At 43.3% G+C, this 246806-nt stretch overlaps 6 protein-coding genes across 6 annotated transcripts; 2 read left to right on the top strand and 4 right to left on the bottom strand.

Annotated features, from left to right (window-relative positions):
- Positions 1 to 53735: 53735 nt before the first annotated feature.
- Positions 53736 to 64407, bottom strand: si:ch1073-13h15.3 (inactive all-trans-retinol 13,14-reductase). The gene is given in 16 exon segments (XM_035735067.2): positions 53736 to 58555; positions 58557 to 58678; positions 59091 to 59223; positions 59225 to 59248; positions 59380 to 59419; positions 59421 to 59576; positions 59578 to 59637; positions 59639 to 59653; positions 59869 to 60007; positions 60158 to 60277; positions 61352 to 61578; positions 61697 to 61760; positions 61763 to 61863; positions 61865 to 61893; positions 62150 to 62380; positions 64393 to 64407. Coding segments are annotated over 16 exon segments (1506 nt in total). The 3' UTR covers positions 53736 to 58525.
- A 6322-nt stretch (positions 64408 to 70729) lies between these two features.
- gngt2b (guanine nucleotide binding protein (G protein), gamma transducing activity polypeptide 2b) lies at positions 70730 to 72200 on the bottom strand. Its single transcript, XM_035800798.2, has 3 exons — positions 72046 to 72200; positions 71467 to 71555; positions 70730 to 71118 (listed from the first exon to the last, which is right to left on the bottom strand). Exons 1-3 carry the CDS (start codon positions 72128 to 72130, stop codon positions 70990 to 70992), a joined length of 303 nt encoding a protein of 100 aa, XP_035656691.1. The 5' UTR covers positions 72131 to 72200; the 3' UTR covers positions 70730 to 70989.
- Positions 72201 to 79595: 7395 nt separating this feature from the next.
- On the top strand, positions 79596 to 84536 carry tmem101 (transmembrane protein 101). The gene is made up of 4 exons (XM_035801229.2): positions 79596 to 79997; positions 81865 to 82045; positions 82399 to 82545; positions 82861 to 84536. The coding sequence occupies exons 1-4, from the start codon at positions 79867 to 79869 to the stop codon at positions 83167 to 83169; spliced, it is 768 nt and encodes a 255-aa protein (XP_035657122.1). The 5' UTR covers positions 79596 to 79866; the 3' UTR covers positions 83170 to 84536.
- A 12943-nt stretch (positions 84537 to 97479) lies between these two features.
- lsm12b (LSM12 homolog b) lies at positions 97480 to 102480 on the bottom strand. Its single transcript, XM_035801228.2, has 5 exons — positions 102129 to 102480; positions 99654 to 99787; positions 98943 to 99052; positions 98272 to 98398; positions 97480 to 98115 (listed from the first exon to the last, which is right to left on the bottom strand). Exons 1-5 carry the CDS (start codon positions 102253 to 102255, stop codon positions 98023 to 98025), a joined length of 591 nt encoding a protein of 196 aa, XP_035657121.1. The 5' UTR covers positions 102256 to 102480; the 3' UTR covers positions 97480 to 98022.
- Positions 102481 to 102559: 79 nt separating this feature from the next.
- Positions 102560 to 105437, top strand: g6pc3 (glucose-6-phosphatase catalytic subunit 3). Its single transcript, XM_035801227.2, has 6 exons — positions 102560 to 102959; positions 103353 to 103459; positions 103642 to 103732; positions 103896 to 104014; positions 104222 to 104363; positions 104497 to 105437. The coding sequence occupies exons 1-6, from the start codon at positions 102742 to 102744 to the stop codon at positions 104837 to 104839; spliced, it is 1020 nt and encodes a 339-aa protein (XP_035657120.1). The 5' UTR covers positions 102560 to 102741; the 3' UTR covers positions 104840 to 105437.
- A 3053-nt stretch (positions 105438 to 108490) lies between these two features.
- Positions 108491 to 241578, bottom strand: tanc2b (tetratricopeptide repeat, ankyrin repeat and coiled-coil containing 2b). The gene is given in 30 exon segments (XM_052478001.1): positions 108491 to 113630; positions 113844 to 113944; positions 114165 to 114311; positions 114565 to 114656; positions 115894 to 115923; positions 117965 to 118097; positions 121922 to 122001; positions 122004 to 122096; positions 122312 to 122435; positions 123683 to 123816; positions 129557 to 129650; positions 129966 to 130160; positions 130293 to 130529; positions 136283 to 136405; positions 136531 to 136639; positions 136902 to 137062; positions 137276 to 137443; positions 139483 to 139761; positions 140119 to 140288; positions 140894 to 141125; positions 142519 to 142646; positions 142871 to 143152; positions 146671 to 146802; positions 150562 to 150819; positions 153855 to 154059; positions 160024 to 160172; positions 165799 to 165915; positions 202780 to 202959; positions 219780 to 219857; positions 241275 to 241578. Coding segments are annotated over 30 exon segments (6855 nt in total). The 5' UTR covers positions 241564 to 241578; the 3' UTR covers positions 108491 to 111295.
- Between the last annotated feature and the right edge of the window lie 5228 nt (positions 241579 to 246806).

The raw sequence follows: 246806 nt of genomic DNA, 5'->3' as shown, positions 1-246806 counted from the left end.
TGACTTATAGAAATGCCCCGGGGGAAGCTTGAGATACTGATGTTTTGAACGATATGTGTTATGAGTTTATGAAGTTGTTGAGATGATTTAGAAATGAATAGATGACTTGTATACACTCTCATTCAAGTGTTTATTATTGAAGAAAACTTATATTAAATTAAATACCTAAAATGTGCATCCAACATTCTGTTTTTATTCTCAGGAGTTAGTAGAAGGCTCATTCATTTTGTGATTTTGTTTCACTCATCACATGCAGCGTATGGTTGACACAAATTTGACAAAGACTGTTGAATGGCATACAATCGAGCACAACGATCGCTGCTGGCATTGAATGCACTGTAATTGCATGACATGCATAATGCAGCTTATCCAAATCTGGGTTGCCCCTCCCTCCCATGTGTACGATGACGCTAGAGAAGAAGAAGAGAAGAAATGTGGCAGTATTACAAAGCCCTCTCATTGCACTCTCAGTGAGAGGACACGTTGCAGCTTCTATAAACGTGGCCACATCTGACCTCATTCCTTCTCCCATTCGGGTTTTCTTCTGCTGTATGTCACTAAGGGCATTCAACCTAGAAACATGTCTAACGTTCTTATTACAATGAAAAAAGCGTCATATCAGAGGGGGAAATGAAATGTTTTGCTGCATTATTATTAAAACGTTATTGAGCTACTGTTGTAAAACAAAAGATAGACTATATGGGCTAGTATCCTGGACACAGGTTAAGCCTTGCAGAAAATATAAATTATATTTCAGAAATGATTCAACATGTATCCATGCAGTTGCAGTACTTTGTGTTTTTTCTGTCCTTCCTGCACCTGCTGTTGTCTATGGGTGGTTTGCCCTTTATTTCCATATGCAGGGCCATGTTTACAGCCTTCTGCAGGTACCATTTTGTAGCTCTAAACAGTTTTTCTCTACTGTCTGTTATGTTAAAAAAACCAAATGAAAGTTGAGGAGAAGTACTGTCTGTTCAAACAATTGATTAGGAGACAGGCATCTGTCAATAACCTATACATATAGTACATATAGTACCAGTCAAAAGTTTGGACACACCTACTCAGTCAATGGTTTTTCATTAGTTTTATTATTTTCTACATTGTAGAAAATAGTGAAGACATCAAAACTATGAAATAACACATATAGAATAATGTAGTAACCAAGAAACTGTTAAACAAATAAAAATATATTTAATATATTAGATTCTTTGAAGTAGCCACCCTTTGCCTTAATGACAGCTTTGCACACTCTTGGCATTCTCTCAACTATCTTCATGCGGAATGCTTTTCCAACCGTCTTGAAGGAATTCCCACATATGCTGAGCACTTGTTGACTGCTTTTCCTTCACTCTGTGGTCTGACTCATTCCAAACCATCTCAATTGGGTTGAGGTCTGGTGAATGTGGAGGCCAGGTCATCTGATGCAGCACTCCATCACTCTCCTTCTTTGTCAAATAGCCCTTACACAGTCTGGAGGTTTGTTGGGTCATTGTCCTGTTGAAAAACAAATGATAGTTCCACTAAGCGCAAACCAGATGGGATGGTGTATCGCTGCAGAATGCTGTGGTAGCCATGCTGGTTAAGTGTGCCTTGAATTCTAAATAAATCACAGACAGTGTCACCAGCAAAGCACCTCCACACATCACACCTCCTCCTCCATGCTTCATGGTGGGAACCACACATGTGGAGATCATCCGTTCACCTACTATGCCTCTCACAAAGACATGGCGGTTGGAAACAAAAATATGGACTCATCAGACCAAAGGACATATTTCCACTGGTCTAATGTCCATTGCTCATGTTTTTTGGCCCAAGCAAGTCTCTTCTTATTATTGTTGATGTACTTTAGTAGTGGTTTCTTTGCAGCAATTCGACCATGAAGGCCTGATTCACGCAGCCTTCTCTAACAGTTGATGTTGCCATGTGTCTGTTACTTGATCTATATGAAGCATTTATTTTGGCTTGAATGAACTCTAATGAACTTATCCTCTGCAGCAGAGGTAACTCTGGGTCTTCCTTTCCTGTGGTGGTCCTCATGAGAGACAGTTTCATCATAGCGCTTGATGGTTTTTGTGACTGCACTTGAGGAAACTTTCAAAGCTCTTGAAATGTTCCGTATTGACTGACCTTCATGTCATAAAGTAATGATGGACTGTCGTTTCTCTTTGCTTATTTGAGCTGTTCGTTGTCTTTTACCAAATAGGGCTATATTCTGTATACCACTCCTACCTTGTCACAACACAACTAATGTGCTCAAACACATTAAGAAGGAAAGAAATTCCACAAATGAACATTTAACAAGGCACATATGTTACTTGAAATGCATTCCAGGTGACTACCTCATGAAGCTGGTTGAGAGAATGCCAAGAGTGTGCAAAGCTGTCATCAAGGCAAAGGGTGGCTACTTTGAAGAATCTCAAATATCAATTATATTTTGTTTTGTTAAACACTTTTTTGCTTACGACATGATTCCATATGTGTTATTTCATAGTTTTTATGTCTTCACTATTATTCTACAATGTAGAACATAGTAAAAAATAAAGAAAAACCCTTGAATGAGGAGGTGTGTCCAAACTTTTGACTGGTACTATATGTTGATCTGTACTATTACTTGAAATCTATCACCTATTTCATCAAATCTTATGTCACCTATTTAAGATTTGCTGACTGTCATTGTGGCTCTGTGGTTAAGAAAGTACTTGTATTGTGCAATGTCCTGATAATATTGTGAATACCCTTCATAAGCAGTCTATTACACATTTATAATTTCATTTCTAACGTGCTTCACAATTCACTGCTACAGGCCTACTATATAAAGCCATTGTTTACAAAGGACACATAATAACCCATGAAGATGGTTCATGGTGTGCCCTGAGGCAGAAGTTTCAAGCCACAATGCAAGCAAACTCACTTCCTGAATCTCCTTTGATAAGAGAGAGAATGTTAGGGATAATGATAGTCTGTGTGTGTGTGTGTGTGTGTGTGTGTGTGTGTGTGTGTGTGTGTGTGTGTGTGTGTGTGTGTGCGTGCGTGCGTGCGTGCGTGCGTGCGTGCGTGCGTGCGTGCGTGCGTGCGTGTGCGTGTGTATTTTCAACTACAATTAAAAATGCAGACACACAATCTTGCTCTCTTTCTTTCCAGCCGTCACACAGTGTTTGCGTCTGCCCTTCAGTCCTCTGTAATCATGAATGTGTCCTGTCAAAATAGGGATATCTGGTTATTGCAGTCCCATTGTCACTATCTTTGAGTAGAAATCAGGCTTGTTCCAACTACTCAATGTCTGGCTCAACTAACAAATTCAATTTGGGGAGAAATGTGTACTAGTTGTACAGTGATATCAAGCAGCTGTTGTTAGTTAATAATAATAATAATATAATAATATCACTCACTAAGTTTATAATGTTAGGACCAGAGCAATGGGAAAGGTCTTGCTTTCAGTTGGAATGGAAGTTCATGGAGTGAGAACAGTGAGTTTCAAACACTTAATCAGAATGTCAATGTTTTATTTAAGTGCGTTGGACATCAAAGCTATGCTACAGTAAATGGAAAGACAACTGATATGCATGATGAGTTTGTGATGGTCTATCCCTGCCGTTTTAGTTTATTCTGTAACATTCATAGTCGTTAAAGATGCTAAGACACTGCCGTTCCAGTGAAACGAGGAGGAAACCTGCAGGACGGAGTTGTAAGCAGAACTTGTGATTTTGGTGTTTTTGTTGAACTGAATTGATAGTAATGTATATTTCTGAGGTCACAGTGTCAAGGTTCAGGCTGGTGGTCAGTATGGAAACAGACTGGATGAGAGTGTGGCGTTTCAGCAGTCTGTATGGCCTCCAGGGACAACCTTTTTCTCACAAGTACTGCTAAAATACCTGCCTCACAAACTGCCAGAAGGATTTGAGATAAAAGTCTACAGTATTTGGTAGGAGGAAGCCTTCACATCTTTAAAAAGGAGAAATGAGATACCCTTACTTTTGAATTATATTAAAATAAAAGTCTGACAATAGGATTTGGGAGAAGGACGTCTTTATGACTGTCTTACAGTAATGTTATCAACAGTGGAGACTTATAGCCTTCACATCTTAATGAAAGGAGGAACAGGAAACCCCCTCGTTTGAATTAGATGCCCAGAATCCTTACAACTCGAAGAAGAAAGAGGAAATCCCAATATTTTCATTGGCCCATAGAAGTCATAACCAAAGAGTAACTGTGTGAGAGAGAAGGCGTTATGCCACAGTGGCAACTGCTACAGTCTACTCTGACATGACTTACTGTTTTCCACAATGAAACCCAATACTCATCCCTTACAGAGAATAGGCTAGGTTGAGAATGGTGGCCAAGACACTATTGTCAAAACACATCTCACTCTTGACATAAGACAACAGAAAGTCAGCCAGGACGTGAATGTAATAAAATTGTGTTCTCAAAAAAGCACCTTTGAAGACTTTTAATACTGTAATAGGAATCTAATATCTGAACTAAAGCCTAAAGCCCATTAGGCTTTGGAGCTCTGTAGCAGGCATAGTTTTAAAGGTAATATTAAAGGCAGAAAACAGAGCATTCCTCTCCAAGCCTCTGAGCTATACACTGTAGCAAGCAGCAACACAACATCTGGCTTTGTCCACGTGTTTCTACTTGAAACGGATGGAGCTTATGCGAGATTTGCTCCAAATAATTGTGATGCCAAAATCTGGTTGATACTATCAATCATTGTGAAGACAAAGTTGTATTTAGAACCCTGAGAGGGTCATCTATAGCTAGAGGCACGGAACAGTCCCCCGATGTATCAGTTGAATAAGAAATGATTCATAATGCAGAATGATTACTATGTAATGGCCAGCTCATTACGATTTAGGATTTTTGGAGCCCAGGTTTTCGGTTAACCTGGCTCCATGCAGACATGTTATGTCCTCTAAAATGAAGGCAGTCATCTTTTGTGATCCCAACCATTCCAGACAAATTGTAGGTTAGGAATGGGCAAATTGTATTCGGGATATGATTGCCTGAAATGTTTACTTTTAAATGTTAATGTCTGTTATTATGTAAAAGAAAACATATTGTTGCCATAATAGATCTGAAGTAGCTAAGATCTTTATTCTTTCTGAGGACAGAAGCGATAGAAGCGTAAAAACATTAAGTAGTGTTATCCTGATAACACTCCAACTTTTTCTTTAGATACTGTGCAACTTGCCACAAACCGACATATTCCATAATCTCTGCAGTTATTTTTCCAAGCCACCCTACAAGCAGATATGTTCTGTGTAAACATAGATGATTAATACAACACTCTCAGGAGTAAGAATGAGTAGAGAAGTGCATCGAAATGTCCATCTACCCCAAGTAGGCACAGGCCTTCTTCTTCGCTTTCAACTCATATCTTCCTATACCTTATCAGCCTTGTGGGGTGTGTGGTAGATTTATTCAGGCCTATATCATGTTAAAATGAGTCATGGAATGTAATAAGGAAACACTAAGAGACCTTGAGCAGTGCTGTCCTGCACTCTCTGTAGCCAGCCAGACAGCTGTACCTAATTTCTGCCAGTCTCTCTCTCTCTCTCGCTCTCTCTCTCTCTCTCTCTCTCTCTCTCTCTCTCTCTCTCTCTCTCTCTCTCTCTCTCTCTCTCTCTCTCTCTCTCTCTCTCTCTCTATTCAATTTAAGGGCTTTATTAGATTGGGAAACATGTTAACATTGCCAAAGCAAGTGAAGTAGATAATAAACACAAGTGAAATAAACGATACAAATTAACACTCACAAAAGTTCCAAAATGATGGAGACATTTCAAATGTCATATCACGTGGAAATAGTTCAAGTACAAAAGGGAAAATAAATAAACATAACAATGGGTTGTATTTAAAATTGTGTTTGTTCTTCACTGGTTGCCCTTTTCTTGTGGCAACAGTTCACAAATCTTGCTTCTGTGATGGCACACTGTGGTATTTCACCCAATAGATATGGGAGTTTATCAAAATGGGGTTTGTTTTCTTTGTGGATCTGTGTAATCTGAGGGAAATGTGTGTCTCTAATATGGTCATACATTTGGCAGGAGGTTAGGAAGTGCAGCTCAGTTTCCACCTCATTTTGTGGACAGTTTTCACATAGCCTGTCTTCTCTTGAGAGCCAGGTCTGCCTACAGTGAACTTTCTCAATAGCAAGGCTATGCTCAGTCTGTACGTTGTCAAAGCTTTCCTTAAGTTTGTGTCAGTCACAGTGATCAGGTTATCTGCCACCGTGTACTCTCTGTTTAGGGACAACTAGCATTCTAGTTTGCTCAGTTTGTTTGTTAATTCTTTCCAATGTGTCAAGTAATTATCTTTTTGTTTTTTCATGATTTGGTTGGGTCTCATGATCCTGGGGCTCTGTGGGGTCTGTTTGTGTTTGTGAAAAGAGCCCCAGGACCAACTTGCTTAGGGGACTCTTCTCCAGGTTCATCTATCTGTAGGTGATGACTTTGTTATGGAAGGTTTGGGACTCGCTTCCTTTTAGGTGGTTGTAGAATTTAACAGCTCTTTCCTGGATTTTGATCATAAGCGGTTATCGCCCCAATTCTGCTCTGCCTGCATTATTTGGTGTTTTACATTTTACATAGGATATTTTTGCAGAATTCTGCATGCAGTCTCAATTTGATGTTTGTCCCATTTTGTGAAATCTTGGTAGATGAGCGGACCCAAGACCTCACAACCATAAAGGGCAATGGGTTCTATAACTGGTCATCAAAAAGAAAGGAGGACCAAGGCACTCTTCATATAATATAATTTATTAAAATGCCTTTATTTCTATGGCATGTTCAATGGAAACAAAGTTTAAAAACTCTGATGCGTTTCGGCTGCATGTCCTTCGTCAGGGAGTACAAAGAAACTATAATACAATGTCCTCTTTTGAACAGATTTTTCCAATCAGCCCTGATTTGAAGAGGGACACCTAGAAAGCAATACTATACACATTAAAAAGGTTCTGTAACTGATTCAAGTATTTTTATAATTAGTATTTCTCTCTCCATTTCTCTCTCTTCATCTCTCTCTCTCAGAGTGAGAGAGTCACATGGTCAAATATATGGTGTTTTAGTAGTCCTGGAGTGTTCAATGCTTCTGTGAAAATAAACCATCCAAGCTCTGTACTAGTTTGTTCAAAGTGAGAATCCAATATTATCAGGAGGGTACTATCTGCAGCATATGGGAAAAGCTCAATTACATTTATTACAGGGTGGATGCTCCTCACCTAACCCAATCCACCTCACTTAACCTGGGGCTGGCTGTGTTGTCAGTGGTGTCGTAATGGACTGTAATCATGTAAATCCCATGGGTTTGGCTTCAGGGGACCACAAGAGTCGTGGTAGTGGAGCACCACTCTTGTCGTCTCCATACTAGTCATTTTCATCCAGGGTGGTAGTTTTCTGCTTAAGCTGGGGATGGAATGTTGGAAGAGGACTGTATCATACTGTAGGAGTATATCTCTGGACAGACTCATAAATACCAGTGGTGGGGCTTCTATTGTATTTTGGGATAACCGTATTGCCATGAATTTCACCTCATGGTGGTGGATCCATGTAGTTAGTGGGCGTTGGAATGACTTATCTCTTAGCTCTTTATTTCATGAGAGCTTTCTTCATTGACAGATCATTGAATCACAGATTTACCACCAATGAATGCATAAAAATGGAAACAAATGGGAAAAAAACACTAACTTGAAGACTTTATGCTGTTATTTAAATAATAGCCTATAACGAAAGAGGTACCCTATTCCCTTTTGAATGAATCTCCTCCCCTTGTGGTGCTACCTCCCCAACAGGCCATGGGACAAGTAGTGAGGACTCCAAACCTTAATCCTCTGTGGTCTTCATCCTTAATAAGCCACCAAGACAGCACTCAGACACAAACCTCATTTCATATGAATATTTGGTTAAGTTGCCTCTAAACCTAGTGAGCAGATTTTGTCAGATTTGATTGAGAATGTTCAGGTGTTTAGGAAAACATTACACATACTGGTAAAAACCTATACCTCTGGAAAGCATTGTGTTTTCTGTCCTCAACTCAGCCTGAACACAAATTGTAGCGAAGGTCTTTTTCCTCTGTCTTGGTCCAGTGTTCTTCTCCTTCTCTGGAACCTGCCATTGCTGGAGGATGCCCTCTCTCCCTCCAGCCCTCTCTCCCTCCATCCCTCTCACCCTCCAGCCCTCTCTCCCTCCAGCCCTCCATCCCTCTCACCCTCCAGCCCTCTCTCTCTCCACCCCTCTCACCCTCCAGCCCTCTCTCTCTCCATCCTTCTCACCCTCCAGCCCTCTCTCCCTCCAGCCCTCTCTCCCTCCAGCCCTCTCTCCCTCCAGCCCTCCATCCCTCTCACCCTCCAGCCCTCTCTCTCTCCATCCCTCTCTCCCTCCATCCCTCTCTCCCTCCATCCCTCTCACCCTCCAGCCCTCTCTCCCTCCATCCCTCTCTCTCCATCCTTCTCTCCCTCCAGCCCTCTCACCCTCCAGCCCTCTCTCTCTCCATCCCTCTCTCCCTCCATCCCTCTCTCCCTCCATCCCTCTCACCCTCCAGCCCTCTCTCCCTCCATCCCTCTCTCTCCATCCCTCTCTCCCTCCAGCCCTCTCACCCTCCACCCCTCTCTCCCTCCACCCCTCTCTCCTTCCATCCCTCTCACCCTCCAGACCTCTCTCCCTCCATCCCTCTCACCCTCCAGCCCTCTCTCCCTCCAGCCCTCTCTCCCTCCATCCCTCTCACCCTCCAGCCCTCTCTCCCTCCATCCCTCTCACCCTCCAGCCCTCTCTCCCTCCAGCCCTCTCTCCCTCCAGCCCTCTCACCCTCCAGCCCTCTCTCGCTCCAGCCATCTCTCCCTCCAGCCCTCTCACCCTCCAGCCCTCTCTCCCTCCATCCCTCTCACCCTCCAGCCCTCTCTCCCTCCAACCCTCTCTCCCTCCAGCCCTCTCTCCCTCCATCCCTCTCCCCCTCCATCCCTCTCCCCCTCCAGCCCTCTCTCTCTCCCACCATCCCTCTCTCCCTCCATCCCTCTCTCCCTCCATCCATCATCCCTCTCTCCCTCCAGCCCTCTCTCCCTCCATCCCTCTCTTCCTCCATCCCTCTCTCCTTCCAGCCCTCTCTCCCTCCAGCCCTCTCTCCCTCCAGCCCTCTCTCCCTCCCTCTGTGTTCTCCACTCATCCCACTCCCGCTCCACCACCACTCAGACATTCAGAGTCAGACACACTGAGTACATGGAAAATATGACTGAATTCTTCCCTAACTTCAGATAATGTGCAAGGCTGGTGCTGCTGCCTCTGGTGCTCTGCGGGCAGGCATGACACAACTAAACACAGGGGTAAAGAAAGCATACCAGGCAGTGAGCAGTTTCTCTGGGGTTGTGTTGCTGGTCTGGATGCAGTGTGACACATTCATCAATTGAAACCTTCTTCACAGCTGGGCAATGGTGGAACTTGTTCATACTTAATGTCTATGGCAGAGCTAAGAGTTTTTCCAACTTGTTCATCATTTTTATGGCTGTACATGCAGCTGATTATTCTTGATCTAAAAAAGGTTCTGGGGGAGTTAAGGACTTCTTGTATGAAAAGGTGAGATATTGTATCCAATGCCTCCACTCCACTGCTATAAGGGAACCGACTGATGGTTCAACTAGTTAATTTGTCATAGAGAGATGTTGGAGCACAAAGCATGAAGACAGCCGTTATGGAGAAAGCTCCATTGTAGACACGTCAACAGATATGAGTGATGACCAACTTATGACCCCCCCCCCCCAAACAGAGGGAGAGACTATTGTGTCGGAGAATAGGGGGAGTCTGGCTTTGGGTGGGGTTGAGCATTTGAGGAGAGAAAAAGGAATGCATTTTTTGCATGTGAGGTGTTCAAATTGAAATCTTATACTGAGTGCTTTTCCGATGTAACCGCCCCAAACCCGTTATATCAAGCTTTTCTGTGTGGCATTCAGACTGTCCTCGAGAGTGCTGACGCTAATCATGTATCTTTTACGTTTGATCAAATGGATTATGGAGTCATTGTTATCCATGGCAGAGGGTTTCAGGGTTTGGAAATATGCAGAGGAACTCAGAAACTCTCAGCCTGTTCGACATAAGCCATCATTTCCATTCGCCCTGGCAGGCTGGCTGTCCATCTCCATCTTGGTTCAATGCCAGAGAAACATCTGGGGAAAAGGGGGATTCACAGCTTATTTCTAACTCCTTTTATCTTTTGTTTGTTCCCTTTAATTCCTTCAAAATCATCTTTATTGAGGCTGTCTTGCTGTTTATATGTCCAGCTAGCTTTAATGATCATGAAAAAAGTTCTGCATGAGGTCAGTTGTTTGAAAACGTATATGAAATCTATAAAGATCTCGCCTTGAAATTCCCTGTTTCTTTTTTTTATTTTTTTACACACTTGATAGTTTAAATTAAGTCTGGATTCCTAGACTGAATTCAGTACGTCCTCAACTGCAAACCCTAACTTATAGTACAGTGTACAGGCTGGGAGGAAAACGTCTCAGACGAGGTACATTACGCCAAGGCCAAACATTACACCGAGGCCCATGTCAACAGGTGAGTATGTGAAAATGATTAGGGGAAATGAGCTCATATAAAGACTGGTCTGGAAATCTCTTCAGTTACCCCGGTTACCTGACGCTCCAGTGTAAAGCAAGCACTCATAAATCCTGAGGCGGCTCTGGAGAGATGTTCATAGTCTGAGAGAAGGGGAAAGAAGAGGTAAGGGCAGAAGGCAAGAATAAGAAAGGGAGAGAGAGAAAGAGGAACTGAGAGACAGAGAGAAAGGGAGATAGAAAAGTGAGAGAGAGAGAGAACGAGAAAAAGAAAGAAAAAGGAGCGAGAGAGAGAGAAAGAAAGAGGGATGGGGAAACCTCAGCCTTGACTCAGCCAGGATGGGAAGTGGAGAAGATTGGAACGCTGGGAGGAAAATGTGCAGATCTTACGGATGACTCACGTTCTCCCCTCATGCTAAAACTAAACTCACCACAACCTTTTAAGACCTCATTTTGTGCAGGGATGCTTTTATAGTCTGTGAGACACGCTATTCATATGAAGGGTTTTGTTTCCTTTCTTTGTGTTAGCGCTGCACAAAAGCATGTGGAATTTGAATCTACCATGTGGAAAGTTCAATTAACCGACAGCTACCATGTTGATATACTATATAAAAAATGAAATACCTCTACCTCAGCAGAGGCATGTGGTTTAGTCTGAGTCACAGCAGGCTACTGAGAAGAAGGCCCAAAAACAAGCATGTGATCATCTCACATGGCAGCCACAGTTAGCATACTTTATCCTCCCTATCCTCTGATTTTCCCATATTTCTCTTCACTTCCAAACAGAAACAGCATGTTATGATACTGTAGCACATGGCAGCCATAGTTAGCGGACTATTTTTTCTCTCCCCTCTCTGCTTTCCCATTTTCCCTCTTCATATTCTGCCCCCTATTCTATGCTTCTCTACAGAACAGCAGGTAAATCCATCGGTCCAGCTGCGTGACGGTTCCTCAGACACATCTGTCCCGGTATCTAAGCCAACGCACTTTGGAGGGGGACTCTTTTCCCATTGAGATTGGCTCAACTAAACAGTGTTCCTTGTAATGTAACAAAATCTGCACACACAAAAACATGTTCCAGATCTACCATATCACATTGATGCTTAAAATCATTGATGCATTTATAAGAAACATAAACTACCAATGAACAAGTCAATTAATTCCTGAATCAAAAATATTTTTTCTGTCTTTGTTATAGCAACCTTAGTTTAACAGGTCTATTTTCCTGTTGTGAAAATATGGTTTGTATTTACTCTGGTCGGTCTTGTAAACCCTAGATGGCTTTCAACAGCAGTCAGAGTGAACTTATAAAAACCTAAATAGCATTCACTCACAAGTAAACATCCTCACAATAAATACCTATTAGAAATCAAAACAAGTATTGAAAGAAGTCTGGAGTGCTTTTTGCAATTACATAACATCACATGGTGGGATTCAGCATGAACAATGACAAACAATGAGAAAAGTTCACCAGCATAATAAGAGCTGTCTATACTGTTTGCACTGGTATGTACTGTATAAGATGGAGTCACATGAGGTTGGTGGCACCTTCATTGGGGAGGAGCAGAATGAGTGGAATGGTATCACATAAATCCAACACCTGGTTTCCATGTGTTTAATGCCATTCTATTTGCTCCATCCAGCCATTATTATGAGCCATCCTCCTCTCAGCAGCCTCCTGTGGATGGAATTATCACCCATCTAAATAATGTTGTGCATCACCAGTTTTGCACTATACCTCTCTGCCTCGATGTCTAAAGTCCAAAGGTTAAAGTCCAAAGGTTAATGTTCAAAGGTTAATGTTCAAAGGTTAGTCTCTATTCACTCCCAACTTATTTTTACAGAGCCCATAACGGCCATAAAGATTTACATGACATCAGCGAGAGGCTGTTAATGAATGATGAGAAAAGGCCTGCCTCTTGACTGTGTGTTGTGTTGGTGGTATTCCCTCTTAAGCAGGAAGTGTGGGAAATGAACCATCTGTCATGTACAGCAAATTGGCCGGTGACGATTTTTCAGTGCAGCATTTCTAGTGTAGATTCAGGAGCTACCCCTTTCCTGCAGTAAAATGACCAAATCACCCTTTAGTGGACTCATGGGTTGAATGTTATTCATCTTTTTTAAAATAATTTCATAATTAATCAACAATACTTCTGTGTTTCTATGTCAAACGGTCTTGTTATATTTCAGTCTTCTTTGATGTACAGTGCATTCGTAAACTATTCAGACCCCTTGACTTTTTCAACAAAAAATTACATTACCGCCTTATTCTAAAATCTAAAATTGTCCCTCGTCAATCTACACTCATTATCTGCAGATCCTCTCAAGCTCTGTCAGGTTGGATGGGGAGCGTCACGCACAGCTTTTTTCAGGTCTCTCCAGGGATGTTCGATCAGGTTCAAGTCTGGGCTCTGGCTGGGGCACTCAAGGACATTCAGAGACTTGTCCTGAAGCCACTCCTGCATTGTCTTGGCTGTGTTCTTAGAGTTGTTGTCCTATTGCAAGGTGAACCTTCGCCCTAGTCTGAGGTCCTGAGTGCTCTGGAGCAGGTTTTCATCAAGGATCTCTCTGTACTTTGCTCCGTTCATCTTTCCCTCGATCCTGACTAGTCTCCCAGTCCCTGACACTAAAAAACATCCTTACAGCATGATGCTGCCACCACCATGCTTCATCGTAGGGATGGTTCCAGGTTTGCCTTTCCAAATAATGTCCAATCAATTGAATTTACCACAGGTGGATTCCAATCAAGTTTAAGAAACAGCTCAAGGATGATCAATGGAAACAGGATTCACCTGAGCTCAATTTGGAGTCTCATAACAAAGAGTCTGAAAACTTATGCAAATAAGATATTTCTGTTTTTATTTGGAATAAAAATGCAAACATGCTCTACTGCAAGCAGAGTTTTGGGGGATTGTTTTTAATATCTGTGTTTTTGCATGTACGTTTCTGGATTGATACATCTTATGCTACACAAAGATAAATAACATTAGTTGTTGTAAACTAATCCAATCAGTTAGTTTGATTTATTGCACCCGTTACTAAATGTAATATTCCGATTGAAATGGTTTAGGTAGTGTGTTTTTTAAAATTAAGTTTCCTAATCCCGAAAGTCATTCTGAATGCAGAATGAATACAAAAATCGATCTTTTGGCTATTTTAATTCTGGCTGGATTCCAACAGGAATTACAAGTCACTTCAAAATGTGACTTACAGGCCTGATGTGGCCTGTAAACCAGGACTTTCCTAACACCATTATGTTATGGTAAAACTAGGCCAATATTAAGGCCTTATGATACTAGTAATTTATTGTCTCAGTTTAATGATAATGTTTGCCCAAGAACTCACTTGGTGAAAGCTACAGTCCTTTAATTAGTTCAACATTTACATTTTAGCAGACGGTCTTCTCCAGAGCAACTTACAGAAGTAATTCGGGTTCAGTGCCTTGCTCAAGGGTACAGCGACAGATTTTTTCACGTAGTCAGCTCAGGGATTCAAACCAGCTCTTAACCACTAGGCTATCTGCAGCCCCGACAACCAGTCTCTGTCACTAACGCATACAGTCATGGGTGTTAATGCTACAATTTACTTTTTTTTAAAAGGCACCACGGGGAATATGCTAAATAGGTGTTACACCATACAGTGTTAAAACAACACCCAACAATGATTTACTGTAAAACTACAGGTGTTCATTTCTTACACTGAGAAAGTGTAACAGAGTCAGCACTAAGCAAAGTGAGTCCAGTTTGCTCTAAATCAAGTGTTATGTTTTACACTGTAGGTGTTGCGTATTACTCTATAGTGGAACTATGCAAACACCACAATGGAGTTCATTTGAACACTTTAAGAGTAAAATGGGGAACACTGCAACAAAGTTAAAGCTTTAAGACTTTCAAAAGTATTATTGTAACACCAGTACAGTGGGACTCGTGTACACTGACAATGGTGTCATTTTTACACTTTAAGAGTTAAATGTACACTAGTGATTTTGCTGTGTTCTGAGAGTGAGTTTGTGTGTCTACTTGTGTGCACCACAAGCTCATACATGTGCAAACTGTATGTGTGAGCAAGAAATAATGAGCAAGAAATATAGCATGTAATTTTGTATCACTGTAACTCACTAGAATGCCAAATGTGAATGTGATGTTGTCAGCTGGCGCCCACCTGGAATACGGAATTGTCATGGACCAATATCAGTATCTGACATATACCTGAATAGTGCCTATGTATTGGTTGAGTTGCTCATTCAACCAGTGAGAACATGTAAGGCATAATCAGCAAGCGGTTATGCATTGTCTGGAAAATAATGAATGACGTTGCATTATTATATGCAACTGAGTTGCATTATTTTCCAGAGAATGCAAAGCCCCTCGATGATTATCCCTTTCATACTAAGGCTATAATTTAACATATTTACTGCTGGAAATGTGTTCATTTGCAGGTAGAAACGTGTCCAACATCCACGAAATAGTTAGACAGTTTAGTAGATGGCAACAGTAGTTGCCTTGGTGACCTAACAGACTTGCTAGTTTAGCGAACCAAACCAAACGAAACCATCAGTCCTAGCTTGGTATTATGACAATTAAATTCAACAATGCCAATAATGTTTTCAATTCAACGTTTGCTTTCAAAAGCAGCACACAAACATAGAACATGTAAGAACTATAGCCATTGAATTCTACCGTGCAAATATACTGTGCATAATTGGGAAATAATGCACGCCCTATAATGCCCTTCAAGCCAATCATAAATGTGTATTCAACAATGCCATGGTATAATTTGACATAGTCCATGTTCTTAACTTACCTGCCTAGTTAAATAAAGGTACAAATGTTGAAGCTCGTATATACAGTACGGGAATGTACTGTAAACCAATGAGACCTATATGAAGGGGTATACTGTGAAAAGTCAGATTCTCTGTCTCTACCTGTTGTGGGTCATGGGGAGAGCACCATCAGACGGAAACTCTTCTGAGCTTGTGCAGACAGAGGCCCAGCACCCCAACTCTGTGCTGAAACAGCTTACAGAGGGACCAGACCAGGAGCTCTTTCTGCTCGCTGAGTAGATCAGAATGGTAGAGAGAGAAGCAGCAGCAGTGACCTCAATGGAAAATAATTCAGCTCCGCGGTTGATTCTCCCTCCCCTAACATCCAACTCAATACGTGTTCCTCCCTGAACCCACTGTTTAGTGGAGGGAGAGAATAAGCCTTTTCCTATTTTAAAATGGCCACAACCGTTCTCTTTCCTCCCCCTTCCTCCTCCATCCACTGGATCAGTGTAACATTGGTTGCCACGTTAGACTATTTCTCCTCCCTGCTGCTGTTGTTCTCACTGGGAATAGAGATCAACATGAAGTTATTGCTGGCACATGTTTGCATCCACTGAATTATTTCTTTATTGTACTAAATCCTCTCTTCAGTAAAGAATGAGATCCATTTGGACTGTCTCATTTTACTGGTTTGACTTTGTGGAAACGCTGAGAGTTTGCAAAGGCACAACACAACATCTACAATTGTGGACCTCTTCAACCTAGTCATAACATAGCCTCTAGTGAGTGGTATAGCCTACCACCGGAGATTTGGTTCTGGGTGCCGGGATTAACCTGGGCTGTGTCCTAAATGGCACCCTATTCCCTATGTAGTGCACTAGTTGGACGCAGACCTGGACATTATACTGTTGTTGACCTGTGATCCCATGTCCTCTGTATTAGTCTATTCTCCTTGTTTTGGGGAGGATTCTGTCATGGAGGCCTGTGAGGGGGATATTTCATGTGGTGCGCTTTGAGGCTCGCCTGGTGCCAGCCACATGTTCTTTTGTGACGCAGGGGCAGACGAGAACCAAGATTTATGCAGAGCCTCCTATTTCACCCAGGAAATGTGTTGCTTAAAGCTTTCAGATGTTGCTTGGGGGATGGGGATTGGAGATGGGTCACTGGTGGGCAGAACTACAATAGGATGCCAAGGCTGGAGGCAGCAGACCCTCTTTACGGTTTATTTGAGTTACCAAATGTTATTGGATTGTGTCCCAAATGGCACCCATTCCCTACTTTGTGCATTCTGGTCAAAAATAGTGCATGACATAGGAAATGGGCTGTGATTTGGGACTTAACCTTACTTTGAGTTACATAGTGAGAGACACACTGACTCAATTAGCATGGATGGAAGTTTCCCATCATGGGAAATATAGTGTTGTGACTATTATTTGTCATGTGGCTCATCACATAGGAGGCTCATGTGCAATTCATTTGACCTTAGGGCCCTGGTCAAAAGTAGTTGCTAATATGTATTTGTGGGCGTCTTTCTTTTGGTCCTCTGACGTAGATTTTTCTGAACCAATCATAGAGGTCCTCAGATGTATGGTCTGGACCGGCCTATATTTGGCCCAAACATATGCATTCAGATCAGGTCCGGTCCGGGCCAGCCTTGATTTAGACATTCAGATCAGGTCCGGTCCGGACCAGCCTTGATTTAGACATTCAGATCAGGTCCGGTCCGGACCAGCCTTGATTTAGACATTCAGATCGATTCTGGTCCGGGCCAGCCTTGATTTAGACATTCAGATCAGGTCCGGTCTGGACCAGCCTTGATTTAGACGTTCAGATCAGGTCAGGTCCGGGCCAGCCTTGATTTTGACGTTCAGATCAGGTCCAGTCTGGGCCAGCCTTGATTTAGACGTTCAGATCAGGTCCGGTCCGGACCAGCCTTGATTTAGACATTCAGATCAGGTTCGGTCCGGACCAGCCTTGATTTAGACATTCAGATCGATTCTGGTCCGGGCCAGCCTTGATTTAGACATTCAGATCAGGTCCGGTCTGGACCAGCCTTGATTTAGACGTTCAGGTCCGGTCCGGGCCAGCCTTGATTTAGACGTTCAGATCAGGTCAGGTCCGGGCCAGCCTTGATTTTGACGTTCAGATCAGGTCCAGTCTGGGTCAGCCTTGATTTAGACATTCAGGTCCGGTCCGGGCCAGCCTTGATTTAGACGTTCAGATCAGGTCAGGTCCGGGCCAGCCTTGATTTTGACGTTCAGATCAGGTCCAGTCTGGGCCAGCCTTGATTTAGACGTTCAGGTCCGGTCCGGGCCAGCCTTGATTTAGACGTTCAGGTCCGGTCCGGACCAGCCTTGATTTAGACATTCAGATCGATTCCGGTCCAGCCTTGATTTAGCCCAAACATAGACGTTTATAATTGGTTCAGATTTGGTCTGGACCAAATACAAACCAATCATAGACATCTATGTTTCAAAACTTTGGACAGTACTGTACAGCACAGTAAAGTAAAGTAGAGTCGAGTACAGTACAATACAGTAGAGCATACTAGAGTACAGTAAAGGAAAGTGAAGTGTAGTGCACTGTATTATACCCTACTTTACCCTAATGTACTCCATTCTACTGAACTAAACTGTACTGTACTCTACTGATTTAAACTATATTGTACTCTACTTTATTGTGCTATACTACACTGAATTAAACTATACTGTACTCTATTGAATCTGTACTGTAGTGTACTGATTTAAACTATATTGTACTCTATTGAATCTGTACTGTAGTGTACTCTACTGATTTAAACTATATTGTACTCTACTGTACTGTGCTATACTCCACTGATTTAAACTATATTGTACTCTATTGAATCTGTACTGTAGTGTACTCTACTGATTTAAACTATATTGTACTCTACTGTACTGTGCTATACTCCACTGAATTAAACTATATTGTACTCTATTGAATCTGTACTGTAGTGTACTCTACTGATTTAAACTATATTGTACTCTACTGTACTGTGCTATACTCCACTGAATTAAACTATATTGTACTCTATTGAATCTGTACTGTAGTGTACTCTACTGATTTAAACTATATTGTACTCTACTGTACTGTGCTATACTCCACTGAATTAAACTATATTGTACTCTATTGAATCTGTACTGTAGTGTACTCTACTGATTTAAACTATATTGTACTCTACTGTACTGTGCTATACTCCACTGAATTAAACTATATTGTACTCTATTGAATCTGTACTGTAGTGTACTCTACTGTACTGTAATTAATTAAACTGTATTGTACAAAAACAAATCTGTAACCGTTACTCAGTATGTTATTGTAGGTGAAGGCATATCTGAATAGGTGGTCCAGGTATGTCATGACATAGTGCAAGTAGGGGGGTGGGTCTTTCCTCTTTAGTTTTTTAAAATGTATCCTCTAATGTTCCTCAAGCAAGAGGGGAGGCCGATGACATCACTGATTCCCATCAGACCAACTCCTTGAAGTTTGCAGTTTGCCTCTTTTACCCTTAAGTATGGGTACTTTATTGTATTTAAACTTGGGATATCGCTTTTCAACAGTAGTAGTCCAAAAACCACTGGAGGACATCTTTAAAGCTTTTTAAAAAACTTTTAAAAAGTCCATGTGTTAAATGGGAGCAATAATACATATTTTGTTGCAATCTTCAGTTGGGTCCTCTTTGTTATTAACCTCTACAGGATCGCCCCCCAGGACATAGACATATCTGATATGGGCAGAAAGCTTCAGTTGGGTCCTCTTTGTTATTAACCTCTACAGGATCGCCCCCCAGGACATAGACATATCTGATATCGGTAGAAAGCTTCAGTTGGGTCCTCTTTCTTATTAACCTCTACAGGATCGCCCCCCAGGACATAGACATATCTGATATCGGCAGAAAGCTTCAATTCTTGTTAATCTAACTGCAGTGTTTCAGGTCCTGAGCTACAGGCAGTTAGATTTGGGTATGTCATTTTAGGAGAAATTTTTTTTTAAATGGTCCGATCCTCACTTAGAGGCTTAAATTATTATTGTGATATAATGCCTAATTAATTGAGAATGCATAGCAGTTGAAATTTGCCCATAGAATCAATGACCAAAAAAATATATATTTTCAATGTCTGTAAATTATATATTTTCAATGTCCGGAAAATACTTATTTTCAACATCCCTAAAAATACATATTTTTGAAGGCCGGAAAATACGTATTTTCACTTTTCATTCAGCACCTAAAATACTGTACATGTGATGTACATGTGAAGTCTGGAAAATACTTCTAAAATGTGTATTTTCAATGTCATTTTGCTTACTGGGTTCTTTCTGAGGCTGTGCGTACTTAGCTATGTATGGTATATATATGGTATATATTAAACAAGTTACACTTCATTTCCTGCGCTATGTTTATGCAACTGTAATTCTCAGACTCAGCTCTCAGACACCTGGACTGAACATTAGGTCCTCTCGTTCAACCTCCATTTCTTACCATTCAATGTGGCCACTGCAATTTAAAGGGGCAATCTGCGATTGCTACATCAATTTTTGGGGATTTTTAAACAATCAAATCAAATCTAATCAAATTTGATATACCCATCGATTCTCAAAGAGTATATTATGCCTCATGAGCTTAGTTCCAACTGTCGTATCCCATCAGAACCCCCCCCCCAAAAAAATACTCCATTGTTTTTATTTGGGGGGGAAAACACTGTAAATCATTTAAATCTCTGGATGGTCAGTCTGCATCCATAGGTCTGTATATGAATTTGAGAGTGGCTAAATTTCTCCAGCTCTATCCCTCAGCTGTTTTCTAAATCAGTGGCGGGTGCTCACTTTGTTGTTTAACCTGCAGATTGCCCCTTTAACCAGTGGCCGTTCCGGCCCAATTCCTCAGTTAACTGCTGTCATTAAAATGTCCCTTAAAGACAGAATGGCTGCTTATTTGAATTCGGACTTTCTTTACACGATATCAACGGAGCGTTTTCTGTTTAGCTCTTCCTATTACCAGGGTCAAAGACATACGTAAAATACGTAACAATGGGCTCACACAAAAGTAATCTGTTTCAAAATGGCTGACTATCCAGAACCTAAATAGACATGATTCTACTGTTAGTAGAAGAGCTACTGTACTTTTCACTACTTGAAGTGACATGTCTCCCCTGCACTAGAGGATAGGCATTGTCTTCTTCTATCATATTCTTTAGAAAATCCCATTTAGTTCTCATAGCACAGAGACACTCATTTCCCATAACTCAGTGCTCTATAATTCAGACGCCTGAAATAAAGAGCCTATTTAACCAACCCATCAGTCTCAGATGACTCATAGTTTCATCCCAAATGGCACACTATTCCCTATTTAGTGTACTACTTTTGACCAAACCCTATGCGGAGAATAGGGTGTGCCATTTGGGATTGCATACCATAGACTACACAAAAAGAGTGGCATATGAAAGAGAATAGCACAAGGTCATTGCCTCAAGTGATGTGGACTCTGCGCAGAGAGCACATTCAATATAAACTACTAAAATACTTTGTCCCCAAATTAGAGGCTTTAGAGAGAGAAGGACTGACTGGTTTGGGTAACTTGGTTTATGGCCTAGTACCACACAGATTGCAGCCTTGAATATAATTTTCTCATTTTTTATTATTACTGGTGTCCTGCCAGGTACCTCCTTCCCTGTCTGCTCTGGCTTGTGTTTGAACAGAGGGTTGGATGATACACTGATGATGTTTAAAGGGCAGCCATTTTGTGAACTTTCTGGTTTTAGAAATTCCGTCTACAGCGCTCCCACTTTTATTCTATCTATACTGATTCAGTTTATTCTAATGTTGACAGCCAGCTAGGGATTTTTGTATTCTAATTGCTCAAGCGTTGTATCCCTGTTCCCTGAAGAAGCTGAACAGCTATATTATCACCTTGGGCTGCTATCCAAACTTCCATAGTGTCGATTGACCAATCAGAATAGCAGGAGATTTCGATTTAAAGGACCTCACACTTATGTGAATGCCAATGTCTGGAGTCCCATAAAGAAGTTACAAATTGAGCCTATATTATCTGTTTCAGCAGCTACTTTCTAATAGTGTTTTCTATGATGCCAAGAGGCAGACATACACAATTTAAATTCCAGTTTTTAAAACAGGTAAGGATATCCGTTCAGTGGAAAAGACTTGAAAGCACTCCAAACTAACTTCACAGGTTCTGTTCTCTCTCTGCTCCCTAATGTATTTTGCAGTGCCTCTATCTAGAGACGAGTTCATTGGCTTACTAACTCTCGAAAATGTTTGATGTGTGACAAAACCAGATGCTCCTTGGACTGCAGTATTGAAACTAGATAGAACATCATCTGTGACTCAGCAGCCAAGTAGCTCAGGACAGGCAGTGCGAAGGCTGAAACGTGTCTGCCTGAAGTCTTTCTCACAACAACTTCTCAGTGTCTCAAATTGGAATTCACAAGTCCCCGAAAAAGCATGTTATAAAACATCATTTTTACAATCAGCATACCTGTGCATACTATCCGCAACCTGACCATGACTTCACTAAAGACATTAGACACCATTGCAACCAGTTTTGCCCGCTGGGAGGGCAAGTCTTTTTGAAGGTGAATTGGGCACACCCTGTCTGTTTCATGGGGATCTACAGTGGCATTTTGCTGTAATCCATTTGTGGTGGTAGAAAAGTATGATATAAACAGTAAGGGTCCTGTCATTGCTGTCATAATTACACCCATGCTCTATGGAATTTAGGGCTGAAGCTGTTTGGTTTATGTTGACATAAAGACCAGTCTAAACTTTGTGATAGCCAGGTAGTGCATGAAATTCCACTTCTGTCTACCTGATTAACAAGGCACAGCACATACATGTTTTAGCCATGTAAACCATAAACATCCAAATGGGTTATCGATAAATAGGAATAACATGGGCTATAGATAAATAGGAATAAAATGGGTTATAGATAAATAGTAATAAAATGGGTTATAGATAAATAGGAATAAAATGGGTTATAGATAAATAGGAATAAAATGGGTTATAGATAAATAGGAATAAAATGGGTTATAGATAAATAGGAATAAAATGGGTTATAGATAAATAGGAATAAAATGGGTTATAGATAAATAGGAATAAAATGGGTTATAGATAAATAGGAATAAAATGGGCTATAGATAAATAGGAATAAAATGGGTTATAGATAAATAGGAATAAAATGGGTTATAGATAAATAGGAATAAAATGGGTTATAGATAAATAGGAATAAAATGGGTTATAGATAAATAGGAATAAAATGGGTTATAGATAAATAGGAATAAAATGGGTTATAGATAAATAGGAATAAAATGGGTTATAGATAAATAGGAATAAAATGGGTTATAGATAAATAGGAATAAAATGGGTTATAGATAAATAGGAATAAAATGGGTTATAGATAAATAGGAATAAAATGGGTTATAGATAAATAGGAATAAAATGGGCTATAAATAAATAGGTATAAAATGGGCTATAGATAAATAGGAATAAAATGGGTTATAGATAAATAGGTATAACATGGGCTATAAATAAATAGGTATAAAATGGGCTATAGATAAACAGCTTTAAAACAGGCTACAGGTTTTCACTTGCCCCTTCAATTGGACACAAGAGATAAACAGTACTGGAACGGAAGACAATCATCAGGGATAAGGACAGTGTGTAGTCATGGTGATGAGGCTGGAGGGAGAGGTCTTTGTTTGGTGTCACACCAGCAAAGCTCCCCCACCCTCCCCTGCCTCCCTTCTGTTCCAAATGGACAAACATTTGACTTGAGCAAGTAAAAATGTATTCTGTTGGTGAGTGAGAGAAAAACATAGGGAGCAGCCCAACTGTGTCTCTCCATATTCCCCTACCAGACAGAGAGATCCACTGCAAACATCCCATCGCCCTGGCCCAGCCAACAGCCCCTCTCTCTGTCAGCTGGGAACCAGAAACCCTTCAGAGGAAATACCAGGGAAGATACACAGAAGAAATCAAGCGGAGAGGAGGGAAGGGGAGACCTAGTCAGTTCAACAACTGAATGCATTCAACCAAAATGTGTCGATCAAATTTTACCCAACCCCTCTGTATCAGAGAGATGCGGGGTCTGCCTTAATGGACATCCACATCATCGGCCCCCAGGGAGCAGTTGTTGTTGGGGGTTAACTGCATTGCTCAAGGGCAGAATGGCAGATCTTTCCACCTTGGGATTCAAACCAGCGACCTTTCAGTTACTGGCCCAACACTCTTAACTGCTAGGAGAGGAGGCGAGGAGAAATGGTGGTGGAGAGGAGAGGAAAACAAAGGGGAATAAGAGGAAAGGAGTGGAGGATAGATTGGGATGGGAAGAGACAGGAGATGGGAGGAGACACACTGACTGACAACTGAGCCAAGAGTTTTAAAAAAAGAAGAGAACAGTAAATAAATGTCTGAATTTGAGGTTTCCACATCACATGTTTAACAGGAAAAGGGATAAGGTGAAAGTGAGTCACTTGTGAATTAGGAATGGATGAAGCCAGAGGATACTAATTCTCTGATTGGCTATGTAAAGATTGCTAGTTTTCTGATTGTGGACAGATGCTCATATTTAGATGAGCCACTAGTTTCTCCATGCTGCTAGTTTCTCCAAGCTTTGTGTTCAGCTGGACCTTTGAATGGGGTCAAGCTAGCCGCCTATTTCCTTTCTCTACATCACATCATGGCAACACGCTAAGCATAGATCAGAATCCTAGATCCAGCCTCTGGCCCACCTACACTCACTAAAATAAGGTTACGGTTTTCTTCTGGTGAAGGAGAGGCAGACCAAAACGCAGCATGGTTATTTTTATACATCTTTAATAAAGATGAAAATAGAACAATATACAAACCGTGAAAAAACCAAAAACAGCCCTATCTTGTGCAACAAACACAAAGACAGGAACAATCACCCACAAGAGACCTAAAGAATATGGCTGCCTAAATATGGTTCCTAATCAGAGACAACGATAAACACCTGCCTCTGATTGAGAACCACTCCAGGCAACCATAGACTTACCTAGAATACTTCACTCAACACAATCCCATAACCTACAAAAAAACACTAGACAAAACACACCACATAAATCACCCATGTCACACCCTGGCCTAACCAAAATAATAAAGAGACCACAGAATACTAAGACCAGGGAATGACAATACTTTTAAATAACTTGACTTATTGAGGTGGATTCCAGCCATGACTTTGATTCCTAATTAGTGAGTTAATTCGCCACCTTTTTAATAGCTATGCTCAATAAAATATTTAGAGGTGCAGGTCAGGGAGGCCTCTTGAGCCTTCACCTGTTTCAACCCACCTATTTAGCCATGCAAATAAACACCAGTGAAAAGAGAGAATGACACCTTTTGTCCTGGAGGCTTTGCTAACACAAATACAGATCACCATTTTATTTCTCAGGCCTGCCTGCCACATCAACAGAGGGAGTACGCTTGGCTGAGGTGCAAATAGAGAGAAGAAAAAACATGTCCTCAGATCGAACTAGAGAAAAAGAAACAACACTTAGAGCCAAAGTGGGAGAGAGAGAGGGGGAGGGAGAGAGAGAGGGGAGAGAGATAGAGAAGGGGCAGGGAGGGAGATAGAGGGAGGGGGGGAGGGAGAGAGAGAGGGGAGAGAGATAGAGAAGGGGCAGGGAGGGAGATAGAGGGAGGGGGAGGGGAGAGGGAGAGAGAAGAGGCAGGGAGGGAGATAGAGAGAGAGAAGGGAGGGGCAAAAGAGAGCACTTACACAAGTTTAGTTTGTATGGATGTTGCATTCTGGATGTTGGATTAATCCACGGCCACGCATGCACTGTTACTGTCAAGAGTGTAAGAAACAAATATTCTATGCTGCGTATAGAATTCTATCTAGTATGTTTTATTTGTCTTTCTTGTGTCTTCAACAAATAATTATGTAGTGTTGATCATGTTTTATTCTGTTTTTAGGAGAATAGCTACACTAATAATGACTCAACATAAATATTAATGTTTTAAACTTGATTTATTTTAGCCCGCCTCCTCTCCTACAATATTTTAGCCTCCCTATGTTTACACAATTGTTACGTCCCATGAATTATGCTCCATGTTCACTTCAGCGACTACGGGAACCAGACATGTTATGTTCAAACAAAGGAAAGACATGCTTTTGTCTCACAGATGTAGCCTATGAGTATATTTTTACTCTGCAGTCAAATGTGTATTTGAAAGCGGAAAAACATTTTTGAGCAGCCCACTTTAAACAGGGAATGAGTCATCACAGCATAGCTCCTCTTTGTTCTGGGTTTATACAAGTCAGATGAAGATGTGGAGTTGAAGGAAGGAGGAATGGAACTTTGGAAGGGATCGAAAGTATAACAACGTGTTCATTATTTAGACAGACATTATCGGAGTTCCAAACGAGCAACAGATAGCCAAGCGGTTAGATTGTTGGGCCAGTAACCGAAAGGTTGATTGTTCAAATCAGCAAGGTGAAAAGTCTGCAAATGTGCCCTTGATCAAGGCACTTCACCCTAATTTCTCCAGGGTTGCTGTTGATAATGGCAGGGCGTGACCCCACTCTCATGGGGATATGCAAAAAACACATTTCCAATACACATTTGTTTCAAATACATCAAATTTAAGCATCCACCAAATTATTTTGTATTATAAATGGCACCCTATTTCCTATATAGATTTTACCAGGCCCCACACAGCCAAAAATAGTGCACTATCTAGATAATAGGGTGCCATTTGGGACACATTGGTTTTGGTGAGACTCCTCCTTGCCTCTGATAGGCACAGGATATTTTACCTCAGAATTACAGTATCCCACCCAGAGATGTATATTTAAAGCATCCTCTCCCCTCCCTCTTTCCCTGTAAATGACACAAATGACTACTATTATCCTCCTTTCAAATGCACCTACTACAGTGGAAGAATCCCTAAGCGACAATGTTTTTGGGGGGGGGCGGCGTTGAAAATTGTATATAGTAAATGTTATAGTCTGGGTGTGAACATTCACAAAAACACATCTTTGAACATTCTAAACTACAAGAATGTAGCCTATGATATACAGTATGCAGTAGGGTGCCATGTTGCAGAAAATATCAATTCTAGCCTGCATGTTTAGTTATTATTTATGCATACAGTGGTAGTATCTGATTTTAGCCACAGAAAACTCCTTTGTTGTTGACCCAGTAGGAACATTAATGGAGGACATTAAGCATAAACACCTGCACCCTCTAATCTTCAGCATGTTGAGACTGAGCAGACAGCATTCCTTCACAAAACAGCTTTCCCAGAGTAGCCCCTCTTTAAAACAAGAAACCCGGCCGTAGCCATATCCTGCATTGACTTTGGCTATCATCACTATCACTAAAACGCACAGCTGAGTGTGAGAAGGAAAGTAATTCTAGAAATGTAGCCTAACAAATAACAAATGTTCATTTGGGAGAATTAATATAGAAAGTTGTCCATTCACCACCACATCAGTGAATCTTTCCGTTGTACATCCCTCTCAGAGGTTCAGAGCTCAATGCAGATACAGACAGTTGGAGACCTTCCCAAAGAGAAACATTTCATTAGCTTTGTTCATGCCTGAGCTGAGAGAGATACACAAGCCATCTCAACCCCATCACTGCCACATCTCCAAATCTGAATCTCTCTCTCCCACTCCCTCTCTCCACTTCTCTCTTTCCCCTCTCATTCTAGCTCTATCACCCCCCCTGTCTTTCTATCCCTCTCCTGTCTCTACCTGCCTTGTGCATGATTCTACATCATTCATCAGCTCACTATAGGGGAGAAGTAACACACACCAAATGAGTCTCTGCCTTTCCCCTCCTGGCCCTGCCGCACCCTGCCCTGCCCTGCCCATCCCTGTCTTTACTGAGGGAATGTTATTAGGATTGGAGGGAATGAATGATTTACTGTGGATATAGTCTAGAGCCTAACTGGCCAGCCAGGCCTGGTGATCTGTACAGTTTGGGTGATATGTACTTCTACCATGTTGAGGTTCTTTGAGAATTATTTCAATGTACAATAAATTAGTTTTAGATAATTTAAAGTGACTCACTTGTGAAGACTTACATAGCTGTAATGTTTACTAGTTATTATTCCATGTTAAGTAGGATTTATATCGTATGTTATGATGTTTGTTACACTGAGTTACTGTACTTTCTACTGATTAAAGCAGAGGATTGGAGTACAGTATTCAGGCAAGAAGCTGAAGAAAAAAAAGCATAGAACAATTTTCAAGTCCTCTAAACGGCTCTCCCATTTCCAGTCATTGGTTGGCTTTTGTTCCAGTTTTTCTCCATCCCAATGAGTCTAAGTTTTTCCATTCCATATTCTTGAAACTTGATCTCTTCATGGTTTCAAACACAGCTTTACCATCCATGTGTTTGCCTGCTTTTGTTTTATACCAAAGACCCCTAATAGTACCTCATGATGCCTACAGCTATAGGAGGGAGCAGACTCAGGTACTGTTAAGTTGAGTTCAGGCATGCGAGTGATGAAGATAAAACGTTTGATTGAATCGTTAGCGCTGAAGTTCCGTATCATAGCCTGAATGAACATTTAAAGGCAATGTTCCTGCATTAGAGGAAACTGCATTCATTGTAAACGCTGCATATGTCGGTTCCATCAGAAATAATCTTTACATTTCAACCACGCTATAGCCCTCAACTTCTGTGATACGGATTGAATAGAGACCATAGGTGAGAGAAAGGGATGGCAGATTGAGGAAGGAAAGGAGAGCATCATTCTGTTCTCATAGACACACGAGTTCAATTCCTCCTGCATCTGGAATCACTTAGTTTCATGTTGCTGGATCCGTTTTAGCAGAGTATGACTTCAGCTGTGGTAACAAAACATTTACAGGGAAAAATAGTAACGGCAGTGAACCTGATTGATTCATCAAAATTATTGTTTTGTTGCATTCTCACAGGTAAAATTAATCAGTGCACTTTACTTATTGTGCACTATTTAACCTCATTGGAAAATACATTATTTTACATGACGTGATTTTTGCATGAAAATTAAATCCTAGCTCGACCCAGGAAGTGTAACAATTGCAGTGGCGTGTATTCATGGCTGCCAAGGGAAGCCGCATTGAAGGCAAGGAAAGCCAGCGAGCATCTGGCCTCCCTTGACAAAAAAAAGTATAAAAATGAACCAATCAGCGTTGAGCTAAACTGAACGAGCTCAACTGTGATTGGTCCTGGCACACAAAAAGAAAGTGTCAAGGGAAGCCTGTTTGGATTTTGGCCTCACTCCTATCAAATCACATTGAGAACATACATCATTGACAGAAAAACTTAAATTGTTGCATCTTGTGTAGTTGTCCTCCGGTGGCTAGCTAGCTAGCTAAAATGATCCCTTTCCTGAATTAGCCATGTATGGAGATAGGGATTTGGTGTTACTTCATTCTCTGTACTCTGTCTCTGATTCAGATTCAACCATTAATTCATACATTGTTGTGCTCCTGAGGATGGAAGTTCAATATGTAACTAGATGTAGAAGGCTAATGTTAACTAACTAACGTTACTCATGAATGGAAGAGTGATAAAAAAAAGGTTAAATAAAAAATAAAAAAATTGGAATGGCCGATTAATTAGGGCCGAGTGATAAGAGGATGACATTGGCGTTTCTCTACAAGTAGGGGGGGTCAACATGTTCTTCTAATTGCATGAACGCGCACGCACGCACGCACGCACACACACACACACACACACACACACACACACACACACACACACACACACACACACACACACACGCACAGAAATCAGAACCATGGAGAGCCACATCATATTTAGCTTACGTTGATTGAACTAAATTGTTTTTACAATCTTTTAGTTGTCACTGTATTAGACTAAGCAGAGGTGATTTGATGATGTTGAAATGTTGAAGTTGAAATGGTGCTTGAATAGTGGAGGCAGCTCCTATTTTCTTTGCGACTTGCAATAGTTGTTTAGCGACCGAAAATGTCAGAAACATGAACTTGCTTGACCATGCTGTAGGTCATGTAACTTCCTGTTACTGTACATGCAATATACTTAATGAACTTCACTGGACAGAGGTTGCTATCCGGTTTTGTAATAAAACAAAGGTGTGGTTGAATGTATTATGCCACTGTGTCTTCTTATTGTCTCTGTCTTTGAATTAACAGGTTATAGAGTAAATAATTCCATTATCACACAACACATAGGTTGTAATATGTTTTTTTATGAGTTTTAATTCATGAGTTTTAATTGTGTGCCCTCAATTTGCTTAGATACAATTTGGAAACTCAAGCTATAGGCTGCTGTAGGGCTGAACCTACTGAGTTCTACAATGTTTTAATTATAACCCTGGCTTTTCTCCATTTTGTGTCAGGTTAAATATTAGTCACTATCGGGAGCCACTGTTAGTAATACCCACATACATTTATAACTCACTTTAGTGTTTGTTTTCTTCCATTTTGCATAATTTCATTCCACCGTATGTCACAGTTGTTGAAGGATGAGGACCAAGGTGCAGAGTGGTGAGCGTACATTTTACTTTATTCACAAATGACGCAGACTAAAAACCAATAAACCATACACAACAAACCATGACGCTCAATGCTATGTGCCATCAAACAAAGTTAACCTCCCACAAACACAGGTGGGAAAAAGGGTACCTAAGTATGGTTCCCAATCAGAGACAACGATAGACAGCTGTCTCTGATTGAGAACCATACCCGGCCAAAACATAGAAATAGAAAATCATAGAAACACAAAACATAGAATGCCCACCCCAACTCACGCCCTGACCAAACCAAAATAGAGACATAAAAAGGATCTCTAAGGTCAGGGCGTCACAGTGTAGTTGTTCCTGAGGGTCGCTACCAATAGTGGATCATGTTAGGCTAACGTTGTGCAATAATTTGGGTTATGTAGCCTATTTGAATCATTATGTAACTCAGACCACACGTAGCAGGTTAAACCTGGAGCCTGGCACACGGTTCACAACGAGTGGATCGTTGTCATACAGCTTCATGATGAGTGAAAATTAGGGTCGATTTATAGGACTATAGTTCAACCCCTATTGTACACTTTTTTACACCATCCAATATTTAATGGATTGAACTTGAATATGAATGAATCAAACAACACAGTATTTTTTTATTCATCAATATATTTAGTGCTCTCCAAACCTGTTTTTTATGATTCATACATACTTTCTTAACCTTAAAATATGCCTAAATAATCTACAAGATCAGAGTATTTTTTTATCTATCAGTTGGTGCTGAAACGGAGACGAAGATGCGTAGATGATATTCTTTCATTGATCCCTGTTTTCTAAACCCGTTCTCTTGATGTATTCTAGTCTGTCGACAAAATTCTAATTAAAGGTACACAGTATTTAAAGCACATATGTCAGAGTCAAGGCCCGCGGGCCACATCCGGCCCGCGAGAAGGTTTTTTACGGCCCCTGGGATGATCTTGATTTATTATTAGAACCGGCCCGCAGACCGCAGCAAGCCGGCAGCCCGCAGATCTTTTACACGCACCAATACTACATTTCCCACAATGCAACGGTGACGCACCGAGCAGTAGGCTGCTTCATTTCAATATTTATTGGCACAGCAGTTGTCAGCATCACAGTAAAATTAACTTTCAGATACCCATCAAAAATGGCAAAACGGAAGGTGGACACTGAGAACCGGGGTTTCAAACAAGGTGGGAGTCGGAGTATTTGTTCACGGAGGTAGCTGGAAAACCTGTGTGTCTTCTGTGTGGAGAAAGTGTGGCGGTACTGAAAGAGTATAATCTGAGACGACATTATGAAACGAAACACGCGGACAAAAACAAGAATATGGACATGGAACAAAGGCTACAAAAGGCAGAGGAATTAAAACGAGGCCTCAAATCTCGACAGGCTCTGTTCAAAAAAGCCAAATCACAAGGCCAGGCTGCTGTCAAGGCCAGTTTTATTTTGGCAGAAGAGATCGCTAAATCAGCCCGGCCATTTACGGAGGGGGATTTCATCAAAAACTGCATGATTAAAGTTTGTGACGAAGTTTGCCCAGAAAAAGGCAACTCTTTTTAAATGTGAGTCTGAGCAGAAACACCATTGCCGAGAGAGTAGACCAGTTGTCCATCAATCTAAAAGAGCAGCTTGTGAAAAAGGGAAAAGATTTCATTGCATATTCCTTGGCTGTGGATGAGAGCACCGACATTTCTGACATTGCCCAGTTGTCAATTTTCATCCGCGGAGTGGACTCCAGCCTAAGCGTGACAGAGGAGTTTTTGGCTTTACGTCCTATGCATGGCACAACTACGGGGCATGATTTGTATGAAGAGGTGTCAAGATGTGTAAATGAGATGGAGCTGCCTTGGGAAAAACTCGTGGGTTTGACAACCGACGGAGCACCTGCGATGTGTGGACACAGGAGCGGACTGGTGGCGAAGATACGGGAAAAGATGCAAGAGGAAAACGCGACAGGTGAGCTGACAGCTTATCATTGTATCATACACCAGGAAGCGTTGTGCGGTAAAGCCTTGAAAATGGAGCATGTAATGAGCATCATCACGCGCACAGTTAACTTTATCAGAGCCAAAGGTTTGAATCACCGCCAGTTCAAGGCATTTCTGACGGAGTTAGAAACGGAGCATGGTGATTTGCCTTATCACACAGAGGTGCGATGGCTAAGCCAGGGAAAGGTGCTTCAAAGATGTTTCGAGCTTCGTGAGGAGATTTGTCTGTTCTTGGACAGCAAAGGGAAAGACACAACACAACTCCGAGACGAAATGTTTCTGTGTGAAATGGCTTTTCTGTGTGACATTACGAGTCATCTGAATGCAATGAACTTGCAGCTGCAGGGTCGGGATCGTGTCATCTCTGATATGTACAGTACAGTGAAGGCATTTAAAACCAAACTGACTCTGTGGGAGACGCAGATGCGGAAAGAAAATTTGAGCCACTTTCCCAGCTGCCAGACCATGAAAGAGAAGCTCTCTACCAGTGCGTTCCCGAGCGCACAGTTGGCTGATAAAATAGGTATGCTTGCCGCTGACTTTCGACGCCGATTTGCTGACTTTGAAGCACAAAAAAGCAGGTTGGAACTGCTCGGTAACCCATTTGCTGTTGACGTGGAAAGCTCACCACCAAACCTCCAAATGGAGTTGATTGACCTCCAATGCAATGATGCACTGAGGGCAAAATATGCGGCAGTGGGTGCTGCGGAGTTCGCCCGTTTCCTCCCCGACACAATGCCCCAGCTGCGCATCCAGGCTGCTCAAACGTTGTCTATGTTTGGCAGCACATACCTGTGTGAACAACTGTTTTCTTTGATGAACTTGAACAAAACATCACACAGAAGTCGACTTACTGCTGAACACCTCCACTCAATTCTGAGGATTTCCTCAGCTCAGAGCCTTACCCCGAACATTGATGAACTTGTGGAAAAGATGGGACACCACCAAGTATCACCCTCAACCTCAAACAAGTGAACATTACTGTGCAATCACATATTTAAAGTTTTTACTCAGTTCAAGTTTAAAAGTTAAAGTTTAATATTTGTTTTCACTGCATGTTACTTCTCCTTAAACAAAGTGTTGTTTTTGATTAATAGATTTTTGCACTTTATTTTATTGTATTTCAATCCAATTATATTTTTAAAATATTTCAGTTGAGTGGATGATAGAAAATTGCTATTATTGTTTTTTTCTTTGAAGTAAATTTAGCCCACTTTTGCTAAAATAGAAAATATAGGCTACTGATGGTGCCTTGAATACCGGTTTCTTTCATTTAATGTTCATGTTATGGGGATTTTTATATAAAGGAAATTTGTCTTTTGTGTCTGTTGAAAATTAAAGATTACTGACAGAGCCATAAGAAAATATTGCTTTATTTATCTGATCATATTGGAATATATTTGTTAGGTTTTCAGTAGGTTCAATTAGGTTCACTAGACTATATGCGTCATTTAAAAATTTTTCAATGAACATTCGAACAGTCCGGCCCTCGGCTTGTAGCTAAATTTTTTATTTGGCCCTCCGTCCATTTGACTTTGACACCCCTGATTTAAAGGGATGTCTTGTACTAAAATCCCCATTGAATGAAAACTCCACAAGACAATCTGTTGGTCAGCAAGTGGGAGGGTTTTCAGCAGTTGAATTACACTTTTACCAGGTAAGTTGACTGAGAACACAGTCTCATTTACTGCAATGATCTGGGGAATAGTTACACGGGAGATGATTAGGTGGCCATGATGGTATTTAGTCAGGACACCGGGGTTAACAGCCCTACGATAAGTGCCATGGGATCTTTAGTGACCACAGAAAGTCAGGACACTCGTTTAACATCCTATCTGAAAGACAGCGCCCTACACAGGGCAATGTCACCAATCACTGCCCTGGGGCATTTTGATATTATCTTTAGACCAGAGGAAAGAGTGCCTCCTAATTGCCTTCCAACACCAGTTCCAGTAGCATCTGGTCTCCCATCCAGGACCAACCCTGCTTATTTTCAGAGGCAAGCCAGCAGAGGGATGCAGGGTGGTATGCTGCTGGTGTTTACATTTATTCACCGCGCGTAAGGGAACCACTCCTGCAAAGCCTGTTACACTCCTTCATAAGGTAAGTCTGAATACCAACTACTGCATAGGACAGGCGTGCATAAGAAATAACACATTTTCTAAGTAGGAACTGGGCCCCTTAAGCAGATTCAACACTCAATTCAGAACATATTGAATATAGCTGTAATAGATAGCATATGTGAAGCATGGACATTACCTCCCCATCATTTATTAGATATGTTTATCAGTTGGTTCTTTACTTCTGAATTTATTTGTTTAGAACCAATTATAAACATGTGGTTTGTCATGTAATGGTGCCAGACCAGACTGGGGATTGGAGAAGCAGAAATAAGTTAAATAAGCCTGGGTTGGCACAATTTTGACAATAGTTTGAAATGTTTCATTGTCTAATTCAAATGAGTATTACTAAACTAGGGCCATGTTTTCTCACATCACACTTTACAATTGCTACGGGTAATTACTTAGCTTGCATGTGATGTAAGATTCCTACATTTCTGTATCTAAGATATCTTCGCTCCATTACACAACACCAGGCACGACAAGCATTCTTTTTACATGACCTCCTGTGGCCAAATTCCTTGGCCGGTTCCAGGCATAAGCAACATAAGCAGTCGCCTAGGCACTAGGGGGCCCTCGGGCACTAGGGTCTAGCCAGCTATCTAAACTTGTAGTAATCATGGCTGAATGCTGATGCATGGTACATGCCCAGGGGCCCTGAGCTCCAGGGGTGCTCCCATTGATTTTGTTGGTCATATTCCTCCAGATGTAATATTAACATGGCATAAGTCATTACAAAATGTGTAGAATTGCAGGGAATAAGCCTTAAAGGCCCAATGCTGCCATTTTTGTATCAATATCAAATTATTTGGGGGAAACAATTTAGTGCCATACTGTTAAAGATTTCCATTCTACCCCCAAAAAACGATTTCTCAAGCTAAAATTTTACCAGGACTATCTGGGAGTGGTCTGAATGGGGAGGGGAAACTGAAACTAGCTGTTATTGGTAGAGGTTTGGAACCTTCTTTGTTATTGGACTATTAACCAATTTACCATATGATGACATCACCATGGAAAGCTGAAACCCTGGCTCATGCAAACCTGCTGATTATATTTTCAACCAGCTATCAGGAAATAACACTGATCTTTATTTTTCACACTGATGTGTTAGTTTCACCAGCTGTTGTACAATATAGTACAAAGGAAAAACATATAGTTTTGACTGCATTGGGTCTTTAAAACTGCTACAACTGTATGTAGACACCCCTTCAATGAGATGATTCGGCCATTTCAGCCACACCTATTGATGACAGGTGTGCAATCTCCATAGATCAACATTGGCAGTAGATTGGCCCTACTGAAGAGCTCAGTGACTTTCAATGTGGCACCGTCATAGGATGCCACCTTACCAACAAGTCAGTTTGTCAAACTTCTTCCCTGCTAGAGTTGCCCCGGTCAACATAAGTCCTGTTATTGTGAAGAGGAAATGCCTAGGAGCAACAACAGCTCAGTCGCGAAGTGGTAGGCCACATAAGCTCAGAGAACGGGACCAGCGAGTGCTGAAGCGCACAGCGCATAAAAACTGTTTGTCCTCGGTTGCAACACTCACTACCAAGTTCCAAACTGCCTCTGGAAGCAAATCAGTACAAGAACTGCTTGTCGGGAACTTCATGAAATGGGTTTCCATGGCCGAGCAGCCGCACACAAGCCTAAGATCACCATGCGGAATGCCAAGTGTCGGCTGGAGTGGTGTAAAGCTCGCCGCCATTGGACTCTGGAGCAGTTGAAACGTGTTCTCTGGAATGATGAATCACGCTTCACCATCTGGCAGTTCGACGGATGGATCTGGGTTTGACAGATGGCAGGAGAACGCTACCTGCCCCAATGCATAGTGCCGATTGTAATGTTTGGTGGAGGAGGAATAATGGCCTGGGGCTGTTTTTCATGTTTCAGGCTAGGCCCCTTAGTTCCAGTGAAGGGAAATCTTAATGCTACAGCAAATAAAATTTGATTTGATTTGATACATACCAATGACATTCGAGACGATTCAGTGCCCCCGTGCACAAATCAAGGTCCATACAGAAATGGTTTGTTAAGATTGGTGTGGAAGAACTTGACAGGCACAGAGCACTGACCTCTACCCCATCAAACTCCTTTGGGACCAATCGTGAACGCCGACTGCGAGCCAGGTCCAATTGCCCAACATCAGTGCTCAACCTCACTAATGCTCTTGTGGCTGGATGGAAGCAAGTCACCTCAGCAATGTTCCAACATCTAGTGGAAAGCCTTCCCAGAAGAGTGGAGGCTGTTCAATCAGCGAAGGAGGACCAATATTAATGCCATATAAATGCCTGTGATTTTTTTCAACGAGATGTTCAAGCAGGTGTCAGAATAAATATATATTTTATAAATTTTTCTCTCCGCTGTTAAGAGGGGTGCAAATAAAATGTTTTGCTGCGAAGTGTTGGGCCCCCCAACCAAATCTTGTTTAGGGCCCCCAAAAGGCTAGAGCTGGCACTGACCAATTCTTATATATCTGAATGAACAATAGGTGTAACCACTGAATGGAAAAGTTTTTTTTTAAATCAACTCAATCTACCAACATGATCTGTAATTAAAATCAGTCACGAGACCAAAATGTTCTGGGAGAAGTTGTCGTCTGAATTCACACCCATCCCATCTCTCTCCCAGCCGGCAACTCCTCCTTACCCCTCCTAACTTCCCTAACTGTTACCACCGCCACTAAGTCAGTAATGAGTCTGTCCTTATTATATAGTGACAAGCAGCACGACTACCTCATACACCACAAATAGTGTTCAGGAAAAACTGTAGGCTGCTGTACTGTCTCAACACAATAAAAATCCCACATTGACTGGCAGAAAGTAAGGTTGAGAAATGGAGTCAGGCTGCTTTTAATCCTAGTGTTCTCTGGTCTGGGACTGAGTCTGTGGCACAGCTTTTCAATCTGTGTCCCAAATGAAATCCCAATTGAAATCCTACTCCAGAGCCCTGGTCAAAAGTAGTGCATTATGTAGGGAATAGGGTTCCATTTGGGCCATAGACTATGTTATTGTAAGCACTGGTCCCGCTGGAAGACTAAACATTTGTGTGCGGAAAGGATGAATCATGAGGCAGAACACACTGTCCGTGCAGCTCAGACAGAACAGAACAGACTGCAGCACCAGCTCTCTGCCTCAACGCCCCGGCTGCTAGTTAGTGCACATCTGGATAGAGCGGATGAACTAAAGAATGAGGAAAAAAATGGAGTACAGACTGCAGCTCAACAAATAACCCAGCTCTCTGCCCCTCTCTCTCTCTCTCTCTCTCTCTCTCTCTCTCTCTCTCTCTCTCTCTCTCTCTCTCTCTCTTAGCACCAACCCCAGTCGCTAGTAACAGACACGTCTGGCTAGATGGGAGGGGGGCTTGGGATGATTATAAAATGGAGAGAAAATAATATAATAAAATGGAGCGAATAGATAATGAAACTTAAACACAAAAAATGGTTCATATGGAGATCTCTCTGACAATAACAGAACAATAAAGCAACGTCTAAAAATGATTATAGTCCTAAATCAAGAAAACAAGAAAAGGGCCATTATTTACCATCATGTTGGTAAATAACATTTTATCCTAAAAACATAATGCTCTATTATACTGTAAGTAGTAAGTTCAGCCTCAAAGCAACTTGTGAGTCAACATCCTCCCAAGATCTCTGCACTGCAGTATAAACGTGTCTGGATGGGCCAAGGGTGTAAGCTGTGCGGCCTCCTCGACTGTGTCCTAAATGGCACTCTATTCCCTGTTTAGTACACTATCTAGGGAATGGGGTGCTATTTATGACGCAACCCTCCACCGCAGTCACGACCCTCTTGAGGGCTAGCCAGAGAAAAGACCCCCTCCTACACTCAGCCCCATTGTTTTCTTTGAAAATCAGGATGGAAGAACCAGGGTCGCACCGCTGGAGAACAGGACTGAAAGGCCTCACACAACAACCCAGACCTTGCTCCGAGTATCTGTCAGGGTTATTTTCTGGAAAAAGTGGGTTGACACATGTTAATGTTGGCTTAATGTTGGCTTTTTGTTACCTTTTTTGTTACCTTATACTGCCATGTATAGTTGGCTAGATTTAGGTAGATGCTGTTATTTTTGTATTGATTGGTTTTGGTATGACGAACAGCATGTCAAATCATGTGAAACCATGTGTTTTTGGAACACTTCACATGTGATGTTATTTCACATGGGATTTCACAGGTGATGCCCTGTAAACAAAGATGAGTTGTTATGATACACATACAGTGTTTTTAATACACAGTACATATCTGACGTAGATGACTACATTGTGTATGTTTATTTCTACAGTTATTATTATTCAAAATGTCCTCACCTGGGATTTGAACATTCCAATTGTCCTGCTACACCACAATGCATGTGTTAATAATTGATTTCAACTGTATTCCTACACTTTGTACTTCAAAGTTAATCTCAGCCTTGTTAAAACAACACTCATGAAAAAAAACTAATATATTTATCATAGTGATTCAGGAGTAACATTAAAGCAGGATAATATTCCCCACCAACATTAGACAACTATACAGAAAACCCCCAAATTGCTGAAATAATTAAATGGAATCAATGATGAGAGAATAGTCAGAATAACTCAAATAGCAGTGCAACTGGCCCTCTTTTACTAAGTGCAGATATGTATTATAGGTATTGAATGTATACAAGAAAGCTATAGCCCATTTGGTGTATCAGAATGGTCAGTATACATCAAATACAGAGGTTGGGAGTTCAAATCCCAGGTGGGGTCATACTTTATCTGAACAGCAATAATGCATGAAAAACATGATTACATGTGAAGTTTCAAATGTTAAGTGTTTAAAAAACATGTTTTCACGTGAAATATCACAAATGAAGTCTTCTGAAAATACTTGTATTCACATGTGTTATGTCACATGTAGCAGGCTGGGCACAGTGCACGCTAACCAAGGTTGCCAGGTGCACAGTGTTTTCTCCGACACATTGGTGCGGCTGGCTTCCGGGTTGAATGCGCACTGTGTTAAAAAGCAATGCGGCTTGGTTGGGTTGTGTATAGGAGGACACATGACTTTCAACCTTCGTCTCTCCCGAGCCCGTACGGGAGTTGTAGCGATGAGAAGAGATAGTAGCTACTAACAATATGATACCACGAAATTGTGGAGAAAAAGGGGTAAATTCTATAAAAAATAATCATAAAAATTATGGATATTTAACATTTTCGGTACATACAAGTGTCTTGTATCGGTTGAAAGCTTAAATTCTTGTTAATCTAACTGCACTGTCCGATTTACAGTAGGGTTTACAGCAAAAGTATGCCATGCGATTGTTTGAGGATGGCGTCCCTCATCAAAATATTTTTCCACTGGCGCAGGTTTCATAAATTCACAAATTGGGTGGCAGGTAGCCTAGTGGTTAGAGAGTTGGACTTGTAACTTGAAAGGTTGCAAGATTGAATCCCAGAGCTGACAAGGTAAAAATATGTTGTTCTGCCCCTAAGCAAGGCAGTTACCCCACTGTTCCTAGGCCATCATTGAGAATAAGAATTTGTTCTTAACTGACTTGCGTAGTTAAATAAAGGTTTAAATATATATATATATGTACAGTATATATAGTGTTCAAAAACGAGTATAATAGATTCCTGTTTATTAATAATGTTTTGTTGTTGCATTTAATTGCCTACATTTCTGTTATAAAGGTAATATCCTTAGTAGGTGATGTCAGATGTCAGCATCTTGGAGAAGTGGGAACTTAGGATGATAGACACATTTCCTACTAGTAATTACCAGCTGGAGGGTCGTTCAAGTTATTTTTTCCCAATCATATGTGGTAAATTCCCACTTCCTACCTAGTTACGAATGCACCATTATGCTGCATTCGCATGCTAGTCGAAATTAGGAAACTCAGAAATGTCCAACTTGCAAACTGGTTGTAGTTAATCAAGTGGCGCATTCAGCAAATTAGCAAGTTGGAAATGTCAAGAGTTTCCTAGCTCCGACTAGCATGTGAACGCGGCTATTCTGCACTTTGAAATGTAGGTGGGGGAGGTGTGCTGGTGGGTACTCATTAGTATATTTGGGGGCATGGTCTAAAATATGTTGTGTTTGTGCCAACTGTCAGTCGGAATGTTGTACCAGTTTACGTGGTTTTATTGTTACGTTGATGAAGGTTGTCCACCTCTTTTGACACTGTCAGTTCTGCATTCTTTGTAAGAGCATGTGACAATCAAGAGCTGTGAAGTGCTTATTGGGCATTTTCAAGTTGGTTTCAAGCTGGTTCAAATGAAGTTCATGTTTAACTTACTAACTAGTAGTTTCCAGGTAAAAAATGACAAATTCACAGCAACAAGTTACCATTAACTTACTGGAAATGTACAATAACCTCTTTACAATGCAGCTCATTACTGCCACATTATTTTACAACATTTGAAGAATAGACAGTGTCAAAGGTACTTAACTTATATTGGCATAACCATCAAACACTTCAACTGTTACAACACTTCCATTGACGGTTGGCACAAATGTACATATATTTGACCATGCCCCCAAATATACTACTGTCCCCACCAGTACATTGCTCTCACATATATTTCAAACCGGAGTGATGATCGCACCTTAAATTCAAAATACAGGGTAGAAAAATGTCCCATTATACCTACAAAGGAACCAAACTGTACCATGTGAGTTGTGTACCTTTGACCTTTTTGTACCCCCAGGGAACAATGCTGTAGTGTACCCTAACCATGCCATTCTTTTTTGAGAGTGTGTTAATATGTTTCAAGCAATAAGTATGAACCTGGTGACAATACAGAAGCATCGATGAACTCTCAACCAAGAGGTTACAAGTTCAAATTCCCAAAGAATGAATATATACTCTGTGACGTCAGTCCTTGAGCACTGATAGTTTTACATTAGTTATGTTGGTGGTGATAATTTGACAATTATTTACTTGATTATGGGCAGCTTTTAGCAAAGTGCCAATAAGTCTGTGGCCCATATCTCTTTCACGGGCACAGATCTGGTGGTGTAGCTGCACTGTAGCAGGACATTTCAGTTTGCGAGCGAATGAGACGTTATGAGTTCAAATTCTATTTAAGGCTAGGTCACAGTACACAATTATATGATTAACACCTTCAGGTTGTTGTATACATTTACTTTATTTTTACTGCAACTTTAGGCAAAGTGCAGAAGTGTATTCTTGACAATAAATATATAGCCGATCACCACTAGGTCAACAGACCTGGTGGTGTAGCAGGAACTTCACGTCGCTAGCAACCAAGCGGTTGTGAGTTCAAATCCCAATTGAGGTTATATTCAGCAAACAGCATCATACTGTACTAACACATTCAGTATCATAGTCATGTTTACATGTTGTCACATTTATTTCACATGAAATTGTGTTTTCACATATGCTCACATGATGATTTCATGATTAAAGAGTAGGCTTACTGTGCATCAAACACTTTGTTTTCTTCCTGTCTTAGTCGCTAAATATCTCTATGTAAACTCTGATTGTTACACATTCAAGCAGTGGACAAAGGTACTTAAGATTTTCTTTAAATATATATTGTATATACAGTAAATGCACGCTGTAAGTGAAAGCATTTTAAAACTCTTCCAACTGTTCCTAAACCACTTGTTTAGGTAAATAAATGTTTCTGCTGTGTTAAGAAAGCATAATATTTTGTCTACCCAGATGAGACAAATGAACAGTGGTGGTCTGAGGAATCTAAACCAACTGTAAGAGATGTAGTCAGCATGTCCATGTAAGGTACTGGTACGTAGGTTCCCTGCTCTCTCTCAGATGGAAGCTAGGGTCCCCCCCTAGTGCCTGTTACTATGTCTGGTGTGTTGCCCACCAGTGAACCATATCCCTCCCTGGATCTGCATGTTGGAACTGCCTCACTAACACAAGTTGTTGTATATACAGGAAGAAATGGGGCTGTACGGGAGGATGAGGGGGCTATTGTGTGGGGGTTGGGGTTAGGGTAGAGCTTCAAGATTAATAGAGAAATATGATACTCTGTATTATTAGCAAGGGAAACGTCTGAGAAGAGGAGAGGAGGGAAGTGCAGCTTCATGTATTCTACAGGAGTGTGAAAAGAGCTCGGGAGGAAAACTGTGGCTCTCAAACACAAAACTGGTTTTATAGTTTTACTGTTGTTATCACCCCTTACATTTTGGGGGGATTTGACAACTTTTTTGTCTATAGTTCCCTTTTACGCAGGGTTGGGGAGTAACTGATTACATGTGTGCAAAGTTGTCATTGTTTAACACTTTTTTGGTTACTACATTATTCCATATGTGTTATTTCATAGTTTTGATGTCTTCACTATTATTCTACAATGTAGAAAATAGTAAAAGAAAAGAAAAACCTTTGAATGAGTAGATCATTATCATTTATAAATGCTTCATGAGCTTAGTTCAACTGTCACACTCCATGAGATCCCAAAATATAAGCTTGTTTTTCTCCAATGTTTGTAAACATTGTAAATGTAAATGAACAACATATAGCCTCACAACATGGTTACAACAATAATGTTGATATCATGGATGGTCAGTCCTTGCTCTGTCTATTAATCTGAGAGTGGTTACAATACTCCAGGCCCATCCTTCAGCTTTTTACCAAAACAGAGGCAGTGTGGCCGTTTTGTTATTGTTTCATCTGTGGATTTGCTCTTTAAACAGCTGCATATGATCAAGATGTCAAAGTGTCACCAATAAAAAGGTAAACAATAGGCCTATAGCAAATTCAGCACATGGCATTCATTTTTCAAATGTAAATAGCACTTTTCAGTAGTGCTCAAAGCATGCCATTCCATGAGCGCAGCATTTATTTTTCAACTCGAATCAATGAGCCCAATCAGTCCTCCATGACATAAACAACAGAGGGCTGGCTCATAAATCCTTAGTTTTGGGGCTATGCTCATGTAAAACAATTTGGCTAGTCTATACTTATACATATTTCCAAGTCCTAGTCTTGAAGATCAAGGGGTATAACATTTATTGGAATGACTGGAATTCTGATAGACTTTTGTTTTTAATGTAAATAAATATTTTTATCGTATTATTATATGTAGTAGAAAGCGATGGGTTAGAAGAAGTCTACATAACCAACCCATAAAGTAAAATGTAACATCCATATATGACCAGCTATGTAAACTTTAACATTGATTTATCCTGCAATAGATGTCGTTCAATTGGTAACATACATTTTTGTCTTCTTCTAATGCCTCTTAAGGGGAAAGGAATCTAAAAGTAACAATGTAATCAGATTACGTTACTGAGTTTGGGTAATCCAAAAGTTACGTTACTGATTACAATTTTGGACAAGTAGCTAGTAACTATAACGGATTACATTTAGAAAGTAACTTACCCAACTCTGTCTATGGCATAGATTAGAACAGAAATATACATCTCTGTACAGATACATCTCAAAAGATACATCTCGATTACATAAGTGTGCTGATCTTTCTCCTTTTTTCATCTGTGTACATCTAAAATTCTGAGAACAAAGGGAAATCAGCAAGCTCAACTTCTCCACCCATCAGTTTTCAGCACTGGAAAAATATATATATATTCTTATCCTCCTGCTACTTTAATCTATAATGTAAGTTGGGAACACACAATAGATTGTGGTACTGTGGATTTGTATTGTTTTCATGTGGCAAGATGGAATGTGTTTCTATCCTGCGGCTATGATTTGTCAGTGTCACTCAGTTTGAGATTGAAAAAACAAACTATCGACAGCACGCTGGACACTCTTGTATGCTCCTCAATGTTGGATCTTAAACTAGTGTTTTGGTCAGTAGACCTTCATCAGGGTTTAGAGAGAAGTACTGTATGTCTTTTGCTCTCCTCTTTTGGAGGTCTTCTCTCCTTTCACTCTATTATTGCATGCCGAAAAGGGGCTTGTCTTTGCTCCAACTCGTTCATCTACTTTGACTTAAATTATTACTCCTATAGGTACTGTAACTGCATCGGCTTCCTCCATCTCCCCATTCCTGGGCTTGGTTTGGAGGGCAAGGGTCAGACAGTTGTTGTTGCCAGGTGCAGGAATCTCATGCCTGAGACATAGAACAGAAGAGACTTGAGGCACTCTACCAAATTCTACAGTATACACATTCTAAAGAACACATACTCAGATTATGGGCTCTATTCAATCCGTATCGCGAACGTTCAGCATTACAGTGTGATTGAAGTTTAAAGGAAGTGTTCCCACTTCAGCAGAGACTGCATTCATGGGAAACGCTGCATGTGTTGGCTCAATCAGAAATGACCTTTACATTTCTATCACGCAATCTGTAACGCTTCAGCCATCCAGATTGAGTAAAGCACGAGATCACCTCTAGCCTCTACACTCTTCTTACAGCCACATTACAATGGACAGTGGAATGGAATAACAATGGTTGATCTATCTCTATTAACACTGTGACTAAACTCTGTGACATGTCATATGCAACACAAAAGGTGTTTTTCGGAAAGAGTCCACAATGTTTACACTAACTGAACAGAAAGGAAAAACTTTCCTCCAAACATCTCCAAAGAAGTGTCCTTGCCTTGGTTTACACAAATCACAGCATACACCAACTGTTCTCCTTTTTGTGGCCTCCTATACTCTCCTCTCCAAGCCTCAGTCTCTTTCTCTCATACTACTCTCCTCCTCCAGAGAAGAACATGAAACATAATTTAAAATGAGCAGCAGTCCCACAGGAAGCATGGGACTGCTGAAAAGGGAAAGGGGAGGAGCTGCCAAGATGCATTCCTCAGCTTTGAGTCAGACGTAAAGCTCAGGGGAGCTATTCGAGACTCCTCCAAAGTGACAGGACGCCACTGCCAGATCCCTGGAGCTGGAACGCCAGCATGAAGCATGCTGCCCAGTCCAGACAGGTACTGTTGCAGAGGTTGTGAGTAAAATAGGAGAGGAAAAACACAAAGGTGTATTCAGGGTTCAGTTCTCTTAAGTTGTGTTCCAAATGGAACTCTATTATCTGGTCAAAAGTAGTGCACTATATAGGTAATATGAAGACAAAATTGTTTTACAACTGTTGGAATCATCCAAGATAACATTTACAGCAGGCTGTTATTACAGCCCATGGCTCCTTATAACAGCTTTTATTAATGCATAATGACTATTATATATTCATAAACACATCATTGGTTTATAGAACAAATAGTGGGATGTAGGCTACTAGTCTGCCCTAGTTAGTTTATTGGTCAAGCTTAGATGTGGCCATTATTTTTGCAAGATTGTTGGAATGTTCATAAACAACTAGCTAACTTCCTCTAGCTACCATACAGCCTGCCATGCAGTAAAATGGAGTGCCTGAGGTGATCTAAGTATTTCCCACAGTTTTACAGGGAGCTGGCATCTTCAACTCCACTATTTGTGTCGTGAGAGAACGTTCTATGTCCCAAGTGGCACCCTATTCCCTATTTAGTGCATTAGTGCCATTACGGACGTACCCTATGACTGGGGCCTGTCTATGTTTTTCTCTCCGGATGGAATGAAGAAGGTGTAGCTACAGACAATGTTGAACTCGTCTTGACTTGGGGCCTCATACTTGACACGGCCAAAGTCAGATGAGTTCCATTCCAAAGAATCATCTGTTCTACTGATGTACAGCTAATCTGAACAGTCTGCGTGTTCTGTGTGTGTTTTCAACCTGGCATATGCAACGTGGAAGAAAGACGAAAGTAGCAGTGTTTTACATTTATTGGGCCTTTTCAAGAGTGAAAAGGGTTGGACTGGACACTTTCAATGGATGGGACTTTCCATCTAGGCTAGATAAACACAGTCGATAGAGTTTGGCCAAAGTCAAAGAGAAACATTTCAGCAGAGCCCAAAAAAAGAAGTCTGGTTTGGTTTCCTCCACAGAAAGAAACACAGACATGGAGAAAAATGTGTTTACTCGCTTTTATTTCTTACAGATTTACATGGTTTGGCAGAACAATGTAGACACACTCGCACGCACGCATGCACGCACACACACACTCAATGTCTGCAAAATCAGAATCACACAAAAAGCGGGTGAATGGTTGAGATGTGAAATCCCAAGAGACTGCTCTGAGAGATGGAGGGTATAGGTGAAAAGGCTTGTCAGTTTGGATGTGACACCCCCCGCTCTTTAGCACCATCATTATTACGTCTGGTTGATCCACTACTTGTGTCTGTAATCCATTGGTGTCCTCTCCACGCTGCTCTGACTGAGCCTTCCTCTCGTCTCGGCTGTCTGCTCAGGCCCCTCAGATTGGAACCAGCTGTGGATGCTGGCTGCAGTACAGCGCTGAGGAGAAACACACGTACACATAGTGCTGTGGTGAGAGAGGCTGGGTCTGGCAAGCCCAGGGGAGGAGTCAACATCTGGAACCAAGGAAGGAGAAAGTGAAGTGGTGAAACAAAAGAGACCCCAGCAACAAGTCTGTTCTCTCTGTCCGCTGCTGCTGCTCTGAGCCAATGGGAGATCACCATGTTGCCGAGTTAGTCAGAAGGAGGAGTCGAAAATACATTCTGGGAACTTTTTAAATTTAATTCTGTAAAGGGGTTGGGGTCTATTCCATTATTCACATTTTTCAAAGAAGGTATTTACTTCTCAACAATATTGAATAATTAACTAAACTATAGAGGCCAGTCATAATTTGGATGATATCCCTATGTCTACAGTAGGCCGTAATCTGTTAGGTCTTTGACCAACCATAGTGATGGTAACAGTGCCCATTGAAGAGAAACCACACCACTGCTCTCCCTTGATACAAGCATGTGCCTCGGCATATCGCTTACATTATGAACAGCCCGTAGCAGTAATGGGGAAGAGGATATAGAAGAGGTCCGCCTATCCAATAATCCTCTGATAAAGTGGTGCTGTACAGTACCAAATAAGTTATTTGTATTACTGCCTTCATGAATACGTTCAGGCTTACTCTTTCAGGATGTTTCATTCATCTTTAATTACTACCACACTGTACTGCCTCTGCCCCATAAATGGCATGGAAAAAGTTAGTGTCCAATTATCTTCCTACAGAGTTGATTACTTTTACAGTTTTTAAAGACTCCTTCTAGAGAGTAATACCACACGCACACGGAAAACACCAAGGCATTTTTAACTCAAATACTTCTAGTAAGTTGAACTCAAAGTTAATGAAACATCATTATTACTTAAAATGTTTGTGGTACTGACTCAAGACTAAATGAGAAGTTACACCAGCTAATTTATTTTAAGATATTATAAAAATCCCAGCATGCTCTACTACAGGTGGATTTTTGGGGAATTGTTTTTAATATCTGTATTTTTACACGTACAAAAAATTGGTGTGTATGCACCAATTTGTAAGTCGCTCTGGATAAGAGCGTCTGCTAAATGACTTAAATGTAAATGTAAATGTATGCTACACAAAGATAAAAAAAACAATTCTGAACTAATCCGATCATTTCATTTTTGCACCCATGACTGAAATGGTTCTTTCAGTTTAAATGGCTTAGGTAGTTTCCTGTCACTGCTTTTAACCCAAACAGTCATTATAACTGCAGGTTGCGGGTGAACACAAATATCAAATGTTGGATAGCTTAACGCTGACTAGATTCCAATAGGAATTACACATCACTTTGCAATCTAGCATAATGTGAACTACAGTTATTGTTGCCAAAATCTGGTCAATTTCCAGGTTTTTCCAGAAATACTGGTTTGAAGATTACTGGAATTTTTGGGGGGGAACGTTCGTGGAATTTTGCAACCCTACTAGAAGGCCTGATGTGGCCTGTAAACTTTGAGCTTCAGGCCACTGTATAAGGCCTTATGATATATATATAAAGGTTCAATTATAGTGATAATATTGGCCTAGGAACTCACTTCGAGAAGTGACAAATACAGTCATGGGTGGTAACTCTACAATTCAATCGAAAAGGCAAGACATACTGGGCAATTATTAGAGGCGTGGCTTAGTGGGGGCGTTACTTTTAAGTATACAGTGCCTACGGAAAGTATTCAGACCCCTTGACTTTTTCCACATTTTGTTAAGTTACAGCCTTATTCTAAAAAATATATATTTGATTTATCCTCATCAATCTACACACAATACCCCATAATGACAATACAAAAACAGGTGTTTATAAAATATTTGCAAATGTATAAAATAAAATAGAAATATTATATTTACATAAGGATTCAGACCATTTCCTAAGTAGTTTGTTGAAGCACCTTTGGTATGACGCTACAAGCTTGGCACACCTGTATTTGGGGACTTTCTCCCATTCTACTTTGCAGATCCTCTTAAGATCTGTCAGATTGGATGGTGTGCGTTGCTGCACAGTTATTTTCAGGTCTCTCCAGAGATGTTCGATCAGGTTCAAGTTCGGGCTCTGACTGGGCCACTCAGGGACATTCAGAGACTTGTCTTGAAGCCCCTCCTGCATTGTCTTGGCTGTGTGCTTAGGGTCGTTGTCCTGTTTGTAAGATGAACCTTCGCCCCAGTCTGAAGTCCTGAGTGCTCTGGAGCAGGTTTTCATCAAGGATCTCTCTGTACTTTGCGCCGTTCATCTTTGCCTCGATCCTGACTAGTCACCCAGTCCCTGCCACTGAAAAACATCCCCACAGCATGATGCTGCCACCACCATACTTCCCTGTAGGGATGGTTCCAGGTTTCCTCCAGACGTGAAACTTGGCATTCAGGCCAAAGGGTTCAATCTTGTTTCTCATGGTCTGAGAGTCTTTAGGTGCCTTTTGGCAAACTCCAAGCAGGCTGTCATGTGCCTTTTACAGAGGAGTGGCTTCCGTCTGGCCACTCTACCATAAAGGCCTGATTGATGTAGTGCTGCAGAGATGGTTGCCCTTCTGGAAGGTTCTTCCATCTCCAAAGAGGAACTCTGGAGCTCTGTCAGAGTGACCATTGAGTTTTTGGTCACCTCCCTGACCAAGGCCCTTCTCCCCCCATTTGCTTAGTTTGGCCAGGTGGCCAGCTCTAGGAAGAGTCTTGGTGGTTCCAAACTTCTTCCATTTAAGAATAATGGAAGCCACTCTGTTCTTGGGGACCTACAGTGCTGCAGAAATGTTTTGGTACCCTTCCACTGATCTGTGCCTCGACACAATCCCGTCTCGGAGCTCAACGGACAATTCCTTTGACCTCATGGCTTGGTTTTTGCTCTGACATGCACTGTCAGCTGTGGGACCTTATATAGACAGTTTTGTGCCTTTCCAAATCATGTCCATCAATTGAATTTACTACAGGTGGACTTAAACAAGTTGTAGAAACACCTCAAGGATGATCAATGGAAACAGGATGCAACTGAGCTTAATTTGGAGTCTCATAGCAAAGGGTCTGAATACTTATGTAAATAGGGTATTTCTGTTTTGCTTTTTTATACATTTGCAAACATTTCTAAAAATCTGTTTTTGCTTTGTCATTATGGAATATCATGTGTAGATTGAGGAGGGAATTTGTTTTTTTCTCCATTTTAGAATAAGTCTGTAACGTAACAAAATCTGGAAATGTCAAGGTGTCTGAACACTTTCCGAAGACACTGTACCTCACAAAAAAAATGTATTAGTGCACACACTCACCATATTCCTTAAGATAGGTTTCATCCTCAACTGACCTGCCTATTTTAATTCTCAGACTAGTGCTCTTTAGGAAAATAAGAATTACATGTAAATGTAACATATCTCATACCCAGTCCTCTGTCCAGACTCCTGTATCCTGACACTCAGGATGGAATTCAATCTTAACACATCTGACATTTGTGGTAATGCATGTTAATGCGTGTTTGATTTGGACAGCAGTGTGTCCCGGGTTGAGGGGAGTTTACACTCCTAAAAGTTCTAAAACGTGATTCTCAGGTTTGAATATAAGAAATAAGGCCAGAATTCAAACCCAATTGCATATTTTCTGCTTTGTTTTTGGGCACTTTCAGAGTGATTTTCACTTTATTTTTCTGCAATGAATCTAATTTACTCTAAGTTTTAACAGCAGGCCTAGATGCAGATGAGGGATACATACAATACGCATAGATGGATGGAGGGACGAGTGTGTAGTGAGAGAGGCACTAGCATCCCACAGCCTGAGCCAACCCTAACAGAGAAGGCATTGTCCTCCTGGGTCAGATTCCCCCAGTCCTACATTACCTCCATTACCAACCCACAGCATGCCCACCGATCTGTCGAGGAGGAAATGTTCATTTAGTCCAGGAAGTCTGTGGTTTCCCACACCTTGTAGTTCAGAAATGCGTTCCAAATGGAACCCTATATTGTGCAATACTTTTGACCAGAGGCCTATGAGCCCTGGTCAAGCGTGGTGCACTAAATAAATAAGGAATAGGATGCCATTTGGGATGGAGCCCAGGTCTAGTCCAAAAAACAGGTTGTTACACAGGTTATAACAACATAGGTGAGAATAGTAGTGGTAGGCCCAATAGGGTCTACAAGATAAATGTAACATAATTTACCTTTTAAAGAACTTAATTGTCTTCTGTGGTTGAGTTGTTACTGTAAACAATGCAATGGCTCCCAAAACCACAGTGAATTTTCAGGTGTATTTATTGCTGTAGTGCCGGTTTGTTTTGGGTTCTAAGTTAGCATACAGTGGGGCAAAAAAGTATTTAGTCAGCCACCAATTGTGCAAGTTCTCCCACTTAAAAAGATGAGAGAGGCCTGTAATTTTCATCATATGTACACTTCAGCTATGACAGACAAAATGAGAAGAAAAAAAATCCAGAAAATCACATTGTAGGATTTTCAATTAATTTATTTGCAAATTATGGTGGAAAATAAGTATTTGGTCAATAACAAAAGTTTATCTCAATACTTTGTTATATATCCTTTGTTGGCAATGACAGAGGTCAAAGGATTTCTGTAAGTCTTCACAAGGTTTTCACACACTGTTGCTGGTATTTTGGCCCATTCCTCCATGCATATCTCCTCTAGAGCAGTGATGTTTTGGGGCTGTTGCTGGGCAACACGGACTTTCAACTCCCTCCAAAGATTTTCTATGGGGTTGAGATCTGGAGACTGGCTAGGCCACTCCAGGACCTTGAAATGCTTCTTACGAAGCCACTCTTTCGTTGCCCGGGTGGTGTGTTTGGGATCATTGTCATGCTGAAAGATCCAGCCACATTTCATCTTCAATGCCCTTGCTGATGGTAGGCTTTTTTACTTTGGTCCCAGCTCTCTGCAGGTCATTCACTAGGTCCCCCCGTGTGGTTCTGGGATTTTTGCTCACTGTTCTTGTGATCATTTTGACCCCATGGGGTGAGATCTTGCGTGGAGCCCCAGATCGAGGGAGATAATCATTGGTCTTGTATGTCTTCCATTTCCTAATAATTGCTCCCACAGTTGATTTCTTCAAACCAAGCTGCTTACCTATTGCAGATTCAGTCTTCCCAGCCTGGTGCAGGTCTACAATTTTGTTTCTGGTGTCCTTTGACAGCTCTTTGGTCTTGGCCATAGTGGAGTTTGGAGGGTGACTGTTTGAGGTTGTGGACAGGTGTCTTTTATACTGATAACAAGTTCAAACAGGTGCCATTAATACAGGTAACGAGTGGAGGACATAGGAGCCTCTTAAAGAAGAAGTTACAGGTCTGTGAGAGCCAGAAATCTTGCTTGTTTGTAGGTGACCAAATACTTATTTTCCACCATAATTTGCAAATAAATTCATTATAAATCCTACAATGTGATTTTCTGGATTTTTTTTCTCATTTTGTCTGTCATAGTTGAAGTGTACCTATGATGAAAATTACAGGCCTCTGTCATCTTTTTAAGTGGGAGAACTTGCACAATTGGTGGCTGACTAAATATTATTTTTGCCCCACTGTATGTCCCTATTGGTCCAGGTCAAACTGTCTTCACTACACAGAGAATGTCATTTGGGATGCAGTCTAATTTTTGTGTAATAACTTATTCAACTTTGACTGATGTTGTCATTTCGTAGAGGAATTTGGGAAAATGTCACAATGACATCACTGAAGGAGGAAAATTAAGAATTTTCTGAAGTGATTTGGACAGCAGTGTGTCCCGGGTTGAGGGGAGTTTACACACCTAAAAGTCTTAAAAATGTGATTCTCAGGTTTGAATATAAGAAATAAGGCCAGAATTCAAACCCAATTGCATATTTTCTGATTTGTGTTTGTGCACTTTCAGAGTGATTTTCACTTTATTTTTCTGCAATGCATCTAATTTACTCTAAGTTTTAAGAGCAGGCCTAGATGCAGATGAGGGATACATACAGTACATATAGATGGATGGAGGGACGAGTGTGTAGTGAGAGAGACACTAGCATGTTCAACTTTGTTCAAATTTGACCAATGTTATCATTAGTAGAGGAATTTGGTAAAATGTCACAATGACATCACTGAAGGAGTAAAATTAAGTATTTTCTGAAGTTAATATTTTCTTGGTTTGAAAGGCCAAAGCAGTTGAACTTCAAAATCTTTCTAAACGTCTCCCTTCACATACAGCATTGCAATTGTGTGGAGTTTCCTCAATAGCTTTGTCCTCTGACCTGTAAATGTCCCATAGTGAACCATTATGTATTCATGTTTATTTTCATCTCAATATGATCATGTCCATTGTAGAAAATAAATGGATTTGTGTTCAGTTTTGTTGTTATTATATGATATTGTATTGGTAATACAGAGATACATTCTGTTTTACACAGAAACAAATATCCACTTTGAGAGTGGGCTACAATGAATTTTAAATGGTCACTTATAATCAAATCAAATCAAGTTGTATTGGTCACAACCACATGGTTACATAGTTCAGATATATTACTTGTTAGATATTACTGCACTAACTAATTCCCAACAACTACCTAATACACACAAATCTAAAGTGATGGAATAAGAATATGTACATATAAGTATATGGATGAGTGATGGCCGAGCGACATAGGCAAGGTGCAATAGATGGTATAAGGTACAGTATATACATATGAGATCAGTAATGTAAGATATGTTAACATTATTACGGTTGCATTGTTTGAAGTGACGAGCAATCCATTTATTAAATTGGCCAGTGATTTGAGTCTCTATGTAGGCAGCAACCTCTCTGAGTTAGTGATTGCTGTTTATCAGTCTGACGGCCTTGAGATAGAAGCTCTTTTTCAGTCTCTCGGTCCCAGCTTTGATGCAACTGTACTGACCTCATCTCCTGGATGATAGCTGGGTAAACATGCAGTGGTTCAGGTGATTGTTGTCCTTGATGATTTGTTGGGCCTTCCTGTGACATCAGGTGCTAAAGGTACCACGCCTGAAGGTACCACGTTAATCTGTGCAAACAATTGTACGCAAGTATAAACACCATGGGACCACGCAGCCGTCATACCGCTCAGGAAGGAGACGCGTTCTGTCTCCTAGAGATGAATGTACTCTGGTGTGAAAAGTGCAAATCAATCACAGAACAGCAGCAAATAACCTTGTGAAAATGCTGGAGGAAACAGGTACAAATTTATCTATATCCACAGTAAAAACGAGTCCTATATGGACATAACCTGAAAGGCCGCTCAGCAAGGAAGAAGCCACTGCTCCAAAACCGCCATAAAAAAAACTACGGTTTGCAACTGCACTTGGGGACAAAGATCATACTTTTTGGAGAAATGTCCTCTGGTCTAATGAAACAAAAATAGAACTGTTTGGCCATAATGACCATTGTTATGTTTGGGAGGAAAAAGGGGGAGGCTTGCAAGCCGAAGATCACCATCCCAACTGTGAAGCACGGGGGTGGCAGCATTATGTTGTGGGGGTGCTTTGTTGCAGGAGGGACTGGTGTACTTCCCAAAATAGATGGTATCATGAGGGAGGAAAATTATGTGGATATATTGAAGCAACATCTCAAGACATCAGTCAGGAAGTTAAAGCTTGGTCACAAATTTTTATTTTTTTATTTGACCTTTATTTAACCAGGCAAGTCAGTTAAGAACACATTCTTATTTTCAATGACAGCCTGGGAACAGTGGGTTAACTGCCTGTTCAGGGACAGAACGACAGATCTGCTCGGGGGTTTGAACTCGCAACCTTCCGGTTACTAGTCCAATGCTCTAACCACTAAGCTACGCTGCCGCCCCAAATGTGGCTTCCAAATGGACAATGACCCCGAGCATGCTTCCAAAGTTGTGGCAACATGGTTTACAGACAACAAAGTCAAGGTATTGGAGTGGCCATCACAAAGCCCTGACCTCAATCCTATAGAATATTTGTGTGCAGAACTGAAAAAGCATGTGCGAGCAAGGAGGACTACAAACCTGACTCAGTTACACCAGCTCTGTCAGGAGGAATGGGCCAAAATTCACCCAACGTATTGTGGGAAGCTTGTGGAAGGCTACCTGAAACTTTGACCCAAGTTAAACAATTTAAAGGCAATGCTACCCAAAACTGACTGAGTGTATGTAAACTTCAGACCCACTGGGAATGTGATGAAAGAAATAAAAGCTGAAATAAATCATTTCTCCCTACTATTATTCTGACATTTCACATTCTTAAAAGAAGGTGATGATCCTAACTGACCGAAGACAGGGAATTTTTACTAGGATTATAAGTCAGGAATTGTGAAACTGAGTTTAAATGTATTTGGCTAAGGTTTATGGAAATTTCTGACTTCAACTGTATATGTTCTGATTGATTCTCCATTCCGTGAGCTCATAGTCCATGCCTATGTAGCAAATGTGAAATGGCTAGCTAGTTAGCGGTGGTGCGCGCTAGTGGCGTTTCAATCGGTGATGTCACTTGCTCTGAGACCTTGAAGTAATGGTTCCCCTTGCTCTGCAAGAGCCGCGGCTTTTGTGGAGCGATGGGTAACGATGCTTCGAGGGTGACTGTTGACATGTGCAGAGCGTCCCTGGTTCGCACCCAGGTCGGGGCGAGGGGACGGACGTAAAGTCTATACTGTTACATTGATGCTGTTGACCCGGATCACTGGTTGCTGCGGAAAGAGGAGGAGGTCAAAAGGGGGGTGAGTGTAGCCGATGTGAAATGCCTAGCTAGTTAGCGGTGGTGCTCACTTGTGACGTTTCAATCGGCGACGTCACTTGCTCTGAGACCTTGTAGTAGTGGTTCCCCTTGCTCTGCAAGGGCCGCGGCTTTTGTGGAGCGATGGGTAACGATGCATTGAGGGTGACTGTTGACGTGTGCAGAGCGTCCCTGGTTCGTGCCCAGGTCGGGGCGAGGGACGGACGTAAAGTCTATACTGTTACACCTATTGTATTGTTTTTCAACTTAGATATGCTCATATTTTCCCTACACTAGTCCATAGTATACAAAAATATAGAAAACCATGCTCGGACACTGTTCCATGAGGGAGCAAAAGGGGCTTAGCCCTCTCAGTTAAAACTTGTGCCCCCTCAGATTTAGTTTAATGCCCCTATATAAAAATATCAAATAAGTTCAAATGATTGTGCTTTGTCAACACAATGGACAGAGCTTGCCGAAGTGTGTGTAGGGGGGCTATGGAAAGACACTGGGCGTTTAGGTGACTCCTTTGGGTTTCCATAAGAAGTGGGGAAAACGCTGTGGTAGGCTAAGTGTATAATGTTATACACTGCTGCCTGTAATATTTGCTTTGGATTTATAAGGGCGGGGTCAAGCCTACAGATGAAGCTGTTTCACTTAACTCTGCCTCATGCCCCACCAATACAGAGTTTAGTTAGCTTCCTAGCAAGCTATAAAAAGCTTTAATGTTATTAGCCTTAGACGATTTAGCTAGCTCCAACCAGCTAATCTGCCACGATGGATATCAGAAATTGGCTTTGCCAAAGCACCCAAACAAAGCCAAAGGAGAAGGGGAGCAATGACCAGCAGCAGCAGCAGCAGCAGCATCAAACCACCAAGGCCGCCCGCCAAGCCCAGCTGCAAAATATTGCAGGACAAAGTAAACAGAGTGCCATGTGTTAATTGTTTCAACCACCAGCTTCACTTATTGGTCGTTCACGCAATGTCATCTGAGAATGCGTTGGAGGAATGTTTAAATGTCTGTGACTCACTCTACAAGTTCTTAAAGAAATAACAGTGGTTGCCATGTACACTGGAGAAACCTTGAAACGGCTATTGGATCAAAGGTGGAGCGGACACCTGTCTACTGTGTCAGTGGTTGATAAAAGTTGTGACAGCATTGTGGAGTTCTTATCTGACGTTGAATGCATGCGTTCGTTCATCACAGAAATAAGCAGCTACAGGGCTGCTGAAGGCGGTGACGGACCCCGGCTTTAAGTTTATAGCCACCATGGTGGAAAGAATCTTCAGTCTTCTCCATCCTCCAAACAAATTACTCCAGGCAAAAGCAACCAATCTTAACACTGCAGTCAATGGGGTCTGCAGTGCATTGCAGTGCATCGAGCTGAGCTCTGACACCGAGTTCGAAGCCATTTGGGCACAGTGCAGTGTCAATGGCACTGACGCACCGCCAGCTCCAAGCAAACAACAATGTTATGTAGGTACAAATCTCCAGCAATACCTGGTGAACAGTACAGTAGGCCAGCAGGACAGAGGAGAAGAGACTGAGTCTAAAATACTGAACTTCAGCATGTTGGATGCGGTCATTGGCGAAATGTCGGAATGATTCAGCGAACGCAACAGCCAACGAGGGGAGGCCCTGTGTGCCCATGACCCAGATTGCCATGGCTTACTAGATGTAAAATAAAAAGATAAAGCCATTGCTGAATCTAAGCAAAACAGATTTGGTGGAAGCTGAGTTTAGTGTCGCTCGACAGTTTTTGCAGACTGAAATCCCTCGCTCCAAATGGACCCCACTTGATTTCCTGCAACAATTCTTTGGGCCTCTCTCTGCTATGCCGACCGTGCTTACTGCACCGAAAGATGGACTGACTTTTGGGCCGTCCACAGCTACATGCAAAACTAATATTACATGCAAAACTAATATTACATGCAAAACTAATATTACATGCAAAACTAATATTCGACTTTGACAAAAGTGTTCAGTCTGCACAGAAGAAGCATACTACACCCAAGGAAAGCTCAACTAATCCAATTGGCATTCGAGGGGGATCTTCCAAAAATATTTCATCATAGATTCTATTAGGGTTTTGATTGATTTGTGGTTGTAAATGGAACTGTAGTATTTGAAACTTGTTTATGGTAGGCTGGCATTGCGTAATTGATTATGTGGGTCAAATTTGATTTACAGAAGTGTATTGTGCCATATCACAAGGTGTTGCTAAACTCATGAGCAGCATGATTTTCCATGTATGAAGCAAGACAGCTGTGCATGTCTACATCTAACTGTAGTAGGTTGTAGGCTAGATTTGGATCTCCATTGAACCTTTTGTTTACTGCGTTGTTTACTGTTAATGTAACTAACCTAAATATAGATTGTGTCATTCTTTTATGGATCTGATATTTAGTTTTCTAGGCCTACTACTTGGGACCGTTGTTTTGTTCTGTTCTCATTTGTTCGCATTCGCAGTTGTGTCGGTATTCTAAGCCAAACTGCTGTTCAGTGTTATTGTTTGCATGCATGAATAACTAAGCTACTACTTTCAGCATTTAGTTAGTATTATTTTGTTAAGACAGCGGTGTGTAAGACTGCATTCACATAGGCTGTTTATAATAGGTGAATTACCCTGTCCATCTTGTAGTCTATATTCATTACCAAAACGGCCTTGTATGTTAGGGTGCTGTCCATTGTGCTGACACAGCACAACTGAGATGGGCTACAGATTTCAGAGTGTCGGTTTAAACTGTTTGTGGCATAACCTGATATAAGCAGAATTCAATATAATTCCAATGCAAGAACCCAAAAATTTTGCCCGATAGCCGATTTCAACTGTCCCCTTAGTCACTTTATCCTGGAACCTGGTCTTACCATGTTACATGTTTACATTAATACAATATTAAATGATTCACATTAAAACATTTAAAACTTTGACACAGTGTAAGTGGTGCATACATATTCAAGGATTACTTTCCATTGGCAGATTCTGTATTTGCAAATCAATCTGTAATTGTAAAATGACATACAATATCTATACATCCCTGGGAAACTCTGGCAAACGTTTTAACCAAAAGTGTTAACCATTTTACCCCTCCCAGAACATTCATACTAATGTTCTAGGAATGAAGAGGTAACCAGCAATGGTTTGTTGGGATTCCATCTCCTCAGCTTGTCATGATGTCATCGTATCAGAATGAAACCTGCAGTTCAGACTTAGTCCTGCGGAGGAAGTAGAGAGCAGCTTTACTGTTAACCTAGCAGGCGTAAAAGAACCGCTTGAGCAGTCCCTACCAGTGGAGGCTGCTGAGGGGAGGATGGCTCACAATAATGGCCGGAACGGTGCGACTGATGGCATCAAACACATGGAATCCATCTGTTTGTTGTATTTCATTTCCTCCTATTGCACTCCAGCCATTAGCCCGTCCTCCTCAATTAAGGCACCACCAACCTCCTGCGGTTTTCAGAGGAAACGGAAGCTATGTTGAAGATGCTGTATCCCTGAAAACCGGATGTTAGCGGTTTCTTCTTCTTTTTCGACCCTGTATAGGCTACCTTACTGTAGAAGTAGTGTGTAGGGTGAAGCTGGCCCTAGACGCTGATCTTGGGTCAGTTTTAAATTGTCCCATCTTGTGATTTAGGTTAGGAAAGTTCAATTATAGGGGAAACTTCGCTCCGGAGCGTAGAAATGGAGTGGTCTCCTCACTCCAGCTTCTTAACCAGCCTGGCCATCTTTCTGCTTCTTCTTGAGGAAGAGGAGGTTGATGTAGACGATGTGGTCCAGGACTGTGGAGGCACACAGGAGACCCCCGTGCAACGCTCCAGCTATCCCACGGCTGAACACATCCTGCCCTGGAAAAGGTACATCCACACAAACCATATAAGGTAAGGCAAAGACGGCCTGAAGACATGCAAGCTCCTTCACATACAGTACATTTACATAATTTAGCAGATGCTCTTATCCAGAGCGACTTACAGGTGCAATTGAGTCTAAGTGCCTTGCTCAATGGCACATCAACATATCTTTTCCACCGAGTCAGCTTGGGGATTGTTGCTGGCCCAATGCTCTACACCAATAGGCTATCTGCCACCCAATACATTTGAAAAAAATCAAAACAAGAGTTTGTAACTGTAAATATTCTTCACAGAATTTGACTATATAGCTCATACAAAATAGACTTTACGGCTAATGCACATTTTGTCTCACTTTATAAATGATTGAATCTTTATGGAGAAGCATGAGAGGAAAAGCTCCAGGAGTGTTACCTGAGATAGAGGTTTTTGACAGGGGTGGAGCAACGCTTCCTGGCCACAGCCTCAGCATGGAAGCGGCCAAGGTTGTGCTCAGCAGAGTACATGGCCCCGCGCTGGTCTCGCAGGTAGTGCATGTTAGTCAGGGGGGGTCGCAACGTCCTGGAACACCAACTGGAAACAAACAGAGCATAGAGACGTTATCAATTAACATGGATTAACCTCTAAAAAGCCGCAAACACAGACACACAGAGAGACAATATACACTACTGTATGTTAATTGAAAAACACTTGTTCATTCATACCTTTTCCCTCAGCTTGGGGAATCGGGTGCATGCCCAGTCAGAGATTGTTTGCCAATTTAATTTTGTAGTTGGGGTAGTCATCTCCCCTTTTCCTTACTGAGGTATCTGTCCATTCCTCAAACCACTCGTATTTCACCATGGTCAACATCGTCATGCAGGATTTCCCTGGAAATGTAACATGGTATACATCCGACACGTCTGCAGCGTATTTGTGGCACAAAGAAGTCAACACACTTATCAGGAGCATCCTCTTTACTCAAAGAACCCTTCCATTCTACACAAAACAACAAGGCTGTAAACAACTGAAGAATGCTGGAGTGATGACGCATCGATTAAACTAATCTCCATGTACGACTGTAAACTATGTAGTGATGCCATAGTAACTAACTGCTTGTACTCATTGTTTATGCAGCAGCGCCACCTTGTGAGTACAGAGGGCGATATCATCTCATGTCAATTCTGAAAGAGGATTCGGTGCCTGGTCCTTACGAGCCATCCATATCATTCTTTTTGAAGAGCCAGAAGTTGGTGGAGACAATACCCAGCTCCTCTTGGGTTCCATCAAAGCCAGAGAAGACCAATAATGATCACCTGCCATGTTTCATCATGTCCAAACATTCCTGGATGACTGTTAGCAAAATATGAGTTTAACCATCAACCCATAGCAACACTTTACAGTAGTAAGCTAGAACATTATAAGGCAACACCTATCGACTCATCAATCGATCAATCAACTGATTGAAATCCTACATGCTGTTAGTTTGTCAGTGTAGCTCACCTGGTTTGGTCTGGGTCTCAGGGGGCAGTCATTTCTGGAAGGTGGTGAACAGACCACAGTTGGAGATGATCACAGGAGCATGTACCTCCACCTCCTCCTGTCCCTTTCTCACCTTTACACCTGGCGATGGAAACAAACAGGAGAAGACTCAGGAAGACATTGTATGCCTTTGAAATATCAACATGATCTCCTCATGGAAATATATTTTGTGATTAGAAATAGGACAAGCTTCTTTAAGTCTTTGTAATTCTTGCATGCGTAAATAAACGATGGGACACTTACTCTCCCAGCACAACAAGGGAAGACTGTGTGGACTGTGCATGTAATTTGTCTTTGGGCTGTTATTATAGAGTTTTCACATATGTCCTATGTTTCAGGGACTGAATCAAAACAATAGGACTCTGTTTGTCCATTGTGAAACCTGCTATGGACCATATCGTGATTGTCAGCCGAGTGGATCAGCGGTCTAAGGCACTGCATCTCAGTGCTTGAGGCGCAGTACAGACACCCTGGTTTGATTCCAGGCTGTATCACAACCGGCTGTGATTGGGAGTCCCATAGGGCGGTGCACAATTGGCCCAGCGTTGTCCGGGTTTGGCCGCTGTAGGCCGTCATTGTAAATAAGAATGTTTTCTTAACTGAATTGCCGAGTAAACTTTTATTTATTTAGGGGAGCCCAATTGAGACCAGAGTATCATTCACAATGGTACCCTATGTACAAACATATTTACAATCAAGAAAATGAACATTCCAAATAAAACAAGAATAAAAAACCTACAAGGTACAATTACAATACTACACTTTCAACAAATAAACCATTACAATCAAAACAACTGCAATCCTCAATGAATTCATTTAACACCAGAGTCCTAAACTTCCCTAGCGGCACCAGGGAATCAAGATGCAAGGAGGTAGGGGCACTAAAACTAAAGGAGGATTTACCTAAATTGGTCAAGACCAGAGAGACCTCAAGAGTTAACCAACCCTGCAAGTGTGTTTGATAGCTCATTCTTTTATACTTCAGCAATGAAGTTAAGTCAGTTGGAAGCTTGTGTAGTAGAGCTTTATAAACTTAAAGGAAGTAATGAAGTGATCTACAGGACTTCAATAAGGACCATCCAACCTTTTGATGCAGTGGTGAGTATTAAAACTTGTCCATTGTGAAACAGATATAGACGATATCTGTATTCTCACCATATGCTGCCCCGTCATTGTTGACCAGGATCTGAGTGACAGGTGCCCTAACCAGGACGTTGCCTCCAGACTTCTGGATGACAGGGATGATGTGGTAGGAGATCTCACTGGCTCCTCCTTTAGGGTAGTACGCTCCTCTCTTGTAGTGTTGCAACAGAAGAGCATTGATCATTATGACAGATATTCCCTGGTTGCCATAATCCAGTTGTGGCTCAGTTTGTCTTGGACTCTTTCCAAGCATAGACTATCATTCTGAATATATATATAGAATAATACTGAAATAGTGGAATGGAATAGTATAGTTTAGTCTAGAATGCAATACAATAGAATCTAGAACATTAAGACCAAGTACCGTAGAAGAGGTAACTGAAGATGACGTGAAGGTCCTTGTTGGTGGTCAAGGTGCCAGGTCTGTAGCTCCAGTACCAGAGAGGGTATAGATGGAGGAGCAGAGGTTTGTGATTCCAGACTTCAGCAAGAACAGAGCCAGCCACTGGGGGATCAGCTTCAGAGGCCAGATAGTGAGTCTTCTTGACTGACACCTGCATGATATTAAAGGACATTTGAGGTAAAAAGTTATTATACTGTAGTGAAGTCAGAGGGTAGTCCCAACCAGGGCTTGAACCTAAGAACTTGGGACTGTCAACCAAATGCCTCAGCTGTTACGTCAAGAGATCAAAATCTCTGGATGAGGTTGCTAGGTGATGGGTTGAGGTGACTACCATACTATTGATACTCATTTGATCACTTCAGTGTTCTCATTACCAACAAAGCCCCGGAACTGAAAAAAGAAAGTACCTTCATGATTTTGAAAAAAGTTTCAATGGCAGTGATGTCGTCTGGAAACGGATTTTTCAGGTGAGCCTCCATCTCTGTCTTGCCAGTGAAGATGGTGTACTCGCGTTTGTCCTCTCCCTCGCCGATCTGGATGGTGTCAAAGTGCTGGTCCAGCTCCACAAACTCCAACTGGCCCTCTGTGATCTGGTCGAAGACAATACGCAGCAGACTGCTGGCCGATGAAGTGGAGACCTGGATGGGACAATGGGGATAAATCATGCTTCAATAAGATGTTACATCAGGTCACAAAGTCATTGACTGGGGCACCACTATCTGGGCAAGTGGCAAAAACATAAACCTGCCTGTTTCTACAATTAATCTTCTTAAAGATTTTAAACCTAAACCTTAATCACATTGCTAAGTAAACATTAGCCTAATCCTAACCTTAAATTAAGACCAATGTACATTTTCAGGATATAGCCAATTTTGACTTTGCCAAATGCCCATCTACTTTTTAGAGAAAGAAGCAGGCGGCCCTTCTTCTCAACACAGCTTCTTGTTTGTAAATGAATTACATTTAGATGGCATTTGTGCTCATTTCAAATGTGTTCACTCCAAAGCAATGCATGATACATTTAATACTTGGAATAAGTCATAGTAAACGTTCTATGACATGTGTCTATTGAATACAGTAGTAGTTATCAGTGTGAGAATGACAAAACAATGACCCAAGCCCAGCTTGGTTAACCCCTACCATTGTGTCGCTGAGTTGTCATAATGATTCAGCAAATGTACATTATCCCATGAGCGTTGGTAGACAAAATGTAAGTAAACTAATCTAGCTGCCCAGAATGCCTCTGCAGATCCTACAGCTATTGTATGCAGTAATCATGTGCCTATGAACAAGTGTTATACTGTTAGCACTGAGCCAGTGTGCCCTAGTAGGAAGTCCACTGTGTGCAGCTCACCCTGCACTAACATAAATAACATGAGCATGTCTACTCCTGCTAAGCTTCCCAGTAAAGCAATGAAAACAGTCAAGCATCCTAAAAAAGTGCTAAAAATAGCCCACGTTTAACATATGTAGAGGATAGAGAGGATCTCATATGTAAAGCATAGAGAGGATCTCAATTACTGTTGAAGTAAAATGGCTACAGTTTCATCTGCCTCACCTAACGCCCATTGATGTGGGAAGCTGCTATAGACCACCAAGTGCAAACAGTCAGTATCTGGATAACATCTGTGAAATTCTTGATAATGTATGTAATATCAACAGAGAGGTATATTTTCTGGGTGATTTAAATATTGACTAGCTTTCATCAAGCTGCCCACTCAAGAAAAAGCTTCAAACTGTAACCAGTGCCTGAAACCTGGTTCAGGTTATCAGTCAACCTACCAGGGTAGTTACAAATGGGATCGTAATGAAATCAACAACATATATTGATCACATATTTATTAATGTAGCAGAAATTTGCTTTAAAGCATTATCCAAATCTATCGGATGTAGTGATCACAATATACTAGCCATATGTAGGAAAACCAAAGTTCCAAAGGCTGGGCCTAATATATGTGTATAAGAGGTCAAACACAAGTTTTGTAGTGATTCCTATGTTGTTGATGTTAAGGATACTTGTTGGTCTGTAATGATGACAACCAGAAACTGCACTTGACACATTCATGAAATTACTTATTTCAGTTACTAATAAGCTTGCACCATTAAGAAAATTACTGTTAAACTGTTAAATCCCAGTGGATTGATGAGGAATTGAACCATTTTATGGTTGAGAGGGATGAGACAACAGGAATGGCAAATAAGTCTGGCTGCACACCTCCCTGACCAAGGCCCTTCACCCCCCTCAAGTTCAAGTCTTATAGCAAAGTCTGAATACTTACGTAAATAAGTTATGTTTTTTATTTGTAATACATTTTCAAACATTTCCAAAAACCTGTTTTCGCTTTGTCATTATGGGATTTTGTGTGTAGATTGATGAGGGGGGGAAAAATAATTGAATACATTTTAGAATAAGGCTGTAACATAACAAAATGTGTAAAAAGTAAGGGGGTCAGAATACTTTCCGAATGCACTGTATATGCTTGGCCTTTAAACGTGCAGCTCTGAGCTAAGGTTAACTCAATAATTTAATACTAGGACATTTATTGCAAGATATTAGCTCTTTGTCTCTCAGCTTCTTAATAATTGCCTAAAAGTTATCTTGTACACATGTCATTTATACTATTCCAAGTGGTGATGCAAGGCTAGCTACCTTCACTACACCCATCGGATACGCCTATGGTGTAACGGTCGTTGGTGGTGGAAGAAGGTGAGGACCAAGGTGCAGCGTGGTATGTGTCCATATTTAATAGATGAACACGGAAAATACAAAATAACAAAGAGCAATGACCGAAAACAGTTCTGGCTGGTGCAGACACACAACACAAAACAGAAAACAATCACCCACGAAAAACAATAGAAAACAGGCTCCCTAAATATGGTTCTCAATCAGGGACAACGATTGACAGCTGCCTCTGATTGAGAACCATACCAGGCCAAACACAGAAATAGCAAATCATAGAAAAACTAACATAGACAACCCACCCAACTCACGCCCTGACCATACTAAAACAAAGACATAACAAAAGAACTAAGGTCAGAACGTGACATATGGCCCTATAGCATTCACATGATAATGGAGTCAAATTGCTGAATGTACTTTATTATTACCTCAACTACAGGTTCAAATGGGTTTACCTTTCTAAATGCTTATCTACCTGCTTGAAGAGAAGAACAAGTTGGAATTGGTTTAGCGAGATTCAGAAAAGACCAAGACTGGTTTGGTATGGCACAGTATCTGTTATAACTTGTAACCCACATATTGTAAACAAATTAAATATAAGGTTGTCACCTATTGTAACCTTATTACAACCTTATCGCTTGTAAACTTATTCATTAAAACTTTGGCCCAATGACATAAGTACGATCCAAGAGGATGCTAGATTGTAGCGCTTAATCACCATATATAACGTTACAATAAAATACAGTATATCCTTTATTTTAACTTCAACAAGGATCGGACCCTTTTTAAAAAATTTTGCCTAAAATGACATACCCAAATCTAACTGCATGTAGCTCGGGACCTGAAGCAAGGATATCAGATGTCCTGGGAATTAATTTTGTTTCTTACAACCTCATGCTAATCACATTAGCCTACATTAGCTCAACCGTCCCGAGGTCGAGACACTGATCCTGTAGAAGTTAATAACTTAATTTCCCTCAGACAAAATTAGAGGAGAACAGATGGAATTAAACGCTCTCTGTGGGAAATATAAATTAGCAGTACCAACGGAGCAGTTTCAAAAGCCAATATGGCATGATGAATTATTTTTCTCCCTATGAATGGGCTCTACTGTTTGAACGGTTTGAGCTATAAAAAATATTACACCCCTATTCCAAGAAGTGAGTGTGACAAAAAAACTAAATTCTGCATTATCTGATTTGATAGACTCAAACACTCTTATATGGGAAACAGAAGCTAGCTCATATCCCTAAGATAACATTTCCACTCCTTATTAAATATTGCTCTTGTGACTGACTGGGTTTGAACCGGGTCACCTGTATGTCACAATATCGTGTTAGCCCACTTAGCTACATCCCTAGGGGATACATTTGGGGAGCTAATACAAGTCTTCAAGTGTCTGGTAAGGTTACTCATTATAAGGATAACATGTGACTGACTGGGTTCCTTCGTAGTATAAAACTGTGTTAGCTTGCTGAGCAAGGTGCTGTGACATGGATCGGTCTCTTCAAGGAAGAGGTCAAAGGGGAGGGTGAAGTGTAACACAGGTGGTTCAGTGAACACGCTCGCATGATGAGTAATTTGTCTGAGACCTAAAGAGTTGCCAGCAACTGGGTCAGGTGCTGTGCGCTGCAAAGATGTCTTGTTAAGTATTGATTGTACACAGGTGTGGTTGATCAGGGTGTGGCAGCTTGCAGAGCTGTTACTACTATTTGTTGGTAATCACTTAGAAACATCAATAACTAAAGAGTCAAGATGGAGCTCGCCCTGGATCCAGGTAAGTTTGCGGTCTTCTGGGACAAGTGCATTCAACACGGTCCACATGCTCTGACTTCTCAGGTAAACAAACACATTAAATCAGGTTACAGACCATTTAGCTAGGCCTATGACCCCTATACTTAGTGAGTGTAGCAGTATCTGAAGACTAGTAAGGTAGTTTAATAACAGGGTTAACGCAGTCTTGTGACATACAGGAGACCGAGTTAAACCCAGTCAGTCACAAGCTTAAGATTTCATCGATTGGAAAGGCTGGAGGGGCTATGAGAAAGCTTCTGTTTACAACAGAGTGTTTGATTATCCCAAATTGGAAGGGATTGGGACAAAACTAGCAGAGTCCTGTGAGCATCATGCGGCTTGTGAGCATAACAGAGGGAACAAACATGTTCCTTACCTTTCAGAAATGGGGTCATAAAAGTATTGCTCTAACCGTTCAAATGCTAGAGCCAATTCATAGGGGGGTAAAAACTACTAAACCTGTCACATTGGCTTTAGAAACCACTCCATTGGTATCACTAGCTTCTGTTTCCCAATTCTTCTATGCCTTTAGCTGAATTTAAAAACTACATCTGAACGCTGTTTTACGTCACTTAAGATCACCACCACAAATGTCAGAATAATAGTGATTTATTTCAGCTTTAATTTCTTTCATCACATTCCCAGTGGGTCAGAAGTTTACATGCACTCAATCGGTATTTGGTAGCATTCCTCTTGCTTCCGCAATAAGTTTGGTGAATTTTGGCCCATTCCTCCTGACAGAGCTGGTGTAACTGAGGCAGGTTTGTAGGCCCCCTTGCTCACACACGCTTTTTCAGTTCTGCCCACAAATCTTCTATAGGATTGAGGTCAGGGCTTTGTGATGGCCACGCCAATACCTTGACTTTGTTGTCCTTAGCCATTTTGCCACAACTTTGGAAGTATGCTTGGCGTCATTTGGAAGACCCATTTGTGACCAAGCTATAACTGATGTCTTGAGATGTTGCTTCAATATATCCACAGAATTGTTCTCCCTCATGATGCCATCTATTTTGTGAAGTGCACCAGTCCCTCCTGCAGCAAAGCAACACCACAACATGATGCTGCCATCCCGTGCTTCAAGGTTGGGATGGTGTTCTTTGGCTTGCAAGCCTCCCCCTCTCCCTCCAAACATAACTATGGTCAAACAATTCTATTTTTGTTTCATCAGACCAGAGGACATTTCTCCAAAAAGTACGATCTTTGTCCCCATGTGCAGTTGCAAACCGTAGTCTGGCTTTTTTTTATGGCGGTTTTGGAGCAGTGGCTGAGCGGCCTTTCAGGTTATGTCGATTGTAGGACTTGTTTTACTGTGGATATAGATACTTTTGTACCTGTTTCCTCCATCTTCACAAGGTCCTTTGCTGTTGTTCTGGGATTGATTTGCACTTTTCGCACCAAAATACGTTAATCTCTAGGAGAAATAACGCGTCTCCTTCCTGAGCGTTATGACGGCTGCGTGGTCTCATGGTGTTTATACTTGCGTACTATTGTTTGTACAGATGAACGTGGTACCTTCAGGCGTTTGGAAATTGCTCCCAAGGATGAACCAGACTACTGGAGGTCTACAAAAAAATATTGGAGGTCTTGGCTGATTTCTTTTGATTTTCCCATGATGTCAAGCAAAAAGGCACTGAGTTTGAAGGTAGGCCTTGAAATACATTCACATGTACACCTCCAATTGACTCAAATGATGTCAATTAGCCTATCAGAAGCTTCTAAGGCCATGACATAATTTTCAAGAATTTTCCAAGCTCTTTAAAGGCATAGTCAACTTAGTGTATGTTAACTTCTGACCCACTGGAATTGTGATATGATAATGATATGTGAAATAATCTGTCTGTAAATAATTGTTGGAAGAATTACTTGTGTCATGCACAAAGTAGATGCCCTAACCGACTTACCAAAACTATAGTTTGTTTAACAAGAAATGTGTGGAGTGGTTGAAAAACGAGTTTTAGTGACTCCAACCTAAATGTATGTAAACTTCCGACTTCAACTGTATACTTTGATAAACTTGAAATGCTCATTTGAAAACATGATACACAGACAATGAATGAAATACCTACCATATTGAAACTGAATATATATATATTCAATGTGAACATTCAATTAAAGTTGAATTTGAAAACTGAATGCAATAATAATTCAAGTACAATTTATTAATTAAATTGTTAAATTTAATGATTGCAAAAAAAAAAAAAAATAATTTTAAATACAATTTCAATTCAGAATGAGTAAATTCATATTCAATTTCTGGTGACACTAAAATCACTCCATATGTGTCATTGTTATGTATTGAGGCCCACAAGCCTCCACTTATCCATCTGATAAGAAAATGCAGAGTGCTGATAATCTATTCATGGACTTTGAAGTCCTAAAACAAGTAGATGTTGACTTTGAACTATAGTGTACATGGTTGATAAAGAAATTGAACAACTACACATGACAATGTTTTCATACAGTTTATTATGCTTTAAGACAAGCAAATACAGAAAGGATGAACATTCAAATGTTTTCAACTGTAGCACCACCAAGGACCTTTCTCAGTTAATGTAGGAAAATTGCTCAGAATCTTTGACTATCCTATTTGGCTACTTGTAAGTTTTACCCCTTAAAACAGCATTACATTTTCAATATTTCTGGCCCAGAAAGTCAGATTGTTACAAGGTCAAGTAATCCTGGTTCAGTTGGGTCTACCACAGTTTTCTAAGAGTGTCTACGTCATCAGAATTGTCATCCTTTCTTTATATTTGCTTGTCTTAAATCATAGATATATGAAAAGTAACTATAAATCCATCCATTCCATAGTCTAAGTGTTTATTTGTTATTCCACTCAGTTTGAGAATTTCAGGATTTTGACCCAAATTTATCACTATTTCCATTATTTCCAGATTTGAACTTTAACCTGTTGAAATTTGCCTTAAAAAATCTACATTTTACGTGCAATTGAGCCTAACTTTGTATATCACCCCATCATTGTTTGATCTAGCACTTTTTCCATGTTGCCTGGTAAGGCCTGTGTCTGCAGTGCAAGTACTAAAATACACTTTGGCCCACTGCCACACACTAACAGAGGATTCACAGATTACAGTAAGCTGTGTGTTTTGTTGCTGTGAAAGCAATTAGTCAATTGGTTGAGCTGAAGGTGCTCTCAGCTTCAGTAGTGAACCACTTGACCATTTACCCTTTTATATTATAACACTTTTGCAATTAGGTTGAAGTATTGGTTCAATGGTTGTGTTTTGGAGTATATTGCAATGTTTGGGCTGTGGTTTCCTATATTGTCCAGACAGGTTCTCTAAACTCTGACTGGTGCATTCAAGATCTTCATGTGTTGAGCTGCACATGTCATTGTTTAAGACAAATGATCATTTAAAGAGTGAAAAGGTGGACTTGCACACCTTTTGCATCAGTTACCTAGTTTCCATATTCTTTATGCCAGAATTGTAAAGTATCACAGCTTACACATGAGATATATATATTACTACTGTTCAAAAGTTTGGGGTCACTTAGAAATGTCCTCGCTTCTGAAAAAGCATTTTTTTGTCCCTTTAAAATAACATCAAATTGATCCATCAGCAATGTCTTTGTTTCTGCATTTTGAGCCTGTAATCGAACCCACAAATGCTGATGCTCCAGACACCCAACTAGTCTAAAGGAGGCAAGTTTTATGGCTTTTTTAATCAGAACAGTTTTCAGCTGTGCTAACATAATTGCAAAAGGGTTTTCTTGTGTTCAATTAGCCTTTTAAAATGATAAACTTGGATTAGCTAACACAACGTGCCATTGGAACACAGGGGTGATGGTTGCTGATAATGGGCCTCTGCACGCCATTTTAAAAAATCAGCAGTTTCCAGCTACAATAGTCATTTACAACATTTAACAACGTCTACACTGTATTTCTGATCAATTTGATGTTATTTTAATGGACAAAATGTGTTTTTCTTTAAAAACAAGGACGTTTCTAAGTGACCCCAAACTTTTGAACGTGCGTGTGTGTGTGTACAGTTTTCTAGAGGGTGAAATTTGGTCTAAGAGTAGATGAAAAACTCTAAATGGAAGCCAGGGCTGAAGTACTGGTTATAAGCTAAGTACTTGGAGGTTAGGAGGCAGCTATAAAGTAGAGGCCCATAAGGCCCCCTCCTTGTCCTGACTCATAGATCCTATTGTACATTTACTAAGAACTACTGAGATTACTTTTACAGCTGTCAGGTATCACAGAAGAAGGTGAAGGGCATGTGTAGTCCCTTGTTTAAGTAAGACAAAACAGTTTCTCCATGGTGTGACTGTTGCTGTGAGATTCGATCTCATTGTGATACTGTCCCGACTCCCGTAGACTGTTCATGTTTAAATGTGGATACTATACTTTCCATACATAGTATACATGTCAATTATTATACTTACTATACCCCAATATTTGTTATAGTTTCATCAAGCAGCAAGAAGACTAATCACAATGAAGGTGCTTTTAATTTAGCAGAGTAAAGTGAATAAGACCACAAGATGAGCTAGGTAACAGCCGTACACACCTAGATGTGTTTATTTACAATTTGACAGAGACACAATGATATCAACAGAAAATATCCAGAGATGGGGAAAAGGGAAATCTGGCGTCTTGTAACAATACAACATCACCACAAATGTTGTAGTTGTCCTTGTCTCTGAGCTGTCTATCTGTCGGTCCAAATATCAGATTACATATGTGGTTGAATGCCCTCCACTGTTTCTCATTTAATCAAAATGTGTGGCTTCTTTTCCCTGGGTTTGTGTATTCTAGGTTATAATGCAGCCTCCCTTGTCTCCCTTGTAGGGGTTCTTGTCATCTGACACGCCCTTTATGAGTGGGTCGCCCTCTGTTTGGGCCTCCACCCATTCCATTGTCTCCTTGCAATTTACTGACACCTGGTGATGTGAAGAGCAAAAGAATGAGAATACTTTTCTCATGCAAGAGAATGCACCACGATTTCTTTGCTTGTTTTGTGGTTACATAAAAAATTAAATGTTCACATTCATCTGCAGTACAACAGGAAATACAAATGCAGATTGTGTGCAGTGAAATATTATTTAACTGTACATTCTTACAAATTTTTATTTCACTCCTTGTAATCATCTTTCTATGAAACGTATATTGATTTATCTCGATCTAAATCAAATAGAACACTGTTATACTGCCCTCTTTCATGATAAATGTTCTATGATTTGGCAACATTTCACTTCAGATATGATTTAATATTGTAAAGAGATACTCACAGCTGTGCGTGTTGTGCTAACTTCAATCTTTAGCTGAGCCAGTTCCATTTGCAGGATTTCCTTATCAGACATATCACGAGCCATCTTGCCTTTGAAAGGAAAATGTACGCAGAAAAAGGTTAGTAGGAAAACAGGAATAGATGTGGTATTTAGACAGCTAGAGCATCACTGGCAGATGAGTAATGTAGACTAATCCATTAATGTAGGCTCATCAATTCAAGTTTCTCTTTCACATACATCCTCAACATTTTCAATGGGGCGGCAGGGTAGCCTAGTGGTTAGAGCGTTGGACTAGTAACCGGAAGGTTGCAAGTTCAAACCCCCGAGCTGACAAGGTCGTTCTGCCCCTGAACAGGCAGTTAACCCACCCTCAGGCCGTCATTGAAAGTAAGAATTTGTTCTTAACTGACTTGCCTGTTTAAATAAAGGTTACAAAAAAATCCATATTCTATTGTTGCTCTAATTATTGCACATTCATCTGATAAAAATATTTATCTAACCAAAACGGACTACTCTAAACAGACCATGTTAATCAGAAATAAAAGGAATACACAAGAATGAAAGTAACCCAGCTCTTACCTGTTGAATGGTGGGTATCAGAGAGAGTCTTAGCTCCTAGGGGCTTGGCTATTGTAAGCTGCTGTCTGATAGACAGTAACTGCATTGACTGACTTGCTGATGGGTCTCCGCCTCACCCCTCTTCAGCTGCAAAGCTGATCCAGGTAGGCTTTGCTTTGGGGAGAGGTCGGTACAGGATTTTCACCAATCCTCTATGATCTAATTAAACAATCAAGGGGCTGTAAACCTCCGAATCCTCAACACAAGCACCATGAGCGGGATGAGACGAACACACATAACATCAATGTGTATGTACCATCTTAGAGGATTCGGACACTGAGTGGGTGGTATTGTCATAACAAGCAATTGGGTCCTGTGCAGTTCAGGGGGGCGTCATAGGCTATCACGTAGAATGTCTGCATGTACATAAACTGTACATAACATGTATGCAACTGTACATACTGTACATACAGTACCAGTCAAAAGTTTGGACACCGACTCAATCCAGGGTTTTTCTTTTTTTACTATGTTCTACATTGTAGAATAATAATGAATACATCAACACTATGAAATAACACGTATGGAATCATGTAGTAACCAAAAAAGTGTTAAATAAATCAAAATATATTTGACAATCTTCAAAGTAGCCACCCTTTGTCTTGACAGCTTTGCACATTCTTGGCATTCTTTCAACCAGCTTCACCTGAAATGCTTTTCCAACAGTCTTGAAGGAGTTCCCACATATATCGAACACTTATTAGCTGCTTTTCCTTCACTCTGCAGTCCAACTCATCCTATACCATCTCAATTGGGTTGAGGTCGGGTGATTGTGGAGGCCAGGTCATCTGATGCAGCGCTCCATCACTCTCCTTCTTGGTCAAATAGCCCTTACACAGCCTGGAGGTGTGTTGGGTCATTTTCCTGTTGAAAAACAAATGATAGTCCCACTAAGCGCAAACCAGGTGGGATGGCGTTTTGCTGCAGAATGCTGTGGTAGTCATGCTGGTTAAGTGTGCCTTGAATTCTAAATTAGACAGTGTCACCAGCAAAGCACCCCACACAATCACACCTCCTCTTCCATGCTAAATGGTGGGAACTACAAATGCAGAGATCATCCATTCACCTACTCTGCATCTCACAAAGACATGGCGGTTGGAACCAAAACTTTCAAATTTGGACTCAACAGACCAAAGGACAGATTTCCACCGGTCTAATGCCCATTGCTTGTGTTTCTTGGCCCACGCAAGTTTCTTCTTCTTATTGGTGTCCTTTAGTAATGGTTTCTTTGCAGCAATTTGACCATGAAGGCCCGATTCACACAGTCTCCTCCGAACAGCTGATGTTGATGTCTGTTACTTGAACTCTGTGAAGCATTTATATGGGCTGCAATATTTGAGGCTGGTAACGCAAATGAACTTATCCTCTGCAGCAGAGCTAACTCAGTCTTCCTTTCCTGTGTCGGTCCTCGTGAGAGCCAGTTTCATCATAGCACTTGATGGTTTTTGTGACTGCACTTAAAGAAGCGTTCAAACTTCTTAATGTTTCGTATTGACTGACCATGTCTTAAAGTAATGATGGACTGTCGTTTCTCTTTGCTTATTTGAGCTGTTCTTGCCATAATATGGACTTTTACCAAATAGGGCTATCTTCTGTATACCACCACTACAACACAACTGATTGGCTCAAATGCATTAGGAAGGAAAGAAATTCCACATTAAACAACACACACCTGTTAGTTGAAATGCATTCCAGGTGATGAAGCTGGGTGAGAGAATGCCAAAAGTGTGCAAAGCTGCCATCAAGGCAAAGGGTGGCTACTTTTGAAGAATGTCAAATATAAAATATATTTGGATTTTTAACACTTATGGTTACTTCATGATTCCATGTTATTTCATAGTGTTGATGTCTTCACTATTATTCTACAATGTAGGAAATAGTAAAAATAAAGAAATCCTGGAATGAGTAGGTGTCAATTTTTGACTGGTACTGTATATAATTTCATGTTATCAGATTTAATTCTAATTCAGCAAACCAACATTTCAAATATGGTCCTACAATCACATAGTCTATAGCATAAAGAATAATACTTGTTTTGTCAGTTTTCAGAGGGAAATGAAAAAGTAGTACCATAGAGCAGGTCAACAATTACAATCCCTGGCAGTCCCTGCGTCATTAGCCTCACTTAATGCCAAAGGCCCTTGGCATACCACACATGGAGGTGAGCCCATGATTACACCAATTAGAGAACACTACAGTTTACATGAGGAGGATCTGATCTCATACACAATCCAATCCTTTCCCCGCATCTCTCTGTCATTCCAACCAAATGATGTCAGATCCCCTGATGTAGCCTATAGTCTGCTATAATTAGTGTAATCATGGGCCCACCTCCATTAAGTCATATTCCAATCAAATGTAATACTGTTATACAACAAGTATTGATCATACTGTATTTAGGGGTGAAAGTAAGCCAGTTCGGTCCGGCATTCCGGAAAAACAAATAGTGGCGGTACGCTACTATCGCAATAATTCCAACAAAATATCAAAAGAACTACACCATTATTCATCATTACCGCATGTCAGAGGAATAGTAAACAGGTGGTATATGCTCCAAAATATGATGTGGTTCGATAAGCACACTGACGCATACATTGTGGCCAAATGTCATTACACTTTTTGATGTTTTGTGTAACAGATGTCTCTCTCCATTCACCAGTGTTTGGAGGCTGGAAATATGTTGCGAGTGGAGCCCTTTTTGAAGTGATTGTCAGACAATTAGATGAAATCATGAATGGTTGTGTTTATGCCACAATAACAGGTAATACAAGGGGCACATTTTTAAAGGTAAATGACAAATCTTTCGACAAGGCCCACAGAGATCCTATTGAATTAATAGGGATTCTATGATTTGGCCCATCCAGATCTGTCCTGATTTGTCCTGTAAAAAAATGTTTTTTGTTGTTTCTCTAATACTACTAGCCACCTCGCATTTTCATGAAGTTGGCTTTAGCTAGCCCAGATAGATTCCCAAACTCATAACTAGCTACCAGGAAGCCATTTCAGGCTATCAATCAAGTTAGAGTCCACCTGGCCGTGCTGCTGCTCCAGTTTCAACTGTTCTGCCTGTGATTATTATTATTTGACCATGCTGGTCATTTATGAACATTTGAACATCTTGGCCATGTTCTGTTATAATCTCCACCCTGCACAGCCAGAAGAGGACTGGCCACCCCACATAGCCTGGTTCCTCTCTAGGTTTCTTCATAGGTTTTGGCCTTTCTAGGGAGTTTTTCCTAGCCACCGTGCTTCTACACCTGCATTGCTTGCTTTTTGGGGTTTTAGGCTGGGTTTCTGTACAGCACTTTGAGATATCAGCTGATGTACGAAGGGCTATATAAATAAATTTGATTTGATTTGAGTAGCTTAGTTGTCTAACTATCTTAGCTGGCATGCCCGCTGGCAAGGTTGGTAGACTAGGCTAGAAAAGCAAGCAATTACTAAATAAGACTCAAAGGAATATATCTTTCACCGATATTTTAGCAGAGAAGCATATTAAGCTTTTTAAAAAAGAACCACAGACCGCTCAAGAGGTATGCTAAGATGATAAACATATTTTGGACAGAATTAAGCATAATGATTATGGCTCCAGACTGCAGGAAAAAGCTGTTTCAGGTGTTTGAAAAATGCTAAATTCTCTCATTTATGGCCATAGCTCCCCTCCAGACCACCCCCCCCCAGCTATCCTTATGTACTTTGTGCCCCCTCAGATTTTTGGGGTGCATGACGCCCCTGAGAGGTCCTGTAACAGGAATAAATTAAATCTACTTCCAACCTGACTGTATAGGATAAATAGTGAAGAACAACTAACTGTAAAATGCAATACATAATTAAGCTACATTGCCTTTCAAGAAAAAATGTAACACAGATTCAATAGCCAATAGCCAATATCCAATCAGGCATGTTATACATTCTAATGTTGACAGTCAACATATTGCACTAGTCCGGTGTAGCCTGGTTTTGCTCGCTAGCACTCTCTCTCACACTCTCTCACTCTGTGTGTCTTGTCTCTCTTTCTCGGCCATTGATCCCTGGAAAAGCCTTCACTGGCACTCGTTTCGCCCCTATGACATTTCAGGATCTGGGTGAGTCTCATCCCCCCCCAAATAGATTAGGCAGTGAAACCGACGTCACTCTGGACTTAATGTACCACAGGTGGATCTGTCTTTCGCAGACATTCACCTGATAAGCCACTTGGTAAGAGTTGAACAATGGACAAAACCTGTGAGGCAAAAGATAGGCCTACCACTTAACTGACCACCTTTACTGTAAACTAAGACTGTGCTGCAGAGCCAGTTCTGAATTTGACTGTGTATTCCATTGTGCATTCCAGAGGAAGAATTTCTTTCTTAACTGAACAGCTGAACAATTTAAGTATGATATATTCTATTCATATGGATACCTCTGAATTGCTCTTCCACACAGTGTGTGAAATACAATAAAGTATTCTGTTGCTTCAAATGCAGCAGAGCTACAGTGCATTATAACACTTCCCATCCAGTTTATTACTGCCATAAGGCAATTAAAACTATCTACGTTGGCTGTAATTTAGTCACTTCTCAGGTTGATTGGTTAATAAAGTTAGAGCTTAATCCCTATCGTTTCGCCAGTGGTAGTGAAATCAGGTTGATTGGGAATATTTGGTAAGAAGTGTATTCTGGATACCCTCTCCTGCTGTTATGTCCTCGAGCAGGGAACTTAACCCATAATCTGTTCCAGGGTAACTATGCCCAGGCTGACCCATGGGTCGTAGTTATTAGTGCACAGCGTAGCAAACGGTTCATGTCGCAAAATGTTTTAACGTGACAAACGGATTCCGTTGCAAACCGCTTTGCTACAGTTTGCTTTAGTGTGCACTATATGACCCTGGCCTCCAAGGGCGCTCTGTTTTTCTTCAAGTAGATCCTTCTAGAACTTTGAATAGAACCATGATATTGGTTGCATGTTAACTGCCGCTCCAATTTCCGCAACAACTAAGAGCATTGAACAATGATGTATATAAACCCTGTGCAGCCGTCTTCATCGACCTGACCAAGGCTTTCGATTCTGTCAATCACTACATTCTAACATGCTGACCAGACCAGACACGTGTGCGAGCGTTGCAAAATAAATTTAGAAATCTATGTTTTTCAATTATTGCACCCACACTGCTCGCGGGCGACAACGAGCGTCTGCGTTGACAAGGGCTAAAATAGAAGTCATTCCTATTTCTGACGCAGATCGCTCTGCAAGTCCTGCCTCTCCCATCTCCTCATTGGTTTATTGAAGCAGGTACCCACGTGCCATCTCCTCATTGGTTATACCCACGTGGGTGATTGAAAGACTAAATGTTTTGCCGGTTGTCGTGGTAATACTATGAAAGTGTACATTAAGTAGGTCCAATTCAAAATTAAATCTAGAATCGGCTTCCTATTTCTCAACAAAGTCTCTTTCACTCATGCTGCTAAACATAAAACTGACTATCCTACCGATCCTTGACTTCTGCGATGTCATTTACAAAATAGCGTCCAACTCTCTACTCAGAAAGTTGGATGTAGTCTATCACAGTGCCATCCGTTTTGTCACGAAAGCCCCATTTACTACCCACCACTGCGACCTGTATGCTCTCGTTGGCTGGCCCATATTCGTTGCCAAACCCACTGGTTCCAGGTCATCTATATTAATCTTTGCTAGGTAAAGCCCCACCTTATCTCAGCTCACTGATCACTATAGCAACACCCACCCAGGCACACGCTCCAGCAGGTTTATTTCACTGGTCATCCCCAAAGCCAACTCCTCCTTGTCTAGAATGTCATTTTACGCTGTAACATTTAAGATTTCCCTTCACTGGAACTAAGGGGCCTAGCCCGTACAATGAAAAACAGCCCCAGACCATTATTCCTCCTCCAAAAACCATTAGTTGGCACTGCATTGGGGCAGGTAGCATTCACATGGCATCTGCCAAACCCAGATTCCCTGTTGCTAATTAGCATTTAGAATTTTTGAGTATATGAAGAATTTACTTGGTCCAAGAGACAATTACATTGCTAGCAAAATGTCAAGCCAGGGTAATCCTACACGAAACACAGAATTTACAGTGCATTCAGACCCCATGACTTTTTCCACATTTAGTTACGTTACAGCCTTATTCTAAAACTGATTACATAGTTTTTTCCCCCACATTGATCTACACACAATACCCCATAATGACAAAGCAAAAACAGGATTTAAGAAATGTTTGCAAATGTATTACAATTTTTTTAAACATATCACATTTACATGAGTATTCAGACTGTTTACTTAGTACTTTCTTGAAGCACCTTTGGGAGCAATTTACAGCCTTGAGTATTCTTGGGTATGATGCTACAAGCTTGGCACACCTGTATTTGGAGAGTTTCTTCCATTCTTCTCTGCAGATCCAGGACTTCATCAAGGATCTCTCTGTACTTTGTTCCATTAATCTTTCCATCGATCCTGACTAGTCTCCCTGTCCTTGCCACTGAAAAACGTAGGGATGGTGCCAGGTTTCCCCCAGACGTGACGATTAGCATTCAGACCAAAGAGTTCAATCTTGGTTTCATCCAACCAGAGAATCTTGTTTCTTATGGTCAAAGTCCTTTAGGTACCTTTTGTTCAACTCCAAGCGGGCTGTCATGTGCCTTTTCCTGAGGAGTGGTTTCCATCTGGCCACTCTACCATAAAGGCCTGATTGGTGTAGTGCTGCAGAGATGGTTGCCCTTCTGGAAGGTTCTTCCATCTCCAAAGAGGAACTCTGGAGCTCTGTCAGAGTGACCATTGGGTTTTGGTCACCTCCCTGACCAAGGCCCTTCTCCCCCCATTTGCTCAGTTTGGCCAGGTGGCCAGCTCTAGGAGGAGTCTTGGGGGTTCCAAACTTCTTCCATTTAAGAATAATGGAGGCCACTCTGTTCTTGGGGACCTACAATGCTGCAGAAATGTTTGGTACCCTTCCCCTGATCTGTGCCTCGACACAATCCTGTCTTGGAGCTTTACAATTCCTTCGACCTCATGGCTTGGTTTGCACTGTCAACTGTGGGACCTTTTATATAGACAAGTGTGTGCTTTTCCAAATCATGTCCAATCAATTGAATTTATCACAGGTGTACTCCAATCAAGATGTAGAAACATCTCAAGGATGATCAATAGAACCAGGATGCACCTGAGCTCAATTTCGAGTCTCCTAGCAAAGGGTCTGAATAGTTACATTTTTTAAATTTGCAAAAATGTCTCAACCTTTTTAACTTGTCATTATGGGGTATTGTGTGTAGATTAAAAACATGTATTTTATCAATTTTAGAATAAGGCTAATGTAATAAAATGTCTAAAAGGGGGAGGGGTTGGCATACCTTCCGAATGCACTGTATATGAAGTAGTTCTAAAATTCCAGAAGCACAAATGAATTGGGAAAACATTATTGGAACATTACCTACCGCTAAGTTTTGTGGGTATTATGATGTGTCCACTGTGCCGTTTTTATAGAGCCTCCTACAATGCAGGAAATGGCTGCAGGATGAATTTGGTGAAGAGCAACTGCAGAAACTTGCAGTCGACTGCAGTCAATTTCATGACCTTTGACATGGTTTTTGTAAAGTTCATGCAGTCGACAAGCCAGACAATTTACGTGACCCGCTTGGACGTGCGCATGCAGTGCTGCTCGTGGAAATGTCGTTACGCGGAGTCTACCTTTAATGTAAAATGGTAAACTTTTATTTTGAAAATTATCGAAAATTCTAGACAGGAAGTTGTAAAGTTTTTGCCCACTGCCGACGTAACACTGTAGTAACAATAATGGCTGCCCCTAGCAGTAGGCAAGTTCTCCGGCGCCTCTGTCAATTTGGCGCCTTTATTTTGACCCGATTTGGTTTCTGGAACTGCTTTACAATGCTGATGCTCTTTGCCGAGCGCGCGGATGTAAAAAGGTAAGCGCGGTGGATATGTATGTGAGTACGTTTCTGCAGACGTCGGCTAGCCGCTAATCGGCTAAACAGAGGGTTGGTTTTACAGCGTCACTTTGCTTGTTAGTTGAGCTACATTATTGACAGATATATTTAGTACACTAGTGTGGCTTTTCTATGCCAGGTACTGTTTTCTGGGTTATGAACGTGGTCATTTGGTTGTGTAAAAGAACATAGAACTACAGAAGCTACAACTTCCGGGATTGTGGGCCATCTGGCTCTAGTTATGGCAGGGTGATATTTCTGTAATCTTTAAATAGGAGTGCACCACCCTGTAATCTAGCTGGTGGAGTCTACAGTTACCTTACTTTGATATGGTCTACAACTGTAAATATATAGTAACAGTGACTGTGTGGCATATCTTCTCACGTGGCATATAAACCATTCATTCATGTATTATTGTTTTTTTCGAAGAATGCCAAGTCCTTAATATTTTAGTCATTAAGGAGATGCTTTATCCAGAGCGATTTACAGTTGGTGTATTCAGTTTAAAGTGGAACAGACAGCATTTTAACATGAAATCGTATTCAAATCTGTTCATATACACCCTCAGGAATAATATTACATGTTGTTGTTTTTTAAACATTTTCTGACAAGCCAGCACTATATGGTAATTTTCATAAATTCATAGAATGTTTGGGAATTACGTATAGTACAGCATTTCTGAAAATTCTATATCAATATAGAGTTGGAAGTGGCTGTTTTGCTTGGACAATTTAACAGACACTGCAGTGAATAAAACCTAATTAAAAACACCTGTCTTGTCCAGGACTGGAGTCTACACAGACCAGTGTGCCATATCCAATCAGAGCTACAGTAGGCCTATATGCAAATAAACCATTTGCCACATGGGCCTGCCATCATTAACTTTGAACTGGATTGTGTGTTTACATGAAGTAGCAACAGAGCAACTTTAGATCATTAGAATGCATTCACAAAATACACCTGAATAGATTTATTCAAATATATAAATAACACATATTATATTTGGGAACTCCGGACATAGTAAAAATTCCTTGTCTTCTGTCAGTTAGGATCACCACTTTTATTTTAAGAATGTGAAATGTCAGAATAATAGTAGAGATTTATTCTCGCTTTTATTTCCTTCATCACATTCCTAGTGGGTCAGAAGTTTACATACACTCAATTAGTAGCATTGCCTTTAAATTGTTTAACTTGGGTCAAACGTTTCAGGTAGCCTTCTGAAATTGGCCCTAATCAATCGGCCATTCCGATGAATCGGTCGACCTCTACTCATGATTACTGTTACTGATATCTAGCTGGCAAACAGTTGTGACTCAGTGTGACAGCTGAAATGAAGACCGCAATGTTCTTTATCTCCTAACATATTGCACAAGTTGACTGCAGGTGTTTACTTAAAGTAGCTACAATTATTCAAAATGTATTAAACTTCAAATAAATAGATTCAACGGTATTGAAAACCATCCCATGGCTTTTTCCAAATACCCCGGTGTGTGTATACACAGTAAACCACCCGAGACTACTGCCAACAATGCCTTACTGAACGTCATGGAATTGAGTCAAATATAAACTGTTTTTATAGCCTCCTCTTATAAAGTTGGTTTTGTAGCATGAACTGTGATATTTTTGACTGATTATGATTGTATGTTTGTTTCATATCTGCAAAGTAGTTAAAACGCTGTCAGTTCCACTTCAAGGTAGCTAAGTGAGACAAATCATTGTCTTTGGAGGTATGAAATCATAGCTATTGTTAACCATGAGTGTAATCAATTAGTTGATTTGAACAATGATTTTTGAATATTTAACCATTTCAGTGTTGTAATATATGTGCTTTTTTCTTAATCTCCAGGAAACCTGACATCCAGGTTCCCTACTTGTACTTTGACATGGGGGTATCAGTTCTTTGTGCCAGCTTCATGTCCTTTGGGGTGAAGAGGAGGTGGTTTGCACTGGGGGCCGCCATACAGTTAGCTATCAGCACCTACACTTCTTATATTGGTGAACAAGTGCACTATAGTGACTGGCTGAAGGTGAGTACTGCCTGTGAGGAGGAGTATATAGTGTGACAACTCCAGCTGAAGTATCCTGGGGGTAAGAAATGTTTTGTGGAGAGTGACAACTCTGTCTACATTGGGAGCTGTGCATTGTGTAGGAATGACACCACCTGTCGAAAGACAATAAATAGTGGGCTCTATTTAGTCATAACTTATTGTGGGTTAATACTGGGTGCTGGGCCAAAAAAAAATGAACATGACTAAGATGATCATATTTTAGGATGAATTAAAACATTGTGTTGAAGAAATGTAGTAAGTGTTTGCATCCCCCCTTCACTACATCTCTAGGAATGCTCAACTGACCTTCTGTGTCTTATGTGATCCTGTAGGTAAGGATGTACTCCAGAACCCTGGCTATCATTGGGGGTTTCCTGGTCCTAGCCAGTGGTGCGGGGGAGGTATACAGACAGAAACATCGCACTAGATCGCTGCAGTCCACCGGACAGGTCTTCATAGGGGTCTACCTCATCTGTATGGTAAGACAAACAACCTACATCATTGAATTAGCTACAGTGTTTGACCTAGAAAGAAGCACTGTGGTGGGAATCCCCTTCCTCCATCCTTAAAATCAATTACTGCAGACCTAGAAACCTGGATAGCAAAAGGCCTAGATTTTCCCTGATTTTAAATAGCCCAGTGTCAAGTTTGACATTTGTGTCCTAATCAGATATGAGAGAGATAGAGATCAAATCATTGTACAACTAGGTGCAATAAACTGAATGGTGAGTCCAACAAATATACAGTAGCAGCCTAAATAACAACTTAATGCAGCACTGTGTTCCCTCCACCAGGTGTACTCCCTCCAGCACAGTAAAGAGGACAGGATGGCCTACCTGAACCACATCCCTGGTGGGGAGATCACCCTAATGCTACTGGTGGTGCTGTTTGGAGTGCTGGCCCTGGCCTTCCTCTCTGGCTGTTATATCCGTCTAGCTTCACAGATCCTGGCAGTGGTCCTGCCCCTCATCCTGCTCTTCATCGACGGTAACCTGGGCTACTGGCACAACACGCGCCATGTAGAGTTCTGGAACCAGTTGAAGCTGATGGGGCATAACGTGGGTATTTTCGGGGCTGTGCTGATTCTGGCTACAGACGGTTGAATGGAATGGACACCTTGGCAGACTATCAGAAGAGAGGCCAATACTTAACATGTGACTGAAGCTACATTTAGTGTTTCAAATGGCACCCTATTCCCTATATATTGCACTACTTTTGACCAAAGCTTTGGCCAAAATAATGCATTATATTGGGAATACGGTGCCACCTGGTCAAAAGTAGTGCACTATATTGGGAATAAGGTGCCATGTGAGACTTATACAGTCTTTCTGGATCCTCAGATGAACTGATCTTCACTTACAGCAGGAGATACATGGTGATTGGACGCTATAATCCCTGCCTGACAGACAGCCATGTGGGTAGACCTTATCGTTAACTACCTGTCCAACTTTGCTTCTGCAGAAAATAGATATGAGCCCTGTTGAGTTTTTTTTTATTTTTATACTGAACAAAAATACATAACGCAACAATTAACTATTTTACAGTTCATATAAGGAAATCGGTCAATTCAAATAAATAAATTAAGCCCTAACCTATGGATTTCACAAAAGGGCTTTATTACAGACAAATACTCAGTTTCAACAGCTGTCTGGGTGGCTGGTCTCAGATGATCCTGCAGGTGAAGAAGCCGGATGTGGAGGTCCTGGGCTGGCATGGTTTCACGTGGGTCTGCGGTTGGACGTACAGCCAAATTCTCAAACGATGTTGGAGGTGGCTTATGGAAGGGAAATGAACATTAAATTATCTGGAAAGAGCTCTAGTGGACATTCCTGTAGTCAGCATGCCAATTGCACGCTCCCTCAAAACTTGAGACATTTGTGGCATTGTTGTGTGACAAAACTGCACATTTTAAAGTGGTCTTTTATTGTCCCCAGCACAAGATGCACCTGTATAATGATAATGCTGTTTAATCAGCTTCTTGATATGCCACACCTGTTATGTGGATGGATCATCTCGGCAAAGGAGAAATGCTCACTAACAGGGATGTAAACAAATTTGTGCACAAGTTTTGAGAGAAATTAGATTTGTGAGTATGGAACATTTCTGGGATCTTTTATTTCAGTTTTACATGTTGCATTTATACTTTTGTTCAGTATATATAACTTAGCTAGAATTCTGTAAAAAATAAATTATGTTTGGAAACCTGGTATTTACATATGGCTATAGCAGATTTCAGTTTGAGTATTTGGGGGGTTATATCGTGGTTTAGTTGTCAAATGTTTTACTGCAACTTGACATTTTGCATATTTTCTATCAAATAATAGAACTACAGTGTACTCCTTTTGTACCTAATGCAATATGAATATAGGATCATATTTATTTTTCAATATCATTTGTTTCCATTCCTGACGACATTCCTGAGTGTAGGTTGTCATACAACTAAATAAACAACTACTGGTTTGGTTTTGTATATTGTGTATTCTGTGTATATTCACTTTTCACAATAGTAATTCATTATTTATCAATCTGTATTTTTATGCACAACGAAATCAGAAAAGACCTGACGGTTGTCATTAGTTACCACAGTAACAAAGTCATAAACCCAGCCTATTTCTACAATGTCTCTTAAAATTGGATTTTAACCCTAACCTTAACCACACTGCTAAACTTATGACTAACCTTAAGACCAAAAAGCTCATTTTAGATTGCATGCATTTTTACTACAGCCAATTTTAACTTTGTGTCAGTTGTAACTAGTGATTACCTGAACTAAAGGACAAATGGTAGAAATATCCAGGGGTGTCATGTACCTCAAAAATCTGAGGGGGCACAAAGTATGTGAGGATGGCCGGGGGATTGTCCAGAGGGGGGCTGGGCCCCCCCCACCCTGTTGGGAAGTTGGTTAAAATAAATGTAATCCTGCTTTGTGGCATTTCGTGAAGACTGTTATACTGATTGCACTGTGTTTTTGTGCGTGTAGATATGGTTGTCCTTGTTCGATAGAGACATTGGATGTCTTTCAGTGAGGTTCCTATCAGAGGATGAATAGCTAAATATACAAGCTGACATTATTTCCAATCTCTGAAAGACTACAACTTGGGTGGGGTGGTGCTTCGTGCTCTGGCCACATCCCTCCCCCAAAGCTGGCTTTTTAGAAAGGGACACAATCCTTTGGGCAAAACTGAAGGACCTGACCAGACGGCAATGACTTCAAGTAATTCCTTTCATCAACATGAATTTGACAAGGGAGCATTTTTTGATGTTCTATTAGCTACATGGTGACATTTAACCATGTTTCAACCAGATATAGTGAAGCGGTTTGGAAATTGAAGACTTGGATTTAGCTAGAAGCTCATTTACAGCTGATGCCAGCACCAAGAGGGCAGATGACAAATGACAGTGACTAAGTAAGTTATTTTTCCTGCAAGCCACCTGCTAGCTAACTAGTTAATCTACTGAAACCCATAGTGTGTATTGCTGGCTAACATACTACTGTGTAACAGTGGGGGGGGGGATCAAATACCTTTTCTGTTTGCTAACTTAGGTAGCTAGCTAATCTAGCAGGATAGCTAAGTTAGCTAAACAACTAGAGTTAGTCATATGGCAAAATAGAAGCGGTTTTATAAATTGGACATCTATTTGTATCTGAATTGAAAACCTCTTCTCTTTAGTCCTAGATATGGCTACTAATGGGGCTAAGCTGCCTGCCATCCAGGACCTCTACACCAGGCGGTGTCAGAGGAAGGCTCTAATAATGGTCAAAGACCCCAGCCACCCCAGTCATAGACTGTTCTCTCTACTATCACATGGCAAGCGGTACCGGAGTGTCAAGCCTAGGACAAAAAGGCTTCTCAACAGTTCTTACCCCCAAGCCATAATACTCCTGAACAAGTGATCAAATGACTACCCGGACTATTTACATTGTGTGCCACCCCCCCAATCCCTCTTTCACGCTGCTGCTACTCTGTGTTTATCATATATGCATAGTCACTTTAACTATAGTGTAACGCCCCTGGGTTTACAAGCGCGGAAATCGACTCTGTCGCATGAGCATGCTTTTGCGGCACAGTCGATAGCGCGCCAGACCTCTGGCTCGAAGGTCGAGGGTTCGAGACCTGCTTCCTGCTGTTTCATTGCAATACATTCATGTACCATACTACCTCAATTGGCCCGACCAACCAGTGCTCCTGCACATTGACTAACCGGGCTATCTGCATTGTGTCCCGCCACCCACCAACCCCTCTTATACGCTACTGCTACTCTCTGTTCTTCATATATGCATAGTGACTTTAACCATATCTACATGTACATACTACCTCAATCAACCTGACAAACCGGTGTCTGTATGTAGCCTCGCTACTGTATATAGCCTCACTAATGTTATTTTTCACTGTCTTTTTACTGTTTATTTCTTTTATTTCTACCTATTGTTCACCTAATACCTTTTTTGCACTATTGGTTAGAGCCTGTAAGTTTTCACTGTAAGGTCTACTACACCTGTTGTATTCGGCACGCGTGACAAACTTTGATTTGATTGAACAGGAAGCTATAAAGTTACAGCTAGGTTTACCAGCAAACGTTAGCACGACTGGAGTTGGCTAGCTCGTTATACTGATGCCTGCTAACTTATGCGCCATGCCTTGCGTTTGTAGCTTGTTAGAAAACGTGTAACATCAGCAACTGTAAATCATTTTAGTAGCTAGTTATATAACAATTTAAAAGGTTTGATATTGGTTATGATTATGAATGTGAATGCATGTCAATCTCACAAAATGTATAGGTTTGACACAAGATAGGATTCCAAACAGATGTAAATAACAATTTTTGGCTATCCAGCTCGCTAAGTTTACTAGATAGCAGTGAGAAGAAACAATACAACAATTTACTGTTGTAAATCTCAAATTGAAACTGGTTTTACTATAAATAAAATATGTGCCTAAGCATGCCTGATAGACATGGCTGTGCATTTAGATACTGTCTGCCTACAGTACCTAGGTACATTTGTACGGGCTGTTCACTGTGCAAAGGTTGAGGGTTATGCAATATTTATTTCTATTAGGCTTGCTATTGTTCTAAATGTAACATGTATGCATGTTCAACTATTCTACGCTAATGTTGATGTTATGCTGGCACAGTTCAACTGTAATTCCAACTGTTCAATAGTCAATTTTTTTATCTTGCAGACAATACCGTGTAGTGATTGGGCTTCTTCTTGGAGTGGATTCTATATGGAGAGAAACATAATTCCTTTGCCTGCATGTGTTATTGTAGCAGAACCGTATCTTGTGAACTTTATCCCTCTCGATGGATTGGACATTATGCTGTATTTCAAACAGATGACGACACGAGGAGCTGAATGGCAATTTGATCATGACAACACTCCTCCCACAGCTGTACAAGCATTCCCTGAACTTTACTGCACTGATCATGCTGTATTTTCTTTTCTTTGTGAAAGGCAATTTCATTATGACTACCTCTACCTTCATCTGCTGATCACCAGTTATCTTAGCTACAGACTATTACACCAAATAATGTGATTTAACCAAAGATTTTTGGTGTCGATCACTGGGAGTTACAGGATAGGTACTGTTTGCTGTAGCACAGAGAATTTTTTGACCAACCTTAGCTTGGTGATGTTGTCTTCGTCCTCAATTTGTGGAAATAGGAGTCTCAAAATGTATGTGTCCAGTTGCAGGGAGTCCATTTGAATTTAGAAAATGCTCCATTATTAAAATACTTTTTTGCACCATGAAGTAATCCAACAATGTGTATGCTGCGATCTTGCCTATTTCAAGTCTTCTGTCATTGATCGAGACAGATGTCTGTCATCATGACATGTGGCACTTTGGTGTGGACTTGAAATAGACAAGATGGTGGAGTAAACTTTGTTGGATTACTTCATGGAGCAAAAACAATATTTATCTGTAATCCTCCCCCAGCCCATTAACTGACAGATCGTTCTTGTCAATAGTAGCCTTTATCTGCAGAGAGAATGAGGTGGTTGTGTTACTACTATTGTAATAACAACAATCTTGTTGTGCTCCATAACTGCAAGGTGTTTTTCCTCCCTCATGCTCGTGTACCCCAAATATTTCAGCAAGGCACTGTGGAAGGTCTCCAGATGACCTCTTCTCTGTAAAACTCAGGTTAAAAGAGAAAAGGGGTAGACTACATTTATTACCTGGTCTAGAAGGTACACTGGTTCTAACGGATTGTTTTCCAGACAAGGCTGGCTAGCTTATGTTCGCTAATGTTAGGGTAGCCTAATGGTTAGAGTGTTGGACTAGTAACCGGAAGGTTGCGAGTTCAAACCCCCGAGCTGACAAGGGACAAATCTGTCGTTCTGCCCCTGAACAGGCAGTTAACCCACTGTTCCTAGGCCGTCATTGAAAATAAGAATGTGTTCTTAACTGACCTGCCTGGTTAAATAAAAAATAAAAAAAATAAAAACAAAGGTACCCGTCTGTGACTACCATGGCATAGGCAAAATTGACAGTATGTATCCAAAAGATGGCGAGCTAGCTATACGATTCAGCTGATGGCTTTAAAAGTTCAATACAGGATTGTAATGTTAGCTAGCTAATTTACCTAGTCCAACTAGGCTAGCATGCTCTTCAGTAGGTCATATGATTGAGTGTAGTCTGGCCCAGGAGTGTGAAGGTGAACTGAAAGGCTCTGGAGCAACGAACCGCCCTTGCTGTCTCTGCCTGGCCGGTTCCCCTCTCTCCACTGGGATTCTCTGCCTCTCAGTCATTGGCTTACTGGTGCTCTTCCATGCCATCCCTAGGAGGGGTGTGTGGGTTGAATCACTCACATGATCTTCCTGTCTGGGTTGGCGTCCCCCCTTGGGTTGTGCCGTGGCGGAGATCTTTGTGGGCTATATTCGGCCTTGTCTCAGGATGGTGAGTTGGCGGTTGAAGATATCCCTCTAGTGCCTGTTTGGCCCTGTCTGGGGGTATCATCGGACGGGGCCACAGTGTTTTCTGACCCCTCCTGTCTCAGCCGCCAGTATTTATGCTGCAGTAGTTTATGTGTCGGGGGGCTAGGGTCAGTCTGTTATATCTGGAGTACTTCTCCTGTCTTATCCGGTGTCCTGTGTGAATTTAAGTATGCTCTCTCTAGTTCTCTTTCTTTCTATCCCTCTCGAAGGACCTGAGCCCTAGGACCATACCTCAGGACTAACTGGCATGATGACTCCTTGCTGTCCCCAGTCCACCTGGTCGTGCTGCTGCTCCAGTTTCAACTGCTCTGCCTGCAGCTATGGAACCCTGACCTGATCACCGGACGTGCTACCTGTCCCAGACCTGCTGTTTTCAACTCTAGAGACAGCAGGAGCGGTAGAGATACTCTTAATGATCGGCTATGAAATGCCAACTGACATTTACTCCTGAGGTGCTGACTTGTTGCACCCTCGACAACTACTGTGATTATTATTATTTGACCATGCTGGTCATTTATGAACATTTGAACATCTAAGCCATGTTCTGTTATAATCTCCACCTAGCACAGCCAGAAGAGGACTGGCCACCCCTCAGCCTGGTTCCTCTCTAGGTTTATTCCTAGGTTTTGGCCTTTCTAGGGAGTTTTTCCTAGCCTCTGTGCTTCTACACCTGCATTGCTTGCTGTTTGGGGTTTTAGAGTTTCTGTACAGCACTTTGAGATATCAGCTAATGTAAAGAAGGGCTATATAAATACATTTGATAAGTAAACTCAACAAAAAAAAAGAAACATCCCTTTTTCAGGACCCTGTCTTTCAAAGATAATTCATAAAAATACAAATAACTTCACACATTTCTTCATTGTAAAGGATTTAAACACGGTTTTCCATGCTTGTTCATTGAACCATAAACAATTAAAGAACATGCACCTGTGGAATGATCGTTAAGACACTAACAGCTTACAGACAGTAGGCAATTAAGGTCACAGTTATGAAAACATAGGATACTATAAAGAAGCTTTTCTACTGACTCGGAAAAACACCAAAAGAAAGATGCCCAGGGTCCCTGCTAATCTGCGTGAATGTGCCTTAGGTGTGCTGCAAGGAGGTATGAGGACTGCAGATGTGGCCACGGCAATAAATTGCAATGTCTGTACTGTGAAACACCTAAGACAGTGCTACAGAGAGACAGGACGGACAGCTGATCGTTCTCGCAGTGGCAGACCACGTCTAACACTACCTGCACAGAATCGGTACCTCCGAACATCACACCTGCGGGACAGGTACAGGATGGCAACAACTGCCCGAGTTACACCAGGAACGCACAATCCCTCCATCAGTGCTCATACTGTCCGCAATAGGCTGAGAGAGGCTGGACTGAGGGCTTGTAGGCCTGTTGTAAGACAGGTCCTCACCAGACATCACCGGCAACAATGTTGCCTATGGGCACAAACCCACCATCGTTGGATCAGACAGGAATGGCAAAAAGTGCTCTTCACTAACGAGTCGCGGTTTTGTCTCACCAGGAGTGATGGTCGGATTCTCGTTTGTCTTCGAAGGAATGCGCGTTACACCATAGCGTGTACTCTGGAGCGGGATCGATTTGGAGTTGGATGATCCGTCATGGTCTGGGGCGGTGTGTCACAGCATCATCGGACGGAGCTTGTTGTCATTGCAGGCAATCTCAACATCCTCCTCCCTCATGTGGTACCCTTCCTACAGGCTCATCCTGACATGACCCTCCAGCATGACAATGCCACCAGCCATACTGCTCATTCACCCTTCTAAACATTAGGACAGCAGTCCTCAGATTTCTGGAACTAAATGTTAATGATCGTTAATGGGGCTTTTGTACTGGGAAGGAGAAGGCAATGTCTGTGCTCCCGTGGGTGGGGTTACTGATTGAGCACAAGTTTAAAATAACATTTTATTTTAAACTTATAGTTTCATGTTTCGTCACACAAGTTTTGCAACATTTTGATGTAAATCTGATAACTACAATGTGTAGACTTTCAAAAATCGCTGAAGCTGAAGACTTACATTTCCCTCACTAACTTTAAACATCGGCTATATGAGCAGCTAACCGATCGCTGCAGCTGTACATAGTCCATCTGTGAATAGCCCACCCAATCTACTTACCTCATCCCCATATTGTTTTTATTTACTTTGCTGCTCTTTTGCACACCAGTGTCATTACTTACACACCATCATCTGCTTATCTATCACTCCAGTGTTAATCTGCTAAATTGTAATTATTTTGCTACTATGGCCTATTTATTGCCTTACCTCATGCCATTTGCACACACTGTATATAGACTATTTTTCTATTGTGTTATTGACTGTACACTTGTTTATTCCATGTGTAACTCTGTGTTGTTGTTTCTGTCGCACTGCTTTGCTTTATCTTGGCCAGGTCGCAATTGTAAATGAGAACTTGTTCTCAACTAGCTTACCTGGTTAAATAAAGTTGAAATTTAAAAAATGGCTCTCTTGATCAAGGCCAACCATATCCACTTGCTCTTAGCGTGATGTGATCGTGCAATCAGCGAAACACAATAATTTCTCTAAAATATGACACCATTCATTTTTAGATCAGATTGCAGGCTCAATCAAATCGCCAATTGGTTGAACTTTCCCAGGGCCTGTCTGAAACACCCTCTCATCACTCATAATTATGCAGGGAGACTAGAAAAACACTCCAAAGTGTCTAGTGGTGAAGTTTCCCTTTAGATAATTTATTTTAATTATTTTGTTTTAGCTGAATAAGCTCATTTGAAGCTCAGTTGGCAGAGCTTGGTGCTTGTAACGCCAGGATAGTGGGTTCGATTCCTGGGATCACCCATACGTAACATTGATTTTTATTTATCAGCTATACGTATGCACATGATTAAGTCTTGGATAAAAGCATCTGCTAAATGGCATATATTATAAGAGATTTTCCTAAATGGCCAAAATATACACATAACAGGTTTTAATAGCACACACTGGCAGTACTGCTAGACCTTGCTGCCTGGTTCCCCTGCAGGTTATATATTTTTTAAATATTTAATTTTTTATTGTTTCAGGACAACACAGTAATCAAATTGCACATATTCTGAACTGAAGACAAACAAGATGACATGAAATATCAACCTGGAGGTTGAGGTGGCGGAGGCAGGACAGGTCCCTCAGAGCCCCGAGTGCCATCATCCAGGAGGTGGTTGTGGCTGAGGTGCAGTTTCCTGAGGTTCTCAAACTTCTCCAGGCCCAGAACGTCCAGCTGTTTTGGTCTAGGCAGAGCTCCAGAAGAGAGGACAGGCTGTGGGAGAAGCCAGGCAGGAGCCACCGAAGCTGGTTGTAGCTCAGGTCCAACCTCTCCAGGAAAGAAAGCGATGATAGGGCCTGGAAAATAAAGATTCTTAATGACATGCTGTATGAGAAATTATTCAACTAAAGGTAACAATATGACAAAGTGAAAATATATAAGACAAAATGTTATAAAACAGTAACAAATAATCCAAAAAGGTAAAGAATGACTCACATTGGTCACACACTTTTTTTTTTTAAAGTAGGGGCGTGGATCCAAAAACCAGTCAGTATCTGGTGTGACCACCATTTGCCTCATACAGCGCGATATCTCCTTCGCATAGAGTTTGTCAGACTGTTGATCGTGGCCTGTGGAATATTGTCCCACTCCTCTTCAATGGCTGTGTGAAGTTGCTGGATATTGGCGAGAACTGGAACACATGTTGATCAAGAGCATCCCAAACATGCTCAATGGATGACATGTCTGGTGAGCATGCAGGCCATGGAAGAACTGGGACATTTTCAGCTTCCAGGAATTGTGTACATATCCTTGTGATATGTGCTGTCCGGGTGGCTGCGATCCCGCAGGTGAATACGTCGGATGTGGAGGTCCTGTGCTGGCATGGTTACACATGGTCCGCGGTTGTGAGGCTGGTTGGACGTACTGCCAAATTCTCTAGAACTACGTTGGAGTCTGCTTATGGTAGAGAAATGAACATGCTATTATTTGGCAACAGCTCTGGTGGACATTCCTGCAGTCAGCATGCCAATTTCACACTCCCTCAAACCTTGAGACAACAAATCAAATTGCATTTGTCACATGCGCCAAATACAACAGGTGTCGACCTTAACATTAAATGCTTACTTACAAGCCCTCAACCAACAATGGAGTTAGGAAAATATTTACTAAATAAATCAAAGTACATTTTTTTATAAATTATAAAAGGAACAAGAAAATTACTTAATAATGTAATGACCTGACTAGATCATAAATGAACAATTGTCCAGACAGAGGCTTGAGTTTGCGAATTGACGGTTTATTAAACCAACTTTACACAGGCTACTGTTTGGGCCGTAGCACACGCCAAATAAATGACAGATAACCCACAAGCCAATCGTGACCTTCTCTTGTGAAGCCCAGACGTAAGAGAGAGAGAACAAAGGCTGAACCTGGTCTTAACTTCCAATGCTCCACCCCCCTGCCCAACCCCCCTCCACGCCACTCCGCCAACCACCAGGATGCCCGGCATCAGAACATTCCAGGCATTCCCGTGATTGGCAGATAGCAGGTTGATTGACATGTCGGACCCCGCGAACACCGGGTACTGGTCAGTACAACACAACCACCTCCTAGCCTAACACATAACACACAGCTGTCTGTGCGGGTCGCTACAATAACGAGGCTATATACAGGGTGTACTGGTACCGACTCATTGTGCGGGGTACAGGTTAGTCGAGGTAATTGGTAAAGTGACTATGTATAGATAATAGACAGTGATTAGTAGCAGAGTAAAAACAAGGGGGGGTCAATGTACATAGTCCGGATGATCATTTGATACATTTTTCAGCAGTCTTATTGCTTGGGGGTAGAAGCTGTTACGGAGCCTTTTGGTCCTAGACTTGGCGCTCTGGTACCGATTGCCGTGCTGTAACAGATAGACTATTCTATGACAGGAGTGACTGTAGTCTTTGACCATTTTTGGGGCCTTCCTCTGACAATGCCTAGTATATAGGTCCTGGATGGCAGGAAGCTTGGCCAGAGTGATGTACTGGGCAGTACGCACTACCATCTGTAGCGCCTTACGGACAGATGCCGAGCAGTTGCCATACCAGGCGGGGATGCAACCGGACAGGATGCTCTCGTTGGTGCAGCTGTACAACTTTGAGGATCTGGGGTCCCATGCCAACTCCTTTCAGTCTCCTGAGGCGTAAAAGGTGTTGTCATGTCCTCTTCACAACTGTCTTGGTGTGTTTGGACCATGATAGTTTGTTGGTGATGTGGACACCAAGAAACTTGAATCTCTCGACTGCTCTTCAGCCCTGTCGATTAATGGGGGCCTGTTCGGCCCTCCTTTTCCTATAGTCCACGATCAGTGTCTTTGTCTTGATCATGTTGAGGGAGAGGTTGTAGTCCTGGCACCACACTGCCAGGTCTCTGACCTCCTCCCTATAGGCTGTCTCATCATTGTGTCGTCAGCAAACTTAATGATGGTGTTGGAGTCGTGCTTGGCCACACAGTTGTGGGTGAACAGGGAATACAGGAGGGGACTAAGCACGTACCCCTGAGGGGCCCCAATGTTGAGGATCAGCGTGGCAGATGTGTTGTTGCCTACCCTTACCACCTGGGGGCAGCCCGTCAGGAAACCCAGGTTCCAGTTGCAGAGGGAGGTGTTTAGTCCCAGGGTCCTTAGCTTAATGAGCTTTATGGGTACTATGGTGTTCAACGCTGAGCTGTAGTGAATGAACAGCATTCTAACATAGGTGCTCCTATTGTCCAGGTGGGAATGGGCAGTGTGGAGTGCGCCTCAGATTGCGTCATTTGTGGACCTGTTGGGGCGGTGTGCGAATTGGAGTGGGTCTAGGGTTTCTGGGATAATGGTGTTGATGTGAGCCATGACCAGCCTTTCAAAGCACTTCATGGCTAGCGACGTGAGTGCTACAGGGCTGTAATAATTTTAGGCAGGTTACCTTCACTTTGAAACATGTAGGTATTACAGACTCGGTCTGGGAGAGGTTGAAAATGTCAGTGAACACACTTGACAGTTGGTCCGCGCACCTACTCGTCAGCAAATTCTTACAAGGCACCCCGCCCTCCTCACCCTTTTTTCCCAGTCTTTTCTTCATGCTGATCTGTGGCATTGTGTTGTGTGACAAGACTACACATTTTAGGGTGGCCTTTTATTGTCCACAAGGTGCACCTGTGTAATGATCATGCTGTTTAATCAGCTTCTTGATATGCCACATCTGTCAGGTGGATTAATTATCTTGGAAAAGGAAAAATACTCACTAACAGAGATGTAAACAAATTTGTGCACAAAATGAGAGAAATACGCTTTTTGTGCATATGGAACATTTCTGTGATCTTTTATTTCAGTTCATGAAACCAACACTTTACGATTATATACTTTAGCACTTATTAATGTAGCTGGTGACAGATGTGGTAAACGCTTCAATGCCATCGGATGAATCCCAGAACATATTCTAGTCCTGTCATGGTCAGATTTGCCAAATGGAGGGCAAGGGATAGTTTTGTATGCATTTCTGTGTGTGGAGTAAAGGATTTCACATGTGACATGCAGGTAGAAATGAGGTGAAACGGATTCAGTTTTCCTGCATTAAAATCACCAGCCACTGGGAGTGCAGCATCTGGATATTTTTTATTTATTTCAGTTTGTTTTACTAAATACTTTAACACTTTTTTTCTCTTTTCTTAAAACTGCATTGTTGTTTAAGGGCTTATAAGTAAGCATTTCACAGTTGTATTCGGCATGTGACAAATACAATTTAATTAGAGTCTGCAGATCATCCTGTGAGGTCAGGAGGATGCGAAGCTACCAGATCCCAGTGAAGGAGTCACTCTGTAGCTCAGTCAGCTTTTTACTACTCAGGTCCAGGAGCCACACCGTCAGGGATGTGGGTGAAGGCACAAGACTTACAGTCCACCAGGTATGAGGCTTTGTAGCACAGGCATTAGTGGGGACACCTTAAAAATTAAGTCTAAAAGGGACTCTGATGTCCCAACTGACATTAAGGTAAGGGTTAAGTTTAGGTATGGGTTGATGTTAGGATTAGGTTAGGGACGTCCCAAGTTTTCTGGATAGCACTAACTATCTTGATGGCCCCGGACATAGTGATTGTCAGCCAGGTCTAGTATAGTGGATAAGCTGTGTCGTACATGTAGGTCTCATTTATGAATCTGGAGGATGTATCAGTCACTGTTTACAAGTGATATTCACAACCTGGATCCCCCAAGATGTTGTTGGTCTAAGATGCTGTTGATTCTGTTTTTCTAATGGGAAAAATACACTCTGTAGTAGTTATGGGGAAAAAATGGTCATGTGTACAGTTCAATTGATGCCGTTAGTGAACATTGAACATTCCTGATTAGATTGAACATGAGGCAGCAATGTCAAATATAGACAATTTTAGGTGGATCCCCAAAATAGGAATGTTTTCCACAATATAAAACCCATGACTTCCAGAACATCGATGAGATTAGCACTTTTGTACATAGGTCATTTGCCAACAAAAAAGTTTATGTAGATTCATTAACAAGTACTTAGTCCTGTAAATCTATATCAACATTTTGCAATCAAAATATACAATATAAAGAGTTATTCTTACCTCAACAGGAAATCCTGGAAAATTAAGGTACCCTAAGTCCAATCGTATCTCCACCACAGTCCGTGAATCGGTCTTCTCCACTATTAGACTTCAGATTAGACCAGCAGGTACCCAGTGGAATGTAATGACATTACCTGCAGATTCCCACTTCCTACCTTACCGTCACAGACATCAAAATTACAGTCCATTTGAATGACAACTTGGCCTCGCTTCACTTATTTTGTTCATCATCCGTTCGGAGTTCTCTGATGCAGCAAGCACAGCAGCGTATTTGACTACCGGGCAGCGTGAGAGAAACAATAATCCTTTACCAATTTGAATAATTAATTGAAAATCCAGGTAATCAAGGGATTCTGTGAGGACAGTTCTCTAATCAAATCTATTCCAAAATAGAGAAAATAACTAGAGAAATTCTAATTGCAGTGTTGTCAAATTATAGCAAATGGGAATGATTGAACAATTTATGTGATAGATAATTTTACTTATATAACACCAAAGCCACTAACATGTTTTAGTTGGTGTATAATGGGTGGCTTGCCAGGTATGACCATGCACATTGAATACAGTCATGATTAAACGGTAGCCTACTGCAGCCATGTGAAACCAGACCGATCTCGTGATAGCTCACATCCGGTTTCACTCCACGTGAAATTAAACGTGAGTGCAGTGGTCAGTCTGGTTTCACGAGGCTAGGCCTACTGCACTATTGAGTGACCATTCTTTTGCAGAGACAATTTGTGATATTCTACAATGTTCCATATATACAAAGTCATAACAAAAATTAAAGTTCTACCAACAGAAAATAAATTGTTTCCTTGCCTCGCAAAAAGCGATTGAAATTACAGTATTAGTCAGAATTTTTGTTACTTTTATTTTAGAAAATGTATTTTTAAAGTGTGGCATTTCAAGTCACATTTAGTTTAAAATACAGAAAACAGACAATTGTAGAACATGGATACAGCAAAAAGGAAATGACAGAAAATAAAGCTAACAAGCCTTTCTGACTGCTCTATTTTCTCTTTCTGAAGAAATGAAATTGAGGGTGGATGGGGAGGACGATGAATGGATGGGGGGGATGAGTGAGACGATGATGAAGTTAGTTAAAGGAAACTATGGTTGCTTCATGGTTTATGTTTTAAATTATTTATAAAGTCTAATTTAAGATTAACTCTTTTCCTCTTTATTTTTTTTTTGTTGTCTTTTTCATAAATGGTTTGATCTTCTGGAATACCAGGGCCCCTCAGCGCTGTATCTTCCTGGTCTCTGTCACCGAGGGCTAGGAATGCCAACCTTGTCCGGCAGTGGGGACACACTGCCAGCCGTGCAGCCTTCCTGTCCCCCGCCGTGTTGCCTACCCTGGTTGGCCGGACCCACGCTGCCCTGTGCCGACTCAAGAAGATAAAGTGGTGTCCTTCTGTGTTTGCTGTGCTTGTGAACGTTGCATGGACTTCTGCCTTTCCACGTCTCTAAAATGTTTCTCAACCTACAGAGGAACAACAGAAGAAGAACACTTGATGCATAATCCAATTCTATATGCCATTGTATCAAAAGTTATTTGTAAGAAATAAAAAAAGCTAATTACATTTAAACTATCATAATTCCACAACAATGACAGATGTAGTAGGTAGGTGATACTCACTATTTTGCGTACATGACTTAAAGCGCTTCCCTCTTTGCCTTTGCAGTTATCAGCCTGGTATGGTGGCGAAATTACAACATCGTCCATGACCAGTATGTTCTTCTCCTGCCATTTACAGTCTTTGATGCTGCAGAACACAGTCCACATCATTAGATTAACATCTGGAAACATTTAACTGGTAAAACAGTCCCTGACCTTGAGCTGAGGAATCAAGTCTATTGAAACAAGGTGTTCTATTCTGATGTTTCTAAATAAAGCATGAAATCCCAATTGTAATAATTGTATTTATTTATGGTTGACCAATCACACCGGTATAAATTCTGCATCTGCATTGTGGGGAAAAACTGAGGTGTCGGATTAGATTGTTGTTCCCGCTTCTTGACAATTTAAATTAAGCTTAAGAGCCAAATCAGGTCAAGACCTCAAATGGCACCTGCCTAAACGTAGCCAGTATGACTGAAAAAAAGACTATTCAGTAGGCCCATTTCCATGGACAATGAGGAAAATTGAACAATAAACTATTTTTTCCCTACTATTTCAATTTTGTCCTCAAATCAACTGCCCATATTAGTTAGCCAGTAATTCTTAATCGTATCCTATTCCAACGACTGATTCTCTGCCCCTCAGGAATTAATCAAGTTCATTGAATAAATGTGTAAAAAGGCACTTACGTTTTGTGAATAGTCTGGAATAGCAGCTGGCCCTCCGCAGAAACCCCAGCACTGATTGCATAGGCTTGGGACAGCTTGTCCTCCTTCTCTGACCGTGCCCGATTGGCAAGCTGGGAGGAAGATGGCAGAGAGGAGAAAGTTAGGAGCGGATCTGGAGTAAAAGGCACTCAACCAATGTGCGTTGAGGTACAACCACAAACTATAAGAGCATTTGAAGAGAATAGGCGTGAAACTCAACTCTCGCCTTCAATTGAAAACACAATTGACAACCTTGACCAGAAACATCAAATCAAATGTTATTGGTCACATACACATGGTTAGCAGATGTTAATGCAAGTGTAGCGAAATGCTTGTGAGATGAGAAAGTTGACAAGGAAGATTTAACAATGACTGACACAGATGGGTGGTTATTTGAGACGGGTGACAAATGTAGCTCATGTCATCATCATAAGTAAACCCACACTGGGCCTGTTAATATTTAGTTTTCCATACAAATAGGCTAATCATAAGCACTTTAAGACTGAAGCATAGGCTACACAAATAGTCATTTAGCAGACTACAAAAACTGTTCTGTTCTACCTGATAATGAATTGCATCAACCTGGTATCCCAGGTCTAAATCAGTCCTTGATTAGTGGGGAAGAATGTAAAAAAAGCAGTGGAACTGGCTGAATTTGAGGGACCTACAGTATGACAGCAGATGAGGGCCTACCTTGCTAACATTCAGTGATGCTAGAGGAGGAAGAGTTTCAGTGCGGTCATTTATTATATCCACTTCAGAAACATAGGCTAAATTGATCAGGATGACGTCGTTGAGGTTAGGCTTCCCACTGGAGGGAGCACATTCTGGGAAGAACTCAAGTCAAGGTAAACAAACTGTAAAGGTAGTAACATGCACACATGACAGTTGGTGTACTAGACTAGAGCATCAGTGACATTCAGAGAATCTCAAGACATGGATAAATATAGAGTTCACATTCTTGGTCTATACAAAAACACCCCATTATATGAAAGTTCCAGACTGCATACATCCATATACTGCTATAAAACTACCTGAGCAAGTATAAATTATAATGGGCAGGCACATTCAGATGTCATGACATTTTATGTTCATTGTTTTGGGCAGAGTAGGTGTGCATAAAAAATAAAATAAAACATTTCTGGAATTAACACTCGCACTTAACTTGTTTCTTACTAGCTCTGACTTTGCTGATAGCTACTTTGAGGGAAAATGTACTTACTGTGACATGTGGTTGTCTCACATAGCTATCTTAAGACGAATGCACTAACTAAGTCGCTCTGGGTAAGATTGTCTGCTAAATGACTCAAATGTAAGTGTAAAATGAAAATTGCACAACTGAGCATTTGGAAGGAATAAGCATGTCGCTCACGTGCGAGTCATGCCTATTCCTTCCAAATGCTCTTATGATTTCTTTGGTTGCACCTCATCTCACGTTGGTTGAGCGCCTTCTACTCCTCTACAGGTATTTGACTGAGCAAGTATGACATCACCATCAGCAGCATTAGAATCTTTAACATTGAAATATGATGGTCTATTATCCCCATTAAAATGTAAAATATATCAACACCATAGCTCCACATCATAGCACCACATCAACACCATAGCTCACTGTAATAGAGTGGTTTCACTTGCCAGACGTATGGCACTCCACCAGCGGCTGTATTAAGACACTGAGGTAAGGTTTGGGCAGGCCTATCAGTCAGTGGCAGTACTGTCAGTCAGCTGAAATGACAACCAAGGGCAATGCTGCCACCTGTAGTAGCCTGGATCCACATACACAAGTTGTAGCATGGCAATGAATGACAGCAAGCATCCTAAAGAAGGTTGAGGCATGAATGGAACAGAATAAAAGAATGCACAACATAAGGCACTAAATGCAGAGATGGTGTGTCCTTCCACAACATAGGGCCTAGCTTAGTATTGAACGTCTAGGCCTAAATACTGACAATACACACATTCTCCTGAAGGTATATCTACACCTCTAGATAGCTTGTAAAAAAATGCCAGGAAACATTGCAAGATGCTGGACATCCCTCATCAGCGGTGCGGACTGGTCACTTCAATCATGACATCTAAACAAAACACAGATGCTATTCTATTCAGCTCTTCATCCACAAAACATTCAATCACATACTACAACAATGGCTTTAACCAAAAGGAATGAATTGCAACTGTGGTTACAATTTTTTACTTGCTTTGTTCCTGATGGGGTCCTTCTGGTCTGCCACTATTTGACACCAACCGGTTCTCTCCTACTCAATTCAAATGCTCTGTGGGTGCTAAATTACAGATCCAGTCTCAGTGGACTGATATAGCTAGCAGAAAGAAATATAGTTGAATGGCTAGCAATAGAAGCACGCATGTGACAACCTGTCACTGGAGCCCATGCAAGGTGGTCCCCACGCCCACCCTGAGGAGTGTGGATTGAGAAGAGAAATATCCATAGCTTTTTCAGCTAGCTACTTGGGCCAAGGTGTATTGAAAAGCCATAGTCGGCCAACATGATTAGCTTGTAAATTAGCAAGCGTTATGCCGTTTCTGTCAGAATATGTAACGTCACTAACTTTGACAATCAATCATGACTGACACTTACAAATATCAAACATAAAGACAGCGCCAAAAGGTCACGTAATATGTTGGCTATGTAAAGCTAGCATGAGCTACCTAGCTGCTAGTTAGCATAGAGGTGCAATGAAATTCAGTGTTGCCATTTTTTTATTGATATGTATGCAATCAGTCAGGTGGTATGTTTAAAAAAGCCTCTGCGATGGTCAGTTTGCTAGCTAAGTTAACTATCTAGCAAGACTGTCACGCTAGCCAATATGAATTATACCATTTACAGTTAGTGAATCTGCCATGATGCCATGCCATACTGGATTCTGCCAAATAGTGATCCTAGTCGAGGATCAGCAGTTCTACCATGGATCACAACACATGTAAAAATAGCTAAGCACTCAGAGCAAACAAAACATCAACATTAACCAAATGTAATACGGATGCAGGAGCGTACGACTCAGACAATCTTAATGAATGGTATTACAATTTTTCATGAGGTACAAAGCTACGGTACTACTAATTACGCCTGCGCGGATCACTATTCGACACATGCCCTTGCAGGCAAACAGGCCAATGATACAATGGCATCCTAAAATTGAGAAAGGATACTCAAAGTCAACATCTTGGACTGGTAGTCGAAGGCCACCACCTCTCCTTGCAGACGCTGGCCCAAGCAAGTGAGACAAGAGACATGGCTTCCGACGCTAAAATACTCCCCCGGTCCAGGAGCCGCCATCTTCTCCGCCAGGAAACCGGAGCGCCAGTCGTACGTCAGATTAGTACGTGATCTCGTCACTTGGACGACTTCGGGGCGTGGCAAATTACGTAGTTACGTCCCATCTCACGATTGTCATTAATTCCACCGTAGCTGGTATTTTAGCATTACATTATGATTTTTACCAAGAATAGTATATTCTAGGGTTTCCTCTCTAAAGTAAAAAAATAAAAATAAAATAAAAAAGGAAAGGCACTCTCTCTGATTGGGAGGCATTGACTGATACCGATGGAACAGTTCCATGCAGTTACCATTCCAACAGTTCGATGCCTACCATCAGAACATCAACATGCACCTGCAAAGTTTGTCCCATTCCTCCCCCTGTTGTCAAGATTCAGAAATGCTTCTGCTGCAAAATATTTCTGTCCCGACTATCACGCCATCAACCAGAATATCGTCACAATATCATCTTATTTGGATCCTTGATATTGTGTATTCACTTTAATTATGGAGGCCATACACACCCAAGGTATTTGGATTGCTGAAGCACTTCAGCAAAGAACGAAGAGCCAAGACAAACTTTGGTTGATTGCCACTCACATTGGGGATCCCAAAGCTGCCTTCCTTCTCGTGTTCCCCTTGACTTACTTTCTCAACCGACGGACTGGATTTGCAGTTGTCTGGGTGGCTGCTATTTCGGAGTGGCTTAATCTAGTGTTCAAATGGTAAGAGTAACGTCTATTTGGTCTATTATGCTTTTAAAAATGTTCAATTAACTTACCGGAACTCTCGGCCCTATAACTCTACTGTCCGATGAATGCCTGATAAACTCTTAAGAAAATCAACTATTCTGATCTAAAGTCATTATTTTTTTTAATCCAATGTTTCACTTACATTCTTTAACGTATAAACATTTATTTATGGTGAGCATTTTACAAATACATCTCTGATATTTTATGCAACACGTTTGGATTCGTGGCATGTCCTTTTCTATTATCGGTCCGACGGTAAAACAAACGTCGGAACCTTAACGAGTTGGAAGCTGTAAGTATAAAGTCAAACATATTTTGACCTTCTGTGGTGTACATTCTGAATTTTGAATTTTAATTCCAATGCAGGATGCTCTTTGGGGAAAGGCCATTCTGGTGGATTGGAGAATCCCGTTTATTTGAGAAAAACCCTCCCAAACTCCAACAGTTTGCCTCAACTTGTGAAACAGGTCCAGGTTAGTGAGATTTAATACATTATTCCAAAAGCTTGTAATTCTCGTACATTTACAGCAACAAATCATCCAAATATTGGGCACATCATTTACTTGACCAGACAAACTGACTGTGAACATAACCATCGGTAATAATGTAATACCACAGCATTTGACCAGTGGTGTTATTCCTCTCCATCTCTCAGGCAGTCCATCTGGTCATGCAATGGTAACAGCAGCAGTGTGGTGGGTGATGGCCTCATCCCTGGGTTCTCTTCTTTACTCCTACACACGCAGGTCTGACCATTAGTCAAATATATTTTCTATTTGTATTTTAAATGCAATCATTTTTTATCATTTTTATCTGTATTGCAACATCTGTGTGAGCATGTTTGACATGGTTATTAAATTAAAAAAATTCATTGTCCATATTTGTTTTTACCCCCCCAATCTATTTCAGCATGTTGCTATCAGCTGTTCCGTATGTGCTGTATCTGCTGGGGTTAGTGGCAGTTGGCTTCTCTCGCATCTTCATCCTGGCACACTTCCCCCATCAGGTCATAGCTGGCTCTTTGACAGGTCAGAATCTACCTGTACTGTCTTGTGGAACTTTATTCAGGGGGATGTAATCATTAGTTTTTTTGTAGTGGGAGTTATGTATGTACAATACAGTACTTGGTGTGTATAACCTACTGTATCTAACTTAACAAAGTTTTGTTAGAATATTATAAAATTCTAGAACATCATCTTCATTCTGAAGTGAGTGTCCCCAACTCTTTTCTTCAGGCTTCATTCTTGGGGTAGTTCTGAGCCGTCAGGTTCCAGAAGGTCGCCCTCTGGTGTTTTTTGTGAGTTCCAGCGTTGGGCTACTCCTCAGTGCTTTCCTAATCCACTCAGGACTGACATGGCTGGGCTTCGACTTGTCCTGGTGAGTCTAGTCTACTCAATGTTTTCCCATATCATAAAGAAAATGGGGAATGTGATTGTCTATTTTAAAAGCAGCTTGCCTCATAACAGCTATAGTTCTAATTGCATTTAATATGATGTTTAACATTTCCAAGGTCCATTGCGTTGGCTAAGAAGTGGTGCTCCCATTCAGAGTGGATTCGGCTAGACACAGCCCCGTTTTCCTCACTAACACGGGACTGTGGTGCTATCCTGGGCCTGGGGCTGGCCCAGTACTGGAAGCCAGGTGGGTACACTCTCCCCTGTGCTCCACGTGCCCTGTGTCTGGCCCTCTGCTCCATGGCTCTCTACCATGTCCATCGACTGCCTCTACCAATCCAACCACAGCCCCTCTTCTACTTCCTCTTCTTTATCAAGTTTACCATCGTGCCCCAGGTGGTCATGATCTATGTACCTGGCTTTGTACACCTCCTTACACACAAAAAGAAAAATGATTAAAATGACACATTCCTCGGAAGTTCAACTCTGGACACTGAGAGAAAAGTTTATTTAGGTACTTTTCTTTTCATACACACTCCTGTATAAATGGGGAAATTGATGGCAATATGGGTGTTGACTTCTAAGGAAGTTGTCAGACAAATGCTGAATGGCAATTTTTTTGCTGATGATTGAAGATTGTATCATGCCCATTTGCAGGATATACAGTTGAAGTTGGAAGTTTACATATACCTTAACCAATTACATTTAAACTCAGTTTTTCCACAATTCCTGACATTTAATCCTAGTAATCCTAGTAATCCTAGTAATCCTCAATTAGGATCATCACTTTATTTTAAGAATGTGAAATGTCAGAATAATAGTAGAGAGAATTATTTATTTCAGCTTTTATTTCTTTCATCACATTCCCAGTGGGTCAGAAGATTACATACACTCAATTGGTAGCATTGCCTTTAAATTGTTTACATTTACATTTAACATTACATTTAAGTCATTTAGCAGACGCTCTTATCCAGAGCGACTTACAAATTGGTGCATTCACCTTATGACATCCAGTGGAACAGCCACTTTACAATAGTGCATCTAAATCTTTTAAGGGGGGTGAGAAGGATTACTTTATCCTATCCTAGGTATTCCTTAAAGAGGTGGGGTTTCAGGTGTCTCCGGAAGGTGGTGATTGACTCCGCTGTCCTGGCGTCGTGAGGGAGTTTGTTCCACCATTGGGGGCCAGAGCAGCGAACAGTTTTGACTGGGCTGAGCGGGAACTGTACTTCCTCAGTGGTAGGGAGGCAAGCAGGCCAGAGGTGGATGAACGCAGTGCCCTTGTTTGGGTGTAGGGCCTGATCAGAGCCTGGAGGTACTGAGGTGCCGTTCCCCTCACAGCTCCGTAGGCAAGCACCATGGTCTTGTAGCGGATGCGAGCTTCAACTGGAAGCCAGTGGAGAGAGCGGAGGAGCGGGGTGACGTGAGAGAACTTGGGAAGGTTGAACACCAGACGGGCTGCGGCGTTCTGGATGAGTTGTAGGGGTTTAATGGCACAGGCAGGGAGCCCAGCCAACAGCGAGTTGCAGTAATCCAGACGGGAGATGACAAGTGCCTGGATTAGGACCTGCGCCGCTTCCTGTGTGAGGCAGGGTCGTACTCTGCGGATGTTGTAGAGCATGAACCTACAGGAACGGGCCACCGCCTTGATGTTAGTTGAGAACGACAGGGTGTTGTCCAGGATCACGCCAAGGTTCTTAGCGCTCTGGGAGGAGGACACAATGGAGTTGTCAACCGTGATGGCGAGATCATGGAACGGGCAGTCCTTCCCGGGAGGAAGAGCAGCTCCGTCTTGCCGAGGTTCAGCTTGAGATGGTGATCCGTCATCCACACTGATATGTCTGCCAGACATGCAGAGATGCGATTCGCCACCTAGTCATCAGAAGGGGGAAAGGAGAAGATTAATTGTGTGTCGTCTGCATAGCAATGATAGGAGAGACCATGTGAGGTTATGACAGAGCCAAGTGACTTGGTGTATAGCGAGAATAGGAGAGGGCCTAGAACAGAGCCCTGGGGGACACCAGTGGTGAGAGCGCGTGGTGAGGAGACAGATTCTCGCCACGCCACCTGGTAGGAGCGACCTGTCAGGTAGGACGCAATCCAAGCGTGGGCCGCGCCGGAGATGCCCAACTCGGAGAGGGTGGAGAGGATGATCTGATGGTTCACAGATATGCAACGCAGGACACGCTAGATAATATCTAGTAATATCATCAACCATGTGTAGTTAACTAGTGATTATGATTGATTGTTTTTTATAAGATAAGTTTAATGCTAGCTAGCAACTTACCTTGGTTTACTGCATTTGCGTAACAGGCAGTCTCCTTGTGGAGTGCAACGAGAGAGAGGCAGGTTGTTATTGCGTTGGACTAGTTAACTGTAAGTTTGCAAGATTGGATCCCCCGAGCTGACAAGGTAAAAATCTGTTGTTCAGAACGAGGCAGTTAACCCACCGTTTCTAGGCCGTCACTGAAAATAAGAATGTGAAAATACATTTCATACACTTGGGTCAAACGTTTCGGGTAGCCTTCCACAAGCTTCCCACAATAAGTTGGGTGAATTGTGGCCCATTCCTCCTGACAGCTAGTGTAACTGAGTCAGATTTGTAGGCCTCCTTGCTCACACGCTTTTTCAGTTCTGCCCATACATTTTCTATAGGATTGATGCCATACATTTTGTGAAGTGCACCAGTCCCTCCTACAGCAAACCACTCCCACAACATGACGCTGCCACCCCCGTGCTTCACAGTTGGGATGGTGTTCTTCGGCTTGCAAGCCTCCCCCTTTTTTCCTCCAAACATAACGATGGTCATTATGGCCAAATGGTTCTATTTTTGTTTCATCAGACCAGAGGACATTTCTCCAAAAAAGTAAGATCTTTGTCCCCGTGTGCAGTTGCAAACCGTAGTCTGGCTTTTTTATGGTGGTTTTGGAGCAGTGGCTTCTTCCTTGCTGAGCGGCCTTTCAGGTTATGTCGATATAGGACTCGTTTTACTGTGGATATAGATACGTTTGTCCCTGTTTTCTCCAGCATCTTCACAAGGTCCTTTGCTGTTGCTCTGTGATTGATTTGCACCTTTCGCACCAAAGTACGTTCATCTCTAGGAGACAGAACGCGTCTCATTCCTGAGCGGTATGACGGCTGCGTGGTCCCATGGTGTTTATACTTGCATACTATTGTTTGTACAGATGAACGTGGTACTTGTTATGTGTTTGGAAATTGCTCCCAAGGATGAACCAGACTTGTGGAGGTCTACAATGTTTTTTCTGAGGTCTTGGCTGATTTATTTTGATTTCCCCATGATGTCAAGCAAAGAGGCACTGAGTTTGAAGGTAGGCCTTGAAATACATCCACAGGTACACCTCCAATTGACTAAAATTATGTCAATTAGCCTATCTGAATTTTCTAAAGCCATGACATCATTTTCTGGAATTTTCCAAGCTGTTTAAAGGCACAGTCAACTTAGTGTAAGTAAACTTCTGACCCACTGGAATTGTGATACAGTGAATTACAAGTGAAAGAATCTGTCTGTAAACAATTGTTGGGAAAATGACTTGTCATGCACAAAGTAGATGTCCTAACCGTCTTGCCAAAACTATAGTTTTTTAACAAGACATTTGAGGAGTGGTTAAAAAACGAGTTTTAATGATTCCAACCTAAGTGTATGTAAACTTCCGACTTCAACTGTGGGCCAAATGTTTTTGGTGTTATTTTGTCTCAGCTTCTACTATGTGTCTGTTATTTCAAGCTATGTAATTAGCAATGTAGCCTTCTTCCTTCTTAGATATGTAACCAGCAGTGTAACCTTCTCCTTCACATATGTATGCAATATCTCATTTTGTTTAGTTACAATTTGATTGACAAATGATCTGTAAGTGAAGGTAAATGGTGCCACATTCTGGTTAAACCTAATCAATTAATGACTCTGTTATAATCAAGTAGGCTAGTGTGCTGTTCCCTCAGGCGGGAGTTGATGTTATGCTTGGCATGTAACGTTAAAGAAATCAAAAAGGACCTGACAATGAAAATTTAAGGATTACTGTATGCTACATAAGCAGCTATTCATATCATTCACCTGAAAGATCAAAGCAAATAAATGACATGCATGCAGGATGTTTTTCAGTTGGTAACCATTTATAAATGTTATTCTTCAATACATAGGTTTGACTGTACAGATTACAATCAGTTATCATGAGATAAAAACACAATTTTTTATTATTTTTAATTCAACTTATCACAGCGCTCTTAAAGCTCACATTTACAGACAAAAGAACTCTGCTCAGCAAGCAAATACAATAAAATAATACAAATAGAATGCTTCAGAGTTTTGCGTTGTGTCTGGTTGGGGGGAAAGGAAAAGGATATTCAGGCATAACAGCTTCATTACTCTGATCCCAAATCGCGAATGTATAACACAGGCCAGATTCAGGACACTATATGTGTTTCTGTTTGAGATCATGATTGGCAAAATAATCAAACATGCATCTGAATATTTACAACCAACTAATTTACATAAAAAGTTGAAAAACAAAGTCTGTCAAAGTCCTTTTTGAAAGAATAGTACAATTCCTCTTACATACAGGTAGGGTCTTAAAACTGTCCAAATGAGCTATACTGTGGGTTGGGAACCATTTGAATGGCAGACAAGACCCAAATGGAGGCTGTCCATTGAGCAGTGGTAACTGACTGAGCATTCAATCTGACTGAAGTACTTTCACACACCAATTGTTTTTATACTCTAACATGGCAAGTATAAAAATACGTTAGTCATGAATACAAGCTTTACATTTTTCTCTCCAGGACTTCCCCTTGACACTGGATTTGGGGCCATTTGATTGACTTTGTCAGTCAATAGGTTACACACACACTATAATTGAATTGAACAGTAGCTATAAGGAAACTGCAAAATAGAAACATTTCCACTTGTGGTACGGATTTTTTTTTAAACAAGCCATTTGTGTACAAGACCTGTCTGTCTATGAAGGGATCTGGGGTTGGGTTGAAGGGTATATACACATATTTATTATTCATGTTGTCATTCATTACTTTGCAGATCAGAGTTCCTATGACGATGAGTCATCAGTAATAATCCATTATCACTGGTCAGAAGAAGTTCCACCTGACCTCCATTCATCCAAATTCAATACCAATCACAACTAAAATAAAGCAATTAAAATACATAAAGTGCACCCTTAGTTAAGAACTTTACAGGCATTTAGTGCAGACATTTATGAATGAAAACTCAGTAAAAAATGAAAAGCAAATATGATGCAGATACAAAAGAAAAATGTCTTTAACAGTGGTTTCAAATCAAATTTTATTTGCCACATGCTTGGTAAACAACAGGTGTAGACTAACCGTGAAATGCTTACTTACGGGCCTTTCCCAACAATGCAGAAAGATAAATAATAGAACAATTATAACACAAGGAATAAATACCCAATGAGTAACGATAACATGGCTATATACACGGGGTACCAGTACCAAGACGGTGTGTGTGTCTGCGTTCAATAGTTTTTAATTGCAAAGAAAACTTCAAATATCCCTCACATTATTATATTCTGTATATGATTTATGTGTTTTATATATACTCCTATTACCATGAACTTCAGAAGGGGGACATCTCCAAACTTTGGTATCTGTATGACTTTCTCTGTCCTCAAACCAATGGCAATGACCTATGCACAATGAAAAAATAAATATATTTCACAAAACTAAACCTCTTATACCCCTTTAAAACACTGCAAAGTTATCCTAGTTGGAAGAAAGACGAATAACATTCAACGAGTACAACGCAGCGTGATTATTAGGAGTAATTTATTGGTTGAACTATTCTCTAGAGGATGTTTGTAGAAGGCCATGGCAGTAACAATTGAACTTCAAATGAAAGGCAACGTTATGTGGTAGGGTTGAGTGAAAATACCACAAATATAACATAACAAGCCCAATATTTCGAAAATACGAAAATAACATTTGACATTGAATAATTTAAAGTTTGTAAATGTCCCTCCCCTGCCGTAGTTGTGCTTGTCGGAACTTCCTATTTCAGAGTTGAAATTATCATACGTTATATGTGTAGAGCTTCATCTTGGATGATTCTGATACTTTCCAATTTGGAAACTCATTGTATAATTTTTCTACAATGAGTTTCCAAGTCTGAAATATCAGAGTTTTCCTGGCCGACATGTCATGAGTGCAGCATAAATCTTCAAAACCTGCCGTTGCATGACTAGTAGGACGAAAGGCTAACAACAAGGGCAAAACAGAAATAATACAATCCAAATGCAAGCTATGTTATGTTTTTATACGTATATACATTATATAGCTTAATAATAAATATTATATATTTTTTCTCTAAGCACTGTCAAGTTGTAATTTCCATTTACAGTATTGAACATATTAGCATTGTATTACGGAGTCTAGCAACCTTGAATAAGAGCACACGTTGTATTTTAAGGATAAAACATGGTAGATGGTTAGAGTCCACAGGTACAGTAAGGTAAGGGCCCCCAATTTTACTCTCACCACCCCACACAAGACCTCCCCAAAGGTCTTGGGGAGGAAGTTGTGCCCCTCCCTATAAAAGTGTTAGGGCCTCTGACCCTGGGTGTGATCAGCACTGGCCCTGTCATCACCTTTCAATGTCATATCTTTCTATTTCAATGTGTGCAGAGTTGAAGTTTAACAACAAAATAGTACAATCTCTCACGTATTAGTATTTAGTATCTATGTACTGTATGACTAGACCTCTACCGCCAGTGTGTGCCTATTGTAGACACTGCTTTCTGTGTGAGTGGGGCTGTACTCTGTCTTTTTATTATGTGCTCATCAATGTCAGACAAGGTCTCCAGCCCAACTCAACTTCCCCCTCCCCCTTTCCTCCCCTCCCACTCACACGCCCAGTTCGGCCGTGGACATTCACACATTCGACTCCACAAAAGGTCTCTTTGGTTTGATGGGGGAGGTGGGGCCCTGCCTAGAGTCACGGGAGATATCACGGGAGAGCTGTCGGTACATGTTGTCCTGGTAGGCCTGAGCTACGGGCAGAGTCCTTGCCACTTTCACGTCTGGATAGGTGGGCACCTGGCTCACCCTCTCCAGGATGTCCCCTCCTCCACCCCGGGAGCCACCATTGGCCAGCTTGCCCAGGGAGGACTGCTGCTGCTGGGGGTAGTAGTCCTCCTCCAGGAGTTGTCCGTTCTGGGCGTTGTTAGTCTTGTTGTAGTAGGCGATGTTCCCCAGCGAGGTCGGGGGGCTGTAGGACGAGCCCTGCTGGATCAGCTGGCCAGGCGACGTGGGGCTGATGCCAGAGTCCATGGAGGTCATGGCCCAGGGCCGCTGGGACGAGGGCTGCTGCAGGTACTGAGTCTGGTGAGTCCGCGCCGTCTTGTCTATGATGCCCATGAAGGGCGTGGTCCGTGAGCGGGTGCCCTCGCCCTGGTACAGCCCCCCACCACCTCCCTGGGCCGGCGAGATTGGGGAGATGTCATCGTTACAGGAGTGCTCGTACCCCTCGTAGCCCTCGTAGGCCACCTGCAGCGGGATTTCCATCCCCTGGATGGAAGAGGAAGGCCTGAAGCCTGGGGCTAGATTACAGCTGGAGCCCCCCGTGGAGATGTTGTTGCTGGACGGGGAGAAGCGGAGGCCCACGCTCTGGGAGTGGATGAGGGGCCGCGGAGTGGACATGTGCGGTTTGATCTCCGGGGTAGTGGCACTGATGGGCCGCCTCACCATGTGGCTGATCTCTGGCGATCCCAGCTGGCACTGAGGCATGGCACTGTTCTGACGCTCCAGCTCGTGCTTGGCGACAGGGTAGTAGGCGGCCGACTGGCTGCGGCTAATCTGGGGAGTCTGGCTATAGCGGACACCCCCCTGGAGCTGGCCCCCTTGTCCCCCCCCACTGCTGGCACGGTAGGCAGAGGAGGGGCGCTGGGTTAGCTCGTCCTTCATCAGGCCCTCTATGACCCCTCCTCGGCCCCCATGCTGACAGAGGGCCCCAGCTGAGAGGCTGGACTGGGGCATGGAGCGACCATCCAGGGAGGGCTGGTACATCAACCGGCTCTGGCTCTCCATCGGCACGTCCATGGAGCCCCCCTGGTAGCGCATGGGGTGGCCCATCTGGCCATATGCGTTGCTGGGCTGGTTGGTGCGAACAATCTGGGCCATGGAGGGCTGGAGACGCAGGCCCTGGTGGTGCAGGGAGTCCTGGTGGTGCAGGGAGACCTGGTGGTGTAGCTGGGCCTGGTGGTGCTGTTGGGAGACCTGGTGGTGCAGTTGGGCCTGGTGGTGCTGGTGTGTCTGGAGGGTGTCATGGTGCTGGGAGGCCTGGTGGTGCAGGGAGGCCTGGTGGTGCAGGGAGGGCTGTGAGCTCAGCTGGAAGGACCTCTGGCTGCTCATCTTGGACAGGGGAGGCTGCTCCTGCTGGTAGCGCACCGGAGAGCCTGACTGGGACCTGTACAGACACACACTCTCCACCGGGGGGCTGGCTCTGTACTGGCTCTGTACCCCACCCCGACGGAGGGGGGAGAGCGGGGGACTCTGGTATCCGTGGTCCATCCCCTGACCCACTCCTCCATTGCCTCCCATGGGCGGGGGGCTGAAGTGGTACGTGGTCTGGTGGACCGGGGAGGTCTGTGGAGGGCTGTGTCGATAGTGGGAGTTGTGGTGCGTGGGGGAGAGGGAGGGGGGCGACGGTGGCTGGTAGTTCTGGCTGCTGGGGGAGGACATGGAGGTGGGGCTGGGGTGGCCATAGTCGTAAGCCTGGGCCATGGGGGAGCCCCCTGACAGGTAGGTCTGGTCCTGGTGATGGTAGGGGTGGTGGTGGTTGGTCGGAGAGAGAGGTGGGCTCTGGATGACAGGCAGACTGGAGGGGTTGGAGCGGGGCTCCCTCTCAAGGGCCAGACCCATAGAACCCATACTCCCCATAGACATGGCCTCCAGCTCCTGCTCCAGATAGTCCTCGTCTTCAAACAGATCCTGGACCGGCTCCATGTCCTCCAGCCGAGGCTCCGGGGGAGGGGGGAGCTCCAGGGGGAGGGGGAGGGAGGACAGGGACATCTCCTCCTCCTCTCCCTCCTCTGGGGGAGGCGATGGGGGAGGAGATGGGGGAGGCTCCAGCTTCTGTGCATCCTCCTCCTCCTGGGTGAGCTGTCGACACTCCTCCTCTACTCGCTGCAGGAGGCGCTGGATCTCACAGTGGTTGGGGCTCTGCTTCATGGCTTCATTCAGGTCCTCCAAGGCCTCAGGGAACTGTCTACAAATCCAGACAAGAAGGAAAGATACGACAGGGTTGGAAATGAGGGAAGGTTTTAAAACACTGCTGTGAAAATGAACACATTTGTATGAATTGGTCAAAAAAGAAGGAAAACTGTTTTATGAGAGGCTGAAGAAGATAAGAGGGTGAAGCGGAGTATGTAAACTATTCTACAGTAGATGGATATCAGGGAGGTGCAGGGGAAATAAATACCTGCTACTACGCTTGGCACGTGCTCTGGCATAGTATGCTTCGTAGGATTTTGGTTTCAATTCAAGCGCCTTTGTAGCAAACTCCTCAGCCATCCCAAAGTCCTGAGAGTCAGATGAGTCAGATACTTACAGAATATTACTGGGGTAAAACAGAGGTAACGTTATAGGTACAGTAATATAATGCTTATCACCTATACTTTTACCATACTTTACACTATTACATATAGATAATATACTATAGATGAACCATGGGGCTCTTGTCAAAAGTAGGGCACAAGGGTGCCATTTGTGATGCATCCATGGTCAGAGCCCGCCAACTCACATTCATTTTTCTCCGACATCGGGACAGATTGAGGAAGATGGACACTTTGAGCTCCCTGAAAGTCTTGAGGTCCTCACTGAAGCCTTCACGGGGGAACTTCTTGAGGGCGTACTGATAGCGCTGTGCTGCCTCCTTTACCTTCCCTTTCTGTTGAACACACCGACACACACATGTTATTCATACAAGACAGAAATATAGGTCTTATTGATCATTAAAACAAAACAAGTTGTATGGCACTTGAGGATAAATACATCTGTAAAAGTGTAATAAAATATATAATGATAACATTTTATTTCTTTGGTGTATAGATATATTTTCTTTCTTATACAGTATGTATTAATATTTTTCATCAATAGTTGACTGTCCTTCCTCAGATTCGGATAGGGCCTCCTGATCTCACTTTATAGAAGCCGTCTCCCTCCTCAATCAGCTTGCTCAGTAGGATGATCATGATGTCGGGTTTGGAGGTAGCCATGGCCCACGTGGCTGGACCTGAAGAACACAGGATGAGAAAGAAAGGAGTGAGAGAAGCAGGGAAAGATAAAATGAAAAGGAATGTAGGAGTTGTTTTTGAGTCACAGTAAACACACAACAACTGACAAGAACAACAAACAAAATGGCAGGAATGACCGATAGGCAGACGTCTGTCCACTGCAGAGAAAATGAAGCTATTCTCTTTCTAAAGTCTATTGCTCTAGGTAGAGGAGTACACTGTAGGGACAATATCCCAGCCAAAAGGGTAGAAATATGAAAGATTGCAAAATGATGCGGCTGGTAGAGACTGAGTCACTCCCAATCTAATTGTCTTACATCAGGTGGCTTCACTCCTACGCGACGCTCGTCCCTCAACCGCCAGTCAGTGCAGACGGAATCATCGTGCTATCTGACGCAAGACAATTAACCTAACGAGGATAGCTCTCTGCAGAAAGCAACACTTGAAACCCATTTACACAGAGACTAGAGAGATGAGGACAAGGTTGGTGGGTTTCTTGCATGACGAAAAGACTCATAGCAGCTAGGCAAGCAGGACACAGGAGAGCTCTGCAGACCAGGGCAAGGGTGAGGCAACGGTAGAGGAAGTAGGTAGGAACAGGACTTCTGACTGGCCTAGCTGACACTGAGGAACGTTTCAGAAGAATGAACAATGCACAGTAGAATCATCTGAACTGTGGATAGTGGAGAAAAGGCATTACAGACGCATGCAGTTCCCCTGGTGATCATTACCAAGTGAAGGTATAGGAGGGGTTCATCATGCATCTGTGAGATGGAAATAAGAAAACACCTTGATACAATGTAGTATGCTGGAGGCTGGGCATGCTGTCATATGATAACCAACCGGAATGTGAACATCTACCTCTAAATAAAACCAGTCCAAGTAAAAGTTAGGACGGGATTCAATCTGATCGCAGATTATAGGCATTGCAGCTTTTAAAGGCAAATTATGACTGAGCCAACATATGCAGTGTTTACAGTGAATGGGATCTCCACGAACGGGGGAACATTGCCTTTAAAAGTTGCAATGCCTATAACTCACAATAGGATTGAAAACCGGCCTCAGTGATAATAGTAATACCTGAGTGTTATTTCTCAGTATGGGATTTGCTGACACTTAGCTTGCTGTCTAAGTGGCCTGCTGACACTTAGACCATAACGACACAGAAACAACACAGAAAGAGATAGGGCTGTCAAAATGCCTGCTGGGGTGAGATGTCGACAGCCTTGGGATTACCTCTGGGCCGACTGGGCAGCGTCTGACATCCTGGTACCGCAGAGAGATCAAGGGGGAGGGAGAGGTTATGAGCGAGGGAGGAAGTGAGTGTTGGGGGGGGCGTAGAGCAGCGTGCCAGAGTAATCAAAGGAGAAAAAACAGAAAGAGGTGCGTGGGAGAGAGAGGACAAGTGGAAAAAAAAACAGAAAGAGAAAAAGGAGGTGGTGGAAGATGAGGTGTGAGAGAAGGAACAGAAAAAGCAGCAGTGAGAAGCGGGGGTAAGTGCCCCAGCAGAAAGAAAGAGACACAGGAAGAAGAAAAACATACTGCCAGTGCTAACCACCTGTCGAGAGAGAGAAAGAACGAGAGAAAGAACGAGAGATAGAAAGAAAGAATTATAGATAAAGAAAGAACAAGGGAGAAAGCAAAAAAGAAAGAACCAGAGAGCTGAGAGAGAGGAAGAGACAGAGACAACATGAAAGAGAAAGAATACAGGATACACGGTAACAGTAGAACAACAAAGACAGATATAAAGACCTGAGGAGTGACTAGCCAGAGAGAACAGAGAAAAGCTGCAGTACGGTACAGCAGCGGGGTGGGGGTGGGGGGCAATACAGTAGCAGCGGGGGTTTAGCTGTTAGCTCAGCTCCAAAGAGACTTCTAGTCAAAGTACTATAGTACCAGTCAAAAGTTTGGACACACCCACTCATTCAAGCGTTTTTCTTTATTTTAAATATTTTCTACATTGTAGAATAATAGCGAAGACACCAAAACTATGACATAACACATATGGAATCATGTAGTATTCAAAAAAAGAGTTCAACAAATCAATTCTTCAAAGTAGCCACCCTGTGCCTTGATGACATCTTTGCACACTCTTGGCATTCTTTCAACCAGCTTAACCTGGAATGCTTTTCCAACAGTCTTGAAGGAGTTCCCACATATGCTGAGCACTTGTTGGCTGTTTTTCCTTCACTATGCGGTCCAACTCATCCCAAACTATTTCACTTGGGTTGAGGTCGGATTATTGTGGAGGCCAGGTCATCTGATGCAGCACTCCATCACTCTCCTTCTTGGTCAAATAGCCCTTACACAGACTGGAGGTGTGTTGGGTCATTATCCTGTTGAAAAACAAATGATAGTCCCACTAGAAGAATGCTGTGGAAGCCATGCTGGTTAAGTGTGCCTTGAATTCTAAATAAATCACAGACAGTGTCACCAGCAATGCACCCCACACCATCACACCTCCTCCATGCTTCACGGTGGGAACCACATATTTGGAGATCGTCCGTTCGCCTACTCTGCGTCTCACAAAGACACGGCGGTTGGAACCAAAAATCTCAAATTTGGACTCATCAGACCAAAGGACAAATTTCTACCACTCTAATGTCCATTGCTTGTGTTTCTTGGCCCAAGTAAGTCTCTTCTTCTTATTGGTGTCCTTTAGTAGTGGTTTATTTGCAGAAATTCGACCAAGAAGGCCTGATTCACACAGTCTCCTCAGTTGATGTTGAGATGTGTCTGTTACTTGAACTCTGTGAAGCATTTATTTGGGCTGCAATCTGAGGTGCAGTAATCAAAATATATTTTGATTTGTTTAACACTTTTTTGGTTACAACATGATTCCATATGTGATATTTCATAGTTTGATGTCTTCACTATTATTCTACAATGTAGAACATAGTCAAAATAAAGAAAAACCCTGGAATGAATGTGTGTCCAAACCTTTGACGAGTACAGTATATAAGAAATAGGTTGCCATTTAGGATGCATATTCTGTATTTCGGTGTCATCCTACTGTATGCACGAATAGTCTTTGTATTGTGTCTCAATATCAGATAGTCAAGTGTAAAATAATAAATACAACTGTCAACAGTCAAAATATCCTGTTGCACTGTGGAGAGGAATGGGTTATTTTCCAGGAGAGGTATTTCATTCACTGTCTACATACAAGTCCTGTTTGCGTCTCAAATGGCACCATATTCCCCACATAGTGCACTACCTTTGACCAGGGCCAATTGGGTGCAATTTGGGACAGCCCCTGCCCAAAATCTATTGGCCTTCAGTCTAACACTAAGTCCATTCTCCATACCTATCTTGGCTCCCTTCTTGAGCAGGGCAACCACCACGGAGGTGTTCCTGCAGCCCACGGCCCGGTCCAGAGGACGCATCCCACTGTAGTCCACATGCTCTATCATCGCCCCCTGGTCCACTAGAAACTGGACCTGAGAGGACAGACAGCAGAAGAATGGAACAGGGGCGAGGAGGGAGAAATGTAGTGATTCAAATTATATTCATTAAAGTAGAATCATAGGATGGTACTACAATTTGGGTTACTGCTCGCAAAATATACACAAATATAACTATACTTGAACACATCGGGATAGACAAAAGACCTACAATACAAGTGTGTCTCTTTTGTTCCTAATGTTGTCCATCCAAATCAAAACAAACTTTATTTGTCACATGCGCCCGAATAAAACAAGTGTAGACCTTACCGTGAAATACTTATTAACAATCCCTTAACCAACAGTGCAGTTAGTAGTAGAAGAATAGTTAAGAAAATATTTAACAAATAAACTAAAGTTAAAAATTACAAAAAGTAACACAATAACATAACAATATTGAGGCTGTATACAGGGGGTACCGGTACCAAGACAGTGTTCGGGGGTACAGGTTAGAGGTAATTTGTACATGTAGGTAGGGGTGAAGTGACTATGCATAGATAATAAACAGCGAGTAGCAGCAGTGTACAAAACAAGTGGGGAGTCAATGTAATAGTCCGGTGGCCATTTTATTAATTGTTCAGCATTCTTATGGCTTGGGTGTAGAAGCTGATAAGGAGCCTTTTGGTCCTAGATTTGGCGCTCCGGTACCACTTACTGTGCGGTAGCAGAGAAAAGAGTCTATCACTTGGGTGACTGGACTGTCTGACAATTTTATGGGCTTTCCTCTGACACCGCCTATTATATAGGTCCTGGATTGCAGGAAACTTGGCCCCAGTGATGTACTGGGCCGTACGCACTACCCTCTGTAGCACCGAGCAGTTGCCATACCAGGCGGTGATGCAACCGGTCAGGATTCTTTATGGTGCAGCTGTAGAACGTTTTGAGGATCTGGGGACCCATGCCAAATCTGTTCAGTCTCCTGAGGGGAAAAAGGTATAGTCGTGCCCTCTTGATGACTGTCTAGGTGTGTTTGAACCATGATAGATCATTCGTGATGTGGACACCAAGGAACTTGAAACTCTCGACCAGCTCCATTACACCCCCGTTGATGTTAATGGGGGCCTGTTCGGCCCGCCTTTTTCTGTAGTCCACAATCTGCTCCTTTGTCTTGCTCTCATCGAGGGAGAGGTTGTTATTTTGGCACCATACTGCCGGTTCTCTGACCTCCTCCCTATAGGCTGTCTCATCGTTGTCGGTGATCAGGCCCACTGTTGTCGTCAGCAAACTTAATGATGGTGTTGGAGTCGTTGGTGAACAGGGAGTACAGGAGGGGACTAAGTACACACCCCTGAAGGACCCCAGTGTTGAGGATCAGCGTGGCAGATGTATTGTTGCCTACCCTTACCACCTGGGGGCAGCCCGTCAGGAAGTCCAGGATCCAGTTGCAGAGGAAGGTGTTTAGTCTCAGGGTCCTTAGCTTAGTGATGAGCTTTGTGGGAACTATGGTGTTGAATGCTGAGCTGTAGTCAATGAACAGCACTCTCACAAAGGTGCTCCTTTTGTCCAGGTGGGAAAGGGCAGTGTGGAGTGCGATTGAGGTTGCGTCATCTGTGGATCTGTTGGGGCGGTATGCGAATTGGAGTGGGTCAGCCTCCAGTATTTATGCTGCAGTAGTTTATGTGTCGGGGGGCTAGGGTCAGTTTGTTATATCTGGAGTACTTCTCCTGTCCTATTCGGTGTCCTGTGTGAATCTAAGTGTGCGTTCTCTAATTCCCTCCTTCTCTCTTTCTTTCTCTCTCTCGGAGGACCTGAGCCCTAGGACCATGCCCCAGGACTACCTGACATGATGACTCATTGCTGTCCCCAGTCCACCTGGCCGTGCTGCTGCTCCAGTTTCAACTTTTCAACTGTTCTGCCTTATTATTATTCGACCATGCTGGTCATTTATGAACATTTGAACATCTTGGCCATGCTCTGTTATAATCTCCACCCGGCACAGCCAGAAGAGGACTGGCCACCCCACATAGCCTGGTTCCTCTCTAGGTTTCTTCCTAGGTTTTGGCCTTTCTAGGGAGTTTTTCCTAGCCACTGTGCTTCTACACCTGCATTGCTTGCTGTTTGGGGTTTTAGGCTGGGTTTCTGTACAGCACTTTGAGATATCAGCTGATGTACGAAGGGCTATATAAATCAATTTGATTTGATTTGGTCATTGGTATCCGAGAGGATGCTGTTGATGTGAGCCATGACCAGCCTTTCAAAGCACTTCATGGCTACTGACGTGAGTGCTATGGGGCAGTAATCATTTAGGCAGGTTACCTTCACTTCCTTGTGCAAAGGGACTATGGTGGTTTGCTTGAAATATGTAGGCATTACAGACTCAGTCAGGGAGAGGTTGAAAATGTCAGTGAAGACACTTGCCAGTTGGTCCGCACATGCATTGAGAACACGTCCTGGTAATCCATCTGGACCCGCGGCTTTGTGAATGTTGACCTGTTGAAAGGTCTTGCTCACATCGGCTACCGAGAGCATTATCACACAGTCATCCTGAACAGCTGTTGCTCTCGTGCATGCTTCAGTGTTGCTTGCCTTGAAGCAAGCATAAAAGGCATTTAGTTTGTCTGGTAGGCTCGCGTCACTGGGCAGCTCGCGTCTGGGTTTCCCTTTGTAGTCCGTAATAGTTTTCAAGCCCTGCCACATCCAACGAGCATCAGAGCCAGTGTAGTAGGATTCAATCTTAATCCTGTATTGACGCTTTGCTTGATTGATGGTTCGTCTGAGGGCATAATGGGATTTCTTATAGGTGTCCGGATTAGTGTCCCGCTCCTTGAAAGTAGCAGATCAAGCCTTTAGCTAGGTGCAGATGTTGCCTGTAATCCATGGCTTCTGGTTGGGAGATGTATGTATGGTCACTGTGGGGGTGACGTCGTCGATGCACTTTTTGATGAAGCCGATGACTGAGGTGGTATACTCCTCAATGCCATTGGATGAATCCTGGAACATATTCCAGTCTGTGCTAGAAAAACAGTCCTGTAGCTTAGCATCCGCGTCATCTGACCACTTCCGTATTGAGCGAGTCACTGGTACTTCTTGCTTTAGTTTTTGCTTGTAAGCAGGAATCGGGAGGATAGATTTATAGTAAGATTTGCCAAATGGAGGGCGAGGGAGAGCTTGAGTATGCATCTCTGTGTGTGGACTAAAGGTGGTCAAGTTTTTCTCCTCTGGTTGCACATGTGAAATGCTGGTAACAATTTGGTAAAACTGATTTCAGTTTGCCTGCATTATAGTCCCAGGCCACTAGGAGTGCCACTTCTAGGTGAGCATTTTCTTCTTTGCTTATGGCCTAGAGTTGGTTGAGTGCAGTCTTCGTGCCAGCATCGGTCTGTGGTGGTAAATAGACGGCTACGAATAATATAGTTGAGAACTCTCTTGGTAGATTGTGTGGTCTACAGCTTATCTACCTACCTCAGGCGAGCAATACATCGAGACTTCTTTAATATTAGACATCGCGCACCAGCTGTTTTTGACAAAAAGACACACACCTCCACCCCTCATCTTACCAGCCGTAGCTTCTCTGTTCTGCCGGTGCATTGAAAATCCCTCCAGCTCTATATTATCCGTGTCATCGTTCAGCCACGACTCGGTAAAACATAAGATATTACTGTTGTTAATGTCCCGTTGGTAGGATAATCGTAATCGTAGGTCATCAATTTTATTTTCCAATGATTGCATGTTAACAAGTAGAATTGATGGCAGTGGGAGTTTACACACTTGCCTACGGATTCTCAAAAGGCAGCCCGATCTGCGTCCTCTTTTCCTCTGTCTTTTCCTCATGCAAATTACGTGGATCTGGGCCTGTTCCCGGGGGAGAATTATAAACTCACCACCTCCGAGTCCCCGTAGAAGGAAGCCAGGTCGAGGGGCGTGCGTCCGTTCTTATCAGCGTGGTCCGTAGCAGCCCCCTCTCCACCAGACAGCGCACCACTGGCAGGTGTCCCTTCAGACATGCCCAGCTCAGAGCCGTTAACCCTTCCTTGTCTATTAGAGGTAGGGATGCACCTGGCAGAGGGGTCAGGGATTAGAGGTCAGCATTGGGAGTCAAAGGTCAATTGGTAAAATAAAGTACCATCAATGCTTTGGTGATTGTATTTAACAAAGTAATGATGAAAAAAATAATTGAGAGTTATATAATTCAAAGGATGAAAGGACAGCAGGTCAAAGACAATGTAAATGACAAGGACATGAGTGGATGTTTTCTTCCTCCTGACCCTCACCCTGTGCCAGTAGGAACTCCACAGTGCCCAGGTGACCCTCTGAGGCAGCCATCATCAGAGGGGTTCGGCTTTGCTTGTCAGCCAAGTTCACGTCTGCTCCGTGAGTAAGGAGTAGGTCCACGATCTGAGAGAGGACAACACTAGCGTTACCATCCAGTACACAACTGTTTGTTTTTGTCAACATTGCCGTTCGATCTCTCTTCGTCTGATTTGACTGTTTTACCCATTTCATATCTTCTACATTGTGGATTAATAGTGAAGACATCAAAACTATGAAAGAACACATATGGAATCATGTAGTAACCAAAAAAGTGTTAAACAAATCAAAATATATTTTATATTTGAGTTTCTTCATATTAGCCACCCTTTGCCTTGATGACAGCTTTGCACGCTCTTGGCATTCTCTCAATAAGCTTCATGAGGTAGTCACCTAGAATGCATTTCAATTAACAGGTGTGCCTTGTTAAAAGTTAATTGGTGGAATTTATTTCCTTCTTAATGTGTTTGAGCCAATCAGTTATGTTGTGACAAGGTAGGGGTGGTATACAGAAGATAGCCCTATTTGGTTAAAAACAAAGTCCCTATTATGACAAGAACAGCTCAAATAAGCAAAGAGAAACGACAGTCCATCATTACTTTAAGGCAGGTAGCCTAGTGGTTAGAGCGTTGGGCCAGTAACAGAAAGGTTGCTAGATCGAATACCAGAGGTGACAAGGTAAAAATCTGTTGTTCTGCCCCTGAAAAAGACAGTGTTCCTAGGCCGTCATTGTAAATAATAATTTGTTCTTAACTGATTTGCATAGTTAAATTAAGGTTAAATAAAAATGAAGGTCAGGTGACTACCTCATGAAGTTGATTGTGATAATGAAAAGTTGTCATCAAGCTCATAAACAGCTCATCCGAATATTTCTATATTTCTTGATTCTATTATTTTAGATTTGTGTGTATTGTTAGATATTACTGCACTGTTGGAGCTCGGAACACAAGCTTTTACCTACACCAGCAATAACATCTGCGAAATATGTATATAAGACCAATACAATTTTATGTGATTTGGGTGCACAAAGTAAACAGAATAGTGAGTCAATTTCCACAACAACTAAGAGAGTTAAAGCGCGAGGCTAAACTTTGCAGCTGTTTTGGTCTCATACCTACCACGCTCTAACAGCGGGAAGTGAACCCATGCACATGTGCAGATACTGTGTGTGACAGTGTGAGAGCGAAGTCTTTTCATCTCACTCATCGCAACATCTGTGGTGCTGCTCGTAGCAACGTTAGTTTTCTGAGTCTACAGCACCTTTAATATGAAGTGTTCTGTGTTATGGGCCCTGGTCAAAAGTAGTGCACTATAAAGGGTAAACTCAGCCTCACCTGCCAGTTTCCCTGTCGGACAGCACTGAACAGGGGCACGATGCCTCGTCTGTTGGGCTGAGCCACCGCTGCTCCCTGCTCCAGCAGTAGTCTGCAGACGTCTAGCTTCCCCCGGCCCGCCGCTGCCGTCAGAGCTTCAGGGAGAGGCGATGGACACACAGGGATCAGTCATCTTATACAACACAAGTATTTTACTTTTTTTTATTTTTACACTTGATCATTCTAAGACTGACAGTTATTGTGTGTGAGTCATGTGTTAGTATGCAGATTGTATAGTAAGTGGATGCGAAATGGAGAGTGGGGACACACAAGGCAGGGGTGAGTAACACACAACACAACATACAGGGAGTTATATAGGAGTTATATGTGTTATATACAGTGCCTTGCGAAAGTATTCGGCCCCCTTGAACTTTGCGACCTTTTGCCACATTTCAGGCTTCAAACATAAAGATATAAAACTGTATTTTTTTGTGAAGAATCAACAACAAGTGGGACACAATCATGAAGTGGAACGACATTTATTGGATATTTCAAACTTTTTTAACAAATCAAAAACTGAAAAATTGGGCGTGCAAAATTATTCAGCCCCCTTAAGTCAATACTTTGTAGCGCCACCTTTTGCTGCGATTACAGCTGTAAGTCGCTTGGGGTATGTCTCTATCAGTTTTGCACATCGAGAGACTGACATTTTTTCCCATTCATCCTTGCAAAACAGCTCGAACTCAGTGAGGTTGGATGGAGAGCATTTGTGAACAGCAGTTTTCAGTTCTTTCCACAGATTCTCGATTTGATTCAGGTCTGGACTTTGACTTGGCCATTCTAACACCTGGATATGTTTATTTTTGAACCATTCCATTGTAGATTTTGCTTTATGTTTTGGATCATTGTCTTGTTGGAAGACAAATCTCCGTCCCAGTCTCAGGTCTTTTGCAGACTCCATCAGGTTTTCTTCCAGAATGGTCCTGTATTTGGCTCCATCCATCTTCCCATCAATTTTAACCATCTTCCCTGTCCCTGCTGAAGAAAAGCAGGCCCAAACCATGATGCTGCCACCACCATGTTTGACAGTGGGGATGGTGTGTTCAGGGTGATGAGCTGTGTTGCTTTTACGCCAAACATAACGTTTTGCATTGTTGCCAAAAAGTTCAACTTTTGTTTCATCTGACCAGAGCACCTTCTTCCACATGTTTGGTGTGTCTCCCAGGTGGCTTGTGGCAAACTTTAAACAACACTTTTTATGGATATCTTTAAGAAATGGCTTTCTTCTTGCCACTCTTCCATAAAGGCCAGATTTGTGCAATATACGACTGATTGTTGTCCTATGGACAGAGTCTCCCACCTCAGCTGTAGATATCTGCAGTTCATCCAGAGTGATCATGGGCCTCTTGGCTGCATCTCTGATCAGTCTTCTCCTTGTATGAGCTGAAAGTTTAGAGGGACGGCCAGGTCTTGGTAGCTTTGCAGTGGTCTGATACTCCTTCCATTTCAATATTATATCTTGCACAGTGCTCCTTGGGATGTTTAAAGCTTGGGAAATCTTTTTGTATCCAAATCCGGCTTTAAACTTCTTCACAACAGTATCTCGGACCTGCCTGGTGTGTTCCTTGTTCTTCATGATGCTCTCTGCGCTTTTAATGGACCTCTGAGACTATCACAGTGCAGGTGCATTTATACGGAGACTTGATTACACACAGGTGGATTGTATTTATCATCATTAGTCATTTAGGTCAATATTGGATCATTCAGAGATCCTCACTGAACTTCTGGAGAGAGTTTTGCTGCACTGAAAGTAAAGGTGCTGAATAATTTTAAACGCCCAATTTTTCAGTTTTTGATTTGTTAAAAAAGTTTGAAATATCCAATAAATGTCGTTCCACTTCATGATTGTGTCCCACTTGTTGTTGATTCTTCACAAAAAATACAGTTTTATATCTTTATGTTTGAAGCCTGAAATGTGGCAAAAGGTCGCAAAGTTCAAGGGGGCCGAATACTTTCGCAAGGCACTGTATATCGCAACATACTCCCCTATAAAGGTATGAGACATGTTCGACATTAAAACAGTGTTTTATAACTCTGACCTCACTACAGATGAACACAAGAGAGTCATATTAGTATTGAGAGAGAGAGCGAGAGTCATATTAGTATTGAGAGAGAGAGCGAGAGTCATATTAGTATTGAGAGAGAGAGCGAGAGTCATATTAGTATTGAGAGAGAGAGCGAGAGTCATATTAGTATTGAGAGAGAGAGCGAGAGTCATATTAGTATTGAGAAAGAGAGCGAGAGTCATATTAGTATAGAGAAAGAGAGCGAGAGTCATATTAGTATTGAGAAAGACAGCGAGAGTCATATTAGTATAGAGAGAGAGCGAGGGTCATTAGTATTGAGAAAGAGAGCGAGAGTCATTAGTATTGAGAGAGAGAGTGAGAGTCATATTAGTATTGAGAGAGAGAGCGAGAGTCATATTAGTATTGAGAGAGAGAGCGAGTCATATTATTATTGAGAAAGACAGCGAGAGTCATATTAGTATAGAGAGAGAGTGAGGGTCATTAGTATTGAGAAAGAGAGCGAGAGTCATATTAGTATTGAGAGAGAGAGCGAGGGTCATTAGTATTGAGAAAGAGAGCGAGAGTCATATTAGTATTGAGAGAGAGAGTCATATTAGTATTGAGAGAGAGTCATATTAGTATAGAGAGAGAGTCATATTAGTATAGAGAGAGAGAGTCATATTAGTATTGAGAGAGAGAGAGAGAGAGTCATATTAGTATGGAGAGAGCGAGTCATATTAGTATTGAGAGAGAGAGAACGAGGGTCATTAGTATTGAGAAAGAGAGAGAGAGTCATATTAGTTTTGAGAGAGTCATTAGTGTTGAGAGAGAGAGAGAGAGAGTCATATTAGTATTGAGAGAGAGAGTCATATTAGTTTTGAGAGAGTCATTAGTATTGAGAGAGAGAGAGAGAGTCATTTGTATAGAGAGAGCGAGATTCATATTAGTATTGAGAGAGAGAGAGATTCATAATAGTATTGAGCGAGAGAGAGAGCGAGATTCATATTAATATAATATATAATAATATAATAATATATGCCATTTAGCAGACGCTTTTATCCAAAGCGACTTACAGTCATGTGTGCATACATTCTACGTATGGGTGGTCCCGGGATCGAACCCACTACCCTGGCGTTACAAGCGCCATGCTCTACCAACTGAGCTACAGAAGGACCACATATTAGTATTGAGAGAGAGATTCATATTAGTATTGAGGGAGAGAAAGAGCGAGATTCATATTAGTATTGAGAGAGAGAGCGAGAGTCATATTAGTATTGAGAGAGAGAGTGAGTCATATTAGTATTGAGAGAGAGCGAGATTCATATTAGTATTGAGAGAGAGCGAGATTCATATTAGTATTGAGAGAGAGAGATTCATAATAGTATTGAGAGAGAGAGAGAGCGAGATTCATATTAGTATTGAGAGAGAGAGAGATTCATATTAGTATTGAGAGAGAGAAAGAGCGAGATTCATATTAGTATTGAGAGAGAGAGTGAATCATATTAGTATTGAGAGAGAGAGATTCATAATAGTATTGAGAGAGAGAGAGAGTCATTTGTATAGAGAGAGCGAGATTCATATTAGTATTGAGAGAGAGAGAGATTCATAATAGTATTGAGCGAGAGAGAGAGCGAGATTCATATTAGTATTGAGAGAGAGAGATTCATATTAGTATTGAGGGAGAGAGCGAGAGTCATATTAGTATTGAGAGAGAGAGTGAGTCATATTAGTATTGAGAGAGAGCGAGATTCATATTAGTATTGAGAGAGAGCGAGATTCATATTAGTATTGAGAGAGAGAGATTCATAATAGTATTGAGAGAGAGAGAGAGCGAGATTCATATTAGTATTGAGAGAGAGAGAGATTCATATTAGTATTGAGAGAGAGAAAGAGCGAGATTCATATTAGTATTGAGAGAGAGAGTGAATCATATTAGTATTGAGAGAGAGAGATTCATAATAGTATTGAGAGAGAGAGAGAGATTCATATTAGTATTGAGAGAGAGAGAGATTCATATTAGTATTGAGAGAGAGAAAGAGCGAGATTCATATTAGTATTGAGAGAGAGAGAGATTCATATTAGTATTGAGAGAGAGAGATTCATAATAGTATTGAGAGAGAGAGAGAGAGAGATTCATAATAGTATTGAGAGAGAGAGAGAGAGAGATTCATATTAGTATTGAGAGAGAGAGAGATTCATATTAGTATTGAGAGAGAGAAAGAGCGAGATTCATATTAGTATTGAGAGAGAGAGTGAATCATATTAGTATTGAGAGAGAGAGCGAGAGTCATATTAATATAGAGAGAGAGAGCGAGAGTCATATTAGTATTGAGAGAGACAGCGAGAGTCATATTAATATAGAGAGAGAGAGCGAGAGTCATATTAGTATTGAGAGAGACAGCGAGAGTCATATTAATATAGAGAGAGAGAGCGAGAGTCATATTAGTATTGAGAGAGAGCGAGAGTCATATTAATATAGAGAGAGAGAGCGAGAGTCATATTAGTATTGAGAGAGAGAGCGAGAGTCATATTAGTATTGAGAGAGAGAGCGAGAGTCATATTAATGTAGAGAGAGAGAGAGAGAGAGTCATATTAGTATTGAGAGAGAGCGAGATTCATATTAGTATTGAGAGAGAGAGATTCATAATAGTATTGAGAGAGAGAGAGCGAGAGCGAGAGTCATGTTAGTATTGAGAGAGTGAGTCATATTAGTATTGAGAGAGAGCGAGAGTCATATTAGTATAGAGAGAGAGAGAGTGAGAGTCATATTAGTATAGAGAGAGAGCAGGAGTTATATTAGTTTTGAGAGAGAGTGTCATATTAGTATAGAGAGAGAGTGAGAGTCATATTAGTACAGAGAGAGAGAGAGTCATTAGTATAGAGAGAGAGAGTCATATTAATATTGAGAGAGAGAGTCATATTAGTATTGAGAGAGAGTGAGAGTCCTATTAGTACAGAGAAAGAGTCATATTAGTATAGAGAGAGTCATATTAATATTGAGAGAGAGAGAGTCATATTAGTATAGAGGGAGAGCGAGAGTCATATTAGTATAGAGAGAGAGAGAGCGAGAGTCATATTAGTATAGAGAGAGAGAGAGCGAGAGTCATATTAGTATAGAGAGAGAGACTCATATTAGTATAGAGAGAGAGTGCGAGAGAGAATCGGCTCTAACAGTAATAGCTTGATTTTTCTCAATCTTTCCAATCCACATGTGGGAACCACATAGTCATAGTTGAGCACCCCAGAGCAGACCCCCCCACACACACACACACACTCTCCCTTTAAGACTAGCTCTGAGCTCTGCCCTGTCTGTCTGTGCTCCAATGACACCACTGCACTGTCTGTCTGACATCAGCCAGTGTCTGTTTGGCGCAGCAGCAGCAAAAACAGCAGAGCAAATCTCTCTCTTTCATATCCGCACTGCAGCCCTCACTCTATGGGTCTTCTCAAAACCCTCTGTCATGACTTGTCTGATTTAAGACAATTTATTAACATGTTCTATCTAAGTGTAGTGATCTAAAACCCTGTGATTAACAAGTACAACAAGACAGCAAGCATCACTTCCTATGTCTAAGCAAGCAATCATGACATCCATCCACGTTTTGGTGGCCGCTACAACTCATCTTTAGCCCAGACTAAGCATCGGTTTAGTATTCAAGTGTCAAACCTAAAGCCACTGACACCTAATGATTCCACCTAAGGAAACAGCGCTGTAAAAATGGACAGGCTAAAACAAAATAGTTTCCTGGGTTGAAAACAATCTCCACAAGGCTGCGGACTGTATCTGAAGACCTTGTTAAAAAGCACATGACGAGAGGCCATAGCATACCTGTCTCTCCCCACAGGGTGTCGAAGTTGTTAATCTGAGCACGTTCCACCTCCTCCTCATCCTTCTCTGGCAGGTCCAGCAGGTAGGACGCAATCTGGTGGAAATAATGATACATATTACACCTCCCAAAATATCACTAGTGTGAGTGGCATGCAATACTAGTAGGATCACATAGGGATAAACAATGAATTGCTGTCCAGTCCACACACTGCAGGGAAATTACCCAGACTAAAAAATCGAATATATATTCTTAGCTCTACAAAACTGTCAGCTGGGTAAGTGGGGTCTACAGTATACCCGAGTAATCTATTTCACAAAATATTCCAGGTAAGGAGATTTGCAGGGAGGCCTACCTCTGTGTATCCCATGCGGGAGGCCTACCTCTGTGTATCCCATGCGGGAGGCCTACCTCTGTGTATCCCATGCTAGCTGCAGCGATGAGGGCTTGCTGAATGGCATGGCTCTTGCTGAAGGCTCCTTGCTGCTGCTGTTGTGGTTGTCCCATGGCCCAGTCCCACTGGATAAGGAACTTGACCATCTCCATGTGGCCCCTGAGAGCTGCATGCACCACGGCACACTGACCATTCTTATCCAGGTGGTCCACCTGTTGATGGACACACACACATAATTCACACTCACACACAAAGATGGTCAATCCCCATTCGTCCATAGAACATATCCATAGATAGGAGATGAATCTACAAACACACACTGCACCCTCTCTTCCCCCTCTCACCTTGGCTCTCCTGCGACACAGTGTGTTGACTATAGCCATGTGTCCCCCAGCGGCAGCGTAGCCCAGTGGGGTGAGACCGCTCTCTGAGGGCTGGTCTACAGAGGCTCCATATTCCAACAGCAGCCCCACCATGTCAATGTAACCCAGGTGGGCATGCACACACAGCACCGGGGCGTTGTTCAAAACCTCTGTACGGTAGTTCACGTTGGCACCACCGAGCATCAGCAACCGGCTCACCTGGACACAGACAGATTTCACACAGTGTTAGACACAGAGAAAAACAACTGTAGCAAAAGTAGAGTTTAATTTATCAGTAGGAACAGCCCCTCAGGCGAGTTGGTTGGCCCCCTGTCAAAGGGAGAGCTGAAACCCTGATGATGGCAGCATAGCTGTCCAAACGCTGGTATCTACAGAGCCATGAGTGTGAGGCTTTTGTTTTCAAATGGAAAGCAGTACCTTGATGTTAAGATCTGGAGACAACATACTCATTGTATCGATCTTGTCTCGGTGTCGGTTACATTCGTACTCGGTCGTGACTCTGTCTCAGACAGCAACCATAATACCAGCGCACTCATGTAGGAGAGTGCATTTCTTGTAAAACAAGAAGGCTATACGCAGGTTTTTTTCAGTGGGCATTGTGTATACTGACTTCTTCATCCATACTGATGCGTATCAAGGTAGTGTAGTGAAGGTATACGATTTATGTAGTACAATAGAGAAATCATGCACAATGTAGCCTACACAATCGCAAAGCACGTGAAATATATTCACATGTGCACTGCACACAATCTAGTTTCAGAAGAAGATCATCTGCAGGCAGCAAGTGTGTGCAGTTCTCAGCTGGTTTTGGCATGGAGCAGCTCACAGAAGAATGACATCGGTAGCCGGTAGGGTAGGAAAGACGTTTCAACCTATGATATCTAACAGTAAATGCTAACTAAGACAACAATGGGTATGCAAATCAGGTATTTAAAAAGTTTAGTCGGAAGTGTTGGTTAATAGGCTATTTGTGATATGCAATTGTCATCATGCGCTGTTTGCATCAGGGGCGTAGACGTGGAAGTGCCTGTGTGGCCCATCCAATCAGATTGATGTGGTTTAAAAATTGTTGTGGACTTAGACCATCACATTTTTGTATTTTATTTCTATTTTAAGTATGATTTTGAGAGTGAAAATCTGAAAAATCTATAGGAAAACACATTTTTAAAAACTGTTAAACATAGGATTTTCCACACAGGGTGACTTTCCTTCGCTGGGCGGGTCGTTTGGGAACTTTTGGGGAAAATTAGAGTATACCCTTTTCTCCAAGCACCACTACACCACTGCATAGGGCCGATGGAAAGACAGCAGTCACACACAGCATGGTGTTAAATCACCACTACACTACTGCATAGGGCCGATGGAAAGACAGCAGTCACACACAGCATGGTGTTAAATCACCACTACACCACTGCATAGGGCCGATGGAAAGACAGCAGTCACACACAGCATGGCGTTAAATCACAACTACACCACTGCATAGGGCCGATGGAAAGACAGCAGTCACACACAGCATGGTGTTAAATCACCACTACACTACTGCATAGGGCCGATGGAAAGACAGCAGTCACACACAGCATGGTGTTAAATCACCACTACACTACTGCATAGGGCCGATGGAAAGACAGCAGTCACACACAGCATGGTGTTAAATCACCACTACACCACTGCATAGGGCCGATGGAAAGACAGCAGTCACACACAGCATGATGTTAAATCACCACTACACCACTGCATAGGGCCGATGGAAAGACAGCAGTCACACACAGCATGGTGTTAAATCACAACTACACCACTGCATAGGGCCGATGGAAAGACAGTAGTCACACACAGCATGATGTTAAATCACCACTACACCACTGCATAGGGCCGATGGAAAGACAGCAGTCACACACAGCATGGTGTTAAATCACCACTACACCACTGCATAGGGCCGATGGAAAGACAGCAGTCACACACAGCATGGTGTTAATTCACCACTACACTACTGCATAGGGCCGATGGAAAGACAGCAGTCACACACAGCATGATGTTAAATCACCACTACACCACTGCACAGGGCCGATGGAAAGACAGCAGTCACACACAGCATGATGTTAAATCACCACTACACCACTGCATAGGGCCGATGGAAAGACAGCAGTCACACAGCATGATGTTAAATCACCACTACACCACTGCATAGGGCCGATGGAAAGACAATCACACACAGAATTATGTTAAATCACCACTACACCACTGCATAGGGCCGATGGAAAGACAATCACACACAGAATGATGTTAAATCACCACTGCATAGAGCCGATGGAAAGACAATCACACACAGAATGATGTTAAATCACCACTACACCACTGCATAGGGCCGATGCAAAGACAATCACACACAGAATGATGTTAAAGGATAAGCAGTCCATAAACTCAGACATAATAAGCCAGTAGGTCCCAATCATAAGAATACAAAAACACAACCATTAAGCATTTCCCAATTGAAATACACAACTATTACTTCCCATTGAAAAAAACATTCATTAGAATCATTAGAAACCCCCTTTGCAATTATGTTAGCACAGTTGAAAACTGTTGTTCTGATTAAAGAAGCAATACAACTGGCCTTCTTTAGACTAATTGAGTATCTGGAGCATAAGCATTTGTGGGTTTGATTATAGACTCAAAATGGCCAGAAACAAATAACTTTCTCCTGAAACTCATCAGTCTATTCTTGCTCTGAGAAATGAAGGCTATTCCATGCGAGAAATTGCCAAGAAACTGAAGATCTCGTACAACGCTGTGTACTACTCCGTTCACAGAACAGCACAAGCTGTCTCTAACCAGAATAGAAAGAGGAGTGGGAGGCCCCGGTGCACAACTGAGCAAAAGGACTAATACATTAGAGTGTCTAGCCTCAACTGGCAGCTTCATTAAATAATACCTGCAAAACACCCGTCTCAACGTCAACAGTTAAAAGGCAACTCCGGGATGCTGGCCTTCTAGGCAGAGTTGCAAAGAAAAATCCATATCTCAGACTGGCCAATAAAAATAAAAGATTAAGATGGGCAAAATAACACAGTCACTGGACAGAGCAAGTCTGCCTAGAAGGCCAGCATCCCAGAGTCGCCTCTTCACTGTTACAACATTAATTAACAATGTCTTCATTGTATTTCTGATCAATTTGATGTTATTTTAATGTAGAAAAAATAATATTTTCTTTCAAGGACATTTCTAAGTGACCCCAAACTTTTGAACGGTAGTGTATGTAGCATGCTAAAAACACAGAGCCTAACTCTAGCTAGCTGCTAGGAGGATGTCAAGCCATTGGAAGAGTGGGTAAGTGATTGACTTTTTCCCCTCATATCGTTTTTCGATGGCTATACACAGCTAGAGATGCAGGTGTCATTTGGTTAGCTAGCAAGAACGTCAACGAATGTTTTCCAGTTAGCATATCTCTTGCGCATGCCAAATTCACTCTGGCTATCTACTACGATTTCAGAGCACTTTCATCTGAAATTGCCAGAGCGCACCGCAGAACAACTGATGAATTTACAAAAGCACAACACCTGCTGAATATGACCGGTGTCAGCAAACGTAGACAAAAAAAGTGCTCTAGATAACATGTAAACAGTCTAACCTGCTCAGCTACGGCAAGTAAAATGGTCAGAGTGAGGTGTTCTCTCATTTGTGTCTGGAAGTAGCAAGCTAGCCAGTTAGCTTGGGTGCTTGGTTGGGACAAGCATGCATTGGAAGGTAAGCTGCAGAAGGATGAAGAGGCTACAATTCCCCATCATTTATCAGTGCAATTTTGACAGTCAACTAGCAGAAAAAGTTTGAGAGGGTTTATCTGATGTTCCTTCATTAGATTTTAGCTAATCTCGCTCTGGCTAGCATTAGTTGATATTGTTGTTGCTGATGTACATAACTGAGGGAGAGAGAGCCTTTTCATGGTTGTTTGATAAATAGGACTGTACGTTCCCACATGTAAGAGGACTACAGTGGTGTTGGCATATTTGCAGAAATCCATTCAGCTATATTTTGTGGCTTTTGGCGAATGTGTTCTATGGCTTGTTTGTATAAAAGCCTACTGTAGCTCTGATTGGCTATAGCGCACCAGTCTGTGTAGACTCCGGTTCTGGACAAAACAGATGTTTTTATTCAGTTTAATTTACTGCAGTGCCTATTCATTGTCCAGATGCATGGCTCCTTTCCCACACTACATTGCTATAGAATTTTCACAAATGCCTTAGTATATATAGTTCCCAAACATTCTAAGAATTTATGAAAATGTGAAAATGACCATATCTAAGTGGTAGCTTGTCAGAACATTTTTGAAAAGTGTCATTCTTCCTGGGTGTGTATATGAACATATTCTAATAAGATTTAGCAACAACATCCTCTTTGATAACACCTGCTGCAGCTGCTGAAAGCTAGCCAACAACAAAAGCTAGCTAGCTAGACCGTGGGAAAATTACTGCTCGCTATTGGCCTAGCTATTGGCCTTCAAGAAGGCAGACTCTTCCATACGTTTTTGTAAAATCGCTTCCACCCATTAAGTAAAAATGTGATTGGTTGATTCCACCGTCACTCCAAAATGTTGCCCTAATACAGTTGAATGGCAGATGCCTTTATCTCGTTTCTGATGACTTAGCCAATAGCTGACTTAGCTTGCTAGATTTATCTCCCCAGAGACTAGCAAAGAAAAATCCTGATAGGATATTTTTTCTCTTCAGTGTTAACCCTTTCATTTCCAATAAAAACTGAAGAGATTAAATCAGATCATTATTATAATCATTATTTTATAAATCCTTAGCCCTTCTCTGAAGGTGTAGAAGGCTCATTGTGCTCCACTGTGTTTGGGTTAGTAAGAATTTGTATAGTGGCTCTATTTGCCTTCAGCAGCATCTATTCACTATTCTGAATGTCTAAAGAAACCATATGTTGTTCTGAAATATGAACACAGAAATACTGGACATTTTGAACTCTTATTATGGTGGGGATTTGACAAAATTGCAATTATGAATTTTGAACTCGCATTTTTCTGGTCTCGGTCTTGACTCTGTCTGTGACCCCTCTTCCCCCGCCCGGTCTAGGTCCCCCCCGCCCGGTCTTCCCCTGTGACCCCTCTTCCCCCGCCCGGTCTAGGTCTTGACTCGGTCTCAGCCTCCCTCGAGTCTCCCTCGAGTCTTGGTCTAGACTCGGACTCGAGTGGTCTTGAAGACAACACTGAAAAGCAGTATGTTACCTTGATGATAAGAGTTAAAAGGGAAAAGCACAGGCTCTGTCATAACCGGCCGCGACCGGGAGGTCCGTGGGGCGACGCACAATTGGCCTAGCGTCGTCTGGGTTAAGGAGGGCTTGGCCGGTAGGGAGGTCCTTGTCTCATCGTGCACCAGCGACTCCTGTGGCAGGCCGGGCGCAGTGCACGCTAACCAAGGTTGCCAGGTGCACGGTGTTTCCTCTGACACATTGGTGCGGCTGGCTTCCGGGTTGGATGCGAGCTGTGTTAAGAAGCAGTGCGGCTTGGTTGGGTTGTGTATCGGAGGACGCATGACTTTCAACCTTCACGGGAGTTGTAGCGATGAGACAAGATAGTAGCTACTAAAAACAATTGGATACCATGAAATTGGGGAGAAAAAAAGGGTAATAAATAAATAATACTTTTTTTTAAAGAAAAGGGAAAAGCAGTAAGTTACCTTGATGATAGGAGTTAAAAGGGAAAGGCAGTAAGTTACATTGATGTTAAGAGTTAAGAAGGAAAAGCAGTAAGTTACATTGATGTTAAGAGTTAAGAAGGTAAAGCAGTAAGTTACATTGATGTTAAGAGTTAAGAAGGAAAAGCAGTAATTACATTGATGTTAAGAGTTAAAAGGGAAAAGCAGTAAGTTACCCTGATGTTAAGAGTTAAGAAGGAAAAGCAGTAAATTACCCTGATGTTAAGAGTGTAGAGGTTGTAGCAGTACCTTGATGTTAGGAGTGTACAAGTTTCTAAGTGAGGACAGAGCAGTGGACAGGCCCTCTGTGCTGTAGGAAACCCACAGCCCCTGGAGGATGGACGAGGAAACCCCAACCTTCTTGCTTAGGCCCTGAAATATAGACATAATTTGAGCTGTCACTGCTTTGAGTTGTGCTGTGTGCATACGAAAGTGTGTGTGTGTGTGTGTGTGTGTGAGTCTGTGTGCGTGTCTGTAGGCATTGTGGTTAGGTGAACCTTGAAGATGTGTGCTTTGAGGATGTGGTGTCCCAGTTCAATGGTCTGCTGTCGGTTCAGCTTGGTCTCCTGGCGAGAGAACCAGAAGGCTAGCAGGGTGTGGCCACTCCTACAGGGAGACAGGGAGGAACATAAACCATGAGATTCTGCACAAATAGTTAGGGTTAGTAGATAGTTAGATGTAATGTTGTTGACAGTTAGTTGAACATGCTTATTCCTGTTAATTCCCTAATGATTATAGGAAACGTCTAACCGTGATTTCTGGAAAAGCTAGGAATTTGGGGAATTTTTTGTAACTCTATCCAAGACTACATCAGTCTCTCATATAGTACCCACCCCCTACACACCAGGAGACCCATCCACCCACTGACCTGGGGTCACACAAGAACTTGGTTTTCTCCCCCTCCTCCCTCCAGATCAGCCACTCCCTGAAGGATGGGTGAACAAACATCCTGGTCCCGTCCCTCCTCTTGACCAGGAACATGGCTAGGTTGTCTACGCGCTGTGTGAAGTCCTCCCAGTCCAGCGTACCCTGCAGCAAAGAGGGTGAAACCAAGAAACTTATCTTCTTAGCTGTGCACATGCCCAGGAGCTTTGCTACGGCTGTTCTTTTTCACGGGCAGTATCGTTGCTATCCGGTATACAACTGCACATGCCCAGGTAGTGTTCGCATGGTGGCTAAGTGTGACATGTTTCACTATGGGAAATGCAAACGGTTCCCCGTCAGTGCAATAAGTGTATTTGCCTGCAGGGAGCCGGCATTGATAGCCTGGTAGATCTGTTCGTCAGTGAGGGGGTGGAGGGATGCCACGGCCACGTTGAGTAGGGGGAGGGCCCGTTCGAAGGACGACTGGGTAGGGAAACGCATGTTGCACTGCAGCAGGTACACCTCTGCCAGGTTGACGGGCACCACCTGGGATCAATGAATCAATCAGATATTTTCTATCAACAAATAAATCAATCAGTCAGTCAATCATTATTCTAGCATATTTCTTAGATAGGGAGTGCAATACAATGTTCTGTATAAAACATGTAAATGACACATACAGTGCCTTCAGAAAGTGTTCAGAGGCCTTGACTATTTCCACATTTGTTTACTTTACAGCCTTATTCTAAAATGGATTAAATAAAACATTTTCCTCATCAATCTACACACAATACCCCATAGCTAAAAAAGCGAAAACAGGTTTTTAAACATTTTTTGCAAATTTCTTAAAAATAAAAAAACAGAAATACCTTATTTACATAAATATTCAGACCCTTTCATATGAGACTCGAAGTGAGAACTCCAGTGCATCCTGTTTCCATTGATCATCCTTGAGATGTTTCTACATTTTAGCCCACCTGTGGTAAATTGATCTGATTGGACATGATTTGGAAAGTCACACACCTGTCTATATAAGGTCCCACAGTTGACAGTGTATGTCAGAGCAAAAACCAAATTGTCCTTCGAGGTCCGAGACAGGATTGTGTCTCCGCTTGGAGTTGGCCAAAAGGCACCTAAAGGAAGCAAGATTCTGCCTCCCTGGTGGCGCAGTGGTTAAGGGCGCTGTACTGCAGCGCCAGCTCTGCCATCATAGTCCCTGGGTTCGCGCCCGGGAGGTCCGTGTTCGACGCACAAATGGCGTCGTCCGGGTTAGGGAGGGCTTGGTCGGTAGGGGTGTCCTTGTCTCATTGCGCACCAGCGACTCCTGTGGCGGGCCGGGCGCAGTGTGCGCTAACCAAGGTGGCCAGGTGCACGGTGTTTCCTCCAACACATTGGTGCGGATGGCTTCCGGGTTGGATGCGCGCTGTGTTAAGAAGCAGTGCGGCTTGGTTGGGTTGTGTATCGGAGGACGCATGACTTTCAACCTTCGTCTCTCCCGAGCCCGTACGGGAGTTGTAGCGATGAGACAAGATAGTAGCTACTACAACAATTGGATACCAAGAAATTGGGGAGAAAAAGGGGTAAAATTCAACAAAAAAAGAAAAAAAAGAAAAAAAAGAAGCAAGATTCTCTGATCTGATGAAACCAAGATTGAACTCTTTGGCCTGAATGCCAAGCGTCACGTCTGAAGAAACCCTTGCACCATCCCTACGGTGAAGAATCTTGGTGGCAGCATCATGCTTTTCAGTGGAAGGGACTGGGAGTATAGTTAGGATTGATGGAAAGATGAAGTACAGAGAGATCCTTGATGAAAACCTGCGCTTGGGACCTCAGACTGGGGCGAAGGTTCACCTTCCAACAGGACAACGACCTGTACATAGCCAAAAACATGCAGGAGTGGCTTCAGGACAAGTCTCTGAAAGTCCTTGAGTGGCCCAGCCAGAGCCTGGACTTGAACCCGATCAAGCATCTTTGCACCTGAAAATATCTGTGCAGCGCCACTCCAGAGCTTGTATCGAATTGAGGCTGTAATCGATCCTTCTACAAAGTACTGAGTAAAAACCTATTTTTGCTTTATCATTATGGGCTATTGTGTAGATTGAAAAAAAAACGATTTAATCAATTTTAGAATAAGGCTGTAATGTAACAAAATGAGGAAAAACTCAAGGGGTCTGAATACTTTCCGAGTGCATTATATATACTGAACAAAAATATAAACGCAACATGTAAAGTGTTGGTCCCATGTTTCATGAGCTGAAATAAAAGATCCCAGAAATCTTCCATACGTACAAAAAGCTTATTTCTCTCATATTTTCTTCACAAATTTGTTTACATCCCTGATAGTTAGCATTTCTCCTTTGCCAAGATAATCCATCCACCTGACAGGTATGGCATATCAAGAAGCTGATTAAACAGCATGATCATTACACAGGTGCACCTTACAATAAACACCACTCTAAAATGTGAAGTTTTGTTTACATTTTTGTTTGGTAAAATTAAAACTAGGATAAAGAAAAATAATAAAGACAAGAATAAAAGCAAGGAAATAATGCACACTGTAAATTACACCCCCCATGCAGGCTTACCTTGTAGCTGGAGCTCTTGAGGACCAGGTACCCCTTCTCTATAAGGTCAAAGGTGAGTTTTAGGTACAGGTAGGATCCCTGGCTGAGGGCCTTGAGGTGGGCAGAGAGTTTGCCGAAGGTGGTGTTGTCCATCTTGCCGTTGAGAGAGATGTTGTTCTGTATCTCAGGACTGCTGTGGATGCGGTGCAGGATATAACCCTGTAAATCCTGGTCTATAGCATCATTTTCCTCCAGACCATCCAGAGAGATATGGTGGAATGGGAGCAGCTTGGTGATCTCCTATAGGAGGGAAGTAGGAGAGGATGAAGGGAGAAGGAGGAATGATGGATGAAGGAGAGGAGGAAGGAGGAGGAGAGAGGAGGATGCAGATGGATGGGAGAAGAAAGTGGGAGGAAGGGATAAATGGAGGAGAGAGGAGGATGAAGGGGGTTGGAAGACGAAAAGTGGGTGAGGGAAAGAGATGCGTGGGCAGTGTAACAAGATGTACAAGCAATCTTCCACTGATGTCAATCTATTGACAAACTCTATCAAAAGACAATTATCCTTGTTTGGTGTTAACAGTGTAATCTTGTATGTTTTTAATGGACACACGCTTAATGGAGGGGTAGAGGACTGTAATGAGTATAATGTGTCTACCTGTAATGTGGTCCTAACAGTGACCACCAATTTGAGCCAGGGGGGAAACTTGCTGATGGTTTTGCTGAGGAATGAGACGATGGTGTCTCCGTAGTCAGGCTTGTGGAACTCTGCCTCATTTAGCCCATCTATCAGGATGACCAGGTCTTCTTCAGAGGCAATCTTCCTCTCTGAAAACCACACACAGAGAAAAGAGTCAATATGGACCAAAAAACATGATTGCAAATGTTCTGCCTAATGTACTCTTGCTAAAATCAAGAATACATATGTGTTGAGGATCCCACCCACTGACAGAGTCACTAGGAGTAGAGACAGTTTTATCACCTTTGTAGAGAGCGTCCAGGGGTTCTAGGGGTGTCCCCCAAATGTCACCCTATTCCCTATATAGTGCACTACTTTTGACCAGAGATTCCCTATATAGTGCACTTCTTCTAACCAGGGCTTATAGCACACTATTTTTAACCAGGGCCTATAGGGCTCTACTTTTAACCAGGGCCTATAGGGCTTTTAACCAGGGCCTATAGGGATTTTAACCAGGGCCTATAGGGCTCTACTTTTAACCAGGGCCTATAGGGATTTTAACCAGGGCCTATAGGATTCTACTTTTAACCAGGGCCTATACGGATTTTAACCAGGGCCTATAGGGCTCTACTTTTAACCAGGGCCTATAGGGATTTTAACCAGGGCCTATAGGGATTTTAACCAGGGCCTATAGGGATTTTAACCAGGGCCTATAGGGATTTTAACCAGGGCCTATAGCAGAGAATTGTATCACCTTTGTAGAGGGCATCTAGGGGTTCTAGAACTCCTCTTCTGAAGGAGGCCAGGGGATCCTGAACACAGGAGCGCAGACTGAGCATGCTCTGTAGCTGTGGCTCCCTGAGCAACAGCTCTCTGTAGGCGATGAGCTGTGGCGAGCGACACAGCAACGCTGCCACGTTGTGGACAAACTCTGGCACCAGGCACGTGTAGGCGTTGTCCGCCTGGCAGTAGTGGTACGCCACCACCTGGGGGCGATAGAAAGGGGGGAGACATGGTAGGTCAGTAAAAGGGGGTGGAAAATATAAGACGGGTTCAGGTTATTAGGTCACACTGTAGCAAAAACATTTGAAAAAACATTTAAAAATAAAATGTGCATTTCTTATTGGACCAAGTCCAGGTCATTCTTCAGATTGGTGCTTAATGAACACGATCTTGTTTTCTATGTTTTGACAATCAGAATCAGGTTTTATAAACTGCCGCTGCTACAATTGATTTGGTGAGTCAACTAGTGAGTCAACTAGTTCATGGTGGATGATTGCAGTGTAATGAACATATTACGTCTCGTTTCTCTTTCCGTTTTTCAGCCAATAAATAATTCAGAGCTCCCTGCCGTTGAGAAAAGATGAATGTGAATGAGTGTGTGTTTAATTGCATGTTTAGACGGACACCCAGAGGAGTCAAAAGTCTAAATGATTATCCGCACAACACAGATGAGTAATCTCAGTGTGTTTCTCTATAATAATACAATCTCAGCACAGTGAGCACAAAGCTTTATAAACTGCCACGAGCAGATAATACAAAGAACAGATGGGCGTGAAAGAGGTAAGGAGAGAAAAATAAAATGAAAAAGAGGAGGAGAGAGGTAAAGTGAAGCAATTAGTAAGCTGCGCCACCAGCAAGGTGTGTCCAGCTCGGGGACTATGACAGTTGACGTGGACCAAGCGCCAGCCTCTGTTCCTCTGTTTCATCAAGGAAACCGCAGGGATAAAATAACAAATCAGGATAAAATGCTAATTGAGTCACAGAGGAATAAAACAGAGCTTAAAACAAAGGGAGAAAAGTGGGAGCGGGCTCAATTATTAATGCATCGAGTTAACAAGATATAATAGCTTGGCTGGGAAATGGCTTTCTGCAGGTATACATATTTCATAAGGCTCCCTGGCAAAGTTGTTTTTTCTTTTTTAAACACATCTGCATAATGCAGCAGGCTGGGGAGAGGAATGGGGCTGGGGCTGGGGCTACAGATGGCAAGGCGCGTCTGTCACCCCCATTTAGGGGATAGGGGAAGCTGGGGCTATGGTATGATGTGAGTAGTGTGGGGATTTAGGGAAGCCACTAAGCACCGCCTCACACATCATTCATATTTAACTTCAGACTAGACAGGTTCATAAATGTTAACACGTTTACTCCACTGAAAGAGAAAGAGTTGTTAGAAAGAATGTTTCTAGGCCAAACTGGATGTTTGCAATTAAAACAGCTAGCCTTGTGTACTGATGTCTCAAATATGCTATGAAACTGGTCCAAAATCCAGACTAGCATGTCACTTAGTATGAAGATGTGTTGGGCATGCATTCTAACTGGTCTGCTAGCTTGGCAATGAGGGTATAATTGTTATTGGAGAGTCATCTTTTTTTTAACCTGAGATGCCAGTCTCCTCATGGCCTCCTCCTGGCGTCGTCTCATTTCAGGGGTCCCGGGACAGCTGCCCCCTCCCAGAGTACCTGTGCTATAGGCCGGCTGGGGCTGAGTAAGGGGGAGCTCTCCATCTGAGAAGAAGCATAGAAGGAAGAGGATTTAACCAATGGCATGTTTGTCAAACCATTTTTATATCAGCTTAAAGGATCAATCTGCCGTTCCAACAATAGCAAAGCATGCACTCCACCTCTATTTGGTTCAACAGAAATGTTTTTTTTAGAAACTTTATTGAAAGCTGACTTGTTGGTTGTGGCCATTTTAATAGCACTCTCTATTCATGAGTATCTTAGCCTACGTTTGGGAGAGGCCTGCGGAGAGTCAGAGGCGATCTGTCTCATGCGCGTTCCGTGGCAGCTCAGCGCAACCAGACGAGAGATGATGGCTGTCTTGCCGTAGCCAATGTTGCCCACGACAACTACGCCGAGGTTGGGGATGTTGTTGCCTCTGTTGAGATGGGCATCGACCTCCTGGAATAGCCAATCACGGCCGGTGAAGACGGAGTCCATGGTGATGCTGGGCACCTCGAAGAGGAGGGGCTTCAGGGAGATGTCAGGTGGCCGGTATGGGGCAAACCGCACTGGAGGGGCAGGGGGAGAGAGAGAGAGGATGGACAGTTACAATGGTTGCTCTTTATTTTACAGAGAAATGCTGCTACTACATTAAGATAATGAGTGTGTATGGCCTATAGTGAGTCCTGACTGTCATGGGACTTCCTCCTACTGCTGTAATCACTACTGTAATCCCTACTGTACTCACTGCTGTAATCACTACTGTAATCCCTACTGTACTCACTGCTGTAATCACTACTGTAATCCCTACTGTACTCACTGCTGTAATCACTACTGTAATCCCTACTGTACTCACTGCTGTAATCACTACTGTAATCCCTACTGTACTCACTTCTGTAATCACTACTGTAATCCCTACTGTACTCACTGCTGTAATCATGTGTGACAGAGAAGGGATTCAAGGGAAATATTAATTTGTTTCACAATTGAAACCTGTATGTCCTAACACAAATACTATTATTTTTCCTCACTAGGGGGAGTCATTAGATAAACGTGTTGTTTTTCAAAGACTGTCTGGGCATCCGTTCATCTGAACAAGAGTAGTATTAAAAAACAAATGGATGTGAACTACGTTTGGACTAAAATATATGTCTGGAGATGAGAGAAGGACCAAATCAAAACAGGAGTTATTTTTCCTACTTCTCTTAATTTTACAGTTAACTGTATTATCTGAAACAACATCAGTGGAAATATGGACAAAATGCATGTTACCAGACATGTAACCAGATTAAAGTAAAGTAAACTTACGTGATTGGGATTGCCAGGCATGGTTGTTAGCAGAAGCTGAGACAAACAGAAGTCAGAGAAAATAGGAGGCAATGAAAGAACAGACAGGGTCATGGGAAGCATAACAGAATGGACGCTGGCAGCCGTGTGCAGTATGCTAATGGTGCAGAGCAGGGTTGGTGGTTAAAGGTCAACTACATTTCAATTCAGGAAATAACTGAAATTCCAATTCTAATTCCAATGAAGAACTGGAATATGGAACCGGCCCCCAACACTGGTACAGAGAGCCGCAATAGGAGATGGAGACTGCAGCATCAGATATCAACTAATATGATATAATAACATCTCCAGATCCATCTATTGTAAGGCAGTACACTCCCAGAAAGAAATATCCTGTGGTCAAGTGATATCTATCTATTGGTTTAGGGCAGGCGACACAGTACAACATAAATGCAATAGACAGACCATGAGTCAGGGCTGGGGAGAACACGTGTGATGAACAGTGTGTGTGTTACATAAGGAGCATCACAATATAATGAGCTCCAATTGCTGTTATTTATATAACATATTCCTTCCCAAAACGTACAAAGTGCTGGGCCAAGCATGTTTTACAGCTAAACCAATAATAATAATAATAATAACAAGTTGGGAAAAATGGTTGATGACTGCACAGTAGTGCAGTAGTATAGATATACCTGGGGAAAAACTACTTCCAATCTGTGAATATAGCCTGACATCAGCAACACCATATATTATGTATATACAGTCAACACAACTTGATAAACTCAATTTCGCTGAATCACCACAAACAAAAACCAACAATACACAAACATGGACACAGACAGAGACACAGAGACACAGAGACACAGAGACACACACTGAGCCTTGGCATAAAACAGTTGCTGGGATGCAGCAAACCAACGAAAATGTTTTCTGCATTGCCACCCTTCAATCGATCCTAAAACTGATTAATAAAATCTCATAGACTACGAAAGAGAGTCGTAGATATCAGTAATGGAAAAAAACAAACACCCAACACTTTCTCTTCACTGTGTGTTAGTTAGACCGGGCACCGGCCATAGCAGATGTCAATTAATACGGTGTCCTGCATTAAGTGGTGCTAATCTCATTAAGTGACTAAATGCCAGCGCCAATACAGGGCTGGCATTTAGTCTCTTCTCCCACTGTAATCACCTCACACAAGGTACTACTCAGCACTAGCAGTTGTCTATGGCAAAGACCATTACGCATTAGGCCTATTAGCTAAGTCATAGTGCCTCTGCTGGTCTGCTGAAGGTGATAAAATCCTAGAAACATGGCTGCCATGTTGTGAGCAGGAAGGAGGGAGCGGGTCTATGGGGGGTGCTGTATCTGGAGCTGCATCACTTCCTGCATAGACAAGGCTGTGAGAGGTATAAGCCTAGGGATCACTCTGCTCCTCTTCTCTCCCCCTGACCAGCTAGACAGAGTGGTATCACTGTGTGTGTACGTGTCCAGACGGAAAGGCTCACTCAGACACTTTAATTATTCACTAGGTGAGGATGACTCAGAGCAGGGGAGGCTGAAAGAATAGAGGGAGGTGAGGAGGAGTGGTACTTCAGTCTTCTCCACATGAAGGACCAGGGTTACATTAGGCCCAGACAGCTCTACTCCACAGATGTGCGTGTATGTGTCTGCCTTCGTGCGTGCGTGCATACATTTGCATGCATGGATTTTTGTGCCTGCATATGTGTGTCTAGAATGAGTGTATTAGGTGGGAGGCAATCTAAGAAACTGCATCTGCCTGATTCACCAGGTCTATCACCATCTCTTGCTAAGCTACTGTACCATGGTCGTTTCCCAAATGGCACCCTATTCCCTATCTAGTGCACTACTTTTGACCAGACCCCTATGGGCCCTGTTCAAAAGTAGTTCACTAAATAGGGAGCCATTTGGGACACATGGTCTCTTCTCCCTGCTATCTTCACTCTGACTCACTCACTGGGCTTAAAACAGCATCACTGAGCTAGTCTCTTGATTTCCATGACAGCATCAAACAACATAAAACAAAGGAAGTGAAGCAGTGCCAACCAAGGAGGACGCTTCAGCCTTTGGTTACCATCTGACTAGCACAACAACCCGCTCATACATACTCACTATAGTATAGCAGCAATGTGTTGCTCCCTTTGCGACCATAGCTACTTTTATAGCAGACAATTTGTTCTCCTTTAAAACTCACTGTGCGGCCATACCAACTAGTTAAGTAAGTCTCTCTCCCTGAAGTAAGGAGGTGTAGTGGTGTAGTTTACTCAGGAAGGTTGCTAACACTGATCGGAAGAGGCAAGGAGCATGCCTGGATGCAGTGGGCCGGCTTGTAAACACACTTGGCTGCGCTTAGGAGAGGAGAAAAACAAGTGGCTGTAGAGCTCGGAGAGTACCAGGCCTAGAGCCCTCTACTCTGCAGCTGGCTATGGGGAGCCCACACACACATGCAGAAGCATGCACGCTCATGTGATATAATTATTATTTTGTAGATGTGTTATGGAGACACACAGCTAAGTGTGAAATGTGAAAGCACTTGAGGCAGCAGCTTGCTGTATCCCTATACTGTATGACTGGATGGCAGAAGACTGTGATGAGTTCATTAGTGGCTAAATAAGTAAAGAAGGAAGAATGGCGAGGGGAGAACATTATGGTTGTCCCAAATGTCACCCTATTCCCTATATAGTGCACATTTGACCAGAGCCCTATTTATAGAGAATAGGGTGTCATTTGGGAAGCAACCTGTCTCTTCTGAAGGGCTATAGTGCTCCTGTCTTACCTCTGAGGTCGGTCTGGGCGTGGCCTGGTCCGGTGTGTGTGTTCTGTCGATTCATGCGCATCGACGTGCGCAGCGGAGTGTGTCTCTGATCATCCAGGTAGGTCAGGTCCTCCAGGTGAGCCGAGCTGGTGGCTGAGGTGTGTGTGTGTGTGTGTGTGTGTGTGTGTGTGTGTGTGTGTGTGTGTGTGTGTGTGTGTGTGTGTGTGTGTGTGTGTGTGTGTGTAATGTGTGTGTGGAAGAGGAGAGAAAGAAACCATTTGATTCACATGCAGCTTTGATTCACATACAGTATTATGATAGCTCATGCCAGCATCCTGAGGCGGTTTGGTCGTCAAGACTGAGTAAGTTCACAGTAAAGTTTAGAGAGGAAGGCAGGAGGGAGGGATGCAATATGGCTGTTACATGGACCTGTCCCCCACCCCCCTCTGAACGGCTGTTCCATGGGCTTGTGAGAGGAGGCAGATGCCACCTAGACCCTGTGGATTAATTAACTCTGCAGACAAATGTCTTATTCATGGAGAAAAATCCTTCACACTGACACTGCTGCTTGCTCACACCATGCTGTGTCTGCAGACCAGCTCTACTCTGGGGGCCACTGCATTTTCAATGAGATTACAGAGGCTGGTGTGTGTGTGTGAGGGGGGGCGGGTCAATTCCCTCAACCCGCCACCACATCAGTGGGAGCTGCAGCCTCAAAGCCAGTCAGAGTCAGAGGAGGACATATGTATGACTAAGTGAACTATCAGTTATAAGGTATGTCTACAGCAATGTCAGACCACAGCTTTGAGAGAGCGAGAGCGAGAGAGAGAGAGAGAGAGAGAGAGAGAGAGAGAGAGAGAGAGAGAGAGAGAGAGAGAGAAAAGAGAGATTCACTACTCTCAGAGCATGGAGGTCAAACAGTCAATCACACCTTGAGGCACTGTCTTCTTTGGAACTCTACCTGAATAGATCCACAGCTGCATCATGGAGTGAGGAAGGAGAGGAAGGGGGTCGAGCATGACTTCCTATTGACTCCCTCTCAGATCAGCCCTAACTCGTCAGTAGCATCTATCCAGGCAAACTGCACCCAGGTTGGAAGTACAATATAATCCATGGGGAGAGATCTAGTGAGGTATGCTGGGATCAGATCAGTCTGATCATTAACACTGGTCTCTTCCTCCTCTGTCCGTCTCAGAGGGTTCACCTCCCAGCAGCTTGTGTGCATCACCAGCTTAGTGTTAATGCTCCAGTAGCATGTGTGTCTGTGTTGTTGATTGCAGTGAGTCACTACAGCAAACCAGCAATGGAGTCAACCAATGATGAAGCTCACAGCACAGCTTTCCCAAAATGGAGGGAGGACAGCAGCTGGGAATGCTGGGGGCTTGGCCCTGGACGTTACTGGAATGGGGGTGGCCATGGTCATGGAACTGGGTGATGTAAGTCCCAAACTGCACCCTATTCCCTATATAGTGCACTACTTTTGATCAGAGCCCTATGGGCCCTGGTAAAGAAAAGAAAAAACTATTGCACTAAATAGGAAATCGGGTGTCAATTGGGACACAGACTGGTTTGTTCAGATAAGAAACGCCACTCCTACTACCACTACGCTAGCCTGGTCAGTTTGTGATGTATGGCCTACATGTTTGGCATGACAATGACCATAGGAGTTGGCAAGACAGCACAAACATATCTGGGTACAGGTTACCACTAAACTAAGACAAAAGGTCAAAGATAATGTTTGGGCTTGGGAATAAGGTCAGGAGCTAAATTCAAATTCTCCCTTTCCCTTTCTTCAACTCGGTTTTAATCTGAGGAGGACTGAGTTGAGAGTTGAATTCACTATCTATCAGCAATGCAGTGTCTGTGCCAATGCAGCTAAGATAGCACAACTAGCGTGCTCAGTGGAAATGGAGGGGGAAAAGTGTTAGTGAGAGAGTGAGAGTGAGAGAGAGAGAGACATCATGATGAAATGACTCCTGGCGCTGAATAGCATGGTGGAGACCTCACCCATCTGTGTGCGTGAATGCGCATGTTCCTGCTTTAACAACCCAGTTATAAAGCACATGTCCAGGAACATTACTGCTCTCTGATATACATCCAGGTTAGGCAGTAGGCCTGGTATCCCAACAGTCCAGCCAGTTATCCCACAACACATTTCAGAAATGAACTAAATGCTATTGTCTCCTGTAAAATGTGATGCCGCCCAATCTCCCTCTCCAAGGGGAAATAGATGTATTGACATTTCTAGTGTAATATTTCTACAATACAGGTTGCATACCAAATTGGACCCTATTGCTATTAAGTGCACTCATTTTGACCAGGGCCCATACGGCTCCATTTTGGACACACCCTACATTATTAATATGTACAGAGGTGAAAATTCTGAAGAATGGCATGGTGCAAAACCTGATGGGTTACTGACTATGTTTTATTAGTCTGGTCTTCAAGACCAAAGAGTTTTGAGGAAAATGTAAATTTTTCAATGAGAGGTTTCTATTCATTTCTGTTCTATTCCACTTAAAATACTACTGAGATGACTGTGAACGAGACAGAAAAGATATCCTCCTTTAACATTATATATTTCCTCCCTCCTTCACCCTCTCTCTTTTCTCTCCATCCTTCGCCTCCCTCCATCCCTCTCACACTCTCCCAACAAGCTTCTCTCTCATTAGGTAATAAAGTATCCCCCTCTCCTCATTTTCCACCTCTGCAGCCTCCCTTTCCTCTCACTCCACGGTCTCAGCTAGTTCTCTCCTCCTGCACTTCAAAGCAGTGTCTCTCTCCCTCTCAGTGACTCAGGGGGATAGAAACGGTTAATGCCCGAAGCTCTGATGTTCCTCTGCCGTGGGAGACCAGCCAATCCACGGCCTCCTCTCCTCCCTCCTTTCTTCCATCCCTCGCTCTTCTTCCCCTTGGTGGAGGAGATAGCTCTCCCTCTTTCCCTACCTCCTAATACATCCACTTCTCTCCTCCTTCTCAGTCCCATTCCACCACTCACAAGGTTCATTCTACTGTAGGCCTGGATAAAATAAATCATCATGTTCTCTTTCGCTCCTCTCCCTCCCTCGCTGTCGCTCTCACCTCATCTCATGTTACTTCTCGAGCAGCTCTCGAGCCCACTCCTCCTGCCTGCTCTGTCCTTTTTCAAGGACTCATTATTGAAGCAGGAGAATAGATTGAAGCTCATTCTCTCTAAACCACTGTCTGTACACCCACTACCTGGCTGTCAGACAGACAGTTAGCTATTAGAACATGGCTGACATAGAGAGCAGGTCAGAACCGATATGTGTGAGTTATATTACTCCTTTTAGTGAAACTGTTCCATTATCTACTCTGGCACACTACTAAGAATGAAACAATACACTGGGAGTTCATTCTGAGCGGTATGTTAGTATTGACATTGTCGGAACCCCACTACATCTTCGCAACACTGTAACGTCTGAAGGGAAGGCTCAGTAATACAGCTCATCTCCAATGAATGTCTCGGCTCTGAATAGCAGGACAATAATACAATATGATCCATCAGGAATGGCAGCCTGTTATGTAACTTCACATTTTAAGACTAATTTAGCCATACTTTGGGGAATAAGCTATTTGAGGCATGCTATAAGTGTCATAACTAGACAAACATACATTTTCTATGTAACCTTCCCCTCAACATTCAGATACAATTGACAGAATGTGCAAAATATATATATATTTTCCTGGAAGCAAACAATAGAGCTCAATACTGAGAATGAGGCTGTCAACATTATCTTGCACCTTTTAGATAAAAAGGGGAAGGAAGGACACTGCATAAGGACGCAGTCAAGGTTAAGCCGTAGGTCAACGTCAAAGGTCAAAGGTTAGGATATAGATGTGTACAGTAGGAACAGACCAAGCAGGAAGAGCGAGGAAGAGGGTGGGACTCACCTGCGACGGAGTTAGGGCGAGGCATGAGGTACAAAGGGATCGAGTGAGCGGAGTGGGAGGACATGCTGTCTAGGTGTCTCTCAGGGATCTTGTTGAGGCTGTAGGTTGAGGCGGCCATGTTCTCATCCACACGGTACAGGAACGAGTCGGTGCCAGACTTCTGGCTCTGCCACAGCTTCAGGTTACTGCCACGCGAGAAACCCCCCTCCCCGTATTTACCCCCCCGCTCAGCGTTCTCCGAGTAGCTGGTCAGGGTGGCTGGAAGGAAGCAAGGAACAACGGGAGTAGAGGAGAGGGGTCAGGGGTCAGAGTGTAAGGAAGGAGGGGTTGACTCTGCTATGACCATGCTTGATGAGCCAAAGTCACAACCAATCATATACAGTCGTGGCCAAAAGTTTTGAGAATTACACAAATATAAATTTTCACAAAGTCTGCTGCCTCAGTTTGTATGATGGCAATTTGCATATACTCCAGAATGTTATGAAGAGTGATCAGATGAATTGCATTTAATTGCAAAGTCCCTCTTTGCCATGCAAATGAAATGAATCCCCCAAAAAACATTTCCACTGCATTTCAGCCCTGCCAAAAAAGGACCAGCTGACATCATGTCAGTGATTCTCTCGTTAACACAGGTGTGAGTGTTGACGAGGACAAGGCTGGAGATCACTCTGTCATGCTGATCGAGTTCAAATAACAGACTGGAAGCTTCAAAAGGAGGGTGGTGCTTGGAATCATTGTTCGTCCTCTGTCAACCATGGTTACCTGCAAGGAAACACGTGCCGTCATCATTGCTTTGCACAAAAAGGGCTTCACAGGCAACGATATTGCTACCAGTAAGATTGCACTTAAATCAACCATTTATCGCATCATCAAGAACTTCAAGGAGAGCGTTTCAATTGTTGTGAAGGCGGCTTCAGGACGCCCAAGAAAGTTCAGCAAGGGCCAGGACCGTCTCCTAAAGCTGATTCAGCTGCGGGATCGGGGCACCACCAGTACAGAGCTTGCTCAGGAATGGCAGCAGCCAGGTGTGAGTGCATCTACAGTGCCTTGCAAAAGTATTCGGCCCCCTTGAACTTTGCGACCTTTTGCCACATTTCAGGCTTCAAACATAAAGATATAAAACTGTATTTTTTTGTGAAGAATCAACAATAAGTGGGACACAATCATGAAGTGGAACGACATTTATTGGATATTTCAAACTTTTTTAACAAATCAAAAACTGAAAAATTGGGTGTGCAAAATTATTCTATTATTATTCGCTACCATCAGTCCTGTGTCATGCCAACAGTAAAGCATCCTGAGACCATTCATGAGTGTGGTTGCTTCTCAGCCAAGGGAGTGGGCTCACTCACAATTTTGCCTAACACAGCCATGAATAAAGAATGGTACCAACACATCCTCCGAGAGCAACTTCTACCAACCATCCAGGAACAGTTTGGTGACAAACAATGCCTTTTCCAGCATGATGGAGCCCCTTGCCATAAGGTCAAAAGTGATAACTAAGTGGCTCGGGGAACAAAACATTGATTTTTTGGGTCCATGGCCAGGAAACTCGCCAGACCTTAATCCCATTGAGAACTTGTGGTCAATCCTCAAGAGGCGGGTGGACAAACAAAAACCCACAAATTATGACAAACTCCAAGCATTGATTATGGAAGAATGGGCTGCCATCAGTCAGGATGTGGTCCAGAAGTTAATTGACAGCATGCCAGGGCGGATTGCAACGGTCTTGAAAAAAAAAGGGTCAACACTGCAAATATTGACTTTTTGCATCAACTTCATGTAATTGTCAATAAAAGCCTTTGACACGTATGAAATGCTTGTAATTATACTCCAGTATTTCATAGTAACATCTGGCAAAAATATCTAAAGACACTGAAGCAGCAAACTTTGTGGAAATTAATATTTGTGTCATTCTCAAAACCTTTGGCCACGACTGTACAGTGCATTCGGAAGGTATTCAGACCCCTTGACTTTTTCCACATTGTGTTACGTTACAGCCTTTTCTAAAATGGATTCAATTGTATTTTTTTCTCATCTATACACAATACCCCTAATGACAAGGCAAAAACATATTTTTTGAAATGTTTGCAAATGTAAAAAAAACTGAAATAACACATTTAGATGAGTAGTCAGACCATTTACTCAGTACTTTGTTGAAGCACCTTTGGCAGCGATTACATCCTCGAGTCATCTTGGGTATGATGCTACAAGCTTGGCACACCTGTTTTTGGGGAGTTTCTCCCATTCTTCTCTGCTGATCCTCTCAAGCTCTGTCAGATTGGATGGGGAGCATCCTGTCCTGTTGGAAGGTGAACCTTGCCCCGGTCTGAGGTCCTGAGTGCTCTGGAGCAGGTTTTCATCAAGGATCTCTCTGTACTTTGCTCTGTTCATCTTCCTCTTGATCCTGACTAGTCTACCAGTCCCTGCAGCTGAAAAACATCCCCACAGCATGATGCTGCCACCACCATGGTGCCAGGTTTCCTCCAGACACTTGGCATTCAGGTCAAATAGATACATCTTGGTTTCATTAGACCAGACAATCTTGTTTCTCATGGTCAGAGTCCTTTAGGTGCCTTATGAGGATTGGCTTCCGTCTGGCCACTCTACTATAAAGCCCTGATGGGTGGAGTGCTGCAGAGATGTTTGTCCTTCTGGAAAGTTCTCCCATCTCCACAGAGGAACTCTGGAGGTCTGTCAGAATGACCATCAGGTTCTTGGCCACCTCCCTGACCAAGGCCCTTCTCCCCCGATTGCTCAGTTTGGCTGGACGGCCAGCTCTAACAAAAGTCTTGGTGGTTCCTAACTACTTCTATTTAAGAATGATGGAGGCTACTGTGTTCTTGGGGACCTTCAATGCTGCAAAGGATGATGGTACCCTTCCCCAGATCTGTGCCTCAACACAATCCTATTTCAGGGCTCTACGGACAATTCCTTCGACCTCTTGGCTTGATTTTTGCTCTGACATGTACTGTCAAATGTGGGATCGTATAAAAACAGGTGTGTGCCATTCCAAATCATGTCCAATCAATTTAATTTACCACAGGTGGACTCCAATCAAGTTGTAGAAACATCTCAATGATGATCCATGGAAACAGGATGCACCTCAGCTCAATTTCGAGTCTCATAGAAAAAGGTCTGAAAACGTATGTAAATAAGGTCCAGTTTATTGCCAAAATTTCGAAAATCCTGTTTTCACTTTGTCATTAGGGGGTATTGGTCTGACTATGTGTATGTGTATTTTTTCATGTGTGCGTTCATGTGTGTGTGTATATACAACCCTTCCCCCTCACCAATGATGCCGCTGTCCCGGCTCTCCAGGGTGGAGGTGGGGCTGGTGACAGATCCGTAGGCGTGGTCCTTGTGGCCCTGGTTACCCCCGGGCATGGCACTATCGGCGCCGGGCGGCAGGGTGGAGCAGGGGGAGCCGGCCGGGGGGGAGGCTGTGCTGCTGGTCAGGGTGGAGCACGGACTGATCCTCTGGTTACCAGCCAGGTCCTGGAGGAGAAATACACACAGTCAATGCCCAAGCCCGTGCCCACACACACACCCCAGAAACCCAAGACGATTGAGCCCACCATCAATCGGAGAGGAGCAAATTACCACCACAAGGTAATGGAGGAAGTAATCACATGTTGAGTCTCTCGGTTTCAAACATCTCTGGCTCTAGTAAGCACTGAGCCTGGTACTGGAAACCATGCTACTGTCTTCCATTGCGTTCTGTGTAGGTGTATAATTATCTGGGACCAATAGTACTGAAGCTTCCGTTTGATCTCTTGCAGCAGAATGATTCCACAGCCTTGCTGAGAGAGAGAGCTTTACACAGTTCCTGACCCTTCCCCCATTGGATGTTACCTGTCACAATGTTACTACCCCCTGCCGTGCCCCTCCCTGATGTCAGCTCAGGTTAGGATGAGAGGGCACGACAGGGAGAGAGGCATTCTGGCATGGCTAAGCTACACACTCACACATACACACATACACACAGACACACACACATTCATTATTTGTAAGGTAAAGGACTCTCAGTTCACGTAGCTGACTAGTGCTAAAAAAACAGGTTTATTGTGCAAATATACTGTGTAAATATACAAGGAGTTCCTTCCTTGTATTTACATTTATGCTATTTGTACTCTATTTTTATTCCATTGAGCTAATTTTTTAATTATGGTTAACTTACTTACTCTTATTGTTATTATGCTTAACTTACTTACTCTTATTGTTATTATGCTTAACTTACTTACTCTTATTTTTATTATGCTTAACTTACTTACTCTTATTGTTATTATGTCGCATTGTTGAGAGGTGAACCTGCAAGAAAGCATTTCAATGTACTGTGTACCATGTGCATATGACATATACACTTGATCTACTGTAGAAGACCATGGCTCCCCCTCATATGCCCTCCTGAAGCCTCAACTCAACCCCAAGCCTCAACTGCTTAGCCCCCTTTGTATCCAGTCTATGTAACAGTCAGACTGCCCCTGGTCTTCCTGGTCAGTGTGAGTCAGTCAGAGCTGTAGTGACAAGACAGAGAGCCAAGTCAGGCCGCATGCTGTCTGTTACGTGTTCCCTCTCATCTCTGCCCCCCCCCCCCAACTCCTGGGGCCAGGGGGGTTGGGGCCTGTACAGTCAATGAGTTGGGCAGGCGCAGTAAGAGCTGTCCCCTGTACTCAGGGTTTGGAAGAGAGCAGTCAATCGGCACATTTACAGGGTCAGTCTGTGAGAAGCTAACAGAAAACGAACACACACAGCACCTCTATTCAGCAAGCAGCATAACCTCCATCTGCTGGGCTAGTGCATTCTGGTTTGCATCCCAAATGGCGCCCTATTCCATATATAGTACACTACTTCAAATGTATAGCACTACATAGGCAATAGGATGCCATTTGGGACATCTCTTCTGTGTATTAGTCTGACCATCTGACCTTAAAATGCACGGTAGAATTGGATTGAACTTGGATGCTTGGATCTTTGCCTTGCTGAGGCAGATACGTGGAGAGGCAGAGGGGTGTAGAGGGGTCAGGCAATTAATGGCCGGCTTTCTGGAGGTTGAGAAGGTCACCTTCCTCCCTAAGCCAATAGGCTTTAGCAATCCTGCAGAGATCCCAGCTACCGTAACAATCCTACCTACTGTAGGCCAACTGAAAGTTTATCGTATATTGATTTTAACAGTAAAAGGAAATGTATCCTTTAATATCCTCATATTGCCGCCCTTGAGAGGTTCAATGTATTTTCATGGATCAAAAAAAATAGATACTTAGGACAGGCTATATTTGTGAAGAAAATATTGGAAAATTTGACTTGAGGGAGCGCACACGGCAGGAGTCCACGATGAGTCACCAGTTTGCATCCCAAATGGCACCCTATTCCCTACATTGTGCACTACTTTTCACCAGAGCCCTATGGCCCTTCTCTCTAGAGTGAGAAGCCACTTGAATGAACCTCTCTCACATACCTCTCTATACACCCCCACCACTACAGCATAACAGCATGTGCTATCAGTCTAATCGGTTAGCCACACTGCGTCAGCCCATACCTATACAGTCCATAACACACCTAGCTGAAGCAACGGCTAACGCCGTCCGTCCCTCTCCCTCCCTCCCGCCCTCCCCAGTGGGTTGGCCTATGCCCTCCCAGGCCCATGGCTGCGCCCCTGCCCAGTGGGTTGGCCTATGCCCTCCCAGGCCCATGGCTGCGCCCCTGCCCAGTCATGTGAAATCCATAGATTAAGGCCTAATGAATTTATTTCAATTGACAGATTTCCTTGTATGAACTATTATTCAGTCAAATCTTTGAAATTGTTTGCTGTGTGGGCGTAGCGCATAAAATTAGTCTGTCCTCGGTTGCACTCACTACAGAGTTCCAAACTTCCTCTGAAAGCAACGTCACCACGCGCAATGTCAAGCATCGGCTGGAGTGGTGTAAAGCTTGCCGCCATTCGGACTCTGGAGCAGTGGAAACATGTTCTCTGGAGTGGTGAATCAAGCTTCACCATCTGGCAGTCCGATGGACAAATCTTGGTTTGGCGGATGCCAGGAGAATGCTACCTGCCCGAATGCATAGTGCCAACTGTAAAGTTTGGTGGATGAGGAATAAAGGTCTGGGGCTGTTTTTCATGGTTTGGACTAGACCCCTTAGTTCCAATGACATTCTAGACGATCTGTGCTTCCAACTTTGTGGCAACAGTTTGGGGAAGGCCCTTTCCTGTTTCAGCATGACAGTGTCCCCGTGCAAAGTGAGGTCCACACAGAAATGGTTTGTCGAGATCGGTGTGGAAGAACTTGACTGGCCTGCCCAGAGCCATCACCTCAACCCCTTCCAACACCCTTTGGGGTGAATTGGTCAACTGCGAGCCAGGCCTAATCGCCAAACATCAGTGCCCGACCTCACTAATGCTCTTGCAGCAAATGCCACTTAGCAGCCCAGGTTCAGTCAGTGGTAAGAGAAATATTAGGCTTCGTCAACCTGCTGGATATCAGCACACCAAAGTGGCAGAATATATTAATGAACGACGCCAAAAGAAATAAATAATTTAAGAACTTTGTTATATAATGACCTTATTAGGGAGGTAGACAGTTTATGCTCAGTGGAGAAACTGAAAAACTGGAAAAGTAAAATACCTTGATGGAGGACAATTTAGTGAGATTCCTTTGATGTGTTGTGTCCTGGCTTATATATGTGTATTAACAGACTGTAAACAAGAGGGTGGTGCGGTTTGCACAACACATCAGGACACCTACAGCACCTGATGTCACAGGAAGGACAAAAAGATCATCAAGGACAACAACCACCCACCCATGTTTATGGATTCAGGGTTGTACCTGGTAGGTTCATTGATAATTTGTGTGAGATTGAGGGCATCTTTCTTAGATTGTGGGATGGTATATCCCAGTTCAGCTCACCTAACAGTACGAACTCTGTAGATAGATGGGGGGCAATCAATTCACATATGGTGTCCAGGGCACAGCTGGGGGCTGAGGGGGGTCTATAACAAGTGGCAACAGTGAGAGACTTATTTCTGGAAAGGTGGATTTTTAAAAGTAGAAGCTTGCACTGTTTGGGCACAGACCTGGATAGTATGCCAGAACTCTGCAGGCTCTCTGCAGTAGATTGCAACTCCACCCCCTTTGGCAGTTCTATCTTGTAGGAAAATGTTGTAGTTATGGATGGACATGTCAGAATTTTTGGTGGCCTTGCTAAGCCAGGATTCAGACACGGCTAGGACATCAGGGTTAGCGGAGTGTGCTAAAGCATTGAATAAAACAAACTTAGGGAGGACGCCTCTGATGTTAACATGCATGAAACCAAGGCTTTTACGGTTACCAAAGTCAATAAATGAGAGTGCCTGGGGAATGGGTGTAGTGCTGGGGGCAACAGGGCTGGGTTAACCTCTACATCACCAGAGGAACAGAGGAGGAGTAGGATAAGGGTACGGCTAAAGGCTATAAGAACTGGTCGTCTTGTGTGTTGGGAACAGAGAATAAAAGAAGCAGATATCTGGGAGTGGTAGAATAGATTTAGGGCATAATGTACAGACAAGGGGATGTGAGTACAGTGGAGGTAAACCTAGGCACTGAGTGATGATTAGAGAGGTTGTGTCTCTGGAGGCACCAGTTAAGCCAGGTGATGTCTCCGCATGTGTGGGGGGCGGGACAAAAGAGCTATCTAAGGCATTTTGAGCAGGACTGGGGGCTCTACAATGAAATAAAACAATAATAACTAACCGAAACAGCAGGTGCACCAAGGTGCATCAAAGCTGGGACCGAGAGACTGAAAATAGCTTCTATCTCAAGGCCATCAGACTGTTAAACAGCCATCATCAACACAGTGAGACTGCTGCCTAAATACAGACTTGAAATCATTGGCCACTTTAATACATGGATCACTCGTCACTTCAATAATGCCACTTTAACAATGTTTAAATATCTTGCATTACTCATCCATATGTACAGTATATACTGTATTTTATACTATCTATTGCATCTTGCCTATGCTACTCAGTCATCGCTCATCCAAATATAGTGGGCTCGAAAATTACTGGCACTGGCAATGCACAAACAATACACCTGCTCTGAAAGGCCCCAGAGTCTGCAACACCACTGAGCAAGGGGCACCACCAAACAGGTCAGGGACAAAGTTGTGGAGAAGTACAGATCAGGGTTGGGTTATAAAAAATATCTGAAACTTTGAACATCCCACGGAGCACCATTAAATCCATTATAAAAAAAATGGAAGAATATGGCACCACAACAAACCAGCCAAGAGATGGCCGCCCACCAACACTCACAGACCAGGCAAGGAGATCATTAATCAGAGAGGCAACAAAGAGACCAAAGATAACCCTGAAGGAGCTGCAAAGCTCCACAGCAGAGATTGGAGTGTCTGTCCATAGGACCACTTTAAGCAGTACACTCCACAGAGCTGGTCTTTATGGAAGAGTGGCCAGAAAAAAGAGATTGCTTAAAGAAAAAAATTATCAAACACATTTGTTGTTTGTCATAAGGCATGTGGGAGACTCCCAAAACATATGGAAGAAGGTACTCTGGTCAGATGAGACTAAAATGCAGCTTTTAGGCCATCAAGGAAAACGCTATGTCTGGAGCAAACCCAACACCTCTCATCACCCCGAGTCCCTCATCCCCACAGTGAAGCATGGTGGTGACAGCATCATGCTGTGGGGACGGTTTTCATCAGCAGGGGCTGGGAAACTGGTCAGAATTGAAGAAAATGTCTTGGAATGGCCTAGTCAAAGTCAATTGAGAATCTGTGGTATGACTCAAAGATTGCTGTACACCAGAGGAACTCATCCAACTTGAAGGAGCTGGAGCCGTTTTGCCTTGAAGAATGGGCAAAAATCCCAGTGGCTAGATGTGCCAAGTTTATAGAGACATACCCCAAGAGACTGGCAGCTGTACTTGCTGCAAAAGGTGGCTCTACAAAGTATTGACTTTGGGGCAGGGGTGGGGGGGAGGGGTGAATAGTACGCTCAAGTTTTCATTTTTTTTGTTTTATTTCTTGTTTGTTTCACAATAAAAAATATTTTGCATCCTCAAAGTGGTAGGCATGTTGTGTAAATGAAATGATATAACCTGAAATTAAAATGTATTTTGGGGGGGGTTGTAAGGCAACAAAATAGGGAATATGCCAAGGGCTCCACTCCACTATTGCTCCACTGTCGGAAGTAGAAGCACAAGCATTTCACTACACTCACAATAACATCTACTAACCATGTGTATGTGACCAATAAAATTTGATTTGATTTGACAAGGAGCTCATCAAACTGTCAGATAGAAGGGGAGGTATTACATCCCAGGTATGTGTGTTTCTTAAATTGAATCAGAAATACAGAAACACCAAATGGAATCTCAAGATATCACAAAAAGGGAGAGAGGTTTTCCTCTCAGAGCGGAAGCAGTAGAGAGAGGAGGGGTTAGCATTGTGGGATTGCCAAACACACACCTGTCTGTCGTCTGGTTCGTCCATGCTATAATGTTCTCCGTCTGGCCCCTCACTAGTTTCGTCTCCCAACAGGAAGCCCAGGCGCGTCATCAATGTGTTGGCTGCCTCATCCACCGACGGAGGGGGCCCCAGCTCCCCGCTTGACTCCCCTTCAGAGAGAAAGAGGAGAGTCGGGGGAAAGAGAGAGAGAGTATGGGGGAAAGTGACAAAGAGAGAGAGAGGGGGCGGGCAAAGAGGAAGAGAGAGAAAGAGAGAGGGAGTGGAGAAAAAAAGGAGTGTGTTTGTGAGTGAGTGTAAAACAAGTAAAACAGAGTCAACCAACTCTCTTGACCTGGAAGGCAACCACACCTTGGATAGACTATAGAAGGAGCAGTCTAGCACATGAAAATGAAAAGATTCACATCGAAGCGGAGGAACAAACTGCTGGATAAATGTTCCTAACCTGTTCAAGCCCCAACTGTGCAACACCTGAGCATGTTAGCTACATATTCTCCTGCTGAAAAATGTTCAGTACAAATCACAAAATCACAAAGAGAATACAAATGCGAGAAGGCATATAGTAGAGTAGAAACCTAGTAGAGTAGAAAAAAGAAACAGTCTCTACCTGAACCACCCCTGAGAGCAAAGCTGTGCATCAGAGGTAAATTCTCCTGAGATTGAGACTGAACTGGACACACTGGCGTTGAGACAGCCAACTCCTTCTAGCCATGACATGACATGCCTGTAAAGATTCCTCCACACACAACTGTTCCCATCCCACACAGTCAGCGTTGTGTTTGGATGAGGTAAGTGAATACGCCCCTCACCTGTGTGAGGGCAGGGTGTGTGTATGTGTACGTGTCTGTGTGTGTGTTTCTAAGAGAGAGAGCAATAGAGGGAGAGAGAGAGAGAGAGAGAGAGAGAGAGAGTGATAGAGGGAGAGAGAGAGAGAAATAGTAGATGTGAATCACTCTACTCACACCGTCTACTGGCATGTACACAGCTATATTGGAGAGGGACTGAATATCCTCTGAAACTACAGTATTATCATATGATGATAATATAGAAGACACTTCTAGTAATGCTGGAGGTTTCACTGTCCTTATTACTGTTTATATTTCTTTAGATCCTGCTCTGGTCTGGTCATGAGGGCACAATACCAGGATGTTGTTATTAAACTAATACCTGATACTGCAGCTGGTGGACTACTTTGTTATGGGCGGGGTGTTGCTGGGTAACGTGTTAATCTCAGCTGAAGAGCTGGTTTCTCTCTGCTGTGTGTGGTGTATGGGTGTTTGATGTGGTCGTGGGAATGTCAAAGAAAGACAGGCGACAGAAGGTGATGGTGTTCAACTAAACAGTGGTGAGACACTGTAGATTATAACAGCTGCTTTCTTTGGGTGTATTCAAAAGGAACCAAACGGAAGCAAACGGGCTGAAACAGGGAGGGACCTACCTCAACTTGTCCAATAAGAAAAACTTGTGTTCATTACTAAATAATTGCACTAATGAATACAACCCAGGTCTCCCACCCTCTCTCCCTACCATCCCTCCCCTCTCTCTGACTGACTGGTCAGACCAGTCCGACAGGTAAACAAACCTGAGAGGTTTAGACCATTAGAGACCAAGGTGAAAGGGTGCCATTGGGATGGTGTTTACTATGTAATTCATGCATTCGACATAAACAACAATGCACACACAGGCGACTGCAGTAATCACCCTACACATTATACGACCCTCAGAACTCAGACACAGTAAAGTGGTCCTTACAAACTTGCCCTTAGCCCTCAATGGAACTCCAAGCATTCCTCCTTGTCTGCAAGACATCAATCAGTCTACCCTCCTCCTACAGAATTTGAATATATAGCGAGCGCTTGTGTGTTTGCCCCCTCTCCCTCTCTTAGTCCCCTTCGCTCAGATTCCTGGAGAGAGACAGATGGTTGCCATGGGAACTATCTGGCGGCGTGGCGGGCAGCGAGGAGGAATGTGTTCCTGTGCAGACGGCCAGACGCATCGGTTTCTCCCCCGGCCGTCCACGGAATTAACGTGGTCCACCACACCAACACAGTCGTGAAGAAAGCACGACAATGCCTCTTCCCGCCCAGGAGGCTGAAAAGGTTTGGTATGGGCCATCAGATCCTCAAAAAGTTATACAGCTGCGACATTGAGAGCATCTTGACTGGCTGCATCACCGCTTGGTATGGCAACTGCTGGCATCTGACCGCAAGGCGATACAGAGGGTAGTCCGTATGGCCCAGTGCATCACTGGGGCCGAGCTCCCTGCCATCCAGGACCTCTATACCAGGCAGTGTCAGAGGAAGGCCCTAAAATATGTCAAAAGACTCCATCCACCCAAGATATATACTGTTCTCTCCGCTACGGTACCAGTGCAACTAGCCTGGAACCATCAGGACCCTGAACAGCTTCTACCCCAAGCCATAAGATTGCTATATAGTTAACCAAATAACTACTCAGACTTTCTGCAAATACCCCCTTTTGCACTAACTCTTTTGACTCATCACATAAGCTGCTACTGTTTATTATATATCCTGTTGTCCAGTCACTTCACCCCTACTACCTACAGTGCATTCGGAAAGTATTCAGACCCCTTTCCTTTTTCCACATTTTGTTTCTTTACAGCCTTGTTCTAAAAATTATTAAATTGAAACTGTTCCTCATTAACCTTCTCACAATAACCCATTATGACAAAGCGAAAACAGGTTTTTAGAAATGTTCGCAAATTTATATTTAAAAAAAAACAGAAATACCTTATTTACATAAGTATTCAGACCCTTTGCCATGAGACTCAAAATTGAGCTCAGGTGCATCCTGTTTCCATTGATCATCCTTGAGATGGTACTAAAAAATGACCTCCATCATTCTTAAATTGAAGGAGTTCGGAACCGCCAAGACTCTTCCTAGAGCTGTACGCCTGGCCAAACTGAACAATCAGGGGAGAAGGGCCTTGGTCAGCGAGGTGACCAAGAACTCAATGGTCTCCAGAATTTCTTTGTGGAGATGGGAGAACCTTCCAGAAGGACAACCATCTCTGCAGCACTCCACCAATCAGGCCGTTATGGTAGAGTGGCCAGATGGAAGCCACTCCTCAGTAAAAGGCACATGATAGCCCGCTTGGAGTTTGTCAAAAGGCACCTAAAGGACTCTCAGACCATGAGAAACAACAACAACTCTTTGTCCAGAATGCCAAGCATCACATCTGGAGGGAACCTGGAACCATCTCTACGGTGAAGCATGGTGGTGGAAGCATTATGCTGTGGGGACGTTTTTCAGCATCCTTGATGAAAACCTGCTCCAGAGCACTCAGTACCTCAGACTGGTGCGAAGGTTCACCTTCCAACAGGACAACAACCCTAAGCACACAGCCAAAACAACGCAGGAGTGGCTTCGGGACAAGTCTCTGAATGTCCTTGTGTGGCCCAGCCAGAGCCCGGACTTGAATCGGATCTAACATCTCTGGAGAGGCCCTGAAAATAGCTGTGCAGCGACGCTCCCCATCCAACCTGACAGAGGAGACGATCTGCAGAGAAGAATGGGAGAAACTCTCCAAATACAGGTGTGCCAAGCTTGTAGCGTCATACCCAAGAAGCCTCGAGGCTGTAATCGCTGCCAATGGTGCTTCAACAAGGTTGAACAAGGTACTGAGTAAAGGGTCTGAATACTTTTTAATGTCTAAAACCCTGTTTTTGCTTTGTCATAAGGGGATATTGTGTGTAGACTGATGAGGAGGAAACACATTTTAATCAATTTTATAATAAGGCTGTAATGTGGAAAAAGGGGTCTGAATACTTTCCAAATACACTGTATATGTCTACCTAAATGACCTCATACCCCTGCACATCAACTCAGTACTGGTCAGGGTCAATTCCAGTCAATTCAGGAAGTACATTGAAATTCCAATGGCAATCATCCTCAATGCTTTTCAATTAGGAAAATGTGTCATTGGAATTTGGTTTACTTTCTGAATTGACTGGAATTTAAATGGAATTGACTCCAGCCCTGGTGCCCCATGAATATAGCCAAGTTATCACTACTCATTGTGTATTGATTCCTTGTGTAATTATTTTTCTCTCTGCATTGTTGGGAAGGGCCCATAAGTAAGCATTTCACTCTTAGTCTACAACTGTTGTTTACGAAGCATGTGACAAATACAATTTGACTTGATTTTTGGATCTGCCTGTCTCGTGCCGAAGGAGGAAAGAGTGTCCATGTGTGGAGCAGGCATGGGAGCCCCAGCCCCGTATCCCCATACCACAGCAGATCAGGGGTTACAGGTGAGGTGAGACAGGAGGGTTAAGCCAAGTAAGCCCCCGCATTCCCCACACATCTACACTTACCACCAGTTGCCACAGCAGAGGAGGGCCGCTGGAATACTGTTACATGGCTACTACCATAGAATTAGGAATTAGAATGATTTAATCGGATCTCAATGGCTACTGCCATAGAATTAGGAATTAGAATGATGTAATCGGATCTCAATGGCTACTGCCATTAAAGAGGACTTGTTCACATACGGTACAGTAGAATGGGTTGTACACTGTACAGTAAAAGAACAGTGGAGGCTATGCCGATTGGTCGTCCACACACACACAAGGCAGAGTGGGAACTATGGTCTGGTATTCTGTCCTAAGATCAGATGTTAAACTCATAATCAGGCTGTTACACGTTCCCTAAGACCTCTTGATAAAAGCTAACGTGTCTGCCATTCGTTCCATGTGGGAGGCCAAAGCTCATCTTTTCTTGGTTTTTCCCTACTGAGCAGAATTCCTGTTCAAATCATTCCATACTACTCTCACACAGTACTAACAGCATGCCTTCATCACATTTAACTGACTACTACCAGACAGGCTTTTCTTGTTGATACAGATTATGTCGCAGATTCAACGCAACATCAAGCTCTTCACTACAACATTAGAGTGCAGATATCAGAATATACTTAACACACGCATAGAGCGAAGGTTTTGGAGATCCTGGCAGATGGAGACGGTGTGAAGTGTTGTGTTTGTCATATTGAGATGACTATCGAACTTCTCTTCACGTCTTCATCCATTGATTAGTGTTCATCTGAGTCAAATCCATATAGGCAGATTGTATCCCAACACAAATGTCAGGAGCTACTACCAAGCCATATGGCGCTATTCTCAATGACTGCACTTAGAGACCAGATTGCAGGAAAGATGAAAAAATCGATACAGAAAAAAAAAAACATTTGAAATTATTTGCTCTATCCTTGATTGACCCAAGTTGATGTTCTCCTCCCGTGGTGGGAAAGAGGGGGATGGAGGGATGGATTGGGGAGGGATGGAGAGAGGGAACTGGACTCTCTGCAGGGCTACAGAGGAAAAGGTCCGCTGTGATCTAAACAGAAACCAAAGATGAGGTGTGGGAGAGGAGCGAGGGAGAGAGGTAGAGAGGGCACGAGGGGGAGTGGTAGACGTAGGGAGAGGTAAAGAGAGAGGAAGCGAGGGAGAGGATTAAATAGTGTCAGCGAACTAGAAAGGCTGAACGGGGGAGCGTCAGGAAAGCAATTCAACTAATAACCTTAGCGATGTGCAGTGCCTGTAAAATATGCAGTGAAAGACAGAACCGAACACTGCTTATCTCTGACACACACATTCAATCTGCACTCACTCACATGCAGATAGACGGACTGACGGACAGACACAGACACAGAGATGGACAGATGGACAGACAGTACTATAAAACATACCAAAGTAAAAACATTGAAAAACAAACAAGGCCATAGCTGTGGGGACTTGAGGAGCAGAGCAGACTTACCGGGACAGTATGTATCCAGGCCGTGGTTCTTGGCAGTGCAGGAGGTGTGTGTAGGGGAGCCAAGCTCTGATTGTGGAATGCGAGGGCTCTCCACAAATTTTGCTTTCCGCAGGGGGGCTGGGAGCAGAATGCACACACACACACACACACACACACACACACACACACACACACACACACACACACACACACACACACACACACACACACACACACACACACACACACACACACACACACACATATATATATATAGAAGGAGACAACACACACACACACACACACACACACACACACACACACACACACAGTGACACAGAACAACCAAATTATAGAAAAGAGAGAGGGGGAGACAGACGGTGATAGAAGAGAGAGGGGGAGACAGACAGAGAGAGCTTATGAGATTGCGTCGGCACATTGAAATGACTAACACGCAGCAAAGCATATCGAAGTCGCTCATTTCAGTTTGGTCACAGGTACAACTTTAGCTCAAGAGAAACAGGATTGTTACAGTGTCATATAGTATACAGAACACCAAGCCAACACTTCTTATACATTAGTCCTATACATTACAATACCAAATCCACTAACCACATTCCTTGGGCATTGAAAACTATCGGGAGGTAAAGATGATACTTACAGTATAACATAGAACAGAATGTCAAACATCCTCATAGACTTCAATTGAATAATCAACTTAACAGCACTGACAAATGCAAATGTCTGTCAGCATGCCTGGTGACGCAATCACAGCAAGAATGCAAATGACATACATCCATTTTGGGAATGTATTCACACCCGACTCCGACAGCCAACCTGTCAACAGATCACTTCCACACAACAGGAAAGGTGTCGAGAATGTTAGAATGATACAAATTTGGGGGTGGCGGATGTGACAAATCTGTTTGGCTCAGAATAGAATAGAATGTAATAGAATAAAATACAACAGAAAATAATGGAATAACAGCGGACTTCCTCAAGTGAGGTGTACACTGGATCAGTTTTATAGACGGATGTAATGGCGACACATTCTGAACTTGAATGTTATGCCAGTGTAAAGGACGTCCCGCTGCTTGCTTAGCGAGAACCAATTCCTCCCGATTCGGCCCATACCTGCCGCAAACGCAGAACCTCTGCCTCACAAACACACGTCCTCCTCAAGCGTCTTACCCGATCACGCCACCTCAAAAGCTAGCTAATGAGGCGACACAAACGGGACACTTTAGGCTGAGGAGGAAGTTTCACACATCCCCATGTGCCGCGCCAGCAATGTTATGATGCAATGTTACGCTAGCCAGGGATGTACACGTCATAGGATAACCACTACAGAGATGTCTATCTGTTACACAAATGTATGACGAACTGAACAGTTCGGTTGAGAGACGCCATCTGACGTAAGACAATGCAGTTCAAGAGAAATCTGATCCCCATTCTAAACAGGTGTTAATTTAATAGGCTAGCTTAGCTGGAATCCCATGACATATTCTAAGCAGCTTTTCTCTCGCTCCACTGAGTGTGGGTTCTCACTCCCCTAAATGGCTGGTGTTGGACAATTATGCAAAATAACTCCACCATTCTCAGCCACATATACCTAGCTTATCACATTGTCTGTCTATTACCCAATACTGAAGACTTGGTTCAACAGAAACATTTAGGAAAATATAACTATATGGCATGCCCTTAAGATACTGTGACTGTTCACCCTTTTCTCTGTCATTATAGGATGAAGCTACTGTCTGTAGTATACATACAGACAGAGAATATGCCCCAACTGGGCCAAGCTACATGTCAAGAGGCGGTTGAAACATCTGCCCCTCTGACGATGCCTCACAACAACTGGAGTACAGCAAGAACAACTCAGCACTGTTGAGTTGGCTCAGGGTTCAAATCAGGAGAACACAGAGGGCTGAGGAGTGATACAAGATACAGTATACCAGTCTACTGAATGCCACTGTGTACAGTACAGTATGGAAGAGGACGTTTACTAACACGACTCAGTTCAACCAGCAGAACGGAGGAAGTAATAGAGCCAAGCAGCACAGAGCCAGGCAGCACAGGGCCAGGCAGCACAGAGCCAGGCAGCACAGAGGCCACAGTGACAAGAAGCCCTACTGAGTCACAGCCAGGACAGGAGTGGGAGAGGACTCACTCACAGAGACGCCCCACCAGCACCATGATATACAGTACTATACTATTGAGAACAGTCCTGCATGTAGGGTAGTGTTTAGAGCAATTAATGACTCAGCATTGGGTAAGAGATACACATACCACACACACACACAGTAGTTTTAAGTTCCTCAGTGTCCAGATCACTGAGGACTTGACATGGACCAACACCACCACCACCATTGTCAAGAGGGAGCAACAGTGCCTCTACTTCCTAACGCGGCTGAAGAAATTCAGCATGCCGCCCCAGGTCCTCCCCAAATACTACCTCTGCATCATCGAAAGTGTCCAGACCGGTTGCATCATGGCCTGGTATGGGAATTGCTCCGTCCATGACCGCAAGGCCCTCCAGCGGGTGGTGATGACAGCCCAGTACATCACTAGGGCCGTGTTCCCACCCATTCAGGACATCTACTCGATATGAAGGCCTGCAGCCTAATCAGGGATCCCACACAGCCCAGCCACAAGCTGTTCTCTCCCTTACTGGCAGACAGTATCGGAGCATGAAGTCTGATACCATCAGACTACTGAACACTTGAACTGGACTGACCAACTGCACTGACACTCTGCACCTTAGCATACATGCACTCACTCACTCACACACACACCCAAAGAGATACATTTGAAGTTGGAAGTTTACATACACCTTAGCCAAATACATTTAAACTCAGTTTTTCACAATTCTGACATTTAATCCTAGTCAAAAATCCCTGTTTTAGGTCAGTTAAGATAACATATTTATTTTAAACGTGAAATGTCAGAATAATAATAGAGAATGATTTATTTAATATTTTATTTCTTTCGTCACATTCCCAGTGGGTCAGAAGTTTACATACACTCAATTAGTATTTGGTAGCATTGCCTTTAAATTGTTTAACTTGGGTCAAACATTTTGGGTAGCCTTCCACAAGCTTCCCACAATTAGTTGGGTGAATTTTGGCCCATTCCTCCTGACAGAGCTGGTGGAACTGAGTCAGGTTTGTTGGCCTCCTTGCTCGCACACACTTTTTCAGTTCTGCCCACAAATCTTCTATTGGGTTGAGGTCAGGGCTTTGTGATGGCCACTCCAATTCCTTGACTTTGTTGTCCTTGGCCATTTTGCCACAACTTTGGAAGTCGATTTTGTGAAGTGCACCAGTCCCTTCTGCAGCTAAGCAAGCACCCCCACAACATGATGCTGCCACCCCCGTGCTTCACGGTTGGATGGTGTTCTTTGGCTTGCAAGCCTCCCCCATGTTCCTCCAAACATAATGATGGTCATTATGGCCAAACAGTTATATTTTTGTTTCATCAGACCAGAGGACATTTCTACAAAAAGTATGATCTTTGTCCCCATGTGCAGTTGCAAACTGTAGTCTGGCTAATTTATGGCGGTTTTGGAGCAGTGACTTCTTCCTTGCTGACCGGCCATTCTGACGGGCCCTTTTTATGTCGATATAGGACTCGTTTTACTGTTGATATAGATACTTTTGTACCTGTTTCCTCCAGCATCTTCACAAGGTCTTTACTGTTGTTCTGGGATTGATTTGCACTTTTCGCACCAAAGTACGTTCATCTCTAGGAGACAGAACGCATCTCCTTCCTGAGCGGTATGCCGGCTGCGTGGTCCTATGGTGTTTATACTTGCGTACTATTGTTTGTACAGATGAACATGGTACCTTCAGGCGTTTGGAAATTGCTCTCAAGAATGAACCAGACTTGTGGTGGTCTACAATTTTTTTTCTGATATCTTGGCTGATTTCTTTTGATTTTCACATGATGTCAAGCAAAGAGGCACTGCGTTTGAAGGTAGGCCTTGAAATACATCCACAGGTACACCTCCAATTGACTCAAATGATGTCAATTAGCCTATCAGAAGCTTCTACAGCCATGACATAATTTTCTAGAATTTTCCAAGCTGGTTAAAGGCACAGTCAACTTAATGCATGTAAACTTCTGAACAACTGGAATTGTGATACAGTGAATTATAAGTGAAATAATCTGTCTGTAAACAATTGTTGGAAAATGTACTTGTGTCAACCACAAAGTAGATGTACTAACCGACTTGCCAAAACTATAGTTTGCTCACACACACACACACACACACACACACACACACACACACACACACACACACACACACACACACACACACACACACACACACACACACACACACACAGCTGCTCCCAGACTCGTATAATTATTGCTAAATACTACACAATTTAAACACTTGCCCCGAATCACAACTTCCCCAAAACAACTATAAATATTGGACAATAAATTGTACCTTCCTGTAATATAATTATGCTAAAATGTTTATTCTATTCTACTGAGTCATTGATCTTTTGTTCGTATTCTTATCTTTTATTATTTCTTATTGTTGTTGCATTGTCCAGAAGGAACCTTCAAGCAAGCAATTCATTGGACGGTGTATACCATGTGTATCCTGTATATACGACTAATAAAACTTGAAATACGCACAAACACGCACATTGAGTCGACATTGAGGTTAACCAGATACTAGCAAAAAAAATATACAGTGTGGGAAACCTACACTAGCAGCAGTGTAGTTCCTGGGACTGCAGCTCTACTACAGTACAGCAGTACAGGCTCCGCGTGGCAGCTAGGAAGGCCCTTACTAGCCAGGCAGAGTGACGGATGGCAGTTGGCAAATCCACTCTGCAAATAAGCTTATAAATAAATATCTATATACGGATGCAGGTAGCTGTGCACTATATATTTGAGACAGTCTCTGTGAGTAGTGTGTTAGTGTTGTAGTGTGTAGTGTGCGTGTGAGAATGTGGTAGTGTGTAGTGTGTGTGTGAGAATGTGGCAGTGTGGTAGTGTGTAGTGTGTGTGTGAGAATGTGGTAGTGTGTAGTGTGTGTGAGAGTGGTAGTGTGTGTGTGAGAATGTGGTAGTGTGTAGTGTGTGTGTGAGAATGTGGTAGTGTGTAGTGTGAGAATGTGGTAGTGTGTATTGTGTGAGAATGTGTAGTGTGAGAATGTGGCAGTGTGGTAGTGTGTAGTGTGTGTGTTAGAATGTGGTAGTGTGTAGTGTGGTAGTGTGGTAGTTTGTAGTGTGTGTGTGAGAATGTGGTAGTGTGGTAGTGTGTAGTGTGTGTGTGAGAATGTGGTAGTGTGTGTGAATGTGGTAGTGTGGTAGTGTGTAGTGTGTGTGTGAGAATGTGGTAGTGTGTATGTGGTAGTGTGTAGTGTGTAGTGTGTGTGTGTGAATGTGGTAGTGTGGTAGTGTGTAGTGTGTGTGTGAGAATGTGGTACTGTGAGTGGGTGAGAATGTGGTAGTGTGTAGTGTGAGAATGTGGCAGTGTGGTAGTGTGTGTGTTAGAATGTGGTAGTGTGTAGTGTGGTAGTTTGTAGTGTGTGTGTGAGAATTTGGTAGTGTGTAGTGTGTGTGTGAGAATGTGGTAGTGTTGTAGTGTGTAGTGTGTGTGAGAGAATGTGGTAGTGTGGTAGTGTGTAGTGTGAGAATGTCGTTGTGTGTAGTGTGTGTGAGAGAATGTGGTAGTGTGTATTGTGTAGTGCGGTATTGTGGTAGTGTGGTAGTGTGTGTGAGAGAATGTGGTAGTGTGGTAGTGTGTAGTGTGTGTGTGAGAATGTGGTAGTGTGGTATTGTGTAGTGTGTGTGAGAGAATGTGGTAGTGTGTAGTGTGGTGGTGTGTAGTGTGTGTGAGAGAATGTGGTAGTGTGTAGTGTGGTGGTGTGTAGTGTGTGTGAGAGAATGTGGTAGTTTGTAGTGTGGTGGTGTGTAGTGTGTGTGAGAGAATGTGGTAGTGTGTAGTGTGGTGGTGTGTAGTGTGTGTGAGAGAATGTGGTAGTGTGTAGTGTGGTGGTGTGTAGTGTGTGTGTGAGAATGTGGTAGTTTGTTGTGTGGTATTGTGGTAGTGTGTGTGAAACAGACCAAGACATTAATCAAAGACGTCATTTCTATTCCCCTCAGACAGTCTTTGTAAAGCCAGGGCTTTAGAAACATTATCAAAAAGAACATTTCCTGCAAAATGTATTAATTTAGATTCTAATTCAATGTGTGCATATGAAAGAGAAAGGCTCATTTTAAATATGACAGTCCATTCAGACACAAGCTAGGCTTTGTGCAAACAGATGAGATGTAAATATGAAATGAATATCCATATGAATGAATGAATGTACATGAACGATTCATGAATGATAAACAATGAGAAAAGGTGTTAGCAGGGTGTTACAATAATGTCTATCAGTCATTCACACTCACCTGTATAAACACACCCCTTTTTGGTGTGTTTGAATTCAATGGCATGCCCTTTGAGTTGTGCAATGCCCCAGTACATTTCAGGAATGCATGTTCCATGGAGTGCAAGTTTGGAGACTGTCGCTATAAATCACACATTTACACCGAAGGCCCTGCACTTGCAGAGACACCTTGCCAAGCCCTCAAGGTCGCTACGACAACAAGCATTTCCTTTTACTGTAAACACACCATTGTCATCTACAGTATTCACCTTTATTGATTCAAGGTTACACAGTATTCAAGTTGTATTCACAGAATTCACATTGTATTCACAGAATTCACATTGTATTCACATTGCCATGAACCAAGCAGCACAATATCTCTCTGACCTCAATGGGACTTCCTGAATAAATAAACATATAAAAATAATGAGCATTTTATATTGTAATGGTATTTGTTCAGCAACATGCTATGGATGAAGGACAAAAAAACAACTCCTTATACACTTGGGCACACTAGTGGACAAAACAGTATGCCCAATACAGTAACTACTGCAGTACCTTACAAAGCCTACTGCAGTACCGCTCCAGTACCTAACTAGGCCTACTGCAGTACCGCTACAGTAACTACTGCAATACCTTACTAGGCCTACTGCAGTACTTTACTAGGCTTACTGCAGTACCGCTACAGTAACTACTGCAATACATTACTAGGCCTACTGCAGTACTTTACTAGGCTTACTGCAGTACCGCTACAGTAACTACTGCAGTACATTACTAGGCCTAGTGTAGTACTTTACTAGGCTTTTTTATTTTTTTATTTCACCTTTATTTAACCAGGTAGGCTAGTTGAGAACAAGTTCTCATTTACAACTGCGACCTGGCCAAGATAAAGCATAACAGTGTGAACAGACAACAACACAGAGTTACACATGGAGAAACAATAAACAAGTCAATAACACAGTAGAAAAAAAGACCAAAAATAGTCTATATACGTTGTGTGCAAAAGGCATGAGGAGGTAGGCGAATAATTACAATTTAGCAGATTAACACTGGAGTGAAAAATTATCAGATGGTCATGTGCAGGTAGAGATACTGGTGTGCAAAAGAGCAGAAAAGTAAATAAATAAAAACAGTATGGGGATGAGGTGTCACGCCCTGGTCGAAGTATTTTGTGTTTTTCTTTATGTATTTGGTCAGGCCAGGGTGTGACATGGGTTTTTGTATGTGGTGTGTAGCTTAGTGGGATTGTAGCTTAGTGGGGTGTTCTAGGAGAGTCTATGGCTGTCTGAAGTGGTTCTCAATCAGAGGTAGGTGTTGTTTCTGATTGGGAACCATATTTAGGCAGCCATATTCTTTGGTTGTATTGTGGGTGATTGTCCTGAGTGTCTTGATGTCCTTGTTCGATGTTAGTTGACACAAGTATAGGCTGTTTTCGGTTTTCGTTTCGTTTATTTGTTTTGTAGTGCATGTATTGATTCGTGTTACGTTGTTTAAATAAACATGGATCGCAATCGACACGCTGCAGTTTGGTCCGACTCTCCTTCACCATATGAAAACCGTGACAGAATCACCCACCACAGGACCAAGCAGTGTGTCAACAGGCAGGAGCAGCCCAAAGAGGAGAAGCGCAATAAGGATTTCTGGACATGGGAGGAAATCCTCGACGGGAGAGGACCCTGGGCTAAACCAGGGGAGTGTAGCCGCCCCAAGGAGGAACTAGAGGCGGAAAAAAAGCGGAGAGGCGCTGGTATGAGGAGGCAGCACGGCGACGTGGATGGAAGCCCGGGAATCAGCCCCAAAAATTTCTTGGGGGGGTGCTTACAGGGAGTATGGCTACGCCAGGTAGGAGACCTGCGCAAACTCCCTGTGCTTACCGGGGGGCTAGAAAGACCGGGCAGGCACCGTGTTATGCAGTGGTGCGCACTGTGTCCCCAGTGCGGGTGCATAGCCCGGTGCGGTATATTCCAGCTCCTCGTATCGGCCGGGCTAGATTGAGCGTCGAGCCAAATGCCATGAAGCCGGCTCTATGCATCTGGTCACCAGTGCGTCTCCTTGGGCCGGCTTACATGGCACCAGCCTTGCGCTCGGTGTCTCCGGTTCGCCTACATAGCCCAGTGCGGGCTATTCCACCTCGCCGCACTGACAGGGCGACCGAGAGTATTCAACCAGGTATGGTTGGGCAGGCTCGGTGCTCAAGAGCTCCAGTGCGCCTGCACGGTCCGGTCTATCCAGTACCACCTCCACACCCCAGCCCTCCGGTAGCAGCTCCCCGCATCAGGCTTCCTGTGCGTGTCCTCGGCCCAGTACCACCAGTGCCAGCACCACGCATCAGGCCTACAGTGCGCCTCGCCTCTCCTGTGCTGCCGGAGTCTCCCGCCTGTCCGGCGCCGCTGCCGGAGTCTCCCGCCTGTCCAGCGCCAGAGCCCCTCAGCCCAGAGGCGCCAGAGCCCCTCAGCCCAGAGGCACCAGAGCCCCTCAGCCCAGAGGCGCCAGAGCCCCTCAGCCCAGAGGCGCCAGAGCCCCTCAGCCCAGAGGCGCCAGAGCCCCTCAGCCCAGAGGCGCCAGAGCCCCTCTGTCCTGAGCTTCTTTTCACTCCCGAGCTTCTTTTCACTCCCAAGCTTCTTTTCACTCCCGAGCTTCCCCTCAGTCCCGAGCTTCCCCTCAGTCCCGAGCTTCCCCTCAGTCCCGAGCTTCCCCTCAGTCCCGAGCTTCACCTCAGTCCCGAGCTTCACCTCAGTCCCGATCTGCTCCTCAGTCTAGTGGGGTTCTGGGTGAGGAATACTAGTCCATGGTTGGCGGCGAGTGTGGACTATCTAGGGACGCAAGGAGAGGGGACTAAGACATTTATTGAGTGGGGTCCACGTCCCGCGCCGGGAGCCGCCACCATGGACAGACGCCCACCCGGACCCTCCCTCTTGATTTGAGGTGCGTTCGGGAGTCCGCACCTTAGGGGGGGGTTCTGTCACGCCCTGGTCAAAGTATTTTGTGTTTTTCTTTATGTATTTGGTCAGGCCAGGGTGTGACATGGGTTTTTGTATGTGGTGTGTAGCTTAGTGGGATTGTAGCTTAGTGGGGTGTTCTAGGAGAGTCTATGGCTGTCTGAAGTGGTTCTCAATCAGAGGCAGGTGTTTATCGTTGTCTCTGATTGGGAACCATATTTAGGCAGCAATATTCTTTGGTTATATTGTGGGTGATTGTCCTGAGTGTCTTGATGTCCTTGTTCGATGTTAGTTGACACAAGTATAGGCTGTTTTCGGTTTTCGTTTCATTTATTTGTTTTGTAGTGCATGTATTGATTCGTGTTACGTTGTTTAAATAAACATGGATCGCAATCGACACGCTGCAGTTTGGTCCGACTCTTCTTCACCATATGAAAACCGTGACATGAGGTAGGTAAATTGGGTGGGCTATTTACCGATGGACTATGTACAGCTGCAGCGATCGGTTAGCTGCTCAGATAGCAGATGTTTAAAGTTGGTGAGGGAGATAAATGTCTCCAACTTCAGCGATTTTTGCAATTCGTTCCAGTCACAGGCAGCAGATAACGGAAAGGAAAGGCGGCCAAATGAGGTGTTGGCTTTAGGGATGATCAGTGAGATACACCTGCTGGAGCGCGTGCTACGGGTGGGTGGTGGCCATCGTGACCAGTGAACTGAGATAAGGTGGAGCTTTACCTAGCATGGACTTGTAGATGACTTGGAGCCAGTGGGTCTGGCGACAAATATGTAATGAGGACCAGCCGACTAGAGCATACAGGTCGCAGTGGTGTGTGGTATAAGGTGCTTCAGTAACAAAACGGATGGCACTGTGATAAACTGCATCCAGTTTGCTGAGTAGAGTATTGGAAGCTATTTTGTAGATGACATCGCCGAAGTCGAGGATCGGTAGGATAGTCAGTTTTACTAGGGTAAATTTCGTGGCGTGAGTGAAGGAGGATTTTTTTGCGGAATAGAAAGCCGACTCTAGATTTGATTTTAGATTGGAGATGTTTGATATGAGTCTGGAAGGAGAGTTTACAGTCTAGCCAGACACCTAGGTACTTATAGATGTCCACATATCCTAGGTCGGAACCATCCAGGGTGGTGATGCTAGTCGGGCGTGCGGGTGCAGGCAGCGAACGGTTGGAAAGCATGCATTTGGTTTTACTAGCGTTTAAGAGCAGTTGGAGGCCACGGTAGGAGTGTTGTATGGCATTGAAGCTCGTTTGGAGGTTCAATAACACAGTGTCCAAGGAGGGGCCAGAAGTATACAGAATGGTGTCATCTGCGTAGAGGTGGATCAGGGAATCGCCCGCAGCAAGAGCAACATCATTGATATACACAGAGAAAAGAATCGACCCGAGAATTGAACCATGGGGCACCCCCATAGAGACTGCCAGAGGACCGGACAACATGCCCTCCGATTTGACACACTCAACTCTGTCTGCAAAGTAGTTGGTGAACCAGGCAAGGCAGTCCTTAGAAAAACCGAGGCTACTGAGTCTGCCGATAAGAATAAGGTGATTGACAGGGGGGGCTGTTGGCCGAGTTTGGAGTAGCCAGGAGGAAGGCATGGCCAGCCGTTGAGATGCTGGTTGAAGTTTTCGATTATTAACTACTGCAGTACCTTACTAGGCCTATTGTAGTACTTTACTAGGCTTACTGCAGTACTTTGCTAGGCTTACTGCAGTACCACTACAGTAACTACTGCAGTACCTTACTAGGCCTACTGCAGTACTTTACTAGGCTTAATGCAGTACCACTGCAGTGACTACTGCAGTACTTTACTAGGCTTACTGCAGTACCACTACAGTAACTACTGCAGTACCTTACTAGGCCTACTGCAGTACTTTACTAGGCTTAATGCAGTACCGCTACATGAACTACTGCAGTACCTTAGTAGGCTTACTGCAGTACCGCTACAGTAACTACTACAGTACCTTACTAAGGCTTACTGCAGTACCGCTACAGTAACTACTACAGTACCTTACTAAGACTTACTGCAGTACCACTACAGTAACTACTGCAGTACCTTACTAGGCTTACTGCAGTACCACTACAGTAACTACTGCAGTACCTTACTAAGGCTTACTGCAGTACCGCTACAGTAACTACTACAGTACCACTTAAAGCCTGTCTGGTTGGATGGTTGTCTCAACAACACTGCCCAGATGTGAGTGTGAAACACTGGGAGGTGTTGTGTTCATTCAGCTCAAACTGAAAATAGAGGCTGCTGACAGCAGCACCGTACAAGCTCCATTAACTCAGCCGCTTTAGTGTGTGTGTGTGTGTGTGTGTGTGTGTGTGTGTGTGTGTGTGTGTGTGTGTGTGTGTGTGTGTGTGTGTGTGTGTGTGTGTTTGTGTCATTACACCCATAGGGGGATTAGCCCACTAAGGTAACACACAGAACACACACAGAGGGAGGAGCTGATCTTCTAAGAACACTCATTAACCTATGGTTCTCTCATTCTCCACTCTGCCCCAAATGCTGTTTATTTTGCGCCTCAGATAACCTTTGTGTGCCAGCAGGATTACAGCTTAAAGCAACTCCAATATTATTAATAATGTTATAGCTACGGTCCGGTTTATGTAAGGTTTACAAGGTCTTTCATGCCAGACTCTCACATAGCAATACTTACAGGAATTTTTATTTATATATTAAAGCTACATGCCGGTTTATGGAAGGTTACATTGAGTCTTTATCACACGACTTTCATTCTACATATACAGGAGCTAGCACGAGACTTCCAATACAGTTTAAGACAACATCCAAAGCTTACATGCAGTATTATTCATGTTATAGCTATGGGCCGGTTCATGTAAGGTTAGCCTATAGTCCATCCAACCAATTCTTACATAAGATAAGAGAATGACTTTACTATTCCCATGTCGACATTTTGTTTGTGGCTCTGTGTACATTAACACATACAGTATCATTAAGCATACAAAAGACAATACAAATACAGACAAATACAAAGAGAATTAAACAACACAGGAAGACAAACAATATCAACAATCGAAAACAAAACGGCACAACGCAAACACATCAGCCCCGCGGGTCATCACAGTGTAGCTCCCTGAAATTAGAATCAAGCTTCTGTAGCCAACAGCCTTGGTTAACATGGATGATAACGGTCTGGTGATAACTAAGAGATTACAGAGAGGAGGAACTACAATACAGGCCTCTACTGTAGGGTTCTTCCTTCAACTGCGGACTAGGTGAAAAATCGGTCGATGTGCCCTTGAGCAAGGCACTTAACCCTAATTGCTCAGTCGTTGTGGATAAGAGCATCTGCTACATGACTAAAATGTCAAATGCAATGACTCAGCAGAAAGGGGTAGAGAAAAGCGAATGGTCAGTGCGTCCGACACCCTGACCTTTCATTCACAATATTATTTCTCTCACGTCCACCCCCGGACCACCTGCTGCAGTCAGGGTCAATGTAGAGACAGGGCCACTTGCTCTTCAGACAACCACAGCTGAGGAAGAGAGGAAACGAATACAGGGCAAAGACTGAGTATGGCACATCAACACCAGAAAATAGTATTGTAAAGACTATTGTAAAGTGACTGTTCTACTGGATGTCATAAGGTGAATGCACCAATTTGTAAGTCGCTCTGGATAAGAGCGTCTGCTAAATGACTTAAATGTAAATGTGTAACGTGATACTGTTATACTGCATTGAGGAGGCACTCTTCAGATAACTATAGGGATGGAGAGACTACAGGGTGAGGGTATATTTGAGACAGGCTGAGAATAACATACCAGTAACACATTTAAGAGGTCCTCTTCTGTTAAATATAGTGGAGGAAGAGAGAGAGAGACTTGAGCTGAGAGAGGATGAGAATGACACGCCATCAGTGAAGAGTTATGTGACCCTGTGATAGTGCATCGAGGAGGACAGGTGATATACTCGAGTTCAATGTGATACTGTGATATTGCATTGAGAATGACACACTATCAGTGAAGAAATTCTGTACAGGCTTCCTTATTTTCCCTCACTCATGAAGTTAGTATTGAGTCACTACAATGTTGATCAATTCCTCAGTTTTCTCCTAGCACAGCCTTTAAAATCTGTAACTGTTTCAAAATCACCATTGGCCTCATGGTGAATTCCCTGAGTGGTTTCCTTCCTCTCTGACTCAAGACATTTCAGCTTTTTTAGTACATTTTGTAAAAATGTCTAAAAACATCATTCTAATTTGATAAGTATGGGGTATTGTGTGACACAATATCTCAATTTTATCAGGCTTAAATTTAGGCTGGAACACAACAAAATGTGGAAAAGGTCAAGGGGTGTAAATACTTTCTGAAGGCATTGTATATGCCTATTTACCCACCCTAACTCCCTCAATCAATAAAATTGATACATACATCATTTTATACCACCTTTTCCCCACCAATTTTGTGATATCCAATTGCGATCCAATTACGATCTTGTCTCATCGCTAAAACTCCCCAACGAGCTCGGGAGAGGTGAAGGTCGCGTCATGCCTCCTCCGAAACATGACCCCCCAAACCGCTCTTCTTAATACCCGCCCGCTTAACCCGGAACCCAGCAGCACCAATGTGTTCGGAGGAAACACTGTTCAACTAATGTCCGGAGTCAGCCTGCAGTGATTTACAGTAACCTGACCTAGACTCCAAAGAGCAAGCAGAAGCACAGTGGCATTGGGGAAATAAAAACATCCTACTGTGAATAACCTCACATACTGTAGATCCCTTAAATTAAAATCTGGATCCCAAAGCCAGTTTCACTGAGTTTCTTCATTCTTCCCCTCTAAATCAGGGACGGATTTAGACCTGGGACACCAGGTGGGTGCATTTAATTATCAGGTAGAAGAAAAACCAGCAGACTCGGGACCTCGTAGGGTGAGACCGGAATACCCCTGCTGTAGATGGATACCTCTGGCTGACACTAAGTCAAGTAGAAGGTTAATAATAATGCATAGGATTTGTATTTCTAAAAGTAAAAAACAAACACTTATTGACTTGTTTCAGGCAAGATGTCTTTGAGAAGAGTGGAGGTGATTTAAGCACAACCGAGCAAGGAAAAACAGTGAAAATGCTTTAAAGTCACTAATGTTAGTGAAAGGAATTTCCCTGTAACGATAACGAGGATGAGAAAAGACAAAAGAGCGAAGCTTAATTGACACAGACCATCCATTCACCTAATTGCAGTTATAGCAATAGTATCATCAATGGAAAACACTGGCGTGGTGACCTGAATCCCAAAAGACTAACATATTTGGGTCAACATATCCACTGTCAATGGATACATAACTCCAAAACCTAGCCTAGATAACAGTCCTCTCCTCCCACTGCCAAGATATATGATTTTGTACTGAATGGCAGGTATTAAAGGGGCTTTGGGAGATTGGTGTTATCACCATGCTGTAAAGTTGTGCAGTGGACTATGACGTCTGTGACAGCCCTAGTGACACACAAACACCCAACTGCATTTACCTGTAACAGGAGTGTTTGCTCATTTTGGTAGTGTCAACATTAGCAGAGGAGTGGAGGGGTAGTCAGTGTATGTAACGCATGGTAATCCCACTGCTGTGTTTTGTAAGCAAATCATTATCAAGCCTATTAATAGCACACTGCGGGTTTCTCATTCTAACACAGCTTCTTGTAGAACAGTCTTTGTGTGCGTCCCAAATGGCACCATATTCCCTTTATAATGCACTGCTATGGGCCCTGGTCAAAAAAGTACGCTGTATAGGAAATGGGTATGATTTGGGACGCAGACGTTCATTGTATAAGAACCCACTGATAACCCAATGAAACAAAAAAGTCATACATATTGACAATAAATCCACTTAAACATATACTGACTCCTACGAACAGGTTAAATTGACTCCATTTCTCCTTCTAGACAAGTCCTGCACTGTTTAATCACCCTGTATGAAACCAATAACAAAGTCATGCTAAATAAATTATTTTACAACTTAACTCGTACTAAAGGCACAAAAAATTGACAAATGTACAATACTTTCTGACCTACATTAACTCATTGTGAAGGTTTAGTTGTAGCAACACAATTGTAGATGAGTTGTGTTTCGACAGTGATGCTGCAGTGACACTGAGGTGATGGATGGACTTGACAGGCTCCAAGTACTTTCAACAGCCTCCACCTCTCCACCAACCAGACAGTCAACATAATGAGATTCCGGTTCCAACCTTTCACTCTGAGAGACAAAGTAGGGTTTTTTACAAGAGAGTGGTGTCATCAACACTTGATTTATTGCTTGAACGTCACCATGCAGAGTACAGACTTTGACTACTTTCTATGGAGACAGTGTTTGCAACCCAAAAGGCACCCTATGTTTCCTGGTCAAAAGTAGTGCACTACATAGGAAAATAGCGTGCCATTTGCGACACATCCAGTCTCTCTTTCAGTGGGCTGGCTGGCTTTCTGAGAACAATTGAGTGGTGAAAATGGTCTGTACGAAGCTCCAACATGCAGGAACCAACCCAGAGGCTGTTGCTTTTTCAAGAGAATAGAATACACGTTATGCTCCACTGGTTTTCCTTTGATAACCAAATTAACCTTAAATGAATTTGTAACAGGCTATTATTACTAATGTGCAACCGTTCTCGGTGTGAATGTTGCTAGCTGTAGCTGACTGTTTATCAGAATTGATGTAGAAAACGCCTCAGGAGATTGGATGTTTCGCTTTTCAGATTTATTCCCCCAACTTCGCTCGGGTATCTAAACCCAATTGTCTGATACAGGGTCATGGGATTGCTGTGCGGAAATAGCGGAGAAATTGAGCAATTACATACAGAACATTGATATCACCTAAAGTAGAATGGGTTCAGAGGTTTTAAGGTTTGGAGTTGCAGGTGAGTGAACCGTGAAACAACTGGGATTCCCTCACTCATACATACTCAACCTTCCACAAAGTGAAGTAAATATATCAATTGAGTTCAGTACTCTGTATAGTATTTAGTTGGTTTCTGATAAAACACACTATAATCAGTGATGACTGTCAAACAAGGTCAGACGATCCAACATGTCTGACAGATAGAGGTACAGGTAACTGCCAAAATAATGGAAACACTTGAGTAAATGAGGAAGACAAAGTATATTGAAAGCAGGTGCTTCCACACAGTTGTGGCTCCTAAGTTAATTAAGCAATTAACATTCCATACTGCTTAGGGTCATGTATAAAAATGCTGGGCAGGTCATTATTTTGTCTACCATGTCTATGCACCCATAGGATGACAATGCTTCCATCCACAGGCTACAAGTGGTCACTGAATGGTTTGATGAGCATGAAAGCAGTGCAAACCATATGCCATGGCTGGCTCAGTCACCAGATCTCAATTCAATGTAATACATATGGGAGTTTCTGGAGCGACAGCATTGTCCACCACAATCAACAATCAATTTCTCAAGGAAGAATGGTGTCGCATCCCTCCAATAGAGTTCCAGACACTTGTAGGATCTATGCTAAGGTGCACTGAAGCTGTTCTGGCTCGTGGTGGCACAAGGCCCTATTAAGACACTTTATGTTGGTGTTTCCTTTATTTTTGCAGTTACCTGTAGATCAAGAAACAAATAATTGACAATTCAACATGAAGAAATAATACTGAGTGACTAACGCTCCCTCATTTCAACAGAGATCTGGCTTAGCTATAAAATGGGGGACACCAACTAACGCATGGAAATAGCAACATTTGCCAATGATTAACGGCACATGCTACTTCCATAGACTTTCAAGTTCCATCATTGTCTTAGGCAATACTCTAAAGGAGAATATACCGGTAGATGAATCCTATCTGTATTTGTCTATCTCTTCCCAAAATGACCTTCAGCTCAATAGGGGTAATGCCTTGTGACAGATTCACATCCTTCAACATCATTCCATCCAAGATGGCAGGCGGAGAGGCTGAATGTACACATGTCATCATCAAGCCCTGTGATGTAATCATGTCACAGACACAGGGAGGAGAGCTGCCCTCTGCCTGAAAGCACACACACACACACACACACACACACACACACACACACACACACACACACACACACACACACACACACACACACACACACACACACACACACACACACACACACACACACCATTACAGACTGATTGTTTGTGTCTAAGTCTGTCAAGAGGGACAGAGTGTCGTTGTTTAATGCTAATATCCTTTCTAACCGAGACTGACCGACAACAAGGAGCCTTATCACTCTCTGCAGGAAGTGACTCCTCTGGAATTTGTCGATGGTGAGTGTGTGTATCCTTCTCCTCAACAAATGCCTTCATTCACCTGAAACCACCAGCAGTAGCAGCTACTGATGAGGTTCATTTTGTTATGTAGCTAGATGCTAGATGGCTATCCCAGAGACACAGAGAGAGACACAGAGAGAGAGACAGAGAGAGAGACACAGAGAGAGAGACAGAGAGAGAGAGACAGAGAGAGAGAGACACAGAGAGAGAGACAGAGAGAGAGACAGAGAGAGAGAGACAGAGAGAGAGAGACAGAGAGAGAGACAGAGAGAGAGACAGAGAGAGAGACAGAGAGAGAGACACAGAGAGAGACACAGAGAGAGACAGAGAGAGACACAGAGAGAGAGACAGAGAGAGAGACAGAGAGAGAGACAGAGAGAGAGACAGAGAGAGAGACACAGAGAGACACAGAGAGAGACACAGAGAGACACAGAGAGAGACACAGAGAGAGACACAGAGAGAGACAGAGAGACACAGAGAGAGAGACAGAGAGAGAGACAGAGAGAGAGACAGAGAGAGAGACACAGAGAGAGACACAGAGAGAGACACAGAGAGACAGAGAGAGACACAGAGAGAGACAGAGAGAGACACAGAGAGAGAGACAGAGAGAGAGACACAGAGAGAGACACAGAGAGAGAGACAAGAGAGAGAGACAGAGAGAGAGACAGAGAGAGAGACAGAGAGAGAGACAGAGAGAGACACAGAGAGAGACACAGAGAGAGACACAGAGAGAGACACAGAGAGAGACACAGAGAGAGACACAGAGAGAGACAGAGAGAGAGACAGAGAGAGAGACAGAGAGAGAGACAGAGAGAGAGACAGAGAGAGAGACAGAGAGAGAGACACAGAGAGAGACACAGAGAGAGAGACACAGAGAGAGACACAGAGAGAGAGACAGAGAGAGAGAGAGTGATAGGCAAGCAACTCCGATGGAGGTATGGAGCCGATAGTGGGAAGGAAGACATGACGTCTCTCAAATTGTGATACATAACAACAACAACCTGATAGCATGATGCGGGTCGGGTACAACCTACCTAACATACTATTTCCACCTGTTAACAGACATATAAACTCAGATATATATGGACATAACAAATGGATGCGCACACATAATCAGAAGTACAGGTGGATCCTACAGAGTGAGCACCAGAAGCCGCCCACCGGTAGCCAGTTAGTGCTTTGACACACACACACACTTGCACTCAGAGACGAGTCAATGTCTACCCACGCTGACGCATGAAACAAGACAAACTCACCACAAAAACAGTATCAGTATGGCATTCTGGTTGATTCACTATTCCTTGAACCTACATTCTGATTACAGCCGCAAAGACCTTAGCCTACCTCCTCTTTCTCCTTACAAGCCCAGCTTGCTGTACCAAGAAAAGCATTCAAGCCTATGATGCATCCATCCACTCCTACACACTGACCCCCCATAGAGCTTCCTCACCTGGGCCAGGCCTGGCGCAGACCAGGTGAGGTATAGCAGAGGTGGTATGGGATATCCTTGTGTATTTAACAATGTCACACGGATACATTATTTTAAGCTTTGTCATTGTTAAAATAAGCCTACAAATTTTCTCTACAAAATGAACACTCACACAAGTGATAGGACACTAACGTCCATTCAGATATTCAGCAATTCTAATAACCGTGCCCATCCCTAGTTCGGAGTGGCTCACCATTCTCAAACCAGATCCCGCATGATTGTGGAAGGCTGGAATATGTCACCAGTTCCCCTCCTTCTCCGTCCAGTGACACAAACAGACCTTCCTCCCTGAACGATGACCAGTTCATCCAAAACAGCCTCTGGTTGGTAGCCACACGGCAAGCGGCACTGCAAGCCAAACGGGAGGAAAAATAAGAAGCTTTCTCCTCCTCTCTTCTTTCAAAGTAATCCTCCACAGGTCTCAGTGCTGCTGACGCTGTTCAGTCCGCTCGATTCAGCCGCGGTAAATGATATGGGGGCAGGAGGCAGATATGGCTGGGTGACAGGAGGAGTGAGAGGAGGAAGAGGAAGAGGGGAAGGAGGTGGAGGAGGAAGGCACCCAGGCAGCAGTCACTGTGTCACTAGGGAAAGAGAAAGGGACACCGAGGTGACATTCCCTCGGATGGCTTCATGCATCCTCAGACAGTTGGCCAGCTATCTCTTTCCAAAAAAAGAAGACCTTTCCTAAGCAGCAGAGGCGAAGACGGACCATTAGATGGATTGCGAGCTCATTCGTGTCCGTGACTAGCGCTTAGAGGTGTTATGTATGGATGTGAGAGGCGCTGATAGTTCCATGGTAGCAGGGAGCCCAGGTCTCCTCTCTACACCAGCAGATGAATGGCGCAGTGCTGCTGTTGTCATGACAACCACCAGGGAGGACAGGGAGGGAGGAGGAGGGTATGGATAGATGGAAAGAGAGAAAAAATGTAATAAAAGAGGAGAAGGGAGTGAGGGAGGGTCGTATTAAAGGGACCCTTTCACAGTTTATAGTGGTGAGAAGCTTTGGGGACAGATCTGGGTAAAAACAAAAGCAGGATCATCTGCAGGGAGATAGGGTCTCTCTGTGAAAATATTACTCAACCTCCTCTTGGGCCCGAGCCTCCCTGCACCCGCCTGTCTGTCCTTGTCTTACCCTTGAAACTCATGGCCCTTCAACCGCAGCCATTTTTATAGATATTCTCTATTTCCTCCTTCTTCTCATGCATCCTTGGTCTCAGTTACTTCCTTCCTTTCTCCCTCTCTGGCTGGTGTGATTACATGGGATTGAAATAGATTAAATTATGGGATGGGGATGCTCTGATGTTGGCGTAAAGATGTACAGGAAACTTAGACCGATATGTTGATTGGATCTGGTCCTCCGTGACAGTCAACATTTTGTGATTTCAATTCTAGTTGTGTCGCTTTCTCCCCCTAGCCTTCTCTATCTGTCTCCCCCTACCCTTCTCTCTCTCTGTCTCTCAATATGCCATAATCATTATTATGTTTTCTGTTCTCGTCAGACGTAGCATCAAAGTTCTAAAAGAGAATTGGAAAGCGAAATTCAGAACCTTTACTGAAAATTTGTATTTTGTATTTAATATAGATCCCCATTAGCTGCTGCCAAGGCATCAGCTACTCTTCCTGGGGTCCGGCAAAATTAACGCAGTTATACAATTTAAAAAACATTACAATATATTCAGAACAGATTTCACACCACACTGAGTGCCCTCAGGCCCCTAATCCACTATCACATACAGTGGGGAGAACAAGTATTTGATACACTGCTGATTTCGCAGGTTTTCCTACTTACAAAGCATGTAGAGGTCTGTAATTTTTATCATAGGTATAATTCAACTGTGAGAGACGGAATCTAAAACAAAAATCCAGAAAATCACATTGTATGATTTTTAAGTAATTAATTTGCATTTTATTGCATGACATGAGTATTTCATACATCAGAAAAGCAGAATTTAATATTTGGAACAGAAACCTGTTTGCAATTACAGAGATCATACGTTTCCTGTAGTTCTTGACCATGTTTGCACACACTGCAGCAGGGATTTTGGCCCACTCCTCCATACAGACCTTCTCCAGATCCTTCAGGTTTCGGGGCTGTCACTGGGCAATAAAGACTTTCAGCTCCCTCCAAAGATTTTCTATTGGGTTCAGGTCTGGAGACTGGCTAGGCCACTCCAGGACCTTGAGATGCTTCTTACGGAGCCACTCCTTAGTTGCCCTGGCTGTGTGTTTCAGGTCGTTGTCATGCTGGAAGACCCAGCCACGACCCATCTTCAATGCTCTTACTAAGGGAAGGAGGTTGTTGGCCAAGATCTCGCGATACATGGCCCCATCCATCCTCCCCTCAATACAGTGCAGTCGTCCTGTCCCCTTAGCAGAAATGCATCCCCAAAGAATGATGGTTCCACCTCCATGCTTCATGGTTGGGATGGTGTTCTTGGGGTTGTACTCATCCTTCTTCTTCCCTCAAACACGGCGAGTGGAGTTTAGACTAAAAATCTCTATTTTTGCCTCATCAGACCACATGACCTTCTCCCATTCCTCCTCTGGATCATCCAGATGGTCATTGGCAAACCTCAGACGGGCCTGGACATGCACTGGCTTGAGCAGGGGGACCTTGCGTGCGCTGAAGGATTTTAATCCATGACGGCGTAATGTGTTACTAATGGTTTTCTTTGAGACTGTGGTCCCAGCTCTCTTCAGGTCATTGACCAGGTCCTGCCGTGTAGTTCTGGGCTGATCTCTTACCTTCCTCATGATCATTGATGCCCCACGAGGTGAGATCTGGCATGGAGCCCCAGACCGAGTGTGATTGACCGTCATCTTGAACTTCTTCCATTTTCTAATAATTGCGCCAACAGTTGTTGCCTTCTCACCAAACTGTTGCCTATTGTCCTGTAGCCCATCCCAGCCTTGTGCAGGTCTACAATTTTATCCCTGATGTCCTTACACAGCTATCTGGTCTTGGCCATTGTGGAGAGGTTGGAGTCTGTTTGATCGAGTGTGTGGACAGGTGTCTTTTATACAGGTAACCAGAATATAGTTCATTTCCCCCCACCTTCTGATGTTCCCAGAATCTCTATGTTAACCAAAGGGGTTTGCGAATGTAACATCAGTATGGTAGAGAGAGGAAAAAGAGGGGAAGAGGTATTTATGTCTGTCATAAACCTAGCCCCAGGCCAACGTCATGACACCAGACTCTAGCATATTGTATTGAGCTGTAATTCTACCCTTACCATGACAATGGGTTGAGATCGAATTTTCTAAAGTGGACAGAAGGGGTTCTGAAGGGGCAGCCGTCAGGAAGCTCCTTAGCTGTAAATATATATTTTTAAACTAATTCTAGGAATGTCACATTTTGCTATGAGTTCTTCAAATGACATAAAAACACCTTCTTTATAAAGGTCTCAAACTTTCCTTAAACACTTGCTGGAAACCCAGATCAGCTCTCCCAGGAGTGAAACTGTGGTTTACCCAGATAGGACTAAAACATGACAAAGAATGCGTTTCATCAAGGAACTTCCACACCTCATACCAAACGTTGATCATATTAAAAACATGTTTTTTTGTGTGTCTTGATATCAGCTGAGTAAATGTAGAGGCTAACACGGGTGACAACTGAAGACATTTCAATCTTCATCCACGAAGAGAGAGACTTGGAGGTAAAATAGTACATAGCAGTGCGAAGCTGAGTCGCCCAGTAGTACCACTAGATATTAGGAAAATGGAGCCCCCCTCTATCATACAGTAGGTACAATAAGGACAAGCGAACTCTGGGACGTCTGTTATTCCAGATACATATAGTGAACATATTTTTAAGCCTCGTAAAGAGGGATGGTGGCTGCGACAAGGGAATGTTCTGAAATAGATACAACAGTTTTGGGAGGACATTCATTTTCAGAATGTTAATCCGGACAATTAAAGATATAGGTAAAGATGACCATCATCTACCTGAATCTACGACAGGGTCATAGTTAGTTGAGACTATGCAGTCAATCTCTGGCATAATACGAATGTGGAGATACGTAAAGCATTCCGTAGCATTCAAAAAACAAGTCAGAGGTGTAGGTCTATGCCTTTCCTCCTCTAGCATCATAACTGAGGATTTTACATGATTTATTTTGTATCCAGAGGACAACCTCTTTGATTATGTCCAGAAATGCGGGTATGGAATTGCACAAGTCTGTAAGAAACAAAATGACCGTCTGCAGCGAGCCAGAATATAAGACCAGCGTGATCTAGTCTCCTATAGGACTAAATAGAACAAACCCTCACCAGGATGTTCCAGTGTGTAAAAAGAAAAGTTTCCTGGTACATAAAGTTATAATAAGGCTAGGCCTACTTGTAAACTGACCCTGTTATTATAGTTCAATAGACAGTGCTACTATGTTACTAGATCAATTATAACAAGGTGAACTGGCTCAAACTTTAAATACCTGTTTAGACAAAACCACGAGGTGCAATTTTATCTTTAAAAAAAATAAAAAATTCTACTGCTTACATTAGTTACTTGATGATTGATTGAAATAGAGTTTCATGTTGTCGTGGCTCTATGTTTTACTGTGCGCCTCCCATAGTTTCTTCTGGACTTGGGGACTGTGACGAGACCTCTGGTGGAATGTCTTGTGGGGTATGCATGGGTGTCTGAGCTGTGTGCTAGTCGATTAAACAGACAGCTCGGTGCTTTCAACATGTCAATACCTCTCACAAATACAAGTAGTGATTAAGTCAATCTTTCCTCCACTTTGAGCCCTGAGAGATTGACATGCATATAGTTCATGTTAGCTCTCTGTGTATATCGAAGGGCCAGCGGTGCTACTTAAGAATGTTCAACTTTCATCTTAAACATAAGACAAACTGTCTTAAACATAAAAACCAACTAGCAGACCAAAACATTTAGCTAAACATGCTAATTTATCATCTGTAAAACTCATAGACCTATTATATCTAGCTGGTCCCAGCTACATCTGGAATATGACTAGCAGACAATGACTTGCTCGTCTATTTACAACCACCAAGTTATCTTGGTAATCTGGTGGCCAATAAAAGCTCCCTTGTCTACGAATAAAAAATATAAAATTCAGTTTGTTTGCTATGCATAGTCTATCTGCACCTCAATAGACTTCCATCTTGCAGTCATTTATATTTTGGTATTCCAAAAGACAAACAAATCAAAATCACAAAAAAATATATTTGTCACATGCTCCAAATACAACATAGACCCTACCGTGAAGTGCTTACTTAGGAGCCAGTATTGACCTACCCTTTGAGCTTACTGAAGTAGACACAGTGGATGGCATGATCTGAAAACCACAGGTTTATTAGATTGATATCTGCTAAACGATAACCACCAAGTGTGTTTGACTTGGCACCCTTTATGAAACAATACTATTAATCAGAGCCGTATAGTTTAAAACAAAAGTATTGCACTATACAGGGATGAAGGTGCCAATCCAGACGCATGCACTCATTTCCTCAGTCAGTATTGATGCGTTCAGGTCCACTGGTTGTTATGACATTATATTTTTCCTTTTCAATTACCTTCTCAATCATTTAGCATTTTCTGCATTTTTTTTTACAACTGTGAAAGGTCAGAGGATCTGAAAATGTCATATTTCCATTTGACGGAACAAATGACTGTACGTGTCCGGGACAGAGGGGAGAGGGGGAAGGGTTATAGTGGGAAACGCAGATTGTGCATAAACATGCATAAAGATGGCAGAATTCAGATCTGACGTTATTATTTTAGCACTATCCACTGAGGTTTTAAACTATGGCGCACGTATGGTTCAATGTGCCAATAAATCAGTACAATCTACTTTTTCGGGTTTTAAAATTGCCGGCATCTTGAAGCTAAAATATGGATTATGTGTACTCTGCTAATGACCATACAAAAAAAGAGTAATGGAGCGCAATGTACAATACGGCGAACTACGCAAAACAAGGAATTTGTGGTAAGCGCATGGGTGCATCTTTATGCACCTCCGCTATTGGAGAAGTATGGGCCCTGGGAGCTGAGCCGAGTGTGTAAAGAGATTTGGAGAGGAGGAGGAGATTGAAATGTATAAATGTCAGTCTTCATCTCAGCATTAGCCACACAGAGATGATTATATTTTTCCAACACTCCTAGGCCCAAGCTAGGCCAGCAGTACAGCACAATACAGTAATTTAACACATGCTTTACCTTACCACACACTTCTACACTGGGCTCAATGTACAGCATGGGTGGATTTCCCAAAGCTGAAACCCACACCTGTACAATAATATATCTTTAAACGTAAAACTGCAATGCAATACAATCCAGTGGAGGCAGGGTGAGTAGAACAGACAATTGAATTCAGATACACTAATAATAGCATTATAATTGCAGTGAGGGTGGGAGAGCAGTGAGGTTTGAAGGGCAAATGCACAAATGTTCCATCTTACGTGGAAATCCATGTTAAAGTAAAAAGGAAACGGTAATCAACACTAATCGTTTTGATCTCTAGCTGTTATAAATTAGGGGGAAGCAGTCAGATGCAAAAAGAGAGATGTTGAAATAATGCCTTTAAACGTTTCACAGTCGAGTAATCAGCTTGTTGTGGCTCTACAGTGCATCCCAAATTGGAAACCTATTCCCTATAAAGTGCATTACTTTAGACCAGAGCACTATAGGAAATAGGGTGCCATTTGGGATGCAACAAACATCTCAGTAGAGACAGACAGACACTTCAGCTTATTAACCAACAAACAGCCAGACAGACACTTCAAATCAAAATGTATTAGTCACATAAGCTGAATAAATAGGTGTAAACCTTACAGTGAAAATCTTACTTACGAGGCCCTAACCAATAATGCAGTTTACATTTTTTAAATAATAATAATAAATAAATACGGATAAGAATAAGAAATAAAAGTAACAAATAATTCAGCAGTAAAATAACAATAGCGAGACTATATACAGTGGCGTACTGGTGCAGAGTGAATGTGTGGGGGCACCGGTTAGTTGAGGTAATATGTACATGTGGGTAGAGTTATTAAAGTGACTATGCATAGATGATAACAACAGAGAGTAGCAGCGGTGTAGAAGAGGGAGGACAATGCAAAGAGTCTGGGTAGCCATTTGATTAGGTGTTCAGGAGTCTTATGGATTGGGGGTAGAAGCTGTTTAGAAGCCTCTTGGACCTAGACTTGGCGCTCTGGTACCGCTTGCCGTGTGGTAGCAGTGTGGTAGCAGTCAATTACTATGGTGGCTGGAGTCTTTGGCAATTTTTACAGCCTTCCTCTGACACCGCCTGGTATAGAGGTCCTGGATGGCAGGGAGCTTGGCCCCAGTGATGTACTGGGCCGTTCGAACTACCCACTGTAGTGCCTTGCTGTCGGAGGCTTGGCAGTTGCCATACCAGGCAGTGATGCAACCAGTCATGCTCTCGATGTTGCAGCTGTAGACACTTTTGAGGATCTGAGGACCCATGCCAGATCTTTTCAGTCTCCTGAGTGGGACTAGGTTTTGTCATGCCCTCTTCACGACTGTCTTGGTGTGCTTGGACCATGTTAGTTTGTTGATGATGTGGACACCAAGGAACTTGAAGCTATCAACCTGCTCCACTGCAGCCTACCACTGTTGTGTCATCGGCAAACTTAATGATGGTGTTGGTGTAGTGCCTGGCCGTGCAGTCATGAGTGAACAGGGAGTACAGGAGGGGAGTGAGCACGCACCCCTGAAGGGCCCCTGTGTTGAGGATCAGTGTGGCGGACATGTTGTTACCTACCCTTACCACCTGGGGTTGGCCCATCAGGAAGTTCAGGATCCAGATGCAGAGGGAGGTGTGTAGTCCCAGGGTCCTTATCTTATTGATGAGCTTTGAGGGCACTATGGTGTTGAATGCTGAGCTGTAGTCAATGAATAGCATTCTCACATAGGTGTTCCTTTTGTCCTGGTGGGAAAGGGCAGTGTGGAGTGCAATAGAGATTGCATCATCTGTGGATCTGTTGGGGCCGTTTGCAAATTGGAGTGTGTCTAGGATTTCTGGGATAATGGTGTTGATGTGAGCCATGACCAGCCTTTCAAAGCAGTTCATGGCTACAGATGTGAGTGCTATGGGTCGGTAGTCATATAGGCAGGTTACCTTAGTGTTCTTGGGCACAGGGATATGGTGGTCTGCTTAAAACATGTTGGTATTACAGACTCGGACAAGGAGAGGTTGAAAATATCAGTGAAGACACTTGCCAGTTGGTCAGAGCATGCTCGCGGTACACATCCTGGTAATCCGTCTGGCCCAGCGACCTTGTGAATGTTGACCTGTTTAAAGGTCTTACTCCGATCGGCTGCGGAGAGTGTGATCACACAGTCTTCCGGAACAGCTGGTGCTCTCATGCATGTTCCAGTGCCATTTGCCTCGAAGCGAGCATTGAAGTAGTTTAGCTCATCAGGTAGGATCGTGTCACTGGGCAGCTCTCGGCTGTGCTTCCCTTTGTAGTCTGTAATGGTTTGCAAGCCCTGCCACACCCGACGTGCGTCAGAGCCGATGTAGTACGATTGGATCTTAGTCCTGTATTGACGCTTTGTACGGTATGTACGTACAGTCACTGTGGGGCCGACGTCATCGATGCACTTATTGATGAATCTGATGTGGTGTACTCCTCAATGCCATCGGAGGAATCCCAGGACATATTCCAGTCTGTGCTAGCAAAACAGTCCTGTAGCTTAGCATCTGCTTCATCTGACCACGTTTTTATTGATCTAGTCACTGGTGCTTCCTGCTTTAAATTTTTGCTTGTAAGCAGGAATCTGGAGAATAGAATTTTGGTCAGATTTGCCAAATGGAGGGCGAGGGAGAGCTCTGTGTGTGGAGTAAAGGTGGTCCAGAGTTTTTTTCCCCTCTGGTTGCACATTTAACAGAAATTTGGTAAAACGGATTTAAGTGTCCCTGCATTAAAGTCCCCGGCTACTAGGAGCACCACTTCTGGTTGAACGTTTTCTTGTCGCTTATGGCAGAATACAGCTCATCCAATGCTGTCTTAATGCCAGCCTCTGACTGTGGTGGTATGGAAACAGCTACGAAAAATACAGATGAAAACTCTCTAGGTAGATAGTGTGGTCTACAGCTTATCATGAGATACTCTACCTCAGGCGAGCAATCGCTTGAGACTTCCTTAGATATCTTGCACCAGCTGTTATTTACAAAAATACATAGCCCGCCGCCCCATGTCTTACCAGACGTCGCTGTTCTATCCTGCAGGTCCAGAGTATAACCAATCACCTGTATGTTTATGGTATCTTCATTCAGCCACAACTCTGTGAAGCATAATATATTACAGTTTTGAATGTCCCGTTGGTAGTTTAATCTTACGCGTCGGTCATCTATTTTATTCTCCAAAGATTGCACGGGCCTGTTCCCGAGAAAGCAGTATGTCGTTCGCATCAGGCTCGTCAGACTCGCTAATGGATAAAAAGGATTCTGCCAGTCCATGGTGAGTAGTCCTGACGTCCAGAAGTTATTTTCGGTCATAAGAGATGGTACTGGCAAAATTATGTACAATATAAGTTACAAAAAATGCAAATAAACAAACTAAAAAACACAATCGGTTGGGAACATGTAAAACGTCTGCCTTCTTCTCAGGTGCCATTATTACTTTTTAACCAACAAACAGCCAGACAGACACTTCAGTTTATTAACCAACAAACAGCCAGACAGACACTTCAGTTTATTAACTAACAAACAGCCAGACAGACACTTCAGCTTATTAACCAACAAACAGCCAGACAGACACTTCAGCTTATTAACCAACAAACAGCCAGACAGACACTTCAGTTTTTTAACCAACAAACTGTCAGTCAGTGATTACAAGTCATAAACCAGACGAATATATCACTGAGCGTGTGTATCGACTGTTGTTAAAAAGGTCTCCTGGACAACTGCACTACACTAATTTAAGCCAGAAAACTCAGTAGGATATGAGCACTTCTTCTTGGGCATTTCATGTGTACGGCAAGTGTTACGCATTTCATGTGTATTGCAAGTGTTACGCATTTCATGTGTATTGCAAGTGTTATCCATTTCATGTGTATTGCATGTGTTATCCATTTCATGTGTATTGCAAGTGTTATGCATTTCATGTGTATTGCAAGTGTTACGCATTTCATGTGTATTGCAAGTGTTATCCATTTCATGTGTATTGCAAGTGTTATGCATTTCATGTGTATTGCAAGTGTTATGCATTTCATGTGTATTGCAAGTGTTACGCATTTCATGTGTATTGCATGTGTTATCCATTTCATGTGTATTGCAAGTGTTATGCATTTCATGTGTATTGCAAGTGTTATGCATTTCATGTGTATTGCAAGTGTTACGCATTTCATGTGTATTGCAAGTGTTATCCATTTCATGTGTATTGCAAGTGTTACGCATTTCATGTGTATTGCAAGTGTTATCCATTTCATGTGTATTGCAAGTGTTATGCATTTCATGTGTATTGCAAGTGTTATGCATTTCATGTGTATTGCAAGTGTTACGCATTTCATGTGTATTGCATGTGTTATCCATTTCATGTGTATTGCATGTGTTACGCATTTCATGTGTATTGCAAGTGTTATCCATTTCATGGGTATTGCAAGTGTTATGCATTTCATGTGTATTGCATGTGTTATCCATTTCATGTGTATTGCATGTGTTACGCATTTCATGTGTATTGCAAGTGTTATCCATTTCATGGGTATTGCAAGTGTTATGCATTTCATGTGTATTGCAAGTGTTATGCATTTCATGTGTATTGCAAGTGTTACGCATTTCATGTGTATTGCATGTGTTATCCATTTCATGTGTATTGCAAGTGTTATGCATTTCATGTGTATTGCAAGTGTTATCCATTTCATGTGTATTGCAAGTGTTATGCATTTCATGTGTACTGCATGTGTTATCCATTTCATGTGTATTGCAAGTGTTACGCATTTCATGTGTATTGCAAGTGTTACGCATTTCATGTGTACTGCAAGTGTTATCCATTTCATGTGTATTGCAAGTGTTATGCATTTCATGTGTACTGCATGTTTTATCCATTTCATGTGTACTGCAAGTGTTATCCATTTCATGTGTACTGCATGTGTTATCCATTTCATGGGTATTGCATGTTTTATCCATTTCATGGGTATTGCATGTGTTATCCATTTCATGGGTATTGCATGTTTTATCCATTTCATGGGTATTGCATGTGTTATCCATTTCATGGGTATTGCATGTGTTATCCATTTCATGGGTATTGCATGTGTTATCCATTTCATGGGTATTGCATGTTTTATCCATTTCATGGGTATTGCATGTGTTATCCATTTCATGGGTATTGCATGTGTTATCCATTTCATGGGTATTGCATGTGTTATCCATTTCATGGGTATTGCATGTGTTATCCATTTCATGGGTATTGCATGTGTTATCCATTTCATGGGTATTGCATGTGTTATCCATTTCATGGGTATTGCATGTGTTATCCATTTCATGGGTATTGCATGTGTTATCCATTTAATGGGTATTGCATGTGTTATCCATTTCATGGGTATTGCATGTGTTATCCATTTCATGGGTATTGCATGTGTTATCCATTTCATGGGTATTGCATGTGTTATCCATTTCATGGGTATTGCATGTGTTATCCATTTCATGGGTATTGCATGTGTTATCCATTTCATGGGTATTGCATGTGTTATCCATTTCATGGGTATTGCATGTGTTATCCATTTCATGGGTATTGCATGTTTTATCCATTTCATGGGTATTGCATGTGTTATCCATTTCATGGGTATTGCATGTGTTATCCATTTCATGGGTATTGCATGTGTTATCCATTTCATGGGTATTGCATGTGTTATCCATTTCATGGGTATTGCATGTGTTATCCATTTCATGGGTATTGCATGTGTTATCCATTTCATGGGTATTGCATGTGTTATCCATTTCATGGGTATTGCATGTGTTATCCATTTCATGGGTATTGCATGTTTTATCCATTTCATGGGTATTGCATGTGTTATCCATTTCATGGGTATTGCATGTTTTATCCATTTCATGGGTATTGCATGTGTTATCCATTTCATGGGTATTGCATGTGTTATCCATTTCATGGGTATTGCATGTGTTATCCATTTCATGGGTATTGCATGTGTTATCCATTTCATGGGTATTGCATGTTTTATCCATTTCATGGGTATTGCATGTGTTATCCATTTCATGGGTATTGCATGTTTTATCCATTTCATGGGTATTGCATGTGTTATCCATTTCATGTGTACTGCAAGTGTTATCCATTTAATGGGTATTGCATGTGTTATCCATTTCATGTGTGTTGCAAGTGTTATCCTTTTCATGTGTATCAACTCCTCAGCCATTCCAGACTAAACCCAAACACACATCACAGTGGGCTAGCAGCAATGGTGGGAGAGATCCAAGAACACAATAGCATAGCAGTTGAATGGAATCAATGCTGAGTGTTTGAAGCCCAGACAGGTCACGACTCTAATCCGCTATAGTTAATGGATGTTGCTGTCTGCTGCCCAGTGTTCAGAACCCACCACCAGAGAGAACAGACAGGTCAGGATGTTGCTGTCTGCTGCCCAGTGTTCAGAACCCACCACCAGAGAGAACACACAGGTCAGGATGTTGCTGTCTGCTGCCCAGTGTTCAGAACCCACCACCAGAGAGAACAGACAGGTCAGGATGTTGCTGTCTGCTGCCCAGTGTTCAGAACCCACCACCAGAGAGAACACACAGGTCAGGATGTTGCTGTCTGCTGCCCAGTGTTCAGAACCCACCACCAGAGAGAACAGACAGGTCAGGATGTTGCTGTCTGCTGCCCAGTGTTCAGAACCCACCACCAGAGAGAACAGACAGGTCAGGATGTTGCTGTCTGCTGCCCAGTGTTCAGAACCCACCACCAGAGAGAACACACAGGTCAGGATGTTGCTGTCTGCTGCCCAGTGTTCAGAACCCACCACCAGAGAGAACAGACAGATCAGGATGTTGCTGTCTGCTGCCCAGTGTTCAGAACCCACCACCAGAGAGAACAGACAGGTCAGGATGTTGCTGTCTGCTGCCCAGTGTTCAGAACCCACCACCAGAGAGAACACACAGGTCAGGATGTTGCTGTCTGCTGCCCAGTGTTCAGAACCCACCACCAGAGAGAACAGACAGGTCAGGATGTTGCTGTCTGCTGCCCAGTGTTCAGAACCCACCACCAGAGAGAACAGGCTGCTCTTGTGATCCTCTGGACCAAAGGCAGTGTGACATTTCCACACCAGCCGGAGGAATTGTGGCACCATGGTTGCCTTCCGAATGACACCCTATTCCCTTTATAGCGCACTACTTTTTACCAGGGCCCATAGGGAATAGGGTGGCATTTGGGATGCAGACCATGATACCGCAGGCTCTGTAAAGGGGTATAGCCTTAGGCACCCTCTGGCAGCTCCTGCCCTCCTGCCTGCCTCTCCAATCCATTTCACAGGTTGGGTTCAGAGCAGCTGGGACCCCCTGGGTGAAACCTCCACGCAGGCAGAGAGAGCGGAGTGAGGAGAAGAGATTAAATCAGAAACGCATTGATTTCCTAAAAAGGTCAGCACTGCTTTCAGAGCATTGTCATTCTATCTGGAACAGTGACGTTGAATAAGCCAATAAAACAGTTCTACTGCCTGCCAGCTCCCTACCAGCTCCCAGCTCCCTGAGGCCAATCAAGGCAGAGCAGGAGGGCTGGTGGTAGGGCTGAGGAGGAGAAGGGGGAGGATGCTGCTGTGGAGGGCTGGGGATAGCAGGGGAGGTCTGGGGAGGGAAAGAGAGGGAAGGGGGAGCACGGGGGAAAGCAAATGAGAACTAGGTGAGAGCTGGGGAATACTTGGTGTGCAGGGGAGGGCTGGGTAAGACTGGTGAGAGCTGGGGAGGAAAGGAGAAAGGGAGGCCCTCCATGAGGGGATCAAGGTGCATCCAGCCAGGCCGAAGACCTGCTCTGGTTGTGCCTGCTGCTGAAGCCTGCTGGTCCCTGCTGGGTGCTGGGAGGTGGAGAGGCTTTGATATGCATCCCTAATGGCACCCTATTGCCTGTACAGTGCACTACGAACCCTGTTCGAAAGTATTGCACTATAAAGGGAATAGGGTGCCATTTGGGATGAAGCCTGAGCCTCAGATGCCCATATTGTAACTTGGCACTGGCAGGCGGTGTAAAGGAGTGGCACTGGGTTGGATTAATTAAAGAGTGGGAAGAAGGCTGGGGTGCTCGGGACCATGCCCAATCTGGTGTTGTGGCTATGGATGCCCACATCTGACTTCGAGGCAGATTAAAAGGCAGAGAAAGACTATTTATTTCTATTTTGCAAAAGACATGAACAGGTGCGTAAGCTACACTCCAGAGGTGGTACATCTTTGCACTGGCACACATGCATGCAGCATGCTGATGCAGTTGGACTCATTGTGCAGAGGTAAAATAAAACGCATGAAAGTAGCAATGCAGCAGAGTTAGCACACAGCGGAGTATCAAATTAAATGTAATGAGGATCTCTTATTCCCATGTTACCTCCCAAAACACACCACAGCAGCAACTGCATCTGCATCACTATCAGCATCTAACTGGCATACATTAACCAAACAAATTATGATTATATTGCATTAACAAGGCAATTTATAATTATGATTATATTGCATTAACAAGGCAAATTATAATTATGATTATATTGCAATAACAAGGCAAATTGTAAATCATAAATTGAATGACTGTGCATGTATACACAGTCACAGTGTTCACAACCAAACTGTGAAATAAGGACTTGCATAACAAAGAGAGAACGAGAGCCATTTCTGTGTTATTCATCAAGTTATTCTTAAAACAACAACGCTCCTCTCTACGACAACAGTCATCAAGATAACAGCAAGCACAATGAAACTCCCAGAATTCCTTTTGATTCGCACAGATGAAAGTGTTAGTAAATTAGGCTGAATGTTCTACAGACACGAAAGAGGAAAGGAGAGAGGGAAGAAAAGTGGATTAAACAGACAAAGGGGGCTGTAAGCAGTGTGGAGTTGAGAGAGAGACAGAGAGAGAGACAGAGAGAGACAGAGAGAGACAGAGAGAGAGAGAGACAGAGACAGAGACAGAGACAGAGAGAGACAGAGACAGAGAGAGACAGAGAGAGACAGAGAGAGACAGAGACAGAGAGAGACAGAGACAGAGAGAGACAGAGGCAGAGATAGAGACAGAGGCAGAGATAGAGACAGAGGCAGAGATAGAAAGAGAGGGCGAGAGGGCGAGAGGGCGAGCGAGAGGGCGAGAGAGAGAGAGAGGGCGAGAGGGCGAGCGAGAGAGAGAGAGGGCGAGAGGGCGAGAGAGAGCGAGAGAGAGAGAGAGAGAGAGAGAGAGAGAGACGGAGAAAGAGATTGGCTCGCTATGAGATGTAATTTTCAGGCCCCGTTCCCTCCGATCCGACCCAAACTCTCCTGGCTCCTGTCACTAACAACAGAAAGCCTGCTCTTCCAGCAGTAGGAAGCAGCACCCCCGGTTAAGATAACAGGGCTTTTAAAAAGCCCAGTCTAGAGAAATAAATCATTCTGTATGGTGTACAAACACACAGCAGCATATACAGTGCCTTCAGAAAGTATTCATACCCCTTGACTTATTCCACATTTTGTTGTGTTACTGCCTGAATTGAATTGAACATTTTCTCAAATTTATTTTAAATTAAATACAGAAACATCTCATTTATATAAGTATTCACACCCCTGATTCAATGCATTTGGAAGCGATTACCGCTGTGAGTCTTTCTGGGTAAGTCTCTAAGAGCTTTCCACACCTGAATTGTGCAACATTTCAATTATACTTTTCAAAAATATTCTTGTTGATCATTGCTAGACAACCATTTTCAGATCTTGACATAGATTTTCAAGCAGAAGTCAAAACTAACTTGGTTACTCAGAAAACTTCACTGTCTTCTTGGTAAGCAACTCCAGTGTAGATTTGGCCTTGTGTTTTAGGTTATTGTCCTGCTGAAAGGTGTTTTCCTCTACCAGTGTCTGGTGGAAAGCAGACTGAACCAGGTGTTCCTCTAGGATTTTGACCTGTTCTTAACTCCATTCCGTTTATTTTTTATTCTGAAAAACTTCCCTGTCTTTAACTATTACAAGCATACCTATAAAATGATGCAGCCACCACTATCCTTGAAAAAGGGTGGTACTCAGTAATGTGTTGTATTGGACTTGCCCCAAACATAACACATTGAATTCAGGACAAAACGTTAATTGCTGTCATATTGTTTTTAGTCTTTTTTAGTGCCTTGTTACAAAGAGGATGCATGTTTTGGAATATTTGTTTTCTGGCAAGGCTTCCTTCTTTTCAGTCTGTCAATTAGGTTAGTATTGTGACCTAACTAAGTTGCTAATCTTTCCTCAATTTTCTCCTATCACAGCCATTAAATTCTGTAACTGTTTTAAAGTCACCATTGGCCTCATGGTGACATCCCTGAGCGGTTTCCTTCCTCTCTGGCAACTGAGTTAGAAAGGACACCTGTATCTTTGTATTGACTGGTTATATTGAAACAAAAGGATATTCAATGTGTTTATTTCTTTTTTGTTTTCATCTACCAATAGGTGTCCTTCTTTGCTAGGCTGAATCTGGACTTTGTGGTTGAATCTGTGTTTAAAATTCCCTACTCGACTGAGGTACCTTACAGATAATTGTATGTGTATCATGTATCATTGTATCATGTCAAACACTATTATTGCACACAGAGTAAGTCCATGCAACTTATTATGTGACTTGTAAACACATTTTTAGTCCTGAACTTATTTAAGCTTGCCATAACAAATGGGTTAAATACTTATTGACTCAAGACATTTCAGCTTTTCTTTTTTTATTAATTGGTAAACATTCTGAAAACATAATATCAGTTGGATTGTGTTGTGTGAAGGCCAGCGATAAAACAGCTCAATGTAATCCATTGTAAATTCAGGCTGTAACACAACAAAACGGGGAAAAACTCAAGAGTGTAAATACATTCTGAAGGCATTGTAGGAGAGGGTTAATGATACAACTAGGCTGAATCACGAGGATGAGAGTGGTAAACCGCACCCTAGTGGTGAATGTTGGACAATGCGTTTCACACCCAATCCCTTTCACTCTGTAGGAGAGAGAGAGAGAGAGAGAGAGAGAGAGAGAGAGAGAGAGAGAGAGAGAGAGAGAGAGAGAGAGAGAGAGAGAGAGAGAGAGAGAGAGAGAGAGAGAGAGAGAGAGAGAGAGAGAGAGAGAGAGAGAGAGAGAGAGAGAGAGAGAGAGAGAGAGAGAGAGAGAGAGAGAGAGAGAGAGAGAGAGAGAGAGAGAGAGAGAGAGAGAGAGAGAGAGAGAGAGAGAGAGAGAGAGAGAGAGAGAGAGAGAGAGAGAGAGAGAGAGAGAGAGAGAGAGAGAGAGAGAGAGAGAGAGAGAGAGAGAGAGAGAGAGAGAGAGAGAGAGAGAGAGAGAGAGAGAGAGAGAGAGAGAGAGAGAGAGAGAGAGAGAGGCTGATTTCCGAGATGACTGTGACAGGAAATGATCAGTGAGTGACAAGGTCAGAGACGAGCAGGTTAGGAAGATAGACAGACAACCACAGCTCATATCTGCCATTCCTGGCATCCCAGCCTAGCTATTAGGTAAGCCTGGAGTGATTATTAATGGGCTGTAGTTAATCATTTATTGAGTGCACAATGACTTGTGTTGACCGGCATCAGTGAACACTGACGTAAGCATCCAACTTCCCATTTACCATCATGTAACTGACTGTATTCCCCCACACGACATTCCAACACGAATGAGTGCGATTGGTTATTAACCGAACGCCCAAAGGAGCAAACAACAACACAGTTTGACCTTCGGGATTTCTCCCGTGGAGGTGTTGTGTATATTTCTGTGACCATTACCTGTGAGCTTCTTGGTGGGCTGCAGCCGGACACTGATGGTCTGGTGTGTGAGCAGTGGGGAGGAGGGCAGGGAGCGTGAAACGCCCTCCATGATGCGGATGTGCTGCATGCCCTCGGTCATAGAGAGAGGCGGAAGGGCATAGTCGCCCTCAAAGGCACAGTCACTGTCTATACTACCACCTGCAGGAGGAAGCAGAAAAGTCAGCGTCACAAGACAATAATATTAATGTTCCACGCATATACTAGCTATTTCATTTAACGTCTGGCATTACAACATTTACAGTATTGTGAGTGTAGATAGATAGATGTTTCAGAACAGTTATTAGCGTATTTGTTGTGCATTGTATTGCATTATGCATAACTTATAAGGCATTATACATGTCCTTCTAGTGGCATTGTAGATACTTAGCAAACCGGGAACATTCCCAGAACATTAGACAATTTTCTCATTAAGTTCTAGTTAAGGTTTTATCTAACATTAGGATGATAACATCCCAAAAACATTAAAAACAACGTTTTAAATACCTTTTTTGTGTTTTAAATGAACTATCCTTGGAATGTTCGCCTAACATTCCCCAAAAGTTTTTATTAGGTTTCCAGGTAATGTAATATGACAATGTATCAGTAATGCTTTCCCAGCAAACTAAATTGGTTCTGTGAACATTCCTAGAACATTTGTTAGGTTGCAGACAATGTTCTCATAACACAAAAACTGTCCAGTAGTGCTGATGATTATGCAATGCTTGAATAAAACATTTGCCTGATGTTACAAGAACATTCCCAGAACACGTCTGTTTTTTAAAAGGTTCCCAGAATGTTTCATTAAGTTGTGTGAACAGTCTGGTGGTAACATTGTGGGACAAAAGACATGTTCCCAAAACACAAAAACCATCCAGGTGTGCAGATGATAATACGTTTATTTTAGGATGCAAAAAACATTAACCTAATATTACAACAACATTACCAGAACAAATGCATTATGTTCTTTAATAGTTCCTCACACATTTCTTTAGGTTGTGGTAACATTGACCCGGAGGGTTAATGATCTGGCTGCATATCTGAAAATTGCAGGTTCAATCCCACATATTTTTTAACCATGTTTCTTTACTGTGTATCAGATATACTCTACTAAAAGAAAGGATGTCTTTATTTTGTCCAGATTTATAAATTCAGACTGAAATGCAGAATATAGACCAACTGTAAAAAAACGCACCCGATGTAATTCCGCCTTTGAGATGCTTGATATGGTCCCCCCCATATCTTATTTTTCATGATCTGAAAAGCAAAAGTGATCGTAGATCAGCACTTACAGTCCTGGATACCTTGTAAATATGAGCCCGGAAGTACGCAGAATACACAGAGGATGGGTGAAGTGATGGGGAATAACCCAGTTACCAGTATTTCCTTGGGTTAGTCATGTCTAAGAAGATAAAAAATGAAGCATGGAATTCCTGATTGACCATACTGCCATGGCTACACACTTAGAACAGATTTGTAAAAAACAACACGCTGTGTTATTTTTTAACACATCCGTGTGTCTAGCTAGGGATAGCGTGTTACTTTTAACACAATCAAAATGCTGTCACATTTAACACATGATTTGTGTAAATTACTCAAGACACCCTTTCAACACACATCCTATAGAATATCTTTTGGAACCTATCCTATCTATAGGATTTTACTACCCTCGCCTTCTGGATGATAGCAGGGTGAACAGGCAGTGGCTCGGGTGGTTGTTGTCCTTGATGATCTTTTTGTCCTTCGTGTGACATCAGGTGCTGTAGGTGTCCTGGAGGGCAGGTAGTATGCCCCCCGGTGATGCGTTGGGCAGACCGCACCACCCTCTGGAGATCCCTGTGGTGCGGGCGGTGCAGTTGCTGTACCAGGAGGTGATACAGCCCAACAGGATGCTCTCAATTGTGCATCTGTAAAAGTTTATGAGGGTTTTAGGTGCCAAGCCAAATTTCTTCAGCCTCCTGAGGTTGAAGAGGTGCTGTTGCGCCTTCTTCACCACAATGTTTGTGTGGGTGAACCATTTCAGATCGTCCGTGATGTGTACGCTGAGGAACATGAAGCTTTCCACCTTCTCCACTGTGGTCCCGTTGATGTGGATGGGGGTGTTCCCTCTGGTGTTTCCTGAAGTCCACGATCAGCTCCTTTGATTTGTTGACGTTGGATGAGAGGTTATTTTCCTGGCACCACACTCCCAAGCCCTCACCTCCTCCCTATAGGCTGTCTCGTCATTGTTGGTAATCAGGCCTACTACCGTTGTGTCGTCTGCAAACTTGCTGATTGAGTTGCAGGTGTGCGCGGCCACGCAGTCATGGGTGAACAGAGTACAGGAGGGGGCTGAGCACGCATTCTTGTGGGGCCCCAGTGTTGAGGATCAATGAAGTGGAGGGTTTGCTTCCTACCTTCCCACCTGGGGGTGGCCTGTCAGGAAGTCCAGGACCCAGTTGCACAGGGTGGGGTTCAGACCCAGGGCCTCAAGCTTAATGATGAGCTTGGAGGGTACTAAGGTGCTGAATGCTGAGCTATAGATAGGGCAGTATGCAGTGTGATGGCGATTACATTGTCTGTGGATCTATTGGGGCGGTAAGCAAATTGAAGTGGGTCTAGGGTGTCAGGTAAGGCAGAGGTGATATGATCCTTGACTGGTCTCTCAAAGCACTTCATGATGACAGAAGTGAGTGCTATGGGGCGACAGTCATTTAGTTCAGTTACCTTTGCTTTCTTGGGTACAAGAAGAATGGTGGACATCTTGAAGCATGTGTGGACAGCAGACTGGGATAGGGAGAGATTGAATATGTCCGTAAACACACGCATGCTCTGAGGACGCGACTGTGGATGCAGTTTGGGTTGGCAGGCTTAGTGAAAGTTAACACACTTAAATGTCTTACTCACGTCGGCCACGGAGAAGGAGAGCCCACAGTCCTTGGTAGCGGGCCGAGTCGGTGGCACTGTGTTATCCTCAAAGACGTCAGTGTTTCCGATCATATAACATTTTGTAATTAATGTTGTTGTATTTTACTCAAACTAATGACAACAAACTATAATTTAATGGGTTCTAATAAGATTCTGATTGGGGTGACACAATCCTACAAGACTCCTTTAGGATACATTTATTTTTAATCCGTCTGTCTGCATATTTCAAGACATGGCATAAGAAGGTGCAGTGAGATACCCAATGGGTTGGACGACACTTTTCTTGTCAATCATCTTGTAAAAGCATACTTCAAAACTGGAAATCAACCAGTCATCCATCATTAACACAATGGAAAGGTAAAATGCTTTATTATCTAAATGTTGAAAGTGTGTGGGCAACAGAGAGAAACAAATTGGTGCAGTTTGAGGCCATGTGGCACATGATACAAGTGTTGGAGATGGGGGTGTGAGCAGGTGGGTCTGGGCAGGGGCGACGTTGTGGATGTTTGTGTGCATCTGTATGTTGTTGTTTGTATGTGTGTTTTGTATTGTAAAAAATAAATAACATGAAAATAAAAAAACAATAGGATCCAATCAGATTTCTTTAGAATTCCAATAGGAAAGAAAGTAGGATATAGTAGGATATAGGATTCTGATAGAGGTAACAAAATCTTCTCCAGTCCAGCAGGATTCCAACAGGATTCCAACGGGATTTTGATAGAGGTGACAAAATCCTATATGATTGTGAGAATCTTGGATTCTATTGGAAAAATCGCTAATCCAACAGGATTTTTTTAAAGGGCAACACTTTATGTTAAAAGTAACACAACATGGATGTGTTAAAAAAAAGATAGATGTTTCTGACACATTTTGTGTTGTATTCCACTTAAATGCGAAGCTTCACAACATTTTCAGATTTGAAGAAAATGGCAGAAAATATGCAGCCGAAGTTCGACGAGAGCGGATACAAATGTAAATACAAAAAGTAAATATTCATCGCTTTAGCTAATTATAACAAATGTTAAGAAAATGTTGAGCAAGGTAATATAAAACTAATGACTTGTCAAGTAAGTTAAATTAAACGTTATGTTGGCTGACAATTTGTTAGCAACGCTAGCCTTACAAACCGCATAGCATATACATATGTATCTGTATGTTAGCTCGCTAGAGAACATCAGTTGGCTACTAATACATCAAACTTGCCCATATATTAACTATACTGAACATAAATATAAAAGTGTTGGTTCCATGTTTCATGAGCTGAAATAAAAGATCCCAGAAATTTCCCATGTGCACAAAAAGCATATTTCTCTCAGATTTTGTGCACAAATTTGTTTACCTCCCTGTTAGTATCCCTGTCAGTGACCATTTCTCATTTGCCAAGATAATCCATCCACCTGACAGGTGTGGCATATCAAGAAGCTGATTAAACATCATTATCATTACACAGGTGCACCTTGTGCTGGGGAAAATAAAAGGCCACTCTAAAATGCGCTGTTTTGTCACACAACACAATGCCACAGATGTCTCAACTTTTGAGGGAGCATGCAAATAGCATGCTACCTGCAGGAATGTCCACCAGAGCTGTTGTGAGAGAATTGAATGTTCATTCATCTATCATAAGCTGCCTCCAATGTCGTTTTAGAGAATTTGGCAGTACGTTCAACCGGCCCCACAACAGCAGAACACGTGTAACGAGCCCAGGACCTCCACATCCGGCTTCTTTAACTGTGGGATTGTTTGAGACCAGTCAAACGGACAGCTGTGTAAATTGAGGAGTATTTCTGTCTGTAATAAAGCCTTTTTGTGGGGAAAAACTTATTCTGATTGGCTGGGCCTGGCTCCCCAGTGGCTAGGCCTATGCCCTCCGAGGCCCACCCATGGCTGCGCCCCTGCCCAGTCAGGTGAAAACCATAGATTAGGGTCTAATTAATTTATTTAAATTGACTGGTTTCCTTATATGAACTGTAACTCAGTAAAACGTTTGACATTTTCGCCTGTTGTGTTTATATTGTTGTTCAGTGTGAATGCTAACTAACTACCCAACATGAGGCTTATATGCGGTTGGTAGCTAATGGTTTTAAACCTGACTTATGTCACGTTAACTTGCCACAGGTTTATCTAAAAAGGGTGTCTATTTACATCATAAGGACTGAAGTTCATTCACCTGGCGTGCTAGAAACTCATTCCGGTTCACAGGAAAGAGGCATGCGGCCTTGAAGGGGTTTGAGTAAGAAGCTGAATTGCTGGGAACATTACCTAACATTAACAATCACTAGACTGTTAAGTTACTGCAGCTTATATGATCTGGCTCAATTACATTCATGATGCAATACATACTTGGGAGCGAGTGATAACGTTACAGGTTGGCAGGAAATTTGGGGGGACAAAAAATACAAGTTTTGTGCTGGCATCAATTCACCTTTCAATTGGTTACTCATGCCTGGGTGTATTTTATCTGTATTTGCCAACTGATAGTTGGTAACTGTAATATATTACTGTGCTTTGCCTAGGGCATTTGTGCAAGTGTACTGTCAGAAGGGGAAGGACAAAGATAAAAGTATTTATTTTCTGTATACAGTAGACATCTAAAATGTCTCAATATCTTCACAATGTCCAGGTTGTATGGTGAGTATGGTGAGTCCAGCTAACTGGTTTCTTTTAGGATTTGAAGTGTCCCCAAACTGGGGTGAGTACAGAGGGAGGGGAGAGCACCTGATGGCCCAATTCACATAAGGCCCGCTATTACACCACTTGTTGTCATTGCCTCATCCAGCCAGGAGGTAGTGGTGTTTTCAGGAAAAGTTCAGGAACCGAGAGAGAGAGAGAGAGAGAGAGAGAGGGAGAAAAAGATAGAACTCCCAAGAGGAAGAGAGAGCCAGAGTGGGTCACACTACTCAGAGAGATGCAGGACATAGATCAAAAGAGAGAGGCCGGCCAGCACTCATGATGAAAAGAGAGAAAGATGCAATAAAAAGAGAGAAGAGAGACAAGGAAAACAGAGTTGAGGAGGACAGCAAGAGGGAGAAGATAGAGGAGGAGTACAAGAAGAAGGAGTAGAAGAGAGAGGAGGAGTACAGGAGGATGATGGATGAGGAGAATAGGCGTAGGGACAACGAGAATTCATGTGGAGGGAGATGAGAATAGACGGAGAGACGAGGATAATAGACAGAGGGAGGCTGGACTGTTGAGGGTTTGGAGGATTTTAATGACAAAAAGTAATGTTTTTATTTGCCAGTGCCTAGTTCCAATAAAGTTGCCAATATATCAGGCATTGATTGTTCCAGATCTGGTTCCAATGCCAAATGTTTTCTTTCAAACTATTTGAGCACTTGATCGAGCCTGCCTATAAATGCCAGTGCTAATATAAAAATACATGTGTTTTGTTTAGTTTTTTATTTTATTCAATTATTTAAAAAAGTTACGTCAAGTAAAGGCCACACAGCTTTTATTATAGAACATTGTATTAACAACAAAAACATACGTTTTATGCCATGAAGCTCTTAAAAGAGCTCCACCACACACAAACAGCAGAATAGAAAATCTTTCAAATATGAAAACTGGTAATATTATAAAAAACAGAACAGTAAGTTATGTCAAATGTAAACACGGGTGATATTGAATGATTTAAGAATCAACAATTAAGTTTCAAAAAACAAGTTGTGCGGCGGTGAGGATCACATGGGTTGTTTTCTACTGGTGGGGAATTGCAGCAGTTGTGGTGACCTGGGATGGGGCTAGCAGGTGCTGCAACATTGCCCACTCCTGATGATCAAATCAAATGAAATTGCATTTGTCACATGAGCCGAACACAACAGGTGTAGACCTTAAAGTGAAATACTTACTTACAAGCCATTAACCAACAATGCAATTTGAAGAAAAATTTGTGTTAAGTATTTACAAAAATAAACTGAAGTAAGAATTTTTTAAAAAAGAATAATGAAAGAGAAACAACAAAAAAAACAGTAACGAGGCAAACTGGTACAGAGTCGATGTGCCGGGGCACAGGTTTTTTGTTCGTTTTAAAAAATTGTTTTAAAAATTATTTTGGACATAATGTTGCCGCTACCATCTCTTGTGACCGAAAATAACTTTTGGACATCAGGACTGCGATTACTCACCACGGACTGGCAGAATCCTTTTCTAAATGTAATGAGTCTGACGAGTACAACGCAAACAATATACTGCTTTCTCGAGAACAGGCCAAGATCCCTGTGATTTGCATGAGGAGGAGGCTGAGAAAAAGGGGCCAGACGGCGGGCTGCCTTCTGAGAATTCATAGGCAATCAAATAAACCCCCACTTCCTTCCATTCTGGTAGCAAACGTGCAATCTTTGGAGAATAAAATCAATGACCTACACGCAAGATTAAACTACCAACACGACATTCAAAACTATAATATCTTATGCTCCATGGAGTCGTGGCTGAACGAAGACACTATAAACATACAGCTGGCTGGTAATGCTCTGAACCGGCAGGATAGAACAGCGACGTCTGGTAAGACATGGGGCAGGAGCCTATGTATTTTTGTAAATAACAGCTGGTGCACGATATCTATGGAAGTTTCAAGCCATTGCCCGCCTGAGGTAGAGTATCTCATGATAAGCTGTAGACCACACGATCTACCGAGAAAGTTTTCATCTGTATTTTTCATAGCTGTTTACATAACACCACAGTTGGAGGCTGGCACTAAGACAGCATTGAATAAGCTGTATTCCGCCATAAGAAAATGCTCACCCAGAGGCGGCGCTCCAAGTAGCCAGGGACGTTTATGCAGGTAAAATTTCTATCAGCATGTTAAATGTGCAACCAGAGGGGAAAAAAACTGTGGACCGCCTTCACTCCATACACAGAGAAGCATACAAAGCTCTACCTTGCCCTCAATTTGGCAAATTTGATCGTAACTCCACCATCCTGATTCCTATTACAAGCAAAAATTCAAGCAGGAAGCACCAGTGACTAGATCAATAAAAATGTGGTCAGATGAAGCAGATGCTAAACTACAGGACTGTTTTGCTAGCACATATGTTCCGGGATTCCTACGATGGCATTGAGGAATACACCATCGGTCATTGGCTTCATCAATAAGTGCATCGATGACGTCATCCCCACAGTGACCGCATGTACAGTTGAAGTCAGAAGTTTACATACACTTAGGTTGGAGTCATTAAAACTCGTTTTTCAACCACTCCACAAATTTCTTGTTAACAAACTATAGTTTTGGCAAGTCGGTTAGGACATTACTTTGTGCATGACACAAGTACATTTTCCAACAATTGTTTACAGACAGATTATTTCACTTATAATACACTGTATCACAATTCCAGTGGGTCAGAAGTTTACCATACACTAAGTTGACTATGCCTTTAAACAGCTTGGAAAATACCAGAAAATGATGTCATTGGCTTTAGAAGCTTGTGATAGAATAATTGACATCATTTGAGTCAATTGGAGGTGTATCTGTGGATGTATTTCGAGGCCTACCTTTAAACTCCATGCCTCTTTGCTTGACATCATGGGTAAATCAAAAGAAATTAGCCAAGACCGCAGAATTATTTTTGTAGACCTCCACAAGTCTGGTTCATCATTGGGAGCAATTTTCAAACGCCTGAAGGTACCATGTTCATCTGTAAAAACAATAGTACGCAAGTATAAACCCCATGAGACCACGCAGCCGTTATACCGCTCAGGAAGGAGACGCGTTCTGTCTCCTAGAGATGAACGTACTTTGGTACGAAAAGTGCAAATCAATCCCAGAACAGCAGCAAAGGACCTTGTGAAGATGCTGCAGGAAACAGGTACAAAAGTATCTATATCCACAGTAAAAACGAGTCCTATATCGACATTACCTGAAAGGCCGCTCATCAAGAAAGAAGCCACTGCTCCAAAACCGCCATAAAAAAGCCAGACTACGGTTTGCAACTGCACATGGGGACAAAGATCGTACTTTTTGTAAAAGTCCAGTGGTCTGATGAAACAAAAATAGAACTGCTTGGCCATAATGACCATCATTATGTTTGGAGGAAAAAGGGCGAGCCTTGCAAGCCAAAGAACACCATCCCAACTGTGAAGCACGGGGGTGGCAGCGTCATGTTGTGGGGGTGCTTTGCTGCAGGAGGGACTAGTGCACTTTACAAAATAGATGGCGTCATAAGGAAGGAAAAGTATGTGGATATATTGAAGCAACATCTCAAGACATCAGTCAGGAAGTTAAAGCTTGGTCGCAATGGGTCTTCCAAATGGACAATGACCCCAAGCATACTTCCAAAGTTGTGGCAAAATGGCTTAAGGACAACTAAGTCAAGGCATTAGAATGGCCAACACAAAGCCCGGACCACAATCCCACAGAAAATGTGTGGGCAGAACTGAAAAAGCATATGTGAGCAGGGAGGCCTACAAACCTGACTCAGTTACACCCGCTCTGTCAGGAGGAATGGGCCACAAATCATCCAACTTATTGTGGGAAGCTTGTGGAAGGCTACCCGAAAAGTTTGACCCAAGATAAAAACAATTTAAAGGCAATGCTACCAAATACTAATTAAGTGTATGTAAACGTCTGACCCACTGGGAATGTGATGAAAAAAATCAAAGCTGAAATAAATTATTTCTCTCTACTATTATTCTGACATTTAACATTCTTAAAATAAAGTGGTGATCCTAACTGAGACAGGGAATATTTACTATGATTAAAAGGAATTGTGAAAAACTGAGATTAAATGTATTTGGCTAAGGTGTATGTAAACTTCCGACTTCAACTATACATACCCCAACCAGAAGCCATGGATACAGGCAACATCCACACTGAGCTAAAGGCTAGAGCTGCCTCTTTCAAAGCGCGGGACTCTAACCCGGGCGCCTATAAGAAATCCCTATTTGCCCTCCGACGAACCATCAAACCGGCAAAGCGTCAGTACAGGACTAAGATCGAATCGTACTACACCGGCTCTGACGCTCGTCGGATGTGGCAGGGCTTGTAAACCATTACAGACTACAGAGGGAAGCACAGCCGAGAGCTGCCCAGTGACACAAGCCTATCTGATGAGCTAAACTACTTATATGCTCACTTCGAGGCAAATAACACTGAAACATGCATGAGACCACCAGCTGTTCCGGAAGACTGTGTGATCATGCTCTCCGCAGTCGAACATTCACAAGGACGCAAGGCCAGACGGATTTAAAGGACGTGTACTGCGAGCATGCGCTGACCAACTGTCAAGTGTCTTCTCTTCACTGACATTTTCAACCTGTCACTGTCTGAGTCTGTAATGCCAACATATTTTAAGCAGACCACCATAGTGCCTGTACCCAAGAACACTAAAGTAACCTGCCTAAATGACTACCGACCCGTAGCACTCACATCTGTAGCCTTAAAGTGCTTTGAAAGGCTGGTCATGGCTCACATCAACACCATTATCCCAGAAATCCTAGACACACTCCAATTTGCAAACCGCCCCAACAGATCCACAGATGATGCAATCTCTATTGCACTCTACACTGCCCTTTCCCATGCAGGGATTGGCGATATGGCCTAAAAGTATAAATAAAACAGCAAACGAACAGTCCTGTATGGTGCTGAAAAAACACTGAACAGAAAAGAATCCCCCACACCACACAGGTGGGAAAAGGCTACCTAAGTATGATTCTCAATCAGAGACAATTAACGACACCTGCCTCTGATTGAGAACCGTACCAGGCCAAACACAAAATCCCCACATTGAAAAAGGAACATAGACAACCCGCACAACTCACACCCTGACCATACTAAAACAAAGACTTAACAAAATAACTAAGGTCAGAACGTGACAGTACCCCCCCCACCCAAAGGTGCGGACCCCGGCCGCAAAACCTGAACCGATAGGGGTGGGTCTGGGTGGGTGTCTGTCCGTGGTGGCGGCTCTGGCGCGGGACATGGACCCCACTCCACCATAGTCTTTATCCGCCTCTGAAACCCGCCTCGGTGGCGCCTTTCGAGCGGCAATCCTCGCCGCCGACCTCGGACTGGGGACCCTAGCAACGGGTCCCGAATGGACTGGAGATTCCGGCAGCACCGGACAGGCGGGAGACTCCGGCAGCTCCGGAGTGAAGGGCGATTCCGGCAGCTCCGGAGTGAAGGGCGATTCCGGCAGCGCCGGAGTGATGGGCGATTCCGGCAGCTCCGGAGTGAAGGGCGATTCCGGCAGCACCGGAGTAACGGGCGACTCCGGCAGCTCAGGACAGAAGGGCGACTCCGGCAGCTCAGGACAGACGGGCGACTCCGGCAGCTCAGGGCAGACGGGCGACTCCGGCAGCTCAGGGCAGACGGGCGACTCCGGCAGCTCAGGGCAGACGGGCGACTCCGGCAGCTCAGGACAGACGGGCGACTCCGGCAGCTCAGGACAGACGGGCGACTCCGGCAGCTCAGGACAGACGGGCGACTCCGGCAGCTCAGGACAGACGGGCGACTCCGGCAGCTCAGGACAGACGGGCGACTCCGGCAGCTCCGGACAGGACGGGCGACTCCGGCAGCTCAGGACAGACGGGCGACTCCGGCAGCTCAGGACAGACGGGCGACTCCGGCAGCTCAGGACAGACGGGCGACTCCGGCAGCTCAGGACAGACGGGCGACTCCGGCAGCTCAGGACAGACGGGCGACTCCGGCAGCTCAGGACAGACGGGCGACTCCGGCAGCTCAGGACAGACGGGCGACTCCGGCAGCTCAGGACAGACGGGCGACTCCGGCAGCTCAGGACAGACGGGCGACTCCGGCAGCTCAGGACAGACGGGCGACTCCGGCAGCTCAGGACAGACGGGCGACTCCGGCAGCTCAGGACAGACGGGCGACTCCGGCAGCTCAGGACAGACGGGCGACTCCGGCAGCTCAGGACAGACGGGCGACTCCGGCAGCTCAGGACAGACGGGCGACTCCGGCAGCTCAGGACAGACGGGCGACTCCGGCAGCTCAGGACAGACGGGCGACTCCGGCAGCTCAGGACAGACGGGCGACTCCGGCAGCTCAGGACAGACGGGGGACTCCGGCAGCTCAGGACAGACGGGGGACTCCGGCAGCTCAGGACAGACGGGGGACTCCGGCAGCTCAGGACAGACGGGAGACTCCGGCAGCTCAGGACAGACGGGAGACTCCGGCAGCTCAGGACAGACGGGAGACTCCGGCAGCTCAGGACAGACGGGAGACTCCGGCAGCTCAGGACAGACGGGAGACTCCGGCAGCTCAGGACAGACGGGAGACTCCGGCAGCTCAGGACAGACGGGAGACTCTGGCAGCGCTGGACAGGCGGTAGCACCTGTAGGGAGGAGACAGAGAGACAGTCTGGTGCGGAGGCCTGGTGCGTGGAGGAGGCACCGGATAGACCGGGCCGTGGAGGAGCACTGGAGGTCTCGAGCACTGAGCCTGCACAACCCTACCTGGCTGGATACTCCCCGTAGCCAGGCCAGTGCGGCGAGGTGGGATAGACCGCACTGGGCTGTGCTGGCAAACCGGGGACACCATGCGTAGGGCTGGTGCCATGTACCCCGGCCCGAGGAGATGCACTGGAGACCAGATGCGCTGAGCGCGTTCATGGCACCTGGCTCGATGCCCACTCTGGCCCGGCCGATACGAGGCACTGCAACGCACCGGGCTATGCCTGCGCACCGGGGAAGGGTGCGCCTCAAGGCATAACACGGTGCCTGCCTGGTCCACCTCTCTCCAAGGGAAGCACGGGGAGTTGGAAGAATAGGAGGACCAAAGCGCAGCGTGGTAAGTGTTCATATTTTTAATAATGTAATGAACACTGAAAGAAACAAATAAAACGACAAACGAACAGTCCTGTATGGTGCTGAAAAAACACTGAACAGAAAAGAATCCCCCACACCACACAGGTGGGAAAAGGCTACCTAAGTATGATTCTCAATCAGAGACAACTAACGGCACCTGCCTCTGATTGAGAACCATACCAGGCCAAACACAAAAACACCACATAGAAAAGGAACATTGACAACCCACCCAACTCACGCCCTGACCATGCTAAAACAAAGACAGTTATTTTGTTATAAGGTCAGAACATGACACATCAGTTTGTGGTGGTAAATAGACAGCTACGAAAAATATAGATGAAAACTAGCGTCGTCTACAGCTTATCATGAGATACAAAACCTCGAGACATCCTTAATATTAGATGTTGGGCATCAGCTGTTATTTACAAATAGACACAGATTGCCACCCGTTGTCTAACCGGAGGCAGCTGTTCTATCTTGCAGATGATCGGAAAACCCAGCCAGCTGTATGTTATCCATATCGTCATTCAGCCACCACTCTGTGAAACATAATATATTACAGTTTTTAATGTCCCGTTGGTAGGATAGTCTTGATCGGAGCTCATCCAGTTTATTATAAAATGATTGGAAGTTGGCTAATGGTATGGAAGGTAGAGGCGGGTTATCCACTCACCATCGGATTCCTACAAGGCACCCTGACCTACGTCCCCTATATCTCCATCTCTTCTTAATGCGAATGACAGGGACTTGGGTTGTGTCCGACTCGTTAAAGAAAAAATATTAGTCCAGCACAACGTGAGTAATCGCTTTTCTGATGTCCAGAAGCTCTATTCAGTCATAAGAGACAATGGCAGAAACATTATGTACAAACTAAGTTACAAATAATGCGAAAAAACACACACAATAGCACAATTGGTTAGGAAAAATGTAAAACGTCAGCCATCTCCTCCGGCACAATTGGTATCATGGTAGCAGGAGCTGGTATCTCAGCTGCTGAGGCTGGTCCAGGTCTCCACCATGATTCTCCTCAGGGTCCACAATGTCCTCGTTGCTGAGGCAGACGGTGTGGAGCATAGCGCAGCATGTGACCACCTCAGGCACAAAGGTAAGATTCACCTCCAGGACCATCAAGATTGAGCGCCAATGAGTCTTCATCATCCCGAAGGACCGCTCCGACACATTCCTCGCCTTGGAATGCTTTGCATCGTAGGTGGCCTCCACTGCGCCCCTCACTGGCTGCCTGTAGGGTGTCATCAGACAGATGGGATCCCCCAACCAGGGATACCCACCATCCCCGAGGAGAAACCACCCTTGTGGTGGGTACAGGCTCTGAACATACACAGGGCTGTGTTTCAGGACCCTGGCTTTGTACACATAACCGAGGAAGGCAATGTAGATGTCGATGAACCTGCACCTGTGGTCAGAGATGGCCTGAAGCTGATAAGAATAGATCAACCTCCTGCATTTCATCTTGTGATGTAAAAATGGATGACCTTCTTCGTGATCCCATCACTGACTCTGTGGATGACATTGTGCACTGTGTTCCGGGGGACATCAAATGCCTCGGACATTACACAGTACGAAGTGCCACTGGCAAGCCAATAGACAAACAGGAAGCTTTCCAAGGTCTTGCCACATCCATAGTCCTGGTCTTCTTGCTCTACCAGGCCGTCAAAAGAGAGTAGTAATTCGGTAGTGGGGTTTGAGGTCCAGGTCACCCATATACATTCTCAATGGACATTGTTAATAAAGTTGTAAGATGGCTAGCTAGAAATGTGTTAAGCTAACAAGCTAGCAAGAAGTTGCAATTCAACAGCATCAACTTCTGATAGACAGGCAACGCACTCGTACACTCAACTGAAAGGATACCATTTGTTTACAGTATACTAAAATGAACTAATAGTATTAAGTATGTAGTATTCAGTATATTAGTATGGGAATTCAAACACAGCTCAGGTGTTCTGTGAACATTCTTACAACATTACCTAACTTAAACATTGTATTAATGTCATCTCTTGTAATGTATCCACACTGTTCCCACAACCTAATTACATGTTCTGGAAACTTTTAAAGAACTTAGAAAGCCTGTTATGTCAACATTCTTGCAACATCAAAGGAATGTTTCGTGCACCTTGATACAAACATTATCTGCATGTCAGCACAACTGGGCAGTTTTAGCATTTTGGGAACCTATCTCTTGTCAAATCCCCACAATGTTCCCACTGGGAAACTTTAAAGAAAAGCTAAATGTGTTGTGAATGTTTTTTGCAACCTAAAAGAAACATTGTAGAATCATCTGCACAAGTGGACAGTTTGTGTTTTGGGAACATATCTTTTGTGATGTCCCCACAATGTTACCACCAGACTGTTCCCACAACCTAATGAAACATTCTGGGAATCTTTAAAGAACACATTACATTTGTTCTCGGAAATGTCTTGCAACATCTGGCTAACGTTTTATACAAACATTCTTTAATCATCAGCACGACTAGACCGTTTTTGTGTTATGAGGACATTTGCAGAGACCTAATGAATGTTCAGGGAACTTTCACAGAACCAATTTTGGTTTGCTGGGTAGGGTGTTCATAGGAAGTAGTTTCTTCTCTACATGTATAATTTCAGAGAGTATCCAGGGTAAAGTGAAGTGAATGTGGAAACATGGAGAGTGACCCATGTTGTGATGATGCTGAGGTATTGACTGGGATCTGCCTGGCTTGACCCAGCAGTGATAATAGTCCTGCAGGCAGACAAGCACCACATGCTGCTTACATGACAGGATGCCTCGCTGTTTCCCTCAATAACAATGTTCCAGAAACCCGTCATCTCTGATATAACACAGAAACGTTGTCTAACCATCAGAGATATGTAGCTAGAATAGAGCTGTGAGTGCAACCATTATCTAAAGACAACCAACCCATAAGGGAGCTGAATTTCTGAAAGAGCACAGCAGCAATCACTAAACCACAGCAACACCTCCCTCTAAATATCACAGGTTCTGTTTGTCACAAGTTTTATTCTCACATTCCCTGGCACAAGAACATATCTGTATAAAACCCTCTACAGCCATTTTCTCCCTCAACACTGAATCACAGCCCAGACGGCCCCATCCCACCAGACAGACAGAGCTGTCTCACCAACTGGCCAACACCTTCACATAACATCAGCTAGCATAGCAGACAGCAGACAGCAGGAGCCATTAAGTGACAACTCCACAGTAGTCCCCATAGAGGGCTGTGTGTGTGACAGCCAGGCTGTGATATAGACAGACACAGCCAGGGCCTGCTTACAGCATACCGACACTATACCCAATCTCTGTGGTTTCAGCTCTGCCTGAGAGACTAAATCCATTGAGCCAGGGAGGCATGCACTGTAGCAGCAGCCGTGGTTTGGCCAGATCCCTCAGCATGACAATCCCCTCATGTTTGTCTGTCTATCTGCAGGGTGTGAATGCACACCAGAGGGTAATTCAAGAGAAGCGGCCTTTTAGGGAACACGTTGTCTTTTCTCTCCTTAACAGCTTTACACAAATGTCTGAGAGCCGAGAAAAGTTTGCTGTGAGCCAAGGGTCTGGGGGGAGGGTGAGGGGATAGAAGACGAGAGGTACTGTAGCTACATTGAACTGGTAAATGGCTTAGCTCCCGAAAAACTTCAGAACAAAAGGATAGGGGTGATTTTGAGTGCTACTTGTTGAATTGTTGAGACAGACAGGGATTTTTGAAGGGCGTTAGAGCCACTTCACAGAACAAAACACACAGACGCAAACACACACCCACTCATAGAAGCATACAGCTCAAAAAGTGCAAGGATACCAATCGGCAAATCATATGGACTAAAATAGTCATACGGAAGCGGAACTCAAGAATTGTAGTCTATAACATCTACTGTATATTGTTGACAGACACAATAGCCAATATTGTTTCTCTTTCTGCCCAGAGTATACTTCCAGGGATAACAGATTCAGACACATTTACAGGAACATAAAAATTCATACAGCGTACTCTCTCCACAAAATTATTACGTCACTTCTCTAGAAGTTATTAAATCCTCTGTTGTTAACTCATATAAAATACAACCCTTTAAACAGCCTCATGCCCTCTCTGTTGCTCCAGGGAAGAGAGGAAAGAGAGGCAGGAAAATAGTATGAGCATAAAGGAAGGAAGAAAGAAGAGATGGATGAATGAAGAAACAATATTTCATATTATGGTCAGATGTGGTTAAGAAAAATGCATTGGGAAAAGTAGGGGGAAAGAGGGGAGGGGAGAAGAGAGCGAGAGGGGATTTGGTCCACAGAATAGAGTACACCCAGTAGTGTAACTACCTACCTTGACCGGTGTGGCTCAGGTGGTGGTGGTGCTCTACACTGGGCGATCGGGGTTCTGGCAGGTCCTCACTCCCTCCATCTGCAGATGAGGAGTGAGACAAAGAGGAGAGAGTGTGAGCGTGGGGATGCCAGGAAAAGGAGAGAGAATGAGTGCGGCAGTGTGGCTGGCATTCCAGGTAGGCCACCTCATCCTCCACCAGCCAAGACTGGGACCTCAGGACCCCCAGGAGACTACTGACACACAGCCCCTCCACACCCCTCCTCCAGGGACCCAGACGATCCCGCAAACTGGCAAAGTACACACAATTCTTCTTCATCAAGGTGGGTTGGGATGTAGACTGAAGACACCAACCAGGCCCTAGTCCAAAGCCCAGGGCCCGCCCACGAGAGAACTGTTACAATACTGAGAGGAGTGGTGATCCAGAGCTAGTCCTTCTGGATGAGTGAGAGATAGGACTGGTGGTACAGTACAATACAGTAGGCGTTTTATGAAAGTTGGCTAATTATATGAGGATCAATTACTGTGGGCCCAGAGGACTGAGGATGCACCGAATACAACTGGTGTAGACTTTTTACAGTGAAATGCTTGTTACACGAACCCTTCTCAACAATGAAGAGTTTAAAAATAAAAATGGTAACAAAAGAGGAATAAAATACTCAAGAATGGAGCTATATACAGGAGTACCAGATCAATGTGCAGGGCTATGAGGTATTTGAGGTAGATAAGTACATAAAGGCAGGGTAAAGTGACTAGGCATCCGGATAGATAACAATAAGAGTAAAATAAAGAACAGAGTAGCAGCAGCAAATGATGAGTGTAAAAGTGTGGATTAACCACAGTGGATGGAGCAGGGCTGGATTAGGGGGTCGATGGGCCAGCGCCTGCTTTGCCTCTCCAATACAGGGTCTGTTTGACAAGGCCGAGTATCTATCATAGGTAGTGATCTACAGTACAACTAAGACTGCATGGCACCTTATTTCCTATATAGGGCACTATTTTTGATCAGAGCTGTATGGGCCCTGGTTAAAAGTAGTGTACTAAACAGTGAATATGGTGACATTTGGGATGCAGCCTAACTCTGCAAGGGGCTTTGTGGCATATCATGATTTATTCCTAAATCACACATCCCACTAGTATTAAGTCAGCCCATTTATAAACCAAGCCGTTGTTTGAAAGTTATCTAAGACAATGGATTTCCTCTCTCTCTGTAGTAGATCTTGGCTTGCCACCGAAGTACAAAACGGTGTGAGTCTATATTGCTAAGGGTTGTGTACTCTGGCAATGGTGGATGCACCAAATGTGTTACCATCAAAGAGTCCTGTGTGTGTGTCTTCACCCAAACAAACACTTGTCTATTTCAACCGATCATAAACCCACAAATACAGATACTGTACATCTGTGCACAGTATGCTGTTATGCCCATACAGTATAGATTGGGCTGCTGGTGGAAAGATATAGCTTGTCGATAGACTGATAAAATGACCCGGAGGGCCGGAGTGTGTTAGTGTGAGAACTGGGGTAGTGAGAGGTTGACACCGTCTCATTCTGTTACCCTGGTTCCTAACTGCCAACACCACCCTCACCACTTTGACAAAGGTCTATTCTGCTATCTTTATTTTTAGTTTGGTTGTTTATAGAATAACACGTGGATATAATGTGATGCTTTCAGTAATGCTTTTTTGTTTGGTTGTTTCAGTCTACACAGCATCGCTGAAAGCATCAAACTATTATATCCAAATGTGTTGGCAAGTTGGTTAGGACATCTACTTTGTGCATGATACAAGTAATTTTTCCAACAATTGTTTACACACAGATTATTTCACTTATAATTCACTGTATCACAATTCCAGTGGGTCAGAAGTTTACATACACTAAGTTGACTGTGCCTTCAAACAGCTTGGAAAATTACAGAAAATTATGCCATGGTTTTAGAAGCTTGTGATAGGCTAATTGACCTCCTTTGAGTCAATTGGAGGTGTATCTGTGGATGTATTTCAAGGCCTACCTTCAAACTAAGTGCCTCTTTACTTGACATCATGGGAAAATCAAAAGAAATCAGCCATGACTTCAAAAACAAATTGTAGACCACCACAAGTCTGGTTCATCCTTGGGAGCAATTTCCAAACGCCTGAAGGTGCCATGTTCTTCTGTACAAACAATAGTACGCAAGTATAAACACCATGGGACCATGCAGCCGTCATACCGCTCAGGAAGGAGACACATTCTGTCTCCTAGAGATGAACGTACTTTGGTGCGAAAAGTGCAAATCAATCCCAGAACAACAGCAAAGGACCTTGTGAAGATGCTGGAGGAAACAGGTACAAAAGTATCTATATCCACAGTAAAACAAGTCCTATGTAAACATAACCTGAAAGGCCGCTCAGCAAGGAAGAAGCCACTGCTCCAAAACTGCCATAAAAAAGCCAGACTACGGTTTGCAACTGCACATGGGGACAAAGATCGTACTTTTTGGAGAAATGTCCTCTGGTCTGACGAAACAAAAATAGAACTGTTTGGCCATAATGACCATGGTTATGTTTGGAGGAAAAAGGGGGAGGCTTGCAAGCCGAAGAACACCATCCCAACTGTGAAGCACGGGTGAGGCAGCATCATGTTGTGGGGGTGCTTTGCTGCAGGAAGGACTGGTGCACTTCAAAAAATAGATGGCATCATAAGGGAGGAAAATTATGTGGGTATATTGAAGCAACATCACAAGACATCAGTCAGGGAGTTAAAGCTTGGTCGCAAATGGACAATGATCGAAAGCATACTTTCAAAGTTGTGGCAAAATGGCTTAAGGACAACAAAGTCAAGGTATTGGAGTGGCCATCACAAAGCCCTGACCTCAATCCTATAGAACATTTGTGGGCAGAACTGAAAAAGCGTGTGTGTTTAAGGAGGCCAACAAACCTGACTCAGTTACACCAGCTCTGTCAGGAGGAATGAGCCAACATTCACCCAACTTATTGTGGGAAGCTTTTGGAAGGCTACCCAAAACATTTGACCCAAGTTAAACAATTTAAAGGCAATGGGACCAAGTACTAATTGAGTGTATGTAAATGGAAGAGGAAGTTAAGAGATGTTCATGAACATCTCTTAACTTCCTCTTCCATTTACATACACTCAATTAGTACTTGGTCCCATTGCCTTTAAATTGTGAATTTCCACTGGGAATGTGATGAAATAAATAAATGCTGAAATAAATCCCTCTCTACTATTATTCTGACATTTCACATTACTTAAATAAAGTGGTGATCCTAACTGACCTAAAACAGGGAAATTGCTACTAGGATTAAATTTCAGGAATTGTGAAAAACTGAGTTTACATATATGTATTTGGAGAAGGTGTATGTAAACTTCAGACTTCAACTGTAGATCATATGTCAAATGCTCAAGTCATCAGTGTATTCAACAGACTACAACTGTCAAAATGTCTTAGCCAGCCTCTACTGAAATATAAGCCCATCACAGAATAATATCTCCATAATAATCACAATAACCTCTAAGTTATCCCATGTCGTATATTAAAAAATATTCAGTCACATTTAGGATGTACACGGAGGGCTGTGTTCTGTCAGAAAATTGTCTTTTGGTAGAACCCAGACAGTTTAAGTGGTCAATTATTTCCCAAGTTTTAAATGCCAGAGTGCGTCAAAGGGAATGCCTCATTCTAACAGTGTCTGTCTCAAACACTCTCCTCTGCACAGGAGGTTGGTGGCACCTTAATTGGGGAGGATGGGCTCGTGGGAATGGCTGGAGCGGAATGATATCAAATACATCAAACACATGGTTTCCATGTGTTTGATGCCAATCCTTTTGGTCCGTTCCAGCCATTATTATGAGTCGTCCTCCCCTCAGCAGCATCCACTGCTCCTCTGCTCTGCTTCCCTTTCGAAAAGTCAGGGTGACATCATCCTCACAGAGAGGTTCAGCTTGCTCTGTAGCTCTCTGGGTTCACTGTGTGGGTAGATAACAGCAGTCATTAGTTAGTGCACCAAGAGACTTCATTGACCTTCATATGTCTGGGAGACAGTCTTTCACTCTAAAAGCATGAATTACCGTTACACTGTTACAAAGCATCGGGTGTAGTTGCTCTGGTATAGTCCAGTCCTTTTGATGTGTCATCCCGAGGCCACGGAGAATGATCATGCTGCAGACTTTGTCCGTGACCGGCCAGTCTGCCACTCAATGGCCAGCTCATGGCATTTTAGTCAGTGAGTCAGTATCCCTCTGCAGGCATACAAGGCCGTATAGCCTCAGCACTCTGAATTAACTGCACGGACCGAGCTGAATTGTTTTAGGCCATAGTAGTGATTTTTCTACACTCCTGGAAAAAAGCATTCCAAAAGGATTCTTCGGGTGTCCCCATGGGAGAATCCTTTTTGGCTCCAGGTAGAACCCTTTCCACAGAGGGTCCTTCATGGAACCCAAAAGGGGTTATCCAATGGGGACAGCCGAAGAACCCTTTTAGGTTATACATCGCACTTTTTTCCCCTAAGAGTGTACCATTGTTGCTCTGCCTAGCCGGGGTGCATCTGAAATGCATCTGTAACCTATTCTCTTTATAGTGCACTACTTTTGACCAGGGCTCTTCCATTGTGTGTGTGTGTGTGTGTGTGTGTGTGTGTGTGTGTGTGTGTGTGTGTGTGTGTGTGTGTGTGTGTGTGTGTGTGTGTGTGTGTGTGTGTGTGTGTGTGTGTGTGTGTGTGTGTGTGTGTGTGTGTGTGTGTGTGTGTGTGTGTGTGTGTGTGTACACGTGCGCGTAGGTAAGTGAGGCAAGGGAAGGCAGTTTGTCACCCTCTGTATTATCAAGCCTGACAGGCCAAAGACAATGCTGTCAGCTCTTATGTAATGTTACCTTGAGAAAGGACCTGAGTGCTGAGCCAGTGTGGACTAGCTACTTCCACTAGGAAAAGAGGGAATGAGGGATATAGAGTGATTAATCCCCCAGGGAGAGACAGCAGCATAATGCAGGTGTGGCAAGAAGGAGGGACGGCTGATGGAAGGACGGCCAACGTCCAGGTGTGGGCGTAGAGAAAATGTTGCAGATTTAAAGCAAATTCTCTGCAATTGTACCCATTTTACCATGGGTTGGAGAGAACATTTGCAGTTTGAATTTAAAGGTGCAGTATGTAGCTTTTCTGACAGAATGCACATAGAAATTAGAGTTATAGATCTGTCATTCTCATTGAAACCAAGTCTGAAAAGTTTCAGATCTGTTTTGTGCTCTAGTTCTATGCATCACATCCTTAAGTTTTGCTTTTGCTCTTTTTACTTCTCGGGTTTTGTACACCAGCTTCAAACAGCTCAAAATATTATATTTTGGGATATTTAAAAAGACATTTCACAGCATTTTAGATGTTACAATGATTTTTTCCCCTACACTATACTGTGCATTCGGAAAGTATTCAGACCCCTAGACTTTTTCCACACCTTGTTACATTACAGCCTTGTTCTAAAATGGATTAAATAAAAATAATACTCCTCATCAATCTACACACAATACCCATAATGACACAGTGAAAACATGTTTCTCTAAATTTTAGCAAATATATTCAAAATAAAAAACAGAAATACCTTAAATACATAAAGATTCTGGCCCTTTACTATGAGAGTCGAAATTGAGCTCAGGTGCATCCTGTTTCCATTGATCATCCTTGAGATGATTCTACAACTTCATTGGAGTCCACCTCTGGTAAATTCAATTGATTGGGCATGATTTGGAAAAGCACACAGGTGTCTATATAAGGTCCCACAGTTGAAAGTGCATGTCTGAGCAAGAACCAAGTCATGAGGTCAAAGGAATTGTCCGTAGAGCTCAGAGATAGGATTGTGTCGAGGCACAGATCTGGGGAAGGGCACCAAAACATTTCTGCAGCACTGAAGGTCCCCAAGAACACAGTGGTCTCCATCATTCTTAAATGGAAGAAGTTTGATACTACCAAGACTCTTCCAAGAGCTGGCCGCCCGGCCAAACTGAGCAATCGGGGGAGACGGTCAGGGAGGTGACCAAGTACCCGATGGTCACTCTGACAGAGATGCAGAGTTCCTCTGTGGAGATGGGAGAACCTTCCAGAAGGACAACCATCTCTGCAACATTCCACAAATCAGGCCGTTATGGTAGAGGGTCCAGACGGAAGCCACTCCTCAGTAAAAAGTACGACAGGCCACTTGGAGTTTGCCAAAAGGCACCTAAAGGACTCTCAGACAAAGAGAAACAAGATTCTCTGGTCTGATGAAACGCAGATTGAACTCTTTGGCCTGAATGCCAAGTGTCACGTCTGGAGTAAACCTGCCACCATCTCTACGGTGAAGCATGGTGGTGGCAGCATCTTGCTGTGGGGACGTTTTTCAGTGGCAGGGACTGGGAGACTAGTCAGGATCGAGGCAAAGATGAACAGAGGAAAGTACAGAGATATCCTTGATGAAAACCTGCTCCAGAGCGCTCAGGACCTCAGACTGGGGCGAATGTTCACCTTCCAACAGGACAACAACCCTAAGCACACAGCCAAGACAATGCAGAAGTGGCTTCGGGACAAGTCTCTGAATGTCCTTGAGTGGCCCAGCCAGAGCCAGGACTTGAATCTGATTGAACAACTCTGGAGAGACTGCAGTGACACTCCCAATCCAACCTGACAGGGCTTGAAAGGATCTGCAGAGAAGAATGGGAGAAACTCCCCAAATAAAATACAGGTGTGCCAAGCTTGTAGCATCATACCCAAGAAGACTCAAGGCTGTAATCACTACTAAAGGTACTTCAACAAAGTACTGAGTAAAAGGTCTGAATACTTATGTAAATGTATTATTTTTTATAAATTTGTACAAATTTCTAAAAACCTGTTTTTGCTTTGTCCTTATGAGCTATTGTCTGTAGATTGATGAGGGAAAAACTATTGAATCAATTTTAGAATAAGGCTGTAATGTAACAAAATGTGGGAAAATACTTTCTGAATGCACTTTTTTCCTATAAACTGAAATTAGGCGAACCATTCAAATGTTAGCAACCAGGAAATGGAGGGGTGAATTCTGCCCATTGTGCCTTTAATGCAAATCTACTCATTTTGCCATGGGGTTACCCAGATTTTGGTGGAGATAACATTTTGCAGTTTTAAAGCTAATTACCTGCAATTCTACACATTTGGCCAAGGGTGGAGAGAACATTTTGCAGCTTAAAAGCTAATTTCCTACGCATTTTTCCATGACACATGTCATGTTCATATGGTATCTGAATGAGACTAACAAAATCAATGGAGGCCCGATGTTAGCTGAAATGGGCTAATCGAGGGACTGTCAGTGACTGACAGAACAAGAAGAAAACTGCTGATGTAAAACCAAATTTCGAAATTGCACCTTTTGTATTTTAATATTTGAACTCTAAGCAGTAAATTGAGATGCTGACTGAATTCCCCACCACACACACAGATAAATAAATGGGGGGGCCCTCAGTGTCCGCATATGTCGCTTATTTGTTGGGCTGGCCCTGAGATATAGAATGCAATTTCCACAAACCCTTGATGGAATTACAGCTTTAGTTATGTTTCTAGCTACAGTACATGTTTATTTAGCCTAGGTGCAAACTTTCAAATCACTGGCGTTTTCCAATTTGCGGAGCAGTCGATGCCTCATGTTTTCAATAAAAGGGTAAAAGAGTACAGTACATCCAAACAATGCAGACTACAATATAGGTTCATTTGTTTCAATGTTATCTCATATTCTGCTGAGCTTGCGGCTATCATAATATAATGTTATGTAATTCATTTGAGCTTCTGCTTCCCTTCTCTCCCCCTGAGCCCTCCCAGGTATGACCTTTTTTTCACTAGATGTTCTACAGTAGTGAACAGACAACACAACAAGGGGAACCATACTTGGAATTAATTGAATCATACGCTTCAGGTGCTGCAGCACAGCATCAACAACATACTCCACTATAGACAGCCAGGTTAACAAAAGCAGTTCAAATGTTACAAAATCACAAACATAGCTTAAACCAGTATCAAGGGAAATTCCATGGGAAAGGAATTACACGGAGACTCAGATTCTTCACCTTAAAATGTATGCCAAACAAAAAACCCTGATTTCAAACTTTAACAAACCACACAACTGCACTGAGTGTACAAAACATTATGAACACTCCCTAAAATGTAGTTGCATCCCACCTTTTGCCCTCAAATCAGCCTCAATTCATCGGGCATGGAATACAAAGCTGTCGAAAGTGTTCCACAGGAATGCTGGCCCATGTTGACTCCAATGCTTCCCACAGTTGTGTTAAGTTGGCTGGATGTCCTTTGTGTGGTGGACCATTCTTGACACACGGGAAACTGTTGAGTGTGAAAAACCCAGCAGCGCTGCAGTTCTTGACACACTCAAATTGGTGTGCCTGGCACCTACCCTCTCTTTCCATTACATAGACTGACCAGGTGAAAACTATGTTCCCTTATTAAATCCACTTCAATCAGTGTAGATGAAGGGGAGAAAACAGGTTAAAGAAGGATTTTTAAGCCTTGAGATGATTGAGACATGGATTGTGTATGTGTGCCATTCAGAGGTTGAATGGGCAAGACAAAATATTTAAGGCACTTAAATGTTTTGTACACTCACTGAATATGCATATTTTTTTAAAGTCTGTTAAGAACAAATTATTATTTTACAAACCCTCCCCTAACACGGACAATGCTGGGCCAATTGTGCGCCGCCCTATGGGACTCCCGATCACGACCAGTTGTGAGACAGCCCGGGATCGAATCAGGCTCTGTAGTGACGCCTCTAGCACTGAGATGCAGTGCCTTAGACCGCTGCGCCACCCGGAGCAGCGGGTGAACAATTTGAACAATTCATGCAGTAATGAATTTCCTGGAAAAACTGTACATCTTCATAGTTCTTCCTGTAAATGTGTTTTGTAAAATCTGTGGAAATTAAACCTTGTGCATAGAGTTCTCTGATTTGTTATACTTTGAAATCAATGGTTCTTGTTCGGTATACATTTTAAAGTGAAAAATCTGAGTCTCAGCCTAATTTCATTACCATGGAATTGCCCTCAATCAGACCATTCTGATGATTCTTTTCATGTCCTCATAATACACTCATCCCTCTCTGTGAGGCAGGGTGGCTGTACCATACAATTAGCTAGGCAGTACAAAGGCCATGGACGGTGACGCATGAGAGGGCCTGATCTGCGTCAGGCGCTGGCCGCCATCTCTACAGGGTCCTGGAAGGTGTTGTTAGTGGAACAGGAAGGAGAGAGAGAGAAAGAGAGACAGACAGACAGACAGACAGACAGACAGACAGACAGACAGACAGACAGAAAAATATGAGAGAAAAAGAGATAAAGAGAGGCACACTCTGTGCCTCTAAAAAAAAGGTCTGTCGCAGTATTGAGTGGGTGGGCTTCACCAGAGAGACACATAACCAACCAGCAGCCTGAGGTACTAGTGGCCTTAAATTATACAAAGACACTCAAAACACCGCTATACATAACACTGAAAGAATATGGAGGTAGTGCCTGCGTGTGATGTGACTGACTACTCGTCCCTGGTTCCTTGGTTCTCTTGAGGCAGAAATAAGAGTGAGATGGAGGAAGAGCGTGAGTGAGAGAGAGAGCGAGAGCACATTATAGCTCCTGGTCTTCCTCGAGGCGTTCCATTGATCAGCACCATGGAGGACTGACTTTTTTGGAATCCATATTTTATACATAAAGAAGCAGCACCAAGCTAACTGAGCATTTTCAATTTCATTTTCAATTTATCTCTCTACTGCCATAATAACAATAATAATGATAGTGTATTTCATTTACAAAGTGCATTTCTGGCACTCAAGGCTAGCTACCATCACCCAAATCACTATCACCTTCACTCACTCTCTACCTCCTTTTCTCTCTTCCCCGTCTCCCTCCCCATCTTTCTCTCAGCACAGTGACAATGCAGTCACACTCTCACACTCTCTCTGACCTCCAGTGTACTGTATGAGCTGTGAGTACCCTGCTATGGAGGCATATGTCAGTCTCTACTATTTGCTGCACAAACTATTGTATACCAGGTAAATAAATGGCAAAAGGTTCTGATTCTGACATAAACCAATGGCACACTATTCCCTTTAGAGTGCACTACTTTTGATCAGAGCCCTATAAGCCCTGGTCAAAAGTAGTGCACAATAGGGAATAGGGTGCCATTTGGGATGCACAGAGGTCTCACTGCAGTGCATTCAATAATAATGCATGAGTAATCTATCAATCTTTACAGACGGCATTTAAATAAACCATTGATTTTGAATAGGAGAATCAAGGATGAGCATTGGGTTAATATGAGGGCAACAACAGTTTGCATCATAACATCAAAGTGTCTGTGTCATGGCGATAAACAGTCCTTTGTGTGACACAAACCTGTCCCCTAACAACAACAGTACAGTAACAATACAATGACCGTATGAACTGAGAAAATATCACTTTGGAGAAGAAAAAAAAACTCTACCCGAGAGAAGAGACGTCATCTGATGTCAGATATGAAAGGTGTCATTGTCTGTTCTTCTATTCCAATCTGAGTACAGAGCTTTCAAATGGCAGGGGGCAACCATTAGTCCAGAGAGGAGAGAGAGAGAGAGAGAGAGGAGAATATATCGAGGGAGGGGAGGGATGAAAGAAAGGAGAGAGAGGGAAGAGTAGAGAGAGACAGAAAGAGGGAGGGAGGGAGATAAAGGAGAACACAGAGAGAGAGAGAGAGAGGATGGGGAGAGAGTATGCCCTCTTCCCTCACGCTCCCTTATCCTTATCCTCCGTTAGCAATGCAATCACTCATCCTGTACTCAACAACACTGGCAATAGATGCCTCACACAAGAACACACACTAACGCAACATCTCCATTGCAGGCAGAGGAGTGAACTGTGAACAAGCAGGCTTGAATAATTAAACATTATTTTACAAAAATAGAAATAAAGTAGAGAACACAGTATGTGACTGCCAGCTTGTAAACCACTGCCAAAACAATCACTTTACCCAGTAATTTAAGAAGATATATATTTGAGAGGATATGACTTGGCAATTACCCCAGGAAGAGTAGATGCTGCTTCTGCAAAAGCTAATGTGAATTCAAAAAAGCATATAAAGAAAGAAAAATATATAGTTACCTTAAATGGATTAGCACTCCTGTTCTTCCTGAAAACACAACAGATTGTGTAAACATTCTTTCTGTCTGGCATGACTGTAAGCCTATAGTCTGAATCTAAGGGTGGGTTTGGGTAGGGGGGCTACAGGGCATTTTGTAAAGTCTGAATCTGAGGGTGAATGAGTGTCGGGTGTTTGTGCGTGCACATGTCCACTCTGCCTCTCCCCAACATATTAACCCTGAGAGGGAGGGGGGGAAGGAAGACAGGGCTAGGCTAGCTTAGGCGAATTTGACAGTCACAGGCAGCAAAGTAGCAAATAAGTTACTGTATTTCATATTGCAGTACAACTACTGTAATCCTAATACAGTATCAAAGCAAGCACTGTGTAATGACACAGTAAGATACTGTATAATTGACTATTATACTGTATAATTTTTTATTTAAAAAAAAAAAGTTAATTCTACTGTAATTGGAATGAATGAATGAATAAATGAAATTAATTGGGGTGAGATTTTACAGTATTTTACCGTAATTACATGGGATTGGTGCAAGCAAGTTGGCTGCTAGGCAATGTGTTAAAACATTACAGTATATCAATTAATATTTGGTGTATTAGATCACTTGCACTTCTAGAGGCCTTAACAAAGGCTCCCAAACTGGCAGAAACTACAGGGCAAAATGCTCAACCATTAAAAGTTTAACAGATAGCTGCCACACCAATCTGTCCACAATACATTTTAAAATTATGTGGCACTATAACCACAAATGAGTTAAAACCCCCATAAAGTCTTCTTAATTGTATTTTTAAATCACTGTTTGCCTACTAAATCAGTGTGCATTTATTTTATGAAAATCAGCAAATATATTTTTTTATCCTTTTACCTCTTTTTGCTCAGTCTGATCATGTGGGCGTGCTGATACAAATCTGCATATATTTACATACACAGCCCTGATAGGTTTGGGCTCCTGAGTGGCGCAGTGGTCTAAGGCACTGCATCACAGTAGTGCAAGAGGCGTCACTACAGTCAGTACCTGTTTCGAATCCAGGCTGTATCACATCTGGCCGTGATTGGGAGTCCAATAGAACGGTACACAATTTGCCCAGTGTCGTCTGGGTTTTTCCGGAGTAGGCAGTCATTATAAATAAGAATTTGTTCTTAAACTGACTTGCCTAGTTAAATAAAGGTTAAGACTCTAGTCTAGAGCTTACCCTGCTTACCCCTTCAAAGTAGGAGGATACATGCAGTGCCTTCGGAAAGTATTCAATTGATTACATTTAGATTGTGCCACTGGCCTACACACAATACCCCTCAATGTCAAAGTGGAATTACGTTTTTAGAATTTTTTACAGATTAATTAAAAATGAAAAGCTGAGTATTCAACACCTTTTTTACTGGCAAACCTAAATAAGTTCAGGAGTAAAGATCTGCTTCACAAGTCACATAATAAGTTGCATGGACTCACTCTGTGTGCAATAATAGTCTTAAAACATGATTGATTTTTTATGATGACTTCCTCTCTGTACCCCACACATACAATTAGGACCTTACAGATACAGTGCCTTTGGAAAGTGTTCAGACCACTTGATATTTTCCACATTTTGTTACGTCACAGCCTTATTCTAAAATTGATTAAATTGTATTTTTTCCCTCATCAATCGACACACAATACCAAAGCAACGTTTGCAAATTTATTAAAAATAAAAAACTGAAAAATAACATTTACATAGGTATTCAGACCCTTTACTCAGTAAAGGCAGCGATTACAGCCTCGCGTCTTCTTGGGTATGACGCTACAAGCTTGGCACATCTGTTTTTGGGGAGTTTCTCCCAATCTTCTCTGCAGATCCTCTCAAGCTCTGTCAAGTTGGATGGGGAGCGTTGCTGCACAGCTATTTTCAGGTCTCTCCAGAGATATTAGATCGGGTTCAAGTCCAGGCTCTGGCTGGGCCACTCAACGACATTTAGAGTCTTCAAATCAAAATCAAATGTATTTATAAAGTCCATCTTACATCAGCAGATATCTCAAATTGCTGTATAGAAACCCAGCCTAAAACCAGGTGTAGAAGCACGGTGGCTAGGAAAAACTCCTTAGAAAGGCCAGAACCTAGGAACAAACCTAGAGACGAACCAGGCTATGAGGGGTGGCCAGACCTCTTCTGGCTGTGCCGGATGGAGATTATAAAAGAACATGGCCAAGATGTTCAAATGTTAATAGATGACCAGCAGGGTCAAATAATAATACTTGTCCCAAGACTTGCCCCGAAGCCACTCCTGCATTGTCTTGGTTGTGTGCTTAGGATCTTTGTCCTGTTGGAAGGTGAACCTTCGCACTAGTCTGAGATCCTGAGTAATCTGGAGCAGGTTTTCATCAAGGATCTCTCTGTACTTTGCTCCATTCATCTTTGCCTTGATCCTGACTAGTCTCCCAGTCCCTGCAGCTGAAAAACCTCCCCACAGCATGACGCTGCCACGACCATGCTTCACCCTAGGGATGGTGCCAGGTTTCCTCATTTACATTTACATTTAAGTCATTTAGCAGACGCTCTTATCCAGAGCGACTTACAAATTTGTGCATTCACCTTATGACATCCAGTAGAACAGTCACTTTACAATAGTGCATCTAAATCTTAAAGGGGGGGGGTGAGAAGGATTACGTCCTCCAGACGTGATGCTTGGAATTCAGGACAAAGAGTTTAATATTGATTTCATCATACCAGAGAATCTGGACTCATGGTCTGAGTCCTTTAGGTACCTTTTGGCAAACTCAAAGTAGGCTGTCATGTTCCTTTTACGGAGGAGTGGCTTCAGTCTGGCCACTCTACCATAAAGGTCTGATTGGTGGAGTGCTGCAGAGATGGTTGTACTTCTGGAAGGTCCTCCCATCTCCACAGAGGAACTCTGGAGTTCTGTCAGAGTGACCATCGGGTTCTTGGTCACCTTCCTGACCAAGACCCTTATACCCCGATTGCTCAGTTTGGCCGGGCGGCCAGCTCTAGTAAGAGTCTAGATGGTTCCAAACGTCTTCCATTTAAAAATGATGGCCACTCTGTTCTTGGGGAGCTTCAATGCTGCAGAAATGTTTTGGTACCCTTCCCCAGAACTGTGCCTCAACACAATCCTGTCTCAGAGCTCTACGGACAAATCCTTCGACTTCATGTCTTGGTTTTTGTTCAGACATGCACTTTCAACTGTGGGACCTTACATAGACAGGTGTGTACCTTTCCAAATCATGTCCAATCAATTTAATTTACCACAATCAAGTTGTAGAAACATCTCAAGGATGATCAATGGAAACCAGATGCACCTAGGCTCAATTTTGAATCTCATAGCAAAGGGTTTGAATCCTTATGTAAATAAGGTATCTGTTTTTTATTTTTAATACATTTGCAAATAATTCTACAAAGCTGTTTTCGCTTTGTAATTATGGCTTATTGCATGTAGATTGATGTAGATTTAATACATTTTAGAATAAGGCTGTAACGTAACAAAATGTGGAAAAAGTGAAGGGGTCTGAATCCTTTCCGATGGCACTGTATCTGTAAGGTTCTTCAGTCGAGCAACAAATTTCAAACACAGATTCAAGCACAAAGACCAGGGAGGTTTTCCAATGCCTCACAAAGAAGGGCACCTATTGATGGATGGGTAAAAAAGGCTGACATTTAGTATCCCTTTGAGCATGGTGAAGTTATTAATTACACTTTGGATGGTGTATCAATACACCCAGTCACTACAGAGATATAGGCGTCCTTAACTTTACCCGAGAGGAAGGAAACCAATCAGGGATTTCACCAGTCCGGTGGTGACTTTAAAACAGTTACAGAGTTTAATGGCTGTGATAGGAATGACAGAGTGAAAAGAAGGAAGCCTGTGCAAAATAAAAAATATTACAAAACATGCATGCAGTTAAACTGCAGAAAATGTGGCTAATAAATTACATTTATGTCCTGGAATCAAAGTGTTATGTTTAGGGCAAATCCAACACATCACTGAGTACCACTCTTCATATTTTCAAACATGGTGGTGGCTGCATCATGTTATGGGTATGCTTGTTCTCGACAAGGACTACAGTAGGGAGTTATTTAGGATAAAAATAAATGGAATAGAGCTAAGCACAGGCAAAATCATAGAGGAAAACCTGGTTCAGTCTGCTTTCCAACAGACACTGGGTGTCACGCCCTGGTCGAAGTATTTTGTTTTTATCTTCATTTATTTGGTCAGGCCAGGGTGTGACATGGGTTTTTGTATGTGGTGTGTATGTAGTGGGATTGTAGCTTAGTGGGGTGTTCTAGAGAAGTCTATGGCTGTCTGAAGTGGTTCTCAATCAGAGGCAGGTGTTTATCGTTGTCTCTGATTGGGAACCATATTTAGGCAGCCATATTCTTTGGTTGTGTTGTGGGTGATTGTCCTGAGTGTCTTGATGTCCTTGTGCTGTGTTAGTTGACACACGTATAGGCTGTTTTCGGTTTTCGTTTCGTTTATTGTTTTGTAGTGTTTTGTATAGATTCGTGTTACGTTTGTTTTATTAAACATGGATCGTAATCTACACGCTGCAGTTTGGTCCGACTCTCCTTCACCATTAGAAAACCGTTACAGAATCACCCACCGTAATCGGACCAAGCAGCGTGTCAACAGGCAGGAGCAGCCCAAAGAGGAGATGCGTATTAAGGATTTCTGGACATGGGAGGAAATCCTCGACGGGAGAGGACCCTGGGCTAAACCAGGGGAGTGTAGCCGCCCAAAGGTGGAACAGGTGGAGGCAACGAGGAGAGCAGAGTCAGCCAGAGAGGAGCCGGTGATATGAGGGAACACGGTTGGCAAGGAAGCCTGAGAGTCAGCCCCAAAAATGTATTGGGGGGGGCTCAGGGAGAGAGTGGCAGTGTCAGGAGTCAGACCTGAGCCAACTCTCCCTGTTTATCGCGAGGAGCCAAGGAGGAGACCAGAGCCGGTGTTGGAGGTGAACGAAGCAGAGACTGTGAAGGAGTTAATGGGGAAATTGGAGGAGAGAGAAATGAGGGAGTTGCTGTGTTGGTGCTTTTTGCATGGAATTCGCCCGACGGAACGTGTCAGGGATTTGATGGCACCTGGGTCAGCGCTCCATACTCGTCCTGAGGTGCGTGTTAGTCGGCTGGTGAAGTTGGTGCCAGCCTCACGCACCAGGCCTCCTGTGCACATCCCTAGCCTTGCACGTCCTGTGCCAACACTGCTCTCAAGATCTCCAGTACGCCTTCACGGTCTAGCCCATCCTGTGCCACCTCCACACACCAGCCCTCCGGTAGCAGCTCCCCGCACCAGGCTTCCTGTGCGTGTCCTCGGCCCAGTACCACCAGTGCCAGCACCACGCATCAGGCCTACAGTGCGCCTCGCCTCTCCTGCGCTGCCGGAGTCTCCCGCCTGTTCAGCGCTATCAGAGCCTTTCTCCTCTCCTGCGCTGCCGGAGTCTCCCGCCTGCCTAGCGCTATCAGAGCCTTCCTCCTCTACAGCGCTGCTGGAGTCTCCTGTCTGTTCAGCGCATCTAGAGCCTTCCTCCTCTACAGCGCTGTTGGAGTCTCCTGTCTGTTCAGCGCATCTAGAGCCTTCTTCCTCTACAGCGCTGCTGGAGTCTCCTGTCTGTTCAGCGCAGCCAGAGCTGTCAGCCTGCATGGAGCAGTCAGAGCTGTCAGTCTGCATGAAGCAGCCAGAGATGTCAGTCTGCATGAAGCAGCCAGAGCTGTCAGTCTGCAAGGAGCTGTCAGTCTGCAAGGAGCTGCCAGTCTTCAAGGTGCTGCCAGCCTGTATGGAGCAGCCAGAGCTGTCAGTCTGCAAGGAGCTGCCAGTCTGCAAGGTGCTGCCAGCCTGGATGGAGCAGCCAGAGCTGTCAGTCTGCAAGGAGCTGCCAGTCTGCAAGGTGCTGCCAGCCTGCATGGAGCAGCCAGAGCTGCCAGCCTGCATGGAGCAGTCAGAGCTGTCAGACTGCATGGAGCAGCCAGAGATGTCAGTCTGCATGAAGCAGCCAGAGATGTCAGTCTGCATGAAGCAGCCAGAGCTGTCAGTCTGCATGAAGCAGCCAGAGCTGTCAGTCTGCAAGGAGCCGTCAGTCTGCATGGAGCAGCCAGAGCTGTCAGTCTGCATGAAGCAGCCAGAGATGTCAGTCTGCAAGGAGCTGCCAGTCTGCAAGGAGCTGTCAGTCTGCAAGGAGCTGTCAGCCTGCATGGAGCAGCCAGAGCTGTCAGTCTTCAAGGAGCTGCCAGTCTGCAATGTGTTGCCAGCCTGCATGGAGCAGCCAGAGCTGCCAGCCTGCATGGAGCAGTCAGAGCTGCCAGTCTGCATGAAGCAGCCAGAGCTGCCAGTCTGCAAAGAGCTGTCAGTCTACAAGGAGCTGCCAGTCTGCAAGGATCCGCCAGTCTGCCAGGATCCACCAGTCTGCCAGGATCCGCCAGAAGTGCCGGTCAGCCGGGATCTGCCAGAGCTGCCAGTCGGCCAGGATCCGCCAGTCGGCCAGGATCCGCCAGTCGGCCAGGATCCGCCAGTCGGCCAGGATCCGCCAGTCAGCCGGGATCTGCCAGTCAGCCAGGATCTGCCGGTAGATCCATCAACCTGCCTGAGCTTCCTCTCACTCCGGGTCAGCCTGAGCTTCCTTTCACTCCCGGCCGGGATCCGCCAGTCCTTTCACGGCCGGGATCCGCCAGTCGGCTCCGCCAGTCACTCCCCAGTTCCCCGCAGTCCCGAGCTTCCCGGGATCTGCCAGTCAGCCAGGATCTGGTCCATCAGTCCCTGAGCTGCCCCTCAGTCCCGAGCTGCCCCTCAGTCCCGAGCTGCCCCTCAGTCCCGAGCTTCCCCTCAGTCCCGAGCTGCCCCTCAGTCCCGAGCTGCCCCTCAGTCCCGAGCTGCCCCTCAGTCCCGAGCTGCCCCTCAGTCCCGAGCTGCCCCTCAGTCCCGAGCTGCCCCTCAGTCCCGATCTGCTCCTCAGTCTAGTGGGGTTCTGGGTGAGGACTACTAGGCCATGGTCGGCGGCGAGGGTGGACTATTCAAGGACGCGAGGAGGGCCTAAGACAGTGGTTGAGTGGAGTCCACGTCCCGCGCCGGAGCCGCCACCATGGACAGACGCCCACCCGGACCCTCCCTATTGTTTTGAGGTGCGTTCGGGAGTCCTCACCTTAGGGGGGTTCTGTCACGCCCTGGTCGAAGTATTTTGTGTTTATCTTCATTTATTTGGTCAGGCCAGGGTGTGACATGGGTTTTTGTATGTGGTGTGTATGTAGTGGGATTGTAGCTTAGTGGGGTGTTCTAGGGAAGTCTATGGCTGTCTGAAGTGGTTCTCAATCAGAGGCAGGTGTTTATCGTTGTCTCCGATTGGGAACCATATTTAGGCAGCCATATTCTTTGGTTGTGTTGTGGGTGATTGTCCTGAGTGTCTTGATGTCCTTGTGCTGTGTTAGTTGACACAAGTATAGGCTGTTTTCGGTTTTCGTTTCGTTTATTGTTTTGTAGTGTTTTGTATTGATTCGTGTTACGTTTGTTTTAATAAACATGGATCTTAATCTACATGCTGCAGTTTTGGTCAGACTCTCCTTCACCATTAGAAAACCGTTACACTGGGAGACGAATTCACCTTTCAGCATGACAATAACCTAAAACACAAGGCCAAATATACACTGGAGTTAATTACCAAGCCAACTTTGACTGTTCCTGAGTGGAATAGTTACAGTTTTGACGTAAATGAACTTAAAAATCTATAGCAACACCTGAACATACCTGTCTAGCAATGATCAACAACGAACTTGACAGAGCTTGAACAATTTTAAAAAGTTCAATGTGTCCAGGTGTGCAAAGCTCTTAACCATAAAGACTCAGCTGTAATCACTGCCAAAGGTGATTCTAACATGTATTTACTCAGGAGTGTGAATACCTATGTAAATTAGATATTTATTTCATTTTCAATAAATTTGCAAACATGTTTTCACTTTGTCATGATGTGATATTGTGTGTCGATGAGTAAGAAAAAAATATTTAAATCATCATGTGTAATAAGTCAAGGGGAATGAATACTTCCTGAAGGCACTGTACGCAAATAAAAAATGACTGGGTCATTTATTGGTCAGAATAATCAGATCAGATTGTGACGTCATGATCTGGGTAAAAAACTCCATCCCATCTGAAAAGGCTGACATTTCAGGCATTTCATTGTTTTCAAACAGCTCTCACGCCAAAAGGGCATTATCTTAATTTTCACCATTTCAGAGTGTTATTTCGACCATGGAAAAATGGTAGACATGCATCACTTACTCGGGTACTGTAAGTAACTCAATTAAAGCTAAGTATCTTCAGGTAAGTACAATTATTTATACAGGGATAACAAACATGAGAACACCGTATGACTCTACAGCAAAACTACAATTGACAAAAAGGGACAATTACAGCTAGTGTTCTAGAATGTAAAACAAAACCCACAAGCCCAAATAAAAGTGGACATGAGCTGCTGCATGATCTCTTGAAGAGACAGTATCCCATCACAAAAAAAGCATGAGACAACTGAAACAAATAATGAAACATGAAGTAGTTCAATAAATGTCTCATACTTCAAATGTAGGCAAAATCATAAATCGGCTACCATACCATGTACCCAGTTGTGGTCAAAACGTTTTTGGCACTCCAAACATATCATAGGGTACTGTATTATGTCGAGTGGAATTACACTACCATTTCAAATACAGCAATTATTTCCCTACCAACAACATTTTCCCACAATGCACCATCATTTACAGTATTCTGCAGTATAATGCTTTCACACTATTTCACTGAAGATAATAGCCAAAATGATTGTATAAATTACAGTTTTCCATTACAGTGTAATAGCACACACACACACACACACACACACACACACACACACACACACACACACACACACACACACACACACACACACACACACACACACACACACACACACACACACACACACACAAAGACATGTACACGCTCACGGAGTTAATAATATGTAAACATCTTCATAATAACTGTGTCACTGTTTCCCGTGACCCCATTTAAGGTAAGGTGAAATAAAGAACAATGTTGATGCCCATGTATTCAGGAAGCTACTTATTTACACAGTATTTATTTTGCTACCCTCAGCTTTCAATAATAATATACCTGCACACACAGCAAGGGCACTTCTTCCTATTTAAACCTCACAGCGCTCCACAGCCAATGAGCCCATTCACATCAAGAGGGAAGATGAAAGAGTTCCTCGACTGGCAAAATCAACAAGATGCTACTGCTACTGCAGACGTGGGGGGAGAGATGGTGTTGGGCAAAGTCCCACACCATCAACATTTAAAGGGACAACATTTTACAGTGTTCAGTTCACAAGCATATGCTTGTCTAGAACAGGCTTTCACAATCTGGAGCTGGAGGGTGTGGTGTGTGTGGGGGTGTGCATGACGTAAAGGTAGACTCTAGGGAAGATGAGAGAGGAATCGAGAAGAGAATACAGATTGGAAAGATGGGTGTGGAGGAGACAGCATGGGGTGAATATGAGGAAAGATTGGGGAGCGAGAGAGGGGACTTGAGATGAGAGGGGGATGGGGAGACAGGGAGGTAGCTGACAGACAAGGTATAGGACCTGCGTAGATGGATAGACAGAGGGGGGATGACTGGGAGGAGGGGAGAAAGATTGAGTTGCGAGGACCCTCATTAGCCCACGAAAGGCTAGAACATTTAGCTCCCTGCTCTACTGTTATATCTTCCTCTCTTCCCTCTCTCCTCTCATATTTCTTATTTTCTTCTCCAGAAATATCCCAGGGTGAGCTGAGTGGGTGGGTGAGAGATGGAGAGAGAGAGAGGGTGTGAGGTAGTGTAAGAAAGAGAGAGAGATAGAGAGCGAGAGAGAGAGATTGAGAGAGACAGCATGGATGGTTAAAGTGGGTGAGAGATGGCCATGGTAACACTAGATCCTGGGGGAGAAGTATGGGTGCTGCTCAATGATGCATCTCCCATGGATAGAAGCACAACAATATAACATTAGGATCCCTCAATCAACAACGAGGGATATGAGCATTCAGTGTATATTTACAACCTGCGTTATTATGAAGAAAATCAGTAAACACACACGCTCAGAGCTGAGACCCCGCCCCCCCCTCACACACACTGCTAAGGGGTGGGACTGGCGTGACTCAGAACCTGATTGGTGTGAAGGCCCCATACCTGGACCAAGGTGACAAAACAGGAAGAACCACAGAGCCACAGCAACAGAGAACAGAGGGAAACAGACATCTGCTAAACAGGTCCAAAACACTGACAAAAAACAGGCTACTGAATAGACTATTTCTATTAATATAAATAAAAACAGTCCATTCCCTCCCCTATTGTCCACCCAGACCTTCAGTCCAGACTCTCAGAGTTCCCTGTAATCCAGCTCACCTTTGTCAGTCCAACGTCTTGGCTTCCCAGGCAATTCAATAATCCTGCACCATAGTAAGGAAGATCCAAAACAAAGGAAAGAGAGAGGGAGACTGAGGAGGAAGGAATGCTGAAGGGGTAGAAAAAAGAGAGGGGTGAAAAATAGGTAGGGAAAAGAGGGAAAGAGAGCAGGAGAGGTAAAGCGTGGCCCAGACAAGGAGAGAGCTCTCCTCAGTGTGAGCAAGCAGCGAGGAAAGAAAGCACCAGGTGTCAGCACACACACACACACACAGAGGCGTGCTGTGCACATGTACCCACACACACACACATTGGGGCGCGTCGCGTGCATATACACACACACTCACCGGCAGACTGGCACTCTCTCCCTCCTCCCCCTTTCTCATCCTGCTCTCTGCTAGCAGCAATAACTCCCTCTCATCCTGCCTCCAGCTCTCTCAGTCAGGGCAGACCTCATTAACCCTTTTAGTACCAATATCCTTGCTCAACAGATCCTCATTCTAGATCCAACATTTATATTAGTACATTTTTTGAAAAATAACAGATTAATAATCATTTAGAAATACAAAGACAACCAAGTCATATACAGTATGTGTGCTGTAATTCATTCTCGTTATTAACACAACTATTCTGAAAGAAAGGTGCCTGTGCATAGGCCTACATTTGTGTATTATCCTAAAATGTCTGCGCATCATATGAACAAGCAACCCCTCTGCACCAAATCAGCTAGTGTTTCCTACGATGTATACTTTCGCCTGGGAGAGACCTCCCTAGCTACTCTTCTCTTATTGCTCTTTCTATCTTAGGGCACTCAGATATAAACAAACAAACAAAAAAACAAAACAAGGAAGGAGCCACAACATTTTATTAGGTGTCGATTTCAGAAAAGAGAATAAACTCATGCACATTGAATAGAATTTAAAAAATCATAAACTAACAAACCAACCATCACCCAGACGTCATCATTATTGGTCTGTTGGTGGATCGGGATCTATTTCTGGGACTCTGAAACCAGCAGCAGTCTTATCAGTGCTCAGGTGTTGTCAGAATGAGGCATTCATGCTACTGTGACGATCTGACTGCTCCATCTCACACACACGTTCACACATCAGGCTATGAACACCTGAAGGCTATGAAGGCCTCTAATCAATATGTCAACATGGCACATGAAATAAGGGCAGAACACAACGCAGAATGCAACACGAGGTGACACGCAAAAAGCCAACACAATAACAGGTTTCACATTTCCAATGTGCCTTTGGTAGAAATCAATCAATCAATCAAATTTTATTTATATAGCCCTTCGTACATCAGCTGATATCTCAAAGTGCTGTACAGAAACCCAGCCTAAAACCCCAAACAGCAAGCAATGCAGGTGTAGAAGCACGGTGGCTAGGAAAAACTCCCTAGAAAGGCCAAAACCTAGGAAGAAACCTAGAGAGGAACCAGGCTATGTGGGGTGGCCAGTCCTCTTCTGGCTGTGCCGGATGGAGATTATAACAGAACATGGCCAAGATGTTCAAATGTTCATAAATGACCAGCATGGTCGAATAATAACAAGGCAGAACAGTTGAAACTGGAGCAGCAGCAGTGTAGAAACACTGGAGAGAGAGAGGGAGAGATGACAAGAGGGGAGGAGAGATGTCAGTTTTGTTTGTTGTTCTGGAGTGATAGAGAGAGAAGAGAGGAGGGGAGTGAAGAGGGGAGGAGATAGATGGAAAAGAGGATGCAGAGTTCCGCTGTTCTTCTGGAGTTCTTCAAAATGATGACTGGTGGGGAGCAACAGACCCATTATGACTTGTGAGGGGCAACATTATGACTGATGGGGAGCAACATACCGATTATGACTGGTGGGGAGCAACAGTATGACTGGAGGGGAGCAAAAGATCCATTGTGGCTGGTGGGGAGCAACAGACGCATAATGACTGGTGGGGAGCAACAGACCCATTATGACTGGTGGGGAGCAACAGACCCATTATGACTGGTGGGGTGCAACAGACCCATTATGACTGGTGGGGAGCAACAGACCCATTATGACTGGTGGGGAGCAACAGACCCATTATGACTGGTGGGGAGCAACAAACCCATTATGCGCAACATTATGACTGGTGGAGAGGAACAATATGGTTGGCTGGGAGCAACAGTATGGCTGGTGGGGAGCAACCGACCCATTATGACTGGTGGGGAGCAACCGACCCGGCATGGCTGGTGGGGAGCAGCCCACCCGGTATGACTGGTGGGGAGCAACAGACCCATTATGGCTGGTGGGGAGCAACAACTCCATTATGACTGGAGGGGAGCAACATTATGACTGGTGGGGAGCAACAGACCCATTATGACTGGTGGGGAGCAACATTAGGACTGGTGGGGGGCAACATTATGACTAGTGGGGAGCAAAATATCCAATATTACTGGTGGGGAGCAACATTATGGCTGGTGGGGAGCAACAGACCCATTATGACTGGAGGGGAGAAACAGACCCATTATAACTGGTGGGGAGAAACATTATGACTGGTGGGGTGTCACATTATGACTGGTGGGGAGCAACAGACCCATTATGACTAGTGGGGAGCAACAGACCCATTATGGCTGGTGGGGATCAACAGACCCATTTTGACTGGTGGGGAACAAAATTATGACTGGTGGGGAGCAACAGTATGACAGGTCGGGAGCAACAGACCCATTATGACTGGAGGGGAGCAACAGACCCATTATGACAGGTGAGGAGCAACATAAGGATTGGTGGGGAGCAACAGACCCATTATGACAGGTGGGGAGCAACATTAGGATTGGTGGGGAGCAACATTATGACTGGTGGGCAAGCAACATTATGGCTGGTGGGTAGCAACACAACCATTATGACTGGTGGGGAGCAACAGACCACATTATGACTGGTGAGGAGCAACAAACGAGAAACATTTAGACTGGTGGGGACAGACCCATTATGACTGGTGGAGAGCAACAAACCCATTATGACTGGGGGAGAAACAGACCCATTATGACTGGTGGGGAGAAACATTGTGACTGGTGTGGAGCAACAGACCCATTATGACTGGTGGGGAGCAACATTATGACTGGTGGGGTGTCACATTATGACTGGTGGGGAGCAACAAACCCATTATGACTGGAGGGGAGAAACAGACCCATTATGACTGGAGGGGAGCAACATTATGACTGATGGGGAGCAACATACCGATTATGACTGGTGGGGAGCAACATTATGACTGATGGGGAGCAACATACCGATTATGACTGGTGGGGAGCAACAGTATGACTGGAGGGGAGCAAAAGACCCATTGTGGCTGGTGGGGAGCAACAGACCCATTATGACTAGTGGGGAGCAACAGACCCATTATGGCTGGTGGGGATCAACATTATGACAGGTCGGGAGCAACATTATGACAGGTCGGGAGCAACAGACCCATTATGACAGGTGGGGAGCAACATTATGACTGATGGGGACAACATACATTATGACTGGTGGGGAGCAACATATGACTGAGGGGAGCAAAAGACCCATTGTGGCTGGTGGGGAGCAACAGACCCTGGTGGGGAGCAACAGACCCATTATGACTGGTGGGGAGCAACAGACCCATTATGACTGGTGGGGTGTCAGACCCATTATGACTGGTGGGGAGCAACAGACCCATTATGACTGGTGGGGATTATGACTAGTGGGGAGCAACAGACCCATTATGGCTGGTGGGGATCAACAGACCCATTATGACTGGTGGGGAGACTGGTGGGGAGCAACATTATGACAGGTCGGGAGCAACAGACCCATTATGACTGGAGGGGAGCAACAGACCCATTATGACTGGAGGGGAGCAACATTATGACTGGTGGGGAGCAACAGACCCATTATGTCAGGTGGGGAGCAACATACAACAGACCCATTATGACTGGTTGGGGGGAGCAACATTATGACTGGTGGGGAGCAACATTATGACTGGTGGGGAGCAACAAACACATTATGACTGGAAGGGGAAACATTTAGACTGGTGGGGAGCAACAGACCCATTATGACTGGAGGGGAGAAACAGACCCATTATGACTGGTGGGGAGAAACATTGTGACTGGTGTGGAGCAACAGACCCATTATGACTGGTGGGGAGCAACATTATGACTGGTGGGGAGCAACAGACCCATTATGACTAGTGGGGAGCAACAGACCCATTATGGCTGGTGGGGAGCAAAATTATGACTGGTGGGGAGCAACCGATCCATTATGACTGGTGGGGAGCAACAGACCCATTATGACTTTTGGGGGGCAACATTATGACTGAGGGGAGCAACATACCGGACTGGTGGGGAGCAACAGACCCATTATGACTGGTGGGGAGCAACAGACCCATTATGACTGGTGGGGGCAACATTATGACTGGGGGAGCAACAGACCCATTTTGACTGGTGGGGAGCAAAATTATGACTGGTGGGGAGCAACAGATCCATTATGACTGGTGGGGAGCAACAGACCCATTGACTGGTGGGGGCTTATGACTGATGGGGAGCAACATACCCATTATGACTGGTGGGGAGCAACATACCCATTATGACTGGTGGGGGCAACAGTATGACTGGAGGGGCAACATAATGACTGGTGGGGAGCAACAGACCTATTATGACTGGTGGGGAGCAACAGACGCATAATGACTGGTGGGGAGCAACAGACCCATTATGACTGGTGGGGAGCAACAGACCCATTATGACTGGTGGGGAGCAACAGACCCATTATGACTGGTGGGGAGCAACAGACCCATTATGACTGGTAGGGAGCAACAGACCCATTATGACTGGTGGGGTGAACAGCCCCAACAGGTGGGGACCCATTATGACTGGTGGGGAGCAACAGACCCATTATGACTGGTGGGGAAACAGACCCATTATGACTAGTTATGACTGGTGGAGAGGAACAATATGGTTGGCTGGGAACAACAGTACTGGAGGGGAGCCATTATGGCTGGTGGGGAGCACAACATTATGACTGGTGGGGAGCAGACATTATGACTGGTGGGGAGCAGCCGACCCATTATGACTGGTGGGGAGCAACCGACCATTTATGACAGTTGGGAAGCAACCGACCCATTGCATGGCTGGTGGGGAGCAGCCCACCCGGTATGACTGGTGGGGAGCAACAGACCCATTATGACTGGTGGGGAGCAACAGACCCATTATGACTGGTGGGGAGCAACATTATGGCTGGTGGGGAGCAACAGACCAACATTATGACTGGTGGGGAGCAACAGACCCATTATGACTGGTGGGGAGCAACAGACTGGTGGGGGGCAAATTATGACTAGGGGGAGCAAAATATCCAATATTACTGGTGGGGAGCAACATTATGGCTGGTGGGGAGCAACAGACCCATATGACTGGTGGGGAGCAACAGACCCATTATGACTGGTGGGGTGGGGAGCAACAAACCCATTATGACTGGAGGGGAGAAACAGACCCATTATGACTGGTGGGGAGAAACATTGTGACTGGTGTGGAGCAACAGACCCATTATGACTGGTGGGGAGCAACATTATGACT

The sequence above is a fragment of the Oncorhynchus keta genome, chromosome 24 (assembly GCF_023373465.1).
Source record: "Oncorhynchus keta strain PuntledgeMale-10-30-2019 chromosome 24, Oket_V2, whole genome shotgun sequence".
Classification (NCBI taxonomy): domain Eukaryota; kingdom Metazoa; phylum Chordata; class Actinopteri; order Salmoniformes; family Salmonidae; genus Oncorhynchus; species Oncorhynchus keta.
Note: the sequence above shows the minus strand (reverse complement) of the source record. Positions and strands in the feature narration are given on the sequence as shown.

Bases quoted from the DNA above. Each gene is read 5' to 3' on its own strand.
- gngt2b (XM_035800798.2), bottom strand. From the start codon at position 72,130: ATGCAGTTACTGTCTATCAGACAGCAGCTTACAATAGCCAAGCCCCTA. The intron at 71,556-72,045 runs GTAAGAGCTGGG...TTCCTTTCAAAG, and splicing joins TGATACCCACCATTCAACAG to GCAAGATGGCTCGTGATATG. The intron at 71,119-71,466 runs GTGAGTATCTCT...TCACATCACCAG, and splicing joins TTAGCACAACACGCACAGCT to GTGTCAGTAAATTGCAAGGA.
- tmem101 (XM_035801229.2), top strand. From the start codon at position 79,867: ATGGCTGCCCCTAGCAGTAGGCAAGTTCTCCGGCGCCTCTGTCAATTT. The intron at 82,046-82,398 runs GTGAGTACTGCC...GTGATCCTGTAG, and splicing joins ACTATAGTGACTGGCTGAAG to GTAAGGATGTACTCCAGAAC. The intron at 82,546-82,860 runs GTAAGACAAACA...TCCCTCCACCAG, and splicing joins GGGTCTACCTCATCTGTATG to GTGTACTCCCTCCAGCACAG.
- lsm12b (XM_035801228.2), bottom strand. From the start codon at position 102,255: ATGGCGGCTCCTGGACCGGGGGAGTATTTTAGCGTCGGAAGCCATGTC. The intron at 99,053-99,653 runs GTAGGCCCTCAT...TCTTCCTCCCAG, and splicing joins CATCACTGAATGTTAGCAAG to CTTGCCAATCGGGCACGGTC. The intron at 98,399-98,942 runs GTAAGTGCCTTT...TGTGTTCTGCAG, and splicing joins TTCCAGACTATTCACAAAAC to CATCAAAGACTGTAAATGGC.
- g6pc3 (XM_035801227.2), top strand. From the start codon at position 102,742: ATGGAGGCCATACACACCCAAGGTATTTGGATTGCTGAAGCACTTCAG. The intron at 104,015-104,221 runs GTCAGAATCTAC...TCTTTTCTTCAG, and splicing joins CATAGCTGGCTCTTTGACAG to GCTTCATTCTTGGGGTAGTT. The intron at 104,364-104,496 runs GTGAGTCTAGTC...AACATTTCCAAG, and splicing joins CTGGGCTTCGACTTGTCCTG to GTCCATTGCGTTGGCTAAGA.